The 243,793-nt window shown below is 43.7% G+C and overlaps 2 protein-coding genes, 1 long non-coding RNA gene and 1 pseudogene across 67 annotated transcripts; 2 read left to right on the top strand and 2 right to left on the bottom strand.

The window, feature by feature from the left end:
- Nucleotides 1-2,062: 2,062 nt before the first annotated feature.
- ZBTB38 (zinc finger and BTB domain containing 38) lies at nucleotides 2,063-127,027 on the bottom strand. 43 transcript variants are annotated; one of them, XM_054682281.2, is made up of 9 exons: nucleotides 82,531-83,018; nucleotides 81,386-81,460; nucleotides 69,832-69,894; nucleotides 64,382-64,447; nucleotides 63,432-63,878; nucleotides 54,804-55,048; nucleotides 47,277-47,381; nucleotides 12,607-12,729; nucleotides 2,063-8,582 (listed from the first exon to the last, which is right to left on the bottom strand). In XM_054682281.2, exon 9 carries the CDS (start codon nucleotides 8,580-8,582, stop codon nucleotides 4,995-4,997), a length of 3,588 nt encoding a protein of 1,195 aa, XP_054538256.1. In that variant the 5' UTR covers nucleotides 12,607-12,729; nucleotides 47,277-47,381; nucleotides 54,804-55,048; nucleotides 63,432-63,878; nucleotides 64,382-64,447; nucleotides 69,832-69,894; nucleotides 81,386-81,460; nucleotides 82,531-83,018; the 3' UTR covers nucleotides 2,063-4,994. The 43 variants fall into 43 exon arrangements, with proteins under 43 accessions (XP_054538256.1, XP_001160326.3, XP_054538257.1 ...); XM_001160326.6 differs by lacking the exons at nucleotides 12,607-12,729; nucleotides 63,432-63,878 and adding an exon at nucleotides 126,757-127,027 and having other exon boundaries at nucleotides 82,531-82,714; XM_054682282.2 differs by lacking the exon at nucleotides 63,432-63,878 and having other exon boundaries at nucleotides 82,531-83,048.
- Nucleotides 127,028-140,018: 12,991 nt separating this feature from the next.
- LOC100609843 (PHD finger-like domain-containing protein 5A) lies at nucleotides 140,019-143,585 on the top strand (annotated as a pseudogene).
- Nucleotides 143,586-156,516: 12,931 nt separating this feature from the next.
- PXYLP1 (2-phosphoxylose phosphatase 1) lies at nucleotides 156,517-219,413 on the bottom strand. Of its 23 annotated transcripts, none has more exons than XM_063806276.1 (9): nucleotides 219,273-219,344; nucleotides 216,861-216,963; nucleotides 216,227-216,297; nucleotides 190,790-190,921; nucleotides 188,707-188,804; nucleotides 172,643-172,801; nucleotides 171,639-171,765; nucleotides 163,701-163,840; nucleotides 156,517-158,882 (listed from the first exon to the last, which is right to left on the bottom strand). In XM_063806276.1, the coding sequence occupies exons 6-9, from the start codon at nucleotides 172,764-172,766 to the stop codon at nucleotides 157,945-157,947; spliced, it is 1,329 nt and encodes a 442-aa protein (XP_063662346.1). In that variant the 5' UTR covers nucleotides 172,767-172,801; nucleotides 188,707-188,804; nucleotides 190,790-190,921; nucleotides 216,227-216,297; nucleotides 216,861-216,963; nucleotides 219,273-219,344; the 3' UTR covers nucleotides 156,517-157,944. The 23 variants fall into 23 exon arrangements, with proteins under 23 accessions (XP_063662346.1, XP_063662337.1, XP_063662336.1 ...); XM_063806267.1 differs by lacking the exon at nucleotides 188,707-188,804 and adding an exon at nucleotides 176,524-176,687; XM_063806266.1 differs by lacking the exons at nucleotides 188,707-188,804; nucleotides 219,273-219,344 and adding exons at nucleotides 176,524-176,687; nucleotides 218,749-219,243.
- Nucleotides 175,028-183,661, top strand: LOC107970792 (uncharacterized). Its single transcript, XR_001713685.3, has 2 exons — nucleotides 175,028-175,121; nucleotides 183,416-183,661. It is a non-coding gene; the product is annotated as an uncharacterized LOC107970792 (long non-coding RNA).
- Nucleotides 219,414-243,793: the final 24,380 nt, after the last annotated feature.

The raw sequence follows: 243,793 nt of genomic DNA, 5'->3' as shown, positions 1-243,793 counted from the left end.
AGGCCCTGATGATGTGTCCCATGTGCCTCTCCAGGTTCATCATCCCAAACCCCAGACTTTTGGAACAACCTACATTCCCCGGTGGCTCCTTTGTTTTAGTTGCTCCTCTCTGGACCTGACGCCTCTGGTGAAGCCCAGCTCCACCAGCCCCTGCTCAGTATCACTTCTCTCTGCTTTGGTTCTAGGCCTCTTAAGAGCTCAGAGTTTTGTTTTATAATCATCTATTGTCTCATCAATCTCCTTCACCAGACTTAAGTTCCTCAAAGGCACAAGCTAACTTACATCTCTGTAGTCCTAGTTCAGCAGTAAAAATTAAGTATATTTTGAATGAATTAATTACAATTTTACATAAGTTAGCATTATTATTTTTTTTTGAGACGGAGTCTTGCTCTGTTGTGCAGGCCAGAGTGCAGAGGCATGATCTCGGCTCACTACACCTCCGCCTCCCAGGTTCAAGTGATTCTCCTGCTTCAGCCTCCCCAGTAGCTGGGATTATAGGCACCCGCCACTATGCCCAGCTAAAGTTTTGTATTTTTAGTAGAGACGGGGTTTCACCATGTTGGCCAGCCCATTCTTGAACTCCCACCTCGGCCTCCAACGTGCTGGGATTACAGTTGTGAGCCACCACGCCCGGCCACATTATTACATCTTTAAAATGTCTGTTTACCAGTTTCTCTAACTGGAATAAAATACTTTCACCTATAATTACATACAAGTCATATATTTTAAAATTATTGCAAAAAAGTGTTTGATTTTCCAGAAAAACATTCTAAATAGAATGTTTTAGATGTTACTAATGAAATAATAAAATATAACATTTCTAACTAGTTCTTCATTCGTTGTCTAAATTTAGAGTGAATAGTTCTAAATTGCACACCCAGCCAACTTTCTTGCTCACTGACCATCTTGCTTGAAGAACTGGGTTAGGATGTACAAACTAGGGAGGGAGTAAAGGAGGCTTCTCTCTCCAGAAGAGAAATCAATAGCTGGTCAGGATTTGGGGAGGGTGAGGGGGATGAATTCTCAGATATGGAGGAAACTGAAGTGGAAGAGATGTTGCTTCTGTAAAAATAAACTGATAAGAGACAGATGGGAGTGCAACTAAATCAATCAGTGGATGATGAGAAAAGATGAGTAGCAAGAATGAAAATATCCGAAGTAATGGAAAAAAATATACTGACACTTTTGTTTTATGCTTTTACTTTCGCAAATGTTACAGATTCTTTCAATATTAAATCTGTTGTTCTTGTACATAATGAAGTTAGTTTTAGCAGATAACAGTTATCAAATTTTTGGTGAATCTGGTTTGGATTGCCCTTCCAATACAAAATTGATGCTACTGGCCAGCCACCGGTAGGCCTGGCAGTAATTTTCTCTGTGTTGGTGATGGACTGTGCTGCCTGAGCCACCGACATCCCCTCTCACATTGCCCACTGGGACAAACTGCAGGCATTTGCAAGATAGTTAGCTAAGTTTAGGAGTTGAGTCTGTGACTACGGAACGTATTTTTTTCTTTGTGTGAAAATTACCAGCTTATAATGCTATTACAATTTTACTCCATATCCTTTAAAAAGTGCACAAATTTTACTGATTTTATAGGGCAATCTCCTGAGATATAAGGGAAGCCCAATTCAGGGGAAGCTGAACCTGACACAGCCTCCTTTAATCCTGTTCCAGAGCAGTCACTAACTGCCGTCCTAAAGCTGCATTACTTTATCATATCTCCTTTCCTCATACTCTGTTCAGTTTCTATAAATCATTTTTCTCTACAGTGTTGAGAAGGAACAAAAACATGGGCTTTGGAGTCAGGCAGACCTAGGTTAGCATCCTGGCTTTGTCTGGTTGTGAGACCTTCTCAAAGTCACTATAAAACGAGGATAATGAGGTCGAATGCTGGTGCGTGTGTGTTAATGAAATAGCCTATGTAAAGACATTGCCCAGTGCCTGGTACTCAATAATGTAATTTGTTTCCCGCGGATGAGTGGAGCAGAATGCTTCCTGGAGAGCATTTCATTCTCTGATTTATCATTATAAGATCAGGCCTATCCAAAACACTCAATCATCAGAAGACTTCAATCTCTTTTATTCTGCTTTTTTCCTAATGTCATAATCCATTTGACTCCTAAGCATGTAAGTAGGTACCACGGAATGTAAACAAGTAAGGAAACAGAAATAAACTGAATAATACGTGGAAACAAAGCTGTGACTCACACAGATGAAATAGCTGCACAAAAGAAATAACATGAAAACATTTAAAAAGAGACTTAATGTAGGAATAAGCTATTTTAATCAAGCAAAAACAAATTTATATCCATTATTTCTAAAAATAAAATTAGACTTTTCCAATCCTTAACATCTGCATTTAATAATATCTTCTAACCAAAATACAGATGCTAAAACAGCAAGTTACATTATATCTTGTACAGCATACAGTATGTTCACTGTTTACACTTACTTTAATTCTAGTTGGTCATGTACTCAATGCATACTTAAACATCACTCAATAAAATTTTCACAATTAACAAAAAAAAGTGACAAGGCTGTCTTAAAACGGCTCTGCTATAAATTGTATAGAATATACAGAATTACAAAGTCAAGTATTTTTTTATCAAAATATACACCCCTCCCTGAAACTAACACAAGCTATCAACATTTTAAATGAATACAATTATAGAAAATATTTGCAAAATTATTTTTTCATGTATAAATATTCTGCCATATTTACTTTGGTCTAGAATTATCAGCATACAAGTCCACTTAAAAAATATCCACATATAAGGGCTGGGAGAGAGACATCACTACAGGTAATTTTATATTTGGGGTTAACTCAAATCAAAATGACTAGAATATACAGTAAATGTCTTTGATTAATATTATTAACTGATAAAACAAATTAGTGGACCATAGGATTGCTTATTCAATATTCTAATTATCAATTCAAAAATGATTTTCATAAGCCCTTTGTGACTATCTCTTTAATAAAACCCAAATGAATAGTGTAGGGTGTACATATATACATGTATAAAATAAAGTTGAATTTGCTTGCATTTTCCCATTTTTCTCTACTTATATAATACTGTATGTAAGTGAAAGTAGATGAACAAAAGATAAATGCAGATACAATAGTGGGGTTACTTAACAGCAAGGTACTACAGTATTAAAAGGTCAACTTTAATCATGTCCTTTCCTGGGCGTTTAAATGCTTTCTTACCCACCCAAATCCATACTAAGTCTTCTTCATGGAGACATCACACTTGTAGACAGAAACCGGAGTCCTTTGAGCTACTTCTTCACAATGATAACCTTCCAATCTTCGATAACCTTGGGTTTCCATCTGTCAAATCCAATGAACATGAATGACTGCAGGTCACGCTGAAACTGCATTCCGGATTCTGTTCACACTGGTGATCAAAGGGTAGAAATGTTTTCTCTCTCCCTTCTATTCTGGCAGTTTGAAAAAGAATCATGAGTTCCGGCTTTCCAGGAACCTAGTCCACATGATAGAATATGCTGTAGGGCAATCAGATTTGAGGGTAATGTTGATGGTGTGGGTCAAAGAACATAAAAAAAAAACTTCAGTGGGTTTTTAGCAAGGGGTCTAGATGTCTGCAAATATGAAGACAGAGCATCTGGCTTTGTAGATATATTTCTGAGTCTCATAAGTAAAGGATAGAACCATGTCACTCCACATCCTACCTTCCCATCCCCTAAAAACAAAGCTACTGTTTTAGGCAAGGAAGGCCATCACTTCTTCTTGCCCACTCAAGTCATTAATGGGTGGGGTGGAGGGTGGGGGTTCCTTTGTCCTTTTGCTTTATACTAGTCTGTACTTGTGGGCTGCATAATCTCCAACAAGGCTAGTAATTGTAGGGATTAGGCAGTCACTTTCAAGTGCCTGGGAATTCACTACTGCAGTGTACCTTGCACTAAATCTCTTGGACAGTCCTTCAGTGGAATGGGAGATGGCAGGTTCCACTTGAACCCTTAAGTCTGTCTGGAATAGACCCCCACATCCATGGCCTTGTGGTGGTTGGAAGACTGCAGAGAGTTTCAGAAGAATGTGACCCTCTTTCATTCTCTGAGATGAGGCCATTGCAAAGTAATATGCAGCACAGGTAATCACAGGTAAATTCTGGGAGGGTGTTCCCCCATAGATAAGGCATGACCTATGTTTTCTGTGAATTGAGTAGACCAGTTCTAAGAACAGCTCAGCCATAACTTCAAGGGAACAGCATTCCATCTAAAAGCATTCACATGCTCTTAAATCATATTCAAAATGCTTTCTATTGATTTTTACATCAGTCCTCATTATTTGCAGATCTATTGCTCCTCATAATTCTCTACAGGGGATATGGACAGTTAAAAGTTATAGTGATTTATATATGTATTTTACAAGGTTTGTGTTGCAGAAAAGTAGTTCTACATAATGTATGAATGTCCTACTTTAGGTTACTCATTATGCACATAATTTCAGTTATATTGTTTAAGTATTTCATGTGTATCCATTAATTTAAACAGATTTTAATAGTGCAGAAGCCAGATGGGAATAAAGACCATCACACAGCTCATTACCATGTAACATATTTACGAAGATGCCATCTTCAGGATATCTGACCCTTATTTTCTCCAGTGACTAAAGACAGTTCAGCAGCCAGTTCTTATTAGCAATTATTAGAAAGTTTTAAACTAGGCTAAAATTAAACTCCTTTTTTCACTGGTAGAAATACCACAGCTAAGAATTTTATTAACTTTCACAAGAAACTTGGGATATTGGAGGAGTCAGCTATTTTGTTTTTGTGCACTTTGCATAAAGTTAATGCTAAAACCCAAAGTAGATATTAGGATCCTTTTTCTGGAATTTTCACAAATGAGTTTTTTTTTTTTTTAATTTCACTCCTTCATGACTGTCACATGGACAAAATTAAACTAAACTTAAATCATAACTAAAAAAAACCACCAACTATATTTTTGAAGATTTTTCTAATTCTTGCCACTCAAAGGACAACATTTTCCACACCGGTTTGTATGTTATCCTTTTGGTCATTGTCTTCTGAACCAATGAAATGTTGATTCTCCAAGGGATTTGAGTTTTCGTGGCACATGTCACCTATTTTCTCCTGCTGACTTGGGCTTTTGAATAAGTGTTTCTTTTGGTGCATTCCAAGGGCAGCAGCTGTTTTGCAAATTTTGGGGCACTGGAAGCAGGCATAGCCCTTCCCATTATGCTCCCGAATATGCCTCTGCTCGTGATTCCTTTTGGTGGAGAGATACAAAAATCTCTGAAAGCAGAACTGACAGTGGTAACGCTTTTCTCCAGTATGGATTCTTTCATGGATTTTGAGGGTCTCATTCAAGGTGAATGCCTTGTTGCAATACTGACAGACGAACTCCTTCAAGCCCAGGTGGATGCGTTCGTGTTTCTGTAAGTTTCCTTGCACCGAAAAGCACCGTCCGCAGGTCTTGCACTGGTATGGCTTCTCCCCGGTGTGACATCTCATGTGCATTTTGAGTGTGGAAGGGCTCTGGAACTGCTTGGCGCAGAGCTCGCAGGCATATGGCCGAGAAGTAAGATGTCGGTGGGGCCTTCCTTGGTTTCCAGCCCCCACTGCTTTGTCTCCATCACAGAGTTCACACTGCAGCTTGGGCATCTCTTTAGTTTCTTCTTCCTCAAAGGGTTTATCCTGAGGAGCCTTCCCCACGGCGCAATCCAGTTCTGCTGGGTATTTACATTTATGGCTCGGGCTCCTGTTTCCGTGCTCCTTCCTCCAGTTGACTTTCCTCATTTTTTTCAACTGTCTGGATTTCTTTTTGGGTTTGTAGTTGTAGTAAGGGCGCCACGGTTTGTCAGTGGAATCCTGGTCACTTGCGTCATCGAACACTTCACTCATCTCCATGCACTCGGATTGGCAAAGCCCGAGTGGGCTGTCTCCACTGGGTTCTGGGTCATTCCCCTGTGGCAAAGGCTCCTCCTGCATCTGATACTTGGGTCTTCTCCCTCTTTTATAAAACAATTTAGATCCTAGAATGTGCCTTTTCACAATGGCTTCGTTTCCAATTTTCACTGTTATTTGGCAAAGGGGTGCAACATTACTATTTGTGGAGGTTCCCGGCAGAGCAGGTTTTGCAATGTAGGTTTCAATTTTGCTGGTTTCTTCAGCAATATTTGTGGTTTTGCTCAGTGATCCTCCAGGATCAGCAACATAGTTTGACTCCTCCGGTATTTCTCCCCTGGTATGTGATGTAGTTTTCTTTTTCTCCTTAATGCTTTTGGGTCTGCTTGCAAACCTACCCACTTTATCTGGCTCGGGCTTACTGTCATCTTTCAGGGACTGACTGACAGCTGGGTCTGAAAAGGCTCTGTGGTTGCTGCTGGTCATGGCAGCAATGGCATTGCTGTGCATGATCACCGATGAAAACTGGCTGCTGTGTACAATGACCGAGGGTGCAGAGCCACTGTAGCTGATCACAGAGGCAGCATTTTCACTGCTATTACTCAAAGATAAAACAGGTACATCCCCTGCCCGGAGGTCAGAACTGACAGCATTTTCAGTGGAAGAAACTGACACCTCAGTTGAATAAAAGTTATTGTCAAGATCAATTTTCAATGCCTCCTCTCCCCATTTGGTACCCTCTGCATTTTGTACATTGGCAGAAGTGGGTATGTCCTGACATGCAGATGTTTCCAATGGGATGGCTGGACTGTTGGTCAGGGTGTTTACAGTATCTTGGAAATTCAGCGTTGGTAATTCAGAGCTGTGTGGATTCTGAACAACATAGGTACCAGGTGCGGACTCATTCATTTGACTGTTTTCTCGTGCATTTTCATAGGAAGAATTTCGGTAGCTCTTATAAGGGGCTCTCTTGCATTTCATAGGCAGTAGCCTATAAAGTTTATATGGATAGACACTAGGCTTCAAGCCTCCATTTGCTGTTTTTTTACTGATGGAAAGTCTATGATCGATGGCATGGAAAGACTTCTGATGATTTTTGAGTATATAGTAGGTCATGAAAGTTTCAAGACAGAAAATGCACTGATATCGTCTTTCTCCCGTATGCCAAATTTCATGCCTTGTCCTGTACTCAGCCAATGCAAATACTTTGTTGCAGTAATGGCAAGGATATGTTCTTCTCCAGGAGTGAACATTTGCATGTCTTCGGAGGCTAGATAAGGTCACATAACTACGTTTGCACACAACGCAACTGTAGAGCATTTGCCCATTAACAAATTTAACCATGTGGTCCGTGTCTGGCAAAGTACTTCCGGTACTGGAAAATTCACCAATCCTATTTTCAGATAATAAAGGTTCTGGACCTGTGAATGAACCTCCATTTTGTCCAATGGTAGGATAGTTTTCTAAAAAGCGTTGGTTTCCTCCAGGAATGGGCATGTGGCTTGACCTCATGCAGATCTGTTCATGCCGATCCAACCTGTTCAGGGTGGTGAATTGTTTGTTGCAATACTTGCACACTAAAGGCTCCTGGGTTGGCTTGTGAAGCTGCATGTGGGCACTGAGCAGAGTGCTGCTGTCAAAGGCTTTGGAACAGCAGCTACAATTGTACACCAGAGGTGGAACCTCTGCTGCTGGCGGCCCGGGAACATCAGAAGATTGATTTTCATCTTCCCTGGAAAAATGGACATCTGCTTCATTGTTTGGAGATTTTGAACGAGTGAGAACAGCAGCTGGCTGTGGACTTCTTTCTTGATTAACCTCTAAGTTGGATACTGGAGGGGGTGGTATATTTTCTGTGGCTGAATCCGAATCCTGTGGTATGGAGAATGTCTTTGGCTTCCGGCATGTTTTCGGTTTCGCTGCAAGGGCTTCACAATTTTCTTTCCCTGTGTTACCAGGTGAACTGCCATCATGTTCACGTACAGGCTGACTTCTGTAAGCCTCAGCTACGGAAGAAACAGCGTATGAGTGCTCGGCAAGTGTGCGGACAGGCTCTGCCTCGTGGCAGACATCCGTCCTCTCCAGGCAAAGGCTAGCTGTTCTCATGGAGTCGGAGACCTTTTTGAAACTTGCCCTCAAGTCCAGCGGGGAAAACATGTTATTACTATTTTCTGTTTCGATGATGGAGAATGCATTTGTGATCCTTGGCCCATTAGTGATGGCTGGTTCTTCATGCCTTTTTTCATTTTTTTCTTCTTTAACCACTCCCTTTTCAGTAATACAGAATACATAGGGACCCGGGGAATTTGAGAAGTTGCGATCAGTAAGGTCTTCCAAGAACGATATTCCCAGCTTTTTTCCTGCAGCTGCGAGATCAGTGACTGTTTCCTGTCTCTTGACAACGACTGTGGAACTGTAGATATAATTAAGTATTTCAGTAAACACTTCAGCTTTGAGATCGTCCAGCTCCAGGACGTGGCTGGAAATACAGATTGTATGGCTCCAAAAGATATTTTTAAAATACAGGCTTGAAGCTGCCAGAACATTGCTGTGGGCTTTAAATTTGGTATCTTCCACAATGATAGTGACATCGCATAAAATGCCCCGAATGCGCTGCTCATTTAAGATGGAGAGTACCGTGTCACTGTGAAAGTCGTCCTTGAGGTCCCTGGAAAGGGACATGACTGTCATCTGAAACAAGAGGAGAGAAATGGTCAGATAATCTTCCACAGGTGGCTTCTTTATCTCTAGACTATTTTCCACTTCTGTGAAAAACTGTTCTTTTGTATGAAACTTCAGGTTTTTATCTCATTCTGTTGATGCTCCCGAGACTCAAGAGTCAGCATTAGAAGCTAAATCTTTTTCTTGCCCCAGCCTGTTTCTCATACCATTGCTAATAGTTGTTATCATTGGAAATCCTCCCAGAACTCCTTCCCCTTTTCTCCAAAGTTGGAGCTATATATACATGTCCAAATTTGGGAGGGGAGGAGGTTTTTTTTTTTTCTGAAATGTTAAGGGTCTCATCATCATTCAAGGCTGCTGCTTTGAACTACTAGAGCTGGGCAATGCCATGGTCCTGCCACAAGCTTCCTGCCTATTTTCAAAGAGAAATCTGATGATCCAGTCATAACCATGAAGCAGGAAAATGATTTTTTTTTTTTTTGAGACAAAGTCTCGCTCTGTTGCCCAGGCTGGAGTGCAGTGGTGTGGTCTCCGCTCACTGCAACCTCCACTTCCCAGGCTCAAGTGATTCTCTCACCTCAGCTTCCTGAATAGCTGGGACCACAGGTGAGAGCCACCACGCCCGGCTAATTTTTGTATTGTTGGTAGAGACAGGGTTTCGCCATGTTGCCCAGGCTATTTTTTTAAATGAATTTTCCTTAAGTGGTACCTATATGCAAAGCTATTGCCCACTCAGAGAAGAAGCAAGAACTGAAGGAGCCCTTCCTAATTTGTGGCTCAGAAGGGTCAATCTCTAGAGTTGCAGGGTGTGTAACCAAGTCTGACCACCAGGGGCACCCCGCCTCTCTGCGCTATTGGCCCTATGGCGACTCATCAGGTTCCTTTTCTAGTTTCCCCTTTAGTAGAGACAAAGTAGACTAGGGTTTTCAAAAAGAACTGTCAGGTACTGAAGGCAACTAAAAAGGAGACAAAATGTAAAACCAGGAAAGGACATTTCTAAGTCCTTTGACAAGAACGGACAAGAATGAATCTAGTCATAGATTCCTGAATTAGCACAACTTCAAGGCACAGTGGCTCTTTTTCTGGTCTGAGGATCCCATCTCCATTCTTCTCTGTATTTGCTTTATTCTCTATATAAGTCCTATTCCATGAGTCTGGTGTGCTAAAGCTTACTAACTGATATTATAGTGAGGGGCAGTGAAAAGCAGCAGCTTTCATACTTCCCACAGTAAGAGATACACAGTACATAGTGACCTAAGACACAAATGAAATTAACACTCACCCTTACTAGGTGTGATGCATTCTGTTCTGCTCTAGTATTTTTCTTTTCTTTCTTTTTCTTTTCTTTTTTTTTTTTTTTTTGAGATTGAGTCTCGCTCTGTCACCAGGCTGGAGTGCAATGGCACGATCTCAGCTCACTGCAACCTCCGGCTCCAGGGTTCAAGCGACCCTCCTGCCTCAGCCTCCCGAGTAGCTGGGACTACAGGTGCATGCCACCACGCCCAGCTAATTTTTGTATTTTTAGTAGAGACGGGGTTTCACCATGTTGGCCAGGATGGTCTCGATCTCTTGACCTCGTGATCTGCCCGCCTCAGCCTCCCAAAGTGCTGGGATTACAGGTGTGAGCCACTGCACCCAGCCTTTTCTTTTAAAGAATGCTTACAGCAACTCACTAATTTCACTCCCCACTAATAGATCACCACATGCGGTTAAAAGTAAAGCAAAACAAACAAACAAAACACACACACAAAAAAATCCTCTGGTCTACAGAACATACTAACCAGAGATTCATCCAGTCTCTCTGTGCTATTCTGTATTAAGAGACGTCTGCAGAAAGCCTTACAGTTTGATGATACTTCTTTAACTCTCAGTGGCAATGTTTTCCTAGCAGTAAAGTATAACATTTAGCTCATGGCATTTATTTAGTTGGATGGACCAGATGGCCACACAAAGAACCTCTCTTTACCTTTTTGTAAAGCTGCTATTATAAGCTGTGACTATTATGTTATTTAGTGTCCTTTATACAAGGATCCATTTGATAAATTCTTTTATTGTATCCAGTCATAGGAAAAAAGTACCTTTCTACTAACAAATTCTTCAATTCAGATAATGAGAACACTATATTCACCATGTTTCTGTTTTAATTCTCAAGACAAAGAAGCTCAGAACTAACTTTTATCATCAATTGTTGTAGCTATTCTTGGCCTGGGTTTCTGGTGTGCCTATTGTTTCATTTTCTTTATTTAACATTAGTTCTTCTGCTCTTGTTTACCCTGCCTTTAACTGTAATCTTCCATGAATCTTTTCTATAAGTATGGGGGATTATTTCTACAAATAAAACTAGAATGAAATGAAATGGAATCTTATGACTTCCTCTTTGCCCCTGAAGGGAGAAAGGATGACCCCGGAGTGAAGGAGTCTGTCCTTCACTGGGTCACAGATCAATAGCATACTTTGCTGATGTTTCTTTTGCCTTCTTTCAAGTCTCTCGGCTCTGGGCCCCTGTAGGATCTCCTTTCTCCCCTGACTCATATATTTTTATCATGTTTGGCTTCTTGGAAGCCCACATGTTATTTTAATTCTTTATCAGCCTGACTAGATAGCTTCAGATCTGACAAAACACATGCTATATGATTCAAAAAGGTGGCTTAGGTCTATGCTGACATCATCTATTTTGTCTTTCCAGTTCAAAACTACTGCTTCTTCCAAAACATTCTGCTTCACAGCATCCTGAACCTCCCTTTAGGCTCTGCTTCCATTTGGGGAATACGGCATTTCAAATCAGGCTAATGAACACTCTAGGGTGTCCTGACTCAGATTTATAATATACAAAGCCCCAGCCACTTCTGTGGGGTTCTGATTCTTCTCTCAGATTATTCAACTAGGATGGTTAGCAAAAGGCCAACTCTTAACATGGAATAATATCGTAGTCATACTTAACAGAACAACATATACAATAAATATCATTATATATGTCATTAAAATATTGTCATAACTTTGCAAAATCCAAGCATGACATTTTTCAGAGGGGATATCTACCTTTGTGTGTCAGAAAGCCTTTAAAAATCATAGTTACTAAGTAGCACCTTGATTTGCCTTCTTGACACACCTTTTAACAACTTTATCCAGCAAATATGTTAATATGGTCAGACACAGTACTTGGGTGCTAGAGTTATACTGGAGATATGAACAGGAGGAAGGCAAGTCTGTGCTCTCAAGGAGCCCACAGTCTAGGGGAAGAAAGAGAACTGTCAACTAATCATTGGAATCCATGATGGCAGGCCATATACTGGAGATAAGTATAAAATGTTAGAAGAGTAAGTACAATTATTTACAGAGGCCCTGGATTACTTCCATAAATAAGTAAAACAGGGGTATAGGAAGGATGCTGTAAGCAGAAGGAACACTATAGGCAAAAAAAAAAAAAAAAATTAAAAATGATCAAAGTGGGTACTGTTCTCAGGGACTAATGAGGGAGTCTGAGTGGTAGCAGGAGTAGTGTGTGCAGCCCAGTCGACAGCGTCTATGTGGGGCCAGGCACATGGCAGGCCTCAGCATGTATCTGTTGAATGAGAGAGCTTGGGAAAGAAGGGTCAGACCAGATCATAAAGGGCCCTAAAGGACTCCCTACAGTTAAATTTTATATTGCAGGGAATAGGGAACCATTGAGAGTTATAATGAAATTTGAGCTTTTTAAAAAAAAAAATCACGCAGCCTGCAGTATGCTGAAAGGCTCAGAGGGAGGCAGGCTGCAGGCAGGAGACCAATAGGCCATCACAGTGGTCCAGGTAAAAAGTAGCTATCCACCCCAGACAGAGTGAGAGCCTGGGGAAGAACAGATGACTCCACTTCCCAGCTAATAAAGTGGGATGGGGTGGGCCAGGCGTGGTGGCTCATGCCTGTAATCCCAGCACTTTGGGAGGCCGAGGCAGGTGGATCACCTGAGGTTGGGAGTTCATGACCAGCCTCACCAACATGGTGAAACCCCGTCTCTTCTCAAAATACAAAATTAGCCGGGCATGGTGGCACATACCTGTAATCCCAGCTACTCGGGAGGCTGAGAGAGGAGAACTGCTTGAACCCGGGAGGCGGAGGTTGTGGTGAGCCAAGATTGCGCCATTGTACTCCAGCCTGGGCAACAAGAGCGAAACTCCGTCTCAAAAGAAGAAAAAAGAAAAAAAAAAAAGAAAGAAAGTGGGATGGGGTGTTGGAGGTGGTGATGGCATCTGAATTCAAAATTTAATTCTCTTAACAAATATTTATTGAACAATTGCTAGGCAGAAGGCATCAGCTAAGTGCTATAGAAAGACATGCGTTCAATCAGCTGGGCATAGTGGCGTGTGCCTGTAGTCCCAGCTACTCGGGAGGCTGAGGCAGAAGAATTGCTTGAACCCAGGAGGCAGACATTGCAGTGAGCCAAGATTGCGCCACTGCACTCCAGCCTGGGCAACAGAGCGAGACTCCATCTCAAAAAAATAAATAAATAAAAGAAAAAGAAAAAGAAAAAAGAAAGACAAGCGTTCATCCCTCCTTTGAACGAATGCTTACTGAATACCTATTATGTGCTTTGAGACATTGGTTCCTAAACCTGATCAGGCATCAAAATCACCTGGGAGGTATTCAGATAGTACAGCTTTACAGATTCCACCTCCTCTGCTCCTATAGAGATTCTGGTTTAGAACAGCTGGAGTGAGACCCTGGAATCCATATGTATTTTTATACCTTAATTTCTCTTGTGAATAATACATACATACATATAATTATCAAATTGAAAAAGCACACAAAGTAAACATTGGAAAGTCTCCTTCCCACCTTGTTCCAGAGGAGCACCTTATTTCAGGTAGTTTTTAATCAACCAGCCAGAACCGTTCTAAGGGCTGACACTAAAACTCAGTGCCATAAGAGAAACAAAAATTCTACACTCAAAGGTTTGCAGGGTGGCAGGGGAACTAAGATGTGCTCATGAAACACTGCAAAACAAAGATACCCAGGGAACATCCAGGATCAGGCATGCAGGGAAAAGGTATGGGAGTTCAACAGAGAGTAAGGGAGGCAGAAGGACGTGGTATGTACTGGATCCTGCTGCTGGAATTGAGTGCTGCAGATATGGACAAGAGGAGAAAAGGGAACTTCAGGCAGAAAGAGACAGAGTCAGAGTTTCATGCCCTCAAGAAGTTTATAATCCAGGAGTCAATGCAACTGCTTAAAACAAAGAGTCCAAATCTGCAAATGGAACTTGAAAAAAAGCAGTGAAACTTGTTGGAGAAGCAATTTAAAGTTAAGACTCTAGTATCCACCTCTCCAATCTTAACAGTGCCCGCTCCCAAAACCACCAAGTATCGTCAAAACTGTCTTTAGAGCACAGTTATCCAGCTCATTGGATGATCTCAGAAAGTGCTACGGCTAAAAGCTATTTCACAGGTCCAAAGTGCAACAAGGAAATGAGTTCTAAATCTGCAGACCAAAGGAGGCCCACTGTAAGCCATGCAGCAAATCCGGTCCCCACAGGTTTTGTTTGACCCATGTGATTTTTAAAACTATGTTTTTGAAAATCTTAGTTAACCATGTTGAAAAACTCTAACATAAAAATCAAGATAGCTGGCTGGGCGCGGTGGCTCATGCCTGTAATCCCAGCACTTTGGGAGGCCAAGGTGGGTGGATCACTTGAGGTCAGGAGTTCAAGACTAGCCTGGCCAACATGGTGAAACTCCATCTCTATTAAAAATACAAAAATTAGACAGGCATGGTGGTGAGTGCCTGTAGTCCCAGCTACTCGGGAGGCTGAGGAAGGAGAATCGCTTGAACCTGGGAGGCGGAGGTTGCAGTGAGCCGAGATCACGCCACTGCATTCCAGCCTAGGCAACAGAGCAAGACTCAGTCACACACAAAAAAATCAATATAGCTTTTTTTGAAAAATAGGAAGACCAGGCAACACTGGGGTTGTAGCCTGCCTGGCAAAAAGGACTGGTGCCAAGTGGCTGTGTCCCCAACACACACACACTGCCTGCCCAAGGATTTATCACCAGGCAGCTTCTCTCAGTAATGTGGCCTGCCTGGCCTCTTCAGCAGGTTCAGTTTGTGTAACTGATAAGAACAGTAAGTAAAATAACATTGGACACACAGATCTTAGACATACTTACTTGAAGGATATCCCCAGGATGAAAATTTAGACTTTAAAAGAGCTCATGTGGGAGGGGGACAGTCATTTTCACCAAAAACAGTATTCGTTGACTTTAAAGTTACTTTAAAGCAACCTCCTCCACTACATTTCTTCATAAAGAGTAACTTAAAACAGAAGTCTTAGGAGCTCCTGCCAATGGAAAGCCCCCAATAGATTTCAGAAAAAGAAATATAAGTTAGAAAGAAGATGAGGTTTAATTTACATGTAACTTTCTAAAATATTTTCTAAAAAGCAAGTTTTGTGCAATAAATTCACTGAGATGGAATAGATAAGCATAAAAAAGCTAACAAAAATATTCTAGACATAAAATTGTAGATGAGTCAATATTTTTAAAAACATAAAGTAATTTGTAATTGGATAACTGGCCATCTGACTTTAATGTCATTATTTTCCTGAGTTTGCATTTTAGCTGGAATAGCTTTTAAAATATATTTTTATTTTAGTTTTTTTTTTTTTTGAGGCAGTCTTACTCTGTTGCCCAGGCTGGAGTGCAGTGGTGCGATCTTGGCTCACTGCAACCTCCGCCTCCAGGGTTCAAGCAATTCTTCTGCCTCAGCCTCCCAAGTAGCTGGGATTACAGGTGTGTGCCACCGTGCCTGGCTAATTTTTGTATTTTTAGTAGAGACGGGGTTTCACCATGTTGGCCAGGCTGGTCTTGAACTCCTGACCTTATAATCTGCCCACCTCGGCCTCCCAAAGTGCTGGGATTACAGGCGTGAGCCACTGTGCCCGGCCTAAAATATATTTTTAAAATGCATATTACACATGTGTATATAGCCACATGTATGTGCAAATACAAGCATGAATATATAAATATGCTGACATATATTATACTTAAATACATTTTATATGCACAGATGTAGAAATAGGATGAACATATAATTCAGCATCCAAAACAGGACACTTGAGAGAGAAAGGAGGTACGACTAATGCCAGGGAAATAGGTATACATTGGGATTATACCTTAAAAAATCAGGATGAATGGTCATCCAGCATTTTATATATAAACAAATCTCTATATAAATTATTTTACTTTTATTATCTTTTTTCTTCTTTGAGACAGGGTCTTGCTCTGCCACCCAGGCTGGAGTGCTGTCGGACAGCAGTGGTGCTGTCATGGCTCATCACAGCCTTGAACTCCTGGGTTTGAGTGATCCTTCCACCTCAGCTTTCCCCCATCCCCCAACAGTAGCTGGGACAACAGACGTGTGCCACCATCCTTGGATAATTTCTAAATTTTTTGTTAGAGACGGGGTCCCACTATGTTGCCCAGGCTGGTCTCAAATCCTGGGCTCAAGTGATCCTCCCACCTTGGCCTCCCAAAGTGCTTGGATTACAGGCCTGAGCCACCACAGCCAGCCTATATAAATTAAATATAAAATTATATATTATACTTATAAGGACATTTGTGTTTATTTACATAAAGTATATTGTACGAATATGTAAAGTACTTTTAAGAATTATATAAATATCTGATAAACATATTTTATAATTAGACTTTATATAAATGCCACTGGGAAATTCTAGTAAATTAGCATATTTGGAATTTTCTGTTTTTGTCTCCTGCTATGCTTCAGCCTTATATAATAAAAACACATACATATAATGTAAACAGAGGCACTTTAGATACTTTTGATGACTGAAATGAACTTTCTTCACTTGCTTTTTAGAATTTCCTAGGTTTAGAAAAAGAAAATGAATCTATGCTCATGGTCAAAGACTGAAACAGCACAGATATGCATTAAGGTAAAAAGCAGAAGTCCCCTTCTCCATCCTAGCCTCCCCACTCCCTACAACCATACGCCCCCCGCCCCCCCAGTGCACACACAGCACACACTCTCCCTCGTCATAGGTCCCTTTTCTTATAACTTTGGAAGACTTCTACATTCTGCCTGAATAAAGCCTTAGGAGAGAAACTGTTTTTCCTCTTAAGATTATCCTTCTCTCCCAGTCCCTAGTTCCCCTACCTGGCAATCCTCATTTGTTCTTGTCTCAGTTGATGTCTTATCTGCATAGCCTTGCTCCTCTGGAATTTCTAGTTTTTGGTTTCCCATCATTACAATGTACGGTATCATGCATTTGTTCACATTTATATCTTCCCTATGAGCTCCTTGAGTACAGGGACAATCTGATTCATCTTTGTACTCCCTGCACCTGTAGGCATGACAATCTGTTGTTGGTGATGTTGAGAGTGAGCAGAGGGGAACTGGCCCTAGAGAGCGGCCTTGAGAAAGTGCCTTCGAGTTCTAAGAATGTAGGATTGCTTCACAGTTCTCTCTGCAATCTCTTAAAGATTTACTAATAAAAACACACTTTTAGGAGATTATCACTTGTCAAGTTTTGGTATAGTATCAAAGAATATCCATAATTAGCTGAAAAGGCTATTAAAAAATTCCTTCCCTTTCCAACTACCTATTTGTGAGAAGCTGGATTTGCTTTATATACTTCAACTAAAACAGCATACCATGGCTGAAGGCAGGAGCAGAGATGAAAATCTAGCTGTCTTTCTATCAAGCCAGACTTTAAAATATTTGCAAACATGTAAAACAGTACTAGTCCTCTCACTATTTTTTTTGTTTTAAAAAATAGTTACTTTTAATAAAATGTTATTTTATTATTCAGTTGGATTTATCACAGTCATTTTCCATCAGTTAATAAATATTAGGTAGGTGCAATTAAAAGTAGTGGCAAAAACTGCAATTACTTTTGCATCAATCTAATAGTTCTTTACATTCTCATTTAAAACGTTGACTATGGTAAATATTGACAGAAAGAACTCAGATAAACAAAAGCTCTTTGCATACCCAATGATTGTAAGAGTGTAAGGGAGTCTAGGGACCAAAAAGTTTGAGAACTGCTGTGCTAACCAAAAAAAAAAAAACAAAAAAACAAAAAACAAAGTCAAAACAATTTTAATTAAAAATCTTAATTAAATAATTTTTCTAAGAAATTATTTAAAAATTATTTTACTCAATAAAATAAATATATATAAGCCTAAAAGGACTAAAGAGACAGTGAATAAAAATGTGATGAAACACAAAGCAGAAATCCTCAGGAAACAGATGGAGACCAAGGAATACAGAAACATAGACACACCCACAGTCATGCAGATATGCACACTCTCCATACCTGTCCTTAATTTTCCAAGTTTGAGGCAATGACTATTTCTTGAGTTTGAACATGGCTGAAAAACCAGGTGGACCAACAGTCCGGTCCACACTATACACAGGTGAAAATTGTTCTTTGAGGTTGCTACCTACAATTTGTTTATACAATCAATCTATCATTGCTTGCATCCTTGCCTTCCAAGTCTCAAAGTTTAGCTTGATCACAGTAATCTATCCTGGATATTGCTTTTAAGTATTGGTTCACTCATTCTGGGAATGAATTTGAAAATAAGGGAAACAATTCTTGGCAATAATCTGACTTTAACTACTTCCCAGTATTTCCAGCTTAATTAAATCTTCTCTCCCTTCAATTAGTTAAGGCGATCTTACTGAAATGCACAGAAGAAAACTTAAAATGATAGTTTCCATATAAACTCTAATTCTTACAATGCAAAACGAATCTTGAAAAATCTCTTTACATTGTTAACTAATGCATCTATTATGCAGATCTTTATAGGGCTTGTTAGTAAAATCTGGTATATCTTTATTAGTAAAGCTCTAAGACATTACAGAGAGGAGAGTTAAGTAAACCTTTTCAGTCCACATTCTTAGTGAGAACTACAAGTCACTTACTCAAAGCCACTCTCCAGGGCCAGACTGAACCCCATTTTTTAAAATCTTCTAATCAGAGGAAAAGGCCAAGAGCCCTCTTGCCAGCCCTTGGCCACGCAGCTCCTAACGTACATAATAACAACAGAATCGACAGAGCAACTTTCTCCTCCCTCTACGGCAAGTTGTCTTCTATAAAAAGAAACGTAGAAATAAAACCTAACTAAAAAAAGAACGCACTGTATTAGGATACTGACCTGGAATCCTGCAAAAGTCAAACCTGCAGTCCATACTGGGCCAGCACAGGGGCCATATCAAAGTGAAATCTACTGCGCAGGTCTGTTATTCCCTGCGGAAAGTTTTCCGACAAAGGATATTTTGCTTCAGTGAGCTGGCTGTACCATCCCACACACATCTTTGCAGTATATTTTCTCAAAGTCATGTTGGGTGACTACGTCAGACCTCCTCACGTGACGGGGTGTTAGAAACACACGCATCAGATCTCGAAAACAGATTACAAAACAGAAGTCCTTTATGGAGTTGAGCTGTGTCTAGGAAAAGGAAAATCCTGTTGATGTTGCCTTCTAAATGTGGCCTGAAACGGGCACAGAAAAGCTACATTTATCAGATTTTACTGCACTTAAGCTATCAGATTCAAGAAGGCATCGTGTGACAGGGGAAGCTTATTTTTTAACTGAAATTCAGGCTGTTCTAAAGGCCAACATCGGGAAGCTGCTGGAGTGCACTCAGCAGAGAGGGAGGCCAGCTTGGACAACCTCACCTATTATCTGGAAAAGGTAAACATTAGGGCCCTGGACTTGCAGTTGCGTGCACATAGGATTGTGAGAACGAGTACTATCAGATTCATGAATGATGCAATGGGCCCAGTTAAATATTTTAGGTTGCTTGTTTGGAAAGATGAAAGGGGGAAAAGGTCCTGGGTTTCTTTTTTCTTTTTGAAATGCAGCAGTGTTTCAGGGTAGCTCGTGCGCCTTGGGTTCATCTCAGGATCAAGCTTGCCTGGGCACCTGCTTGCTTAAGAAATCTGGCAAACAGGCTTAGAGAATCTCTCTGAAGCCTTTTGAGTGCCGTGTCTCTATTTCTTGTTTTACCCAAATTCCACTGACACTCAGAGTCCCCCCCAAATATATATATATATATATATATATATATATATATATATATTTTTTTTTTTTTTTTTTTTTTTTTTGAAACGAAGTCTCGCTCTTGTCCCCCAGGCTGGAGTGCAATGGCACAATCTCGGCTTACTGCAATCTCCACATCCTGGGTTCAAGCGATTCTCCTGCCTCAGCCTCCCGAGTAGCTGGGATTACAGGCACCTGCCACCACGCCCGGCTAATTTTTGTATTTTTAGTAGAGACGGGGTTTCACCATGTTGGTCAGGCTGGTCTCAAGCTCCTGACCTCAGATGATCCTCCTGCCTCGGCCTCCCAAAGTGTTGGGATTACAGGTGTGAGCCACCGTGCCTGGCCCCAAAATGTATTAATAGAAGGTATTTTTAATCTGAATGCTGTGGGGAATGATGTGTCCCAGAGTTCCCCAGGACAGAGTTCCTGTCCCCTGAAAATTTTCATTTTAGGGGTGAGCTTATCAAGAATTGGTTTCAAAAGCCAACCATCATTTCCTTGTGAACCCAAAGGGCTGGCTGATTGAATGGAATGTGGCTCTGTACCTCTCAGTTGATTGCTACCTCTGGGGGACGGCACAGGGAAGAGCCGTTTACATTCTGGCTTCTGAACAAGAGTGAACCTCCAGCTAATCACAAGAATGAGTTGTCCTAAAATGGATGAGGCACCAGCTGCTGCTCTGGTGTTAAATCTAAATCCACCTCCCCCACTGCACTGCCGCTCCCCACTCCCTGCCCCTCTGCACCCTGGGTTTCTGGGTTCTCCTGCAAGACAGTGAATCACAGCTTACATTGGTACTTCCTGGATAAATCAGAAACTGGGCAGTGAAGAGTGAATGAGATGATGCGCCTGAAAAGCACCAAGTGTGGTCCATGGCACCTGGCAGGGGGTTCAAGAAATGTCAGCTGAAATTAGCTTGAGAACTGACTGCATCTGCCTAGTTGGTGGCTATGGAGAGAACTGCTCATGCGGCTTATCCTTCATCCAGTATGTAGGGTGATCTTTAAAAACTACAAATGAGGCCGGGCGTGGTGGCTCATGCCTGTAATCCCAGCACTCTGGGAGGCTGAGGCAGGTGGATCACCTGAGGTCAGGAGTTCAAGGCCACCCTGACCAACATGGCAAAACCCCGTCTCTACTAAGTACAAAAAAAATTAGCCGGGTGTGGTAGCCCATGCCTGTAATCCCACCTACTCGGGAGGCTGAGGCAGGAGAATCACTTGAACCCAGGAGGCAGAGGTTGCAGTGAGCCAAGATCACGCCATTGCACTCCAGCCTGGGTGACAAGAGCGAAACTCTGTCTCAACAAAACAAAACAAAACAAAACAAAAAACGAAAAAACAAACCCACAAATGAGATCAAGTCAAGCCCTGCTCAAAGCCCTTCAGCGGACTTCCCCTGATCTTAGGATAAAATCAGACCCTTCCCAGTGCCCAGCAAGGCCCTGTGCTGTCCACTCTCCAGACTCACTCGTTCCCTCCCACTGCACTCCTTGCGCTGCCTTTGCTCAGGCACACAGGCTCCCTGGGCTGACTCTACCTGCCCAGTCTCTTCTGGCCCTGTGGCCTTTGATGCACACAGTTCCGGCACTGCCCATGGCTGGCTCAGACTCGTGCTTCAGGCCCAGCTCAAATGTCTCCTCGGAGAGGCCACCCCATCTCTCTATCTGCTGCCCCTTTGGTTTGCCCTCACATCACCTTGTTTATTTCTTCATACTGCTTACCTCAACCTGCAATTATCACCTGTCGTTGCCTGCTTGTTTACTGTCCACTCTGCCAGCCAGAAAGTAAGCTCCAGGAGGAGCTGCTTCTCTAGGCTGCTCACTGTTCACTGCTGTATCTCCAGGCCGCAGCACATGGCGGGAGCACGCAGTAAATGTCTGGCGAGTAAGTGACATGACCATGCATTTGAAACACAAACCAGGCGCACCCCAACTAAAAAAAGCAACCTGCTGCTGTCTCCTGCACTCACGATCCCCAAAAAAGCAAGCTGCCACCGTTCCCTGCACTCACGATCCCCCAAAAGGCAACCTGCCGCCATCCCCTGCTGCACTCACGATCCCCCAAAAGGCAACCTGCCGCCTTCCCCTGCACTCACAATCCCCGCAAAAAGCAATATGCCTCTGTCCCCTGCACTCACGATCCCCCAAAAGGCAACCTGCCGCCATCCCCTGCACTCACGATCCCCCAAAAGGCAACCTGTCGCCGTCCCCTGCACTCACAATCCCCGCAAAAAGCAATATGCCTCTGTCCCCTGCACTCACGATCCCCCAAAAGGCAACCTGCCGCCTTCCCCTGCACTCACGATCCCCCTTGCCCTGCTCTGCTTTTTGACTTTTCCACGGCACTCAACATTCCAATATACTACATACAAAATGGACTTACTTATTGTCTGTCTGCTTGCAAAAATGTAAGCCCCATAAGAGTACCAATCTTTGATTTTCTTCACTGACATATCTTAAGCACCTGGAACAGTGCCTGACACAGAACAGGCCCTCAGTATTCATTTACAAAATGAACAATCTATACTATAAAAAGATATATGTTTATAAATCAACATTACATGAGGATGGTCACCATAAATATTGCCAATTACAATTTTCATCTGTCTGAATTCCCCAATATTGAATAAAATTGCTTTTATCAGATACATTTCAAATTGCAAAGCACTTTGCATATTAATTAATTTAATCACCTCCACAATCCTGTGGAGGCCGGCACATAAAAAATGGAAATACTGGCCGGGCGCCTTGGCTCACGCCTGTAATCCCAGCACTTTGGGAGGCCGAGGCAGGAGGATCATCTGAGGTCAGGAGTTTGAGACAAGCCTGACCAACATGGTGAAACCCCGTCTCTACTAAAAATACAAAATATTAGCAGGCGCCTGTAATCCCAGCTACTCGGGAGGCTGAGACAGGAGAATCGCTTGAACCCCGGAGGTGGAGGTTGCAGTGAGCTGAGATTGTGCCACTGTACTCCAGCCTGGGCGACAACAGAGCAAAACTCCGTCTAAAAAAAAAAATGCAAATACTAGTATGTACTCACAGGATTCAATGAATTAACAGTTAGTGCTCAATATGGAAGCTAGTATTATTAACATGCTCATAGTACAGATGTGGTAACTGAGCCTGGAGAAGTGACTTGCCTCACATGAATGTGCGCACATACAGCAGTAATTAAGTCAGAGCAGGTGACCTGTTCTATATGGCACAAAAGGGCCCAGCAGTGAGTCCAAACTGCAGGCTTGTTATACAAGATCCCCATGGAAGAAGCTGGCAGCTGGAAAAGACCCAGAATGGGATTCAAGAGGTTGGGCAGTTGGGGGCAACCAGCCTGAGTCATATGCCAAGAAATCACAGAGAGAACAAGGAATGTGCCAGAGAGGTCTCCAAGCAGGGCAGCCGAGGATGGCAGTTAAGGCATGCAGCCCCTTGATCCCGGGTGGCAGTTGCCAGGATGATCTGAGCATTGCTGGGTGGTGGGCCTTGGGCCTGGGATCCTTCATGGCTGGCCAGGTGTACAACAGCTGTCCAGTAGGCATTTTCCAGGTGCCGCCTGACATGTAATTAATCTGTGTCTGCCCCACAGCCCAGAAAACACTGGCACAGCCAGGATTCGCTAATCTAAAGTAAATGCCTCAGGAAGATGGGTTTTCATTTGCCTCCCCTCCCCGACCACAAGTATGTAGGTTTACCTTCTTATTACAGGTCTGTGATAATGCAGTCCCCAGGGATTATGGGGCTCATGCTAGGGACCTGCCGGTCAGGGTGCAGCATGAGACTGGTGAGTGTGAAGCTTCAGGGGAGCACTGGGGGAAGAGAGTCTCCAAGGGCAGAGCTGGCTTCTGGTGTGAGCCTCCTCCATGATGGAGGCAAGAGTCTCCTGGCCAATACAGAGTGGAGACTGGTCAGCAGGGCTTGTCAACACCCTGAATCCAAATCTCAGCTGCTTTACCAAGGCTTCTAAGGTCCCCTGTGATCTGACCTCCTTTCCTGCCATTCTAACCCACACTAGCCACCCTTCTGTTCCTTGAGTGTGCCTGGGGCCTTCCCAGCCCAGGGTGTTTGCGCATGCTGCTTCTGCAGCCTGGAATGTCCTTCTAGCCTGGGCAGCAGCCCACCCTCACCTCCATCCACCACCCACTTCTCTCCTCCCATCTGGTGCCTCTGTTATATATTTTTTAGCATACTTTTCCTTCATAGTACTTATTATGATTGTAATTAAAAGTTACTTGACAAGTCTGTGCCTTTACTACAGAGTAAAAATTATATGAGGGCTGAGACTGTTGACCAGTTTTCCTAGCATTCAGCCCTGCAACTGCCACATAATAATTGTTAATAAACCTTTACTGAATGAATGAAAAACAGAAAGCACCCAAAACTAAGCTTTATAGAGCCTATCATACCTGGCACTGTTACCGAGCTTTCCAGACTCAGTGTCAGGTCAACCTGAACTGCCCTGCTATTTCCCACCTATGCTAATGGGTGGTCATAAAAAAAAAAAAAAAGCCAAGAAGGTTGTTCTGACATGAAAAAGGAAAAAGAACCCACCCCACACACAAATCGACATTGCTGGCCTAAAGCTGAGCTGCATAAGATAAAACAGAGCTATCCGCTGCCCACAAAGCTATTACAGCCCAAACAAGTTAAAACACTGAACCACAGCTCTGGAACACTGAAAAACTGCTTACTATCACCATTTTGGCCAAAAGGAAGAAAAAGAGCAATCTTTCAAGCACTACCGACACGCTTTGTTCAAAGTCCAGGAATTTGGCCTTTGTCTTGAGTACCTGGGCTGAATTGGCAACAAATTCTTTAAAATTTAATACTAAAAAAGTTGTAAAGGTGGCGACATGGCAGTGTCGTGTGAGGCCTTGGTGCTGGGTGTTTGTAAAGGACTTAGCTTCCACGTGACATCTTCCCTTCCCACACTCTGGCAGCTTTCCACCCTGCATTCACCGGTCGCTTCCTTCTGGCGTCTGCTCCCTCCCCCGGCCTCCTCTCCTCCTCTCATAAGGAGCTAATCTGGAGACGGTGCTGGGTCTGTGGCCTGCTGCTGGGTCATGAAACTGTAGATGCTCTGCATCCCAGCACTTGCCCCCCATCAGGCAACGAACAGTAGATGGAAAAGGCACGGTCATGTGTACTTATAACAGTTGTTCTCAGCAGAACTATGCATATCAGACTCACCTGTGGAACCACAAAAAGAATTTGAGATCAGTGATATCACTGACACTGAGCCAGGGTTTGGGAGACAGGGTCTGGGCAGGTGTGCTTTTGCATCCTGCTGAAAATTACCAAGATATATAGTCCGCACGACCTGGCCTGTGACTTCTGACTACACTATGAAGGAACAGCTTACCATGTCTCCTGCTTATGCTGGAGCCCCTCTGGGCAGCCTGTCTGAGAACTGCTTTAAAGTGACATGCCCATACTCCTAACAAATGCAACAATGTCCCCATTGTGACATCATTTGACAGGAGGAAGTCACCTACATATGTCATCCAAGCTGTGTCCCAACACCTAACAAGCATATATGTGCTGTGTGCTCTGCACCGTTCTACACACTGCATTTATATCATTCCATTTAGGCCTCACAGCAATCTTTCTCATTTTATAAATGAGAAAAGTGAGGTTTAGAGAGGCTGTGGAACTCAGCCAAGATTGTTTAGCTATTGGTGGCAGAGCTGGGATTCAAACCCAGGCAGCATGACTCAAAACCACACCTTCCATTTCAGGTGCAGGAGCACCAAAACATAAAGAACTTAGCTTGTCCATGTTTTTCTTGGTTTCATTTAGCGACCAAACTATTGAAGGTTCATAGGGCATCACACTAGCCTACTGACCAGTTTACATCTGGCAAAATGTAACCGGGCCTGGAGCAGGGCTGCCATGTGTGGGGTACAGGCTATGCCCTGTGGTAGGCTGAGAGGCAGCCCAGGCTCTGCTTGGCTGGGCATGTCCCTCGGTGCAGGGCTGCAGTGCCTGCCAGAAGGAGGCCATTTCTCACTATGTACAAAGATGCTATATGGGACCACCAGGTGGCCCTGGGGTGAACATTTAAGGGAAATTCAGTATTTTCCATAAATTCTACTTTTAATTCATTTTCTTAAAAAATGTGAACTTCAAAGTAATATATGGCACTTATGAATATGACTTCTTTTGATTTCGATTTTTATCCACTCCCATTTCAAGATAATATTGAATGTATACGTAGGGTTACCATATGATGGGGGCATAGAAAAGGAATGGTGGGGAGACTAAAGTTGCTGAACTGAAAGAACTGAGAGACTCCCAAAGCATTGTTACTCTTTCCATGTTATTCCATTCTCAAAACAGGGCTCTACGATAGATACTTTAGGATAAGGCACACCATGTCCAGTCTGGTACAGTGGCTAAAAGTCTGAACTTTGGTATCTGGGGGACCTGGCTCTGTCATGCTCTGGCTGTGACCTTGTGCAAATTTTAAAAACTCCTTGCACTTCGGTTTCTTCCTCTGCAAAATGGGAGCTAATAATAGAAGATACTCGGGTTAACATGAGGACTAAGTGGTACCTTTAAAGTGCTTGGTATATATCTGGCATAAAAATCAAGCTTCATAAACATTAGCTATTATTATTATTACTATTACCAATTAATTATTAGTCAAAAATGTCAGCAGGAGCAAGTATTAGCTAAGCCTTGGCCCCAGGCCCCAAATTAGGGAATGTGAAATTCCTCAATGGCAGGGACAAATATCTGATTTCACTGTGTGTCCAGAGTTCCCCAGACCCCCTCACAGTGCTTGATACCCCATAGGGGCTCATTAACTAATTATTCTTTCTTAATTCAGAGAGCAGTTACACCTGAGCTTTGGCCACCACACACACACACACACACACACACACGCACGCACACATGCACACACACACACACACACACAGGCATTTAATTATAACTATCATTTAAATAATTTTCTTTCTTTAGTTGCATTGTTAGCATCTCTTCTAAGCAAATGGAAAAAGGAATTATTATTTTTTATTTTTATTTTTTTTACTGACAGGGTCTCACTCTGCCACCCAGGCTGGAGTGCAGTAGCTTGATCATTGCTCACTGCGGCCTGGAACTCCTGGGCACAAGTGATCCTCCCATCTCAGATCCTGAGTAGTTAGGATCACAGGTGCCCGCTAACATGCCCAGCTAATTTTTAAATTTCTTTGTAGAGACAGGGGCTTGCCATGTTGCCTAGACTGGTCTTGAACTCCTGGGCGTAAGTGATCCCCTGGCTTTGGCCTCCCAAAGTGCTGGGATTACAGGTGTGAGCCACCACACCAAGCTGGCAGTAACTATTTAAATAAAAAGTCTTTCAAGTTCACTGTTTATTACCCGTTCCAGTAAAAAGCTTGGTAGAAAGGAAGGTGTTTAAGATAAATACTTAGATCATCAATAAATTTCCATTATGTGGACTTATCCTCTTAAATCAGAAGGTCACTCAAATTTGGGTATAAATTGATGAATAAAAACAAAGCTAGGGTTTTATCTGTGTATTGTCTGTTTTGGATAGTGACATTCTTTCACCTTCCTAAAGAAGCCTCTCCTGCACTGGGCCTCATTACCTCTCCGATCTGTTTACAGACTTGACAAATCACATCTGCTCCTTTCTCTTGATGCAAAGGGGATTTTTAAATAACATATCAGTTTGGTTACAATTTATTTTAGAGAATATTTTGGTGTTTTGGGTTTTTGATTTTAGAATCTTTTTCATTTAAGTCTCAGTTTAATGGATTCATTAGTTTGTATTTTGTTCAGTAAAAAATAATTAAAAATTTGGGTTCACTTTGGGATTTGGCATGTTTATTGTGCTTTATTTTAGATTTTGGTTCAAGCTTCCCTTGAAGTCCTTGATTAAATTACTGGGAACTGTCAGATGTAGTTGATAGTTCCAAGCTTTCCTTTCCTCTTCTGTGGGGCATCCTTTTTCTTCCCGTATAGTGAGTTATCTTTGTTTTCAGAGGTAGAGCACTGCTTACCCACTCCTGGGTTTAAATTACAGTTCCGCTAACTTGCTGGCTGTATGCACATGTACAAGTTAATTAGCATCTCTAGACCTGGTTTTTAAAAAAACTATAAAGTGGACACAGCAGTGTGACCTCATTCTTATAAGGATTAAATGAGATAATACAGATAAAATGTAGTATCTCATTCTATTGCTTTTCACTCTCGTAATCTTCCATGAAAATTCCAGAAAACAAACAAACAAAAACCTATAACTACAGCTTTTTTTCTCCAGTCCATCTCATTATGATACTAGCAACCAATTAAATGCTCGACAGTTGAAAGGTATTGGAAGCGGGGTCAGTTTGTAAGTGGAGATTTCCCTAGTGCTGAAGTGGAGAGTTGAGTGGCCTGGAGAGATTCAGGCTTTAAGAGCTTCCTCTAAGTCCTGGCAAGATCAGCTCTGCAGGCCGTATCGTCAGGAGCTGAGGGGCTCAGGCCAGGCTGACCCCAAAAGAAGGGAAGCCAGGGAAAAAGGGCTTGTGGAAGGCACATGCAAAACCAAATTTTTAACAAAATAGGGGATTATAGGTAATACAGTAAGAGTTCATATATTAAGGCTTTGGGAGAATATGTTAATATTTTTGGTACAGTGAAAAAAACCTATTTTTTGATACTTTCAAAGAATTATATAAAAAAGTATTTTTATAGTACTTTGAAAGAACAGATACATGCATCACGATGCAATATTGTGATAAATACAGTCAATAACTGTGCGTTAACAGACACAAAATTAAGTGACTATATTGTTTTGGGGAGCCCTGCATGCCCATTAAGGATAAGGCACCCGCACAGCCCCACTGTGAAGAATAAACAGAGAAGAGGTTAGGGGTTCAAACAACCAGAGGGGAGCTTCTACCCCTTGAGTGGCTTCTATAGGCCTAAACGTTGCCCCTTCCTGTCCAAGTAAAGAGATTGAGCAAATCTGCCCTCCGAGCACCACTTTACCCTGAATTAGATGATTATTCAGTTTCTTCACACATAGAAACATCAGGGCACCCAGCTTCACCAGAGCATTAGGAGACTGGGCTAAGAAGGCCAAAGAATTTCAGCATAGGAGCACTCTGTTCCCTTCACAGCTTCATCCTGGTCCATCCTCGCCTTGGTGGCGAGGGGCCTTTTAAACACAGTAAGGTGACTTATGCTCTGAGAGGCAATGAGTGCCAGGCAAGGAGAGGAGGCAGGGTACAGGGGTGTCCTGGCCCGAGAGGTGGGGCAGGATGCAGGAGGAGAAAGGCCAGACAGAAAGGGGCATGGGGCTCCCCCTACCCAGGAGGCCTCTGCTGTCCCCCTGAGTGAACGCTAGCCCAGTACTGCAGCATACTCCTGGAAAGGCCTGGCTCTTTCTGCATTGCTGAGCCTGCCCATTCTGCTCTTTCAGGTGCCATGGGCTTAATAACGAGGCTAGAGTCATAAAAGTGAATGCCCCAAGGCAGTTCCTAGCTCTGAGGGCAGGCAGTCCCTCTTAAAAACAGGATTCCTTGGGCAGAGCCCTTCCCCAGCGGCAGCTTTTTCAGGGTTGTGTTTTGGGGTTCCTTTAGATTTGATGACCACAGCCCATCCCCAGTTCACAGTGCTGTGTCCACAAGATGGTGCTGAGACCACCCAAGGAAATGCTCCTGGGTCCCAGGTAGCCAGTCATCCAGCCCCAAGACCTTTCTCAAAATGGGCAGATGAGTAAGCATCACTTCACTATGACCAGAGCTTGGGATGTTTTAGATAACAAAAAGCACAGAGGGCATGATGCTTAGTGGAACACGCACTCTGACTCATTCTTATTTGCCACGAATGGATTTTAGAGATTCTTCAGATGGGGAGTGGGGTGAGGGGCTGAGGACGGCTCCAGCCAGTGTGTGAATCTCCTTGTTAGAGAAGTCCCCACCAGGGAGGGAGCAACTGAGGGGCCCTCAACTGTAGCCTTTGCCATACAACAGACCTTTGAATGTTTACCCTTTCCTGGGCTATACATCTCCAATTTCTTCAGCTACTCCCTTATAACAACAAAAACAAAACAAAACAAAACAAGAAAACCCAAAAAACTCTACAGAAAAGCCTAAGATCTCATAGTGTGACCAAAAGAAGTTTCTAGACTCCTCGGTGGGTGTGGTAACTCACACCTGTAATCCTAGCACTTTGGGAGGCTGAGGCGGGAAGACTGTTTAAGGCCAAGAGTTCAAGACCAACCTGGCCAACATAGCAAGACCCAGTCTTAGTTAAAAACAGAAAAAAAAAAAAAAAAAAGAGAGAAGTTTCTAGACTCCTGGTTCCACATGGCTTATTATGCCATACTCCTCAAATGGCAGATGCTAGGACCCCACTTATTAAAGTGGTTGACCTCACTGTAAGCCTCAGTTTCCTCATCTATAAAATGGAGTGACTACTATACATATCATGGAGTTCTGGGAGGATTGAGAGTATATGAGCACTCAGCAAGTACATAGCAAGTAGTAAGTGCTCAATAATTGATTTTATTTATAATATACAGACTTTTTTTTTTTTTTGCCTGAACTTCTCCTTTCTTCCCTTGTTTTATTCCTCTCCTATGGCTTCCAAACCTCCAGGACTGGATTTTTTTTTTTTAACTGAAACTCAAAATTTCCCTTATTTATTCTGGTTAAACTTAATTGTGTTTGTTTTATCCATCCTTTCTCTGCCTGTTGAGGTATTTTAGAACATCAATTCTATCTTAAAATACATCTACTGATCACTTAAACATGCTCTACTGATTCCTGCTCTAGAAACTTTCAGTAAGTTCAGGACGGTGATGACTGGGATAAAAAGACATGACTGTATTCTAGCTCACCTCCACAGAGCAGCAGAAAGGGATCATTCTTCTTCCCCAAAAATCATATTTTGAGATCAGTACTGTTATACTTAGAAAATATTTTAAAATCTATTAGAATAAAAAAAGAGAAAGCCTTGGCTTCATCTTTAAAGAAGGAAACTGAGCACACATCATTAGGATGTGACCCTGTAGGAAGCAGTTCTGAACAGCTTAATCCATCAATATGTTTGGAATCAAGGTACTGAGGCCACAAGGCAAGTAAGCTCTTGAACTCAGATCCAGAAAGTTTCAGAGCTCCTGGGAGCAGAACTGTTGGGAATAACCTAAGAATAAAAGATCAAGATATCAAGCTCCCTGGAACTGATCTGTGGTCTCTGGGCTGGTCTTTGGTTACAGGTGACCCAGTGCAAAACTCCAACCAATTACATTCTCTCAGCTTCACTGTTTCAAAACCACAGCAAGACTCTAATTTTCAACTGTTCTTCTCTATTCCCTCATTCTCCCTAAGTAGCTCATTCCAATTGTTTTTCTCAGGCTCACATCCCAGCATCCTTGTGCCCCACCCTGCCTGGAATTCAGGCAGCCTGCGATTGTTTCAGTGCCCATATCCGCTTACCCAGCAGAACACCACCTTCCTCATCCTGACTCCTCCCAAAGACCAACCTTCTCAACCCAAACACAGAACAAAGACAAAAACACCCAGCCTCATTCCTGTGTAGCCTTGTACCATTTGCAAATCACTTTTTTTTTGAGACGGAGTTGTGCTCTTGTCGCCCATGCTGGAGTGCAATGGCATAATCTTGGCTCACTGCAACCTCCGCCTCCTGGGTTCAAGCGATTCTCCTGCCTCAGCCTTCCCGAGTAGCTGGGATTATAGGCATGCGCCACCACGCCTTGCTAATTTTGTATTTTTAGTAGATATGGGGTTTCTCCACGTTGGTCAGGCTGGTCTCAAACTCCCGACCTCAGATGATCTGCCTGCCTCGGCCTCCCAAAGTGCTGGGATTACAGGTGTGAGCCACTGCGCCTGGCCTACAAATCTCTTTCATACACCCCTCCTTATTTTCCTTCTTACGATGCTACTGCAGGCTGGGAAATTGTATTTCTATTTCAAAGATGGGGCACCAAGGCTCAGAAAAATGAAGACAAAGTCCCAGCACCACATCACATGTCACTGGAAAGGTCGGGTTTTCAGTCCTGATCTTGTGACTCTGAGCTTCAAACTAACTTCTAACGTACTTAAATGGAAGACTAGATTTGTGTGATTCTAAACATTAGCAAATATAAACCACCATCTCATCTTTTGGTTGGTATGCTTAACAGTTGTGCTTATTTTATGCCAAATTCAGTGTCATACATGTATCTGCCACTCAAAAAAACTACATATGTGATATGGTTTGAGTTTGTGTCCCTGCCCAAATCTCATGTTGAACTGGAGGAGGGGCCTGGTGGGAGGTGACTGGATCATGGGGGCAGATTTCCTCCTTGCTGTTCTCCTGAACAGTGAGTTTTTACAAGATGTGATGGTTTAAAAGTATGTGGCACGTCCCCCTTTGCTCTCTCTCTCCTGCCGCCATATGAAGAAGATGCCTGCTTCCCCTTTACCTTCTGCCATGATTAAGTTTCCTGAGGCCTCCCTGTCATGCTTCCCATTAAGCCTGCAAAACTGTGAGTCAATTAAACCTCTTTTCTTCATAAATTACCGTCTCAGGTAGCTCTTTACAGCAGTGTGAAAACAGACTAATACAATATGGTTAGCTATCTTTACCAACAAAACCAGTCTTTCCTGATCAGTCTATAGCATGCCATTAACACACTGCTGACCAGGTGATCACGTAAATATTCTACTTTGTATTTTCTACCATCTTGCGTTTACTTGATCACACAGTATTTTGTTTAACTTGTTCTTTAAAATGAGAATAACACCTGAGAAGATTATTGTGATAGCTGAAGAAGGCAGTGAATATAGAGACCTTAGCTAGCAAATATTCAATTAATGGTACACAATATTACTACTACTAACACATTTTCAATGCTTTCACTAAAATCAAGCAGAGTTTTGTTTTCTTAACAAGTATCTGATGAGGTATAATGCAGTATCAGTACAATAATTCTAAGAAACAGAATGATTTCCTCTCCTTGGCCTTTTTGAATCTTTTATTTCTTCCCTCATTCAGCAACCTCCTGGAGCCCACTCTCCAATGGAGGAGAGAGACGTGCAGACAGCTCCTATGATGATGAGAGTGCTTCACTGATGGGGCATCCAGGGCTCTGGAGGAAGCAGCCTTAAACTGGGGAACAGGAGTCAGTGCAAGGGAGAGGGGGCTCGCTCTTGAAGGATAGGGAGAATTTCCCTGGAATCCAAGAGGGAAAAAGGCATTCTTTTGTAGGCAGAGGTCTAAGCAAAGGCAAGAAGGTATGAAATAGAATGACACACTTGGGGAGGCGCAAACAGGTGGGATGGCTGCCCCACAGGCATGTGCAGGGCTGCGCTAGGAGATGGGGAGGAACCCTGGTGGGGCCTGGTCATGAAAAGTTTCCAATATTGGATGAGTTTGGGCCTTATCCTCTAGTCCCATAGTTCTCACCCCCTAACTACATACTGAAATCGCCTTTGGAAACTTGAGAAAACACCAATACTTAGGCCCCAATTCAAGATTCTGATTTGTTTAGTCCTGGGTGGGGTCTGAGTATTGGGCTTTTTATTTTTTATTTATTTATTTTTTTGAGATGAGTCTCGCTCTGTCACCAGGCTGGAGTGCAATGGCGCGATCTCGGCTCACTGCAACCTCTGCCTCCTGGGTTCAAACGATTCTCCTGCCTCAGCCTCCCGAGTAGCTGAGACTACAGGCACGCACCACTATGCCAGCTAATTTTTGTATTTTTAGTAGAGATGGGGTTTCACCAGGTTGGTCAGGGTGGTCTCCATCTCTTGACCTCGTGATCAAGCCTGCTTAGACTCCCAAAGTGCTGGGATTACAGGTGTGAGCCACTGCACACAGCCTGGGCTTTTAAAATAAGCTCTCTATGTACAACTTGAGCAATGGCAAGTCATTTAAAAGATTTAATATGCGAATGATTTGACAAATTTGCAGACAGGTCACTCTGAAAGCAGTTTGGCTAGAAGGATGTCTGGAGAAAGTCTGAAAGAAGGCAAAGAGACAGGTGGGGATGAAAGAGAGGGGAAAAATTTGAAAGCTATTTGGATGAAGAATCGACTAACTGGAAATCAGGGGAAAGGCAGCGGAGCAAGAATGATTGACGTGCCCGTTCTACTGCGTTTAGATGTGCTACTAACAGGTCAGGAGCCCAGATCAAAGAGCTGGTTTGGAGGTGGATAATGAAGGTTGTGAAGTCTGTGCTCCCTCTGAGAAGCCTGAGGAAAATGCAGGTGGCTCCCTCAATCAACAGACATCCAAAATGGACTTCAGTGCTGAAAGGGAGCTGGGGTGAAGATTCAGATGTGCAGTGCAATGACATATAGGAGGTGGTTGCAAACGTGAGCATGCATTTTGCCCAGGTTGAAGTAAATTGGATGAAAAGAAAATAGGGCTAAAAGGGGAGCATGAGCAATGGATGCTGGTGCATCAGAACCACCTGCAGACCCTTACTGCAATTTCATTTCTTCGTGCTACTCCAGACTGACTGAATCTGGTAAGGCCCCAGAATCTCATTTCTAACAAGCTCCCTTGTGCTGCTGGATCAAGGCTAGGTTTGGACACTGTACTTGTTTCCTGGGGCCGCTGTAACAAATTACCTCAAACTTGGTGACTTAAAACAACAGAAATTCATTATCTCACAATTCTGGAAGCCAGATGTCCAAAATCAAGGAGTCAGCAGGGCCGTGCTCTCTGTGAGGGCTGCAGGGGGAGAATCCTTCCTTGCCCCTTCTAGTTTCTGGTGGCTCCAGTCTCTCCTTGGCCTGTGGCTGCATAACGCTTATCCTCTGCCTTCATCTGCACATGGCCTTCTCCTTTCTACAAGTGTCTCTACTGTGTGTCTCTTATAAGGACACTTGTCATTGGCTTTAGAGTCCACCTCTCATCTCAGAATCCTTAATTACATCTGCGAAGACCCTTTTCCCAAATTAGGTCACACTCACGGGTTCTGGGACATGGACACATCTTTTGGGGTGCAGCCATTCAACCCATTACTGACACCATGGCAGTAGCTCACATGAATGAATGTGAGAGGGAGCTGGGATCCAGAACTCCACGCTAAGCTTCCTGACAGTGGTAGGAAGAGGAAGAAGAGAGGAAGGGAGAGCAAGCCAGCTCAGAGACTCCTAAGATATCCAGCTGCACTCCCAAGTTGTGTTCTGCTCAAGGGACCCCAGGCCACTGTGAGTCCAGGGCAAAGGACCACCTGAGAGTACTCCACGGAATGGAAAAAAATCACAACAACCATAAATTCACAAAAAGCCAGGCCATGCTGCCCTCAAAATGTAGGCAAGAACTTGGAAGGGCTGAAAAGGCTTTTAATTCATTTTTAAACTAGATTAATGTAATATGAAGCTGGAATTTCCTCTCTAAGATTCTGCAGCCCTTTTCTCACCACCCTAGTAGTTTCCAGTCCAGACAGGTCACCATGGCAGCATGGGATTAATTATTTCTGTCTTTCCCATTGTTTTAGGAGCAGGCAATGCCCTCAGCCATGAACATTAAAGAAGTTCAGCTACACCTCCCTTTTCACCACCTACAAGGGTCCCATAAAAATTCACTGAGAGCAGACCACCCCTCATTTTTATACTGATACACGTTCCACCATTAAAATCCTACATTATAATGATTTATGTCAGTTCCCTGATACACAAAGGTTTTCTGTCCCCTAAAATAGGACCTTCCCTGCTTGGCAACAGGGTTTCCAAGGCCAGAAGGTCAGTGGGGGCTGGAGATGGTGGAAAGGAATGAGGCACTATAAGATTAAAGTCACAACCAGGGGACAACAAGAGTCTTCAGAATCAGATTCTTAATGTGGTCAATCACCCCATCATACATTTCTACAGCAGGGCTTAAAAGGCACAACCCTCAACCCCACCGCCTAAGACCAAAGCATCCAATGCACCTCCTAGTTAGCAAGTCCACAATCTTACATAGGCCAATCTCTATGTCAGTCTGTCTCTGTGCTTCGCCAGAGTGTCTAGAGCAGCACTCCTCAAATGTCAATGTGTGTAAGTCAGCTGAGGATCTTGTTAAGTGCATTTTCTGACACAGTGGGTCTGGGGTAGGGCTCGAGGCTCTGTATTTCTAACGGACTCCCAGAGGATGTCCATGCTGCCAGTCTGAGGACCACACTGGGGGTAGCAAATGTCAGGACTCCACTGCAACAGCATCTGATGGCTTTTCTTTGGTCAAGTCATCCTGGAACAAGTTTCTAGAATGATTCCACCCTGGCCCCCCTAGAGTCCAGCCCACACAGCATAAGCCCTACAACTTGACTTATAATGGCAGAAACTTGTATTTCTAATAAAAGCCCAACTCCTACAATGAAAATGGGTGACGTAAACAGGACAGATTCCAGAAAAGGTTCTTGTATGTCTGGTCCGTCTTCATCTATGTCAGGGTGGAGATGGCTGAGGTACCCCTGAAGATGTGGTTTAAATGGAGTGTAGGGAAACCAAGTTCCCTGACCTCTGGTGAAATAATAGCTAGAATGGAGAAGATGATGATGATGATGCCAGAAACAAGAAAAGCTAACACTGACTGAGCACCTTTTACATCCCAGGCCCTGTGCTATGTGCATCAAAGACATTATGACTCAGCACCAAGAAAGAAAGGGCAGGGTTAAAAGATATGCAGAAAAGAGGGAAAGCACTGTAAATTCCAGGGTGTGTGGAAGGTCAATAAAGTGTCAACAGAGGCAGAGAGGACAATCCTCAGAGTGTCCCAGTCTAGGCCTAGTTAAGGAGTCACTGTTTGATATTTCAGAAAACATCCTTGGACCAAACATACCAAAGACCAAGTACACCAGGACGTATCTGCTGTCCCTTGCTGTCATCCATCACCTGATGCCATCCAGGTTAGCCTCTGCAGGCTTGGTTCCATTTGGCTGCCTTAAGACGGACATGCCTGGACACAGAGGGGCTTCCTCTGATGTTCTTCCTGTCTCACCCTGGGATCAGTACACTGAGCACTGGGCAACTTAGTCAGGGCTGCTCTGTCTGATGCCTTCCAGATGTCCCTGGACACAAATACTATGCTCTGCTACTGACCCCACTGACATAATTACTTTGCCTGTATGAAATGGACATAGTTATATCTGAAGTGGCTGACTTATTTGTGGTGACATGGAGAAGGTTCAATGGCCTTTACTTTTCCCTGGGCTGGGCCTTAGACAGCTTCAAGCCCAAAGCTCTGCAGTAGAAGACTGGGCAGGTTGCCACTGAGGGAATTCGGATCAGCGGACTGAGTCAAATGGCGTGCAACTGGCATGCAAGAAGCAGTCCATAGGCTCCATTCGGCCTGCAGACGCTCTCATCAGGCCCCTATCTGTGTGAAAAAGTTTCAAACCTCCAGTTTGCCACAATCTAACCACTTGCTTACCTTCTTATACCAAGCCCACATTTGACGTTCATATTACCTTCCTGTTCCTGTATGTATGTGAGTTTTAGATCTTAGTCTATAAAAATGTAAGTATAAATCACGTGTAGGTTTTGTTCTGCCTGTGAAATTTTAATCTCTGTACCGTGAGTCATTGTCCTTCTAAAATTTAAATGATGAGATGTCAGTATTCAAGTTTTCAAAACTCTCAGAGTGCTCCGTCCTAATGAAGAACAGGTGTTGAGAAGCCTTACCACAGAATATATTTGGGTGACATACTATTTCTTAAGGATCCCTTTAGTTTGTCCATTCCTATGGGGAAAATTTCTCTACGTAAATCTTCAGAGACAGAGTGGCAGGTATCAAACTCTTCACTTTGCTCCAGTCAGTCACATTAATGATAAAGTCTGTTCAAGCTTCAAGAAAAAGGGGTACTTAACTCCTAATAAGCATTTCATGAAATCAGATTTTCTATCAGAGGCACTCAGCTCTCCTTTAAAACAAGCATCCCACAAGTCATCATGAGCAGGTGTGTAACGGGGGAAGCAACACTCACTGAGTTTTTATCGGTTCCGGTATCCTGAGCTGACATCATGCTCCTTCCTGGGTTACAGTATGTGGGAGTTGACATCATGCTCCATCACTGTGTCACACAAATACAACAGTTCCAAAAAACAGATCATAGAAATAGGGCCTGGGCCATCCAGCTGTCAGGTATTCAAAACAATAGGGTCAACACCATGAAGCATCTCCACCAAGATCACAAGTACCCTCAAGGAATCCTCAGAACTGCTCAATGAAAATGGTGGCTAAACCCAGGAAGCAGATTTCAGCTTTAGAGACATCAGGGGGATGTGCAGCTGATTCCTCAGTCTGGGGAGCATTCTGACCGTCTGGGGTGTGAGGACCTCCTGCAGGAAGGTGGCTGAGGCTCTCGGCCGGCCGGGTCTTCCCCACCTCCTCCCCACTGTCAACAGACACCTGGCTCCAGGCGCAAAATACCAGCGTACAGAGATCATCTGTATGGGCCTGGGCCCTCAGATATTTATTTAAGTCCAGGTACACACTTTCCCTGCACAAACATTTTCTTCTTCCCCATTTCCCACAATTCCTCCTCCCATGTTTCCAGTTTGAAGCCACTGCTGGCAACACTACGACCTCTGGAGGGAGGCCAGGCCTGGCAGCACAGAGCTCGAAGGCAGCACAGGATTGTGAAAGTCGCCTCTTCATAGGCTCAGGAGACGCAGGCGCTTGGCAGAGCTGTCAGGCAAGCCCACCAGTAGGTCTGAGGTACAAAGAGAGGCACAAAGGCTTTCCTACTATGGAAAAGCGACAAAAACTCTGGCCAGTGTTTCAAATGGATGAACAATGGTTCAGTTAAAAAAAAAAACCGAGTGGAAAAAATTGTGGGAGGGAGAAAGAATATTAAGGGAGCTAAGTTCCAGTCAGCTGTTGCCAATTTCACCCCAAAAGAAAGGTAACAGAAACAGAAGGAAAGTTTCTGGCAGTAGTCAGGTGCCTACATAGTTCCCCTATTCACCTGGTTTAGGGTAGAATTATCTGAGCAGAAGGAGCAATGATGTTGGTAAATAAGTTGTCTACATTAAAAAATAATTAAAACTCCCCAAACAAACTCCAAACCACTGCAGGTAAACACTCGCAATATGTTGTTTAGAAAAATTATGCTTTAAATATACCGATCTAAAAAAAAAAATCGAAAGAACAGACTGTTCTGTAGAATAGCTTGAGTTTCTGCCTGTGCTTTCATTTTAGAAAACAAATGCTCGTAGACCTCACAGTGGGAGGAGTTTCACACAGGGATTCAGCTCGCAGAAAATGGCCACCGGCTTTGAGAGACCTTAACACAACAAACAGGGCACCCAAGAGACCTTTTGGGAATACGAGGCACTTGCCTTTCACAAGGGTAATCGTCTAGAGATACACAAAACCATTTTTTTTTCTTCCCGACCAGTAACATAAATCATAGCTTCCAAAGTACTTGTTTACAGAATACCACAATGACTAATTACCAGAACTTTTCTTATTCTCTCTGAGCAAAGGAACCTCATGGGAGAAAAAAAATATAGGTCATTTTTAATGTAAGGGAGTTGCTAGGATTGGAGGTTAAGACAACTATTTAAACTTCATAAAAGGAAAAACAAAAGACCTCAAAAAGTATTTTCTAAAATAGAGAAAGGCGCAAATCTTCTTATCAGAAACGCATTATAAATAGAAAAGAAACTCTTAAAAGAGATTGTTCAAATGTGACAAAAAGCTCTTGGTTTCCTGAAAATGTCAAAAACAAAAACAAATATTGACAATACTAAATATCCAACAGACAGGGTAAGAACTTCACTTAGAAGCAAATTTCCATTTAGGTAATTTATGGTGCTTCTGTGCAAAAAGTTGCTTTACACTGTGTAGTCGCTGAAGACACTCCAGAATTGCTAGACCTTCACAGGAAAAATTTTAAAGGTCAGGGTTTTTTTTCTTTCCCTAGTTAGCACAGCACTCAGGGGCAGCCAGTTCTCTAATGTCTGAGTAAAACCCTACATAGGGCTTCATTTCAGTGCCACGTCATGGCTTTTGCAGACTATCTTCTTGCCTCCGCTTCCTCAAAGTGGTCCTTCTGTCCCCTCCCATTAAAGCAAAGGTGGAACTTGTATTAATTCAAGGGAAGGGCTGAACACACTACAGAAGGCATGGTTCAGCCACAGGCACCGGTTATGGCTGTAACCACTGTAAATCTCTTCCACGAAAGAGCATCAAAGACCTGCACAGAGACCTTGAGAAACCTTGCTCTTTGGGTTCAAGTCAGGGACTATAAGACCAGACTAAATAGGTTTAAGCAGGGACAGATCAGAATGCTGAGTAGGTTTTTCAAAAAGGAAATCCTCATTTAGGTGTCTAGGAGCCAATCACTGTGCTATTAAAACGAATCGGAAATCTCCATGCTTACATGAAAACGCACAAAAGTATGGGGAGACTGATCTGAATATGCGGGTCTCCCTTGCCTGGCAAGATAATGAATTCATCTTTGTTTGGACTGAATTGGTGGTCTTATTATCTAATTGTAATCAACTCTACAAACAGTCAGTTGTTCTAACACATGAACAGGAAAAATAACATAAATAAAACAGGGCCTAGAAACAATATCCAACTCACAAAGCAGGAAGTGACAGCTCAAATCTGTCTCACCTTGCACAAAGCCTGCCTTCATGGGTTGCTGAAATAATCCCAAGATACCCTTCCAGGACTTAAACAGCCACTGGATTTTTCATGAAAATGCATCCTGGTATGAACACTCACAGTAGTGGCCAGAAAAACAGGGGTGCGCAAGCTGGGTCTTCCTCTCTCCCTGCGTAAATGTTTTAATTTCTTTCAATATTAAGTTATAATACAGCTTAGGAATTTTCATTTACATAAGAGAGGAGAAATGCTTTTGTAAGATGGAAAACAGCCTTCTGTCTCTCCCAGGTCAAAAATAAATTTGCTTGACTATCTTAATTGGCAAAAACCCAAGGGCTCCAACTGGACCGGAAGCTTTGCATCACGGTGTCCTACTGCGTGTGTCTGCTGGAAGCCCAGCAGATGTCATGGTCAGCTTGCTCTCATGGGACAATGCCAGTCCTTCTTTAAGCTTTGCTGCTGACTGCCATCTCCTGCTCTTCTGATAACCTGCCTTTTTCTGGCAGACTGGGCCTAGGACAGTGGGTTCTGTTCCCACTTTGCCACTAATGATGTGGCCTTGAGCAAGTCCTAAGACTTCTCTGGACTCTTCTTATCTGGAATGCAAAGAGGTCGGGCTAGTTTATTTCCCAGGTTCCTTGTAAGCATTAAATTTGAAAACCATGATTACCAGCCTGTCCCAATCCTTCTGTAAGAGTCTTCATTCCCTCAAAAGTGGACAATCTCCCACCCTTAAATTCATGCACTTCCCTCAAGTGTAGAGGGTTAAAGGCAGAACCCAAAGTCTGGCTAATATCGGCATATCTATGAGGACAGGAGGGAGCTACTACATTGAGACCCCTGGGAGACCTCAGACTGAGTCCCTGCCCCTGCTTGTCCCAGCACCTCTGCTTTTCTGCTCAAAAGAAAATAAAGTACTACACCTTAGAGCCGGAAGGAAACAGCCACCATTGAGCAAAACCTTCTTTGGTTATAGGTGAGGAAACCAAACAAGCAAAGTCATGCTGGGAACAATTCCTAGACCTCCCCTCTGGATTCTCACGAATGTTCTTCTTCTCACCCCAACCCAGCCCTGCAGGGGCTCTGGGCAATTTTCCTAGCCCCCTGTAGAGTTCCTCAGGGCCTCAGAGGGTAATCAACAAACATTTACTTAGCCCTCTGGGCAATCCCCCAAGGAGCAGTTTTAAACTTTCAACTGGTATAGGCTCTGGGAACATTTAGCCCAGCACAGTGACAGTGACAGCTACAGCAAGACACAAATTGATTGATCTGATCAGTGTGGAACTCCATTGGTGTTTTACTCTAAAAGAAAGGCTTGCAGCAGCAGCACAGACAGTAGATAAGGATAGATTAGGGATATAGGGAGGCTCCATGAGGGTGGGGTCCTGATCTCCTACCTGGCACATAGTTGATACTAAGTAAATATTTGCTGAACAAATTCAAGTTTGCACATTATCTCTGCTCCATTTGCTTCTTGCCAAAAATTCTGAGGTTACAATAATATTAAGGATGAGGATCTCTGAGCCTCTCAGTTAAAATCAGGAACAAATACCTGTTTCATACTCTCACTATGTGGCTGGGGTGGCAGCCCAGAGTGTGGAGAGAAGAGGCTGGCCTTGTGAGTCAGACAGACCCCAGGGTGTAAAAATCTCACCTCAGGATGGGCACGGTGGCTCACGTCTGTAATCTCAGCACTTTGGGAGGCTGAGGCCGGTGGATCACCTGAGGTCAGGAGTTTGAGACCAGCCTGGCCAACGTGGTGAAACCCCATCTCTACTAAAAATACAAAAAATTAGCCAGGCGTGGTAGCGGGCGCCTGTAGTCCCAGCTACTCGGGAGGCTGAGGCAGGAGAATGGCGTGAACCCGGGAGGCGGAGCTTGCAGTGAGCCGAGATCGCGCCACTGCACTCCAGCCTGGGCGACAGAGCGAGACTCCGTCTCAAAAAAAAAAAAAAAAAAAAATTAGCTGGGCGTGGTGGCAGTTGCCTGTAATGCCAGCTACTTGGGAGGCTGAGACAGGAAAATCACTTGAACCCGGGAGGCAAAGGTTTCAGTGAGCTGAGATAGCGCCACTGCACTCCAGCCTGGGCAACAAGAGCAAAACTCCGTCTTAAAAAATAATAATTAAAAAAAAATAAACTCCCATCTCTACGATCTTGGCTGTAGTTGAGTTTCTTTTTGCTTCACTTGCCACACCATGTTGTCTGAGGTTCTAAAAGATGGCTGAGATCATGCATATAAGGTACAGACCTAACTCCATGAATGTCAGTTCCATCCTCTTTCCTTGGGAGCTGTGGGTATAGAGAGAGAAACTCTGTTTCTAGGAAAGGCTCCAGGCCATCAGCATCCTCCTCCAAAGAGGCAAACCAGCAAGAGGATGCTGACATCGTTTTAAAATGACTCAATATAGTTTTCATAAATATATTCCCAATAAGTCATCTGATTTCTAAACTATGTATAGAGAACATAAAGAGCAATTCCATATACATGTCAAATGTTTTATACTTTCCATATCTAAGTTAAACACCAAACATGTCTATATATCTCAATCCTTTGTTGTGAATAAACAAAGAGGGAAGCTAGAATTAGGAAGAAAAAAATGATACATTCTTTTTTGAGATGGAGTGTTGCTCTATCACCCAGGCTGGAGTGCAGTGGTGCGATCTCAGCTCACTGCAACCTCTACCTCCCAGGTTCAAGTGATTCTCCTGCCTCAGCCTCACAAGTAGCTGGGGCTACAGGTGTGCGCCACCATGCCTGGCTAATTTTTGTATTTTCAGTAGAGATGGGGTTTTGCCACGTTGGCCAGGCTGGTCTCGAACTCCTGACCTCAGGTCATCCATCAGCCTTGGCCTCCCACAGTGCTGGGATTACAGGCATGAGCCACTGTGCCCGGCCAAATGATTTTTTCATCTATAAAATGGAGTTGGGATAGATGAAGAATATGAACTTTAGCCTAAAAATTAAGTGACTTTAAGATGCAGAGATTGAGGGAAATAATACAATGACAGAGATGTTTATCCACCAGAAGACAGAGTCATGTAGAATACTTTAATGGCATGACTGTAGTGTTGTCACATATTGCTAACAAACAAGTTACAATGGTTTTGCAAACTCTGGCCATGGGGACAGGGTGTCATCACTTATTCCCCAGAAAAAGAAACTGGTTTGCAGGCAGCATGTTACCCAGTACTGTGATCACACAGCAGAGAGCAATGAGATGATGCGGGGTGGGAGAGTGCAATACTCTCTGGAACGTATTTGTTTTTGTCTGATTGTGCATATAATCCATTAACATTAATGATATAAAAATTTTGAGTATAGACATATCTCTAGTAGAAACAGGATTTGAAACTAGCATCTCAAATCTCAGGTTTATCTCTTCCTCTGCTTCGCAGAAATTGGCAATTGTTAATCTTCGTCACCAGCCATGACAGTGCTGTTTAAAATGCAGATTCCCTTGCCCCACCTGGGAATCTACATTTTGACAAGTTCGCCAGGTGGATTCTTGTCCATACTAAATTGATGATCACTGGGACTAACCCAGAATAAATCAGTGGTAATAGGAGATGTGTGCTTTCTGTGATAAAATTAAAAATTAAAATGAGTCTTAAAGATAAGGCTTTATGTGTAGATGCACAATATATAAATTTACATATCTATACAAGGTTGTGAGGGGAAGGGAACCAATATTAATTAATTACCTACTATGGTATATAGAAATCCTGACCAAATTATGTATTAATTAGTCTTCCAAATAATCCTATATGAGTTATGCATGGAAAAAGTCAGGCTTAGAGAGAAACTCTTCTAAAGTCACAAGTCTGGAAAGTGGCCCAGCTAGGTTGTGAAACTAGATTTATCTGACCCCAGTCTCCTCATTCCATTGTACTAAGCTCATATGCACGTGAAAATGCGCAGACACGCACATGTCATACAATAGCCATATGGTAAAAGGCAATGGAATTACATTACTGTTAGAAACTTTTTGCGTCAACAGAAATGTAGTTTTTAAAGGACTCATTCTATTAAGGGATATTCTTTAATTTGTATGCTGACAACAGAATACAGTGTATGACTACTATCAAAACCACATTTAACAGCCTGAATTTTCATAATCAGAAATGTGTTTTGGGACTTGCCAGGGACAAATTTAAGAGTGATTCTTGATTTGTGTAAATTTGAGTGGTTTAATTTGTGTAAATTAAACCACTTAATATTCATCATACACGTCATATTACCTTAAAAAGGAAAACACCAACAATGTAACTTTGCACTTGTCAATCCACCAGTCTTCCTAAGCTCATCCCTCACCTTCCACGGTCTGACGTGCCTGGCTCCCTCCATTAGGAACCCCCTTCCGCTGGCTTCTGGAGTTGCATTCCTCCATGGTTCTTCCTTACTATCTTGCCAGACTTCTATCTGCTTCCCTAGATCTTCCTTTCTTTTCTCAAAAGGCTCCATCCTCAACCATTTTTCCCCTATATTCTCTCTCAAAAATCTCTTTTCCCATCTCTTGACTTTTTCTTATAAACCAAAGACTCCCAAATGAGCCCTGGCCTTCTTGTGGAGCGCAAAGCCCCCTTCTGCCTGGGAGACAGCATGCTTCAATACTGCAAACACAGCACCTCTAAAATGCAGCTCCTTACCTCCTTCTGAGTTTCCTCCATGGGTACCACTGCTCTGGAAATCGCAGTGTCAGCTTTAGCTGTTCCTTCACTGAGACATCAGATTCTGTCAGTTCTTCCCTTTGCATCTGTTCCTTTCCCATTTCATTGTTATCATCCATTTCAGGCCTTTCCTGCCCCTCTTTTTCCTTGGTGGGTTGTAGTAGCTTAACTGGCTTTCTGGCCTCTAGTTTCTGCCCTGCCTCTCCTCCCGATCTCCCCCCAAGCTACTCACAAGAGCCTGGTCCTGAAGCACAGCCACAACACTCCCCTGTTCAAGTACCTTTAATGACACCTATTGGTTAATGCATTCACAATTCCTAGTTGGCATTCAAGACTATCATTTGGCACTGAATGTTCTCCAGTTTTGATGCCTGTATATAGACCAGTTCTAACTCAGTTGGACTTGATGCTTTTCCCTGCATATGCTCCAAGTTTCTCCATCTCCTACTAGTCCTCCTATCTCAAATGCCTCCTCTCCATCTCTTTTATTGAAATGCCACATCATTCAAGGACTTGCTTAGATGCTTTTTCTCAAGAGTCTCTTGACTGCCAGGGATAAAAGGGACCCCTTCCTCCTCAAATTACCAAAATATCTTCTTTTTGCATTTATCACATGGTTATTTCTGCATATCTTCTTTCCTCAACAGAGTCTGAGAGCGAAGAGACCAGATTTTTGTGGCAGCTGAATTCTCCATTCTCTCTAGCACAGTCATACTTGTAGTATGCTGTACAGCATTCACAGAACACCTTCAAGTTTACAAAGCATGTTCACATTCAACATCTCATTCGTTTTATTTGGGGATTAAGTTATTACAGGTAGTATTCAAGTCTTGCGATTTGATTTCTGTGGCTTACTGCAATTCTTAGAGCTATCTCTAATTTTCTACCTTATAAATTAAACAAACATATTTCTTAAATTACTTTACTTTTGAATACCCACAGTCTTCTGTGGCCTACAAAGCTAAAAAAAGGAGAACATTTCAAACCAAACAAAGCCCCCTTGCCAAATTGCTTTTTCTTGGATTATGAGTTAAATGTACAAATGAAAAGGCCTCTATAAGCAGGTAACGAGAACGACAAAATCAAAATTTTAAAGAGAAGTGTGAAATTCCTTTCTGAAGATATTAAGACTTTTTAAATGGCTTTCCTATATATCCATTTGGAATTCTACGTATGGGTCAATCTCCAACATCCGTGGAGCTGACATTCTAGCATATTAACAATAGAAAATTGCTAACAGTTGAACAACAAATTCTTTGCTAAGAGACTGGAAATGACTAATATGATTGTAAAAACAAATCTGTCTGGTCTTGAGTACCCAAGTGCCTTGTAGAAGCTCAATAAACATTTGTTGATGAAAAATAAATGAATGAATTCAGAGAAGGCCTTACTATCATTTATAAATTGAGGGCATAAGTTTTAATAGATAGGTGGAAGTATAGATTTAAGTGGAGAAAAAAGAAAAATTGAATTTAGAGGTAGGAATTTTGGTGTGTCTATGACTCTGGTCTGTCCCTGCGATGGACCCCACTCTGCAACTGCTGGAGAAGCAGGGGAAGAAGGTGGGGGTGAATGGCAAGCACCGTCCATCCTACTGTGCCTCTCTGGAATCAGGCTGCAAGCTCCTCCAGGACGGGCACTTTGCAGTCCTGGCACAGAGCTGTGCCCACAGAAGGGACTTCATACATGCAGTATGAGATGCAAAGCTCTCCATGACCTGTCTCTATTTTCACATTTCAATCCTTTACGCCTATTCTTCCTCACCTCATAGGGCTATCGTGAGGGGTAAATAAAAAATACTGTGCTTAAAGCCCTTCACACACTGCCTAGCGTACACATGCACACAAATGCTCGACAAATGGTAGTTGTTATTGTCACCATCTGGGACCTTGTATATGGCTCCAAGGTAGAGCTTAGTGTGCTGGGCCGTCAATATTTGTCTGCGACAGCTGCAAGTGTCCCGGGGATGGTCTCTTCACATTTGTATACTCGGTGCCTAGCAGAGCGCTCACCTCACAGAGGGCCCTGAAGCTGGCTATGTGACTGAGCAACGAAGATCCAAGGTCCAGTCCTGCCTTGACCCCAACCCACTGGGTAACCCTGAAGAGTCATTTAAACTCTCCGGGCCTCAGCAATGTCAGTGCATCCTTCCAGCCTAGGGAAACTAGAGATCTGTGAAGAGACGTGTAAAAGACCCCACGACAATTGCTGACAGAACTGGAACAAGAAACCAGCTGTCCTAAAGCCTTGATCTCCTAGTTCCCCTTCATTATGGGGGCTTCACACATCCGGTCTCCCAGTAACATATCACTTGAGTGTCATGGTCACTTTGTAACCCCAAAACTTGGTGGATTGCTGTCTTGAATCATATACCCTTTGGGAGTCCCTCAGAAAGACCATTTCCTATCTCATGTAGACTAAGGAGAGACGTGACTTTAGTTACCTCAGTTAGAACAGACCAGCTTTAACACAGTGAGATTCCTGTGCTTTGGAAGAAATCACTTGGAAATCCTTGGTTCTGAGTCCTCCATTTCTTCCACATCAAGATCTAAAAAGAAAAAAAAAGTGCAGTGTCCCATGACTAGCTGCTAGGATTTCATCTTTTAGCAACAATAATAACTGCAATTAGCACATATTGAACACATAAGTCAAACACCCACAAAGTGGTTGACATATGTGGTTTCGTGTTGTCTTCATAACAACCTTCAGATGTAGGGAACATTCCCCCATTTTACAGCTATAGAAACGGAGACTCTAATGGACCACGGAACCTGTTCAAGGTCACACAGCTGGTGTATGTGACAATTAGGACTCAAATCCAGATTCAATTGATTCCAAAGCCTGGGCTATTAACCAGTAAGTCAGGGTTTTAAAAACTTTTCAGACAGTGACCCACTGTTTTAAAAATTTACATTATATAAACTGAAAACCAAAAGTCTCATAAAACAATGCTTACCCTTACTATGTGCAATGCACGTTATTTTTTCTATTCTTCTCTGTATTGTACTATATATTCTATATCTTTAAGAAGATTTCCAGTAGCAACCCGCTAAACTGATCCCACAATCTTAGAATGGGTCCCCCACTCTTGAAAAACGCTACACTTAGATATAGCGACTCACTAGCTGCTTCTCTGAAACCAGGACAAAACTCTTCCACATTTTGTAACCATGAGAATCTGACCAAGTAGTTGAGCTTCACAGAAGAAAAGTCTTTAACCTTTAAAATATGTATAAGGCACCATAACACATATCACCTATAATCGATCCTTAGAAGGGATACTCAATTAGGGCCAACGTCCAGAATGGAATTAGGCACTTACCTACCGCAGTGCAGGAGTTATAAAGTGGAACCGCGGACAGACTAAAATCTCAGGTGATTTATGGTGTACCCTATAAAAAAAGTGGCTAACGGCGGGCGGTTGTGTTGTATGTTGTACCAACAGAGCAGACCTTACTACTGCAGAAGTAGGCGGCTGAGACTGCAAACCCCTGGGGGCAGGGCCCTGCCTTTGCACGTCCCGTTCAATTCCAGGGGCTTGGTGTTGCATCAAGGAAATCATCAAGTTCCCGTAGGGTCAGGACTAGGGTCCAATTCCCAATCCAGGAGACGGGAGGTGTGACTGTCAAAGCAGTGCCCGAGCCCGCTGGACTCGAGCCCACCACGTCCCCAGCCCCGGGAGCGCATTCCTCCTCGGCCCCCGCCCTCTAGCACAGCCGCGCAGTTGGGCCACGAGATGCGGCGCAACCTGCCCGCACTCTCCAGCCGAACCCACCCCGCCCCGCCCCGCTCCGGGCGCGGGCCCCGGAGTCCGGGCACCTGCGGGCGCTTCCTCCCCGCGGGCAGCTCGGTTCTGCTGCGTTTGCAGAGCTCAACCCTTGCGAGGGTTTCCCCAGCCCGGCTTCCCGGCTCCCTCCAGAAGCGAGGAGCGATCGGGCTGGCGGCGCCGCGGGCGCCGCGCCCGCAGGCCGCGCCTCGCCCCGCCCCGCCCCCGGCCCCGCGAAGACCCTGCGAGGGGCACTTACGGGGCTCGGCTCCTTCGCCGCCGGCGCGTTTCCCCGGGGGTCCATGGTGCTTCCGGACCCGTGAGTCCGGCCGCAACGCTGCACAGCACCGCCCAGAAAATGGACGCCGGCGGCTCGGCTCTGCCGGCCCGGCCCGCCCCCGGCGCGGGGCAGAGGACGCAGCCCGTCCGGGAGGAGGTCGGCCCGACCCGCAGCCCCGCGGGCCCGGGGCTGGGGTAACTGCGGCGCCAAGGACCAGGCCTCAGGAGGGCGGCGGCGGGACCCGTGAGGGCCCCGTAAGGCCCCATGCCCGACCCAGTGGCCAGCCGGGGCCCCCCACCAAGGAGGCAGCGGCCTCAGCCTCCTCAGGGAGGACACAATTCAGAACCTGCCGAAGGACAACGCAGTTAGGACTCTGGGCCACAGAGCCTGGTGACTGTCAGAACAAGGCCTCGGGCCGCAGAAGGGTCCGTGGGCTCCTGTTCGAGACTATGCACACTGGATTCGCAGAAAGTCGCTGTTTCAATTGCATCAAATTCTCAGGAATAAGGAGTCACCTGTGTTTTTTCCGTGGCCGTCAAGAGAGGCCTAGATAGATTTTTCCCAACGTGGCACCGAAACTATTTCACGCAAAAGACCCAGTCTTCTTCTTTAAATGAAGGGCCCTGGCCGCTGGCATCTTTCTTCCAAGATCCAGGGGCTGCTCATTGAAAAAGTATTCAGAGAGGGCCTGCCACAAGCTGGCCATGTGGAGCTAATGCACGAATAATGGACAGGTGTTTCTTTTTTAAATCGTCCATGTTCCCTGTGTTTTGACAGTAGAGTCTTATTCTTAAGTTTTCTTAAAAAAAAAAAAAATTCAAGGCCACAGCTTAAAAGGATTAAAAAGTCAATTCTTTACGTTTTCAGCCAGGAATCTACAGTACTTGCAATTCTGCATCCCAGTTCCTGACCATGTTTTAAGAATGTGATCACTTGATGAAAAGACTCCAATATTAAATATAAAGCCAACAAAACATTTTAAATAATGAGGGAAAAATATATTGACTCCAGGTCAAATTAAATAATCATGTTATTTAAAAATAAAAGGAAGAGTTTTGAAGGCCGACAGTTTGGGCAACATGCATACACATGTATATTAGCATTTCCCAACCTCCTCAAAGCCAAGCACCCTTTATTCTTCCTCCATACGCCATGTGTTCAGAAAGATCTACTCAACTAAACTGCATTTATTAAGTAATGATTCATCTTCCCACTTAAAAAAAACAAAAACAAAAAACCTGCAATGTTTTTGTATATGCAATTACCAATCAGAGCTTTCTCAAAACCTGAGCTAACCTGTTGTTAATAGTGGATTCCAACCTAAAAAATTTGTGGTCTATTAATAATTGCATGTTTGTATGTTTCCACTGAAACTTTTGGAAACTCTGAAAATTACTGAAAGACCTCCAAGAAAACTGAGGCACATGGATTAGGAACCAGGGTTGGGAAGTGCTAGTATGCAGTATTGCTCTCTGTGTTTCCCTGTGACTGGAAGGTGGGAGGTGGTAGGGCAAGGCAATTCCGCTTTGGATTCAGCCTGCCTGGGTTTAAAGCCCAGCTTTGTTGCTTACAAGGCCACTTTAGGCAAGTTAGCTCAACTCCCGTGGCTTCTTCATCTATAAAATGGGACTAATTTTAATATTAGTGCCTACCTTGTAGGGCTTTTTAAGAACTAAATGAGATAATACATATGAAGCATTTGCAAGAGTACCTGGTATTATGTAAGCGCGCTATGATTGCAGGCTGTTGTGGCTGCTGTTAGTACTGGAAGTTAAGTATTCAGAGTTCTAAGTTCCTACCATCCAAACAGTGAGAATCATAGCTACTGTGTGTAAAACAACCTTTACACCCTAGAAATTTTCCATGGGTAATCTGCCAGGATCACATGGTGAGTGACATAAAGGGATTGAAACACAGGTCTGACTCCATATCCACTTTTTTGTATTGTTAACATGTTCCAGGTGGTACCTTGACCAGACTCTGTCAACAGCTTGTTAAGGGTAAAACCGGCTCTGGGTTTCCTAAGAGGCTTAGCAAGTGAATGGGTCTTTACATCCACTTGGGAATTCACAAACAGTGGCATTTCTTTCTTATTAGAGCCAAATGTTTCTCCAGAAGTGGCTAGATTTCCCCAAATTGTTATTAATAACTAAAATATCACAGCAACAGTTTTAAACAACACAGTCTAAAAATTACATAATCAACCCGTTCTTCAAAATTTTCCATCCTTCCTCATAACCAGTCACAGATTCTCTCTCTTAATCATTCTTCTGAGTATGGGGAACTATCTGGAAATTTCCAGGAAGGGCCCAAGTTGTCATAATTATTTTCTTTTCTGTAAAAGTTTATCATTTTCAAGACCACTAAACATGATGTGTTTCCTCTATCTTTATAATACTTCTCATTTCAATACATTTGCAAAAAAAAAAAAAAAAAAAAAGCAAGACTTTCAAGATTATCTCCTCTCTTAAATTCTTAAATTTCCACCAGTTCTTCACTATTCCCACAATATGCTTCCTTATCCTTTTCCAGGGGCCTTTTCTAGAAGGCTTTCCTACCTCATTCATTTAATCTCCACACAGGTTTCTGTTATCCTACAACTGCCTGCTTGCACCTTCTGACTAGGACTCTTGGCCAGTTTAACACTTACTAACGTCTTCTCTTTAAGGTTTCAATATTATAATATATTAAAAGACTAAAGTATCTTTTTTAAACCCGCTTGCTGTCTTTGTTTCCTACTATTGGTTAGGAATCTGTTAACTCATTCCAACTCTCATACTAGCAGCACTCTGTTAATTTAATTCGTGGTTTTACTTTTTTTCCTCTTTCCCTCAAGCTGGGTTCTCACCAAATTCTATAACTTGGCCTCCCCTAATTTGGCTGCTTATCTCTTTCCCTTCAAGCACTTTAAGGAAGTCTCTTTCCAAGTCATTTTTTCTCATCTCTACTACATTTTTGAAAGGCTACTTGTTGTGTGTGATGTGTGTGTTTGGTAGTAAATCTACCAAAGCCCTTGAAGAGGCAATGTTTAGAATAGGGGTGTCAACTTCCCATGCCCGTGGGAGCCAGGCAGATAAATGTGTGAAACTGCTTATGGGAAGTGGCATGAATTTTGGCCTGCAGGAGAATTCAAGTCCCACCTAAATGGGGTTGGGAGGTGGGGAATGGGGATGGTGGCTACCCAACCCCGACCAATTGTTGCCAGGTGGAAATGCTAGATCTGCAGCACTTCCTAAGGGAGCCTAAATCAAGATTTTTATATAAAATCTATGAAATGTTGACTACTTAAAAAAAAAAAAGGAATATAAATCTGATCAAGGCTCTAGATGTAACTCCCAAGTTACAGGAAATCTCTGAGATAGAGAAACACACAGAACAGCACCAAGGGAGGTAATCACCAAATTTCAGATAGGAGGAAACTACAGTTTCTTCAACAAAATTTTACAGCAATAGCAAGGAAAAAAGAGAGGAGAGAAACCTATAAATTAAATGAAATTTAATAGTGTCAATTGCACTGTATGGACTTTATTTGGATTTGAGCCTTGAACAAATAAATTGGTTTTTTAAAAGATGACCTCTCATTTTTTGAATGCTATGATGTTTTGATGTTATTAAGGAATTATTGTTTTTGTTGGTGTGGTCTAGTACTGTGGTTATTTTTCTTTTTTAGTAATCCACATTTAAAAAATATATTTTAAAAGTAATCTACATTTCTAAAACTTTTATTTCAAAATATTTCAAACTTATAGAAGTGTTACAAGAACAGTGCAAAAAAAATACAGAAGGAGATTTACATGAAACAAGATTGCCTAGCAGCTGATAATTGTCAAAGAACTAACTGAGGGTTCATTAAACTAGCCTCTACTACATATGTTTAAGATTTTCATAAAGTTTTAAAAGGTTATGTTAATAAAAGTATTTAAAATGACATAAAATGCTTCTGCTAGGATGTTAAGTAGACAAGAAGATACATAGTTTGTCTACAAAATACTATCTCAACAATTAAAAAATGCACCATGCGTAGATAAAAGGCCAAAATGTTCAACACTCCAAATTACCTCATAATAGGGATATACTACTTTTATAATTTGAAAAAAAAAAGGTAATATCATTTTAAAACCAAGAAACAAAAATATTGGCGACTCATTCAACTAAAAACATTGTTAGAAGTGAAACAAACACACAGGTGGACTGAATCTGGCCAATAGGGCCCCAGTTTACAGGTTTCCAATTAGAAAATGGGCCTGCAAAACCCATTTGGTCCCTCGGGCCACATCTGGCCTGATACCTGTTTTTGTGTGGCCTACAAGCTAAGAATAGTTTATACATTTTTTAATTATTGGGAAAAAATCAAAAGGAGAATATAAACATAGCTCATTTTATTGCACTCCACTTTATTGGGTTTGTAGATACTGCGTCTTTTTTTACAGGTTGAAAGTTTCTGGCAACCCTGAGTCAAGCAAGTCTGACTGGCACCATTTTCCTAATAGCATGTGCTCACTTTGTGTCTCAGTGTCACATTTTAGTAATTCTCACAATATTTCAAACTTTTCCATTATCATTATATGTGTTATAGTGATCTGTGATCAGTGATCTTTGATGGTACTATTGTAATTGCTTTGGGGTGCCATGAACCACGCCCATATAAGATGGCGAACTTTATTGATAAATGTTTATGTTCTGACTGTTCCACTGACTGGCCATTCCCTACCTCTCTTCCTCTCCTTGGGCCTCCATATTTCCTCATCTACAACAATACTGAAATTAGGCCAATTAACCTTACAATGGCCTCTAAGTGTTCAAGTGAAAGGAAGAATTGAGCATTTCTCACTTTAAATCAAAAGCTAGAAATGATTAAGCTTCATGAGGAAGGTATGTCGAAAGTCAAGACAGGCCAAAAGCTAGCCCTCTTGTGCTAAGCATTTAGCCAAGTTGTAAGGAAAAGCTCCTGAAGGAAATTAAAAGGGATACTCCAATGAACACGGAAATGATAAGAAAGCCTTATTGCTTATCTCGAGAAAGAATGAGTGGTCAGGATACAGGATCAAATGAGCCACAACATTCCCTTTAGCCTAAGCCTAATCCAGAGTGAGGCCCTAACTCTCTTCAATTCTAGGAAGACTAGGAGAGGTAAGGAAGCTGCAGAAGAAAAATGTGGAGCAAGCAGAGGTTGGTTCATGAAGTGTGAAAAAGAAGCTGTCTCCATAACATAAAAGTGCAAAGTGAAGTAAGTGCTGATGTGGATGCTACAGCAAGTTATCCAGAAGATCTAGCTAAGACAATTGATGAAGGTGGCTACATTAAACAACAGATTTCCTATGTAGACAAAACAGCCTTCTATTGGAAGGAGATGTCACCTAGGACTTTCATAAATAGAGAGGAGAAATCAATGCCTGGCTTCAAAACTTCAATTAGGGGCTTATGAAGCTGGTGACTTTAAGTTGAAGCCAGTGCTCATTGACCATTATGAAAATCCTAGGACCTTTAAGAATTATGCTGAATCTACTCTGCCTGTACTCTATTAATGGAACAACAATGACTAGACGACGGCAGATCGAGTTTAGTGAATATTTTAAGCCCACTGTTGAGACCTACTGCTCAGAGAAAAGATTTCTTTCAAAATATTACTGCTCATTGACAATATACCTGGTCACCCAAGAACTGTGATGGACATGTACAAGGAGATAAATGTTGTTTTCATGCCTGCTAACACAACATCCATTCTTTAGTCCTGATCAAAGAATAATTTTGACTTTCAAGTCTTATTAAAAATATATTTCATAAGGCTATAACTGCCATAGACAGTGATTGCTCTGATGGATCTGGGCAAAGCAAATTGAAAACCTTTGGGAAAGGATTCACCATTCTAGATGCCATTAAGAACATTCATGATTAATGGAAGGAGGTCAAAATATCAGCATTACCAGGAGTTTGGAAGATGTTGGTTCCAACCCTCATGGATGACTTTGAGAGATTCAAGACTTCAGTGGAGGAAGTAACTGCAGATGTGGTGGAAATAGCATAAGAACTAGAAGTGGAGCCTAAAGATGGGACTGAATTTCTGCAATCTTATTATAAAACTTGATCAGATGAGGAGTTGCTTCTTATGGATGAGCAAAGAAACTGGTTTCTTGAGGTGGAATCTATTCCAGGTGAAGACACTGTGAACCTTGTTGAAATGACAACAAAGGATATATGATATTACATAAATTTAGTTGATGAAGCAAGGACAAAGTTTGAGAAGACTGACTCTACTTTTGAAAGAAATTTCTACTGTGGGTAAAATGCTATCAAACAGTGCCACAAACTAAAGAGAAATCTTTTGTGAAAGTCAATAAATGCAGTAAACTTCACTGTTGTTTTATTTTAAGAAATCGCCACCCCAACCTTCAGCAACACAACACTGATTAGTCAGCAGCCTTCAACATCCAGGCAAGACCCTCCATCTGCAGACAGATTATGACTTGCTGAAGGCTCAGACATCAGTAGCATATTTTAGCAACAAATTATTTTTAAACTAAGGTATATACATTTTTAAGGCATAATGGTACTACACACTTAATAGACTACAGTATAATGCAAACACAACTTTTATATGCACTGGGAAACTAAAAAGTTTGTGCACCTTGCTTTATTGCAACATTCGCTTTATTGAAGTAGCCTGGAACCGAACCTGTGACATCTGAGGTATGCCAGTATTTCATGATGTGAAAATTATATGAAATGCAGATTTTAGAGTTTATAAGTGAAGTTTTGAGACACAGTCACATTCATTCATTTCTGTATCTGTGAATGATAGTATATCATTATTACTATACTTAATATTATATATTATTGTATTTTGAATTTCATCAATACAAAATTTATGAAAATTTGCTTTGTCACTTGTTATATAAATACCTATGAAGTATCTTCAGTTTTGTCTTGACCCACTGTTAAACTAAATGTATAGAAGGCCATTGATTTAGACTGGCTCCTGCACTAAGCCCCAAGAGACCAAACCAAAATGGAGTCACTCACGCTAAAGTTCCACATCACCAAACTGAAATGAAGTTGTTTATCCAACTTGAGAAATTAGGAGAGAGATAATAGGCCAATTTTAGCCAGAATGATAAAGCAGTCCCCTCTGCTTTAACCTTTATAAGGAAAATTACCTGCAGTAACCTGATGTTAACCAATCTGCTTTTTGTATTATGTTATTTCCTTGTTCCTGCCTAAGCTACCTTATAAAAACCAATTGTTCTGCCATGCCCAACAGAATACCTTCCTATTTGTTATAGATAGCGTGCTGCCTGATTCACGAATTGCTAATAAAAACCAAGTAGATCTTTAAACTCAACTTGTTGAAAATTTGTTTTTCCATGCCATAAAGCCTAAAGTATTTGCTGTCTGGCTCTTTACAGAAAAAGTTTGTCAGCCTCTGGTTTAGAATTTGGGCTTTCCCTGTGACCTCAAGGCAGCTTTAGTCGAAAGAGCACTGGTCTAGGAGTCATGCATGGTTTCATTCCACCACTTAACTCTCCGAGAGACCTTAAGAAGTCCCATCTTCTCTGGGCCACAATTCCCTCAAAGATAGAGTATAGAGTCTAAAATCAATAAGGCAACAGAAACGTGTAGTTCAGATTCCCATAAGAGCTTAGCAGGAAGTACAGGGATGATGCAGTGCTAAATGCTGGTATGCCAGCCAGGTGTGGTTCTCCTGGAGACCAAGCGATTCAAACAATCAGAATATCCTTTGAGGATGGCTCCACAGGCACCCAGACTAGGGGCTGGATAGGCTGGTGAAGGAAGGAAGAGGAAGGCTCTGGGGGCTCCCAGAGCAAACTAGCATGCCTGCAGTGGGCAACCTGACTTTGGGGAAAATAATTTCTAAAATCTGCAGTGTACAGCAGGTATTTTGGGTAGGTCTTCAGTCTGTGCTTTGTAGATGACCAAAAGCACTTGATCACATAGCATGAATAAAAAGTCTGCTTATTTCATTTAATGTTTAATTCAGATCTAGTACAGTGATGGGGAGGAGGGTGGTAGGGGGTGGTGAGGAGTGGTGGTAAGGGGACCCTCTGGCATCCTCAGCATGTAGAATAGGAGACTTGGGAGAGAAATGGAAAGTTCAGGCTGGGCACGGTGGCTCACGCCTGTAATCCCAGCACTTTGGGAGGCTGAGGCGGGCGGATCACGAGGTCAACAGATTGAGACCATCGTGGCCAACATGGTGAAACCCCGTCTGTACTAAAAAAAATAAATACAAAAATTAGATGGGCATGGTGGTGCATGCCTGTAGTCCCAGCTACTCAGGAGGCTGAGGCAGGAGAATCACTTGAACCCAAGAGGCGGAGGTTGCAGTGACCTGAGATTGTGTCACTGCACTCCAGCCTGGCGACAGAACAAGACTCCGTTTCAAAAAAAAAAGAAAAGAAAGAAAAGAAAGAAAGAAAAAAAAAAGAAATGGAAAGTTCTTATGACTCTGTAGTAAATAAATCACCTTTAAGGACATCAATCTGTAGGCGCTTCACAATCGCCAACGTGGGGCCATTAAGTAGCAAGGCCAACATTATGAGCGAAGCCAGAGAGTACATCATAGCACCCAGTCTGTATGCCGTAGGCCTGCAACCTGCATTTAAGGTCTCTCCTGAGCCTTCTTTTTCTAGTTGCAACCCCTTCCCACTTTCTCCCTGGTACCTTGTTCCCCCAGCTCCATGGCGCAGCAGAGCGGCATCTCCTTTTATCCCCCTGGCTGCCTCCTGACTGCTTCCTTTGTTCCCTCTTTCTTATCTTCTGCATCCTCACCCTACCCCCATGCTGCCCTCTCTATCTACAGCCAGCTCCCCATTTTGTTTCCCAGATGACCACCCCATTCTCTTCCGCACTGTTCCCCAGTACCCTGAGTACTTCAGAGAATCTTTCCATGGTGTGGTTCCTTCCTTTCCCTGCTCCAGGTTCCTCTCTTCCCTTCCTCAGTTCAAGAAACAAGAGAAAAGGGAAAAAAAAATGACAAGGGCACTGCCCTTCTGGGATTTAACCACACTCTCAGCTGGTGGCTTTTGTTTTCTGGCTTCACTGGCTTGTAAGGCCCTCAGGGCAGGGACTCTACGTCATGCTCAGCGCTGGGGAAGGTCGGCAGGACTGTTAGGCCTTAATTAGAGCAAGGCCTCAGACAGGGTGGGAGATTTTAGCAAGCAAGAGGAAAAGAAATTTCAAAATATCCATTTGGCAGCAATGACCACAGAGTAAGGAAGAGGTTTGTTTTATTGTAGAAAGCATATAATGAAAGCCTCCACTGCTTTTCATGAGCACAGAAAGAATATTTACACTGGCAATTTTCAAACCAAACAGCACCAGAAAACAAACTCCCTCCACAGGCCAAACATAGGGAGTGTTCAGTCTTGAACCCTGAGCAGGAATTGCTGCAGAAGCAAGAAGAACATTAAGGGGGAAAAAATGCAAAATGAGTTATGAGACCAAAAGAGCAATTTTCTGGTCAATGAGACATTTAGGCTAAGGCAGTGGCATGCTGGGATCACCTAACAAAGACAATTGATTTTGCAACTGGTCTCTGATTTACCTGCTGCCCAGAAAGCCTTCTGCAGAACAGCCAGCATGGAGACCCCCCACTGTCAACCAGGGAAGGTAAAAAAGCAAAAACATCTTGCCTACATCACAAATTCAAATTTTTGCATTTGAGGGCTTCTCAACTTAACATCTGCTCATGAATGCAAAAGTGGCAGCCGTTATTGAGGTCACCTGGCAATGCAGGCGGACCAGCTTGAAGAAGGGCAGCCAGACATACGGTGGCTTATTAGGAGCCAAGACATCTCGGGAAGGTGGTGAGGTCAAGACACAAAGTCCAAGTGAATAACTGTCCTTGTCATCAGCTGAAATGCCCCAAACTGAGGGATGGCCTCTAGCGAACAGTATAAAAGGCCATTAAGAGAACAGCACGCCATTTATTTCTTCCTGGAACAGGGAGGATACACAATTGTACTTGTCCATACAATGCTCTACCCTTGTGTGGGAACCTGGACTGCAGTTTCATAGGGGGACTATGTCATATTTCATTCTGCTTGGCTTATAGCAGTGTTTGGCACATAGCAGATGCTCAACAAATGCTCAAAGAAGTAAACTGAATTGTTGCAGTCCCCTTCCCCACTAATGGGCAGAGAGCCCCTTTACCACCAGCCCCCTTCCCCACTCTACTACAAAGGAACCGAACAAGCTTGTCTTCATGTTGTGGGATGTTTCAGGGCCTCTCAAAACCCAACGAAGTATAACATGCCAGCCAGGCCGCCTCTACTGTGATAAGCAAAGTCAGCTAAGTAATGAATCAATTTTAGAAGGTGCTTCTGAAATGTTTAGAAGGCTCAAAAGAGCCTTATAGTTTCTAACTCGCATAGCAAACTTCTCCCTTTGTTCCCTGACCTTTGTCAACAGAATAACCTGAAAAGCATGAAACAGTTCTGGTTCTTAAGAAGAATTTTTTAAAGAATGACTTGCTCTAATAGAGGAAAAAAAACCTCACTAGTTCTTTAGAAAGCCACCAACAGGCAAAGATGTGTGCAGAGCTGAAGCGTTTTAGCAAAACCTGAAAAAAACTTCACTCTGATGGGAGACATTTTAGGACTAAGACAATCTACTGGCCAGATGAGATGAGATGAGACAAACCCTGCCACCATTTTGCCTTTGAAAAAAATTCAATGACTATCTCAATGTTTTGCCATTGGTTTAAATTCCAGAATTCTTATGAAAAATAAAGCAAGAGGCTTCTCAGAAATTTCTCTACTCTGAGAGGTCTTTCTTCTGTGCATTTCTTGGGTTGACACTGAATCTGTGCCAGAATTTCATCACCACCTAGCACTGCAATGTACTCTACCTTCTGAAGCAGTTTCAGGGTCGTGACGGGGTCAAAGGCAATGACCCCATGAGTATCAGACTCTGGGAGTTTGACTGGCTAAAACCAGTCACAGGGACCTGGGCCATCCTCTTACTGTAGGGGAAGCTTACCTAAGTTAAGCCTCAGCCCTTGAAACTGTCAGACCTGGCTCTGAGATAGCAACATTTACACAAAGAAAGGAAAGTTTGAAGGCTGAGCATGAGCACTCCTCTCCTGGTAATGCCCCACGTCAGATCTTCACCTGACTAGATCCTTCTCAGCACACGATCTTCACTTAAATGCTACATCCTCAGAACATTCTGATCAACCATTCTAAAGTGGCTCTCCTCCCTAGAACCACATAACCCTCACTTATTTTATTTTTTTTAATTTTAATTTTTTTTTAGAGAAAGAGTCTTGCTTTTTTGCCCAGGCTGGAGTGCAGTAGTATGATTCTAGCTCACTGCAACCTCGAACTCCTGGGCTCAAGCAATACTCCTACCTCAGCCTCCGGCATAGCTAGGACTACAGGTGCACACCAGCCACCGTGTCCAGTTAATTTTTAAAATTTTTTGTGGAGATGGGGTCTTGCTATGTTGCCCAGGCTGGTCTCAAACTCCTGGTCTCAAGCAATCCTCCCGTCTTGGCTTCCCAAAGTGTTGGGGTTACAGGCATGAGCCACTGTGCCTGGCCCACTTTCATTTAAAAATTTTTAATTTTCCTCTGTGCACTTGCCTTGTTTATTTACATCTATATTTTTGCTTATTCCCCTCCCTGCAAGCACCCTCCCGTCCTCTGGAATATGCCTGGCATGTAGTAGATGCTCAATAAATGTGTTGACTGTTTATTTACCAAGAGAGCTGTTAAGAACAGCATTTCCCTTGGAAAGGAGCTGTTAGAATGAACCACATGGTACCAGGAACTTAAAGACTTAGCATGACCTAGTACTAAAGAGAAAGTGCTAAATCTCTTTCTAGATTCTTCTCACATAACAGTGAAGAGGCTCTAAGTCATAGTCTGATTCCCAGTCCATCTCCGGGGGATCCATGGAAATGGATGAGGTAGATCAATACCACTCTAGTATTATGGCAAGAGATGCAATCTTGGTATTATAGTATTATAAATATTATAGTATTTTATATTATAAATCATTCCAACAGAAAACCACATATTTGCCCATTTTGTTTTGGTGAGAACAGTGCAATTGTTTGCACAGTCTTGCTGTCACACCTGCTCTGGCCTGCCCAGTAAAAATACCGGAGCCAAAAAGTGTAAATGGGTTCAGGATAGCTTTTCAAACAATGAGATGGGGTAAGTGCCATCCTCTACAATCATCAAGAAGCATTTTCAGCTAATCTTGGAAATTCAATAATAATTGTAAATGGGTAAGTTTAGGAAAGCTTTGTGCCTTGTCAAGATTGCTGTGAAATATGAAGGCAAAGTATTAAGGTGAAACACAACGAAGTAATATACAGTAATTATTATTCTATTCACTGGTTTATTTATTAGAATGACGATGGTACGATACACTTCCCAACAATCTTATTTGGCTTTCTAGATCCTCGAATTGGGTTTAAAATTCTTTTAGGCAAGAGTAAGAGCAACATAAGTGAATAATGCCACAAAAAAACGCCATTAAGTATGAAAATCTACAAGATGACGCAACCATGCTTGAGTCACAAACAAAAGAATCGACATTCTATAAAGAAGAAATACACTGTTGAATCTATCAGGCATTCATTTTAATGGTAAAACAATTGCATTGCATCCATCTAATCTTGTAATTAAGATTCAAATAGGTGCAAAATGATTACTTTGTACTGGCCTATCAAAATAGAAGACATTGTAGTTATAAGCTTTCTGACTAGCAGTAGTGTTTTAATTATAAATGCCTGGCTCATTATTTGCTCAAGAGCGAATGACAATTAGCTTGATCCTATTGCAACTGTTAATGCTGTTGGTACTAAAAAAAATAGGCAATATTGAATCAGGTTTCTGATATTTCCCTTCAGTTTACAATCTTCTGATTGATACTATATTCAAAATGTACTTAGTCATTTAAAGTCACAGGCAAGAAGGAAAATGGCTCCCAACAGCCAAAAAAAAAAAAAAAAAAAAAAAAGGTGTTGCAGGAAGGGTATTTCATGGCAAGCCTGGAGAACAAAATCAGTATGAGATGAATCACGTTCCAAAATAATTGAACCAGAGAAAGACTCCAAGCAAAATATTTTAGTTGGCCACAAAACAACATGACAACAACCACCACCACCCTTCAGCCCATTAGAGAGGTTCAATTCTACGATAGTGCTATGGAATAGAATATTAGTTCAACTGCTAGAATAAAGCAGCCATTTACACAGATGGTTTTGAATCTCAATGTTCTTCACATTGAAGCAAACCTCGGGGAGTTTTCAGGTTTAGCACCATCTTCCTAACACACCTATAGAGATATTTCCACAAAGGTTCAGGGTGCACTTGTCATTGGAGGGGTAGGCTTGGATGTGGGTCGTTTTCTACCGACAGCACTGAGGTTACCAACGGAGGGATCAGGGAAGGCAAGAGTACAAGCATTTTCTGATTCTCAGAATTTCTGAAATACCTTTTGTTTCAGTGGCGCTGGTGAACTTGTGATAATGAAACTACACCTCTGTACACAAACCTTGACCTGCATTCTGGAGCATACTGCAAAGAAAACCTTAATTTTGAAAGTACTGAGCACAAAGGAGGGAGAGAAAAGCTGTCACTGTGCAAGCTTTCTCTATATGTTTAGAAACATGGCTTAATTTTTAAGGCTTGAAGACCGCATTAAAAACCATCTAAAACCAGTTCAGATTCTATATGAGAGGAAAAAGAACTGTAAATTTTTCATTAAACATTTGTTTCCTTTTTAAAGACATTCTTTTGCATATCTGTTATTGCATGTTTAAATACGATTTGGTTACCAAGGAAACAGGTTCTGGCCCAGTGTTAAATTTGAAACTAAAATATATTTGAGAAGTTAAGCTCAAAAGAAAGAGCTCATGAAATTATTTTGAAAAGTGCCAGAACCACAGCTATATGGTCTGCAATGAACCATTCTAGGGGCTCGGTTTCATTTAGTGAAGCTCTATTTCTTTTAAGAGGGCCATCTATATTTAATATTTCCCTCTTTAAAAATTGTAACTCCTCATCCCCCCAAATTATATACATAATATAATGTATTCTTGTATATTACCTAAAATTAATTTTGGAAGCATATCAGTTTTTATTTTCATCTTTCATATAACACGTTTAAAGACCGCTTCTTAAAATTTAAATATTTTTAATGTTTCTTATTAAGCTTGTTTACGCTCTTTGAAATCATCTCCAGAAACCCATTTATTTTTAGTTTCAAGCTGAAATGGAGCTGAATCATCACTCTTTTCAAAAAATTCTTTTGTTGTCTAATGGCACCACACCTATCATATATATGATTTTTTAAAAAAAAAATCTCCCTTTTATGGCAGAATCATTTACTAAGTTTGTAAAAGCTATACATTTATATACTATCTGAATAGCAGAGGCTGTCCAATTAAAAACCCTCCCCCAAAAGATTACAACTGTCTTTATTTAATTTTTGTTTTTTTAAAAGTCATATTCTAATGCATCTAATGCTCTTGCTGCATGGCTCAAAAAAAACTATAAAAACATGCAAATTTCAACCTACCTGTATGCATCACTTAATGCAGTGCTAGCATGACAAGACACTCAGCCATTTTTATGTAAAGCGATGGAGACCAACTGATTTCTCTGTCTTCTTGCTCACAAGTTTTAGATGCAATTGTCACATACACACAAAAATCATACGCAGAACAGCTTGAATGAACTGTGATCACAGAACTGAATTTATCAACAGGAAAACAGGATTGAAAAAAGAAGTTTCTCATCCAAGGTTTTTCTGAGACTGCAACCAAGGAGGTGGTGTGTTGAATTTTTTTCCCCTTCCTCCTCTGAGAGTTCAAAGCTCGGAGCTGACCACTGCAAAGGCCACTGTCACATTTGCTGAAAATCAAACCACTGATACCAGCATTGAATATACAAATTTGAGAACCCAAGTTGCTTGCACATGATGGAGTGCATAAGAGTTAAAAATAGAATCCACCTTGCCTCCTACCTGCATAATAAACATGTAAGTTTCAAGTGTTTAATTTGATATTCACATTAATTAACAATACAACATACATTATTTAAAAGACAGCAAATGCACGAAGAAAGGAGAGACACCATCTGGTAGCAGAGTTTTGTTGTTGTTGTTTTTGTTTTTAGGGTTTGTGGGGGGTTTTGGTTTTGTTAAAAAAAAAAAGGTAAAATCATATTTTGAATGTGATGAAAAGCAAACATCCAGAAGCAAATGAATTGGAAATGAAAGGTGATGTTGAAATATCTAAGGCTGTAATGAGGCAAAAACAAGTCTTCGCTACCAGATGATATGCCATACAGAGCATTTACATACTCACATCTGAAATACTAGGCAACGTGTAATGAATTCTAGACACAGCATGCACACACAGCACAAGCACGGCTAATCCTGCCTGCCATCTTAGGCTCGCAGAAGCAAGATACGCACTGCATGCAGCACACGAGCACTGGGGAAGGAGAAGGCAAGGGACAGCTCACCTTAAATGCAGTATCTGATTAATGTTGTAAGTGACATTGCATATCAGCCTCAGAGTCTTGGTTCAACTGGGTAGGAGGGAACAAAGAAAAATGTCATCAACTGGTGATGCAAGATGAGCCCAATCACTAAACACTGTTTAGTAAACTCCAAATTCTGCAACCAGACAGAAGGCATTTCATACACTTAAGCAGAGCTGCTCCACAATGAATGTGTCCTTCTGCTTCTGAGAATCAAACAATCCTTTTGCTAAGGAAGAAAATAAGCTGGAAAGAACACTCTCATATTCTCTTCTTGAAGAAAGCTTTCAATACAGTATGTATCTGGTCCGGGATGCATTTTATAGATGTTAATTTTATAGAATTGCTAAGAAAAAACCAAAACTGTTAAGCTCTTGCAAAGTAAAGAATAATTTTGATAAAGGGTATAGCATTTCTAGATTATTTTTCAAAATCCTAAATGGTGCCGGCAGGCTTGTAGAAAAATGCATGATCAGCTGTCTGTATCCGTGCTATAACCTTTAACCACAAGCAGTGTAAATGTATCCTGCTAAATGTATCTGCAGTACAGAGCGGCAGATACCGCCTCAGAATTTTATTAAAATGTGAATGGATTTTTTAAAACTTGGAAGCAGAATAAAATCAGGACAGAAAAATAAATTGATGCTGAATTCCTCTGGCTGTATAGCTGACCATCATGAACGATTAAAGCTATCCTTAGGATACTGACCTAAATAATACTAAGACTTACAGCAGCATACTGTAGGCGTTCAGAACACAGAAAATGCAAAATGATTTATCTTCTCCCTCCCCCTCCAAAAGCTAAATTTTAAAGTAACAAGCCATTAATAGGAATACCAAAAGGCTATAGATAGTACATACTGTAAGAGAAGAAATCGTATTGTGCTGAGATGCAATGTTTCTTTGTTTTACTTTGAGGCTTATTTTAGCTATGCTTGCATGATGACATTGACATCAGGAGGTCAGTGCTGACACTGGGTTGATATCCGTTTTATGAGTGAAATGTTTTCCGAAAATTAAATCTCATCTACTCAAACACCAAATTTCATGTCATCTTCAATACCACCTCCCTACCCCCACTGCTCAAGATTGATGGGATCTAGTTTGGTGGTATGTAATAAATTGGAATCACCTTCTGCAGATAGTCCAATATGTAATGGTGAGGAATTAATTTTTTAAATAAAAAACATTCAAGAATTCTTATGCACCCCCTTTCATTCCTTCCTATCAACACACGCACACACACACACACACACACACACACACACTCAAAGCTCGAATTGCAATGAAATGTTTAACATGTGGAACAAAAACTGTTGAAAGAGCTGCTTATTCAGGATTTTTAAGAAATGCCTAATAAGCAAATACGGTTTTGCTGCAAAACCAGTGTCACCAGGTCCCCAAAGAGGAAAACAGCATAGCTTGCTAGCAAAATTTCCTCCAGATCCTGCCGGCAGGTAAAAAAACAAAAAGCATTTTATTTGCCATGCTGTATAAAACAAGAAGTCTTTCATTTTTAAGGAAATAGAACAGATTCTTTTCCACTCTATTTCTTTAGCTACAAAGAAACCATACCCACCCCCACCCTTAGATCCTGGACATAAGCCAACATTTTTATAAAATGCTGAGACTGATTTTGAATATATAATATTTATAGTTTTCTTCTTCTTATCTCTCCAAAAGTCTTTAATTGCCTATTGCATCACTGAATATGCTGTTGTTAATTTTAACACTTGCAAAAATGAATTAATATTTTCTGGGGTTGCTAGTTTTCCAGCACCTCAATCTTCTGTAAGGACTGGCTGAAAATAATCAGGTTAGCAACACATTGAAGCTCCCCAGAATTTTTTTAAAAGAGAAAATATGTTCAAACACCTTAGCTGAGGTACTAGGTTTCACAACTGGATCTTTTGTTTCTAGCTCTCATTCTATCTCCTGCCCCAGAGCATAAGTGATTTTTAGCTTAGTGTGTGGAATGTACCCTGCCCTCCTATATCCTATACACTTTAAAGTCTCTGAGTTGAGTTGTCCAGATGGTGGGTCATACCTGAACCATAGCGAGAGTCCTCTTCTCTTTGGAGTACATCTCTCTCCCACAACTACTCCAGAAATAAATGTGGCTCTAACGAAAACAGTAGCTCCTGGTCTCACACCAATGGTGGAACCATCTTCCCCACCCCCACATCATTGCTCTATGAGCTCTGGTTAGCATTGACAGCGTCAGAAAATTAGGATGGAGTGTCCTTAGGCCAATTCCTCCTTTACCATGGGGGTCGAGAATTAGAGAGATGATCACGCTGAGTTATAAGGCACCAATTCAATATACGGTCATCTGTGAAGCAGAGTCCTTAGAGTGGGGTGGGAGGAGGTTGACGCAAACACCTAGGCATTGAATGCTCTTCATGTCTGTTGAGATATTCCCCATCAATGACGTTTGAAAGCTAGACATTCATTTAAAAATACTCGCAAATTATTATCATGTAGGCTAAATATACATGTTATGGAATCAACTCTGACCACATAGAACTAAGTCATCTGCCTCCTCTGTCGGGAATAATAAATGACAGTGACAACAACAGTAATCCATATTAGGCTCCCAGGAGATGAGTAAATAGTGTTCTATTTCCTTTACAGGGAAGGGTGGTGAATGTGGTCAGGTCCCCTACTGGTACTTGTAAGCCAGATGCCAGGGCAGTTTCCAAACCCCCTGTGGGGTTCTCTGTCCACCCTCTGTCAAAACTAGCCTAAAAGCCATGTATTGGCTTATTTTGTGATGTTCCAAGACACTCAATCAGTAAACGTGGTACGTTTACCAGACCTGCTCAGGTTAAACAAATGTGAACTATAGCTGAAAATATTCAAAGCAATGAGCTTGTTTAGGCAGACATTCTCAACTAGTAAATCCTGTTTTATACTTTCAGAAAACCATGCTCATGCCTGAATTACTTAAGCTTTGTCATGATTACTAGTGGCAAGGGTATGCATTCACTTATGATTTAAAAAAATTGCGTGCTTCTCATCAGCCTCCTCGGGGCATGTGCACAAACATTAATTTAAAAGGCAAATCCCTTTTCCACAGTGAACATTTTAGCCTGTTTCTGCCACTTTGACGAGTCAAACACGAGGAACCCGAAATAATCTGGCAGGCACAGGCTGGAGAAGGACGGAGCTAGACGTGAGGGGCGAGCCTTTCACTTTGATTAACGTGCTTACTTGCTCGCGGTCTCGTTGTTCTGCAGGCTGAGCTAATTTTCTTTGCAGTCCTGTGGGTTAAAGTTAAATTGCACGGCTAATGCAATGTACATAATTCAAGTATGAACAAAGCTTGACTCTCTATGTTTTAAAAAAACATAAAGTCAGGGCACTGAGTCCCAGAGGAATACTTGGTTTATAAACATTTGGATCAGTTTGCATGTTCCTTTATGCCATTCACCACATTAAACATTACAGCTGGGTTCTTTTTACACCTAATAGAGGTAGTCAACATTTGTGTGTACATTGTTGTCAGGTTAGGCTATTCCAATTGAAATGAAAAGAAAAATAAAAGTGTTTACCAAATACACTTTTGTTTAAATTCTTAGTATTTAAAAAGTTTAAGATTTTTTAATGAGGTTGGTTATTACATCTGTCTATAGCGTATTTAGTCCTGGAAACAACATGGTGATTTAATTTACAAATGACCAAAAATGCCTTTGGATTTTTGAGAAAGTTCAATGCTACTTTGAACATCTACATCTTGCCTAGAGACCTGGGCAGGAACTTCTGCCTTCCACATTGATCAGAGCTAAAAAGTCTACACTAGCTACCCTTATGGAGAACCTACTACATACTCAATATTTTAGCTACACGTCCAATGTTTGTTTCATTCTAACCCAATAATCCTGCAAACTGAGTACCTTCAATTTTAGGTGAGGAACTAATAGAGATTACACACAGTAAATAGCAGACTTAGGATTCAAACCTAAGTTTGATTGATTGCAAAGTCTACGTCTTTCCACCAGTCCTAAGAGGATAAAACTTCCTCCTACGTCCACACTCCATCCCTGATGTCAGTAATCTTCTTATTGTGCAGACACCTGGTAGAGGACTCTATCTCCCTGGAGCCCTGACTACCTCTGTTCATATGAATCAGCCTCTACCCTCCAGGCCCTGGGAACTGTGGGAACCTAGGATGCCACCAGCTGGAGACAGGCTGGGCCCAGCAGGTGGAAAAGACACAATGAAAGAGGAGGAATCAGATGGACCATGTTGGAAAGTTAAGTGTAGAAAGCAGAGCAAATATTTTAGTGGGAGATTTCCCATAATTCAAAAAATATTTTATGAGGCAAAATAAATGAAAATAAATGACATAAATATATTTCAGATGGAATGTTTATTTTAATAAATACATTTCCACTTGAAATGTATTTATTAAAACCTAGTGGAGTCTAGTTTTTTCCCTCTCACAGGTGACCAAACAGGCTGAGAGAGATCCAACGATTTGCCCAAGATCACACACTTCATAAGTGAGTTTATTATTAATGCAGCCTTTCACTATATTAAAAATTATAGCTAGTTTCCTTTTACACCCAATGTATTCAGCATTTGTGAATAAATTTGTTATCAGGTTGTTAGAGTGTTCTACTCTAAATGATCAGTTAAAGAAAAATCAGTGTAACAATCAGAGTAGCCTGTTCTCTTTTGTTTGTTTGGTTTTGGGTTCTCTTGAGACAGAGTCTCGCTATGTTGCCCAGGTGGGACTTGAACTCTCAGTCGATTCTCCCACCTCAGCCTCCTGAGTAGCTAGGATTATAGGCTCATAACACTGTGCCCGGCTGAAACTGACCTACTTTCAACGCACAAATAGTATTTTTCTCCTGAACAGATAACCTAAGTAGCTATTATGATTTTTTTCCAACATATTTTTAAATGGAATTTTAAAAAGCCTAATTTTGAAGTAAGAGATTTTCCTCAACCAAATTTACTGCTTTATTTTATCATTAAAATGATTTAAACACTAAAATCATTTTAATGACTCTGTTTGTTAACATCTGTTCATTTTGCCTCTGTCTCAGGTCCCTTCCAGTTCTAAAAGTTTGTGATTCTAAAAAATCAAGCCCAGCTTGTTTTCTAGGTCAAGTAGGCCAAGAGCTGGACTCCAAGTCTCCTGTCTTCTGGTGTAGGTGGCCAGCTGACTATCCTGCTTCATTTGCAGTAATTGTATATGCCAACAAGATGGCTCTCAAAGGGGGCTTTCTAATCCACCAGCTCCACCCTACCTGGGAATAGGAGAGGAAGACTATCTTGCTCAATGCTCATAGGTAGTAGAATGAAGGGTTGGGTGAATGATATGCTTGAGGATTCTGAACTCCAGGAAACCTTCTCCAGTTCTTAGACACGAGCATCCTCACGTCCATCCATTAGCATCTGTGACATGAGAAAGGAGTACATACCTGTTGGCAAGGATTGGGCAGCAAGCCTTGTGGACCAAACTGGGGTTACCCTCCAGGAAAGAGCTGGAAGGAAAAGGGAACTGTAAACCATGTGTTTTTTAACAAAGGAAAAGTGGCAAATGACATAGGCTGCAAGGCAGACTGTGGTAGACAACATCTCAACCCATCCTAACCCAACTCAAATCCTCTGGTGGGAGCATCCTCAACAGGTGTCACCACCATTATGGAAATCACTACCTCGGCTTTAGCAACTGAATAGTTGCTGCTTTCATTTCTCAGTGCATCAGTGCATTTGAAACATGGCATGAGTAATGACCTTGAGTGCCCATTCCTACTACCCAATCACATGCTCATTTTCTGCCATGACTGCTTGTCACGCACCAGATGGAGAGCAAGTGAAACAACAGGGCCTTCTAGATTCTGAATTGGCAAAACACATTCAGCAAGGAAGTAGAGTTTCATCTTTTTGGAGAGACTGGCAACTAGGCTGAAAAGGGAAGGTGGGGATATAAATGAAGGTAAAAAAGTAAGAATTCTTACAGATCCATAAAAATCCACCTCATGTGAGAGCATAATCTTCTCTTTGTATCTTTCTTCACACCCTGGGCAACAAATATTTCAAGACTTAAACCTGGGAATAAATTTACTTGCTTTCTCTTCTCTCAGATACATGACATTGCAGCTCAGAAAGGGCCACGACAATGCACCTCTTCTCAGTCAGAGAAGCTTAACAAACCTCAGTGAGTCTTTAACTCCTTTCGACTAAAGAAAAAAACACAATGCATTTTGGTTGTATTGAATTATCTACCTAGGCCCATGTCTCTGGCTTGCTTCCTGCAAGATCTTTGTATCTTCCAGGGCACTAGAGCATTTCCTAACACCATGGAGAGGCTCACTGAGGATGTTTTGGACTCACCAACATCAAACTCCGGAGTCCTTTCTCTACCACTACCAGTGGGATCCTCAGCTTTGTATCATGAAGCCACTTCCTAAAGTTAAAGTACTTGCTTCAGGAGTTAAGGAATGGGCTTGGGGGCTGAAAATCTCTATGAAAATCTTTCAAGCACTTAATCACTTGTTTACCAAGGGGAGCCACAAGTTGTCTGGCAAGCAGACCACAGTGCTTTGTGTAAACCTGTCTCTCCTAGAACAGGGAAAGAGGAGACAGAAATAAGAGTGGCCTGACAACACTGCCACAGCCCCCAAAGAATACCTCAACATTTCCTCAGGCCCTCAGTGGCAGAGCGTGTTTCACAGAATTAAAGGACAAGGAAGACGCTTTAGAAAATGCCATCTAAACCATTTCTTTGAGGGAGAAGAAAATTAGGTTCAAAGAGAGTAAGTGTCATATTTACATAAAGGCCTCATCAATGAGCATAGAAGCCATATTCCTTAATTTCTAGCATTCTGCTCTTTGTAATTCAACACACTGACTCAATTAAAAAAAATTCTAAGCTGTCAGATACTTAAAAATAGTTATAGGTTAATTGAATTAATGACTAAATGACAGAATGGAGGGTTTATAATATGTTTTCCAATTCCTCTCAGATGAAAATATCATACTACATTTGTTTAACTAAAAACAAAACTCAACTAAATATAATTTTAAGCAAAATAGTCAATGTTGGCCAAAATATCACCTGAAACTTCTCAATGTCACTTGAGACTTGTCAGAGAACCAGACTTGATTGCTATATTAAGTCAATTGACTAAGTTTAGCCTGCTGAAGTAGCCTTTATCCTCTTTGGTTTGCAAAGAAAAATCTCATGATTTAGCATGAACGGCTAAAAATAAGCTGCAGGTTTCATTTTCCGTTGTTCAGTATGGTTTTGAAACTAAAAGGTGCAAAACTACGAGATTCACCAACGACTACGGAAAGTCAGCGATTAAAATTGTCACCTTTCTAGCACACGATCCTGGTTGCCAACTCACAGCCAGGCCCGAGAAATGAGCACCGCTGTCCCTCTCATCATGGTCTCTTGAGATGAGTCCCCCTAATAACTAAGGCACAGTTGGAAGCTGGGGGCTGAGGCCAGTCCTGGGGTAGCAGTGGATTGTGAGTGTATTGTCACATCCGGACAGGATGCCGCATAGACTTCAGCCCATATGCTCAGCCTCCATCTTAGGTGATGCTGGGGACTCCTCTGCAGAACCTGGGAGTAAATACAGCTCGAGTTTCATTAAGATAGGGCTCCCAAGGTGGTGAGTGCAGCGAGTCCCTCTTGACCTAAATGCCCATGGCCTTGTGCAATTCCATACTGCCAACCCAGGCAGCTCACAATAAATTTAATTTCAAAACTGTCTTTCCAGGGCCAAGTCTGGCAAAAAGGTATTTGACAGGGACGTAAATGCTTCAAAGAGAAGGCAGCCATCTCACTCTGTAGCATTCAGCTGTGGCACAAGGCCCAGAGACAGCAGCGCTGTTAAAAGAAAGCCCTCAGCTGAATGAGATTGAAAGGGGGCAAAGAAGGGTTAATCTCCTTCCATTAAAGGAGGGCCCATTTGGTGAAGGTGAAGAGTGTAATCTGTATGAAAAGCAGAGCAAAGAGCCATTCCAGAAAAGAAATTACTGCACAGGGGCGAGAAGGATGATTTGTCCTCGATTTTCACCATGAGACCATTTCTTAGATCTGAATCTACCTAGCTTTGAAGTTATGGTCTCAGGGAGGGGTAAACGGGGCATATTCACATTCAGTGCTGGCATACTTGAGCTTTGATTCCATCCGAGATGGGCTGTCAGTCTCTGAGAAGTAGAGGGTGCGGCCAAAGCCAGCAGGACATTGTAGACTTCAAACCACAAGTTAGAAGGCGGCAAAATAAATAGCAGGAGTTGCTCATAAAGGAGAAGCCAGGGGATAAATCCCCCTCCTCAAGGTGGGAGAACTCTGTTTTAAACATAGTTTTAACAACTTTAAAAAAGTTTTAATACCTTTTTTGTGAAATAGCATAAGACGTACAAGAAGTTATACAGTGTCTACTTTCTCCACCTTCCCCCAGTGATGTCTTACATCGCTGTAGTACTTGGGCTAAACCAAGAAACAGATGCTGGTATAGTTCAAATAAACACAGATACAGTCTTATGTGATTTTACCAGTTTTTACATGCACTCTGTGTGTGTGTGTGTGTGTGTGTGTACCTGTATGTCTACAGTTCTATGCAACGTATCACATGTGCAGGCTGGAGTGATGACCATCACCATCAGAATAGAGAATAGTCACCACCACAGTTCCCTGGGCTCCTCCTCTGATAATCACACCCATCCTGACAACCACTGATCTGTTCTCTATCACTGTAATTTTTTTTTTTTTTTGCTTGTTGAGACAGGGTCTCGCTCTGTCACCCAGGCTGGGGTGCAATGACACAATCATGGCTTACTGCAGCCTCAAACTCCTGGGCTCAAGCAGTCTTCCCATCTCAGCCTCAAGTAGCTGAGACCACAGGTGCACGCCCGCATATCCAGCTAGTTTTGTAAATTTTTGTAGAGATGCGGGTCTCCCTGTGTTGCCCTGGCTGGTCTCGAACTCCTGGGCACTCCTGCCTCAGCCTCCCAAAGTGCTGGGATTACAAGCATGAGCCACCGTGCCTGGCCTATCACTGCAATTTTGTCAGTCCAAGAACATTCTCTAAATGGAATCATGTAGCATATAACTCTTTGAGATTGGCTTTCAGCATAATGCCCTTGTGATCCATTTGAATTGTATGTAAAGAGCACATGCCTTTTTATTGCTGAATAGTATTTCAAGGTGTGGATGTACCAGTGTGTTACCCACTAACTTGCTGAAAAACATTTGGCTATTTTCCAGTTTTTAGGTATTACAAATAAAGCTGCTATAAATGTTCATGTAAAGTTTATTGCGTGAACATAAGTTTTCATTTCTCTTGTGTAAATACCCATGAGTAGGATTGCTGGATCATGTGGTAAGTATATGTTTAACTTTTATAAGAAACTGCCAAACTGTTTCCTAGAGTGGCTGTACCATTTTACATTCCTACAGGCAATGTAGGAGAGATCCAGTGTCCCCACATGTTTGCCAGCATTTGGTAACCTCAGTATTTTTTATTTAAGCCATCTAATAGATGTGTCGGGCTCCTTTTGATGGGCCACAGTCAAAAAGGCAGTTAAGCTCTGTGACCTTCCGAGCTTAGCTGGGGTGACCTCAGATGTCTCTCATTGCTCCAGTTTTCCTGGTAGCTGTCTACACAGCAGTTTGGGCTGTCTGGCACTTAGGCAATGGAAAATGGGATGGTCTTTCTGGATGGGGGCGCTGAGTCTTTGGGTTTGCCCAGTTGCTCCTGACTGCAGTGGTGGGACATTGCTATCTGGGGATGCTGAGCCTCTTTGAGGCAGTGCCTCTTGGCCCAGCAGGAAGACTTGATACCAGTGGTACATGCTCCCATGGGGTAGGGCAGGTGAAATGACAGCTGTGGGGCAGGAACAGAGTTTGCCTGGGCCAGGGTCTTCCTGTAGCTTTGGCCAGAGGTTGTGTGAATACTTTTAATTTCTCAGGTTAGATCGTTATCAGCATAGTGTGAGAGGAAGTGGGACATGGAATCAATGTAGAGAGGCAAGGGTGGGACCACCAGTGGCACTTGTCAAATCTTGGGACCCACTGAACAATCTTTGCCCTTGAACTTTGTACTCTGTGACCACCCAAGACTCTCCAGCAGCATGTGGACACCTTGTCTGGATGCCATGGAACTCCTATTTTTGTCTCCTGTGGGTGAGATTTGGAAGCACTGCTGTCACCACCACATGGGCTTTCCTGGCCCAGGGGTCCAGGTCTCGTGAGCAATTAGAATGTCATCTGAGTATCAGAGGTGCTTCACTCAAGAAAGTTGTGCAGGACAACAAGGTGATGGGTTTTACATAAGGCAAACATTATAGTGAAGACTTGAACTGGCCCAGCCATTCTTGGAAAGTCACCCTCCATCTGATTCAAGGTACCTCTGGTTCAAGGGAGGTTGTAGACTTTTCCAGAACTCTTACTCATCATGACCCTGGAGCCATGAGTTTGGACTAGGAGGCCAAGAATCAGGAGAGTAGTGATCCTGAACAGGAATACCCTTGAGATAATGGAGACTTGCATGGGGCAGTGAAGCTTGGGGATCATCAGCAAAATTCCCTGGTGGCTAAGCCCTGGGAGGATCCTGTGGAGGAGCTCCTTTGGGTTCTGGCTCTTGTGTGTCACCAGGTGCCTTTGCAGGGGATCAGCATAGATGTAGGCATGGAGGAAACTAAAGTTGATTTCAAGAACCTGAACATGAACTGGGGCGGGTAGGGAGCTGAGCAGTCTGTCCAGGCAGAACTTGAAAGTCAAGCGACGCCTTGGTGGGCTCTGGAAATTGAGGTGGTGGGATGAGAGGAAGCCGGGCAGTCAGACACTGTCAGGTGATCAGTGGGTGTGGGTTGATGGGTTTCAGCAGGGTTATGCAGGCAGGATGAATAGTCAGACTTCCTCTTAGAGGATGATGAGAGTTTAAAGAAAATGGTTTTTTGTTGCTGTAATTGTTTTTTCCATTGTTTCCTAAATTTCCATTTTCAGGTTCCTCCTGCTCTGGCCTGCCTCCTCTCAGGCTGTGCTCCTACTCTCCTGCTGTCAGAAGGCAGCCCAGCACACAGCACCTTTCAGATTTAAAAAGGCAGGCACGGCTTGGGGCAGGTACCTCCCCTGACTGTGAGGTCACACAGTGGGACTCCATCCTTGAGGCCAAATCCTCAGCAGTTCCCCTCTAGCTCTTGCTTGTCTTCCTTTCAACTCATCCCTGCCTTGACCTCAAATTTGCCCACACATTTTAGTCTGGCACTTGCCCTGACCCTGCTCTGCTGTCTTGGTTTCTGACCCCAGATCCCACCTCTTACTCTGCTCTTGTGATGCTGATCACATGGATGCTGCCTGCACGGCTGCCCTCTGTCCTCCTGGGTCCAGCTTCTTCAGTGCTACCACTTCAGGGATCAGGGCACACCACGGTCTGGCCCCATTAGGTGATCAAGATGGGCACGTGGGCCCCTTGCTAGGTCTAGGCTGCCCAAGAGTGTCTTGAAGTATGGGCATGCCTATCTGAGGGCAGGTAAGAGCTCCTTGGCTGAGGCAGGGCGTTGCCTCAGGAGTCAATCTTCTCATTGGTGCCTTTTGTTTCTTACCTAAAGGTTGGGTGACTCTGGGCCCTTTGTCTAGTTCAACCTTTGCCACTAAATCTCTGAGTGACCACCAGGAAGTAAATGAACCATTATGGGCCTCAGTGATTTCATGTGTACAATACGGTTTCTTGATTCCCTAGCTAATAATCTTTTTACTACATCATATTACAGTTAAAGGAAAATCTAAAAATCAGAAGCCAAAAAAAGACTTTAAGTTAAATTCTGGCATAGACATACTAGCTCAAAGTTCCCTAATTTTTTTTGTCTAATAAATGTTTGCCAACTGAATATTTGTTGAACTGAATGCAGCATGTCAATAGTTCTCAGGCATTAATGCAGAAGAATTGGGAGGGCAGGTTAAAATGCATATCCCCAGGCTCCTCCTCAGAGCTTCCAATACCACTGGGGCCTAGCAGCATGCATTTTAATGTGAGAAACTATTTCAAGGTTTTGAAATAGACATTCGTACCTTTCTAGGGGCCAATTCACCAATATGCATTAGAAACTTTAGAAATAGTAGAACACTAAAGTGAATCAAAATGTCCAACAACAAAAAACTGATACATTAAAATGTATCAGTGCAATGGAAACAGAGCTATTAAAAATCATGTTTTCAAAGACCATCTAGTGATTTGGTAAAATGTTTACAACATAATGTTAAACGGGGGCAAAACACCACATAAAATACCATTTCAACAATTTTTAACATTTTGATGTATTTTTTCCAATTTTTTCTTGTATATATTCTTCTCACCTTTTAAAAAGGAGAGAATGGGGTGGGGTTGGGGTGAGGGGTTATACTAATGCTCTTTTGGACAAAGATGAGGGGTCCACTCTCTCCACTCTGGCTTGGAAGGCACTACCCAAGGTCAATGCCTCCGTGGAGGAGTTTCCAAGCCTCCTTGTCCCAATGCACTGGGAGCCCCATAGAACGCCAGGAATCATCTTCTTTTGGCAGAGAGATGACTCATCCATCATTCCTCAAAGGTTTCAGTGAACCCCAGGTTAAATGTCCCTGTGAATAAGATCAGAAGCCTCTCCATGGGGAGTCTGGCCTACAATCAAACATGCTTTGGCTAGTTAGAAGTGATGCTAAGGCTCCCAGATGAAAGTCAATTTAGAAAGACAAAAAAATCTTTAAAATAATGATAATAACAATATCAAAAGTCAAAGCACCAATACTGACCATAATTATGATGATTATTTTTTATCAACACTTTTTTTTTTTTTCCTCTGTTGCCTAGGCTGGAGTACAGTGGCCCAGTCGTGGCTCACCACAACCTCCGCCTCCTGGGTTCAACCAATTCTCATACCTCAGCCTCCCAAGAAGCTGGGATTACAGGCATGTGCCACCAAGCCCAGCTAATTTTTGTATTTTTAGTAGAGACAGGGCTTCACGATTTTGGCTGGGCTGGTCTTGAACTCCTGGCCTCAAGCAATCTGCGCACCTCAGCCTCCCAAAGTGCTGGGATTGCCGGTGTGAGCCACCACTCCCAGCCTTTATCAGCAGTTTACCTTGACATGCACTTTTCTAAGTTGCCCAAATCATTTTGCATATATCACCTACTTATTCTGACAGAGTCTCAGCATTACATTTTCTAACAATACTATTTTGGAGGTAGGAGGGAGCTTTAAAGTTCTGATGAAAACCAGAAGCTTCTTGAGTTAAAAACAAAACCCTGAAGTGTGGTATTTTCCAACTTGGTTCTTGACAAGAAATTAGGGGATTTCAGTGTTAGAAATTATAAAGCCCTAGTACTATGAATTCTTAGTTTTGGTGAATATGATGTGGTATTTCTGCAAAACTCTCTAAGGAGAGTGACAGAATATTCATGATGCTGACCCATGGGGAGAAAGGAGCTTGCACATCTGTGCTATGACAATTCTAAAACCTCAGGGATTAAAATACTCAACTAGTGTAAGAGCTGCCTGTGTGAGACTGTGTGCTCAGTCCACATCTGCTCATCATGGCTCAACAAGGCCAGGCTCAGATCTTTAGATGACCTAAGCTCTGAAAAGACTATAGTGCCTCAAATTTGAATTATTACTCCCATGTGAAATTAAAATAGAAAAAAATAACAAAATACAAAATCAAGGTTGAGAAAGCTCAACAAAGTCTAACTTTTCCCAGGCTGTCTACTTTGATGCTGTTTTTGAAATGTCAAATATCAAAATATTTACAAAATGTGTGTTTGTACACAATCCTGCTTTGCTGATGTTGTCTGTGAGGTCACTCAGCATCCAGTGGTCACAGGGATCTATGGCTTTCTTTCAAACACAAAGTGTTGACAGTAGTGAAATTCTGGTACCTGATGTGGTGGTCTCACTCCCCTTCCTGTAGTAATATGCAGCTAGAAATTAGAAATCAGGAGGCTGGCCCCCTCCCCCAACCCTAACACCATTCATATGTCAACTCCTGCATACTTAGTGCTTTGAGGAGTCATAACAGATGGTAGTTGAAATTAGCAAGCTGTGATTAGCCATTCTCCCACATGAATGGACCCTGATGTTGACTGAGACCTTTGGCTCTGCCCTTCCTGAAAGACTCTGTTAGGCTAGGACTTCCAGCAACACATCATCCCCATTTGGCTCCAGCTTTTGAAATCTGGCACATATTCTTAACTTACTCCTTCAACTGCACCCTTCTAGCAGGCACTGTATTCCCCATTCACCTGGTCTTTTTTTTTTTTTTTTGGAGATGGAGTTTCTCTCTTGTTGCCCAGGCCGGAGTCCTGTGGTGTGATCTCGGTTCACTGCAACCTCTGCCTCCCAGGTTCAAGCAATTCCCCTGCCTCAGCCTCCCAAGTAGCTGGGATTATAGGTGTGCGCCACCATGCTCGGCTAATTTTGTATTTTTTTTTAGTAGAGATGGGGTTTCACCATGTTGGTCAGGCTGGTCTTGAACTCCTGACCTCAAGTGATCCACCTGCCTCGGCCTCCCAAAGTGCTGGGATTATAGGCTTGAGCCACCATGCCCAGCCCAACCTGGTCTTATCATTAGCTTATACCACTAGCCCAGCCAGCTCCCTGATCAATAGACACTTTCAGTTCCTAACAACTTGGAAAGACAGACTTTCAGAGGCTGAAGTATTTTTGCAGCAACTCATCTTGTTATTCTATTCCATTCCTCCTCAGCTCCATCCTAATGTAAGGGGACTGGGCAGAGGCTAGGCAGCCGTAACAGGAGAGTAGGCCAGGCATCAGCCTCTGTCAGATATCTGAGAAGCTGTGGCAAATTGGCCAGTAACAGGTATCCCCACACAACAGACAATACATGCTCTTCAGGGTGTGGATGTGGGTGTCAGAAAGGTCAAGTCCAGGGGCAAAAGTCAATCAGAAACCAGAGTGTTTAGTCAGATATTGACAAAACTAGAGAACTAGGTACCAGGCACCTCAGGCAAAGACTTGAGTTCATTTTTATTTCACACCTTTAAATCTGGGGCATCACAAGGCACCCATCATATGGTTTATATTTACCAATGAGGGGAATACTTCACCAACATCAACAATGGTTAGAAGGTTACATAAAATGTTAAACTTATTAAAAGTTCTCCAAACAGAGCTTACAACTTTACCACTTGTTATTTCAGTAAATGTTTTGAAACTTTTCCTGAAAATAAAAAGCTAGACATATATATCACATCTTTTGGGGTAGCATTAATAGCCCCAGCCTGAGACTTTTTAGTCTACTTTTAAATGTTTCTCGGCTGGGCCCGGTGGCTCACGCCTGTTATCCTAGCACTTTGGGAGGCCAAGGTGGGTGGTGGATTGCTTGAGCCCAGGAGTTCAAGACCAGCCTGGGCAACATGGTGAAACCTTGTTTCTATGAAAAATACAAAAATTAGCCAGGCATGGTGACACATGCCTGTAGTCTCAGCTACTTGGGAGGATCACTTGAGCCTGAGAAGTTGAGGCTGCAGTGAGCCATGATCGTGCCACTGCACTCCAGCCTGGGTGACAGAGTGAAACCCTGTCTCAAAGAAAAAAAAAGTTTCTTGGCCGGGCGCTATGGCTCATGTCTGTAATCTCGGCACTTTGGCAGGGCAAGGCCGGCAGATCACGAGGTCAAGAGATGGAGACCATCCTGGCCAACATGGTGAAACCCCATCTCTACTAAAAATACAAAAATTAGCTGGGTGTGGTGGTGCGTGCCTGTAGTCCCAGCTACTCAGGAGGCTGAGGCAGTAGAACCACTTGAACCTGGGAGGCAGAGGTTGCAGTGAACTGAGATCATGCCGATGCACTCCAGCCTGGCAATAGAGTGAGACTCTGTCTCAAAAAAAAAAAAAAAAAAAAAAAAAAAAAGAAAGAAAAGAAAAGAAAAAACAGTTTAATAACTTGGTTTAAAAGTCTAACCTTCGGGAATTTTCACCCTGATAAAGTGTCCCAAGACCTGGAGCAGATCCAGTAGGATACATTTCCAAAGCCTCCAGTAGCAGAGAAAACTATGAGCTAAGGAAGTCAAGAGCTTTCCTATAGACCACTGGGGCTCATAGTTGGGGGAGCAGAATTCTGTCACAATTCCAACTAATATGACTAGATCCAGGAAGAAGAGAAAGCCAGTATAGTCCTAGATCAAGAGGATCCTGAGAGGAAAAATAAGTAAAAGGAAATAAGGAAAATGTCCTTCATGGTTCACTGGCCATGGGCAACATGATGGTGCTCACATAAAGGCTTAGGGTCATAATGGACAGAGGTGTTGAGAAATCTCATCCATTGCATCTTGCCCTCATGGCCAGATGTTACCTAAGAGTGTCAGTCAGGAAAACCTAAATGTGGATAATTTTTTACTTCTCCCACTGTTTCTATGCAACTTTATCCTTGAGTGTCTCCAAGTTTCTTTTATGTGCTGTGCCAGAAAGAACTACCTCTTCTTCAGAAACCCCTCCAGAGCTGTCACTGCTAAGTGGCTGCTCCACCAAGGACTACATTTCCCAGACTCCTCTGTGGTTAGCTGTGGTCATGTGATGGAGTTTTAGCCAATGGAATGTGAGTAGAAGTAACACGCACCACTTCTAGGCAGAGCTCATAAAAAACTCCCATGTGCACTTTTTCATGCTCTTTTCTTACTTCACTGAGGAGTGGAGACACCCCTAGGCGACTTTGAAAACCACATGCTGCAGAAGGCAAAGCCCCTCTCTACCTGTGTCTCTGAATGAATGCATGAAAGACAGTTGCCCCACTGACCTGTACTGTTACATGAGCAAGAAATAAACTATTGTGTTTGAGCCATTATAGATTTGGGGTTCTATTATAACAATTAGCCTATCCTAATATCCTTTTTGATATAGCTGTAATCATTGTGTACAGAAATCTCTGTGCCCTTTCCCCTTTTCTTTGAATCTTACCACAAACTAAAAAAGGAGAATTGGGAGACTTAAATTTAAGTAGCTGTTGGGGACAAATGACACTTACCAAATTAGTGGTCACAACATTCAGATCTTAGAGCCAGAAGAACAGGACTACAGCAGAGCCTCACTTCAAGACAACCTAATATATTAAAGTAAAACAAAAAGTAAAACATAAGGCCTATAAAACAGATATTTTAGTGTGTGATAGTTAATTTCCAAAGGGAGTTGTCCATTTACAAAGGAATATGCCACTGTTTTCCAGTAAATGACAAGCTTCCTTACTGCCTTTAAAATGAGACTTACGCCTCCCCGCTCTCAGTCATTTTAACATAGAATTTCTGAAGAACAGATCTCCCCTGGTACATTAGCTATACGAAGACTAGATGCTGACTCAGGGGATGACTTAGAAGCCGGGAAAATCAGGGTATGATTTCTATGCCTACGTGCTGTTCTCATGTATATGTCAAAACTTTTCTCTTGGGAACTTAACTTTCTTGGGTAGGAACTTCCAGAGGTCGTGAAATTATAGGCTTTGTAAAGAACTATGAGTTTTTAGACAAAGTTAAAACAGACACATTGTGTCTTTGTGCTTAATATCATCCCAGATACGATGGCACAAGTAGGAATGAAAATAAGTCCTCTGTAAACAGGGCGATAAGATAATGGAGGTTCATACACAGAACAATCAGAAACGTGCTCAGTAAAGGCAGCACAATTATGTACATCTTTTTACCAGGGCTGTCATATTTTACCAGGTTAAGTGTGAAAATACCATTTGATGGCACAGGACACGTATTTGCCTAGAACAGGGTTTATTTTTATGTCTGATCGCTCAGTATAAGATCTAGGAAGCAAACAATCCAGAACTCTGAACAAACATTCTGACAGTCTGAAACGGAATACTCAGGTGAGGGGAGGAAGAGGAGGCAAAACAAGAGGGTTGACAGGGAAAGGCATCAGTTGGGCTGTTCTCCCCAGGGTTTCCGTCTTAGTATTGTTTTTTTTTTTTTTTTTTTTTGCATTCTTTTCTGATCCTGTGGAGAGAGATATCAGATCCCTTTGGGGCCGTATTTAGAGGGTCTCCCAAATGCAGTCCCTACTCCCAACTCTGGGCTGGGGCTTGGCAAGCTGTAGGCGTCAGGGAACAAGATGGCGCCCTACGGTGAAGGGTGCTGAGTGAGGGGGGGCCAAAAGTGGGCCTTCACTTACTCGGAGGCGCTGGCTCCTCTGAAGCCCAGACGCTGTCAACTCCCTGGGCCCAGGAGTCACAACCGCTTTCGTGCTCTGGGTTCTTCACTTCTTGTGATCAGCTCCACATATTTTTCTGATGATGTCACCCATTCTGACTTCCTACATTTTGAAAGTTGATCTACAAGTAAAATCTTTCGTGAGGCTTAAAAAGAAGAAAAGAAATAAAAGGTGTGCTATAGGGAGATGGAGAGGAAGAGAAAGGCCGTCGCCTCTTTATTTTGAGATTTGCTGCAGCTGCGAGTGCCACTCCCCAACTAGTTTCCTGGCTTCAGAGGGAGGCCAGTGGCCGGGCGTGGGTGACGTCAGGGCCAGGCCTGAGTCATCGCCAGCAGCCCGGGCCGGGCTGCCCTGCCACTCGGAAGGGGACAAAAGGAACCTTTGATGTCCAGAGGCCCTCCTCTCAGCACACTCGCCGGCACAGACCAGCAGGCCAGGAGAACATTCCTGCCGTCTCCCCACCCCCAGCCGCCCTTCCTACTTCCGGAACAGCCCCAGACAGATTCAACAAGGCCTCCCCAGAGGACATCACCCTCCTGCATGGCAGAGGCATGGTCGTGCTCTGTCAGAGAAGCAGGGAAGAAGAAGAGGGTGTTTCCCTGGGGACCTCTCACTGCCCCTCTGCCATCCCCCTTCTTCTGTGTGGTGCCCACCTTACTCAAGGAGTTGCAGTGGTATTGAAAGAGATACGGAAAGGTGGAAGGCACTTTTGTCACCATCCCCGGGCAGCTCCTGGTGGTCAGTGTCTATTCTCCTCTGCCTCTGTGCTGTGGCCCTGGGCTTTGCTCCCTACCCTGGGTGTCAACCTGAACTAGCTCTTCCTGGATTTAAGACATGACCACTCTTTAAAGGGGATATTTATATCTCAGTGCCTGGCATGAGGCTTGGTAATTATATGATGAATTAAGGAATGATAATTGTAAAATAAAATAGTAGAGGACACATATTAAATACTTAGAGTGAACATTCAAGCCTCCATGCTTTATGAAGATTATTTCATTTATTGGTATTATCACAACAAAAAAGCTGTGAGGTAGGTACTATTAATATTCCTAATGCTATAGAGAAGGAAATGGATGCTCAGAGAGGTTAAGACACTTCTCTAAAGCCTCACAGCTAGTTAGTTCATGGCAGAGCCTGGATCATCTAATCTCACATCCTGTTTTCTTAATCACGGTGCTGAGTGGCTGGAGTGAATGAAGGAATATTGACCAGGGGCAACCTGGCCAGGAGAAAAGAGACAAAGATGGGACTTGAAACCACATCCTACAAGGAAACAATGAAACAATTAGGAATGTTCTGGCAACATGGGCCTCATGCCTTCTTACTGCGTCAACACCAGGTCTGAGGTTTGGCAAGTGGGTGGCTTACTCAGCGTAGCCAGGAGGGCGAGTCAGTCATCAGGTTCAAGTGGGGATGAGAAACTAGGGAGGTCGGATGGACGCAAGCCTGTGGCATGTGGTAGATGCAAAATCCGAGAGCCACGGGGGACAGAGTACCTCGGCGGGAGCCAGAGTCCACGCTTGTCTTTGTTGCCTTCTGGCCTCATGGATGTAGGTGGGAGGGTCAGTCCATCTGGGGTGGACAAGAAGGCTACAGGAAGAAGGACATGACGGCACTCTCAAAGATTCCGGACTCAGAAAAAGAGTTGGAACTGTGGTGTGGTTTTAGAGTGCAGGAGGAGTGAGAAGGGATTGGGAACAGATCTGGACCTGACAATGATAGTTACTTTCTACTCTTAGCGCCCTCCTACCAGGAATCAGCTGCCTTTCTGGGCCTGAGGAAGAGTCCTGGCAATGGCTGTGGGCAAGCAAAGGCGAGGAGGGGTGGTGAGAAGAGAACATCTGCTTATTGGGGTATCTGGGCCCAGCATAAGAATGACCTACGAGGTAGCTTCTCCCTCTGTGGTTTATGATTCTGTGGTTTGTACTTTTCCATGATTCTCTTAGAGTAAATGTCTCATTCCAAGAGGAAGACAAAATCAGGAATTTCCAGCCCCTTGTGGAGGCCTCCTTGATAACACACCCACAGCTTTCCTTCCCACTGTGGGTGGGGTGTCAGGTCACAGAGACCACTCTCCCTGGCTCAGGCAATCTATGCCTCTGATGCCTGGGACATTGTGTAGTTCTACCTTGTTCCTGGGAGCTCTGCCAGTTGCCACTCTGAGGAATTGCACTTGTTCCATGTAGTTTGAATCCCTAGGCAGGTGGAATTTATAGAGGTGAATTTCACAAGAGAGAAAGCCACATGCTTTTAATCAAGGGAGCAGCAGCAACTGATCAGGTTCACTGTCAGTGTCTGCACACAGCCTGATCTTGGGCTGAGGAAATCGCTTTAAGTTCCAGGCATTTTTGGCAGAAGACTTGTTTATTCTTTTCTTCCTTCTCTGCAGAAAATGCCTCTGGGCACCTCCCTGCTCTGTTTCCCCAAAGACTCAGTGGCCTTGCTTGCTTCATATACACAGGTATTTATTTCTCTAATAAGATGAACAGAGGCTGATTATTTCTTCACCCTGCATCCTATCAGGATAATGTGAACAGAAAAATAAAGAAAAGAAGCAGAAATGATCAGTAAGCTTAAGTGAGACACAGATTCTTGGGTTATATGCTCTGGGGTTGATAACTAACAGTGAAAATAAAATCAGAGAACTGGGAAAAATATCCACTTGGAGATACAGAGAAGTAAGTACAATGGCACTTCCCTAGTCTCTACGTGAAGTGGAGCATCCTCCTCCTTTGCTACAACAAATGCAGTTAAATGCTGGTAATTAAAACCAAACCTTTATGAATGCAAGGAATTCCTTGGAAGACTTGTCTGTACTTGTTGACTTAGATTTCTCTCATTTTATTCCCTCTCTTTAAAAAAAATTATTAAGGTATAATTTACATATCAGAAAGTTCACTCACTTAAAGTGTACAATTCAATGGGTTTTAGTGTATTTACAGAATTATGTAATTTGTAATCTATTTTTTTTAACACTTTTTGTCACCACCCCAAAAAACACCGTGCTTATTAGGTATCATTCTTCATTTGTCCCCACCTACCAGCCCTAGATGACCACTCATCTAGTTTCTGTCTCTATAGATTTTCCTCTTCTGGACATTTTCTACAAATGGAATCATACAACATATGGTTCAAATATTTGTCCTCTCCAAAACTCATGTTGAAATTTAATCTCCAATATGGCAGTACTGAGAGATGGGGTCTTTCAGAGGTGGTTAATCCACTCATGGATTAATGGATTAATTGGTTAATGGATTAATGGGTTATCACAAGAGAGAGACTTGTGGCTTTATAAGAAGAGGAAGAGGGACCTGAGCTAGCACTCTCAGCCACCTTGCCATGTAATGTCCTGTGTCACCTTGGGACTTGGCAGAGAGTCTGCACCAGCAAGAAGGTCCTCACCAGATGTGATCCCTAGACTTTGGACTTCTCAGCCTTCATAACTGTAAGAAGTGAATTTCTTTTCTTTATAAATTACCCAGGTTCAAGTGTTCTGTTTAAGCAACAGCAAATGAACTAAGGCATAGAATATTTTAGTACTTCATTCCTTTTTATGCCCAAATAATATTCCACTGTGTGGGTATACAACATTTTGTTTATCCAAATCTCAGTTGATGAACACTTGAGTTGTTTTCACTTTTTGGCTGTTATGAATAATGTTGCTATGAACATTCATGTGCAAGTTTTTTTTTTGTGGACATGCATTCATGTCTCTTGGGTAGACACAAAAGAGTGGGATTGCTGAGTGATATCGTACTATGTTTAACATTTTGAGAAACTATCAAACTGTTTTCCAAAGTGCTGCATCATTTTATATTCTCACTAGCAATTTATGAGGGCTCTGATTTCCCCACATCCTCACCAATGCTGTTATTGCCTGTCTTTTTTATTATAGCCATCCTAGTGGGTACAATGTGATATCTCATTGTGATTTTGAACTGCATTTAACAAATGACTAATGATGTTGAGTGTGTTTTCAGGAGCTTATTGGTCACTTGTATATCTTCTTTGGAGAACTGTCTATTCAAATCCTTTATCTTTCAAATTGGGCTTTTTTTTTTTTTTTTTTTTTTTTTAGATGTATTTCCCCTCTTATTGCCTCGGCTGGAGTGCAATGGCACAATCTCAGCTCACCACAACTTCCACCTCCCGGGTTCAAGTGATTCTCCTGCCTCAGCCTCCCGAGTAGCTGGGATTACAGGCATGTGCCACCACGCCTGGCTAATTTTGTATTTTTAGTAGAGATGGAGTTTCTCTATGTTGGTCAGGCTGGTCTTGAACTCCCGACCTCAGGTGATCTCCCTGCCTCGGCCTCCCAAAGTGCTGGGATTACAGGTGTGAGCCACCTGGACTAAAATTTTTTTTTTTAATTTTTCAGTTTTAGGGATTCTTTATATATCCCAGACACAAGTCTCTTATCAGATATATTTTACAATATTATCTCCCTGTCTACGGTTGTCATTTCATTTCTGGTTGGTGTTATTTGAAGCATAAAAATTTTTAATTTTGATGAAGTCCAACTGGTCTTGAACTCCCGACCTCAGGTGATCTGCCTGCCTCAGCCTCCCAAAGTGCTGGGATTACAGGCGTGAGCCACCACACTTGGCCTAATTTTTTTTTTTTTAATTTTTGAGTTTTAGGGATTCTTTATATACCCCAGACAAAAGTCCCTTATCAGATATATATTTTACAATATTATCTCCCTGTGTATGGTTGTCATTTCTTTTCTGGTTGGTGTTATTTGAAGCATAAAAGTTTTTAATTTTGATAAAGTCCAACTTATCAATCTTCTCTTTCATCACTTGTACTTTTGGCGTCATATTTGAGAAAACATTATCTAACCCAAGGTCATGAAGATTTACACCTGAGTTTTCTTCTGAGAGTTTTATAGTTTTAGTTCTTACATTTAGATCTATGATACACTTTAAGTTAATTTTGCTTATGGTGTGAGGTAGGGATCCACATTCATTCTTTTCATGTGGCTATCCGGTTGTCCCATAACTATTTGTTGAAAAGATTATTCTTACAATAATTCTGTACATATAAAACTATTCTAAAATAAAGAGTTTATTTATTTTTCCCTCTATTGAATTGTCTTGGCCCCTTTGTCAAAAATCAACTGACCATAAATATTAATATTTATTCTTGGACTCTTAATTCTATTCCATTGATTTAGATATCTATTGTCATGTCAGTACCACACTGTTTTGATTACTATAGCTTCATATTATGTTTGGAAATTAGGAAGTGTGAGTCCACCAACTTTGTTCTTTTTCAAAATCGTTTGGCTATTCTGGATCCCTTGCATTGCCATATGATTTTTAGGATCAGCTTCTCAATTTCTGCAAAAAATACAGCTGGGGTTTTGATAGATGTTAAATGGTACCTGCAGATCAATTTTGGGAGTAATCCCATATTAGCAATATTCAGTCATCTGATTCATAAACCTAGGAAACCTTCTCATTTATTTAGATCTTTGATTTATTTCAGCAATGTTTTGTTGTTTTCAGTGTACAAGTCTTGCAATTCTTTTGTTAAATTTATTCTCGAGTATTTTATTAACTGGTATTGTTTATACTGGGAATCATCTATGCTCACGGACTTAAGAGCTTGTGCTTTCATGATCAAAAGTCTTAAGTCCCAGTCCTGGTTTCACTATTTATTAGCTGCATGTAATGTAAGGTTACTTAGACTGTATCAAGTTCTTTTTCTTCATCTGAGAAAAACGAAATACTAATACCACCTCATGGGTTTGTTATGCAGATTAAATAAGATAATGCATATGTAACCCTATTCAGACCATGACCTACAGGGTGCAGTCTTGGGGTGGGGGGCAGGGTTGCAGCCCAAGAAACCCAGTCTAGTCACCAAAAGTAATTTCTAATTAACTCATATTAATACTTGCATTTCTCAAACATCACAAAGAGCCCCTTCAATTCCCCTCAGCATCCTTTTCCCCTCCTATCCAAGCCTCTTACACCCCATAGCTTCTGCCTCCCTTTCTTTCTCCCAAACTCCTTGAAATCTTTTCTCCAGTCCTAATCAGCCTTCCTCTGGTCCTTCCGCTTCTGTCCAGTTCTTCTTCTGTTGGGGCAGAAAAAGAAATTGGACAAACAAAGCCAGAACTCTTGTTAGTGGGCAGGAAGAGAAGAAAATCAGGGAACACTTAAACTTAATTTATGTCCTATCACTCATGTAAAGTGCTTAGTGCAATGTCTGATATATAATAATGGCTCAATAAATGTTGGATTAAAAATGTTTTTTGTGCTGGTGGTTATTTTATGCTATCTATATTTTATGTTATCTGTTTTATGTTAATGATGTGGGGGGTTTAGATCATAACCTCTGAGAATCCAGTCTAGAGGTTGCTACCCAATGGCCCATCCTCACTCATTTGGGTGAATTTTGGGAATTCAAATTTGGAATTATTGTTCTCTTTTCTTCCTCCTGAATCACGCCTCAGAGAATCAGCCCTTGGAAAACTATAAAACTTGTAAAAAGTTCATCTTTAGGGCTCCTTGAATACTGTTCGGAGGACACATCTGTTTCCTCCCTAGACCAGCTCCAGGACCCTATACTCTTTCCCCTCCACAAAACCTTCTAGTATAATACCTTCAAGTGCAGGTCAGGACTCATTATTTAGTGGGTCAGCATGGGTTTCAAGTGATAGAATAAAATAAAACAATAGAAAAGATCCAAGTACATTATAACTAACACTTTCGTTTCGATTTTATAATATGTATGTGAGCTGGGTCTCTCTGTGAAACATATTTTCTATTGTGGTTCAGGGTTTTAAAAAAATGTTTAAAAACCAGTGTTGTAGATCCCTCACTTTCGCTGAGGTGTATAAACAACTCATCAGAGCATAAGGTAAACTCCTCTTAGTGATCTGTCCACTTTTATAGGGATGGAGACCTTAAGCCCTAGGGATGAAGCTCCATCAGTAGTGAAGTATTTGGGGGCACTGAGGCTCTTTCCTGTAATTTACAACACTTGGAGAAGGAGTAACTTCTGTTTGCTCTGTGGACCTACCCTGCTCCCTCATGCTACCCCATAGCCATCCCCTTCTCTCATTCCCACAATATCTACACATTCACACCTTGAACTTGTGTGGGGTTTTCTATTTTTCAAGACTCTTTCACGTTCTCCATCTCTTCTGGTTTTCACAACTATTCTATGAAGTTGATGGGTCAGACGCAAGTCCTTGCTTGACCACTTAACATACTGTGTGACCTTAACTTCTCAGCCTCAGCTTCCTCAGTTTTGTTATCTATATAAAACCAGAGAAGTCAAGAAATTTGGCCAACATCACACAGCCCAGAAGTGGCAGGACCAGGAACAGAACTAGATTTTCCACCTCCCAGCCTGGTTGTCCTGCAGGCTCCGCTTATGGAAATGCACATCTTTTTTTAGAGGCATGATTCATCTGACTACCTTACAAAGAATGTTTAAAAAGCAGAGAATATTTTGCTCTCCCCTCCCCGCCATATCTAAAAACACTGACTTTTATGGCACCAGGCACAAGACAAACAACTCTTCATGCTTCGTGGTAAGGGGTTATCACACTCAACATCAAAGACTATTTATTTAAGGCTGGGGCGGTCAGAAACAGAAACAAAGTCAAGAGGAGAGGAAAACAAAGTTCCCTGAGTGCTCTGTTTTTGTCCTTTGTGTAGCAGAGTGTCCCCTCTAGTGGCTCTGGAGGAAAATAGCTTCTGGAAAACAAATTTACAGATTTGACATTGACGGAGTCAGAGAATTTGGTGCTCTAGGTGAGCTTAAAGCACTTGGTTCTGTGCTTCCTTTTATTGATGAGAAACTGAGGACAAGAGCAGTGATTCTCAACCAGGGGTGCGTTTGCCCCCTGGAAAACGTTTGGCAACATCTGGAGACTTTTTTATTGTCATTTTGGGGGTAATACCGTCAACAGTGGGTAGAAGCCAGGGATGCTGCCAAACATCCTACAATACACAGGACAGCCCCCCGACCCCAACACAACTATCTGGTCCAGTAAGTCGATAGTGCCGAGGTGAAGAAATCCTAGACTAGAAAAATGATGGGACCTGCCCAGGGACTTACAGCTTATTCACAGCTTTTGACAGCTCAGACTAAGCACTCTCTTTTTGTTCCTTACTTTTTAAAAATTAGAATTGTTAATGATTCAAAAATAATACGTGTTCATAAATAAGAGTAATATAATAAAATATAATTAAAAGATTTTCCATCCCCTCATGCCTCCCCAGAATCAATGTTAACATCCTTGGTGGTTGATTAGGCCGAACTGTATTAGAAATGACAATTGTAGACCCTTTTTGATGTACAAAAATGGCAATTTCTGATGGCAAAGCTTAAGACGTTCATCCCTCACTCCAGGCACACGCCGAAACAAGCATCAAGGCACACAGGGGATTCTTTTGACTTTGCTTGTCATACAGGAGTTAGAGTCAACAGCACAAATTATAAGCAGCACTGTGGGGTCCCAGAGCTAAGATGGTCTATGACAGACATTAGAGGACACTGAATTGTGTGGTGCATGTGTTTAATGCCTCTTTGACACTTGGGATCTCACCCTTTTGTAGAGAGCTTGGTTCAGGATTAGAGTCTTCTGTAGGCTATGCTGTCTAACTAGAAATTAGTAAGATTCTTTTGTTGTTTTTGTATTTATTATTATGGGCACTTTATAGGAAGCACTGTTGGTTTTCTATTGAATATGAGGTTTTAAAACTTCATCTTATGACAAATTTATAAGAAAAACTAAGACAACTCAAAAAAATTTTGTTGTTTTTGTTTATGAGACAGGGTCTTGCTCTGTTGCCCAGGCTGGAGTGCAGTGGTGTGATCATGGCTCACTCCAACCTCAACTTTCTGGGCTCAAGCAATCCTCCCACCTCAGCCTCCTGAGTAGCTGGAACCACAGGCATGGACCACCATGCCTGGCTAATTTTTTAACTTTTTGTAGAGATGAGGTCTTGCTGTGTTGTCCAGGCCAGTCTCGAACTCCTGGGCTCAAGTGATCCTCCTGCGTTGGCCTCCCAAAGTGCTGGGATTACAGGCATGAGCCACTGCACCTGGCCCATTATCTTTTTATTGATTACTGTTTTTCTTATCTTCACTGTGCCATTTGACCACATTCTTATCTTCAAAAAATACTGTCCTTTGCTGGACTAAGAATGCTCTACTATCCTGGATCTTCTTTGTCTCTTGTGGCAAACACTGTTGTTAGCCTACACAATTGCCACCACCTCTTCCTTCCTTCTTGCTGGGCACAGCTCACCACCCACCATAGGGGCTGACAATGGCAGATAGGCACATGCTCAGCCTACCTCGCAACTAAGGCATGGATGTGTGGCATGATCCTGGCCAATGGCACATGAAGGGAAGTTTCTTGGGTAGAGCACTGGGAAAAAGTTTCTTTCCTTAAAACCCAGAGATTCAGGTTTCTGTAGGCAATTGTATGAAGAGGTGATTCCTTGAAGAGCAGCAGCATCTTCCAACAATGAGGGGGAAGGTCAGAGTGTAAAAACCAGTACATTAAGATGGTGAAGAGAAAGGTGGAAGAGCTGGGTCCTTGGCAACACTGGTAAGTCCTGGGCCAACTCGAGAACCACCTACTTCCAGATTTCCTGTTAGTAAGATAATATGTCTTTGTCATTTATGCCATTTGTAGTTCAGTGTTCCTTACTTGCAGCCAAAATCTTCCTTACTGAGCACTCATATGACCACATAACAGCTACTCACTGGCCTCCTAATGGCTCTCCTTGGTCTCCCAGCCCCAATCCACCATCCTGAATCCAGTCCCTTCTCTCTAAAGAGCCAGTTTGGTTAGAGAATTCTGTAGTTCAAGCCTTTAGTGGTAGTATTGTGCCAAATCAAAGAAGCCACTGACAAAAGACCACAAATTCTATGTTTTCATGCATATAAAATGTCCAGAACAGGGAAATCTATAGGGGCAGAAAATAGATTAGTGGTTGCTTAGTGGTTGCTTAGGGCTGGGATGGAGATAGGGGCTTAGGGAGGTGACAGCCAAAGGGTACAAGGTTTCTTTTTGAAGTGATGAAAATTTTCTAAAAGTGACTGTGTTGATGGTTGCATTTGTCTGTGACTATACTAAAAAAATTTGAATTATACACTTTAAAAGGGTGAATTTTACACTTTAAATAGGTGAATTGAATGATGTGTGAATCATATCATAATAAAGCCATTTTTAAAAGAACATTTCAGTGGTGATCTATTATCTAGAAAATGAAGCACAAATTCATTTCCTTGACTTTCAAAGTTTTCCACCCTCGGGCCTCAAACTATCATCTAATTTAAATCCTCCTGACTTCCCTATATGGCAGACAATTGGACAGATCGCAAGGCTTCCAGACACACAACCTGTGCTTCACTGCTTCTCTGCCTTTGCTCCTTTGTTCCCTGGGCCTGGCAGGATCCCTCCCACCATCTTGGTCTATCAAAATTTAACTTGCCTCTGAGGTTCAATTCCAATGTTCTCCCTAATATTTCTGCCTGGAAAGCCAGGCAGAAATGCCCCTTGCACCTCTGAATTAGTAGAATTCAACAGACTTCCTGTGGCGCTTACCTTGTCCTCTTTCATAGGCTGATTGGCTATATGACCACAGTTTCTGAATCAGAAGTTGGTGCTAATACTGTGTCAGTAAGAAAGAATATTACAAACCAGGACTACTTTAGAAAATTTGGATTATGTGGCTACCATAATAGCCTTCCCACTAGAGTGTATGATCTTTATTGGGAAACATCTTTTCTTCTCTCACAGAGTTCTCACCGCGGTCTCTCAAATGAATAAAAGAGCTTAGGTTCCTTTTTTCTCTACAATGCATATAAAATGTGGTTAGGTGGTGTTAATTAAGGGTCTTACCTCTGCATTATACAACAAATAAATAAAAGCTAAGTTGATGATACAAACTTTTTTAAAGACCACAAAAATAGCCAGGCGCAGTGGTTCATGCTGTAATCCCAGCACTTTGGGAGGCTGAGGTGGGCAGATCACCTGAGCTCAGGAGTTCAAGACAAAAATTAGCAGGGCGTGGTGGCGGGTGCCTGTAGTCCCAGCTACTCAGGAGGCCGAGGCAGGAGAATCGCTTGAACCCGGGAGCCGGAACTTGCAGTGAGCCGAGATTGCGCCACTGCACTCAAGCCTGGGCAACAGAGCGAGGCTTCATCTCGAAACAAACAAACAAATGAACAAACAAACAAAACAAAACAAAAAACAAAAGATGACAAAAATACCAAATGGAAAAATAAAAGAGAATATTTTTATAATGGAGGGTGCCTTCCTGAATAAGTCACAAAACTCCAAATACCATAAAGTAAGTCATTGATAGATTTCTTTGCATAAAAACCCTGTTTGGCTAAAGACACCATTAACACTGTTGAAAGACAAATGACATACTTTGAGAAAATATTTTCAGGAGAATAATAAAGGATTAATATCAGTGCTAATCGAACAAACAACACACAAGAAAGAGGGCAAAGAAAAAAAAGTAAGTCATAGAAAAAGTACCAATGACAAATAGTATATAAAACATGTTCAATATCACTAGCGTCAGGGAAATGGAGACCAACACAAGGAGGGTCATTTGCCTGTCGCATTGGCAAACATGGAAAAGATTAAGAATATGCCTAATGGTCAAGTGTATGGAGAAAAGATCAAACACAAATAGTAGTAATGAGAAAACAAATTGGTTCTATATAATTTATAACATATATTATACATAATTTTGAAGACAGCAATTTGGTAGTGATCTAATTATTTTCTGCAATGAACAGATATTACATTTATAGTTCCCAAGTGAACTTTTAAAAAAAGTCATTCTTGATGATTAATGAAGGAAATCTTAAATCTTTTTTCCCCAATTTCTCCATTCTAAGACACTTCTATAGAATACGCTTATTAAGATAATTTCCCAGTTGTTTGCAATAACAAATAAGGAAGCCTAGCAGGAACAATCATCTTTAAAAGCTATCCTCTAACACTTTAAGTGAGAATTTAAGAATTGCCCATATTTGCCTGGACTGATACAGCCAGAGCACTTGACCAATTGACCAACTCGATGAGGAGAGCAGGGAGGGGGACGAGATGCTGCTCTGCCTTGGTTTCCCCATCTCTGGCTTCCCTTGATTGGTATTTGGTTGTGTCAATGCGTTTTGTTTCCCTGATGCTTGGTGAGGCTTTCATGTAAGGTTAGATGTAGTACAGAATTGTGTCAGTCTTTATGGTCGACCAAATACCGAGGCTTCCCCTGAACCTGGCATATTTTCTTACCCTACTGTCTTTCCTAAACAGAGCTGCAGCAGCCCTGTAACACTTTTGTATGAGTGAGAAAAGGTGTCCCTTGAAGTGTAGCCCCGTGCCAGGATGCAAGGCTGGGCGAGGGAAGAGCCGTCTGTCTTCTCACCCCTGGGCCACTGTATGAGCAGTCCTATTCCTTACTCCAGCCCTAGTCCAACTGCTGTGCAGGAAATCCTAACAAATTGCCATTTCCTCATTTCCCATGGTCCCAGGGCACAGCAGCATCTGCTACAGTTAATGCTTTCTTTCCATGGCTCCTCTTTCAGAACTGCCCTTTGAGATTTCATCAGGGCTCCACATCGCCTTTGTTAATGCACTTGGCCACACAACCCCCACTCCACCACACACACACAAACACACACCTATAGGCTGAGTGTTCACCCATGAAACAGAGAGTGGCAGAGAAGTTAATTGGTGTCCTTTTTACTGCTGCGGCCTTACCAGCAAAAAAGCATGATAAGGGAATTTCTTCTTAGCTTTGAATTTTGTGTCTTGGGCTGGCTCTCCTTCCTCAGGGGGAAAGAAATAGCCCTTTGTGCTTTGGAGCCTAAAACAGAGAAGTTTTTGGGCTCCCAGGATAAAGCCCCTCCACTCAGATCTTTGTTTGAAATCCAGACTGATTAAGAAGAATTATTCAGGATGGTGGAGACAGTTGCTGTGGCTAAAGGAGGAGAGGGTGGTCCAGCCCTACTGGTGACCCCCCTAAGATGGGAAGTCTGTGTGGGAGGTGGGTGTTTGGGCTAGAGATTTACAGGGTGGCAGGGATCTACATCCCACCCCTGCTGTGTGAACTCAGGTGGGAGCTACTGGAAAGCCTGTGGAGGCTGCACACTGTACGCTCTGACTTTGAGAGCCGGAGTAGGGCTCTCCATGGATAACCTGTGGCCAGGGGAGACAAGCACAGCACCAAGACGCCTTTCCATGGCCCCCTAGAGGGTCCAACTAGCAGAAAAGACTAGAACATGGAGTAGCAGGAGTAGCGGTTACCACGACAACCACCACGGTCTATGAATCAGGATATCCCCATTTCTCTGGGCATGTGAAAGCCTAGGGCTCCTGTACATGCCCATGGAGGGGTCAGGAAGACCGAGTAACCAGGATATTAGACTATTTCCCAACCTTGGAGAGTAAGGACCTTGTAGCCAAGTTTAATCTGATTTTAGAGAAGTACAGGAATGTGACATTCTTTGCCTCTGGGTATTGCTATTATACAGCATTCTTACCTGTTACCCACATTTATCTCTATAATGTAATCTATGAGATTCCTTGGAAAGAGAGGAGTGCTTGTACTTTGAGCAGAGCTTCCTCAACTCTCCTTCCTCTCATTGTAATCTTTACCTCTTAGAAATTCTAAGAGAATATAAACTAAGCATGTGTAGCTTAGTTTATAACAATGTGTGCATATATTAATTTAGTGGAAACATGACTTCTTAGGATCTTGCCATGTGCTCCACTACCCATCCTAAAAATAAGATGAAAACAGGATCTTCAAGAAGAATCATGAGAAAGAGGCCTGGAATTAGGCCTAGACCCTCCATCTTGGTTACGCCTATCATTCTCCCAGTGCCCATCATTCTCCCAGTGCCCATCATCTGAGGAACAACAGGGTGAACTGCAAGTCCTTAAACAAATGGATTTAGTTCCTCTGACTCAATCAGAGTTTTGCAGTAATAGCCATTATGCAAAAAGCAATGTGTTAAGTATTCTGAGAGACAGAGAGAAGTAAAAGATATGGGTACTTCCAGGAGGAAGGTACTGCCTGCCTGGAGAGATATGCCGATGAATCCCGAGGTGGAGCTGTGCTGACCATGAGCAAGGGAGGATGTAGGGAGCCCAGAAAGCTACAAGGACTGGACCAGTCAGGAAGGCTCCCTGGAGGAGAGCTTCTAGGAGGAAACTTTTGCCCATCCAATTTCTCCATTTCAGTCAGCTGGGAGAGAGAGGAGGGGAAAGAGAGAGAAACTCCAGGGAAGAAGAAGCTGGCTGGACAAAGGGACAGAGATGAGAATGGCCACCACCTGATTGCGAGGCAGCATGTTGGAAGCAATGGGGAATGCATGGAGTGTGGCCTGGAAAGTGGGACCAGCTTTCAATGCTGTATAGAGTTTTTCAGACACTGGGCAGCTGGGTTTTCAGCACAGGAATTCCATGCTGAGAGCAGGGTTTAAAGAGGATTAGCAGGCAGCTCACGTGGGATATACTGAGTGTTAAGGGTTTTGTAGGTTAGTAATGATTTCCTTGTAATAACGTTTATGGTATTTTTTAAAAGTTAACTTTGAGATACAAGCATTGTGTGTATTGTGCACAGAACTTTGAAAGAGATTATACCTTGATACCACTTAATCCACACTATTTATAAGAGTGTGAAGGGATTATTTACTTACGAAATCAACAAGTCCAACCAAGAGGGCCTGAGTTGAAGAAATTTGGGATAAGACCAGATACCCAAGCGTTGACTTCATAAGGTGGCTTATGAATTCCTGCAGCAGTTAGCTGATGATCATGTTGTTCTGCAAGACCACACTTGCCGGAGGAACAACTAGAGTGTTCCTGGAGATAACTGCTGGAGTCCAGGATAGCTTCCAAGAAGCTGTCTCCATCTACGGTGAGTAACAGTGAACCAGGACTGTCATCAGACAGCTAGGAGCAATCTCACTGCACTCAATGCCTCATTTGCTATGCTCATGTGTCCATTTATTCATTCACTCATTCATTCAAGTATTTCTACCTGCTAAGGCGCTGTGGAAGATACAGGCTTCAGCAATGTGTGGCATGGTCCATAATCCATGGGAGAAACATACATACATACAAATGATAGTGGAGCCATTGTTCTCTCTTTCCTTCTTCCCCCTTCTCCCCTTCCCCCCTTCCCAATGCCCTTTCCCTCTGGAAAACTGAAATATCTATTGTATTGGTAGGTAATTGATTCTCAATTTTCTTCCATGAGTTCTAATGTCTTTTGCTTTTTGGTTAGTAACAAGAGTGAAGACATTCAATGAGAAATTTTAGAATTCTTTACTTTTCTCTACTTTATAAGAGGTGTGGGTTGGAGGAAGCTTGGGGGTAAGTGATGCAAAAGGGGAAAGATGAAAAAGGGGCATCACCCTCAGGGGGAAGGGCCAGAACTCATGGAAAGAAGAGAGGGTTGGGTTGAGGTCTGAGGGCTTGGTTTGGAGAGAAAGAAAGAGGAGGCGGTAGAAGAGAAATGGTGAAGGTGACAGAGACAGAGAGATTGATGGGGAGGAGAAAAGAGAGAGCCTCTGGGCTTAAACACCCCTGGTGAACTGAGGGATTTGGGACGAAGGGACTCTTGTCTGTCTGGAGGAAGTTTTGCTGTGCATTATGCCCTGAAACTCCTTCATCATGGTCTGCACATACTCTGCTACTTTTCAAGGTTTGGGGATGGGGGGAGGGGAGGTCAGGGTTTGTTGGTTTGTTTGTTCGTTTGTTTGGCATGCAAACTAGTACTACTAAGACTGAAGGCAGCTTAGTCTTATTTGGGGGTTCTTATGTTACCTTCAATTTTGCAGTCGAGTGTCTTCAGGTTTCCTTTGTCTGTGCATGCTTGATATCTGGGCTCACTGGCCTGTGAGTTCGCCGTGATCAGAGATATGGCTTTTATGGCTGCAGCATGTAGTGGCCCAGCTCAGCAGGGCCACTCCTTCATCTGGGGAAAATACAGGCTTCACTCTCTACTCTGCCTAGAGAGCTGCTTTGTGGCAAAGATCATCCATCCCTCTCGTCCACTCTCTGGCTTACCCCATTTGTCATGTATTATGCCTATAATTCATTTTGCTTTAAGTTCTCCCCCAGTTCCCTTCACCCATGTATACCATCATCACCCCATTTTCCTAGCTATTCCTTGAGCCAACCCTAGCTGGCTTTCCCTTTATGAAATGCTTCTTCTGTTCTTGCCTGCTTACTCATCTCTCTCTTAAACTTGAAGCCCTCCCATTGACCTTCCCTCCATCTGTATATCTTCACTCTAAACATACTCTGAATCTTACCCCTTCTACAACATTCTGATTCTGAGAGTTCGGATTATCATGGGTTCTTTCATAGTCTATACATACCTTGAGGACACAGACATATTTATTTGTGTAACCCCAGAAGGAGGCAGGTGCTGGGATTATACATCCCAGATAGCCACACGTCTCCCTCTCTCACTTCATTCAGGTTTCTGCATGAAATAGCAGCCCCCTCTCTCCACTCTAGCTTCTTTTTCTGCTCTATTTTTCTTTATCACTTGATATATAAAAAAATTATTCATTGAATTGTTGACTATCTGCCTCCCCTGCTCCCCTAGAGTGTAAGCTTGGTGAGAGCAAGGACTTTGTCTGCAGCTTTAGGCCAAAACCATGCCTGGCATATTTATTGGGTAAATGAATTCTTGGTAGATCTCAAGTACTCAGTCAATATGGAACTGAATTAAATAATGAGAAGTAAACCTCTAGAAACATAACCTTACAAAAACAAGACTTTATCTTTGTATTGAAATCTCCAACAACCTGAGGTTCAAATGGTATCTTCCTCTCCCATGGGATTAAAAAACCCCTCAAAAATATAAGCTTAACTCATCTATAAATGAACTGTTAGATCACGATTGCACTTAATACTTAACATTTTCAACCTATAATATTGAATCTGAGAAAAGCGAAAAGGGAAAATTAATGACAATACTTTTTTTTTTTTTTTAAGAGACAGAGTCTTGCTCTGTTACCCAGGCTGGAGTGCAGTGGAATGATTACAGCTAACTCCCAGGCTCAAGTAATCCTCCTGCCTCAGTCTCCCAAGTAACTAGGACTACAGGCATGTGCCACTGTGCCTGGCTTTAAAAAATTTTTTTTGTAGTGACAGGGTCACTATGTTGCCCAGATAGGATCTGTCTAGTCATGCACCCCTGGCCTCAAGCAATCTTCTTGCCTCAGCCTCCCAAAGTCCTAGGGAGGGAACTTTCTCTCCTCCATGCCTGGTATGATATATGTTTTTGTACTATTAAAGAAAAGTATTGATAATTTTATCTTTGCAAGACAATTTTTATTTTGCTAAGCTGACTTGGACCAGACATTTACATTGGCATTTGGAATGAATGTATGTCATATGCCTCTTTTTAAAAATTGTGAATTGTATATTAGGAGAATTCATAAAACATGGTTGTACCATTTAAAGGATAAGTATGAAGCAAGCAACTGGTCAATTACTTCTCAAGTCAAATAACAGTAATGTCAGTTCTCTAGGAGCCCCTAGCATTCCTTTCTGAGTTCTGAGCACAACCACCTCCCTGCCCTAGAGATAACACAACCCTACCCTGTGTGATAATCTTTCACTGGCTTTTCTTTATAGTTTAGCAACCCACGTTTTATAATATAAATTTTTTTCAAAATAATAATGCACATTGTTAAGAAAAAATAAATAAAGCAATGGTGAACTGTCTTCTCCAGTACTACTGTACAAAGGCAATCGTTTCTTACCTTTTTAGACATTTCTTCTGGTAGACATCTCCATATCTTTAAGCAATATGCTTATATTGCTAGCGCATGCTGTATTCATTTTAAGAGAGTGAGAGTAGAGGAAAGGAATGTTCTTACCAACAGAATGAAAATTTGAATTTTATCAGAACTTTTCTTAGCAACACTTGATGCTAGAAGGCATTGGAACAATTTTTCCATGTTTCAAGAAAAAACAATTTTCAAACTAAAAATACACTTTTGACTCATATATCAATTAAAGGTGATAATTAAATATGATGTCAAAGAAAATTGATCACCTACACATCCTTTCTAAAGAAGTTACCTGAGGATCTGTTTCAGCAAACCAAGGAATTAAGACCAGAAAGAACAAAATGTAGACTCCAAGCAATTTAATCCAGTGAAGACCCAGAGAGCAAGACGTCCAAATTGAAGTAGGTGAGGTCTCAGGAGCAAAGAAGAGGATTTGATAGAATTACTGATTACATAAGGAGATTGAATAAACTTGAGGGATAAAATGATGACAAAGATGCTCAGAAAGGCAAATACAAACTCCAGTGAAAAAAACCAAAAGACTATACAAGAAAAGAAATATAATCAGAGTGGTTACTAACCCTACAATATTTTTCATGGTCACCATAATGTAAGCCCTGTTACTCATTTTCAACTCCTAGACTAAACCTATAAAGAAAGCACAAAAGACTTCATTTTAGTCACAACACAGATTACAAATGTCATAGAGGATCTTTTCTTATCCCCGATGTGTAAACGTAATGATTCTATGTCTAATGGACTCATGTCCTTCAGCTCTAGGAAATGTCTTCTATTTCTCAATATGCATTTTCTCTTACTGTCACTACTATTAGTCAGCTGTGGAGCATCCTGGATTAGCCCTCTAAGACTCTTTTGTTTTATGATTTCTATCTTTTTGTCCTCTTTGGGAAATTTCTTTGAATTTATATTCTAATGCTTTTGTTTAAAAATATATAGAGATATTTTTGTAAATGTTTTAAATATCCAAGGGCTTCTAACAATGCTCTGATTTTTCTTTTTTCATTGCATCCTGTTCTTTTATGATGCAATATCTCATCAAATTTCTCAGGGGTGCCAACTGGGGGTTTCTTTCTTCCCTTCTGTTTCTCATCTTTACTCTTTCCTTGGGCCATTCTTGTTTTTATTTTTATCTGTCTTTCATGATGTATTTTTATTTATTTTTTCGAGACAGAGTCTCACTCTGTTGCCCAGGCTGGAGTACAGTGGCATGATCTCAGCTCACTTCAACCTCTGCCTCCCAGGTTCAAGTGATTCTTGTGCCTCAGCCTCTCAAGTTGCTGGGATTACAGATCTGCACCACTACACCCAGCTAATTTTTGTATCATGTTGTATTCTTTCTTCAAGTATCTGATCATCCTCAGTTGTCTTTAATTCAGAATGAGACAATAAGGTGCTAATTGGCTTTGGGGTTTTTTGTTTGTTTGTTTGTTTGATTGTTTTTTGCACCTGGAATGAGCTTACTAGTGGTGATTTAACCTTGTGGTGATTTAGCGGTTAACTGCTGCATGATCTCAAACAGCACTCTGTGCTTTAGTTTCTTCCTAGAGTTGTGAATATTAAATGAATTAATATATAATGTACTAATTGCAGTGTTTTATAACTATTTGCTGCTTCTATTACTTGCATTATAATTACTCGGTAGGGACTCAGCTATTTAGCTAGGGAATTCCTAAATGTCAGGATATCAGGAGTTTCATTTTTGGGGCCACCTCATTTTTAGAGAGAAGAGCAAGTCTGTCAGATTTTTAGTGGAGTGAGGGAGAAAAGGTAGAGGAGGGCCTGTCTGGCTGCCAAGTGGGGTGAAAGGCTAAGTGCTCCTTTGGGGTATTTCATGAATCATGGTGATTTCAGCCCCATCACTCTCTCAGCTGATGTTTATGAGTTGCCTAGTCTCTTAGATTTTGCATTGCAAAGATTTCCTCCTCAGTTCTAGCCTCCCCCACCCTTACTCTTGTAATATAGGTTTGGCTTCCTTTATCTTTCTTCTACCTCCACTTCTCCATCCACTGTTTACCCTCCAGAAATTCTGTAAAATTGCTTCTCTGCCGGGAGTCCCTTTACCATTACTATGGTGATTATCACTTTTTAAATGCCATTACTATCATTTTAGTGGGGTCTTGGTGAGGATAAATCAAGTGTGCTTATCTGCCATCTTTAATCAGATACTCATCGGCTCTTGACAGATACAGTGCCAGGTTCCATGTTTGAAATCCTAGCTCGTTTATGTGCTTTACTTACACTTGTATGGTCCTTTAAGCTTGAGTAAGACGAGAAAAGGAGGGAAGAAAGGAAATGGTAGCCACATTGTCTTGCTTTAGTTGAGGGCCCTTTGACGATATTCTACTAATGCATTCCCCTCCTGGAAGGATCTAAATTTGCAGTCAGCAGGAGAGAGGATTTTAGGCTAAGGTTCAGGAAAGACACTGCAAGTAATGATAAAAATAAATCACTTAAAGAGGAAGATATAATTACTTCCAAGTTCCAAAGCTATTATGAGCATTTCTTTTACTGTAACTACTACTGGATAATTCCTCCATGGCACTATTGCTGGAAGTCAGCATGTATATTAGCTCAAGAATAGATGTGGGCTATTTGTACAAAATACAGTAGTAGTTCCATTATGAATAACAATTATTCACGGGCTTATGATTTATCATTTCCATTACATTTACCATATGAACATATATAGTAAAATTAGGCCACTCCTTTGAAGCTCAAGATGGTGGAATTCACAAGCATTTATGATATTTAAGCATTTTAAAATGTTATGGGCAAATACAAATAACTTCAATAGATTAAGAACTACCCTTCAAACAAATAATTACAAATAATAATAGATTGGCAACCACAACTGTAATTAAAGAATCTACTAATGGGTAATTATGTTAAAGGAAAATGTGTTTTAACCATGACATATGTATCAGTCAGGGTCTAATCAGAACAAGAGAAACCATTACATGTATTTATAACAGAGGGAATATAATATAGAGACTTGGTTACACAGGTGACAGAGAATCTGAGAAGCTAAGAATAGTGACAGCAGGAAGTCACTCCCAATCCTGGACTGAAGGAACCATTGGAGGAGATGGTGTTACCAATGTCCAGGGACTAGGGTCACTGAGAACAGCCACAACCATGGCAGCCTTTCTGGCAGGAACTGGAGCCAGGCCTCTGCTACTGTCAGACGCACCATCCACATCTGAGAGGCTTAGGGAGAGAAACCCTGGGCTTTTCCTTCCTCCTGCCTTCCAGTGTTTCTCATTGGCTGAGCCCAGCCAGAGCCTAGGTGACCTGGCAGCCAGAGAAATCTGTTTGCAAAAGTGGGCACTGGTAAGACAAAGAGCAGAGTAGATGAAGGGTGAGGAAGGAGTCTGAAACCAAACAGGCCCGTGTATAATGTATTATACACAGCGTGGTCATTCCTTAGGTTAAACATATGCTAAGAGACTATATATTATAGAAATATATGTGTACATGCCTCTATAGCTCTATATATACTCAGATCAAATTATGTCTTGTCCAGTCAAGTCAAGACTGTCTTAATGAATTCAGATCAGGTTCAAATGAGCCATAAACTATTGCTCCTCTGGCCACAAATTATACTTTTAATTTTTTAAACCAAGAAGCACATCACCCCACCACCTTTGAAAGTAGAAACAATTTCTCTACTCACATTTTGTCTCTAACCCTAACACTAGGAGCATAGAGTCTAAGATGCACAACTACAATTCCCATGACTGCAGAAATGCCATGCAGCTCACGCATATGTAACTCATCAACTGTGTGGCGTTTGAAACAGTGACAACTAACTTGAATATTCTTTGGTAATTTTCATGAGAATATAAAAGCAGTGCATTCTGAAACCTAGGCTTCACAACTAATGAGGAACAGTTCTTTGGTTCTTCCTTTATAAAATCTAGGGGTGGAAGTGCTGAACCAGCTGTTTCCCTCAGTAATTTCCACCAGGCAGATGGCAGAATAAAACATTCGTAGTAGACAGTGCTTTCTTTCAGAGACTGAAATGTACAGGTACGTGAAGAAAGCTTGAGGTTTGGCCTTCTTCATGTGTGAGCATTGCACCACACACACACACACAAAACAAAAAAAAAAACCTCGGAGAGTTTGAGAGGCAGCAGGGGTGCCTTCAGCCTGTGTTTTCTAGAAAGTCTGATGGCTGGCAATGTGGAGTGGACCAGGCTGAGCCCAGCTGGGCACTGGCTCATTTCCTATTTACCCCTCGTCTGAGCGTCTCGCTGTAGCACTCCCTTTATTCAGTAAAACTTTACACCAAGAGGAAGTAAAAATATGGAGCTGCCAACTGCGCTGCCCTTTTCATCCTGACCTTTGTTGCAACAGAGTAATAGCTTGGATGAACGAAAGGGAACTGTATGATTAATTCTAAATAATTATAACAAAAATGGGTAGAAGGGAGGAAAGGAGAAAGAGTGGGATAAATTAAAGGTGGAGTGGCTCACGAGGAAATTTCTCCAGCCAATGGGAAGTGTTTATTTCAATGCTGCTAAGCCCTTCCTCACTCCAGCGTCAAGGTTATTCACAGAGAAAATCCCCTAATAACAGGTTATCAGCTCTGGCTAATCACCAGGAGTGTTAAAATAGCTAGAGGACCAGGCCTGTTTAATCAGACTGTCTGGGGTGACACCTGGGTATCAGTATTTTTTAAAGATACCCTGTGATTTCAACATGCAGCCAGGGTGGAGACTCTCTGAAGTGAGCCCCACCTTGGATATATCATGGCCAAAGGTTGAACAACAGGAGCTTCAGAGAGAGGTGATTGCTGTAACTGGTAAGAAATCACAGCCACTATTTAGAGCAGTGGAGCCCAGTAGGTATTATTCCAGGAAATTTCTTCAGCCTCTGTAAGCCAGAAACTGCCCCTGAAGCCCTGCCGGGAACAGACATTGCCTTCCACTCACACCCTTCTGAGCAGACGTTCTCAGTGGGGGTGGCCTTGTCCCCCGGGAGGTCTTTGGGAAATCCATGGGGGTGTCTTCAGTTGTCACAGTGATTTGGTGGGTGAGGGCCTGGGGGAAAACTAAGCTGTTAGAATGGGCAAGGGAGGGATGGGAAGGAAACTAGCATTGGAACCTATCGTAGGTTAAGCACTGCCAGCCTCCCACCTCCCACCCCAAGACACACCCATGCACCACAACCATAGGTAGCCTTTCTGAGCTCAGGGAGAAGTAATATGCCAACACAGGGAAGCTAAGAGATGGAACCCAGGAAAGAGATGGGAGAATACTGTCCTTGCATAGTAAGGCCAGGATAATTAGTTTACATAAAATAGGGTCAAAGTTGAATTAGCAGAAGCACTATGAATCTCACATGCAAACAGATGGGTTGAGAAAAGAAAAGTCTAGGAGAGAATGAGCTGCAGGCCGAGCAGAAGCCCTCATTTCTTCATGCCCCCATGTATACACCACCATGGGCCAGAGCTCACCTGTTCCCAGCATGTAGTCCAACATCAGCTGTCCAGGCCCTTGCAGCCATAGCCAAGGGTAGCCCTGTGGTTGCTCCTACGTATCTGTGTCACAGGACTGACCTTTACCAACCCTCCCAAAGCCATTAAAAAAAAAAAAGTTCTGCCATCTAGGAACACTGTGCCTCCCCTTCCCACAGAAACCACTAGAGCTTCTTCCTAAGCCATACGTCTATCTAGAGTGGGTGCCCCATTTTTCCAACTTACCCCAACACAAAGTCTTCTCCGGCTTCTTTTGCAAAAGTTCTTGGTAGTTCATGTGAGAGAGGTTGATGACTCTTAGCAATATACAGTTAAGCTTAGATCTCTAGATGACAAGAAGTGTCTGGAAATACCATAGGCCTGCCTCCCCTCTCAGGAAGATGAGAATTTCCTTAATTTCTTCCCTAGGATTAACAGCAGGGCTTCTTGCAATAGCAGCTGTGATAGACAGAATAATGGACCCCCAAAGATGTCCAGGTCCTAATTCCAAGATCATGTGAATATGTTACCTTACATGGCAAGAGAGGCTTTGCAGATGTGATTAAGATTATGGACCTTGAGATGGGGAAATTATCCTGCATGATCTGAATAAGCATAATATAATCTTGAGTCCTTAAAAGCAGAGGACCTTTCCCAATTGTAGTTAGTGAGAGAGAGACATGACTATGAAGAAAGGTCAGATAAATGCACAATGCTGGCTTTGAAGATGGAAGAGCTGGGTGCAGTGGCTCAAGCCTGTAATCTCAGCACTTTTGGAGGCCAAGGCAGGAGGATCACTTGAGCCCAGGAGTTTGAGATCAGCCTGTGAAACACAGTGAGACCCCACATCTACAAAAAATAAAAACAAAAAATTAGCCAGGTGTGGTGGCATGTGCCTGTGGTCCCAGTTATTCAGGAGGCTGAGGCAAGAGGATCACTTGAGCTTTGGAGGTTGAGGCTGTAGTGAGTTGTGATTGTTCCACTGCACTCCAATCTGGGTGACAGAGCAAGACCATGTCTCAAAATAAATAAATAAATAAATAGAAGAAGAAGATGGAGGAAGGAAGCCATGAGCCAAGGAATCGGGACAGTTTCTAGAAGCTGGGAAGGGTAGGGAAAGCGATTCTCCCCTAAGCCTCCAGAAGGAAACACAGACCTGTAGACACCTTGATTTTAGCCCAGTGGGACCCATGATGGACTTCTGACCTATGGAACTGTAAGATAACTGTGTGTGTTAAGCCACCAAGTTTTCGGTGACTTACTACAGCAGCAACAGAAAACAGCAGCCAACTAAAACATAGCCAAAGTGGACCACAGTTGGAGGTCTCCTGTCCTGCTGTTACTAGAATACAAAGTACACCTGGGTTCCTAAGGTAACCAGGAGACATGGAATCGATTTTGTGCTTTGGACATATTGATTAGATGCAAGTCCCTCAAAATTCCCAGCATCAACATTTTCTCTCTTCTACTGTTAGAGGCCCTTGGGTGAAAAAGTTTGAGAATCACTGACAAGAGAATGGTGTCCTCATTCGTGTCATTTACACAATGGAACATGTCTCTGGGGCACAAAGACAAAGGAGAAAACAACACGAATCTGAGCCATGGAACTGTCTCAAGATGATATGATGTTCGAAGCAGATTTTTGTGGATATTTCTTTATCCAGAAGGAGAGTTGTACTTTGATCCATGCCTGGTCCTGGCTCTGTTAAGATTGCTCAAGATATTGGTCCATTTTCTGTGTCGGTCCCAGCTTGCCTGGTATCTTCAACCAACAGGGGCTGAGGATAATTATCCTGGATTGATCTGTACCTCTGCTGGTATAGATCAGGAAACAAAGCTCCTGTGTGGATGGGAAGACTATGTATGCTGTGATAGCCTTAGTCACCCTCTTCGAGAATTCGTGGGAGAAACATTCCACTTATTTGATCCCATTTGCTCAGAGTCCTTCTCCTCCCGCAACCTCCAAGGGTCCTTGTATCTGCTTGTTGACAATCCCCACCTCCCTGGCTCTCATGACCTAACACCATGCTTGGAAGTCCCCAAATGATACTACTGTCCTGCTCCCTTGAATGGAAACCCCAAGGGATTCTGAGGTAGTTCATAAGAGTAAACTCGAGTGTTGGTTTAACCAATACTCCTGTGGTCTTGGTTGCTGTGAATCACCCATCTTTTCCCTGAGTGGGGAAGGATTACCACTTTTACCCCAGATGGCTTTCCTGTTGCCATTCATTCACTTCCTTGTCCTAAACTTCCTCCGATCCAGCAAGCCACATGGCTGCTGTTCTCTTGGATCAATCCTGACAATACAGTATGCAATGCCCAAAATGTATGAAACTGATGGGAAATACTTTGCAGCTTTGTTTCTGATGATATATTCAGTGTCATAAACATATAGACTTGCAGACATTTGATCTCAATGGAGATGGAACACAGCTCCATATATTGACATTGCAGGTTTGTTCGTGCTCATTCAATTTTCTTCACATCAAATAATTCCCTTCCACCCCTAGATTAAAAGACCTGTCCTCTCCCCTTCCTCAGCTCTTGTTCATGATTTTTCTTCTCTCCCTCCCTGAATCATTATTTCTCTCAGCAACACCTTCCATCTTTAGCTTCTTAGTGGCTTCTTCCCACTGCCTGTACACAAACCCAGATCTGTGCATTAAAAAAAAAAAAAAAAAAAAGATCATGGGACCTTATTGCCCTCTCTAGTTTTTTTATTTCGGGCTAAACTTCTTGCACGAGGGTTTGTGCCCACTCTCCAGCCTCACCTCAAATCCCCTACAATCTGGGTGTGGCACCCGCTTCTCAACTGCAGCTATGTTCTCAAGTGTCACCAGGGTTCTCCTAACTGCCTAATCCAGTGGCTTCTTTACAGGTTTTGTTTGTGTGGTTGATTGCTTTAGATTTTCCAAAGTTTTCAAATGGACAAAAAACTAGAGAGAATAGTATAATTAATAAACGTATATACTTGTTGCTTAGATTTAACCATTGTTACTATTTTTTTTTTTTTTTGAGACAGAGTCTCACTGGCTCTGTTGAGATTGCTCAAGATATTGGTCCATTTTCTGTGTTGGTCCCAGCTTGCCTGGTATCTTCCATCTTGCCAGGCTGGAGTGCAGTGGCGTGATCTTGGCTCACTGCAACCTCCGCCTCCCGGGTTCAAGCGATTCTCCTGCCTCAGCCTCCTGAGTAGCCGGGACTATAGGCACGCGCCACCACGCCTGGCCAATTTTTGTATTTTTAGTAGACACAGGGTTTCACCATGTTGGCCAGGATAGTCTCGATCTCCTGAACTCGTGATCCACCTGCCTTGGCCTCTCAAAGTGCTGGGATTACAGGCGTAAGCCACCGTACCCGGCCCCATTGTTAGTATTTTGCCTTGTTTCATCCATTTTATCTGCTAAATTATTGTTCATTATAGACATTCTAACGTTTCACCCTGAAATAATTCAGTATGCTTTTTTTTTTAAAAAATGAACATCTTCCTACACACCCATAGTATCGTATCAAACCAAGAAAATTAACAACAAATCTGTAATATCATCTTATACACACATTCCACATTCCTATTTCCTCAATTATTCTGGCAATGTCTTCACAGATGGTGTGTTCAGATTGCAGTCATGGATGTCCACTGTGTTTGGTGGCTGTGTCTTGGTTTTCACTGATGACCTCACTCTAGCATTTGCCTCTGCTATGCAGTTCCTTCTTGGAAGACTTTCCCGTGGTTTCCATAATATTAACTCTTCTTTCTCTTAATCTTCTACTCCTGATCATCTGCTTTCTTCACAGACCTTCCTTTGCTACTTGTCTTTTCAGTATTGGTGCTTTGCAGGATTCTGTCCTTGGCTCTCCATTCTCACCCTGAACTTGCTTCCCAGGCAATTCTCCTGAATAATATTCCATTGTATATATGGATACCATCTATGGTGTGGCTACACCACATTTTGTTTACCCATTTATCAGTTGATGGACGTTCGGGTTGTTTCTACTTTTTTGGCTATTATGAATAATGCTGGTATGAACAGCATTTGTATACAGTCATGTGTATTGTATACAAGTTTTTGTGTAGACATATGTTTTAATTTATCTTGGGTATATACCTAGGAGTGGAATTGCTGAGTCATATGATAACTTTATGTTTAACATTCTAGGAAACTGCCAAACTGTTTCCCAAGCAGCTGTACTGTTTTACAGTCCCACCAGCAATGTAGAAGGGCTCTGATTTCTCCACATCTTCACCAGCACTTGCTACTGTCTGTCTTTTTTTTATTATAGCCATCATAGAGGATGTGAAGTGGTATCTTACTGTGGTTTTAATTTGTATTTCCCTGATGGTTAATTATTTGAACATCTTTTCGTGCGCTTATTAACCACTTGTCTGTCTTTCTCTCTCTTTCTTACTTTCTTTCTTTCTTTCTTTCTTTCTTTCTCTCTTCTTTCTTTTTCTTTCTTTCTTTTTTTGAGACAGAGTCTTGCTCTGTCACCCAGGCTGGAGTGCAGTTGCGCGATCTTAGCTCACTGCAACCTCCACCTCCTGGGTTCATGCCATTGTCCTGCCTCAGCCTCCCAAGTAGCTGGGACCACAGGTGCCCGCCACCATACCCGGCTAATTTTTTGTATTTTTAGTAGAGATGGGGTTTCACCATGTCAGCCAGGATGGTCTTGATCTGCTGACCTCGTGATCCGCCCGCCTTGGCCTCCCAAAGTTCTGGGATTACAGGCATGAGCCACCATGCCCGGCCAACCACTTGTATATTTTCTTTGGAGAAATGTCTATTTAGATCTTTTGCCAATTTTTCACTTGAGTTATCTGTCTTTTTTATTATTGAGTTGAAGAGTTTTTATATATTCTAAATACAAGTCTCTTTTCAGAAATGTGATTTGCAAAATTTTCTCCCCTTGTAGGAATTGTCTTCTTAGTCATCTTTATACCCATAGTTTCTAGCACAATAGGCATTCAATAATTATTTTTTGAATTCAATTGAATCTCTCATAGGTCTTTTAGGCAAAGTCTCTAATTATCTTTTTTACTATCCACTCAACTTAACTTCCTTTCTTAGACTATAAGAAAAATACAAATAAAAAGGAAGAATATGAACGCTTTGGATTGAATATTATTGAAAACTCTAAAGTATACATGGTTTTTAAACACTAGGTTTTAACAAATTACTTAACTTCTCCATGCCTCAGTTTCCTCAGTTGTAAATTTGAGAGAGGTTTTGGAATTTGTACTTGGTCATCTCTAAGTTTGCGTCCACTCCAACATTTAATAAGTTTAACAATAACAAAAGTCAAGACCATTCCTGGTGGCATGCAGGGCTCGGAGCAAACCACTTAGAATAATCACTGTGTCTGCCTTGCTTGCTGGTATACTCCAAGCACAAAGTGCTGTGACCTACCCATAATAAGTAATAAGCAAAATAGTTTTACTTAATTCGCATTAAGCTCATTAAATCCCACACCTGTAAAGATCATCAAGACGTCAACGACTCCTAAATTAGTATCTCTAGCCTGGACTCTCTTCCTGATGAATTCATTTGCTGATTCAACACTTCTTTCTGCAGGTCTAACAGGCCTCACAATTGTAACATGTCAAAAATAGAATTCTTGATTCCCCACTCCTCCTCGAACTTGGTCCCCACTCGCCACTCCACGCCAGGCTTTCTAATTTCAGTAAATGGCACCACCTCCAGTGAGATGCCCAGGTAAAAAGGTTGGAATCATCCTTAACTGCTTTTCTTCTTTAAAAGTCATTCAATTCATCAAAAAGCTTTATCAGCTCTACCTTCGAAACACACACAAATTCAACCACTTCTTACCATCTTACCTTCTCCACAGCTTACCACTCTGGGCCAATCTATGACCTCTTCCCTGGATTTTTATAGTAGTCTCCTACTTTGTGTCCTTAAATCTACTCTTCCCCACCTACCAACATTTCTCCACATAGGAGCCAGGATGATTCTCTAAAAACTTAAACAAGATCATACTACTCTTCTGTTCAAAATGCTCCAAAGGCTTCCTATCACATTCAGAATCAACCCATGGAGTTGCTGGTGGAGTGGCATGTTAGGCCTAGAACAGTTCAAGTGAACTGGGTCTGGCTTCCTCTCTGATCTTACCTCCTATCTCTCTCTGCCTTGGTGACTCCAATATGACCTTGTCAGCATTTTTATGTTTCCTGAACATATCCAGAATATCCTACCTTAGAGCCTTTGCACCTACTGATCTCTGCCTGCAACACTGGTTCACTTGAGATTTGGCATGGCCCACTCTCTTGCTTCATTTAGGTCTCTGCTTGAATGTCACAACTCCAGGGAGGTCTTATCCAACACCCTTTCTAAAAAAGCCCTTCTGCAACTCATTGTCCCTTTATTATGCTTTATGTTCATTCATAGTACTTAATGTTCCCTAAAAGATGTTCATTTATAGTACTTAATGTTCCCTAAAAGATTGTTTGTTTGTTTACCTATTCTGTCCCCCACTGGAATGTCAGCTCTAGAATCTAGAAGGGCAAAGATCTCATCTTTGTTTTATTTTCTTTTTCTTCCAACTTTCCAACTTTCTTTTTCGGTTCAGGGGGTACAATGTGTGGATTTGTTACATAGGCAAATTGCATGTCACAGGGGTTTGGTGTGTAGATTATTTCGTCACCCAAGTAACAAGCATAGTACCTGATAGGAAGTTTTTTGACCCTCACCCTTCTCCTACCCTCCACTGTCAAGTAGGCCCTGGTGTCTATTGTTCTCCTCTTTGTGTCCATGTGTACTCAATGTTTAGCTCCCACTTCTAAGTGAGAAAATGCAGCATTTGTTTTTCTGTTCCTGCATGAATTCGCTTAGGATAATGGCCTCCAGCTCCATCCCTGTTACTGCAGAGGGCATGATCTCATTCTTTTTATGGCTGCATAGTATTCCATGGTGTCTATGTATCACATTTTCTTTATCCGGTCCACCACTGGTGGGCATTTAGGTTCATTCATGTCTTTGCTATTGTGAATGGTGCTGCGATAAACATGCATCCATGTGTCTTTACAGCAGAACGATTTATATTCCTTTGGGCATTTTTTTTTGAGTATAGTAATAGGATTGCTGGGTGGAGTGGCAGTTCTGTTTTAAGTTCTCTGGGAAATCACCAAACTGCTTTCCACAGCAGATGAACTAGTTTACACTCCCACCAGCAGTGTATAAGTGTTCCCTTTTCTCTGCAACCTCACCAGCATCTGTTATTTTTAGACTTTTTAATAATAGCCAGTCTGATGGTGCAAGGTGATATCTCACTGTGGTTATTTGCATTTATCTAATGATTGGTGATGTTGAACATTTTTTCATATGCTTGTTGGCTTTGTTTACTACCTTGTTTACTGATGTATTCTTAGTGCTGGGTATCATTTCCAGCACATGATAGACATTCAATGAATATTGTTGAATAAATAAATAAATTAATGATAATTATTATCTGAGAGTAAGCCCTGGGTTTGTGTCACTTACTAACTGATTTGCCTTAGACAAATTATGTAATCTCCGCAAGTCTCAGTTTTCTTCCCTGCAAAAATGAGCTACTAATACCTCCTGCAAAGGACTGTTGTGAGGACTTGAGATAAGGGATGAAGGTGCCTCATATTAAGTGCTCAATTCATAGACCTGTAATTACCCATAAAAATAAACATCCTCCTTTACACACTTGGTTGAAGGACAAAGGGGATCATCAAACCTGCTTCCTTAGAACCACAATTTATCAACTAAAAATGCCATGCCAGAAGCTAAAAAAGGAAATGAATCCATTTCAGTGCAGTAGGCTCAGAGATCTGTGTTTACACAATGCCAGAATACCCAGGCTTAGAGATACTATGTTCAAATTCAAGTCAGGCCACTGCTTTGTTCTGCGGACTGCGGCAGAGTTGGAGGGGATGATTCAAAATGACCTCAGCTTTTGTCTAATTTGGTCCTGTGACCAGACCACAGGCAACGCCTCATCCAGGGAACTGATTTCCTTTGCAGCTCTCTGCTAAGAGGCCCATCAACATGATAAAATGCTGTGCGGTCATTACGTATTACTCGGCTGCAGGATGAGGCATTTCTACGTGTTTGGACATGGAAAGACCTTCAACAGGTATTGTGGAGTAAAAAATTCAAGTTGTAGATGAAATACACAGCACAAACACACACCAACAACACTCTGTTATACTTGTATGCAGGTTCCTACATCTGTATATAAACATAAAGCAAAGGGTCTTGAAGGTAGAAACCATGTCAGTTACTCTCACTTCCTCAGAGAAGCGGGGAGTGACTAGAACTGGAAGTGGGCGTCAAAGGAGACTTCAGCTTTATCCATAGGATTTGTTTGCAAAGAGAATGTGTTATGTATGTAATTAGAAACTATTTTTTTAAAGCTGCTCAAGCAAGATGATGCTAACACACCCCATTTGAAGTAAAATGAAGGAATTTACTTTTCCCTGCCTAGTGATTCTCAAATGGGCAGTCTCACCCATCAGAAGGTGTTTGGAAATGCCTGGGGGCATTTTCTGGATGTCACAAATTCTCCTGGGGGCTACTGGCATTTAGTTCCCAGGGACGGGGGATGCTAAATGTCCTGTCATGTGGGAAAATCCCACACCACATAGTAGTATCTCTGCCCAGAGGCCAACAGTGGCCCTAGTGAGAAACCGCACAACACAAAAATTTGTGTTTGTTGTACAAGTAAATTCATCTATTACTGCCAGGTGTGGTAGCTCACACCTGTAATCCCAGCACTTTGGGAGGCTGAGGTGGAAGGATTGCTTGAGGCCAGGAGTTCAAGACCACCCTGGCCAACACAGTGAGACTCCATCTCTATAATAAATAAATGAATCAATTAAAAAAAGGAAAACTGTATATTTAAAAAAAATCTATTACATACAAGTAAGAGGTGTTTTTCTGTCTTTGGTTTGAACTACTGAGATGCCCAACACATGTTCTGTCTCTCTATATAAAATAGTAAATTTTATCACTGATGGTCAAGAGAAGCAAATAGAAAACCATGCCAGTTGCTCTTGGTGGGAAGCCTGGGTTTTAATGGAGCTATTGGCATGGGTTTCACATCTCCCATTTAGAGTATGTGAATATTTCTGAGAATAAAGCTCATCCAGGCACCAGCCAGTGCCTTTGTACTTTGCTGATACTTTAAGACAAACGTCCCATCGACCAGCAGTCAGGCAAGACTGAGAGCCTTCCAAGTAAAGTTGGGAGGGTCCCTTCTCCCATGGTTAGCAGTTCCAGCACAGGACTGTCTGCTTTCAGTCTGCTAGTAGTCTGCTTCGACTACTGGCTCTTAGAAAGCAGCTTTCAACTCACAGTAGTAAGAGAGAGAAAGGTGAAGACAGGCAAAATGAAAAGAATATATGATATTTTCCCCTTCAATTTCATACCCTTTGACACTATTGTGGTTCATACATTCAACACGTATTTACTGAGCATTCTACTATGTGTCACATTGTGCTAGGTGCTGGGGTGTAGTAGAGAACGAGACATAAATGCTTACATTCTAGTGGAGAAGGCATAATAAATAAATAGATACACATAAATCAGGTCATTTTAAACAGTGGTTACTATTGTGATGAAACAGCATGCGGATGTGATTGATAGAAACTAGTGGGACCAACATGTCATGGAGAGTTCAGCAGAGATGCCTCTGGGAGGTGATCTGAGGCTAGCTGGGCCCTGTTGTGGGGAATGATAATTGTGCCATCAGTGGCCAAGGCGGCAGCCACGGAAGGCCTGTGCCTGTTCCTGTCTCTTCCAGCCCAGCCCAGGGCATCATACTGCCTGAAACAGCAGATTCAGTCCAGATCTTGTAGGTTATCTGTGCTCCAGGGCTGGGAAAAGTTATGAGGAACATTCACACTTCTTATTTTGTTTTCCAGCCATCTAAGCCCAGGCTTTCAGCTGAACTCAGGCCAGGATTTCAGCTGAATCTAAGGAAGTTGATTTCATTTGTTCTAGAGGTATAAGACTAGAGTTTACTTGTGGATAATTGGCATGAGACTCTAAAAATTACTGTTATTTAAAAACACTTGTATGGCCATTACTTTGTATCAGACACAGTTCTAAACACTACAAATATTAAGTCATTTAGTGCTCGCAACAAATCTACATAATACGAGCAGACAACTATTATCCTCAGTTTATGCACGAGGGACACTAAGGCTGTTTCTCTAACAAAGGTCTTCCAACCAAGCATGCTTTCCAGGGATATGCAGTGTGGTTCTGGCTGACCGGTAGCACCAGCATTGAGTGGGGCAGACCTGGCAGTGGTGACGGCAGCAGAGGCAGTAGTGATGGCAGCAGAGGCGGTAGTGTCGGCAGCAGAGGCGGTAGTGTCAGACATGCAGATTCTTGACCTGCCCCAGAGCTACTGAACCAGAATCTGTGCTCTGCAGGTGATTCTGATGGATGGCCAAGTTTAAGGACCAGAGATCTAGTCCATTTTTTCATTTTTAGAAAGATGATCTGAAAGATTAGCCTTCCATATCTAGCTAACTGTTCAAAATCAGGTGTTCTAATTTTATGCAGCCTGTCTCCTTCTTTGTTAAAGCTCACTTCTCAGGTAGAGGAACTGGGCACAGCAGGGTTAGAATCAACTCGTTAATCAGGGGTCATTACAGCAGGATGTAGCGCATGCAGGGGGCTGGGATATGTGGTGCTGGGGGCTGGGGAAGGTATAGGGAGAGGCACCGCAGACCACAGGACAGTCCCTGCCTGGGAGAGTATCTCATCCCCATGTGCGAGTAGGGGAGAGGGACAGACAGGGGCGCTGTCCTCTTATGGTGACATCCCACGTACAGCTAACCTAAGGCATTTAACAATATATCCTTCCCAGAGAGAAAGGAAGGGAGAAGGAAGGAAAGGAAGGAAGGAAGGAAGAAAGGAAAGAAGGAAGGAAGGAAGGAAAGAAGGAAGGAAGGAAGGAAAGAAGGAAGGAAGGAAGGAAAAATGGAGGGAGGGAGGAAAGAAGGAAGGCAGGGAGGCGATTTAATGTTGAAAGCATCCCCCCTCACATTCCCATGAGAAGATGCCTCAGAGAGAACCTGCATTTCCCTGAGGTTCTAGGTTACCATGGGCCTCTTTGGCACATAGCTTTTTTTTTTTTTCTTTTAAATACCTGAGAAGGGATCTAAAGATTTTTCATTAAACATGATCCTGAATGCAAACCAACCACATTGCTTGGTTGTCAGCCAAAAACACATGGTCTGTCTAGTGCTAGAAGAAAATGGCTATATTAGGCTTCCTGAGAGATGTAAGCGTCCCATTCTTTATGGGTGATTCAAAGGATTCTCAGGAGACATTTTGATTCCATGTATTTCCCTGTGTGTGCTGACTTTAGACACTACCTTTTATGTAAGAGGCAACCACACTGTTTATGAAAGCCTATTTTCTGGCTTTCCATGTTGTCAAAGCTGAAAAATTGGCCAACCAGATTCCACCCTAAGCTGTAAGATCCACACTGTGAGGCAGAAACTAGACTGCAGCCCTAGGAGGAAGCAAGAACTTACAATCATTGGTGGAAGCTGGCTGTGAAAATATCCACTGCAATATTACTGTGCTTACACAGTGAGTGTGTGCTCCAAAACCCAACAAATTGCAGGGCCAGATGTCTCTGGGTCCATGAGGGTGCTAGGCAAGGGGTCAATGCAAGGCTGGGCACTCTTTCCCCACCCACACTGCCCTTGTCTTGGCAGCCTGGGCTCTACTTGTCCACCCTCTGCAGCCAGCCCTGTTGGTGCTTCTTGATCCTGTGGTAACCCCTTCCTCTTACTGATTAGGCATGGAGTGGACCCAGCAGGGGCTGTGCCTGGTCAACCTGAGCCTCCGTCTCACAAATGTGATCTGAGTGGCAGGCCATCTGTGGCTGGCCATCCAGATAGCAGCAGGCTTTGGAGCCATGAGGTCTTGTGGACTCTGGGCTGGTAGATGTCAAGCAGAGACAGGCAGACAGAAGCAGGGATGAAGTGGGCCTGGAGTGAGCAACCAACCATGTGAGTGACTCTCCCGCACTGGTTTCCTGGGCCTGGCTGAGTCTGACTTGCTGTCCTGGGTCTCCTTTACCTATAACCTCACACCAACCCCAGTCCCCTATTAATTGAGCCAGTTGGCATTGGCTTCTGTCTCCTGCATCCGAACAAGGCTTTACTGGAGCAAACAATGAGTCTGGGCTTTACACTGTCCCCTGGGGCCCTCAAAGGCCTGCTAAGGATTTTACAAAGGAGCCAGATCTCCAACCCCTTGTAGAACTCACTGTGGAGCTTCAATCACTTGTGACCTCTTGAGACCCAAAATGCAAACTTCTAGAATTTAGATGGTCTTGGCAAGTTCATTGTTTAAGAAACCCCTTTCTACAGGACAGGTATTTTTTTCCTGGTGCCATGTAAAATGCCCACATTTGTTCTGTATCCTTCCTTTTCTGATGAGTTCTCTGTGCCACTGAATGTCGGGTATGAATTTCCCCTAGTTTATCAATTAGGTATAGAAACAATAACAGTAGTTTCCAGTAGTTTTCAAATTTTCAGCACAGAATCTTTTTTCTTAAGCTAATGTTACTTGAAACCTCAGTGCAGAAGATATATAAGCAGAGCTGCCCTCTGGGTTTCTTCTTTCGGCATCCCTCCCCCACTCCATCTGCAGGCTCTTCTAGAAGCCAAGGGCGCCAGGAACAAGCATTCAGGGCATTGCTCAGGGCGGCAGATCGTTTCATCCTTATCTACAGCAAATATCATGGAGCACCCATTACATATTATAGCCCCTGCCAAGCTCTGGAAATACAGCAAAGTACAAGACACATCCCCAACATAAAGGAGAGGTGGCCGGGTGAGAGCCTGTGCCAAGTTTGGAGGTGCAGCTCGGGCTGCAGGGCTCAGAGCTGAGAGGAGTTGCCAGGGGCTAGAGTAGTTGGGGAAGGGGCCACTGCCACCCAGTATGTGGGACTAGAGCAGAATTTCAATAGGTTTACATAAAAAGAGAAGGGGTGCGTACAGAAAAGACACAGACAAGAGGATAAATGTGAGCAAGGGTGGAACTGTCTGGGTGCACTCAGGGAATGGCCAGCTGATGAATTTGGTTGGAGTAGCAGGGCATTCTCAATGGGAAAATAGGAAGGGGCCAGAATTTGAATGACAGGCTAGGAAAATTCAACTCATTTCAGAGGCCATCAAGAGCCCTGAATGATTCAACTTAGGAAAAAAGTATTAGGATGAAAAACAAGATAAGCACAAAAATGAGACATCAAGCTGCTCAGTTATGGTGTTTGACGTGGATCTGCAGGAAAGGCCAAGGGTCAGAAAAGGAAACGTTGGTGACACAATTCCCCGCTGCTGACCCTCTTCCCCAAAGGGTCACACGTCTTCCAGACTGAAGGCAAGCGCATTATCTTCCACTTATTTGTCAGGCATCAGAAAGCACAGTGACTCATTTGAAGTCCCCAGCCGAGGACTCCCAGGGGCCCTGACTCACAGGCCTTCCCAGAAGAATCCTGTCCAAGCACAGATGCATGATCACCAGACACTTGTTCATCGGCTGGTGAAAGCAGCCTCCTGGCTAGGTCAGCGCTTCTCAGATCTTTCCTCTTCTGCTCAAACCCATGAACGGGAAACACCTAAACTCTCTCCCAGCCTCAGGCTCAGCCTCAGCTTACTATGACACACTTGCAGCCTAAGGAATCCAGAGAAGAATGGCCCCATGTTGAAGCCTCTCCTAAAACCAGCAAAGTGAACACAAACACCTACACAAAAATACAGTAATTCCTTCTCATTTGTGTGTGAGCAATAAAAAAAAAACAAAAAACAAAAAACAACCCAAACACAGTCATTCTTGAAGCAGGCATAAACATCAGTGCTGTATAGGTGAAAGCTGTACTCAGGCTACAAACTTCCATGGGGATGACAGTGTAAGACATTCCCTCATTGGACACAATTTGATGGTGACATATTAGGGCTAGCCAGCTCTGTCTCTGTCTCTCTCTCCTACATAATCAGTAGCCTGAATTTGTCCAGTAGTTGCCTAGAGTGAAATAGATTCTCCAGGTGGGAACATAACCAAGGACTTTGCCCAATCACCCCAGAGCTCTTAGGCATGCTATTCCATAAGGCACACGTTCACCTGTGTCATTGCATAGTGCATGCTTCAACAGAAGAGTAAATGAGATATTTAGAGTTGAAGTCATGACTCATGAGATGGAGTTGGAATTGAAGATCTTATAAGCAAAAGTTCAAAGAGATGCTGCTAGTAATAATATTTGAGCTGACAGAGGAACTCTACATATATCTTCTCTTTGATCATTATAAGGATCTGGAGACATGGGGAAAGTACATGTCTGTTTTCTGTTGCTTATAACAGAATACTTAAAACTGGGTATTTTATAAGGAAAGAAATGTATTTCCTTTAGTTATGGAGGCCAGGAAGTTCCAGGTTGAGGGGTCACATCTGGTGAGAGCCTTCTTGCTGGTGGGGACTCTCTGCAGAGTCCTGGGGTAGCACAAGGCATTGCATGGCAAGGTTCTCTTCCTCTTCTTGTAAAGCCACCAGTTCCCCTCCTGTGATAACCCTTTAACCATTAATCCATGAATGGATTAATCCACTTATGAGGGCAGAGCCCTCATGATTCAATCAACTCTTAAAGGCCTCACCTCTCAATACTGCCCCATTGGGGATTAAGTTCCACGTGAATTTTGAGGGGAGCATTCAAACCACAGCAGTGCATTTGGGCAGGGTGGCAAGAACAGAAGCATAAAGAGTCTGAGTGTCTGACACAAGGTTCCTGAACAAGGGAGGGCCTGAACACCCTCTCATCCTGGTCTTCTGGTTTCAGAGGTTGTGTTCTTTCCAACAACTCCACAGGGTGGATGAGAATGACATCATCAGAAAAGGGACACAGAGGGACAAGGACAGCCACCGTACATCCCCCATCAGTGGAGGAAGGCTTTCTGGTGAGTGGGTTGCAAGGGACTTGCTAGCACCTTGCTCAGAATTTCCAGGAATCTGTTCCCAAGGCTCTCGGGGGCAAAGGCAGAGGACGTTCCATGGTACCCTTAGTCAGGAGAGCGCATTAATTGCAGCTGCAGCCAGTGACTCAGCACTGATGAGAAAGCTGTCAGCTGGAAGCTGGACCAGACACACTCCCTGAGGCCACTGGCTATAGTCAACACTGGACACGTACGCCTCCCAGTGCCCATCATGACTCCAGAGGAAGGAACTCTTCAAAGAACCTCCTGGTGACTGTGCCACCTTTCTTCCACAATAAATATGTCATCTCTCCTTCATTATTTTATATATATATATAATACATGCATACATAAATATATATAAATTATATGTGATATATATATACAATATATATAGATATATAAATTTTTTTTATAGAGGCAAGGTCTCATTATGTTGCCCAGGCTAGTCTTGAACTCTTGGGCTCAAGCAATCCACCCACCTTGGCCTCCCAAAGTGCTGGGATTACAGGCGTGAGCCACTGTGCCTTGCCACCCTTCATTATTTTTCTATTCCAATGAGTTTTCTAAAATTTTCTAATTAAAAAAAAATCCAAACAGTACCAAAGGCTGTACAATGAAAAGCAATAGAGGTTGAAATATAGGATTCTAGTTATTGACACATAAATGTAATGCAGTATCTGGAAACTTCCATTTTTACAAGATGAGAAAATTAACCTTCCATTTCTGCTCTCCTCCCCTGTCCCTAACCTCTGGGTCCCTTAATATCACTGCTACATGGCACCACGTTTTATAACTTGTATGTATAACTTGTATGTCTTGCCCTAGAAATATAATTCTTTGTGCATATATGTTGATTGTTAAAATTAAAAACAAACAAGTAGCCTCTGGAGGGTCTCCAGAGGCAAGTGGAGACCCTCAAAGAAGGATGTACAGTCACGAGTCATTAAACGTGTGCTGCTCCGAGGGAAATAAAATTAAGTTGGGAGAAGGATGTGGGAAGGGATGGAGTGATGTATCGAAGTTATTTTTCCTGAGCATGTTGAAGGCATTTCTCTAATTCCTTTCGTTGAATGGCATGAAGGATGGGAGGAACACAGTCAGGGACCTTCCTTCACATACTCATCTATATTTTTGAGCACTGGCCATGTGCTGGGCACTATGCTAAGTGCTTAAGAAGCATATAAAGAATGGTCCTCACCTTCAAGGGGAAAAGACAGGAAAACCAGTGTGCAGAGAGTAAAAGCTCCAAGGAGGCGGGGTTTTTTTCTTTTGTGGCTTGTTCGCTGTTGTATTTGTAGTATTCAGACTAGCCAATTATTGGATGAAAGAATGAGAGCAATGGCGGAGCTATGCACGACTGGGGGACGGGGAGACAGGTAGGGGAGGAGCACCTATGGGAGCACTCAGGAGGAGGCCTGGAGGGCTCAGAGAATGCTCCCAAAGAGAGCTTGGGTTGAATTTTGAAGACCAAGTAGGAGTAGGACATGGGAAAAATTGGGAAAGGGAATCCCCAGTAGTTTGGTGGAAGCAGAAGGTGCGTTTGGGAACATGAAAGGAGATGAGGAGGGAATGACAAGAGGGGAAAGAAGGGCCTTGTGTGCCAGGCAGAGAAGCCTGGCTGCATTCCAGGGGTGACAGAGCGCCTTGGAGGGTTGTCAGCACAGGAGTGGTGTGGTTGGGCTGTGTTTTAGAGACGCTCTGTGTGGGGAGTGCGGGGGTTACCCAGGGGCTGGAGGAGTCCAGGTAGGGGCTCTGTGATGAGACATGATAAGAAGCTGGCTAAGGTGCTGAGGTTGGAGGGAAGGGCCTAGACCCAGGAAACATTTAGGAGGTAGAGTGTGCACAGTTTGGTAGCTGAGGGGCTTTCTGGGATGGACAAGAAGTTCAGGTTGAGTTTCTGATTTGAGTAAATGAGGGGGTGGTGACATCATTCACAGAAAGAGAGATTAAGAAAAGAGTAGTGGCTTCAACAAGTTTTGAGGAGGTGCTAAGTGCCATTGCAGATGTGCTGTGCATGTGGGATATTCAAATGGGGATGGCTGTAGACAAGTGGATCTATCTCTAGATCTGAGAGTCCTTGGCAAGTAAGTGGTAGATGAGGCTGAGGACAGAAAAATGTAGGGTATTATGCACATGAAATTGTATGAAAAACACCACCTTTAAGCATGGATAGACAGAGAAGTCCATGAAGGAGACTGGGAGAAGGTGAACTGGAAGAGAGGGTGTCACTGTTTCTGTGCAGCGGCGTGCGAACGAATGAATGATGAATATATTATGTAAAATGATGAATTACCTTACCTTTTCTCCTGGCTTTCCCATCTTGAACTTCAAGCATTAGACTATACAACTAGAATCTTTCCCCGTTAATCTTGGTGCAGCAGCCACCAGAGGCATAACCTAGTTCTGCATGTGGTTATAAAATTTCTCAAGGGTTTTCAGGAAAGATTGGAAGACACAGAGTCTCAGTAGCTTTCCAACCAGTCGTTTCCCTGGCAATTAGCTTTATATATTTTTAAAATAAACTTTCTATTTTACAGTAGTTTTTAGATTTTGAGAAAAGTTGACAAGATAGTACAAAGAATTCCCATATACCCATTACCCAGTTTCCTCCATTATTCATGTATTACATTAGCGTGGTGCATTTCTTACAACTAACAGGCCAATACAGATATAGTATCATTAACTAAAGTCCAAGCTTTATTCAGTTTCCTTAGTTTTTAACTAGTGTCCTTTTTCTGTTCTAAGGAAGCATCCAGGTGACCACATTCCATCTGGTTGTCATGTCTCCTTAGGCTCCTCTGGGCTTTGACAGTTTCTCACATTTTCCTTGTTTTCTTGATGACCCAGACAGTTTTGAGAAGTGCTGGTCAAGTATTTATAGAATTTTCTTCAATTTTAGTCTGACATTTTTCTCATGGTTGGACTGGGGTCATGGGTTTGGGGGAGGAAGACCGCAGAGGTAAGGTGCTGTTCCTGTCACATCATATCAAGGTACAGACCATCAACATCATCACTGTTGATATTGACCTTGATCGCCTGGCTAAGATAGTGTTTGTCAGATTTCTCTTTTTCCCCCTTTCCACGCTGTACTCTTTGGAAGGAAGTCTATGTGTGGCCCACACTTAAGGAGTATGGAGTTATGCCCCACCTTCTTGAGGAAAGAGGCAGTCAGCTTTTTAAATCTCACCCTGCCTTTTCATTTGAAGAGAACATCTCTTCAGCTTCTTTTCCTTTCTTTCAGACACCCTTTTAAGAACACACAGGCCTGTCAACTATAGAGCCTGACTTTATAGGGACCTTTTATGGGACTTAATATTTCTAAATGTATCTAAATACAAACACCTCAAAAAAACTACATCACAAGATTTTAAAATGCAGGTAAAATGACTTCCCTTCGGGCATGGAGGTCCCCTTCGAAGCAGGCCTAGAAGGATGCCTCCTTGTCCAGGGGTCCATCTGGCAAAGCCTCACCCTTTGTTCTACTGGTGCCACAAATGAGCCTGGCCTAACTGCAAAGTCAGGAATAATGACACCACCCCTGTCAAGAGGGAGGAATTGGAAAGGAAGTACTTGAAAAGAATAATGATGCAAAGGATCTTTTCACTGTATTATAGATAAATAAAGTCCTACTTTGTTCCAAAAACAACACTTTGTTCCTGTAAACCAAGAGTATCATTGTAAAAAACACAACATGATCAGAGATTGGATCACTTCAAAGAGAATTAAGGCACAGAGTTTCACACCAAGATTGTAGAAAAGAGGATTATTATTTAAAGATACTGAAACTCTAACAAGAATAATTGTCATGTGAGTTAGGAAACATAGTACTTGTATCTTAGCACAATAAATTTTTACAATTTAATAAAACATTATTGCACTCTGATAAGATAAAACCTTAACCCCCCTGCTTTTGTTCCCTCCAGTGGCTGTTTCCTGTCCCCCACCCTGCTCCCCTGCAAACCCCATGCCTCTCCATGGGTTGGGAGGAGCAAGGAGGCAAAGCACATTAACTGTTTTTCTCTCATTCTCTTTTCCTCCTTATTGCCTGGACTTTGAAGTTCAATGTCATGTAAACATTAACTTGCTTCTTAAATAAAGCTGCAAAGAGCAAACTGTAATCTGAGCATATGATTTACCTCAACATTTTCCCATGAGCTCTAAGGATTCTGATTTCTTCTCTACCAGTATGTCTATATCTCATAGAATTACTTTGAAATAGTCTTAACTTATCATTATTATTGTTATTACTTTGGTATTGACATGTTTTCCAAAGAATGCCTCTTCGAGATGATTTTAGATAGCAATATCCACTAAGTTTAAAAAATGTTGTTACTTTTTTTTTAATTAAAGAAAAAACATGTTAAATGGCAGCACAGGTGGTTAAAAGATGGAGCAAAAATTATACTGGCTGAAGTTTGGGACTCTCTGAACACTTTCATTAGTCAGTTTCACAAGTAAAATTGATCGCACAGGTAAAACCTTAATCATCTTATTATAACTTTAGGAACAACCCACAGCAGCTAAGATGTATATTTATTTGTTTTGCTAGTCACCAGCCATCGTCTGCTTAAATTATCAAGAGTGTTTGTTTGTTGGTTTGTCTTTTTTACAGTTGTGTTAATCATGGTAGTCTCAATTAGTCTAGCAAACACTTCAACTCACCAAACTCTATGCTTCACTAATGCAATCTTTGCAAAGCTGGTGTTAAAAGGAAGATTTTTCTGAATTTGCCTTGGAGATGTTTTTATATTTTCTCCTAGGTTACATTTTATTTTCCCCAAATTAAGGAAGTATACAAATATAGTGACTTTTCCTAACCTTGAGAACTTTAATATGTGTTGCTACCCGGGTTGCTGAAGAAAGAATCCCTTAGTCTTAACAGACTGACTCTGTACAAACTATGTTTAATTACTCCCCTTCTATCTCCACTTTAGGTGGGTTCTTTTGCAATGAACAGTGTATGTCATTTAAAGTTGGCTTGCTGGACCTGAAGTGTGTCAATGTATGATCTCAAATAAATGAAAGACTGATACTAAAAAAATGCTAATTTTCTTAATTTATTCCCCCTGCACTGAAATGTTTTTCCTTGACACACAATTAAATATTTTTGAGCCTTTGGTAAATTACTGTGTGGTTAATTTTACTAAATGGCAGGAAGGTTAGATATTTGTAAATTTCCTCAGTGCATCATTCCTGATTAGTTGACCTTTTCTAAATATCAAATGGACCAGTTGCAGTCAATTCTATCACCACCATGATCAGCTTGCATTTATCCATAAGACATCTGTTTGTACACCAAAATAAAGTTCTTCACTGTTTTAGTTTGCTTTTGAAAACTGGCATAGACACAGAACAAACGGCTGTTAATGTTACAGAGTTTTGAATTTATCTTAATATATGATCACTACTGTTTAAACCTAAGTTTCAAAGAATACCTTTTTTGTTGTTATTCTGCTTGTCTGCTATTATTTTATCTTTATAAATACACTCTTCATTTTACAAAGTAGCTTCAATTGCTTTATTGACTCCAGATAGCAGGGATAATATACCCAATTACTTTGAAAACAAGACTGTTATCGTCACATGATTTCTGAATAATACATTAAAACTTTTTGCATTCATACCTATTCTCCAAACCCTTTTTCTTTCTCTTCTGCCCTCCTTTCCACCTGTCTTTCTTTTCTTTCTTCATCAATGATTTATTGAGCATCAACATGTTAGGCACTACGCTAGATGCTGGGGAATCAATAATAGATAAACTCTTGGTCTCCATGAAGCTTATTCTATTGATTTAAAATCTTTCCTATCTGTTTGTTCCAAGGGTCATTTAGAGAAAATACACCAATGGAATTCATGAGAAGGAAAGCAAACATAGAGAGCTTTCACTAAGTTGGAGAAAAAGTATGTCACCAACCTTTAGCTGTTGCAGAGTAATCTTCTTTTCGGGCTCTGGCTATATCAACAGTTCTTCTTTTCCCCAAGAACTGGCTCTGGAAAGGGCATTCTTCTTCCTCTAGCATGAATAACCCTGGGTGGGAATGTTTAGATGGATACCAGTTGGATGAGACCCAGGGCAGCAGGAAAGGCCTCCTAGAAAACCCAAGTGCCCATATTCATTTGGTAGGGCTGCCCGAGGCCTTGGCTAGAGGGCTTCTGTGGACAACCACAAATGCACAGGAAGAATTGGGGAAAATCAGATAAAGGAAAACCACTAAATGACACATGTACAGAAGGGAAACAGTTAAGAATTAACTCAAATTAATTTAAGGCTACAAGAACAAGTGGTGCAATGGCTTAGTTAATAAGAAGCTAGTCTCCAAAGCTAGGGATTTTGAGCCAAATGACTAAGGGCCTTCAGAGCTACCAAGAGGCAGATGGCTGGACAAAGGGACCTATCACAGAGAGAATCACAAATCATCATGGGGACCAGGAGTATGCACTGTACAATGGATGGAAACAGATTTGTTCATACATCCATCTACCCATATATACATCTGTCGATGATCGATTCAGCAAATGTTTGTTGATTACCACTGTTCTAGGTGATGGTGCTGGGACACAGCAGTGAACATGCCCTCATGAAGCTTAAAATTCAGCAACATGCAGGGGGCATGTTGAAAAATCAACTGGAATGTAGATAGGGATTATACAAAGAAAAAGACAATGTTTAAACTTGAATCTGCCAAGTTTGGCTAGTTTCTTTGGAATACCAGAGCCCAAAGAACCTACCCCTTCAACTTTTAACTAGTCTGAGGTTGTGTCCCTTTTTTATCTTTCTCTCAGCTCAGCAAGACCATATAAGCATCCACATCTTTAGGCTCAGGCTCATCTATACTGAGGCCTCCAGTCCTGCCCTAACAGGAAACATGAAACCCTTGGATGTCTGCACTTGCCTAGGAATCACCTTCTTGAATTTCAGATTTCTTTACGATTTTTGACCTCTAAAAATTGAGCTCAAGTCCCTGGCTTTCCCAGGCTCAATATTTACGCAATGTCCTTTGCTTAACTGATATCCATCAATCTTCATGACCCCACTCAAATCTCTAACCTGAAGAATTGGAGTTGGGGGTGTAACAGCCCATTCAGAATGTGTAGGAAGCGCAGTCAGTGGACAGAGGTGAGCAAACCCAAAATTGAGATGGGTTAAACACCTGGAGGCCAGATCAGGGAGTATAGATCACAGGCATCATAGTTTATGGAGAACACGTTTCTTCTAGAAGGCTCTCCCAGGAATTTTTCATGCTGTGTTGCGATTTGAAGATAGTTTTGTGGTGAGAGTAAGGGGCCTCTTTGTGAATACAATCAGGGAAAAGACTATTTGTTAATTCAGACAAAACAGAAGGGTACAGGACAAATAACTACCTGTAGAAGAGTGATTGTCCTTGAAGAGTCTGGAAAAGCTAGGGAATAAGGATTTATCACCGTGTCATCAGCACTGGTGGGATGGATGGATGGATGATTGACTGATCTTCTGTCCATTTGGAAGCCATGTCCTATAGACATGGACTATCATAATTTCATTCATTCATTCATTCTCCTGTTTATTTATTTTATTTTATTATGTTATTTTTTTGAGATGGAGTCTCACTCTGCTGCCCAGGCTGGAGTGCAGTGGTGCCATGTTGGCTCACTGTAACCTCGCCTCCCAGGTTTAAGTGATTCTCCTGCCTCAGCCTCTCGAGTAGCTGGGACTACAGGCACACACCACCATGCCTAGCTAATTTTTATATTTTAGCAGTGATGGGGTTTCACCATGTTGGCCAGGCTGGTCTTGAACTCCTGACCTCAAGTGATCTGCCCATCTCGGCCTCCCAAAGTGGTGGGATTACAGGCGTGGGCCACTGTTCTCAGCCTCCTTTTAAAATCTAGATACTATTAATATAACTTGATAGGTAAGACACAATCCCTTTCCTCTTGAAGCTCACAGTCTAATGGGAAATGCAGGCTTATACTCAACTAATTAAAAAACTGGGTTGAGGTTTCTGACAGAAGGTTCCTTGGGATCTCAGAGCAGAGGCAATCTAATGCTCCCCAGGAAGCTGAGAGAAGGCATTCCTGAGGAAGTGATCTTTCAGTGGGACAAGGGTCACAAGGATCCTTCCAAGGTAAATTTTTTTTTTTTTGTCTTCACTTAGCTCTTCCTAATGGGAAAGATTTTTTAGGACTAGTCTACCATGAATAGTTAAGTATTCTTGAAAAATATGGTTCTCATTGTTAACCAGTGAATTCCAATTAATTACTTAGAACTAGTGTGTAAATTACTTACTTAGGCCTGAACTGAAATTTTTTTTGAATCTACAAAGCCCAAGACTAATCCTTCAGCAGGGGTAGAAGATATGATAACTGAAAGACCCAGCCTAATTGGCCAGACATCCCTATTTTTCTTTACCAACTTACTATTGGCAACCGGCTCAACCCAGGAACTTTTAGGGCAGTGTAACAGCAAGCTCCACACTTCCTAAACAATAAGTAAAAATGTGTATGGGAGTGTAGCAAGGGCCTCTTCTATATTTAAAGAAGGTATTTTCAAATAGTTCCTAATAACAGTTAACTGGAGGACTTGAATTAACTTTTATTTTCCCAGGACCCTAAGCCTTTAGGCTTTCAAGCCTGTGGTAGGGCTGTCATAACAAAACACCATAGACTGGGTGGCTTAAACAATAAAAATTTATTTTCTCACAGTCTGGAACCCGAAAGTTCAAGATCAAAGTGTTGGCAGGGCTGGCTTCCTCTGAGGCCTCTCTTCTTGGATTGCACATGGCCACTCTTTTGCTGCCTCTTCACATGGGCTTTTCTCTGTGCCTCCATGTCCCTAGTGTATCTCTTCTGTGTACAAGTTTCTTCTTATAAGGAGACCAGTCATATTGGATTAAGGACCACTCTAATGGCTTCATTTTAACTTAACCACCTCTTTAAAAGCCCCACCTCCAAATACTGTCACATCCTGAGATACTGGAGGCTAGGGCTTCAATCTATAAATGTTGAGGAGATACAATTCAGCACATGACAGCACCCCTTTGCAGATTCCTGCTCTCTGATTGCCCTATGATTCACCACTAAGGAAGCCAGTGACCACAGGGTCCTCCACTTCTTAAAAGAATGCCCACTCCAAACTAAGAGAGAAATGGGAGAGTCTTGGGACCTGCACACCTTAGGCATACCTGCACTTGACTACAGAGTGAGCCTCTTTTCATGTCCTCCCAGGATTTGGGACAGCTTCCTGAGTTTTATGAGTGACACAGTGAGTTTCTATTAAAAGCAGCTGAAATGTCCATTTTGTACCTCAGGAGCACATGGGAAAGATGCAGACCATTGGCCATCAGAGGCTTCAGACTAAGGAGACTTCAAAGAGCTCAGGCTGCTTTGTAGAAGCAAAATACAAGGTAATAATAGAGTCAAGATAACAGGAAGTAAAAGAACTCTGCAAAGCACAGTTAGTACCGCTCTGAAAATCAATGTTTCCTGTTTGCTAACAAATCTCATTCTCCTGAGGGACCCTGGTCAATGTGAACAGGTCCCATTTGCCAGTGGCTGTAGGTCAATTTGCTGAACGCCAGTTGTTTCCATTTTACATGTGTAGTCCCTGCCAGTCCCACCCCTTCTCTTCCTGTCCCTCTAAGTTTCTTCAGTTGTTTCCAATCTCTCTTATTTGTTTTTTTTCCACCAGTCCCTCTAAGTGCCTTTTATCTCCTCTCCCCCTCCTCCAATCAATCCTAGTTCTTCCAAATCCCTCCTGGCCCCACACATCCCCCCCCTTTACATTCCAGTCCTTTAGTACCTCCCATTGTGTCCACTCCCCTAGCCCCTCCCACTCTTCCCCAGCTCCCTACTACCTCAAAGTGTACACAAGCATTTTAATGTTGATAAGGGGGCCAAATTGCCTACCACAAATGCTGTACCAATTTACATGCACATCAACATTAAACTCAACAAAAAGACTTGATCTCAGAAATACCTTCAATAACCCTATTACTCTTTAACTATCTGATAATATGCTTTGTGAAAATAAACAACTTACTGCTACTTTATTTAGTATTTTTTTGAATACTAGTAATGTTGAAAATGCTGTCATATGTTGGTTGTCCAATTGTGTTTCTGACTATGTAATTACCTGTGATATGGTTTGGCTGTGTCCCTACCCAAATCTCATCTTGAATTCCCATGTGCTGTGGAAAAGACCTGGTGGGAGGTAATAGAATTATGGGGGCAGGTCTTTCTATGCTGTTCTCATGATAGTGAAAAAAGTCTCATGAGATCTGATGATATTATAAGGGGAGTTTCCCTGCACAAGCTCTCTCTTTGCCTGCTGCCATTCATGTAAGATGTTACTTGTTCCTCCTTGCCTTTAGCCATGATTGTGAGGCCTCCCCAGCCATGTGGGACTGTAAGTCCACTAAACCTCTTTCTTTTGTAAATTGCCCAGTCTCGGCTATGTCTTTATCAGCAGTGTGAAAACGAACTAATACATTAAATTGGTACCAGTAGAGTGGGGGCATTGCTGAAAAGATACCTGAAAATGTGGAAGTGACTTTGGAACTGGGTAATATACAGAGATTGGAACAGTTTGGAGGGCTTGGAAGAAGATAGGAAAATGTAGGAAAGTTTGGAACCTCCTAGAGACTTCTTGAATGGCTTTGACCAAAATGCTGATAATGATATGGACAATGAAATCCAGGCTGAGGTGGTCTCAGATGGAGATGAGGAACTTGTTGGGAACTGAAGCAAAGGTGACTCTTATGTTTTAGCAAAGAGACTGGCAGCATTTTGCCCCTGTCCTAGAGATTTGTGGAACTCTGAAATGGAGAGAGATGATTTAGAGTGTCTTGTGGAAGAAATTTCTAAGCAGCAAAGCATTCAAGAGGTGACTTGGGCATCGTTAAAGGCATTCAATTTTATAAGGGAAGCAGTGCACAAAAGTTTGGAAAATTTGCAGCCTGACAATGCGTTAGAAAAGAAAATCCCATTTTCTGAGGAGAAGTTGAAGCCAGCTTCAGAAATTTAGATAACGAGGAGCCAAATGTTAATCTGCAAGAAAATGGGGAAAATGTCTCCAGGGCATGTCAGAGGTCTTCATGGCAGCCCTCCCATCACAGGTCTGGAGGCCTAGGAGGAAAAAGTAGTTTCATGGGCTGGACCCAGGGTCCCTGTGCTGTGTGCAGCCTAGGGACTTGGTGCCCCGTGTCCCAGCCACTCCAGCTGTGGCTGAAAGGGGCCAATGTAGAGCTTGGGCTGTGGCTTCAGAGGGTGCAAGCCCCAAGCCTTGGCAGTTTCCACAAGGTGTTGAGCCTGCAAGTGCACAGAAGTCAAGAATTGGGAGTTTGGGAACCTCTGCCTAGATTTCAGAGGATGTATGGAAACACCTAGATGTCCAGGAAGAAGTTTGCTGCAGGGGCAGGGCCCTCATGGAGTACCTGTGCTAGGGCAGTGCAGAAGGGAAGTGTGGGGTAGGAGCCCCCACACAGAGTCCCTAATGCAGCACTGCCTAGTGGAGCTGTAAGAAGAAGACCACCATCTTCCAAACCCCGGAATAATGGATCCACCAACAGCTTGCACTGTGCACCTGGAAAAGCTGCAGATACTCAACGCCAGCCTGTGAAAGCAGCCAGGAAGGAGGCTATACCCTGCAAAGCCACTGGGGTGGAGCTGTTCAAGACCATGGGATCCCACCTCTTGCATCAGCGTGACCCAGATGTGAGACATGGAGTCAAAGGAGATCATTTTAGAACTTTAAGATTTTACCGCTCTGCTAGATTTCGGACTTGCATGGGGCCTGTAGCCCCTTTGTTTTGGCCAATTTCTCCCATTTGGAACAGCTGTATTTACCCAATGCCTATACTCCCACTGTATCTAGGAAGTAACTAACTTGCTTTTGATTTTACAGGCTCATAGGTAGAAGGGACTTGCCTTGTCTCAGATGAGATTTTGGACTGTGGACTTTTGAGTTAATGCTGAAATGGGTTAAGACTTTGGGGGACTGTTCAGAAGTGATGATTGGTTTTGAAATATAAAGACATGAGATTTGAGAGGAGCCAGGGGTGGAATGATATGGTTTGGCTCTTTGTCCCCACCCAAATCTCATCTTGAATTCCCATGTGTTGTGGGAGGTAATAGAATCATGGGGGCAGGTCTTTCTCGTGCTGTTCTTTTGATAGTGAATAAGTCTCATGAGATCTCATGGTATTACAAGAGGAGTTTCCCCGCACAAGCTCTCTTTGCCTGCTGCCATCCATGAAAGACATGACTTGCTCCTCCTTGTCTTCAGCCATGATTGTGAGGCCTCCCCAGCCATGTGGAACTATAAGTCCATTAAGCCTTTTTCTTTTGTAAATTGTCCAGTCTTGGGTATGTCTTTATCAGCAGTGTGAAAATAGACTAATACAGCCTGTTAACATTCTTTTTCCATTTTTCAATTGGGTTGCCTTTTTCTTACTGATTTATTTTTTATTTATCTTGTGAATATTTTTCTTCTACATATACCTTGTCTTCTAACTAACTGGGCTGAGACAGATTGAATATTCCTTAAAATGCTGTTATATGGATATAAAGGAATACTGGCCAACAAATATTTTGCAGAAATGTTCAAAAACTGTTAAAAGAATACCATCCAGTATGAATTGCCAAAAACCTTGTAAATAAGTAAAAGGAGCAAGTAAATGTGGTGAATTGGTCAATCATTGAATTGGCTTTTAGCAAATTAGTCTGTTTATTTTACCAGCATGTCTTCTCAAATACCTCAAAATATGACATCACTTCTTAGTTTTATATTTCCATTTTCCCCTCATATTCATTACCTTTATTTCTTTCCTTCTTTAATCATGTAGGCAATACATTTTATTGCGGAAATAATTTAAATATATACAGGGAATTGTAGCAGGCATTTTTTTGTGCCTACCTAATAGTCATGCCCTGTCTTCCATGTTGGCAAAGCCCAAATTTTGCTCAAGTATCTACTAATCTTGTTAACTGAATTATTTAATTCTCTAATATTATCACAGGAGCTTGGTGTGGTGGCACTCTCCTGTATGCCCAGACACTCAGAAGGCTGAGGCGGGAGGATCACTTGAGCCTAGAAGGTTGAGGCTACAGTGAGCTCTGATTACACCACTGCATTCCAGCCTAGGTGACAGAGTGAGACCCTGTTTATAAAGAAATAAAAATAAAAATAATTTTATTATAGCTTGTGTATCACTTATCCAAAATGCTTGGGACCAGGAGTATTTTGGACTTTTTCAGATTTCTGAATATTTGCATTATACTTACCAGTTCAGCATCCTTAATCTGAAAATCCAAAATCCAAAATGTCCAGTAAGCATTTTCTTTGAGCATCATATGGGCACTCAAAAAGTTTCAAATTTTGGAGCATTTTGGGTTTCAGATTTTGGGATTAGGATGTTCAACTGGTAACAGGTTTATGGATTTCTAAGAGTTACATTAAGAGAAGGAAACTTGTCTTTGATTTATGAATTTCTAAGAGTTACATTAAGAGAAATTTGCTTTCCTAGCCCAAAGGCCCTTTGGTGAGAGGGAGGGACCCTGGAACCACATACGGTGATCACACTGGGAGCAGGTCCACTCACTCAACCATGGTGTAGTGAGGCCACCTTTATGCCTCTTGTGGACTTCCATTTAGAAGGTGCTCAGATGAATTCCTAAAGTGGTCTAAAGTGGATTCAGGGTACGGCACCCACCCCAGTATATATCTATTCATGAGGGCTTTTTGTGAGAGAATCTGATAGACGCTGTATATGTATGTATGACAAATGATGATATCTTGCCTGACCCTAGGGGAGAGAGAGACTACGCCAGAATCCATTGAGATCGCACATGTGGCTAGAGGTCTGGAGGCTCTCAGGTTACAAAACAGGTGTGGTGGTTTAAGCCTGTAATTCCAGCAACTTGGGACCAGAGTTTGAGAACAATGTGGGCAACGTAGTGAGATCTCATCTCTCAAAAATAGAAAGAATTAACCAGGCATGGTGGCATGCACCTGTAATCCTACCTACTCAGCAGGCTGGGGCAAGAGGATTGCTTGAGCCCAGGAGTTCAAGGCTGTAGTGAGCTATGATTGTGCCACTGCCCCACCACCTGGGTGACAGAGCAAGACCCCATCTGTTGAAAAAGAAAAAGTCACAACTATGCTGCAGAGACAGACTCAGGAAGCTGTGAAATGTGCATAAATTTTTTTAGAGCCAAACAATGCACATTCAGGCCCAATATATCAAATTTTTCTTTGGCAAATCTCTTTAATTGTCTGGCTTAATAAATGACAGCTGGGTTCTCAGCTTCCACGTTCCTATTCTGATGCTTTAGTTAAAGTATATGCAGAAAATCTGGCCTACCAGAGATAGGTAGTTGGAAATGGGGAGATTATTTTAACAGCTTTTCAGGCAATTGTGAATATTATTCTTGGATACTATACCAAAACTCAACAAATATATAGCTTGTTAATGTTTAAAAGCAAAGTGGAATCTAGAACTACATCCATTAACTTCTTGAGTTATTATTGCATTAAAAATCCATTGGACTGTCTTGCAATTGGAATAGATTTTTTTTCTTACCCATCCATCATGGTTTTGTACCATCATGAATAAAATACTGGTTCATTAAGTGTAGTGTTATTAAAATATGTCCACATATTCTTTGATACTCCTCACTTTAAGAGGTGGAGCTTAGGCCGGGCGCAGTGGCTCACGCCTGTAATCCCAGCACTTTGGGAGGCTGAGGTGGTGGATCACGAGGTCAGGAGTTCGAGACCAGCCTGGCCAACACGGTGAAACCCTGTCTCTACTAATAATACAAAAAATTAGCCAGGTGTGGTGGTGGGCGCCTGTAATCCCAGCTACTCAAGAGCGTGAGGCCTGGGAATTCCTTGAACCCGGGAAGCAGAGGTTGCAGTGAGCTGAGATCATGCAACTGCACTCCAGCCTGGGTGACAGAGCAAGACTCCATCTCAAAAAAAAAAAAAAAAAAATGAAGTTTTTTTTTTTTTTCCTGCATGGAGTTATGCAGATCTTCGAAATGTTGGCACATTTCATTATTCAATATTTTTTAAAATTACGTTTATTAATATCATCACCAAGCTCATCAGAAAAACTTTTTAAGTATTGGGATGTTGTTAAGCTTGTGGTGGCAGATATGTTTCCTTTCTCTTTCTTTTTTGAGATAGGGTCTCACTCTGTCACCCAGGCTGAAGTTCAGTGGCACAAACGTGGCTCACTGCAGCCTTGACCTGCCAGGCTCAAGTGATCCTTCTGCCTCAGCCTCAGCTGTGACCATAGGCACACACCACCACGCTCCGCTAATTTTTTTGTAGAGACACGGTTTTGCCACGTTGCCCAGGCTGGTCTCGAACTCCTGGCCTCAAGGGATCTGTCCTCCTTGGCTCCCAAAGTGCTGGGATTACAGGCGTGAGCCACCGTGTCCAGCCTGGATAAGTTTTTCAAAATTCTAACCTTTTTCTTGAAAACTCAAATTTTCTCATTGGCATCAAATAATGTCAGTTGTTTCCTTTGAAGTGATTAGCTTACTTTGTTTTTTTTAGAAAATGTCTATTAAATACCCAGGTCCCAATCATACTATCAGTTATCAAAAGAGGTGTTTTCCACGTATGTTTATTGCAGCACTATTCACAATAGCAAATACTTGGAACCAACCCAAATGGCCATCAATGATAGACTGAATAAAGAAAATGTGGCATATATACACCATGGAATACTATCTAGCCATCAAAAAGAATGAGATCATGTCCTTTGCAGGGACATGGATGAAGCTGGAAGCCATCATTCTCAGCAAACTAACACAGGAACAGAAAACCAAACACTGCATGTTCTCATTCATAAGTGGGAGTTGAACGATGAAAACACATGGACACAGGGAAGGGAACAACACACACTGGAGCCTGTCGGCGGTGGGGACAAGGGGAGGGAGAGCATTAGGACAAATACCTAATGTATGCGGGGCTTAAAACCTAGATGACGGGTTGATAGGTGCAGCAAACCACTATGGCACATGTATACCCATGTAACAAACCTGCACATTCTGTACATGTATCCTGGAACTTAAAGTAAAATAAATAAATAAATAAATAAAAGTTTGCAAAGATACAATGAAAATAAAAGAGGTGTTTTCCAGAAAAAAAGGTCTAGTTCAGCTACGAACTCAAGCACAGAACTGCTTTTCCTCAGGACATAATACCTTGGTGTGCAGCAGACTTGCTTTATGCGCACTTCCTATTTGTCACACAAAATATTTAAATGTCATGTAATCAAGGCTCAAAATGGAATAAAATGAATACTCTTTACAGCTTCATTAAGGACATTAAGTGGAACTGGCTTTCCCATCCCCTTCCCCTACAAGTATACTGGTGAAAAATACAGTAACTGCCAATATAGTTTGGTGCCACTGCCTTGAATCACACCAAGGTTCCAGCAGTTTTACCTACGATTTTAAACGTAAATGTCACTACAGTGAAAAATGCAAATAAAACTTAGTATTATTGTGAAAACAGTTTTGACCTTGCAGATTCCCTAAAAGGATCTCAGGGATCTCCACAGGTCTACCCAGGTAGGAAATGTGGTAACATGGAGCAACATGGGAGAAGGGACAGGTACCTCTGGGAAGCCTGTACTTCATGAAACTGTCTGTCAGAAGACACTCAGTTACCAGTGGTTGTAGCTCCCTAGGAGCCGTTGTGATGCAGGACAGGAGAGCCACAAAATGTGGCTTTTTCCTTGGCTTTGCCCAGGAAAGAATTCAAGGGCTAGCTGGTGGCAGGGTAGCCAAAAACAGCTTGATTGAAGTGGCAGTGTTACAGCTCCATGACTGATCCTGCAGAGCAGGACTACCCCATAGGCAGAGAGTAGCTGCTCAGGGCAGTTCTATGGTCATATTTATACCTATTTTTAATTGCATGCAGATTAAGGGTTGGTTTATGCAGAATTTTCTAGGAAAAGGGGAGTAACTTCTGCGTCATTGGGTCATTGCCATGGAAAGAGGCGGGAACTCCCGGGTGTAGCCATGGTTACGGTAAACTGACATGGCACACTGGTGGACATGTCTTACGGAAAGTTGCTTCTGCCTCATCCTTGTTTTAGTTCATCCAGTTACGTCTATTTCTCGACAGGTCCTCTAAGTGGCTCTAAAGGGGAAAGGTGAAAATATGCCATGGGGCCCATTGCTAGGGTCTGAGGGATAAGGCTGGGAGTGGAGGAAGTGAGGAAGAAGGCCGGCCACCTACAGAACTCAGGCATTTGAGAAGATGAGCTGGATGAGCCCAGGCCACAGGAAAATTATCTTCTTGGGAACAGAGGTGGCAGATCAGGAGCCACAGATCTCCCCGCCACCCCCCAGCTACTGTCCACGCCTGTCTCCACCGCCTGTAGCCCCTCCTCCGACAGCCACAGCCAGAAGTAGAAGAGCTGTGGAACTCACATGTAGGGCTCTGTGGGTTTGGCTCTTAGAGTCAAGATGGTCACCGCCTCCAAGTGGCAGATAAGCAATGCAGGATTGGAGATAAGGGCGAGGGACAGACCATCTAGCCACCAGCCTCTACCCCCTAGAGACACCAAGAGGTGGGCAGAGAGCAAGTACTGGCCACAGGCAAAGCCAGAGCAGGCAGAGGGAGTGTATAGAACACCCTTGATATAAGTAACTCCATCTTAGCAAAAGACTCCACTTTACGTTTCAAAAGGCATCATGCCAACAGAGTCCCGATGTTCGCCTAACCAAAAAAGAGTGTACCCAACCAAATACGGCATAAACAGGCACACTCCTTCACTATCAGTCGTCACCAGAAGACCCCCGTGGCCATAAAAAGAGCAGGACTTCTCTAGCTCTAAATGGCCGTCTTAACAGACCCTATCTTGCTGTCGCCCATGATAAACACCCGGCATCTGCTGCCTAAGGCTTTGCCCACATCCAAGACTCTTCCTTGCAAGACATTGAGGCCAGGACACCTTGTCTCTCCTGGGACTAGTTTGTTAACCCCTTTTCCTATCTATCTCCTTTGCTCTTGATGTTAAATGTTACCCTGCTTGATGTGGAGTATTTAATCTACAACATTTAACATGTTGACGAAGTATACTATTTTGTATGCTTTGCAATACTGACTTGGTGTAGTGGCTGAAGCCTGTGTGCCTATGGCTCTGACTACGGAGTGAGCGAGTGAGCGGGTAGTGTTAGGGGAATTGCCTCCTTGGGAACTCCATGTAGCTCCTGGGTTTTATGACTGGAATAGCATCAGTAAAAGTCTCACCTGGCGGAAAGACACAAACGTGGTGGACCTGGTTCTGTCTGACCTTCCTTGCTCGACTCAACGACAGAGAATGAGCTGGGAATAAGGGCAATGCACAGCCAACAGCGGAAGGGCTGTGGCCAGGCCCCTTCCTTCCTAAGTCCGGGTTTCTCTGGCTCACGAACGACCCCTGGAGGTAGACACCCGGCGACACCGCCCACCGGTCTATCCCTTCAGAAACCCTGTTCCCTGCCCGGTTGGCCCGCCTTCCGCTTTCGAAAGCAGAGGCAGTTCCGGGGTGGGAACCGCGCGGAGCTTTCTGGGAAATGTAGTCCTTGTCAAGAGGCTTCTGGGAGTCGTAGTCCCTACCTGTTCTTCCGGCGCACTGCCTTTCCGTTTTCCTGTTGCGGGTTCTATCGCTCTGCGGCGTGGGAAAGAGGCGTGCGCGTCCTTGCGTGGTCCTGCTTCGACCTGTGGTCTCTCTGGCTTCTGGTCGGGTGGGGAAGGTTTATGGGGTGGAACGTGAGAGACACGCTTGGGCACTTTTGCGTCTGGCAGTTAGGCAGCAGGTGGTAGTTTCCATGATGGGGACGCAGGGGCAGCGCCAAAGGGCCCCAGAGAATGAGGCATCCAAGGGGGAAGGGGTGTGGGATACGAGCCGACTGAGGGGAGACGCGCCCAAAGCCGGGGACCTCACTACCCCAGAGTCGACCTTGAAAGAGCCCTCGAGTCAGACTGAGGAGATGGGCAGTATCCTCCGACAATGGAAAGCCGTTGTCCGCTTCAGGGGAGACGCGCTGTGACCCGAAAGTCATTTTACCATCATCACTATTGCTGCAGTTCATTCAGAAGGGTTTTGGGGGAGGCCATTGAAGGCTGAGCAGTAGCCCAGGGAGAGTTGACGGGGGCTGATGGTGGGAGTGGCAGCATGGATTCAGTGGATGATGAGGGATCAGGGAGTGGGGCGAGTTGAGGATTCCCAGTTTTCTGGTATGGGCTGTAGGCCTGTCTGCAGATACTCTCACCTAGTGGAATTCTTTTCCGTAACCTGTCTTAACTTAATGAGAGGCTTGATGGGTAAATGGTTAAAGATGCACGTGCACATCCATTCACCAAACCATTCAGATGCTCACACTAAACCCAAAGGCCACTCGTTCACTTATGCACACAGCTCACTTATACCTACCCTTGTGAACACACCGGTATGTAGTACACACAGCCACATAACAATTCATGATCACATACTCCTGGCATCAAACAAAGGGTAAATGTATCCATCTCAGTTTAAACGGCCTCTGCTATCTTGGGCGAAGTGTGACCTCCACACAAGAAGGACCCAGGTTGACTTCCTCAGTCCTCTCTGGAAACTTCAAACAGCTCAGCCTTTATCCTTTCTCTCGGCTACATCCACCTCCTCTAAGGTCCTCTGACTCTTCCTAGTCATCTTCTGCCACTCTGGCTTGATGGGAGGGAGATAGAAATGGGCTTGAATTCAGACAAGGGCTTTGCTTATCTGAAATGTGTTTGCTGAGGTTCTTATTCCCAGAGCAGTAGCTCTGAACATAATATTTCGTGTGTGCTGAATTCTGTTGAGAATCCAAAGAAAGTTGTGAACCCTCTTCCTGGATAAACACACATCTTTACATCCACACTGTTTTGAAAGCAAAATTGAAACCCATATGTGGGGCCCTGGTTAAGAACCTCACCAGAAGATCAGAACATCAGTTTCCTGATTGCCCTCTGTCTTAGCTCATTCAGGCTGCTCTAACAAAATACCTTAGACTAGGTAATTTATAAGTAACAGAAATATATTGTTTATAGTTTTGGAGGCAAGGAAGTCCAAGATCAAGGACTGGACTGGTGAAGGCTTACTCTCTGCTTCAAAGATGATGCTTGGGGCTGGGCGCGGTGGCTCACGCCTGTAATCCCAGCACTTTGGGAGGCCAAGGCAGGTGGATCACGAGGTCAGGAGATCGAGACCATCCTGGCTAGCACGGTGAAACCCTGTCTCTACTAAAAATAAAAAAAAATTGGCTGGGCATGGTGGCAGGTGCCTGTGGTCCCAGCTACTTGGGAGGCTGAGGCAGGAGAATGGCATGAACCCGGGAGGCAGAGCTTATAGTGAGCCGAGATCAAGCCACTGCACTCCAGCCTGGGCGACAGAGCGAGACTGTCTCAAAAAAAAAAAAAAAAAAGATGGTGCCTTGTAGCTGTGTCCTCACATGGTGGAAGGGCCAAAGGGCCAAGTTAGCTCCCTTCAATTCCAACTCCTTTTATAAGGCCACTAAGCCCATTCCTGAGGCAGAGCCTTCATGAATTAATCACTTCCCCAAAGGTCCCATCTCTTAATACTATCACATTGGGTATTAGGTTCCAATATATGAATTTGGGGAGATCACCAATATTCTGACCATAACACCCTTTCTGCAGTCTTCAAGTGGCTCAAGAGGGGAGAAGAATAGGGTCTCAATCCCCATAGGAGTTGGAGTGTGAGGAAGGGGCAGCCTCTTCTCCCATCCATCTGTAACCCTTAGTTATGGAGCCAGACATCAGTTATTGTTGGTCCTCCACTGGGCAGTCAGTCATTCAGCTGGTTAAAGAGTCAGTTATGTAGTCAGTTTAAGCTTGTCAGATGTTTAGTTACCTACAGTTAGTACATCAGTAAGAAATCCAGTAGGTGGCCTGGTGTGGTGGCTCATGCCTGTAATCCCAGCACTTTGGGAGGCCGAGGCGGGCAGATCACGAGGTCAGGAGATTGAGACAAGCCTGGCTAACACAGTGAAACCCCGTCTCTACTAAAAATACTACATGTATATATATATATATATGGTGGCGGGCGCCTGTAGTCCCAGCTACTTAGGAGGCTGAGGCAGGAGAATGGCATGAACCTGGGGGGCAGAGCTTGCGGTGAGCGGAGATCGCGCCACTGCACTCCAGCCTGGGCAACAGTGCGAGTCTCCGCCTCAAAAACAAAAAACCAAAAAGCAACAAAAAAAGAAATCCATTAGGTCAATCAAGTGATTTGTGTGTTTAGATATTTAATCAGCCAACCAGCCAGTCAATTACTCAGGATTAACTTTTCAGATAGACAGTGGTCCATCAGGATCCGTCAGTCAGAAAGTCAATTTAATGGTCAGTCTGTCAATCAGGGTGCTAGTTGTTTAAAATGCTAAACACCTGGCTCATCAGTGGGACAAAAGGGCAGCTGGGGTGAGGCCATCTGGACACAGAGCGTGTCTCTACTTGCTACAGCTGGAAAATAATGTACACAGGTGGGGAGAAGATTTGACGACTCCTGGGCCGCCAGAGGGAGCTTTGGTTTGCTGGGAAAGAGGCCTCACGTGGTGTGGTTGATAGGGAAAGAGGAAAAGCGGCAAAACGTGGGCCAGGCGGAGTTGCCACCAGAAGGTGGTGTGGCATTCCTTCACGTCTCCACCCTGCATACTCCATCGGCTCAACTTTAGGCTTGAAGGAGCCCACTTCTGGCCGGCTTTTGAGGAAAGGCCCCTGGAAGGACTTCCCATCCTAGGGAGTACCTAACTGAGGCATGCTTGGCTCTGAGCTGGGAGGAAGCCAGCCGGCTACCCACCAGGAGAAGGACTTGCCCTCCCTGGTTGTCAGGGGCACGCCAGCCAAAGCACCGGGCAATGGGGGAAGAGAGGGAAACTGGGGTGGGGATGCTGGGGTATGGGGAAATCAATACCATACCTGTCTGCCCAGGAGCAAGGCAGGGAGCAGCTTCCTAAAGCTGAGGCACTGAGGGCAGGATCTCTGGTTTGTGGGAGTCTACACCATATCCAGGGCTACTTCTCATTCAGCTTCTCCAGGGGCCACACTTTGAGCCTCCATACTCCCATTCTTTTGCTGAACTCTGTGGTCAGCAGCTTCCTCTCAAATGAACAGCAAGTCCAACTAAAGCAGGAAGGATGGAAGTTAGACATAGATAATGAAGAAACAAGGGGAAAGGATGAACCCTCTTGGGGAATAGTGGAGATGTTTATATAAGGTTCCAAATGCAGTGTTGGGCACAAAGGCAGGATTCAGTAAATTTGAGTCCCCCTAAGGGAGGTGCATGTGGCCAATGCGTTGTAGCTCCTACTTATGCATAAAGCATGATTTGATGCCTCCAGGTGGGCTTCTTGGCTTTAAAAAGAGGGCAATGCAGCGTGAGCAGGAGCTACGGCTGAACATTATCTGGGTTTGATCTTTTGCTGCAAGCAGGCTGATGTTGCCATCGGAAGATTGTGTGAAAACTGACGGCAAGTGTGTGATTTGTGACCGCTGTGTCTGTCCCTTCACCCTGGTATGCTTATATGATGAGTGTAACTATGGCTTTTACCAGGGACACTGTGAGATCTGTGGAGGCCGTGGGAGTCTCTCATGCCTATTATTGTAAGGAGTGCACCAGCCAGGAGAAGAATAGAGATGGCTGCCCAAAGATTGTCAGCTTAGGGAGCTCTGAGACAGGCCTCTTCCATGAACGTCAAAAATATGGCATCAGAAAGAGGTGATTGGTGGGTGGCCCCTTCCTTCCCTGCATCGAGCTGCATCAGCTGCCAGAAATGACGCCTACAACTATCAACAGAAAGGGAGCGGAGCCCCGGGCATCGCCGAAGTGCCTGCCGGTGTACTGGGACCCTGCCACCTCTCCCTCCCCTTCCGTACAAACGTGTGATAGGGATGGAAAAGGGTTCTTTACAGAACACCCTGGCAGACTGAATCACAGAAGAATTGATAGATTAGTTACTGTTTTTTCTTGAATTCGAAAAGCAAGGTTCTGTCCTGCATATGGATATGTCCTCCCTACCCGGAGAGCTTCTAAAAACAAGTCATGGTTCAGTCTTCTGCTTGAGGAGCTGACTGTGAAGCTGCATGCAGTAAAAGACGTGTCCTTGAGGAGACTTCAGTGTGTGGCAGGAAGGTATCAGAACAAGAAATGAGGGCCTTTCATCTTTCACATTAAAAAAAAATGTGGGCAGGGCTGTCATTCTGGTTTCAACTGGTTTTGGTGTCTCAGAGCAATGGAGAGAGTCATTTGTGAGAAATAATGACTCCTGCCAGGTGGAGATGGTCCATGTGTCTGGAGCTTCACATACACTCTGCGGGAGTCATCATCCCTGGTTTAAGGATTGTAGGAACCTGGGTACGTTGCTTGAGGCTCCACACCTGCGAAGTGGTAGAGAACTGGATTTGAGCTTGGTCTATATGGTTCCAAAGCTCTTTTTCTAGGTGATCACACTGGAGACCACAGATAGGGAAGGGGAGAAGAGTGGAGGACTGAGAAATCACTGGCTTCTGAAGTGCTCTGGAAGCGACTGTCCTCCCGGAGATCCTGTCAATCTCACACCCCACACCATGATGCCAAGACGCTTTTTCTGTCTTCCAGACATGCAGAAAATCCATCAACAACTGCAGTCCATGTACTCAGGGAGGCCCTTAGGGAGCCTGGATTTTATCTGGAAGGCTGTGGAGGGCCAAGGAAGCGTTTTTAATTTGATTTACGCTGTCATGAATGTAAAATCTATACATGCCGGAGAGAACTATTTAGTATGTATTGGTAAGCCATCACACATGCTTTCTGTAGACCCCTGTGAGGAATGTTTAATATAATGATATAATGACTATGAGTAAGGGCTTGAGTCAGACTAGTTTGCCTCCCAGTTCTGCCACTTCGTGGCTGAGAGGCCTTGGCAAGTGACCTCTCCTCTCAGTTTCTTTCCCTGTCTTAAAAATGGGGATGATAGGCTGGGTGGGGTGGCTCATGTCTATAATCCCAGCACTGTGGGAGGCCAAGGTAGGCAGATTGCTTGAGCCCAGGAGTTTGAGACCATCCTGAGCAACACAGCAAGACCCCATCTCCAAAAAAAAAAAATGAAAATTAGCTGAGTGTGGTAGCTCGTGCCTGCAATCCCAGCTGCTCGGGAGGCTGAGGTGGGAGGATTGCTTGAGCCCAGGAGCTTGAGGCTGCAGGGAGCTATTACTGCCATTGTACTCCTGCCTGGATGACAAGGGTGAGAGCTTGTCTCCAAAAAAAAAAGGGGATGATAATCTCTAAGTCACAGGTTACTGTGAGATGAAACAAGGTTCTGCGTAAAAAGCACACTGCATGTCTTGGGCGTTGAAATGCTCAACAAGTGCTGGCCCATCCTGCACATAAAATGTATCTCGTGCTCCATTTCCAACCCTCTTAGTCTTTTTCCAGTTACTGATTTCTCTTTTTTGCCTTAAATAACAGACATTTATTTCTCACAGGTCTGGAGGCTGAGAAGTCCAAGGTCAGGGAGACAGCATTTTCAGTTGCTAGTGAGGCCTCTCTTCCTGGCTTGCAGATAGCCACCTTCTTACTGTGTCCACACATGGGGGTGGGGAGGGAGGGAGAGAGAGAGAGAGATTGATTCTCTTGCCTCCTGCCCTAGTGTTTCTCTGATGCCATGGTGTACAGGGCACCCTCCTGCTGGGCAGTCATGCACATGCAAGTCAGCAGAGCAGGGAAGGCAGCTGTGGCTGGTAGCCAATGGATAAATGTTTCCCACAAGTGAACAGTTCTGAGATGTATTTCCCAAGCCTTCTTAGGAGGTCCTGTGGGATAGAGCACCCAGTTGCCCCTGTGCATCCTTACACTGGCTTTCCCTCCTTCCCCTTCTGTCCCCTCTTTCACTCCTGCTCCTTTGGTACCACATCCCCTAACAAACTTAACAAACTACTACATTTAAGCTTTTTTTTTTTTTTTCTCAGACTCTGCTTCAAGGGAGACCAGGCTAAGACAATCTATTATAAGAAGAGTCTGTTTTCTTGGAAAAGCTACATTAGGAAAAAATGGGAAAAGAAACAAAAGGAGCTAGAAATATAAATATCCATAACAGAGATGCAAGAAGGGGATCATCCCCTTGAGCAGAGTAGACTCTTGACTGTAGCCCAAGTGTCAAGTTTACTTATTCACTTGTGTGGACGTAACAGAGTAGGGGGCGCAGGGAGAGGTACCAAGCTAGAGGGACCTGGAAGAGTTTATAGTCTAGCATAATTCACTTTCCAGTCCTGAGTTGGCCACTTTCTATTGACTGTGTGATCTTATGTACACGTCTACCTCTGAGCCTCAGAGCTCAGAGCCTTTCCTTACGTGTGAAATGGGGATAATAAATGCCTACTTCAAGTGCTCACTCATACTGTGAGATACACAGACTACATTAGTTGAATGTTCAGCCTAGTGTCCAGCCCGTGGTATCTGTTCAACAAATGGTAAGTCACAGCCCTCCGTAATTAGCTTTGGATTGTCTGAAATCAAATTTTTCCTACTGCTTCCTATGTGCATACTTAGCTTCTGCAATAAAATGGTAAGCCTCTCAAAGGCAGTGGTAGAAGATCTATTGGTCATCAATAGATACTTATCCCTTTTCTAGAAATGAGTCCAGCTTTCCTGCCCATGCTAGCAGAGACCTTAGCCTCTAGGATTTGCTTGCTTTCCATTCAGGTCAGTTCCCAGGAGGCAGAGTCTGAGACAGATGTGTGTGCAGGGGGTTGCTGGGGAGTGCTCTCAACACTGTGAAGGATGCTGGATGAGGCAGAAGTTGGGCTATGTTGCAGTCACAAGGCCTTGGCTTGACCCCAAAGGAGCTCTGAAGCTGAGATGGCCCCTCAGGGTTGTCCCTGGGCCTTCCAATCCCTATTCTGACCAATCATTGGATGTGGCTGCCCTGGGAAGGAGCATGTCCTTCAGCAGATGGCTCTCTGCTCCAGAGCAGTGCCCTGAAAGCACTGACAGCCAAGCACCACCAGCAACTGGGGGAAGAAGTCCTGAAGTGGGGGATCAGGGTGGCGCAGCATCCACACCTTCAGTGTAATGGTGGCTTTGGAGAGTGTGGTAGTCACTGCGAGTTCTCTACCCAGTACCCACTTTCCCTTTTTTCTTGAGTGAAAGGAGGCTGAGCTTGTTTGGGACAGCAGTGTGCCCAATAAAGATCCTCACTTCCCTCGACTCGTTTACAGCGGAGGTAGCCAAGGGGCCCCACTCTGGCCAGTGAGAGGCGAACAGGAGTCTGGGTTCCTGATGACATAATGGCGCCACTGGTGAAAGTGAAAGGCTTTATTGCTTAGGCCACTGTCATCAGGTTTCGGCAGCACGGAACCAAAGGCAGTCCTAAATGGTTCAAGAGGCATTATCACATACCCTGCTTAAGAGCATGGTCCTGCGTGTGATATGGGCACAGTGGGAATCCCAGCTCTGCTGCACACTAGCAGCCATGTGGAGCCTCAGACGAACTACTCTTCGTGGTTCCCTTTTCTGTACAAGTGGGAATGACAGTAGTATTCTCACTACCATTTCAACATATAACACCAGGGTAACCAACTTGTTCCAGTTTGCCTGGGACTTTCCTGTTTTTTAAGCACTGAAAGCCCCACATCCTGGGAAACTACTCAGTGCCAGGCAAACCTGCACAGCTGCTCAACCTATTAAAACACCCTCAAACTACCCTGCTTCCTTTACAGATGGAAGACTGGAAAAATTGTGTTGATGCTGCCCCCTAGTGGTTGAATGTAATGTAACTGCTGCAAAGATACATTTTACATTATAAGTTTTCTTGAGAATAGCAAGCCACAGATGGTTAGAGGCAGAGTTGGAATATTCCCCTAACCATTTAGATTTAAATGTAGAACTGCTTTAACCCTATTATATTATTCATCGATATTTGCCAGAAAATATACTATCTGGTAGGACTATTGTGAAGATTAATGAAATGGTGTAAATTTTCCCATGGTATCTCATATAGTGGTTTTTTTTTTTTTAATGACAGGGTCTTACTCTGTCATCCAGGTGGAGTGCAGTGGCATAATCACGGCTCAATGCAGCCTCAACCCCCGTGGGCTTAAGCAATCCTCCCACCTCAGGCTCCCAAGGAGCTGGGACCACAGGCATGTGCCACCACTCCCAGCTAATTTTTTTATTTTTAATTTTTTGTAGAGATAGGGTCTCCCTATGTTGCCCAGGCTCATCTCAAATTCTTGGGCTTAATGTGCTGGGATAACAGGCATGAGCCACCATGCCCAGCTATAAGTGCTCTTCAGTTCACTGGTATCATGTGAACTTGAGTTAGACTCAGCTCTGACTCTTCCTTTGAAAAAGTGACTTCAACCCCTGCCGGGCTCCCCCCGCCTGTTTTCCTCATTCACATTAGGGAACTAGGACTTTCCTCAGAATGTTGTGAAGATTCATGAAGAAACACTTGTGGAAACCACGTAGTTGGCACTACATGGCCAACTTTACTGCTGACAATGTTGTCTGGAAGGCAGGCCTCAGGCCATCCCTCTGCTGAGGGGCTCTGTAGCTCTCAGAAGCTGAGCTGGCCCTCAGGGATGCCTTCTCCTCATCAAGGCCAGTCTCCGCTGGCAGTTGGGCTTCAAGAAGTCCTGCCCAGACGCTCTGATGTATTCAGCCGCTTCCTCTTCAGCAGAAGCTATTACTCATCTGAGCTGGCTCCTGGGCAGGCACAAATACAGGGGGACAATCCAAACATTCAGTTCAGTGGCCTTGGGCAATGGGAGTTAACTGGTGTTTAGGCCAGAGCTTTGTGCTGGCTGCTCTTAAAGCCACAACTGGAACACAAACCCCAGCTATTTTCTGCTACTCGTGGTTGTGTTTAAACACAAGGTGGCACACCCACCCTTGTCTGGACTGCTAAATCTGTTCAGAAGGCTTCCCAGAGATTCAGAGAAACAGAAGCATGTATCTCTGCCTCTCTCTAGACAGTCTTTAAGACTTCTGGAAAAAGGAATCACCTAAATCTTCCAGAAAGTCTAATTCTGCTATGGCTATGAAAACCCTCAAATAGGCTTAATAGCAATATTAGATTAAGATCCTCAATTTCATTTAAAGTGAATTTAGAGAAAGAATACTTACATCAGGCTGGGCATGGTGGCTCACACCTGTAATCCCAGCACTATGGAAGGCTGAGGCGGGTGGATCACCTGAGGTTGGGAGTTCAAGACCAGGCTGACCAACATGGAGAAACCCCGTCTCTACTAAAAATACAAAATTAGCCGGGCGTGGTGGTGGCACATGCCTGTAATCCCAGCTACTCAAGAGGCTGAGGCAGGAGAAACGCTTGAAACTGGGAGGCAGAGGGTGCAGTGAGCTGAGATCGTGCCATTCTACTCCAGCCTGGGCAAGAGCAAAACTCCGTCTCAAAAAAAAACCCCCAAAAACCTCACATCAATAAATACCTGCACCACAATGAAGGAGCCTCCGCTTTGTTCTGTGTAAAGCCTTGTAGTCCTGTTTTAGTACCTTGGCTTTAAGTTGCCATTTCATGGATTTTTAATGAGATTTTTAAAATATGTCTAATCTATACCATGAAATATTACTCAATGGCTATAAAGAGCCATCTACATTTATACACATCTCAATCAGTCAATCAATCACCTATCATCTTAACATGGAAATATCTTTACGACATACTGATAAGGGAGGCAAGTTAATGAGAAATACTTCTCAAGATGGCCAAATAGGAACAGCTCCAGTCTATAGCTTCCAGCGTGAGCACGCAGAAGACGGGTGATTTCTCCATTTCCAACTGAGGTACCGGGTTCAGCTCACTGGGGCTTGTTGGACAGTGGGTGTAGGATAGTGAGTGGATGCAGTGCACCGAGAGTGAGCCGAAGCAGGGCGAGGCATCACCTCACCCGGGAAGCGCGAGGGGTCAGGGAATTCCCTTTCCTAGCCAAGCGAAGCTGTGACAGATGGCACCTGGAAAATTGGGTCACTCCCACCCTAATACTGCACTTTTCCAATGGTCTTAGCAAACGACACACCAGGAGATTATATCCTGCACCTGGCTTGGAGGGTCCCATGCCCACAGAGCCCCGCTCATTGCTAGTACAGCAGTCTGAGAAGCTTAAGCTGCGTGGAGCCCACCGCAGCTCAAGGAGGCCTGCCTGCCTCTGTAGACTCCATCTCTGGGGGCAGGGCATAGCTGAACAAAAGGCAGCAGAAACCTCTGCAGACTTAAATGTCCCTGTCTGACAGCTTTGAAGAGAGCAGTGGTTCTCCCAGCATGGAGTCTGAGATCTGAGAACGGACAGACTGCCTCCTCAAGTGGGTCCCTGACCCATGAGTAGCCTAACTGGGAGGCACCCCCCAGTAGGGGCAGATTGACACCTCACACGGCTGGGTACCCTTCTGAGACGAAACTTCCAAAGGAACGATTAGGCAGTGACATTTGCTGTTCAGCAATATTCACTGTTCTGCAGCCTCCGCTGCTGATACCCAAGCAAACAGGGTCTGGAGTGGACCTCCAGCAAATTCCAACAGACCTGCAGCTGAGGGTCCTGACTGTTAGAAGGAAAACTAACAAACAGAAAAGACATCCACACCAAAACCCCATCTGTACATCACCATCATCAAAGACCAAAGGTAGATAAAACCACAAAGATGGGGGAAAAAACAGAGCAGAAAAACTGAAAGTTCTAAAAATCAGAGCGCCTCTCCCCCTCCAAAGGAACGCAGCTCCTCGCCAGCAAGAGAACAAAGCTGGATGGAAAATGACTTTGATGAGTTGAGAGAAGAAGGCTGCAGACGATCAAACTCCTCCGAGCTCAAGGAGGAAGATTGAACCCATTGCAAAGAAGCAAAAAACCTTGAAAAAAGATTAGACGAATGGCTAACTAGAATAACCAGTGTAGAGAAGTCCTTAAATGACCTGATGGAGCTGAAAACCATGGCACGAGAACTACGTGATGAACGCGCAAGCTTCAGTAGCAGATTCGATCAATGGGAAGAAAGGGTATCAGTGATTGAAGATCAAATGAATGAAATGAAGCCAGAAGAGTTTAGAGAAAAAAGAGTAAAAAGAAACAAACAAACTCTCCAAGAAATATGGGACTGTGTGAAAAGACCAAATCTACATCTGATTGGTGTACCTGAAAGTGACGGGGAGAATGGAACCAAGTTGGAAAACACTCTGCAGGATATTATCCAGGAGAACTTCCCCAACCTAGCAAGGCAGGCCAACATTTGAATTCAGGAAATACAGAGAACACCACAAAGATACTCCTCGAGAGGAGCAACTCCAAGACACATAACTGTCAGATTCACCAAAGTTGAAATGAAGGAAAAAATGTTAAGGGCAGCCAGAGAGAAAGGTCGGGTTACCCACAAAGGGAAGCCCATCAGACTAAAAGCGGATCTCTCAGCAGAAACCCTACAAGCCAGAAGAGAGGGGGGGCCAATATTCAACATTCTTAAAGAAAAGAATTTTCAATCCAGAATTTCTTATCCAGCCAAACTAAGCTTCATAAGTGAAGGAGAAATAAAATCCTTTACAGACAAGCAAATGCTGAGAGATTTTGTCACCACCAGGCCTGCCCTAAAAGAGCTGCTGAAGGAAGCACTAAACATGGAAAGGAACAACTGGTACCAGCCACTGCAAAAACATGCCAAATTGTAAAGACCATTGATGCTAGGAAGAAACTGCATCAACTAACGAGCAAAATAACCAGCTAACATCACAATGACAGGATCAAATTCATACATAACAATATTAACCTTAAATGTAAATGGGCTAAATGCTCCAATTAAAAGACAGAGACTGGCAAATTTGATAAAGAGTCAAGACCCATCAGTGTGCTGTATTCAGGAGACCCATCTCATGTAGAGACACACATAGGCTCAAAATAAAGGGATGGAGGAAGATCTACCAAGTAAATGGAAAACAAAAAAAGGCAGGGGTTGCAATCCTAGTTTCTGATAAAACAGACTTTAAACCAACAAAGATCAAAAGAGACAAAGAAGGCCATTACATAATGGTAAAAGGATCAATTCAACAAGAAGAGCTAACTATCCTAAATATATATGCACCAATACAGGAGCACCCAGATTCATAAAGCAAGTCCTTAGAGACCTACAGAGAGACTTAGACTCCCACACAATAATAATGGGAGACTTTAACACCCCACTGTCAACATTAGACAGATCAACGAGACAGAAAGTTAACAAGGACATCCAGGAATTGAACTCAGCTCTGCACCAAGCGGACCTAATAGACATCTACAGAACTCTCCATCCCAAATCAACAGAATATACCTTCTTCTCAGCACCACATCACACTTATTCCAAAATTGACCACATAGTTGGAAGTAAAGCACTCCTCAGCAAATGTAAAAGAACAGAAATTATAACAAACTGTCTCTCAGACCACAGTGCAATCAAACTAGGACTCAGGATTAAGAAACTCACTCAAAACTGCTCAACTACATGGAAACCGAACAACTTGCTCCTGAATGACTACTCAGTACATAACGAAATGAAGGCAGAAATAAAGATGTTCTTTGAAACCAATGAGAACAAAGACACAACATACCAGAATCTCTGGGACACATTTAAAGCAGTGTGTAGAGGGAAATTTATAGCACTAAATGCCCACAAGAGAAAGCAGGAAAGATCTGAAATTGACACCCTAACATCACAATTAAAAGAACTAGAGAAGCAAGAGCAAACACATTCAAAAGCTAGCAGAAGGCAAGAAATAACTAAGATCAGAGCAGAACTGAAGGAGATAGACACACAAAAAACCCTTAAAAAAATCAATGAATCCAGGAGGTGGTTTTTTGAAAAGATCAACAAAATTGATAGTCCACTAGCAAGACTAATAAAGAAGAAAAGAGAGAAGAATCAAATAGATGCAATAAAAAATGATAAAGGGGATATCACCACCAATCCCACAGAAATACAAATTACCATCAGAGCAATACTACAAACACCTCTATGCAAATAAACTAGAAAATCTAGAAGAAATGGACAAATTCCTGGACACATACACCCTCCCAAGACTAAACCAGGTAGAAGTTGAATCTCTGAATAGACCAATAACAGTCTCTGAAATTGAGGTAATAATTAATAGCATACCAACCAAAAAAAGTCCAGGACCAGATGGATTCACAGCTGAATTCTACCAGAGGTACAAGGAGGAGCTGGTACCATTCCTTCTGAAACTATTCCAATCAATAGAAAAAGAGGGAATCCTCCCTAACTCATTTTATGAGGCCAGCATCATCCTGATACCAAAGCCTGACAGAGACACAACAAAAAAAAGAGAATTTTAGACCAACATCCCTGATGAACACTGATGCAAAAATCCTCAATAAAATACTGGCAAACCGAATCCAGCAGCACATCAAAAAGCTTATCCACCATGATCAAGTGGACTTCATTCCTGGGATGCAAGGTTGGTTCAACATACGCAAATCAATAAACGTAATCCAGCATATAAACAGAACCAAAGACAAAAACCACATGATTATCTCAATAGATGCAGAAAAGGCCTCTGACAAAATTCAACAGCCCTTCATGCTAAAAACTCTCAATAAATTAGGTATTGATGGGATTTATCTCAAAATAATAAGAGCTATTTATGACAAACCCACAGCCAATATCATACTGAATGGGCAAAAACTGGAAGCATTCCCTTTGAAAACCGGCACAAGACAGGATGCCCTCTCTCACCACTCCTATTCAACATAGTGTTGGAAGTTCTGGCCAGGGCAATCAGGCAGGAGAAAGAAATAAAGGGTATTCAATTAGGAAAAGAGGAAGTCAAATTGTCCCTGTTTGCAGGTGACATGACTGTATATCTAGAAAACCCCACTGTCTCAGCCCAAAATCTCCTTTAAGCTGATAAGCAACTTCAGCAAAGTCTCAGGATACAAAATCAATGTGAAAAAATCACAAGCATTCTTATACACCAATAACAAACAAACAGAGAGCCAAATCATGAGTGAACTCCCATTCACAATTGCTTCAAAGGGAATAAAATACCTAGGAATCCAACTTACAAGGGATGTGAAGGACCTCTTCAAGGAGAACTACAAACCACTGCTCAACGAAATAAAAGAGGACACAAACAAATGGAAGAACATTCCATGCTCATGGATAGGAAGAATCAATATCGTGAAAATGGCCATACTGTCCGAGGTAATTTACGGATTCAATACCATCCCCATCAAGCTACCAATGACTTTCTTCACAGAATTGGAAAAAACTACTTTAAAGTTCATACAGAACCAAAAAAGAGCCCTCATTGCCAAGTCAATCCTAAGCCAAAAGAACAAAGCTGGAGGCATCACGCTACCTCACTTCAAACTATACTACAAGGCTACAGTAACCAAAACAGCATGGTACTGGTACCAAAACAGAGATATAGACCAATGGAACAGAACAGAGCCCTCAGAAATAATACCACACATCTACAACCATCTGATCTTTGACAAACCTGACAAAAACAAGAACTAGGGAAAGGATTCCCTATTTAATAAATGGTGCTGGGAAAACTGGCTAGCCATATGTAGAAAGCTGAAACTGGATCCCTTCCTTACACCTTATACAAAAATTAATTCAAGATGGATTAAAGACCTAAATGTTAGACCTAAAACCATAAAAACCCTAGAAGAAAATCTAGGCAATACCATTCAGGACATAGGCATGGGCAAGGACTTCATGTCTAAAACACCAAAAGCAATGGCAACAAAAGCCAAAATTGACAAATGAGATCTCATTAAACTAAAGAGCTTCTGCACAGCAAAAGAAACTACCATCAGAGTGAACAGGCAACCTACAGAATGGGAAAAAATTTTTGCAATCTACTCATCTGACAAAGGGCTAATATCCAGAATCTACAAAGAACTCAAACAAATGTACAAGAAACAACCCCATCAACAAGTGGGCGAAGGATATGAACAGATGCTTCTCAAAAGAAGACATTATGCAGCCAACAGACACATGAAAAAATGCTCATCATCACTGGCCATCAGAGAAATGCAAATCAAAACCACAACGAGATACCATCTCACACCAGTTAGAATGGCGATCATTAAAAAGCCAGGAAACAACAGGTGCTGGAGAGGATGTGGAGAAACAGGAACACTTTTACACTGTTGGTGGGACTGTAAACTAGTTCAACCATTGTGGAAGACAGTGTGGCGATTCCTCAAGGATCTAGAACTAGAAGTAGCATTTGACCCAGCCATCCCATTACTGGGTATATACCCAAAAGATTATAAATCATGCTGCTATAAAGACACATGCACACGTATGTTTATTGCGGCACTATTCACAATAGCAAAGACTTGGAACCAACCCAGATGTCCATCAATGATAGACTGGATTAAGAAAATGTGGCACATATACACCATGGAATACCATGCAGCCATAAAAAATGATGAGTCCATGTCCTTTGTAGGGACATGGATGAAACTGGAAACCATCATTCTCAGCAAACTACCGCAAGGACAAAAAACCAAACACCACGTGTTCTCACTCATAGGTGGGAACTGAACAATGAGAACACTTGGACACAGGAAGGGGAACATCACACACTGAGGCCTGTGGTGGAGTGGGGGGCTGGGGGAGGGATAGCATTGGGAGATATACCTAATGTAAATGACGAGTTAATGGGTGCAGCACACCAACATGGCACATGTATACATATGTAACAAAGCTGCACGTTGTGAACATGTACCCTAGAACTTAAAATATAATAAAAAAAGAAAAATAAATAAATAATTACATTGTAAAAAAAGAAGAGAAATACTTCTAAGACATACTATTAAAAGACACAAGCTATTAAAAGTATTTTTAAAGGAAAAATATTTTTAAGGGAAGCAAGTCACAGAACTATATATATATACACACACATATTATATATATTTACATATATATAAAATGATCTAGTTCCTATTAAAAACTACATATATTTCTGAATCTACATGGAACTTTTCCAGAAGAATGTCAGACAGCTCACAACATTACCTCTGGAGGTGGGATTAGATGAGAACATCACTTCTGAAGCTGTTTTTCAGTATTGGTTATTTTCTAGTGGGCATGTATTAATCATAAAAACAAGGAAGCTAAATTATGCATGTATACACCCAGGCCTGTCATGAGTTAAGTCATTAGACCACTGCCCAGAAACCAAGGACTATGACTGTGTCCACTGATCTCATCTCTGTGCTTAGTGTTTGTTATGGAATGAAGTGTCTCGGAACTTGATAGTGAGGAAGATATTTTGATGCTGTGCATACCAGTGTCTTAGAAGACAAAACTGTTATCTACACTTTTGGTGTTGACTCTTAGCCACAATATTTACTTTTACCAACAGATACTATCAATTGATTTTTAAAAAAATCTTCCGAGTCACTTTTATTTTTAAGTCTTCAAGCTGTGTTTAGCAGTTCTAATTCAGATATATTGTGAGTGGGAAGGAAAGAAAACACATTTAGTCTTTGAATACTTGAGAGATAACACAACTTTCAGCAGTAAGTAAGGCAGTTAAAATAAAATTTTAAAATACTGGTTCTCTGCATGACATTTGAATGAAGGGGGAAAAATAAAATACTGGCTCTCACTTGAAAATAACTCGAGTGACTTATAGGTACAAACCATTAGTTGTATAGTATAGGTATTCTTCAAAAATTTATTTATAGAAACAGACATATTCAAATGCAACACTGGACAAAAACAAAGAGAAAAAGTTGGAATGCCGATGACAACAGAGAATCTCACTTTCACTTTCCATTTCTCTGAATTAGCACCATTAGTTCAGAAATCACAGATGTAATTATAATTGCTTCTAATATATAAAACACCTTATAAAGATCTGTAAACTATCTAATAGCAAAGTTCTTCCAAAAACGCATTTAAAAATCCATCAGAATTTACCATTTGAAACTGATGAAAATGGTTTAAAAATGAATCCAGTTCTACGGCTTGTCAAAGGGAATGAGCCATAATTAGTTTTATTGGAAGAAAGTGCCTGAATTCATCTTCTAGCCTCCTTCTAACCACCAAGCAGGTACAGTAAATTGAATATTACTACAGGAATAAGAGTCATCTAAAACTGGTCTTAGAAAATATTTTCCTAAACTATAAAAATACTAAATGGCATACAAAAATTTCAGCATATACAGCAAATAGACTACAGCAGACAAATATTTAGAACATACTTAAAACTATCTTGTACCACAATCATCATAAACATCAAGTATTCTTCTAATCAGTTTTCTATGATTCATTCTAATTCAATGTTTATTTACCCTCAAGTTTTGTTCTAGTGTCAGATACAGACCAAATTCTGTGTTTCTAGCAGAAGTTACTGGAGGAACCATTGAATAATTCTTGGTATTCAACTTGTTCTCAAAGTGCTGGAAGTGCAATTGTAGTATAGCCTATTTTTTAGATGAGGGGTCAGCAAACTACAGCCCAGGGGCCAAATCTGGTCACCATCTGTTTTGTCCGGCCTGCGAACCCAGCTACACATATTCCTTTACGTACTGTCTGTGGTTGCTTTCCTGCTTCAGAAACAGAGTTGAGTAGTTATGACAGAGACTGTATGTGGCCTTTTGGTCCACACAGTCTGAAATATTTACAATCTGGCCCTTTACAGAAAAAGTTTGCCAACCTTTATTTTAGATAAATCACTTCAAGAAATTCTTAACAAGGACAAGGTAAAAATGTCTAAGATTAAAAAAATTTTGGTTGAGGTGTGCTGGTTCCATCACATAGTAACATGGGGCAGGCCAGAAGAGTGCAAACTTGGATTGGCAACTTCAGGTCTTGAACTATATTATTCTGGCATTCTAAGCGAAGTCTGGCTATGATAAAGTACCTTCTATTCCTCTGTGAACTGGCCATTTTGTACCAAGCAATTCACGTACCACATTGCAGCAATGTGCTTACTGTTCAACCCCAACCATCTGTGGTTCCCACAAACAATATTTAGCCTTTAAAAAGCAATAATCTTCTACCCTTAGTAACAGACAAAACTAGAAGTGGACCTTTCCCTATGCTCTGTATTGGCATGGATTCTATACTGCTGTACTGCATACCTTTTAGAATTCTTCCCTGTGACATGCATCATAATAATTTGTACCACTGCCACCCAGGGCTACAAACATGTCCCTTTTGACAAAGCGGACCAAGTTTTCAAGCGGGCACATGGGCTTGGGAGAACGCTTGTGGTGGTCTTGGCAGAAAGAGGTGTGGAATGTGACATCGACGCCATTGTAAAGAATCCGGACGGAATGTTCACTGGGCTTTTCTCTGTCTTGCCAAAGCTCAAAGATCAACCTGGCTGCAAACCTTGGGAACCTGGCTTCTGAAAGGCCCAAGGCACTGAGAACTGGTGACAGAGTGACATCATGAGCAGAGTAGAGGGCAAAGAGCTCTTCTTTCCTGCCCTCGGTGGCACGCTGCATCCGGCCGATGGTTTGGTTCAGGATGGGGTGGGCACCCAGGACAGAATACCCGAGGTACAATTTCTTCTCCCGTCTTTCCCTTTCATCCTCGATCTGATGGGTCTTAATTACCTTGAAGTGCTCCATGTCAACACAGCCATTTCTGGTACAGGGAAAGCTGACATTGTGGCAGAAGTGGCAGAGCATGGAGTCTATGGGGTTGGCAGCTCTAAGCTGCTTGGTGGGGACATCCACGATCTTGGCCATCTCCCCGTAGGTCTTCTCCAGCTGGCTGTTTTTCAAACGTAGGAGGTACTGACGACGCTGCTCCTTTTCCAGATACTGGTTTCTTACCGGGCAATAGCAGCTTCCAGAGCAGAACAGCGCACTTGGCTGGTGCCTGAAATAAATCTTCTTCCAGTCAAAATCTGGGAGAAAGCCATAAAGCAAGGCCAGCCCACTTTGTAGGGTCCGGCTTTTCCCAGTGGTCTCTAAATAGAGCTGGTCTGCAGACCAATCATTGGGCAGGAGTTTGTGTTTCTTTAGATAGATATCCCTCAGCAGCTGACCGTTCTGCAAATGCTGCACAACTCCTGAAACACAAGCACACAAAGCTTACCTTACTTCCAGCTGAGCAAAAGAAACAGCAAGGGGAGGTGGAGTCAGCATGTGGCTCTGGAGTGTTTTAGGGCAAGAGAATGGCATCCAGCCTGCTTCCCCATGGTGTGGAAGTTACAAGCTCGAGTTCACAACAGCTTGTGAAGGGAGCCTCTTGGGGGTATTCATGAAGGATGAGCAGAGCGGGGCCCTGGCCTTGAGAACCACGGCCTTTGGACCATCTGCCTTGCACTTGGCCTCCAGACTGGCCTCTTCCCTGGGGAAAGTGTTGTGACTGGTTGGTCTCAGGGTTCGAAGTCACCCAGCCAGGGGATATCTGTAATTGCATGGGCCTAAGGAGAGGTTTTTCCCTCCTGTCCAGCATTCCTCAGTGTGCAGCGAGTGCTCAGTGAAACCGCTCAGGCGAAGGCTGACTGCAGATTCCCTGCTTGCTGCTGTCTCCTCACTGCTGGAGAGTCCCCTCCTTGACCCCATCCTCCCCAGCCTGCCAACCGAATGTTCTCTGATAACCTGCTGGGTATGTTCTGCCTGATCCTGGGGGCTTTACAGACTCGTCAACACACATGCATTCTCTGTATGATATGGAACAATCTCCTGATACCCAGATAGAGTACTGGAAAAAAGCCAAGTGTAGAACAGTATGTTGATTATGCTCCTTTAAAAAGAAAGAGAGGGAAAAATAAGAATATGTATTTGCAGCTGCCTGAGTTTTGCATAAAGAAACTTTGGAAAGTTGTATAAGAAACTAATCTCAATGGTTCCCTGGGGGTGACGGAGGTACAAAAATGAGGTGGATGGAACATGGGTAGAAGCAAGAATTTAAAGTTTACTTCTTAGTACTGTTTTAGTTTTGAACTATCACGCTATGATAATAAATTAACTTTTAACATTGGAAAAAGCCTTATCTTTAAGCAGAAGAAGGCAACCCAAGACAAAAACAAGCTCACTCTCATCCTGTAGTAGGAGGTAACGGGACACAATCTGTCATGGGCATGAGTTCTACACACAGGCCCTGTGACCAGTGACACCATTTATTCAGATGTCCAAACAGTATGAAAAGTCCCACTGCAAAGATGAGACAACTTCAGCTGAAAATTGTGAGACAGAGGGAAATACGTTCCCCTGGGAAAGGGAACAGCTCAGCAAAACCCACAAAGGATGTCTGGGTCCTACTGTGAATGAAGAGTATTGAGAACAGAACTCCCCCAGGAACCCAGGAACTAAAGGCTGGAACAGGATTTAGCACTTCCAAGACGCTTTGCAAAAAAACATGCAAACCGTGAGAGACAAACATTAGATTCTGTGTCTCGCCCTAGTTCACTGCGGGGCCTATTTTATTTGGTTAGGCCACATAAAGTTAGAGTGCTTACTGTGTGCCAGGCCTTTCTCATTTAATCCTCACAAAAACCCAATGAAGAAGGTATATTATTATATTTTATATTTTCCTTATTTTATAGATGAAGAAACAAAGGCCCTGAACCATTTACAGTTAAAAAGTGGCAGAGCTAAAACCCAAGACCCCATCTGGTCCTAATTTTATGCTCTTAGACCCTTACATTTTCATGCCGAAATACAAAGTTCTAGCTATTTAGGGCTTCTTATACTTGCCAAACATAGCCTGCATCTTCATGGCTTTGTTCATACCGTTCCCCTTTCTCTTCCTAGGGAAATCCTCCCAGGGCCTGGCTCCAAGCTCCAACACTACCTGCTCTGTAGTGCTTTCCTTCTTCTTCTCCCTGGTCAAGTTAATAATTCCTTCCTCTTCCCATATGCTGCTGGACCATGACAACATCAGCTGCATTTATTGGGAGCCTCTCATATGCCGGCACTGCACTAGGCACTCTACACATGCTACCTCATCAAATTCACCACCAGCCACCGGGAAGACAGGCTCCTCCCCATGCTACAGGTCTGTCTGACTCCAAGGCCTGTGTTTACTCTCTAAGGCCCTGCAGTATCTGGCATTACAGGCAGTTGTCTCCACGCACATTGTGTGCTGCAGTTGCAGCCTTCTTTAGGACAGGCAGGAGGGTCCTATTCATCCTGCTACCCTCTCACACTCAGCAGCTGCCAAAGCATCTTCAACAGGGTAGGCACTCATGAGCAATCTTACCTTACATAGTTACTGTAGGGTGCCGTAAGTGCACCAGGGACAAAAGATGATTATAACAGCCATGCATTTTTCATGATATTTAAAATAGAAATAAAAATGACCATTAAAAGAGAATGAGGAAACAGGAGCAGACAGTATTACAAAAATGATTTCTAGAGTAACACTAATTTAGAAACGATGATGATGATAGATGAATTGAGAAGAAAGATCTGAATGAATGATTAGGTGTGTGAGGGCCAACCCCCCAGCCTCTTCTCAGGTAGCAGCTCCTGGATCCAGAGACTGGCGCCCTCACTTCCTGTTCTCTGCACAGTCACCCTGACCTGTTAGCCAGGGCTGATGGATGCTAACCCCTAGGACCTCAAGGATTCTCCCTCTCTCAAGAATTTGGATTTGCAAGTTCATCTGTGTGTGTGGCTGGGACTGTAATTTTGTTGACAGACACAGCAAAAAATTAGAGAGAGAGGCAGGGACAAGACAGCTTTTTTATTCCTGGTTCCAGTCTCTAGAGGTCTGGTCACACTCTTGATCTTAGAGTCTGTGAGTCATTCCTGAATTCTTATAATAAATTTCCTTTTTTTGCTTGAGGTGTTTTCTGTTATTTTTAACCAGAGAATCTAAGCAGCAGTTCTCAGCAAGAGTGCTACTGCCTTCAGAGAGGGCTTGGGGGTGGAGTTATCACAATAGTATGGGGAAAGGCATTCCTGGCACCTAGTGGGTAGGGGCTGGGGGGCTGGTCTCCAGAAGGGACACGTGTCTCTGTCCCATACAACTTTTGAATGCAGCATGAGACATTCCAGCACGTGCAAAACATATTTGAATACTTTAGACTGTAGAATCTAATTCTGTTTTTTTTTTGTGTCTAGAACACAAAACCATTTTTGTATAATATTAATGTTCACTGAATTTTCCAGAAATACAATATAAACTAAGGAACATCTATACTTTGTTTTGATCAGAACTTCAGAAAAACCATGTCCTGACATGTGGTATTAGAGTCAACAATACAGCATCCATCAATCATCTGCATTTGTAGTTGTCAGAGTCACATTTAGGTACAAGCATTTGAAGATTTCATTCTGTTTTCTAGTGTAGCTGTTCTTAAGCATTTATACAGAGTCACATATAATTAGGTAGTAAATTAGTTTCTTTTCATTTGTTATCGCTGGGGACCCTGGTATAACTTTTAAATAATTAACTGCATAGAAAGATTACATTCATTCATTCATTCATTCATTGAGACAGGGCCTCACTCTGTCACTCAGGCTGGAGTGCAGTGGCATGATCATGGTTCACTGCAGCCTTGACCTCCCGGGCTCAAGTGGTCCTCCCGCCTCAGCCACCTGAGTAGCTGGGACTACAGGCACATGCCACCACACTTGGCTAATTTTTAAAAATTGTTTGTAGAGATGGGGTTCCACTATGTTGCTCAGACTGCTCTCGAACCCTCAGGCTCAAACGATTATCCTGCCTCAGCCTCCCAAAGTGCTGGGATTACAGGCATGAGGCACCATGCCTGGCTGGTTATATTATATTTAAATTTCTCTTCATGATAGTTGAGGGAGATTGCAAAATAGTTAATTGTGTAATCAAAGGGGGTGTTGGATCTGCTAGGATGAAAACCCTTGTTCTAAAGTAATGCATGTGGAACTAATTGCCAAAGGCTTTTGACACAACTCCTTATCCACGGCTAGTCCTCCAGAGGCTTCAGCTTGTTCCACTCTGTCTATCCAATATCATTTCCCCAATAATAATGGCAAAACCTAAGAGGGCCTACTATAGGATGGAGACCTTCCCTCCATCCCTGCTGAAGTCCTAAGATGCTGATGCAAGATGAAGACAGAACATGGCCAATGGGTCTTCCCAATTCACCCATAAAGGCTGGTGACCAGGCAAAGGTCCTCTGAGGTTCCAGATTGAAGAATCAGAAAACTGAAACCTCTTGAAGGACCACCTGTTCCTCTATTCCCAGCAAAGGTGACTCCACAGTTAACTCACCAACCTACCCTGATGGTGAACTGACTGCACATGGTCTGACTAGGGCTGCGGAGGGAAAGCTGTGCTTCTGTGAGAACTCAGCTCAGCCAAACAAACTCCACATGCAGTAGAAATGTGCCATGCATTTTCCTCCCTGAGATCTTGTACATGAAAACCTATTAGAAGTTTTGTTAGAAATATCTGAGAACATGAGATTAGTTAAATAAATGATCAATTGCCCATCCAGAGTGAAAGAATATGGCGCTATCATAAATGATGTAGTGGATAAACAGTTATTCACAGGGAAATATTACCAAAATGTGTTGTTGAGTGGAAAAGTGGGTTATGAAATAGTGTGTTTAGTAAGATGTGTGTGTGTGCATAAGCACAGGAAGAAGGGTTACTCTTAAGGGTCTATTTCTGTGGTGGAATTACGGTTGCTTAAACTTTTTCTTCTTTTTACTTGTCTTTCCTAAATTATTTTCATGAACACGTATTGTTTTTGTAAGAAGGAGAAAGGTTCTATTTAGTTTTGAGAACTCTGATGTTTATTTAGAGGCCCTGGTGACCGAGCTCCTTGCAGAGCCAGTCCTTGCTTACCCCCTCTGAGCTGCACAGCACCCCGCCCAGGAGAACTGCTCGGAAGGTATGCAAGCAGAAGAGCGGGTGGGGGAACCCCTGAGCGCATGGGGGTCACACATACCTGTCTGTGTGAGCTCTCCCATCTCACACAATGGGTGATTTGGGTAAAGAGGCAAGGAGTTCAAGGGGCTTTCGAAAGAGGCTCCGGATCCTTTTGACATGTGACTAACGAAAGCTTCCAGTTTTGGGTGATACGGTTTCCTAGAGAGATGATAGAGAGAGTTAGAGGTCAGAGTGCTCCACAAGAATCCAAACAGTTTCCAGCTTCAGCGAGCCAAATCCCACGTGTATCGCAGCCTTTTGCACCCACAGTAACAGGTACCGGCTCAATCACTTTTCAGTTCCAATTTCATTATTTCTCGACCACTGACACTGACACATGAAATCCCCTGTGAGGTCGGCCAGAGTTCCTAACCTCTGCTGAACTCAGTACTGTGGGATTCAGCTTCGCCGTCTATCTTCCGGCTCCCCAACCTGCGCTGCCTTCCGGGCTCGCTCTCCGGGAGGCCGCCAACACCCACCCAGCAGTCACGCCTAGGCTGGGCATCGTCCCACTCTCTCCATTCCCTGCCCCTGCACGTGCTGTCTGCTCCCCATGTCTTGCAGATTCTTTCTCCTGGTGCTTCTCCATCCCCTTCTCCTTCATCCTCACAGCTACTACCTAGGTTCTGGCCTCAGGCAGCTTTTGTCTGGCTGGCAATGGGCTCTTTATTGGTCTTCTTGCTGATTAAGCATGCCCCTCTAATAATCTTGCCTTCTCCACTGCCAGAAGGATTGATTTAAAAGGTAACTCTGACCAGTCACTGCCCTTCCCTATCACCACCTTCTGGAAGGGGCCACACACAGCCTGTCCCTCTATTCTGGCCTCGCCCTGGTACTCACTGGCCCTCTCTACCCTAATACTGTGCTCTGGCCACGCCAAGCCAAAGGCCTTCTTTCCTCCAACACACAACGCACCTCATTCTTCAACACTTCCACCACTTCCCACGAGCTATCCCTTCCTCCTAGAAAATCTACCCTATCCTTTATCAAGGTCACCCATAATCCTTAATTTTTCTGACCTCTGAAAAATCCCCCTTTAGGAAAACTGTTAACGAATAAGATAACCAGGATCTCTATACCTCTTTACAATCCACTCCAGGTTTTGGACATACAACCTCTCATTTAATATAGGGTAATAATAAATGTCAAAAAAAGTTTATATATGAGATCTGAGAGTATCTATATTTCTGCCACAAAGTATATGTGGTAAATCTTTCTAGTCACTAATATACAATTACCCTGAATAATGAAATGACCTATGAATATAAACATCTTTTCTTTGAATAACGAAGTAGCCTATGAATGTATATACATTTTCCAGCTGAAGAGAAGTGGACAGATAGAGTAGTTCATGCCTAAACTCTATAAGAATCAGCATGAAAAGAAGCAAAGATAAACTGTTCTAATGGCAAACCCCTGCTGTCTGAAGGCCCAGTTAACTTTGAAAGTGCTTTAAAAATGGCTGCCAAAATGGGTTTATTATCTATCAACAACATAAAGCTAAAAAAAATCCATCTTTTAAAAATACGTTTTTAAATTAGAGAATACTAATCCAGACATGTAATATAGTCTAATAAATCACCCTGGATAGCTAAAGGGAGTTATGCCTTTCCACAAAAACAGGGTACGTTATTTTGCCTGAGGCTAAAGCACATAAATGTTTGCAAACTGGGAAATAAAATGTCCAGACTGACAATGAGGCTGCCAAGAGTAATCCACATAAACAAAGGCTATCCATCAACAGGAGTCAAATGTTCTGCACCAGGCCATTATTTCAGGTTGGAGCTTTTCTTGAGGATCTGAGAAAGCTTTGCTGCCAATTTTAGAAATGGAATTTCATGACTGGAAGTGTTTGCTGAGGTGACCCAGGTTTTCAGGGCATCTGACTGCTTAATGATATCTAACTGCATTCATTCCAATGTTTTTTATTTTTGTTTTTTGTTGTTGTTGTTGTTGTGTTGTTTGTTTTTGGCATGCAAAGATGAAGATTTGTGGAAGAAAAACTTCATTTAAAGAATAGCTAACAGGCCGGGCATGGTGGCTCATGCCTGTAATCCCAGCATTTTGGGAGGCCGAGGTGGGAGGATTGCTTGGGGCCAGGAGTTTGAGACTGGCCAACATAGTGAGACCGTGTCTCTACAAAAAATACAAAAACTAGCCAGGCATGGTGGCGCAGGCCTATAGTCTCAGCCACTCAGGAGGCTAAAGCAGGAGGATCACATGAGTCCAGGAGGTCGATGCTGTAGTGAGCTGTGATTGTACTACTGTACTCTAGCCTGGGTGACAAAGAGATACCCTGTCTCAAAAAAAAAAAAAAAAAAAAAAAAGAAAAAGAAAAAGAAAAAAAACATTTGACAACAAATGGCTGTATCTTTTTAGTGGAAAGCAGACCAGGTAACTCGAGTCCTGGACCTGGATCTGACTACCCAGGCCTTGTCTGCCTGGTCCACTGCTCCATCCCTGGAGCCCAGAGGGTGCTTAGCACATAGCAGATGTTCTAAAAATATATGTGAGTGAATTCAACTGTGAAGTGTCCCATCCTTGGATGTTTCATGAAAATAGCAAGCCTTCCATAATCTGTAGAAATGAATACGATAAGTTCCCATACGGTTTGTTAAAATATTCAGATTTTGATGAAAATATAGTCGGCCCTCCATCTCTTCAGATTCTGCATTGGAAGATTCAACTGTGGATCCAAAAATACTTGGAAAAAACCCAATAAGAAATAACAATACAACAATAAAAATAATACAAATAACAACTATTTACACAGCATTTACATTGTGTTTGGCGTTATAAGTAATCCAGAGATGATGTAAAGTACATGGGAGAATGTGCGCAGGTTCTGTGTAAATACAACACCATTTTACATAAGGGACTTGAGCATCTCAGATTCTGGTATCCAAGGAGGATCCTGGAACCAATCCTCTATGGATGACTGTATTAAAACTAAAGGCTACTGTGGATGAGACTAGTGTACTAGTCGTACACTAAAATCTATTCTCTTCTTAAGAACTTGGTTAGACCCTATTTCTGAGGTCCTGAAATGAGGTAAAGCCACATTCGCCAACAGAACAGAAAGATGTATGCCACTTCTGGGTTCAGGCTTTCTGATCATGTGTATGCCCGGTTCACATTATCTTCCTTCCTTCCAGCCATTATTTAGGCATGGCAGCAACCAGGGTTCAACCATGTAGCCATCCCCAGGGGATAGTAGAAGCAACAACCTGGAAGAAACCTGGGGCCCTGAATGACCAGGTGGAGCTGACTAGCACAATCTGGAACACACATTTCAGACCTTCACATGAGGAAGAGCTAAACTTCCTTGTTATTTAAGGTAATGCATTCATGAGTCCCTGTGCTACAAAATAAACTTACAAAATAGGTGTACCCTGACTAATGCAGACATAATTATATCCATGAAAATAAATTTTTCTTTAGGAAAAACTCATATTATTGTGGGCTCATTGAAAATCTGCTTTCATAATGAAAACTGAAATAATCAAAAGTGTTACTATCTTAAGCCTTCAAGTCATTCACTTTGGAGTCCTTATCTTCACTTTTATATGCATTATTCACATCTATTTATGCCACAAAGTTTGAGCCGAACCCCAAGGCTAATCCACACACCCATGAGAACATTTATTGTTTATTTAAAATCTCAGCAATGACTGAGTTCTGCACAGAATGTTAAGGCAAGCAGAAGAGGCAGACGACCAGTGACACTGTTACCAGAAAACACAATCCAAAAGAGCATACATAGCTGGAAACTGGAATCACATTAGATTTTTAAAGTTCATGCCAATTAAAGAATTTATCATCTTACATATTAATAACATGAGATTATGAAAAGATAAGCCCAGTGTACTTTTCTTTGTTTTTAGCTTTCTGGACCTTTTGGTCTTACTTGATGTAATGCATTGCCCTGCTTTCCTTAGCTCTCATAACATTGCTCTCCTGACTTTTCCCCATTTGCAACATCCCTGGCCCCTCTTGAAATCCTTTTTCTCTCTGAGTACCACATGCTGGTGCTTCCCAGGACTCTGGTTTTGGCCCATCCCTCACTCCTCAGGTTCTGTCTGTAATACAAGCCCACAGCTTCAAATGCCATCAACATGCTGAAGATTCTCAACTAAACCTCTTTCTCCCAGCAAGCCAATGCCCCTGAGCTGCAAAATTATACAGACTAGGCCAGGCAGGGTGGCTCACACCTGTAATCCCAGCACTTTGGGAGGCTGAGGTGGGCTGATCATGAGGTCAAGAGATCAAGACCATCCTGGCCAACATGGTGAAACCCCATCTCTACTAAAAAATAAAAAATACAAAAGTACAAAAATTAGCTGGGTGTGGTGGCGCGTGCCTGTAGTCCCAGCTACTCGGGAGGCTGAGGCAGGAGAATCGCTTGAACCTGGGAGGCAGAGGTTGCAACGAGCCAAGTTCATGCCATTGCACTCCAGCCTAGTGACAGAGCGAGACTCTGTCTCAAAAAAAAAAAAAAATTATACAGCCTATTACTGACTAGAAACTGTCTCTTGAATGTTTCATGATAGCTCAAATGTAGCAACAATGCCTGTACTAACTTCCCCCCATACCTCCCTTCTGTGTTCTCTAATTCCAGGGAGGGGTACCACCACCAGCCAGACACCCAGTCAGAAACCTGGGCCCAATCGGGCCTGCCTTTCATACCCCTGTCCAACCTGCCACCAAGTCCTATTGATCCCACCTTGTAACCTTCTCTAAGACCCACTCACTCTCTCCATCTCTGCTGCCACTTTCTGAGTTTCAGCTGCCATCATTTATTCATTCAACAAACACTTAGTCACACCCCACCACTCATATGTCAGTCGCTGTCCTAAGCACTTGGAATGCAGCAGCAGTGAACAAAAACAAATAAAAATCTCTGCCCTTAGGGAGGTTATATTCTAGCCTGGGGAAGCAGACAATACACAATGAACACTGTGTGTGTGTGTGTGTTTGTCTGGGTTAGAAAGTAACAGATGCTGTGGCAAAGAGAAGAGCAGGCTAAGGGGGCTGTGGGAGACCAGGGTGGAAGGAGGAGCACCTCGTCATTTTAACTGGAGTGTTCTGAGTAGGTTTTATTGAGAAGGTGACATTTGAGCAAAGACTTAAAGGAGGTAAGAGGACTGGCCATAAAGCTTTCTGTGGGAAGAGCCTTCTAGAGACAGAAACCAGTTTGTGCAAAGGCCCTGAGGCAGCATACAGTGCCTGAATGTGGAAGGAAGAGCTAGGAGCATTGTGGCTGAAGCGCAGTGAGTGAGCACGAGGAGAGCGGAGGGCAAGGTCAGGCGGGTTAGGGGTGGAGGAAGGGCACTCAGGCCTTGTGGGGCACTTTAAGGATGTGGATTCTGATTCTGAGTGAAGTCTCTCCTCTGGATCACTACCCTAATAATAACACCACTAGCTGCCACCAGCTTCCAATCCATCTTCCACACTATGGCTGTCAGAGACCTTCATCTTTTCATCCCTTTCACTGCCCGGCTCTCTCGCTGCCTTCATGCCTGGACATACTCCCTCGCTGGGTATCGAAGCCTCAGATAACCTAGTTCCTACCCAGTTTTCCACTCCACGCTTGAGCCTGTGAAACTAACTTTCTGCTCAAGCCCGTGAAACTAACTTTGAGGGCCCCAATGTGCCAAGCTGTCCACCACCTAACACTGCATGGGTTGGTCTCACCGCCCAAGGGGCCATTCAGCACCAGCTTCTGCCTGACTTGCTCCTGCACACCTTTCTGGTCCCTTTCTCTGTGTGGCCTTCCCTGATCTGCCACCCCGTGTCCCCTCCCTGCCCCAGGTGGGGTCAGGCTGCCCCTCTTCTGGCTCATGCCCCCAAATATGGCACCCAAACTACTTCCATTTCTACTTCTTGCTCTTCTTCCATTTCTTCCTCTTCTTTCTCTAATGCTGCCACCACTGCTGCCACCTGTGCCAGCTACTATTCACTGAGGGCTGCCGTGTCCTGGGCACCAGGCCTGTCTCTGTAAATGTGCTGAGCTCCCTGAGGGCAGAGGCAGCCCCAACAAGCGGCCTTTCTTCTTCGACTCCTCAGAAGCCCACTCCCTCCATCACTGCTCCAGCCCAGCCATACCCTGGTCTTATTGTGGCTCACACCTGCCCAGTTCTTTCAGCCTCGGGCCCCCTGCACTTGCTGCTTACTCCATAGGGAACACTCTGTCCCCGGACCATCACAGGGCTGGCCCCTTCACTTCATGTAGGTGCCTGCTTGTGTACTGCCTTCTGGTACCTGGCACATGATAGAAGCATAAAACTAAAATTTGTGCAATAAATGCTGATCAAAGTGGATGTTTTCTCTTCCTTGGATGTAGAAAAGCATATTTAATTCATATTTATGAATGCAAAAAAGCATTTACTAAATATGGCATATAAATAACTAATAACCTTAATGCTGGCTAAATGTAATACTATGAGGGTTAAAATAGCACCTTCCTTATAAAGCACATGGCATTCACAAAGAGGCAGCTTCTACTACAAAGGCTTTGAGAGTCACAGGGTGTGGCATCGTGGATGGAAACCCTGGGGCAACAAACTTGTGGACCGCCAGCTAGTGCTTGGTTCAGCTCACTGCACCCTGCCTGCTGGCCACAGTATTCCGTTTCACTAGACTAGAATAATGGGCATGCTCCAGGGCACACCACCTTTTAGGAGGTCACAACATTAGTAATTTTTAAAGCTGAAGTAGCACCTGGGAAGACAGCAGGTATTGCTCGTGACCCAGATCCCACAGTCCTGGGGGAGTCAGCAGCCTAGAGAGGGTCCCCTTCACCGGGGTTCCTGCTCACTCTTACTCTTAAGTACCTGTTTATAATGATGAGTCAACTATTACTGTTTTTAAAGATTAAATTAATTAAATGAGATTAAGTAACTATGCATACTCCACCCTGTTCACACAAAGGATTTAAGTGGCTTCTAAAAATACAGAATGTTCAATAAAATAAAACTAGGCAAAGGAAAATGAGGGCAGAGGCAGCCAGGCCAACTGGTCCCTAGGAACTGAACCTCTCAAATGGGAGCGCCAAAAATGGCCCCATTAGAGGGTCCTGGCATCACCGTGACAGGGGCCCTGCAAGACGAGCTACAAAGTGTCACTTTTAAAGAACAGCCCTGGCTGTAGTGAGGTAATCCATGGCTCCAACAGGCTCGCCCTCCCCGGGCAGGCTGGCATCCCAGAAGCATTCCATCAAAATAACATCTTCCCCACTGAGCACTTCATCTCCTGACCTCATTCACTAAACTCTGCTAGAATGTTATGTGCCTCCAGACACATTTGCTGAGGTCTAGCCCAATATTTTATTGCTAACTATGCCTCTAATTTTAGAGCCATGCCATTTCCATACAATTTCCACACTCTGTTCAATTATTTGTCATCCTAAGGGCTTTCAACCAAGAACAGGCTGCCTCTACTCCAGTGAAAAATTAGAAGGGTGAAATAATTCTTACATTTATATGGCTCTGCAATTGCTAACGTGCATATTTGTCTGTGTCATCTCACTTACTCCTTGCCCCAACTTTGCATGGGGAGCCTTGTGATCCCCGTTTCAGAGGTAGGAGGCTGAGGCTCAGAGGACACTAAGGGGCTTGCCCGCTGCTCTGAATGGAGCAGGTGAGCTGGGGCGGGGGACTCTTAACTCAGTGCTCACTGTACTGTGTCCCAACTGTTTATTAAAGTGAAAAACATCAGGGTGGGAGGGTGAGCCTCAGACTGGCCTGGGCTCAGTATATCTGCTATGTTGCTTCAGACAGGTGTCCTCGCCTCTGTGGGCCTCCGTCTTTTCAACTGTATAATGGCACTCACATGTAGGACTGCTCTGAGCTCAGGCTCCTGCAAACAGTATGGTTCACCAAGTGTAGGTCCTGTCATTCTCTATCCTACAGGATATAACAGATACTTGAAAATGACTTTTAGAAAAAGTGCAATTTACCTGTTAGCCACCAGAGTGCAGTCAATTTCTGGTCGCTTTGTTTTGGGAATGACATACAGTGGGTACCTGTCTCCGTGGCGAATGAACACATGCACTGAGACCAGCTTAAAATGATGCGGGGCATGACCTGCGCGAGAGAAGCACATTGTCTGGTTATCACTCAATAGGTGTCAATCCTTTTAGAAGGGGGCCAAGGGGATGACCTGGCCACATTCGTGCTGGGAATCTGAGCCGGAGGCAGCAGGGGCCACCGTGGGTTTGCAGAGCCACCACAGTGAAGGGGCCCTGGCTGCCATTCTGGATGGGGGCCACTGAATAGTCTTACAAGGCGGGACAGAGGAACATGAGTAGGCTGATTATGTCCCAGACCTCCTGGAAACAACGGGAGGCTGGTGAAATGCAGGCATGACTACTAATGTGGACTCACTCACATGCACAGACCAGGGAGAGAGCCACGGAAACACTAGAAACAATGATTTCTGCTTTAAATCTTTCATGAGACCAGAGAAGGCATAAAGAGATCAATAAGGATTCAACACTATGCTCTGATACACTTTTACAAAAGCAAAACTTGTAGAAATTGCCTCACTTCTATGGCAAGACGCCAGCAGGACATCCTGTGGACATCCTGAGTCCCAAGAGGCTACCCTGAAAAGCAGAGTGTCTCAACGTGCTGCACTAGTGCCTGCCAAGGCCACCTTTCTACCTTGCTGCTGTCTCACTAAAGATCATGATGATGGCAAACATTCGTGGTGGGTTGATCGTGAGCCACGTGGTATGTTCAGAGCAGTTACTGAAACCTCCCCAGTCCCAGGCATAAGTCCTGTGAGTTACTCCCATTTTATAGAGGAGAATGCAAGGACCCAGGAACTCATTCAAGGGCACAGCCTGGTGGCAACTGCAGGACTTGGGTCCTGGCCATCTTGCTCCTTACTGCTGTGCAATGCTGCTGGAATAACTAGTCCCCAAAGGGGTATCTGTCCTGGTGGCACAGTCAGGCCTACCTTCCATGCTGCGCTCGGCCACGCTGGGGATGTTGCAGTACAAAAGAGCTTCATAAACGGGGTCTGTCACAGGGGGCTCCGTCACAGGGTCGGGCATGATTCTCTTTCGACTCTTGCTACTCATTCCATTCTTAGGTGTCGACACCGGGATCAGGTGGACTGAAACGAAGCAAGGCAGGTTGTGACGCACAGTTCCTGGGGCGCCAGGCCAGCTGCAAGGCCCAGCGCAGGGCTGGATTTCACTTTGAGGAGCTATTCTTACACTGAGAATCAGGGTGCACTTCAGTGGAGCAGAAGTCAGCTTCCCATTCGAGAAGGGCTTCTGAGCCCCACTGTGTCCTGCCCCTTCCTCACTACCTGCCACTACCCTCTCCTTACCATCTATTCAACACCAGGGGGGCCTCCCAAGCAAAGGGGCCTCTCTCAGGGCAGTTGGAGGAAGAACTCACACACTAACTTCTTAGGACCTGATTACCTCTTCCTAATGCCCTTTAATTCCAGTAACAAGAAGAAGGAGGAAAACCATCATTCCTCATTGAAGACCTGCTAGGTGCCAGATGTGGGTGTCTGACATATCCCATTTATCATCATCTGCTTTATGCTTTGTGGGCCTTCAGAGTCGCTCATCTAACCCATGAGAGCACTTTACAGAAGAAAGCCAAGGACCAAGGCATGTGTGGTGGGTGAAAGCCTGTCTCACGCTTACTCCTTGACTTCAGGCCAGCTTCCCTGCTACTGTCTTCAGGGTGGCATGTGTGGGTCTTGCAATCTGTGTGCTTGTCCATCTACTACCCTCATTCCATTAGTGAGCTGACCCTTCACCACCACGTGTGGTCAGGCTGGACTGTCAATCACAGTGTCCCCACCCCCTGGCAGGGGTGGACATGTGACCAGAGTCAATAAGGGTAGTAATGGGGCAACTGGACTCCCTTTCCTCGAGACGGGTGATATACAGACTCTAGAAGAGGTGCTCTTTTTCTTTCGGATGCTAATCTGTAAGAATGGAAATGTGGGGCTGCCCAGCCATCTATCCCTCATGAACAGCTTCTGTCTCAGTGGTCCCTAATCTCTCCGTGCCTAGGGAATGTCTTTGTAGCATCATAGATCCTCTAGAACTCCCAACACAGTAATACTCATACTTTCAGCATCCGCCCTTTGAGGGAAACACAGGAAAATAAGTGTGCTCATAGATCTTTTTAACTTCTAAAAGATTTATTAATCACCATAATATCTACACATGCGCACGAACAATAGCTAAAACAGGGACCAACCACCAGCCTAAATCAATGTAAATTCCCTAATTACTTCTACAAATTCTTCTACATAAATATTTAAAACTTCCCTTTGGCAAACAGATGCCATAAACAAAGATAAAAGGCAACACACTGAGAGAAAAATATTTGCAACTAACCTAACAGACAAATGATTAATATCCAAAGTCCGTAAGAGCCCCTATACCTGAAAAATCATTAAAGGATATGAACAGGCTAATCGCAGAAAAATAAATACCAATGGCCAATAAACACATGAAGAGATGCTTAAGTTTATTCATAATTAGATACAGATAAAACAACAGTGTGATACTGTTTTTCATAATTAAGTTTATTCATAATTAAAGAAATATAAATCAAACAGTGGACTATATTAATAATTTTTCCTCATCAAACTGGAAAATCATGTTTTAATGATAACACTCAATATTGGGAAGGGTGTGAGAAACCTGACGCTTCCAAACATCATGGGGAGGGTGGAAACCGGCACCTCTCAGGAGTGTTTGGCAGTAGCCATCAAAATGGTATATGTGCACTACCCCCGATCTCGTTATTCTACGTCTTGGAATCCATTCTGTATCTATAAAGATAGCGATGCCCACGCACAAAAATGTATGGCCAAAGAGATTCCCTGCAGTGCTGTTTGTAATAACAAAAAATGGAAATAACCTAAATATCCATCTCTAGCAGAACAGAACGTTATGTCCCTACTGTGGAATGTTCTATCCCAGTTAAAAAGAAGGGAAAAGAATCAAAGATAAATTAAGTGAAGTGAATACACCAAGTCACTGTATACTGATATAATACTCTTTGTGTAAAGAAAAAAAAAACCATAAATGCATAAATATACAGGGATTTGTTTATTACGTAAATGCATAGAAAAAATGTCTAGAAGGTTACCCATCATAACACAGCAGTGGTTTTCCTCTGGGAAAGGATGGAATGGGGTGTGAAAAAGTATTTTTACTTGTTTGTATATTTGCACACACATATATGTACAGTCATGAGTTGCGTAACAATGGGGATGCACTGAGAAATGGCCCTTAGGCAATTTTGTCATAGTGTAAACATCATAGAGTGCACTTACACAAACCTAGATGGTAGAGCTTTCTACACACCTAGGCTATTTGGTCAGCCTGCCGCCCCTAGGCTACAAACCTGAACTGCATGTTACCGCACTGAATGTTGTAAGCAGTTGTAACACAATGGTAAGTACTTGTGTATCTAAACATATCTCGACTTAGAAAGAATACAGTAAAAATATGGTATTATAATATGGCACCACTGTCATATATGTGTTCTGTCGTTGATGGAAGTCATTATGTGGTACATGACTGCATATGTATTTATAGTAAGCACATATTAATGTATTCTATATGTATAGAAATATATATTTCTGTATTTCTATGCTGTCTAGGTAAGCATTTTTTTTTTTTTACAGTGAACATATTTCCCTTCATTACTTGTGTTACCAAAACAACAATCACAGAGATACAGAACTGGTGATTCACCCACCCAACATTAGCCCTTTGGTTGCTCCTAGGGCCACTTTCTTTCCAGTAGTTGGAAGGTGCTAGGATGGCTAACACAGCCCAGGTGTTCAGAGGGAATTCACTACAGGGGGATTAGCACAAGAGCACGGAAATATAGAAAAGTGCTAAGGCAGTCTCTTAGTGACCTGGCCCTTCTGGCTGGCTCAGTCCTTGATTCTGCTCTTTTGTGAAATCTACCAAGTCCTGGCCCCTTGGCCATGCCTGTGGGCACACTCCCTTGGAGTCTGGGCCAGGGAGAGAAGCAGCTAAGGAGACAGGATAATATGAGTGACACAGAAATGGAGGGGCACAGGTGAGGACAGTGGGTGTCCTAGAATGCCCACAGTTTGCTAGTTCATCTATAAGCACCCGGGGTGAGGCCTGTTGTGGCTGCCATTTGGGAACCATGGTGGTTGGGTGCAAATGACCCACCCATGACCCAAGGAAGCAGTGGTTTGAAAACCACAGATAAAGATCAGAATGAGACCTTCTGTCCAGAAAGATTTTATCTGCTGCTTCCTCTGGTATCTGGGCCTGTCAACTGTGTCTACTAGTTCAGAGTGTGAGATCACCCTGTACTATTTGTGCCTCCCTGAGTCACCAGGACATAGCATCAGTTCACAAGGGGCCTTCCCAATACCAGGCATTCAAAACAGGTCCTGACGCATAGAAGCTGTGAGGAGAAGTCTCCCCAGCTCCATCTTGACCCCAATCCCAACTTGGTTCTCACTGTTCTGAGCTGCTCTGAGCCACCCCACCCCACAGGATGTTTCTCGCCTATGCTCCACCGTTTGTTGGCAACTCTACTCTCACCCTCTGCTCCCGAAATCTGGCCAACACTGTAACTGATCCTAGGGTCACCTCCTCCAGGAAGCCCGCCCTGAATCCCCAGTTCCCACATCCTCTTCTATGAGCCTACCCAGTTCCTGCTGCCGTCATGGCTCACAGCATAGTATATGCAAGCAGGGGTGTCCCAGTTTGTCACCCTGCCATCCCAAACATCCAGAGGGCTGGGAGTGTGCCTCTTTCACATTTATATCCCCCGCTGACTGACAGAGGATAGGTCTTCCAAAAATACCTGCTGAACTGGGGCAGACGCTGTGCTCCATGCTTTTGATGAAATATCTCATTGACTCCTCATGTGGAGCACTGAGGGTTGCCGAACCAGTCTGGGGTGAGGGGCATCCAAACAGGCTTCCCAGAGGAGACACCTAGCTGGGCCTGAAAAACTGATGAAGCTGGCTGTGTGGAGGGGAAGAGGAGAGGAGCAGAGGGGAGGCCGTGAAACACAGCCAAACATGGCAGATGAGGGTCAGCAAGCTGGCTCAGGATACGCCTTGGGTCCTGTAAGGCCTGGTCAGGTTGGCCTCACCAGGGTCGATGTGCAGGCCGGGCTCCAGGAGGAAGGCTGGGAAGGGGCCTGGAGGAGCAGACCCCGGGCTGCAGGCCGCCTCTGCCCTGGTGCTGTGCTACTCACCACATCAGCTCTTGAGGCTTGCCCCGATCACCTAGATAAAGGGAGCTGAGGGACAGACCCAGGGGCTGGGGGCAGACACTGCTCCAGGACACTGCTCCTCCCAGCAGGCTTTGCCCAGGCCCCCCATGCCTCTAGCTGTCCTGTGGGACAATTAGAAACTCTGCTGACCTCAGGCAGATGACAGCAGCTCAGATGTCACAGGGCAAGAGAAAGAGGCTGTGGGGGCATCAGAAAGAATAGTGGGCAGATAAACAGATGGAAGGGTAACGAGTTTCATTATGTAGGTGGGAAAACCCATGAATCTAAATGAGTGCCCTGGGGCCACTGTGCCACCAGGACCAACACGAATAACAGGATACGAGATATCTTTTACTGATGATTAACTCTGTACCAACGGGCATGCAATTTCTCTGTGGTGTGATTACCAAGTAGGAGGGCAAATTTCCATAAGCTACCTTTGGAAATAAGCCTCTCTTTTATGGCGGTGTTCTCTGCTCATCTCATCTACGATCACTTTCATCCTGTCCACACATCTATAACCCTCATGTGTAAAGATGCCGACAAGGTCTCAATTTCAAAGAAATGGCAGAGAACATGACCTCTAAAGCATCTCCTTGGGACCCTCCCTCTCAAAAGCAACCAACAAATTTCTTAGAATCATAAGTAAAACAACCAGATGCTATCCCACGCAGGCTCCCTCCCCACCACCCTTCCCCACCCCATCTCCCGAATGCACAGTGGATGACTCTGTATGTATTACTAGTAAACATTCCCATAGCTATAGCTAGGATGCAAGCCAAACTGATCCTCTCTCTGCTTTTCCCAGCTTTGGATCTCAACCTAGGAAGAGTAACCATCAGCCAGACAGTAGACCTTAGGCAGAGGCAGGTCAAGGGAATTACCTAAGGTCCTGAAGCCTGTAAGCCCGGACCTGCTCACCCACTAAGCTCAGTATTTATGCATTTGTCCATCTGGCCATCCAACATGTATGGAGCACATGCTGGGGATTCTTCAGAGAATAAAATGGACAAGGTCTCTGCCCTCACGGGGTTTACAATCCAGTTGCGGGGGACAGTCAGACATTAAATAAGAAAAGGTGGGGAGAAAGCACATGGACCATAAGGAGAAAATAGCCTTCTCAGGCACGGGGCCCCCTGCACTCACTGGTTGCTGGTTAGGGGGTGCAAGTATGGAAACGATGCAGTGAAGACATGGATATAAAGGAAATATTGGGAAGTTACCAGATGTGATGGTTAATACTGGGTGTCAACTTGATTGGGTTGAAGAACACAAAGTATTGCTCCTTGGTGTGTCTATGAGTGTGCTGCCAAAGGAGATTTACATTTGAGTCAGTGGGCTGGGAAAGGCAGACCCACCCTTCATCTGGGTGGGCACCATCTAATAAGCTGCCAATGCAGCTGGAATATAAGCAGGCAGAAAAAATATGAATAGACAGGCTGGCCCAGCCTCCCAACCTACATCTTTCTCCCATGCTGGATGCGCCCTGCCCTTGAACATCGGATCCAAGTTCCTCAGTTTTGGAACTTGGACTGGCTTTCCTTGCTCCCCAGCCTGCCGACAGCCTATTGTGGGACCTTGTGATCGTGTGAGTTAATACTTAATAAACTCCTCTTTATAAATATATATATATGTATATATTCCATTAGTTCTGTCCCTCTAGAGAGCCCAGGAGTGGTCAATAACAGCTTTAAGCAAAACACGACTTAACTAGACTTGGGTTAGTAGCGAACACTAGAAACTTGTTTAGAGAGACATGTTTCATCTAATGATGATTTGCTCATTTTGATTTTTGTTTATGCCATTGATGGTCCCCATGGAATAGAAAATAAGGAGGGAAAAGGCCAGGGTCAGAGTCAGATCATAACAGCACAGGCTGCTAGGCCACAAACCCCTGTCTAGCCTTTGAACCTTAGGGCACCTTAGTTATCCCTGAGTTACTCTGACTTGCACAAGGACACACCAGTTTCTTTCCCCTAGGGTGTCAAGCCAACCTCCCTGATATCCAGGTCACCTCCCTATACCAAGGCCCTGGGATAGGGCCAAGGACAGAAATCTACCTGCATATGTGGCCTTCTTCTTGCCTTAGGAAACTGCTGTATGCAAGCTCCTTGCAGGTGCCTTGAAACTGACTTTAATGGAGCACAATGAAGGGCCCCAACCCTGGGTCAGCTCATCTCTCCCCACTTCCTTCTGTGGCGACAGACCCATCCTCCTTTGGGAGCAGCTCCTCTTCTCATGCCAACCCCATGGCCCGGTGGGGGCTGTCATGCTGCTTCTCCAGGACCATGTCTCCACCTTGCTAACTAGCCCAGGGATGAGGACCTGACTCTAGGCAGCTGTGCCAATAAAGGGACCTTTCCAGGAAAGACAGGCTGTCCCATGTGGAAGACACTTCTGCAGTGGGAGTCAGATGGCTTCCAAACCCCTCCTTCCTGCCATCCCCATGCTTGTGTGATTTGGCTGTCAGCCTTCTTCTGATTACACAGATACCTGGCAGATTACAGTTGGGTATCAGGGACCCAGAGTTTCCCGGGAAATGTGAGCATGATGAGGCTAAAGTGTTGGCTCAGCTCTGTCTCCATTGCTCTGGGATCAGCTGCCACACAAGTCACCCCACTGACTACACCAGCAAAGAACCTCTTGGGGCCAAGGTCCAGCTCCACTATCTGTTTACCTTCCTAGCTCCAGGGTCTGCCTTGCCCTTTTTGGGACTTCAACACTGGGCTAGTCACTTCCTTAGGGGACTACAGTCACTTTTTCCTTGGAACTCCACTGACATCTGTCCTCAGTTGCCCCTGCTACCATGGTTCTGAATGCAGGGAGGTAGCCTGGGGCTGGGGGCTGCGGGCTGCAAATGAGCTATAGTATTAAAAAGATGTGAATTCATGTCCTGGCTCTGTTACCTCCTAGCTGTGTGACCTGGGGCAAGTATCCCTGCCTCTCTGTGCCTCATTTCCTTCATCTGTCAAATGAAGGTGATGATACCTACAGATCAGGGTGGTAATGATGATGTTGAGATACCACCTGTGAATGGATTCTGGTAAGGAATCAAGAAATACTATTTTCAATGTTTAAAAAGTGAGCAGGATATGGTGGTACATGCCTAGAGTTCCAGCTACTCGGGGGACTGAGGCAGGAGGATCGCTTGAGCTCAGGAGTTCGGGGCTGCAGTGAGCCCTGATCACACTACTGCATTCCAGCTTGGGTGACAGAGTGAGACTCCATCTTATAAATGAATGAATGAATGAATGCTATTTTCTACATCCATCCCCTGGATGTGATTATTCCTATTTCCTGCAGGCTCTTAAAAGGTGCTCCCTTCAACTTGGGATCTGGAAGGGATATCAAACCCATGCGTCCACCCCTTCACAAAAGCACAACCAGCCAATCTCCCTTCTCCTCTCGGCCACTCCAATTTTAGCAGCTTTTCTGGCTCCCTTAAATACATTCAGCTTATCTGAGATAGCGCCTCCTCATAAGCTAAAACACCCCCAGTCCTGCCACCTAATTTCTCCAATTTCCCCCGGCAAATAAACCAAAAGGCTCTTGAATTCTCTCTCCTTCACTGGTCTGCCAAGGAATAATGACGCGCTCTGTCAGTTCCCACAATTCCCTTAGTGCTCCTCAACCCACTAAATTATCTTAAATGCCCGCCCTGTCTCTAACCTGTACTGAATTTTAAAAGTGCATTGTAACTGTCAAATGAAAACCAGAACCACAACGAAGAGTCCACAGTTGTTATCTGCCTCTCATCGTCTGCTTTTAAAGGCTGGAGTGGGAATCATGTTATACAGGTGAAATGGGAAAAGTCAAGCCCACATTTGTAGACTTTGAGACACTTGGTTTTACATAAATGAGATTGATCAAACAGTTGAATCTGCTCTTCCCATTTTGATCTATCCACTTTGAGCTGCAATACACCAACCTTTCTTGTTTTCCTCATTCTTAATGTTGCCTCATGGTGAACCACATTAGGTAAGAATTTATTAAGTGCTTCTGATACGCCTGGTAGCCGGAGAACTCCAGCAGAGTTCAGGGCTGGGCACATCCTATCAGCCTGGAGCTCTGCTCCCTGGGCTATTTGCACACTCTATCTCCTCCCTCCTTGACCCTTTCCTCTGACATTTGCCTCTGGGACCTAAGTCCACCCATTGCTTGGGCATGGGGGCTCCCCCTGTGGCCTGGGCTTGAGCCCCAGTTGCAGCCTCTCAGAGGAGTCAGGAAACCCCACACTCTTCTGGGAGCTGCTGGTAACTGGCCTTACCCTAACAGGGCCATTGGATTAGATGATGCCAACACCAGACTCCAAATCACCACACACTCAAGACAGAAACTAGAAATAAGAGATTTCCAGGACAGGCCTCCGAAAAGAACCATGAAAAGAACCTGTCTCCTTAACCTTTTCGGGTCATGAAGGTTATGACCCTCATCTTTGAGAATCTGATGAAAACGATTGATCCTCATCTCTGAAAGATGATGTGAACACAGTCTTGTGAATTTGACTTCTGGGGGTTTACAAGACCCCTGAAACCCCATGGGACAATGCAGAAGTCCACAGGTTCAGGCTAAGAACCCAAAGTACCTGGAAACAGGTTTTCAATTTCAACACTCAAGAAGAGATGAACAGATTTTCTTTTTTCAAAATAAAAAGGGGTCATAAAAAACATGAGTTCATCCTAAAATAGTCATTCAACACTAAAGTATAAAAAGAAAAGGAAAATCACCCATAAATCCTACCACCCAGAGAACCCCATAAGGAATATTTTAGTATTTGAGTATGTATGTGCCCTGCCAGAGGCTAAACATGTGCTTCTGTCCCTGCTCCGGTGGGAATGGTGATGGATGGTCACTCAGGCCCAAGGACATTGTTCTCTCTCCCCAAGAGGAGCAAATAAGTTTCCTGTGTCTCAAAGGTCTGCAACCCACTGAGGCCACCAAACCAGCAACCTGTCCTTGAGGGTGGGTGGGTTGTCTGCCTTCTGTGTAAAGGCTCAAAAGACATAGCCAGACAGGCGAGGGGCTTTGGGGAGGCCACCTCAAGGAAAGAGAGAATGTGGCCCAGGGTGGGGCCTGCACTCTCAGGCATGTGGACATCCCACAAGAGCTGCCCCACCCTCTGGTAGATACCTAGGGGTGGTGTGGACGGGCAGACCCCTGGCCAGTGGAGTCCAGCCCCTCGGATGACACAGGGAAAAGAGAAAAGCAAAGAGAGGCAAGATGTGATGCTGAAGCTCCAGCCAGATAAATCCTAGAGAGGGGCCATGCATCCCAGCCACCTCCCCATTCTTTCCCACCTGAGCCCACCCCTGAGCTACGGCTCTGAGGCACAGGGTAACATCTGTAGTGTGTGTGACAGCCACACTGGCAGGAGGGCAGGATGGTAGTGAGGGCAGGATGGTGAGGCAGTCCCAGAGCTCCCTCTCAGGTGCCCGCCCTACTTCACCCTCGTGTACAGGATTCAGATTCTGCCCTTGTTGCCTCTTTTAGATCAGCCTCTTCCTTCTCTCTTGTGAGGTGGGGCTGCTGGTACATAACAGGGCTCTGCCTCTGATCAGCACTCACTTCATTTCAAGGTGGGCTTCCTCCTTTTAATGTCATCAGCATGGGGCCAAAGCCCTGTTGCCAAGACAACAGGGAGTGAGTGGGGTCTGCACTGCGTGGCTTGGCTCAGCAGGCGCACACTCTGCCTACCAGACTCCAGCTGGCCTCGCGCTCTCCCTGCAGTGGGTACAGCCACATAAATCCTGTGGCTTTCTATTCTGTTCATCTCTTCAGTGGATCTTAGAGATCTCCAGGCACTTTCCTGAATTCACTGAATACTTCTACTAATGCTTTCTATTTTTACTAACTAGCCATGATAGTATTTGCTCTTGCTGACTCAAGACACACACACACACACACACACACTCTCTCTCTCTCTCTCCCCCACCCACCCCCATATAAAGGTACCATTTTAAAATTTAATATATTATGCACAACCTTCCAAGTCAATGGAGACAGGTCTATGTGATCATGAGGTAATGGGGTATTTACTGTTGTACACGTTGGTTGCCTTCTCCTTTGTTTCCTATTACAAATGATGCTGCAGTAAACATCTTTAAACAGATCTCTATCCCCTCATCTAATTATTGATGAGAACTTCTTTAAGATAAGGACCTAAGAAGAAAAAAGGGAAGAAGAGAGAAAGGGAAGGAGGGAGAGAGGGAGGGAGACAGAGAGGGACAGAGGGAGGGAGGGAGACAGAGAGGGAGGGAGGCAGGTCATTATCTAGCTCCACCCTGAAAGAAAACTAGAAATGACCCACAGACATAAATGTGTCCATTCTCAGCTTGCAGAAGAACCTGCTACATGACACTCTCACCTTCCCACTCCAATGCATCTACAACATGAGCTTAAGAAATTGTGACAATAGCTTATTTGTCAGATTTAATTTTGTCACTCATCTATGGTGTTTTTTTTTTTTCACCTGCAGATATTTATGTGGCAACCGGACATAAAGCATTCTGAGGAAAAGCAAAATTAAAACTCCCAGAAATCAAACAGAAAGTAAAATCTTTAAGAAAAGGACTAAAATTAACAAGAAATACAGAATTTAAAACTTTGGTCGCAATGAAGAGATGGCGATATGACAGAACTCTCAGGCTAACAATGTAAACCTTCACTTTCAATTTCTCATACTTTTTGTCTCCAGCTGAACAAAATAAAAGCCCAGGAGGAAGCGCATTGGGGCTTTTAGAATAGAGGACACAGTACGTTAGATCCTGGGCATTCTAAGGGCTTGCATCCCCAAATCTTTTCCATGAAGCATACTGAGATCTTCACGCATCCCCACATTCAAACATACCACTCTGTACTTTTCTCCAGTGAACGTACACAGGACAAAGAACAGAGGACGACCACCTCCCCTGGCTGTGTGGCAGGACGTGGCTTCCTCAGCAGCTGAGCAGCTCACTTCCTGCTACTTTCATCAAGATGTGTGCCTCAGCAGAATCACTATCACCATATACTACAGATCTCAGGGGTCCCTGCAAAGAGTCGAAACCACAAATGCTAATGGCCATCTACAAGAGTGAGCAGGACTGAGGACACAAGGGTCTGAACCACCGAGGAAGGTGTCACAGCACCCTGGCACCTGTCAGGGCTCCTTGCTTGCCTACTCAGAGGCAGTTCTATGTTAATGTACACACTGTTCTATCAAGCATTGTTATTTTCTTTCTTAGCGGATATCAGACTGAAAGCAGCACAGAAAAAGGGAGGGGATATAGGGGATCAGGGCCACAGGAAACACGATAGCTCTGCAGGTAGAAGAGTTCCCAGGGAAACTATCGAAAACACATGCACACTCTTTCCCTCTCTCCCCCCGCCGTCTCTCCCTCTCTCCCCCTGCCGTCTCTCCCTCTCTCCCACCGCCATCTCTCCCTCTCTCCCCCTCATCTCTCCCCTCTCCCCCCATCTCTCTCGCTTCCTCTCTCCCTCTGTCTCTCCCTCTCTCACACACACAGAGCTGGCTAAGTGGGGCCTCCTCAGCTCCCCACCTGAGAACTTCTAAGCAGGTTGCCCCCTTGGCTTCTAGACCACTCCTGTCCACAGTCCACCCCCTGGCTGCTGCTGTTCTGTCTCCTTCGTGGCACCTTGTCCTCTATCTGCCCAGATTTTCTTTTGGCTCTCTCTTCCATCTGCATCACAGGGCACAAATTCAGAAGCTGACAGGGACTAGGCAGGTGGGCGCTGTGGCGACCAAGACAGCACTCTCCCCACCCAGGGAGGCAGCCCCGACTCAGCTGCCCGGCTCCTGCCAGTGGTCCCCGTAATGCTCTGTGGGCCTCAGGTTGCTGCAGAGTCTGGTTTTTCAAAGAGGAGCTGGAAGTTTACATGAAATTGCCTAGTTTTAAAACTTTGGTAAATAAATTAAAAAATCTAAAAACAGGGGTTGGGCCAAACAAAACAAGTTCACAGGCTGTTGGTCTGGAGCAGCTTCCACTGCTCCAAGGAGCCCTGGTCCTCCGGAAACCAGGGCTTCACCAGCAGGGAATACAAAGTCCCCAGATGGTGGCTTCTGACAGGGTCTCTCATAGGCCTCAGACCCTCAGGTCCACTCTTAGGCAGGACACTGCATCCACTGGGCCCGTTGGCTACCTCCAATGATGTCCATGCCCTTCAATGACTCCTCCCAGCCTGGTCTCCTTCCTGCTCTGCCCCAGATTGTCCTGCTGCTTAGGCCCTGTCCCACTTCCCTTCTTGCTCTGAGCACTTTCCCTTGGCCTCTTTCTTCAGACCCAGGGAGCCACCAGCCCTGCATGGTTGACTTCCCAGTCTGTGTTCTGAGAATTTACTTCCACCTATGGCAGACTTATCCCAGATGGAACTGAGACATTTACGTGAATGAATGCATGCATGAATGAAGTGTCTACTGAACTCCCCGAGCCAGACTCCTGGGTGCCATGGTAGAGTCCCCCTGATACCATCATCCTAGCCCCACGACACCACCCAATTAGCTAGAGTTCCACAGAACCACCATGACGTCTCTTGGCTTTGCTTCTTCCTTTCAGGGTCAATACCTTCATTGGGGCCACCCTCAGCTTGCTACTAGATGAGCAAAACAGCCTCTGAGGTGCCTCCCAGCATCACCCTTTCACCAGCCTCTGGATTGGCAGTTCTTAGATTTTGTGTGCATTAGACTCACCCAGGGAGTTTGTTAAAGATGCAGATTTCTGGGTTCCACTACCACCAAGATTCTGATTCTGTAAGGAAGGGCACAAAATGTGCTTTTTTTTTTTTTTGGTTTTGGAACATGCATTTTGACAAGCTTCCCAGGTTATTCTGATGAAGGTGCTTTGGAAAACACTGTGCTGGACTGTAGTCTTTCCAAGACACAAATCTGATGGTGTCTTCCTCGCCTCAGTGGCTCCTCACAGCCTCAGGAATAGTGTAGTGATAGGAGGTAGGTCCCAGACTTTGTTCCAACTTCACAACTACCTACAGGTGACTCACCCGGGCCTGCTCTCTCTCTCTGCCTTTGCACATTTGGCCAGGAGCACCTGTACTCAGCTGCCTCCTTGACCACTCCTGCTTTCTTTAAAGGATGAACTCAGATGCCACCTCTTTTAGGGGGTCTTCCCCAACTCCAAGCTGGATTGGGTTCCTGTACTCTAGTCTCTCATACTACCCTTCCATAAATGATCTCTAATTCATTTGTTTAACAAACACATACGTAGTGATTACTATGTGCCAGGTACTGTTCTGGGTGTTTTATAAATATTAGTTTGCTGAATCCTTTGCCAACCCTATGAAATACGAACTATCATTGTCCCCATTTTACAGATGGGGAAACCAAGGCACAGAGAGGGTAAAGAAGTTGCCTGAGGTCACATAGCTGGTAAGTGGCAGGACAAGGATTTGATCCAGGCAGTCTGACTCCAGAGCCCACGTTCTTTCTGACCCCACTGTGCTGCTGCCTCTTACCTGTCCCAGCACACAGCACCTGGTATTCCAGGGTGTCGGCTTGTGATTCTTCTCCACTGGACAAAGAGCTCCCTGGGGCCCATGAGGGATTAAACTCTCAGCCCGGGGCCTAACACACAGTGGAAACTAAAGAACATTTGCTAAAGAACAAAGTGTCACATACTCATGGCACTGGATCAATGAGAAAAGATACAATTCATAAAACCTTAGAGTTTAAAGAGACTTTAAATGGGATCAGACTCAATGACCTGTCCAATACTTTACTCTTCAAAGAGCAGCCCTCCAGAGTTTGCAGACTCCAGTGACGGAGAACACACCATCCATTCCACCTCTGCATGGCACTGACTTTTAGGAAGTTCTACCATATGCTTAACTGAAATGTGTCTCCATGTTCACCTCCTCTTGCAGAAAGGGCCCTTCAGATATTGACAGCAACCCTCACTCTCATTTTTGCAGGTTAGTCCTCCTCTTTTCCCACTGGGAATCTGAATCTCCAGTTCACCTTCAGCATTTCCTTTGACTCTGCTCTGGCCAATCGGGGCCCTGACCAAGAGGGAAACCCCAGATATGGGTGCCATGTGCTCAGTATAAATTAACCCCATCATGGCCAACGCACTCTGATTAAAAACAAATGCATGCGTGATCTATTTCAAAAGCTTTCCCCACCAAGTGGCTGAAGTAACATAAACTCTGGCAACTTCTGGAACACCAGGAGCCCTGGTTTCTGATGATGGTGCACTATGATGGAACTCTGCGCTGGTTTGCTTAAAAGGTTTATGTTGGCTATGCTTCCATGAGCCAAGGGTTTTCCCGTATCTCCGTTCTCACAGCAACCTTGCAAAACAGCAATAATTAACTCTATTTTACAGAAGAAGGAATAGGACACACAGCCACTTAGGGAAGCTGACATTCAAATTATGATTCTAGAGCCTGCGTGCTCCTGTCACACCACCATTTTGGGAATGGTGGTCAGAACATGGAGAAATGAGCATAAAATCAGCATTAAGAAAATGCAAGGGCCAAGGAGGAAAGTGAATGATTACAAATGAGCACAAGAAGTGGAAACATAACTCATGATTCCTAAGTCTTCACATCCTGACAGTCTTTCCTTGCTGCACTAAAGGAGTCCTTTAATTTGAAGTTATTTTTCCACTTGTATGTATTTTAACTACAATAACCAAAAATATCTATGCCTTGCCTGTTCCCTTCTACAATTCAAACATCAGGAATTTCAGAATGTTTCACCTTCCAAACACAAAACATTAAAGACTTGAAAACATAGACTTATTTTTATTAAAGACAATTAGCATATAGCAAGTCATTAGCACCATTTAAGATGAACATATTTTGAGAAACTGTGAACAGTATCTTAATCTTTTCTGTATTTCCTTACTACCTCCACTTCCACAGTGTAGAAAAACGTCAAACACACATAAGCACTTAATAAATATATGTGGGTTCACTACATACTTTCTGTATCCAGAGGAAGACGTACTTATTTAAGCAATCTGATTTTTGAATCGTAACCTGGGCTATTTCTTCTTCACATTCAAAACATCAGGAAAAGAAAACTACCAATAAGACCAAATAAGATATATGATCATTTCAGATAACAAAGCTATATTCTTTACTTAAAGCATGAGAAAACCGAGTTATACTTAGTTGCCTCAAATATGTTACTTAAAGTAATTATATACGCTAATTTGGTATTCAAAAATAAGTAAAAAGAAATGGTAAAGAAAAAAGTCCATATATTTTAGGATAAGAATGAGAACATAAGTGGTATATAAGCGAAACCTGTGCGTTATGAATTAGTGCTGTTTCTTACAGTATAATAATAAGCAACCAATAAAGCAATTAAATAAATGGAGCAATTAAACTCACTTCTACAGAAATGGGGAAATTCCAAAGTTACAGTTTACCTAAAAGAAGAGCAGTAAGAACGTCCATATCTTAATATCTTTCCGATCTCCAACGTATCCAAGAATAAAGAGCTCAGACCCAGACAGGCTAATTTACCCTGCAAAATTTTCCTTAAAAAACTATGGCTGAAAATTGGCTTTCCTAAAACAGAAGGTACTTTCAGAAGAGTTATATAAGCAAAACACACAGGCCAATTCAGTGACGTGGAAACCAGCTCATGCAAGAGAAATGCCACAAACACAAGTAACACACATTCATGTCTCAGAACCTGTCAGCCTCTCAAAATAAAATCAGGGTTGATTGTAACATCCTACCTCTCCAACCAAAGGATGGAAAATTTTTAATGAAAATTTATAAACAAACTACTGAAAATCTTACCACACTTTTTGGAAAGGATTCATATTTTACAATTCATTTGCCATCTGGAATATTTTTAAACTTCTGATGCCCACCTTCTTTTGACCTCTTTTCCAATTCTGGAAGGATAAAACGAGTATTTTAAATTCTTTTTACTATTAGAAATAGCCTGTCATATGCATGTACATGGAAATATGTCACAATTGGAAGTGAATCAGGGAAACTTCCTCAAAGCCTCCTCTCTTGAAACCACCTCCTCCTAGAGCCAAGCCTTCCCCATGTTCCTCTGTGCACTCATAACATCCCACTTACCGAGCCACCTGCCCTTCTTTCCATCATTCAAACTGCAACAGAAATGCCCCTCCTCACACAGCTGTCCTGGGTGGTGTGGGTGCCAACTGCTTGTCTCCCACCCATCAGGGTGAGGTGGTTAAATGGAGAGAAGGCAGGTGACAGCAACAACATAATTCCTGGCATCACACAGATGTTTTCTCAGCTTCAAATACACAGCAACAGAAGGAAAGAAAATAAGGTTCCATCTGCTTTTTAGAGCAGGCATGGATTCATGCATTCAGCAGACATTTACAAAATATTACTACGTGCTAGGCAGTGCTGGTTCCTGGGATACAGAGAGAAACAGGATGTGGTCCTGCTCTCAACGAGCAGACAATCTGGTAGAAGGAAAAGACACAAGAACTGAAAATTATACTAGTGCATGGTTAGTGAAAGGAGGGGGCCGGGCATGGTGGTTCACGCCTGTAATACCAGAACTTAGGGAGGCTGATGTTCTTACTGCTCTTCTTCTACGTAAACTGTGACTTTGGAATTTCCCCATTTCTGTAGAAATGGAGTTTAATTGTTCCATTTATTTAATTGCTTTATTGGTTGCTTATTATTGTGCTGTAAAAAATGGCACTAATCCATAATGCACAGGTTTATGCTTATGTAACACTTATGTTCTCACTTGAGGTCAGGAGTTTGAGACCAGTCTGGGCAACATGGTGAAACCCTGCCCTGTCGCTATAAAAATACAAAAAATTAGCTAGGTGTGGTGGTGCACGCCTCCAGTCCTAGCTATCCAGGAAGCTGAGGCGGGAAGATTACCTAAACTCCTAAACTCGGATGTTGAGTCTGCAATGAGCTGTGATCGTGCTACTGCACTCCAGCCTGGGCAACGGAGTAAGACCCTATTTCAAGAAAAAAACGGGGGAAGGAAGGAAGGAAAGGAGGGAGGGAGACAGGTTCAAGGATTCAGGGCATCCTGATATATATAAAAGAAGCACCAAACCCTTAAGTATTCCTGGAAGGGTCCTAGAGGAGAAGAGGCAAGGGCTGAAAGGAAAACAATGAGAGGGGGTGAGGAGGAGAACGCTCTTGGCAAAGGAGCACCAGGATCTGAGCACAGAAGAAGCAGAGAGGGGCCACAGGAGGGCAAGGGGCCTCTCAGAAGACCATGGGCCACCACTGAGGTGTTGCCACTAAGGAGGTCCTGGGGCCAGATCTGTGTCTGAGAACAGCCACTCTTAGGTGAGCTGTAGTGTGCACAGATTTGGGGCCTGGCCTGAGCCTAGGAATCTCAGTGGAGGATGCTACATGGTGAGGCCCATGGCCTGGTTTTATCAGAGTCCTCCTGTCTCGTCACAGGGGATTTCCCATGCAGCCCCTGCTGCCTGGGGGGTGGGTTTGATACTGGTGACCTAATCTCCCCACCCTCCCCGAAACAACTCCAGCCCCGCGGCTGACTGAAGGCTAAACAGACACCCAACTTGCAAGGACCCAATCAAAGGGCCAAACACCTCTGCTCTGTGTGGCTCAGCATAAGAAGTCAAGCAGGGCCACTCAGTGTCTCCATCTGGTGAATCTGAACAAAAAATCTGGGAATAACCAGGCAGTTCAGGAATTCATGCAAAAGTCAAAAGAACACACAGAACACTGCTCGGTGGTTTAGGATCCCTCCTTGCAACCGGCCACTGTGAGTGCCAACAATAAAAAGACTTCGTTGTCTTCAGCCTCATTGTTCATTTATAAAACAAGCCTTTGGGGCCTCCTTGTTTCCTATGAAGCCCCTACCCTCCCACGACCTGCGGGGCCCGGCTCTACTCACAGAACTGCAGGCTGAGGCTCACAAAGGCCAGCAGCGCAGCCAGGGCCAGCAGCAGCAAGAAGCGGTTGCGGAAAAGCATTATTAAGTATTCTATTTTCTCTTCATGGTTTCACCTCAAATCGGGAACATGTCCTGTGAATAAAGCAGAGGTGATAAATGAGTGTTTAGAGGTGGAAAACTAAATTTGTCAACTGAAAATAACCAAACTTGTCAACTGAAAATAATCTGATTAGCCCAGTCCCCTGGCAGGGAAGCATGCATCTCTAGCTGGAGAACAACAGCATGCTCTATGATTAGTCTTTGCCCCCAAATAAGCCCAAGCGAGAATGCTCCCTTCAAGTTAGTAAGCAAAAACTAGTTCCTGAATGCTTTATCTGACATCAACAAGGAATGAGATATTTTACAGACATGACCTTCCCAAGGAAAAACGCAAAGGATGTTTATTGGGTATTTACAATGTGCTGGACAATAAGGGAAATCTTCACACGGACTCATCTTGCTGTGACCTTTAACCTTTAAATCTTCAAGGTTTTTTGGTGGACATTCTGCTGAAATGATCTTGGTATTCTTTAATTGTAATTGTTAATCTGAACAACAATCATCACAACATGTCCCCCAATGCCTTGGGGGATGGTCTGGGTGTGCAAAAGGATTTGCTCCTACACTGACTAGCTCCATCCGCTAATTGAGACCTCCCTTCATCCTGGACCACTAAGCCTGTTTCAGCTGTATCCATGGGTCTTCTGGAAGCCTCGTCCTGCCTATTCAAAATTCCCCTAACCACATTGGAAGTGTGCAAGAGGACTTTTTAAAAAAGCTGAATAAGGTCCTAAATGTCCCTTCTGTGGAAAAAAAAAAATGAATGACTACTATAACTTTTACCCTATCAGTTTTAGAAGTCAAGTTTATTTCCTGGTTCTCTTTGGGATTTTAAAGAGAACTTGCAAACCATAGTCTCTTTAGAAAAGGTTCTTAAACTACAGTTAGATTGTAACGGTAATTTCAAACTTGAATCTTTTCCCCATTCAAATATAATCTTCTTCAGAGACCAGACAGACAAAATCAGATAAAAGCTCATCTGCTAATGTGTGAGGGCTGCGTAACTGTGAATATAACTGAATATAGCCATTGAGCTGTACACCTGGGGTGAATCCTATCTCAATAAGCTGTACTATGAAAAGCACATCCTTTGGGAATGAAGCAGGAGCCAGACTCCCAGAGCCCCTCGCCTACCACCTCCTCCCCAAGGGCCCAGTAGGTGACTTTGAAAACCCACTTGTTTAAGGGACCTGTCAGACTTTCTACCAAAAGAGAACATTTGCTAACAGATTGATGAAAACACACTTGCACCTTACGATTGCGCCTGTGTGTCCAGCAACCAGCATCTCTGCTAACAAACAGATCCCAATTTCATTTTATTTATTGATTTTGTGGTTTTGTAACTCTATTTGGCATATGTGACAATCAGCAGTTAGTTCTCATCCACATTGACTAGATTTTTGAATGTGGTAACAGGTACATAGGTAACCAAATATAGAGCTTGTTTGTTGAAACTTCATCCTCATTACGTTTCCTGGATAGCCGCGCATGACGGTATGGGACGTGCCTTAGTCCTCTGGCCCAGACAGCTTTGTTGAACCTGGTATGAATGTGCACATCTGAAGTCCCCCTCTCCTTCAATCTCTCTGAGTGCTGGAGAGGCACGCTTCTTGAAGCCCCTTCTTGAATATGCTTCTTGAATGTGCTTGTGAATATTGATGGTGTATTTTCAGGTCACCGTCTTGTTAATGGCGGAATGGCCCTTCTTCTTGCCACCCTTCTTGTGGGAGCCATTCTCCCAGGCCCAAGATGGAAAGGAAGAGCTTGAGGGAAATGCTTCTGTCCCATGAGTCACTATCCCTAACCAAGAGTCAGTGCCTCCGTGCCTGAAGCTCAGTACTACACGTACACATGTTCTCCTGCACATCCCTCCCTCTGCAGCTCTGGTGCAAATCTTGTCTTCAGGCCTCTCACTCTGGGCCTGGGAAGCCACTGTGCTGGCCCTGGGGAATCATCCACCCCCGGTTTCTGATGCCACGTGGTGTCTTTTGTGCCATCACCTCAGAGGCCGACCTGCCTGCTGGTTGCCCTGCGTTTGCATGTGGGAGGCGAGGGCCTTGTTTCTGCTGCTGAGTCATGTCTTGTCCCTCAACTACTTCCTGCTTCCATGCTCTTAAGGGATTTCCCCCTCTCTGACTTGTGGGAGAGGCCAGTAGAACAGCTAAGTATGTTTCCTATGGTCTTACTTGACACTGCATTTTCTTCTTTCTCTCTCTTTTTTTTTTTTTTTTTTTTTTTGAGACAGAGTTTCGCTCTTGTAGCCCAGGCTGGAGTGCAGTGGTGCGATCTTGGATCACTGCAACCTCAGCCTCCTGGGTTAAAGTGATTCTCCTGCTTCAGCCTCCCCAGTAGGTGGGATTACAGGTGGCTGCCACCACACACCCGACTAATTTTTGTACTTTTAGTAGAGACAGGGTTTCACCACATTGGCCAGGCTGGTCTCGAACTCCTGATCTCAGGTGATCTGCCTGCCAAAGTGCTGGGATTACAGTTGTGAGCCACTGTGCCCGGCTGACACTGCCTTTTCATAAGGGATTAGCCACAGTATGGTTTACAGTTGTCTTCAGGCGGGCATTTGGTGGAAACAGTGGCTACTTGCTATAAGTCTCAGTTTTATAGCATGGTAAATTGTTGCAGTAACAGCCCCCAATTTTTTCATGCCCTTTGTATCCATGGGCTTACCCGGTCTTTTCCTATACTGACTTTTGGCTTGGCCAAGGAACTTGTTTTGGCCATGGGACAATAGCAAATGTGTTACAAGCAGGGACTTGAAAAGTACTTATGCATTGGGGCTTGTCTTCCTTTACTACTTTTCCAACACTGAGACCACCATGTGAAGACCCTAGGCCAGACTGCTGGGGCATGAGAGACCACATGGAGCCAAGGTAAGCAGTCCCTGCTGAGGCTCCCTTGAAACAAACTGTGGTGACAGTTTGCTGTCACCACAACTGTGAATGAGGCCATCCCAGACCACCCTGCTCCAGCCACACCACCAGCAGATGGTTATCAGTGGTCTGCTCAGACTAAAAGAACTGCATGGTCAGTCCCCAGAATTATAAGCAAATATAATGGTTGCTATTTTAAGCCAGTAAGTTTTGGGAGCTTGATACAAAGCAAAAGCTAACTGATACAATAAATGGGAAATGCCTTGCATCTTCCCCAGGAAATTCTAAGCCAGGATCTAGATCTCAATATCCTCATCTGTAGGCACGACATGAAAATCTCCATCTTGTCTACGTTCTTTAATATGCGGAGTGCTTTTTGGGAAAACAGCTATATTTAGTTTTAGATTTAAATACGTTAGGTTAACCAGATGGCTGGGATCGTGTAACTGCCTGACTGCTTCTAGTCTGCACTGCTGACATCTCCACCAATCTGTGACTTTTCATTTGCTGAACAGTGGGAACATCCACCGTTTCCCCTTGATACTCTCTGGGGTCTGCACCCTCCCACTTCTGACTCTCCTCTGATAGCCTCTAGCATGGTCAGCATTTCCATTATTTCTACTTGTGCTAGGGAGTAGTCTGGTGTGATCACAGCCCTAGGGGTGTATGTACACAGCCTGGCCAGAGGAACACCGAATCCCAGGATGCCTTCTTTTGGAGCCCATTTCACTAGAAAACTTGAAGATAATGATCATACTTTAGTCTTGGTTTATTAAAATGGCTAAATAATGATGATAGAATCCAAAATTCACACGGATTTGAAGAAGTTTGCACCTGAAGCTAGGACCCCAAGGAGTAGGGGTGTGTGTGTGTGTGTGTGCGCACGTGCATATGTGTGTGTGTGTGTGTGTGTGTGTATATGTGCACGTGCCTGTGTCCAACATGAGAAGTGGAGTGCGTGGTTCTGCTGCTGTGGGTGTTTCTTTGCTGGAGACACTTCAGTGGAAGAGACTGAAAGGAGCCCTAATGTGGTGTAAAGGACGAGGCTCCAAAGATGGGCAGATCTGTGTTCAATTCCTAGCTCTGCTGCTTATTTTCTGTGTGTCTTGACAACTGGCTCCACCTCTCTGAGCTGCAGGATCCTGCTTTTTAAATAAGACTGAGGATAAGAGACAAAAGAGCAGGTGGCGGTGGGGAGCAAATCTCACAACAGGCAGAGCCCTGCTGTCGAGCAGATATGTACTATGTCTGACTTCCACACTCCGGAAGAATCACACAGACACCTATACCACAATCTAAACACAAGGAGTCACCCTTTTCCTTGAACTATTGCTTCTGCTCCATGCTGTGGCTCTGCTTTCAAATCCTGGCCACCGGCCCCTCCCCTACTCACTGGCCCCATCCCATCCATCAGGGTAGGCAGCCACGTCTGCAACCATGTTCATGGCTCCTCTGCCACCATGAGCCTTCCTGGGGGCTGACTCAGCTGCTGTGTCCCTGCCTTGCCCTAGGTTTTCCAGCCTGGAACATCTGCCTCAGCTTCTGTTGGGCCCCACCCCAAGAGGATGAGGTACCAGCCAACTGGCTCTTTCTGGCACTGTGGTTCAATCTCCAGCCTGAGTTTTCCAGAGCTCCCTTTCCCCCTTTCCATCTCCAGGTAGGTAGGAGGCTCCTACAGCCACTCAAGAAGTCACGCAGTCCTTGGTTCCCTTCCTGCCATCTTCCTGCACTTCTTTCCATAGGAGCTCTGCGCCTACCCCTGGGGTCTATAGCAGCTCCTCAAGACATCTGGTGAGACTCATACAAGTCATGCCAGGCGACAGCCAGGATTCTGAGCCCAGAGCAGGACCCCCACAGCCTGCTTGCTCACAGCCCTAAAAATAAGATCCACAGGAAGAGTCCCTGCTTCACCGGCAGGGTGAGGTGCTATGGGATTACAGCTCCCACATCTTCTAATCCCCAAACATCTCTCAAGTCCCATCACCTTCTGTGGAAAAGATGCTCTTGGCTCAACATGGCATCATGACCAAATCCAATTCCCACAAATACTTCTGTGTAAACAACTGTTATATGTCCAGGCTGAACATAAAATAGTTGTCAGTCATCACATGTCTGTTGGGCACAGCTGCAGTCCCCTGTGCTAAACCCACGTGGTACAAATATCTGAAACCTAGAAATTGAATTATTACTCTGAATTCCTGATGAAACAGCAAAAACAAAACAAAAAACAGAAAATCCAGCTAACTCAATTCAACCTTATTACAAGTCTGAGCTGTGAAAGAAAAGATTTTAGAATACAATTTTGAAACATAGTACTAGTTAATAAGCAGTTCCCATTACATTATGATGAATACCATTTCTGAATTAAAAGGAAAAAAAGAACATGTCAAAGGCATTTTTACAAGCTACCATTCTACCACCAGAGAGTTCCAGAGCCCAAGCCTTGGCCTATTTTTTACCTTGTAAGAGCTGAAAACACCACATCTAGTGACAAACTCTGGTCCAGGCTGTCCTTCAAAGTGTACAGAATTTAGGGTTTTAAACATGACCACAATTGCTAGAAAGAAAATGTACAATTACCTTTCATTTGTGCAGTTAAAATACCATTACCAAGAATAGAAAGGTAGTATTAAAGAAAATGCTTCAGATGTATTCTACACGTTGATTTTTTTGGTCAGAATTATTTTGGCCTAAGTAAATACAGCATTATAATTAAAAAAAAAAAACCCTTCAAGTCTGCAATTGTGAACAAAATATGAGTCAAGCAAAGGTAAAAGCTATATCTTAATAGTTTCCCTTCTCCAAAGTCACATCAAAGTGGAGTTTAATTGCCAAATCAAAGATGCTTGCCCAAGAAAAACCAACCTTGAAGTCTGATGAAGATGCGCAGATTCCAGAGCCTCCTGGAAACCCCAGGAAGGCACCTGGGATGAAGGGGCTGTGAGTTCACAGCAGTTATTCACATTCCAGAGTTCTCCACTTAATTTGCAGGCTCATTTCTAAAAGCTGAAGCCAGTTCACGCACTCATTCATTCAGTCAGTCAATTCAAAATAACATTTCCTGAGAGCCAGTAAGTGCCAGGCACTATTCTAAGTGGTAAGAACACAGGACACAGGATACAGGACACAGTTTTTGTCATATGGAAGGTCCCAGCTGAAAGGCACTAGAGTATTTATGGGAGAAATGATACAAGACCTAGGACTTGCTTTAAAATATTCCAGAGGGGCCGGGCGTGGTAGCTCATGCCTGTAATCCCAGTACTTTGGGAGGCCGTGGCGGGCAGATCACTTGAGGACAGGAATTCAAGACCAGCCTGGCCAACACAGCGAAACCACATCTTTACTAAAAATACAAAAAATTAGTCGGGCATAGTGGTATACACTTGTAATCCCAGATATTCAAGAGGCTGAGGCATGAGAATCGCTTGAGCCCCGGAGGTGGAGGTTGCAGTGAGCTGAGATTGCGCCACTGCGTTCCAGCCTGGGTGACAAAGAGAAACTTCATCTCAAAAAATAAAAATTATAAATATATTCATAATTTATATATTATATATAATATACATATCTAATATATATATTAGATATATATATTCCAGAGGAGATAAAAAGGTTGAGGGGAATAGATGAAATAAGATTGGCAAAATGGTGACAACAGTTGAAGCAGTGTGACAGATCCTTGAGGGTTCATTATCTGCTCCTCTCTGCTTCTGCTTCTGTGTATGTCAGAAGTTAAAGGTGTTTTTTTTTTTTTTTTTTTAGAAAAGTTTCAAGAAGTTTTTTTAAAAACAGAAGTGTAGAGTCTGGCGAGGGAAGTAGGGAGTAAACAGATCACTAGGCTCTATCAAACCAGTGCTATCAGGAGGAAAGAAGACTGCATCCAGGCTAGGATACGGCAGATTGGATTTCTGAAGTGGCAATGCCAGAACTCCATCTTGAAGAGCAGATTGGTGTTGGTGCATCTGTGATTGAATTTTAGGAAAACAGAATGAACTCAAGGGATGGTGTTAAAGGTGGTGGGGAGGTATTGGGTTGTGAAAGGAGCCAGAGAAGGGAGATGATACATCCAACACTGATACATGCAGGGAAGTGTTGTGCCTAGGGAAAGCCAGCTGCCCAGAGGCCACACAGGCGGAGCTGGGGTGCCCCTGCCATGTCTGGGTCTGCTTCTCCAAGGGATGGGCTTGCCTGGCCCAGCACCCACAGCCCTCTACCCAGGCCAGCTTCCCCACTGACCTCAAGGTGTCCTACCATCAGTGGGACCAGAAAACACACTCACTGATTCTCCCTCCCTCCCTGGAGTGCCCTCTGGGCACTAAGCTGACTGAGCTGCAGGATGGAGCGGGAAGAGGGGTCTGATTGCAGGATCCACACCACCAGGCAGGCCAGCTTGAAAGACAGGCCCACTTCATGAACCTACCCTTATTTTCTAGGGCCAGGGTCCTATCTCCTCCCAACACCTGGCCTCCTTGGGGAATACTGGACAGGAACAGGCTCAGAGGCCTCCCTGCCCCTCTCAGCAGGGGCAACATATTGAAGGATATCTAATAGTCATGAGGCGTGGCTCCCCTGGAACATTTTGCACTTTGCCGCACCACAGACCCTCCCAGGCACCTCTCACCTGGGGGTCTCCTCCTGAAAAACAGCCTGTCTTCTACCCTAGGGTGGTGAGGGGTGATTAGACCTGCGTCACTGTCATGCCCAGATGTGATGTAGAATGGTAACAGCCGCCTCTTGGCTGTGGGGAAGCCAGTGGGGAGCTGAGGTGGTGCTATGGTTTGGATATGTGTCCCCTCCAAATCTCATGTTGACATGTGATCCCCAGTGTAGGTGGGGCCTAGTGGGAGGTGTTTGGGTCATGGCAGTGGTTCCCGCATGAATGGTTTGGTGCCGTCCTCTTGCTGGTGAGTGAGCTCTAGCTCTGTTAGTTCACGTGAGAGCTGGTTATAAGGCGCCTGGGACCTCCTCTTCTCTCTCTTGCTCCCGCTCTCACCATGTGATACGCTGGCTCCCCCTTTGCCTTCCACCATGATTGTAAGCTTCCTGAGGCCTCAGCAGAAGCAGATGCTGGCACTACGCTTCTTACAGCTTGCATAACCATGAACTAAATAAATTTCTTTTCTTTATAAATTACCCAGTCTTGGGTATTCCTTTACAACACAAAATGGACTAACACAGGGGGTGTGCTGATCAGTGCTGCAGATTGATCCTGAAGCAGGCCCTGAATAAAGGGCAGCACCAAACTCAATGTTCTTTGCCCTGCTTTAAGGACCTGTTATGATCTGGCCACACCCCATAAATCCCACCTCATTTCCCAGTCATACCCACAATAGGCTGTTAAATGCATGGGCCTGGGGTCAGCTGGCTAGGTCTAGAGCCCTGCTCTACCTGATAATGAGCCACAGTTTCCTCATCTATGAAGTGAGAACAATCTCTGAGCCCATTTCATAGGTTGTATAGGGAGGGAGTCGTGGGGTTAAGATATGTAAGGAACATGGTACAGTGCCTAGCCTCTGATAAGCTCTCAGTAAGTATTAGCCGTGATTTTGCTGATGGTTTTAATACCCACCAGCCACAAGTGAGCTACTTACCCTACTTCTCCCTTGTCTTTGTTCCCTCTCCCCAACTCTAGAAATAGAATCTCCACTGGACCATGCCAGAGAAAGTCAGAGTTTGAAAAGGTTTTAAATATCATTTGGTTCAAACCCCTTCATTTACCTGAAGAGAGGCCAGGGCAGGTCCGAGGGGCAAAAGGCTCCAAGCTGCTCAGGGAGGCTGGCCTGCATGGCTGAAACCCTTGCTTCACATTCAGAGTGGTACCCAGCAATCTGCCCTTGTCACGTTCTTCTTCACTGTAGCAGACACACTATGTGGCAGATGCTTCTAACTGCCCCAAGTGTCTATTCCTTCCTTCCTCTTATGAACAGAACCCTCTGGAGTTTAGCTGGATACATGGATACATGACCATCCAGCTAGAGAGAATATTTCCTAAACTCCCTTGCAACTGTTGTAGTGATGTGATCAAGTTCTTCCAATGAGTCGTGATTGGACGTAATATGGCCATTCCAGATCAAAAGGAAGCTGCCTGCCCCAGACCATCCTGACTTTTTTCTTCTCCTATTCCAGGCTCTGAAACACTGGCATGATGAGGAGCAACTTTCACCATGCAGATGGAAGCAACATCCTAGTGGATGACAGAGAAGGACCCTAGATAACCCCAAGGGGCAAGGCCACCCATTCCTTGATTGCCTTCCAGCTCAAATCATTTTGGGAGAGAGAAATTAATCTCACAGCATTTTAATCCATTGTTATTTCACTTCTGTTTAAGCAGACAAACCAATTTCCGATCTAGAACTTGCTGTTAGCAGAACGCTGGTACTCTTCATGGGGCTCCCTTCTGGAGGTGTAATGAGTAAGTGCACAGGCGTTCATGAGCTGCATTAGGCAGAAAACCTCGTCACTGACCAGGCTGAATACCACTCTTAGATATGATATGAGACACTGTTGTGGTCACCTTTGTTCTTTTTGCACTTTAGTTTTTGTTTTATCTTAAATAATTCATGTATCTATAAAGATGGCTTGGCTGCAGGTAACAGAAAACCCTAGCAAGCAAAGAGACTCATCCACATTCTCACATGACAAACCATAGTATTAGGTAGGACAGCAGCTCCAAGGCTAGTTGATTCAGCAACTCCAAGCATCAATGGGAAGCCAAGAGCTTTCCATGTCTGTCCTCTTACTAGGCTGGCTTCTCTCAGGGTCTCAAGCTGGCAGCCACACTGCCAGGCATCACAGCCATACTCAGCCATGGGCAAAGGCAGAAGGGATAACTCTGTTCATCTCTACTGGAAGCAAAGAAACCTTCTCCAGAAATCCCTCCCCCAGGCTGCCCATCGCATCTCACTGGCTGAAGTGTGTCATGTGCCCACACTCAAACCAATCACTGACACTGGGAATGGATACAACGACTGGGTGGAACCAATCAGGATGCACCTCCTGGCAGAGGCCCACACAGGGATAGAATGGGCAGAGACCTGAATAGAGTCAGGGCTCTGTTAGGAATCAGTGAGCAAGGGGATGTTTGCGACAACTCACAACTGGAGAAGGTGTGACAACATGCACAATTATTCTAAAAAATTATTTTTAAACACAGTCATCTGATGACAGTACCACAACTTTTCAGATCCAATAATCAAAACACATACAGTCATAATTATATGTTTAAAAAACATCAGTGCTGGTTTGCTCAGGTGTAATTCAGCAGAGACAAACAGCAGAGCAGCCTCCTGCAGCCTACTGACTGTACGTCTTCCACTAACAGACCTTTTGTTTCATATTTTACATGTTTTTAAAATATGCAGCATTAATTATTTAGCTACCATTTCTTTCCTAAAAGGATTTGAGGCTGATAATCTGCAGATTTAGTATTTTTAAATCCCTGAAATAGTAAACTTTTTTTTTTCCTTTGTGAACTACATGTTCTAACCACTCTCTCCTTTGAGGTTTTTTTTCCAACTCTACAAAGGATAAACTTGTCAAGGCATCTGATCATTTCTCAGGGCCAGAACAGACTAAAATAACTAACTCATCAAGCCAGGATTTTCACTTTTATGTACGCTTCAGTTATTATTATTATTATTTTTTGACATGACAAGTCTGTGTTCCACCCAACGTTACTGCTTTGCTCTTTCTTAAGTTTCAAAGTAGTTACATCTGAGACTGGCATTATTATTTTAGAATGTCGAGAAGCTATAAGTACCTCAACAAAGACAGGAGAACATGCAGTTGGCATGATTTACTCACCGCAAAGCCACTTTAAAAATATAGCTGTTTTTAAAAAAATTTTGCAAGCAAAGTGTGTCAATTGAAAGTTTCTTAAAATGTCAAAGAAAGCACGAGAGGATTAAACAGGCAGGCTGCAAGAATGGAAGTACAAGTGGCATAATATCAAGGCTTGAATGATAAAAGTCAAACTTTTAAAGGCAAAAAAAAAAAAAAAAGCTTCCAAAGTCCTGAGACTCATAGCTGTGCAATGTAAATCAGGCACACCTGAAAGGACAGGTTATCAAGGCCTGCATTTCTGTGTTAACAATATTATATAGGAACGGGATTTTGCTCTGGATGGACTCATGGACAGGAGCACTCACGCATGCCACTGAGAGGCGTTTTGCCCAATGAGGCCTTTTTAGGCTGGGATCACACTTACCTACAGAGCTTTGGCAAGACCCTGTGCTCACTGGCAGGTGATTCTATGACTCATTCATGAAGAAGAGTGGGGCACCAGGAGCCCTGTAGCTTGTTATCACTGCCAGTGCCAGTGGGCATGAACTTTACATCCTTAGAAGTAAATCTGAGAACACGGCTGTCTCACTTAGTAGGAGGTTGACAGTGTCAGTATAGAATGAGCCCTCCTGCCCATGGAGGTGGCCAAGTGTGTGTAGCCACTGCTGGTGATGCTACAGAGGGGCTGATGTGGGTGACCTTTCGGAGCCCTCCACGTGCTGAGATCCAAGGATTCTCTGACTCAGATCCCAAAACAAGCTCTCAAAACACACACACACACACACACACAGACTCACTCTGTCTCTCTCTCCATATATATATATACGTGTGTGTGTATATATATACGTGTGTATATATACACGTGTGTGTATGTATATATACGTATGTATATATACACGTGTGTGTATGTATATATACGTATGTATATATACACGTGTGTGTATATATACGTGTGTGTATATATACGTGTGTGTGTATACATATACATGTGTGTGTATATATACATGTGTATATATATACACGTGTGTATATATACGTGTGTGTGTATATATACGTGTGTGTGTGTATATATATACACACACACACATTGCTCCTTTGCACTTATAAAGTGACAGGTAGAGCAAAAATAGAGCTAAGAGCACTGTTACCTACAATTACAACATTTAGCTTTGGAGGAAATCTGAACTGCCTCGAGTCCCAGCTCCCTGCCAATAAAGTAGGTAATAAGACTCTTAAGAGGCCAGGCTCAGTGGCTCACTCCTGTAATCCCAGCACTTTGAGGCCGGGGCAGGTGGATCATTTGAGTTCAGGAGTTCGAGACCAGCCTAACCAACATGGTGAAACCCTGTCTCTAATAAAAATGCCACAAAAAAAAAAAAAATTACCTGGGCGTGGTGGCGGGCACCTGTAGTTCCAGCTCCTTGGGAGGCTAAGGCAGGAGAACTGCTTGAACCCGGGAGGCAGAGGTTGCAGTGAGCCAAAATTGCGCCACTGCACTCCAGCCTGGGTGACAGAGTGGGACTCCATCTCAAAAAAAAAAAAAAAAAAACCAAAACTCTTAAAAGCTCTGAAGCTTTGATTCAGCTCAGCTAACAGTTGTAATGAAACACACAACTCCAGGTTGATGTAACTTAATGAGAAATTTGGGAGCCAAAGTGGTTGACACAAGTAATTTTGAGAATGAAAAGCAATGGGGGTGGCCATGATCCTTGTTTACACACCAGTTTCCACAAACTGCAGCTAACTGAGCAAGTACTTATTCTGTATTATCATAATAAAATCAAGTTTCTAATGGAGTTTCTTAATACGTCTATCAAATAGGGCAAAAAGCCATACTGTATTATTTAGAGGTTTGTTTTTGTAGTTCTCTTACAAGGCCCATGGAGTTACTGCTTGGGTACTGTTGTGTGTTATAGGAAATTGCAGTGGTGGGAATGTTTGTTGTAGAATGTGAACTCTTGGTTATAGAAAGTTGACTCTACCCACCAACTCTGTGATAATGAACCACAGATTGCCATATCACTGATTGTGATATAATAACTGATAGAATCAGGATGGACATCTATGCTTCCTCTCTTTAAGCCAGAGGACAAGTAATCCTAGAGGACACTTGCATTTCAGGGACATACCTGAAAGCCTTGTTTTATAAGACAAATCATTCTAACAGATTAATTTTAAAATCTTGTTTTCCAAGAAGGACTGTCTTCTGTAATCTTCCCATTAGGGAGTCATCAGATCTCTGGTCTTTTAGTGGTTTCCCATAATGCTCCACGGATGTCAACCAAATACTGCCCATGGCCTCCATGGCCCCACCTACCAGTGCAGCCTCACCTCAAGCCCTCACACTATGCCTCTCCCAGACCCAGACATCTCTCAGCCCCACAGAAGAGCCTTGCTCACTGGGGACTCCAGGCCTGGGTCAGCTGGGCAGGTGCCTGGAATGTCAAAAGGGCATCACTCCTGCTCCCCAAGAATGAACCTGAGGTGGAGAAACCTGTTACTCTTGGAGCTGCCTGAGGCAGGGGAGGGAGGTAAGACCCCAAGGAGCATGCTGGAGCCAGCACATAAGGCCACTGGACTGCCTTTTTGGGAGGACTCTGGTGAGCTGAGACAGGTAGTGGGTTGGAAGCCAAGGGTGAAGTGCTCAAAAACACAGAGAATGAGACCAGTTATTGCCTGAATAACTGTGTGAGACACATGTATGAGAAACAGCCGGCTGGGCCTGGTCTACCTCCAGACTATGAGGATAAGTGTAAAATGACGGCTGTTTTAAGGCACCAAGTTTGGGAATGATTTACTATGTGGCAACGCTGAGCTCCACGAGGCTGGGAACTTTGTCAGTCTTGCTCCCTATACATGTATCCCCAGGGCCAAGAACACTGCCTGGTCCAGAGCAGGTGCTTAACCAATATTTGTTGAGAGAGTGAATGAATGTATGAATGAAGAGATTAATGAATGGAGGACTCACTACAGCCACTAGCAATCCCCCAACCTGCCTCCAGGCAGCATGCTGCCTCTCCTCTGTGCCTCCACTTTCTCACCTTGTTGACTGCTGACCATGCCCTGGATCCCAGCTCAAAGATCACTTTCTCATAGAGGCTGCCCTTCAACTCACCCGCCTTGTTTAGCACCCTGTCTCACACTCTCAAGTTACCCTGTATTTCTCCTCCATGACACTTCTCAGCACTATTCATTATGTAATCAAATGACCATGGTGAAATTCCTGGCTGGCTGGCTGTCTCCTGTGACTGACCCTAAGCCACATGACAGTAGGGGTAGTGTCTGCGTGTTTGCAGAGAGCTGACTGACCGCCTGTCAGAACATTTCTGAAAACTGGCAACATACAGCCAGTCTCATCTTAGAAAGTGCCAATTCTTAGAGAGCTCTCTTTTAATATTAAGCTGGAATTGATCTCTAACTGCTAGCCTATCCCCCACCAAGCTTTCCAAACCCATTACACCCAGGTCATCCTTGCCACACAGACCCCAGGTGACCCAAAAGGCTAGGTGTCTTCTCCAGGTTTAGTCGGTCAGTCGGGGGAAGAACTAGAGTCTGAAGCCAGCTCTCCTGACTTTCCAGTTCAATGCTATTTCCATCACACCACACTGACTCCTGGATGTTTCCACTGACATTAAATGCTCTGAAAACATCATAATCTCTCTATCCAAACAACAACAGCAAAGCTGTGTACTTTTCATAGCAGAATGCACGGAACAGGTCAAGCTTAACATATAACACAGAGTATACAATATCCATATATAACAAGAGCTCATGGTGATATTTTAGGGACCTCCCCACCAAATACCTAAGAGATGAGCCCCTGAGCAAATATCTAATTCTGATTTTCATTTGGTTCTTGTCTACTGGACACTCCTTGTGCCAGTTCTCTGCAGGAGGTGTTTCTTCTGCTTTCTTTTCTATGACTTGTCATTCCCAGGATCTTTGAAGATCAAAGACACAAATAAACTAAAATAAAAAACACTCCAGGTGATCTGCAATAGCTCAACAGGCCAGCAACCCTGAACAACTGAGCTTTTGGAGAGAATGCAATGAACAGAGAAAACGTCCCTGACCTAATGTGAAAGGAAAAAAGGACAGAGAACAAGGCATGGCACGATTCTAATCAATATGTATAGTTATGCATATGTTTGGAAAACCAGGATGGAAAGAAATATACATTTAAAAATGAGCTGGCGGCCAGGTGTGGGTGGTTCATGCCTATAATCATAGCACTTTGGGAGGTCAAGGCGTGTGGATTACCTGAGGTCAGGAGTTCGAGACCAGCCTGGCCAACATGACAAAGCTATATTTAGTAGAGACCCCTGTCTCTACTAAAAATACAAAAATTAGCTGGGCATGGTGGCGGGCACCTATAATCTCAGCTACCTGGGAGGCTGAGGCAGAAGAATCGCTTGAACCCGGGGGACGGAGGATGCAGTGAACCAAGATTGCGCCACTTCACTCCAGCCTGCATGAAAGTGCAAAACTCTGTCTCAAAAAAAAAAAAAAAAAAAAAAAAAAAAAAAAAAAAAAAAAAAAAAAAAAAGGGAGTTAGTGGCATTTCTTACCTTTCAGATTGGCCAAAAAAATTCACCTCTCACCTATCATGAATGTTAGTTAGTCTCAGGGGGATGAGTTCTTTCATACACTGCTGGTGAGAGGATTAATTAGAATAGTATCTGTGAAGGGGAAATGGTGGTCTCCACCAAAACAATAAACATGCACATCTTTTGCCCCAAGAATTTGTATTTCAGGTTTCTATCCTACAAAAGTGTTACCGCCTATGTACAAAGCAGCATTAGGAGTCATTATAAAAATGTGAAAATAACTGAAATGTTCATCCATAGGGAAACAGTTGGAAAATCACAGTTTGTCCAAACAATGGAACACGATTCAGCCTTAAAAAAAGAAAGAAGTGGGCTTAGGTGTGGACACACAAACCTCCAAGAAATATCACCAAGTTAAAAACAAAAGACAGAAAACAAAAGTAGCAGCATACTAGATACAGTGTAATCTCACTTAGGTAAAACCAACGCTAGCATATTCCAACATATATATGTAAATTTTCGGAAAACATAAATTTACCAAAAAAGGTCTAGCAGGAGATGGCTGCTGAAATTAACAGTGTGATCTCTATTGTGAAGTAGGAAGAACTTTCCAATATTTACTCACATATTTTAATGCTTTGATTTTATAGTATGTTGGGTGCAAATAACCAAAAAAAAGGTGAGTAATGACAGAGGGAAACGTTATATTGTTAAGTCAAAAAGACAAGCTACAATATAGCATGTACAGGCTGGGCTGAATGGCTTGAAGCAGGTGCAGGAGCAAGACTTTTCATTGTACACTTTAGAATTTGAACCTGTGCTATTTTAAAAAATGAATTTAAATAATTGCTATTTGTAAAAGTAACAATTTTTTTTAAAAAAAGGAAAAACATTAAAAGGAGAGAATATGTCCTAAATATTATGAGTGGTTATAGCTGTACTGACAAGTAATCTCAATTTTCTTTAAAACAAACAAATTACAAGACAGAAGACTGGCTCACTATTCCTTAAGTAAGTAGGAATCCTGGCAGGCTTATTTTCTCACATATATTTCTGCATTTTCTAAATTTTCTTAAACAAACTTGTATTACTTCTAAAAATCAGAAAAAAGGAGTACTGTAAAACATATTTAAATTATTTTTAAACGATGCAGTTAAGCAGTATCTCACAAGGCAGGCACATGATAAATTATAGAGACCAGTGGTTTTCAAACAGTATCCTCTTTCAAAACTCATCACAACATGGAATCTGATGTGGAATTCAGGTAGCAGTGGAGGTGCTTAGGTGGACTGGGAGGGGCCTCGTGCCCCACTTAGCAGCAGCCCCATCCACCTGCCGAACCCAGAGTTCCAAGAACATCCTTAGGAAATGCACTGTACAGACAGACAAAGGCTACAGGCACCTGAGGGGTGGGGGACTGTGCTGGGATGATCAGCGAGAGGGCTGCGTGAAAGAGGCGGAAACTGTGCTAAACTAAAAGGAAGGGAGGATGTCAGTGGGCGTGCCTGATGTGAGGATAAATGGTACAGAGGCAGGCTGCAAAGCCCACCCCTATGTCACCGTACCGTGGATGACAGGCCTTATGCAGTGAGTCATCAGTGAACAGGGTGGAGGAGGGCTGGAGCCAGACTAGGTTCCCGTAGGAGTAGGGAGCCACTGAAAGTTTCTCAGCATACGCCTGACTGGATGAAGGTGGTATTCTTGAAATGTCACTCTCAAGCTGCTGATAGATACAGACTGCATATCACCCCACCTCTGAGTTACATCATGGCACTGGCAGCAGGAAGACACCCTCCAACCTCCTGGGTCCTTGCGGCTGTATCATCATACAACTGGTGGGTTTTTCCAAGATTGTGCTGTGTTCAGTAGACCAGGCCAGGCAGGCTCTGGCCCTCCTACACTGCTATCCTAGAAGTAGCTCTCATTCCAGGGGCAGTAGAGTTGGGGTCCCCAAGTCACAGCTCATGGTCCCTCCCTGGCACTGAGACCAGGCCTTTTACTCCACCACCTAACAGCTCGGGCAAGGTATTTAATCTCTCTGAGCTGCAGTGTCCTCACCTGCAAATAGTAATTCATTCATTCATTCATTCATTCATTCATTCAGATATTTACTGAGCATCTGCTCTATGCCAAGGATAGTTATAGAAGCTGGGGATTCGAAGTGACCAAACCAGCCCCAAATTCCTGCCCTCATGGAGCTTCTATTCTAGTGGAGTGTAATATTGCTGCCTGCCTCAGGGGGCATGGAGGGGATTAGATGAGATCCATCCTGGAAAACATAAGACAGTCATGATTTCGTTCTCATTATTATTTGCATTCCCTGCAGCACTTGGACCAAGAAGGCACCCAAAAAACAGCATCAAACTATTCAGTCTCTGTCTACAAATACAGATTAACCCACCTTGAAGCAAAGTGCAGTTCATTCAGCCCTTGGCTTAGACTAGCATGATGGTTCATCTCTCTGTACCCCACCCCCCAGCACTGTCTCCAGTCCACCTTAATAAACAGGGCTGGGAGGGAGAACGAAGGAAATCACCCTTGGAACCATTCATCACAATCAAGGCAGCTGACAGCTTTGCTAAACCCTGGCTCAGCCCTCTTTTCCTTAGGGAAAGAAAGCACAGTTATCAGAACCCTTACCTTCTCAGGCAGTGCTGAAAGTTCGTTTTTCGGGCCAGGGTGTCCTGCCTTACATGGGACATGAACACCTGATGGACTGCACACCAGCCTCCAGCGGGCCCCATGGAGAGGACTCAGCCCCTCTAATCAGGCCAGTCTGTGACAAGGTGAGCCCTCATTTGGTGGATTTCAGGATTGAGCGTTCATTTCAATGTGTCCTCAAGGGCATGTATGAGCCTGGGGCGGGGGTGAGTAACAAGCACAACCAGTACATATTCCAAGTGAGTAGCCAGAAGCATTGGTATAAGTCCAAGGGAGAAAAAAACTATAAGCCAACTTTAGAACCTCATCCTCTGGGCTCCAAGAAAGTGCTCCATCAAAAATCTCCCTGGCAAGTATCTTGATATGTAATGACAGCTTCAGCTTTCTTCACCAACTACATGCTGGAGTTCTGGTGCCAGCCTCTATTTTTATAGCCTGAGTAATGCCCAGGCAAAGGACCAGTCAAGAATCAGACACAGAGGGACGGGGCACAAGACGTGATGGCACAAGTGATGGGGCCCCTCTCCTACTCAGCCTCCAGCAGCAGATCCTTTAGAGCAGAGTCTGGGACAGCAGCCAAGCCCTCCTCAGATTCTGGCCCAAACTCCTCTGCAGACTCATCCCCTCTCACAGCCAGCCCATGAGTTCCATGGGGGCTGGTCCTTTTCTGCAAGACCCTGTAAGGCCAGGCCCCATGGCACAGCAGTGTTGGACGGGTGAATGGCCACACCATCTCGCACGACTCTGGCACAGTCGACTTGCTGTTCCCCCTTTTCATAACTCAATGTCTGTGCCCATTCCACTCTCTTGGCCCAGATGTCTTCTTGACCCAGATGTCTTCTTGACCTGGTTAACTCCTTCTTATCCTTAAACTCAGCTTAAGCACCACCTTCCCCTGGAAGCCTTCCCTGACCCCAAGGCTGGGTGACATCTTCCAATACTGGGCAACCACAGCCCTCAGAGCCTACCCCTCCCACTCTACTCATCAACACGACAGACTCATGTCAGCTTCCTTGCCCACCTTCCCCAGGGCTGGGTGGAGAGACAGCAGAGCAAGCAGCAGGTGCTCAACAGGTGTGTAGGGGAAGGGAGGGAGGGTGGGAAAAAGGAAGGGTGAGCACCAGGAAGAATGCTGTGGATGGAATAGCCCCATCACAGAAACCTACAACAAACTAAACAAGAATAAAGCACTACAGCCCAGTATATCAATATACCACTCATCAATTATTACTGAGGAAAACTAGCAGGAAGTAGTGGGAAAACACTTTTTAATGAATTAGCGGGGAATCAGGTTACTCTTTGCTGTGTCCTCTCCTCCCCTCCAGATGTGGGCGGGGGTGGGGGCTGGAGAGGAAGAGAAGCTTTGGAAGGTTGAGTGGGCAGGGGCACTTGAAAAAAAGGGGCTCTCATAGGTTCCTCTGGCCTTGGGGGACTAAAGACCATTTCCTCTAGGGTAACCTCCAACTGCTGATGTGAATCAACTAGGACACATTCCCACAAAGCTGTTAAGAACATGCCCTGTGTCAAGACAGGGGGATAATGAGGGCCTCCCACTGTCCTACTGAGTCATCTGGCCCAGTTCCCAAAGGTAGGAACAGAAGCAGGGATTCAGAACAGATGATCTCCTGGGGATGAAGAGACGACTTTTGGCTGGAGCCTTCTTAGCACAGCATTTCCTTCTAAAGAAAACACCCCCACTAGCCCCTCAATATCCACTCATTCTTTCTTGTTAAGAGAATCCTGATTTTTGGGGGGAGGAGGGGGCAGACAGTGTAGCAGAGACTGCCAGCTAATTGTGATACCCATCTCCTTTCCCTCCTGGGCATGTGGCTGGACCACATTTCCTCCCCTTGGAAGGTATGCTCACGCGACTGAGCCCTGGCCAGTGGAATGTCAGGGCCAGTAGTTCAGCACCTCTGAGCCTGGCCCACAAAATCCTCCCACACACCATCCTCCATGTTCCTTCCTCTTCAGCTGAGTGAGGCAAAGGAGCATGGCAGCCTTGAGAGCCTGAGTCCCTGAATCTCCTCTTGGAGGAAAGCCCCAAGCAGAAACAGCCATTTTGGACTGTGTGTGAGCAAAAAGTGAATGCCTACCATATTTGAACCATTAAACATACTTAGTTTGTTTAAGCAGTGAGCCTTCCTCAGTGTGCCCCACTACACACTCACATGGCCCGTTTAACTGGGGGCAACCCATGTGATACAGTTCTGGCCATGGAATGTCAGGGGACATCTGGTTTGCTGGTGTTTTTTGCCATCATGAAGGAAAGGCCAAGAGAGTAACACAAGTGTCAGTACAGACAGATGTCAGCTGCTGAAACCAACACCAGCAATCACCTATCTTCACGCATTTTGTTACATAAGATAAACAAACCCCTATTTACTTAAGCCACTAAGCCAGGGCTTTCTGCTACTTTCAGCCAGACACATTCATAACTGATATGCTTTACAACCACTCATCATTCATTCACCCAAATTTTATTGAGGCCTGTTTCATGCCAGTCCTTGTGCTAAAGGCCAAAGCTTTACAGATGAGCTGGGTATGGTCCCTGCTTTCTAGGGGCTCCCTATCAAGCTGGAAGACAGGCCCATGAGCAGACAATCAGAATACCCAGGGAACGGATGCTGCGGTGGCACGTGATGATGTCCCAGGAGAGTGTGAGCATTGGGCAGTGGGCTGGCACTGAGGTGAGGCATTCCCAACTCCCCTTCGGGCATTTGGCACACAGAGTAAACACTTCTCAAGCTAAAAAGCAAGTAAAAAGAACTCGGGATCCTCAGCCAAGCCAACTGCAATTACTTAGTGTAAGTAGAGTCGTTAAACACCATCAATTAATGCAGCTGTTTCAAGATAATCAGCAGTCATTAGAGCAAGATGCACAAGAGGAGAAAAAAAATCATATGCTGCTAACTTAGCAATGCTAGAAATTATGTGAACCGAGGATGAGACAGGCTTGCTTAGATCTTCCTGCCTGCTGACGTTAGCCACCTCCCAAAATATACTTTCTTTCTCAAAGAAGACAGTGATTTTTCACTTTGAAGACAGAGCCAAAAAAAATCAACCATCCATGCCATGACCTTCGACCATAAATGCCCAAGCTTTGATTTTTCAGGTCTGTGTTTCCATTAGGGACTGCAACGGAGACAGACACACTGGCGACAAAAGAGGTTCCAGTCTGGGAAATCAAGAGATGATCATGACCAGAGAAGTCAGAGCACCTGGGGAGCCATTTGTAAAACAGAGAAAGGGTTTTCCCCCTTTTACCTTAATTCTCCCTGCATACAAAAGGTTGGCATTATTTGCTGTTTCTTTGTTTTACAAGTGTGGGGCAAAGTTTTTTTTTTTTTTTTTTTTTTTAAGACAAAACTTCATTTAAAATTTCCAGGACTTAGGTCTACCCTTGAACAACACGGATTTGAACTGAGCAGGTCGACTTACATGTAGGTTCTCTTCCGCCTCTGCCACCCCTGAGACAGCAAGACCAACCCCTCCTCTTCCTCCTTCTCAGCCTACTCAATGTGAAGACAATGAGGATAAACCCTTTATGATGATCCACTTCCACTTAACGAATAGGAAATGTTTTCTCTTCCTTATGATTTTCTTAATAACATTTTCTTTTCTCTAGCTTATTGTGAGAATACAGCATATAATACATACAACATACAAAATGTGTGTTAACTGACTACATTATCAGTAAGGCTTCTGGCTAACAGTAGGCTATGTATAGTTACGATATTGGGGATTTAAAAGTTATGCTTGGATTTTCAACTGTGGGGGGCCATGGTGGGGGGAATCAGTGCTCCTAACCCCTGAGTTGTTCAAGGGTCAACCATAGTTTAAAGTAAATAAAAATAAGCTGGTTGCCACTAAGATAACTGATGACTGGTTTTCCAGTCTGACTGCTGACTTATCGGTATGAAGTATTCCAGTGTATGTTGAGTACAAGCTGGGCTAATCACGCTCAAACGAGGCAGAGAAGCACTCGAGTTCCTGAAGCAGCAATCACAGAAGGATTTTCTGGTCGACAGCCCATTGCTGGAGGCCGTGCCAGCTCCGTGATGGCAGGTGCTAGTCGGGCAGGCTGCCATGCTGGAGCCTCTCTGTAGGACGCACAGAGCAAGCAAAGCGAGGTCTGAGGAGGAAGGTCCTCTCTTTCCAGCACCAGTTAGGAAACCCATGCCCGTCAACATAGTTTCTTTGGGTCAAGAAGTTTCTAGCTACGGCAGACACAGGAAATGCGGTGTTCTGGCTTCCTGCCTCTGGCTAGTCCCCTACCTGCTCTCAGGAGCAGCTGTGCCATTTCTTGCTCAGAGAACTGGGTCTCTGATAGTACCAAAGGTTTCTGGGGCTGCTGAAGAGCCAGTCCAGTCCAAAATAGTAGCCAGGGCAGCATTCTGTCAACCAGGACCAAAAACAGTGTTGGCAAAACCAGGTGACTAAATAGATCTAGGATCTCTTATCATGCTTCCCACTAATAACCTGAGGCCAAGAGTGACAGTTAAAACAACCAGCATGTGTCAGACACAGATGAGTCAAAATGAGCGCCTGTTTCAAAGAGCTGGCAAGGTCACCACCCCATGGTCAGCCCCTTCACAGCCTCTCATGGCTGTAAGTGAGCAAGTGCCTGGAAATCGATCTGCATCGCCATTCATGTCCTTCACCACAAACTGAAATATAATGTCCTCTGTTCCATGAGGACAGAGACTATTATCCTGTATCCATCATCTCAGTGCAGTCGGTTGGCGCCTAAAAGGTAATTTTAAGAAACAAATGAATAGGAATAGCAGCTAACATTTTTAAAGCATGTACCATGTGGTAGGTGCTTTTCTAAGCCCTCATCATGTATTATTATATTTCAGTTTCACAACAGTACCATGAAGTAGGTATTATTATCACCACCCAAATTTTACAAATAAGGAAACTGGCACAGAGAAGTAACTTGTTCAAGGGTACATTGCTAGTAATGGTAGAGCCAGGGTTTAAAGTCAGTTTGGCCTCTGAATGTACACACTCAATCACTGCACTGTGCTGAATACACAACCAACTCAGGTACTCTAGTATTAGGAAGTCATCAACAGAGAACCTCTGACACCCACAAACCTTGAGAAGTCCTTTCAGGTTTCTGGGTGCTACATACAGAGTTTTTGTTTGTTTGTTTGACTTGCAGAAAGTTTTAGAGAAAACCAATGCCTACTTTTATCCCTAAGAATAGGACCACCTACAATTTTCAAAAAACTATGTAACCACATTCGGTTATCAAGCAACGTGGGCAGGGATATCCAGGTTTACATAGTATTTCTCTACTTATGAGATCTGAATTCTAGAGGAAGCCTTTTAACCATCCCAAGGTCCCATCTCCCCATCTCTAAGCAGATCGCAGGCTTATTGAATCAAATGAGATATGGACAAAGTTGCTTTTTTATATAGTAAGGTACTGTATAAACATAATGCATGATCCTAATAATTAATATAATTTGCATAAAATATATACTTATTAATCTATACTTGCCAAATTTTCTATACTTTCAAGATAGTTCATATTTATATCTATGTTTTAAGATTTAAGCTTAATAGTTTACTTCCGTAAGTCCCTCCATTATTATTTCTGAGCTTCCAAAAATTTGTTCTACAACTTTACTAACTTTACGGTAATCCAACTGCCACTTTCATTTTAGAAGCATAAAGCCTTAACAAGACAGTAAATGTTTAATTCTAACTGGATTCTCCTATGTCTGCAGAGAACAAACAGCAAGTAAGAGCTTCATTTTATTTTACGGTTAAAAGCTCAAAATGATACTGCTGGATCTCTGAAGGCCTGAAGGTTGGTGTTAGATCCAAGAATGAGGTAAGCCTAGGAAAGCAAGCTGTGGTTTTGTTGGTTGAAAAGACACATGTCTCTGAATAACTGAGGGGTGGGACAAATAATATTCAAAATGATTTGTAACTTCAATGTAAACGATGGCTGTAACCACAAACAGAAGTGGAGGAGGAAAGGGGAGAGAGTGGGGGCATCAAAACCAGGTGCAATAATTTTAATCTTAATATGCTTTTTAATCAATATGCTATTGATTACAGCTCTTTCTGAGGAAGCTGGTCACACCCAGGGGCATAAGGGTGGTGAGCAGGTGACAAAAGGATGCCCTGTAAACTGAAACATGAGTGTGTAAATTGGGGAAATGATTCTGCAAATACAAAGAGAATTTTAAAGTTACTACAGTCTCTACTACCACATGTTTGAGTTCCCCTAAACTCTCCTCCACCCTCGAGTACGCAGCTCAGAGGGAGCTCCACTGATGGAGGGAGGGGCAGACGCATGCACAGATGACTGTGGGCCAAGGGAACGAGGTGAAGGGTGCCTCCTGACTGCAGGAACTACTCCCCAAGCCGCCATCCAGTTCTTCTTCCATGCCTTTTTAATCATTAACTTCTTCCACACTCCTGAGATTGTTCCCGCCATCACTGCAGACTGAACTTTTTCCAAAAGCCAGTGGCTTCCCCAGCCAAAGTCCAAAAAGGGTCAGAGAAGCCTGCTGGTTTTGAGGGTGGAGGATAAACAGGCCAGAGTCTGTGGCTCAGTTAGGTGTTAGTTGGCCAGGGCCCTCCTGCCTTTTGGACTCAGAGCGGACCCTGAAATTCATTCTGGGTTCACGGGTGCCTCCTCGTGGCTGCCGTGCAGCATCTCCAGGTTGAGAGGCTCCAATGGGCCCTCGTTTACCTGCAAGGCTGCGCAGCAGGTTCAAAAAGAGTCCCTGGGAGATGCTTCTATCAAAAGGCCCACCATCCTACTAGAAAGCTGCTCCCTCTTCTTCACCTCCTAAATACAGGTGCACAGACCTTACAAGCCACTGCTCCTTTTGTCACTTACCTAGACTCTCCCCTCAGCACCTCAGGTGAGATGAAGTGGCAATGGCTGCAATCTGAAGTGGCCAGGGGGGCTCTCCAAGTGGTACCCTGTCTCCCTGGAAGCTTCCTCCATTGGAAAATGGGTGCTGTCAAAGGGGACTGGGGCTACAGCTCAGGGCCTATAAATTAAGCCATGGTAAAGTGGCTTCCCAGGCCAAACCCCAGACCAATCTTGCTCAAGCCATTATTTCCAAAAGGGCACACACCTCATTCAAAAACTTCAAACAGCTCAGTTCTCTCCTGCCGTGCTAAGCCCAAGTCTCAGCTGGCTTTCAAGGCCTTCTCAAAACCAGAATGATGGGCCCAGCAAATGGATTTCAGATTCCCATGGGGCCATTTTTCCTATCTCAGTGACTTTGCTCCTAACTGGTAACCCCTACACTGGAATGTGGGCACACTTCCTTATCCACCAACCAGGAACCTTGTCCAGGGACAGGTTCTAGGGCCAAAATCTCCCCCTATGAATTTTCAGGACCTTGAACATTCTCCCATCCTTTCTCCCACCCACCTCTAGATAGTAGTATGTCTCTTTCTCCCTCTCCTCCCTTTCTCTTACTCACAGACTGCAGGCATTAATTAAACCTCTTCTAGAAAACAGATTTTCACCAGCTGCAGGAATTCTGAGCCAGACCTGAAGACAGAGACAATCTGGGTAAGAAAGATAAGTTCGTGACAGCCAGGGGCAGTGCAGGCTCCCACAGCCAAGTGGCAGTCTCAATTTTAGCCCTTTCCAGATTCCCCCACAAAAAAGGGGGACATGAGGTGTTCCCACCCCCCCAGCATTTGGCTGTACTGCCTGGGGGTGGCCTTTGACAGAGGCACAAGAGCTGGACCTTGCCCCATCTGCCAGTGGGTTATAGCCACCTCCAAGAGACCAAAGCACTGGCCCAAAACACCAACCTCCCTCCCACCAATAGAGCTGCAAGCCACAGTGCCAGAAATGTGCAAGAGGCACTCCCAGCCCGCCACAGGAAGCAACACCCACTGGAGTGGGGATGGTGCAATCTGAAGCGGCCAGTGGGGCTCTGCAAGTGGTACCCTGTCTCCCTGGGAGCTTCCTCCGTCAGTGGGCAGGGATAGGAAATGTTAAAGGGGACTGGGGCTACAGCTCTGGGCACTATAGGTTAAGCTATGGTGGACTCAACCCTCAGCAGACAAACTTAGTAGCTTCCAAGGGCGCCCACCACCACCTACCCCAATTCTTGAATGAAGACAACTGATTTTCTTCATGGAAATCTTGGAGTCCCCACTGAGGTTAACGACCCACCATCAGAGACTGATCTGTAGATTGCACGCACTGCTCCAAACACACACAAAAATGAGTTTGTCTCTGGTGATATGACACATTAAAAAAAAAAACTGTTGAATTTAAGGGTAACATTTTGAACAGTGTAGCAAAGTGTAGAAAACATTGGTTGTGAACTCAGACTAATTCACCGGGGCATCCATTTTTTTTCCTCACAAACACTGAGTACCACTATGTGGTAGATGGGGGACCAGGCAGGGACCTGGGGCCACAGAGGTGGTTCCTTCCACTCATCCCTGAAGATGCTCCTGCACAGTGGGGCATCTGACAGCGACTCATCACAGAGCGGTGTAGGGAGGGCCAAGGAGAAGCCCACGGGAATTTCTGGACAGAGAGACCCTACTGAGCCCCAGTATGTCCTTGGGATACTTATCTAATCAATAGTGAAGTAATATTGAGCTAATTACTATTCAAGCTGATCAATAGAAAAAAGAGTTACAGATACTGCAGTTCCACAAACACTTGGAGTGCTGTGCTCCAAAGGCCAGGTGGCCCACGCTGTTCCTGGTGCCCAAACGCAGCCTCCCAAGGCATCAGTGAGGATGGGCTGGCCAGGAGCCAATCCCTAACAGAGAAGTTCCCCCTACACATCCTTTCTCTGAGATAAGCAATTAATTTAATCCAAGACTTAATGAAAGCCAGGAGAAGGGATGGGGCAGATTCATACACTGGCTTTCAGGCTGTCCCGTGCATCTTCACCTCTCTCCAGGGACCACGAGGGTTTTTTTTTTTTTTTTTTTTTTTTTTTTTTTGACAGAGTTTTGCTCTTATTGCCCAAGCTGGAGTGCAATGGCGCAATCTCAGCTCACTGCAACCTCTGCCTCCCAGGTGCAAGCGATTCTCCTGTCTCAGCCTCCCGAGTAGCTGGGATTACAGGTATGCACCACCACGCCTGGATAATTTTGTATTTTTAGTAGAGACGGGGTTTTTATGTTGGTCAGGCTAGTCTCGAACTCCCGACCTCTGGTGATCCGCCCGCCTCGGCCTCCCAAAGTGCTGGGATTACAGGCGTGAGCCACCGCGCCCGAGGCCTTTTGATCCATCTGCTATAAATCCCCTTCCCACAGATGTCCCGATTGGGCACCAACACCTCTGAGGAGGGTAAGTTACTGCCAAGCCCGACCGCAGTCGCATCCCGTTTGAAAGGGTGGGCTCCGCACTGCCAGCTTCACACCCACGGGCCTTCTGCAAATATCAACAAACGGCTCCATTTGTGGAGCACTCTCCGATCCCCCATCCACCCCCCTACACTTCCCCATTCACAGCTCTATCTGATTCCCCATCTCTCCTGATTTTACTTGTTGAATGCTTACAAAAGATCCTTGCCTTTCCGCAAAGACACTGGCTAGCCAGGCGGTGATAACCTCACTCACTACAGAGCCCCCTCGCAATCGCTGAACTCACAGCCGAAGCGGGAAAATATGGCTCCACGTCCTGCACCGTGAATCCTTTACCATCCACAGGTACAATTTAAAAGGCAGCTGCGGCTGCAAAGCAGGCAACCTACCCTAAGCAAATCCATTCTCTGTGTGTGTGTGTGTCTGTGACAAACCCAGCTTATTTAAAAGATCAGGACATATGCAAGTTCACCAGCAAAAGCAACGTCGTGGGTCTACACCACACGGTCCTAACCTGCGCCTCCAGGAATGTTAACCTGCGCTCGGGCGGCCCCGTGGCCAGGCCCGGGACTCCCGGAGGCGTCAGGCTGCAGGTGGCTGCCAAGAGGAGCCAGCCCCGTCTCCGGGAAAGGCCGCGAAGTTGCAGCCGCCTGCTTACCTGGAGACTAGCCGGCTCAGGACCGCCCGGGAAGGGGGATCCCGGGAGCTTGAATCTCGGCTGGAATCCAGCGGCGGGAGTGCGGGGGCCGTGCGGGAGAGGGCTGGAGGGGCGGGGGCGAGGTGGAGGCGGGCTCCGCGGGAGAGTGCGGGGCTGCGGGGGGCGAGGGCTTGGAGACAGAGCCGGGGGTTCGCAGCGGGCGTGAGACGGCGCCAGCTCTGGGAGAAGGGGGCTATGGGGCGGGCGCCGGGGCTGGGACACCGGGCGCACGGGGGGAGTGGCAGGAAAGAGGGCGCAAGTCCTAGGCTCAGGGTCGAGCGCGGGGATAAAGGAGGAGGCTTAGTCGCGGGATTCGGACCCGACGCTTCGAAGCGCCCCCAGCCTTCCCGCCCCTCTCCCACTGGCGAGTTAGGGGGACCCCCTCAGTCTCCCAACCTCGGACCCTGGACGCCCACCCGCCTAGAACCTCTGCGCGGCTCGGCCCCAACGGCAACCGCCCCGGCCCAGGCCCGCGCCGCACTCACCGCCCATGGTCCCAGGCCGGCCCCAGCTCCGCCGCTGCGCGCCCGACTCGGCGCTCGCCGCCAGCTCCTCCCGGCGCGAGGGGAGGCGAGGGCGGCGCGCACCCGCCACCGGGGAGCTCGCGGGGCCCGGTAGCGCCCCCTGCCGACCCCGCCGCGCCCCGTCTCAGTTCGGCCGGCCCTGCACCAGGAGCCCTGGAGCTCCGCCCCGGAGGCGGTGTTGCGGTGCGGCTGGGCTGGGGCGACCGCGCGGGGTTGCTGAGAGAACGCTGCCTCTGGGAGGCCCAGCACAGCCCGGAGAGACTGGTCAGTCTGCAGAGCCCTCGGCGTGCAAAGCCACGGGCACGGACAAGCCGAGCGCGCAGGGACCACGACCACAGACGCGCAGGGCTCCCGCGTGCCTCACAACTCCTGACCTGCGATCAGGGACTGCGCGGAGGCGCGCCAAGGCCCAGGAACACAGCCCTGGCCGGCCCGGGCCCTAGTGTGGGTGCTTTGGGGCCATGTGCCTGCCCTGGCGCCGCTGATGCTATCGCCGGGTGGGCGCGCGCGTCTGGGGTGCGCCTGCTGCCACGTAGACCCAAACTGTCACCCCCCACCCCTTTCGGCCTATCCCACATTCCTCTTCCGGCTCAGAACACATCCGGCCTTGTGTTGCTCTAGTCCTCGCTGCTGCTCCGTCTCCAACGGCCTGCAGGGACCCGGGGAGGTCGTGGCCCCGCGCAGTCGCCCTTCCCACCTGCTCCCGGCCCGCGGCTTCCTTGGAGCCGCTGCTGAAGATCCTCAGAGCACTTGAGGGCTGCCTGTAACGCCCCGTTAGACATCTGATAGGCGAACGGTTGTATTTGGTTTGATCAGTATTTGTGGGTCATTTATTGCAAATGTTAGGTTCCTCAGCTGGTGCAGATTTCCACCAGATTTCTCTGTGGGAGATGAAACGACCAACAGCGATTATCAGAGAGGTCTTTGCTGTCAGCTCGAGGTCTACAGCAACCCTGTGTGTCCTAGCACAACTAGCCTCAGGCAAAATAGATACGGATTCGAATTTGCTACTATATACCTTTGAGGTGCACCTTTGGGAGGATCTCATCCCTTGACTTCTGCTTTCTCTCCTTGATTGATGGCTCTCAAATCCACACACTTGGCTCAGATATGTTAGCCATATTTCCCCCTACCCTCCGGTTTTTTTCTTAGAACTTTCCGCCTCAAGTTACCACGTCTGGCACTAAATTTTACCTCTTCCAAGTTCCCAACTCCATTTATCCCCGTGGTCTCGCCATTCTCTCAGCCACCTGGCATGCCTTCTTCATCAGGTGCCTTAATGGCTCGTCAGTACCGGACTTTGCTGCCTGTCCGCCTCTGGTATTCCCCCGATGCAGCGCTATCCCGGGCCTTTTTTCTGCCCTGAATACTGACAGCCTCTCCCAATCCATGAGCACGAATTCTTTTCACTGTCCCCTTTGGCATCACCCCCAACTCTCCCACCTGGCCCCCACAGAAGCCCACCGCAGCCCGCCCAACAATGTCTCCTCTGCCCCTTCTGATTGTCCTCTCACGGATTGCAGGCTCTACTGCTTAGCTCACACTGTCACCCTCTTCTCTACATGGGTTAGTCAAGGTGCTTTCTGCTGCAAAAGACAACCCAATTCACACTATCTTAAATCACAAAGGGTTGATCCGCTGTGTACATGAAGAGCCTGTCTGCTTCAGGCCTGGCTTTAGTCCCAGGGTCTCAGGGACTCCCCGTCTCAGTTTTGCTATCTTCCACATGAACTACGCTTTCATGCGCACATGAGACCCTGGCAGATCCAGGCTCACAGCCTCACAGCTCTAGTTCTAGCAGAAAATCAGCTTCTCTGCCAGCCATTGCAACTAGCCTTGGACCTGGCTTTGTTTGCAGGATTGGGCCACATGTCCATGCTGTGCTCTCAGCCTCTGTGACTCCATGGCAGGTGGGTTTACTCGTGGACACACTGTCACCCTCAGCAGGGAGCATGTAGGCACTCTTGGATCCCTTCTCTGTTACAAGGGGACTAAAGGTAACTCAGGGCACCATCTCTAGCCATTTCTCTGCAAAATTTGCCACACCAGCGCTTTGCTTGACAGCGCAGGGCATACTGTGGGGGCAGAGTCTCAGCCTGGAGATAGGACACAGGCCCTTTCTGCTTTCAGCTTCCTCCTTAACCTATCTGAGATCTGTGTCTTTGTACCACCCCCTTCCCTAGGTCCACACTTGGTATAGGGATGGCCTCAGGACCTCATGGAATCAGACATCATACACTCCCTAGACTCACATCCTGTTTCTTTACCTCACCTTCCCGATTCCCTGAGGATGTCTATGCTACCTTCCATTCTAGAGGAGGCATCTCCTCCCCCTCCCTGTGGACTCTGGGTTCTGAGTGGTACCCACCGAGCCTTAATGGAGAAAGGGGCTATAGGGAAGAAAAAAGAAAAGCTTCCTACAGGGAAAATAGATATGAGGAAGCATCTCAAGACCATTACTCCCACTAAATCTCTTTCCTCCGTGGTTGCTGAAGAGGTAGGATGGCAGCCTAACACAGCTGGGGACCATCTGGCCAGCACCTGGGGAGACTGTGCCAGAGACTGCAGCTGACAGAGGAAAGCAGAGTGGTGAGATAGGCAGGTTTCTTTCTTCTTTCTTTTTTGTTTACCTTCACAACAGAATGGATGTCATAGGCAGGTTTCTGCTGTGCCTGAATCCCACATACCACTGGATTTTTCAAGTACGTGTTCCAGTAAATACCCCATTTTCCCCCAAGCAAATTAGAATTGGCTTTCTCTGTCACTTGCAACCAAGAGAGTCTTGACTAGTATAAGCCTCTAGCATAGGACCTCACACATTAGTTCCTGTAAAATAGCAACTATCATCACCGTTATTCATATGATAAATGAGCAAGCCATCCTCTTTGGTAACTGTAAACTGTAGAAATGAAAAGTGCATGCAGTATGCTCAATAACTTTTGTCTCCCCTCTTATTCCCAGCCTGCTCCTTTGTCCTTTCCAAATTCACATCTTGACCTCCAAGCAAACCCTCAACATTCATTAAAAGCAGAGCCCACCCATCTTATAAAAATAGTCCCAGACTCACCCAAGTCATGAATATTCTGCTAGGCAGCATTTGCTCCCATGTTACACAAGTGATCCCTTCCTAGACTATAAGCAACTGGGAGCAGGTGTCCAGCTTCAATTCACTTTCAAGCCTTTGAGCAAAAATTGTACAAATATTTGCACAGCCTCCTTTGTCCCGTACTGTAGACTTAAAGAAACAATGAGCTACTGCCTCTACACTTAAAGGGACTTTACCATGGGGAAAGACAAATAGTCTAGGACAGAGACTGAGATGACAGATGACAATACCAGGGAGTCCTCTAGGGGATGGAGGTGGAGTGGTTATTTGCACCATGTTCTAAGTTCCAAAGGCCTGTGCTGCCTGCAATCTTGACTTATGACAGATTTTATACATCCACACTAAACCTTTCTTCTGTGCCCATCACAGTATCCAGATAATAAATTTCATTTCAAAATTCCATTTACCATGGGTTTTGTTTCTCCGATGACAAAAGAAGTACCTATTCATTGTTGAAACTTGGAAAAATACAAAGAACACAAAAATAAAGATTAAAATGAAAATTATACATAATAGATTTATGTTGATTAATATAGTAGAGAATATCAAACTGTGATGTAAAGAGAGAATATGGCCTCATTCACACTTCTACCCCACACCTGGCAACTGCAGGGCCTCAGGGAGATAAATATCTTGCAAAAAGCTAAAGATCATCCTTAGCTTCTTGCAGAAATGCTGCACTGTCTCTAACACATGTATAGTTTTTAAAAATGCAATCCAGGCCAGCTCCAGGGTGGTCTGTTCTCTATTATTTATGTATGCATGATTCATTTTACTTACCACCAGCTGTAATCCCTTCTCCCCACCCCTAGCAGGCCTATTATGCAAGTCCCTTCCCCCTCCTGAGAGTAGCTAGGGAGGCAAACTCATTTTCCCATCTATCTGGGTGAAATTTAATTAGAAAGCCAAATCTGGAAGAACAGAACACAAAATAACCGCATTAAATAAAAATAAGAGATGGCTCTGAACTTGACTTTAAGCCAAAAAATCAAAGAACTGCAGTAATTTGCTGAATCATAGATCTAAATACTCATTTTTGTCTTCTAACCTCTAAGCCCAACTGAAAGAGGCTTCTAAAGAAAAAAACAAACAAGTACTAGATGAACACAAATCACATTTAGAAGTCATAAAAGGACAACAAGGACTCTGGCTTTCTATTCCATCTAAAACAATGCCAGGCACATAGTAGGTACTGTATGAAAATTGGATGAATGGATAGATGGGCTAAAAGACCATACTTCTTGTTTTATAATGGAATGTTAATCAGAAAGGAGATGAGAGGAGGTTGAGCAGCTGACAGAGCTTTCTGCAGTCTCATGGCCACTTGAGAAACAGCAATTGTAGTTCAGGGTCCATGAGAGATGGGGCCCAGGCGATACCCTAGACTTCCAGTTAGGACCCAAAGGAGAGAGATTGGAAGCTAGAAAACAGCCGTAAAGTGCTGTAAGTCATTGCCAGTGTAGAATTCTATGCCCAGAATAAACAAGAGACAGAGAAGAATCAACTTACCCAAAATCAGTCACAAAATTAGGTAGTGGGAGACCCAGGACTAAAATCCAGGCCTCCTGAACGTTTCAGGGCCCTTTTCACTAAACTGCACTGGGTTCTTTGCCCCATATATATGTTTTTTAAGCCACTAAATAAAAAGAAAATAAAACATCTCAGTATTCTCCAAAGAGGAGCAGAACAAATTTATCTTACAAGTTTGGATTGTTCACAAATTGCATCCCCAAACTACCTGGGCTCACCACTTCCCTCAGTGGATCCAGGCGACTTATATTCATGAACACTGGCTGAGTTGCCTTGGGTTCTGAGATCCTTTGCCTTCAGCCCACGCCTCCCTGTTGAGCGACAGACCAGAATATCCAATTGCTTACTCAGTGATTCCGTTGAACTTCTCAAAGCACCAAAAACTCCATAATGTCCAAAACTTAACTGGTGTTTTCTATTGTAGGGAATAGCGCCTGTGCCAACTGTCCTAATCTGAAAATTAGAAACATGGGAAACACCTCTCTCTCCCTCATCCTCCACATCTGGTCTTTTTCCAAGTCCTGTTCATCATTCCCTCTGTGAATATTCCTCTAATTTGCCCACTTTAGTCATCTCCATCACCACTCTAGTCCAAACCATGAATCTGCTTTCTATCACTATGGAGTAGTTTGCATCTTCTCAAATTTTGTATTAATGAAATCATATAGTATGTATGCTTTTTTTTTGCTGGATATTTTTCACTTACTTAGCACAATTATTTTGAAATTCAGCCACAGTGATGCTTGTATCAATAACTTATTCATTTTCATTGCTGACTATTTTTCCATGGTAAGGATGTCCCACAGTTTGTTTTTGATTCACCACTGATGGACATTTGGGTTGTTTCCAGACTGGGTTATGACAAAGCTTCTGTGAACATTTGCGTACAAGTATTAGTACTTGTACCAATGAACACATGCTTTCATTGCTTTTGTGTAACTATCTAGGAATGGCATGGCTGGGTCACATGATAGGGATATGTTTAGCCTTTAAAGAAATTGTCGAACTGTTTTCCAGACTGCTTATATCATTTTACACTCTCATCAGTAATGCTGAGAATTCCTTTTGCTCCATATCCTCACCAACACTTGGTATGGTCAATATTTTTAATTTTAGCCATTCTGGTGGGTGGGTAGCAATATTGTTTTTGCTTTAATTTGTAATTCACCATTGTTTCATGATGCTGAGTATCTTTTCATGTGCTTATTTGCCATCTGTGTATCTTCCTTGGTGAAGCATCTGTTCAAATCTTTTGACTATTTAATTGGGTTGTTTGCCATATTATTGAGTTGTGAGTGTTCTGTATATATTCTAGACACAAATCTGTCAGATTTACATTTGCAAATATTTTCTTCCAGCCTATGGTTTGCCTTTTTCATTTTCATTACAATGTGTTTTGAAGAACAAAGTTTTAAATGTCGATAAAGTGCCACTTATTGATTTTTTTTTTTTAACAATTCTTGATTTTTGTGTTCTCTTTCAGAAATCTTTGCCAAACCCAATACAACTATGATTTTCTTCTAACTTCCTCAAGAAGTTTTACAGTTTTGGCTCTGACATTTAAGTCTATGTTCTATTTCAAGTTAATTTTTATATAGGGTATGAGGTAAGGGTCAAGTTTTTACATATGATTCCAACTAGTCTAGCAGCAGGTGTAAACATTATCCTTTCCCCAGTTACTTGCCTGGACACCTTTGTAGGAAATTAATTGATTTGTATCTGTGGGTCTATTTCTGAACTCTCTATTCTGTTCTACTGATCTAAATGTCTATCTTATGATAATACCAAACTGTCTTGATTACAGTAGCTTTATAATAAATCCCGATGGCAAGAGCCTAAGTCTTCTAATTTTATTTTTTTCAGAATTGTTTTGATCACTCTATGTCTTTTTCATTTCCATATAAGTTTTAGAATCAGCTTGTAAATTTCTACAAAAAAAAAATCCTTGTTAGAAACTTGGCTGGGATTGTATAGAATCTGTAGATCACTTTGGAAAGGTTAGATACCTTAATGGTATTGAATCTTCTGACACATGTACACTATATTTTTATATTTGTTCGCATCTTCTTTAATTTTTCTTAGCAATGTTTTAGTTTTCATTGCACAGGTCTTATACATTTCTTGTTTATTTACACCTAAGGATTCAAAATTTTTGATGCTGTTATAAATCATATTGTTAAGTTTCTATTTCTAATTGTTCATTGGTAGTAGACATAAATAAAATTGAGTTTTGTATACTGACCTTGTATTCTGCTAAACTAATCTATTAGTTCTAGCAGCTTTTTTAGGTCCCTTAAAATTGCCTGCAGAGATGATTATGTCGTGTGTGAATAAAGACAGTTTTACGTCCTCCTTTTCAATCTGGATGCCTTTTATTTCTTTTTCATGTTACTTTGCACTGACCGAAACCTAGTATAATGGCATAAACAGGGGTGGTAAGATTGGACATCTTTGCCTTGTTCCTGATCTTAGAGGGTCTTTGACATCCACCATTATGTATGATGTTAACTGTGGGCTTTTCATAAATTGCTTTTATGATGTTGAAGTTTCCTTCTATTCCTAATTTACTGAGAGGTTTTTTTTTTTTAAATCAGTAATAGATGTTGGATCTTCTCAGTTGCTCTTCATCCATATAAAGAGATGGATCATACAGTTTTTAGTTGAGACGATCATATGGTTTTCTTTTTTTATCTGCTAATATGGTAAATTGTACTGATTATTTTTTAATGTTAAGCCAGCCTTGGATTTCTGGGGCTAAACTCCACTTGGTCATGATACATTACCCTTTTAATACATTGCTGTATTTGATTTGCTAAAAATGTTTAAAGAATATTTATGTCTATGTTCATGAGTGATATTGATCTATAATTTTCCTTTTTTCATAATGTTTGGTCCAGGTATCAGAGTAATGCTGGCCTCACAGAATGACTTTGGAAATGCTCATTCCTATTTCAGTTTCTGAAAAACTTTATGTGTATGAGTATTATTTCTTCCTTAAATGTTTGATAGGCATCACCACTAAGCCATCTTGACCTGGAGTTTCTTTATGGGAAGGTTTTATAGAATTTTTATTTAAAAAATTAAGCAATTGTGCTATGATGTTACAATGACTACAACATCACTAGCTAACAGGGCTCTTTCAGCTCTATTATAATCTTATGGGACCACTGTCATATATGTGATCCATCATTGCAGCATCTGTTATGGAGCACATGACTGTACTTTAAAGATGTTCTTCCACTGTCTTCCTATTTGCATTGTTTCTGACAAGAAGTCCATTGTCATTCTTATATTTCTTTCTCTTTATGTAATGCCTGTGCCCCCCTCCCCCCGCTTGCTTTTTATACTTTTCTCTTTATCATTGGTTTTAAGCAATTAGATTATGATTCACATTGGTCTAATTTTCTTTATATATGAAGTTTTCGCCAAATTTATAACAATTTCTGCCATTATTTTTTGAAATATTTTTTCTGTCCACTACTGTCTTTTGAGGACTCCAATTACACACATATTAGACTGCTTGAAATTGTAGCACAGCTCACTGATACTCTTCATTTTTTTCCATCTTTTTTTCTCTGTGTTTTGTTTTAGTTTCTATTTCTACATCTTCAAGTTCACCTATCTTTTATTTTCTGCCATGTCTAATCTGTTGTTAGTCTCATCCAGTGCATTTTTTGTCTCTGATATTTTATTTTTTATATCTAGACACTTGATTGAAGCTTTACTTAAAAAGTATTTTTCGCTGGGTGTGGTGGCACACACCTGTAATCCCAATGCTTTGAAAGGCCAAGGTAGGAGTATCACTTGAGTCCAGGAGTTCAAGACCAGCCTGTGCAACATAGGGAGACTCTGTCTCTACAAAAAAATTTAAAAGTTAGCCAGATGTGGTGATGCATACACGCAGTCTTAGCCACTTGGGAAGCTGAAATGGGAGGATCATTTGAGCTTGGGAGGTCAAGGCTGCAGAGAGCCATGTATGCTGGCCTGACAACAGGGCAAGACCTTCTGTAAAGAATAAAAAGAAAAGAACTTAAAAAGTATTTTTCATGTCTCTATTTAACATGCTCATATTTTCCTCTACTTTATTAACCATATATAGTAGAGTTGTGAGTTTTTTAATGTGCCTATTTATTTAATGTATAATTTCTGGGTTGATTTTGATTTTTTTCCCCTTATCATAGGATGTAGTTCCTTGCTTCTTTACATTCCTGGTAATTTTTGATTCAATGCCAAACAATGTAAATTATATTTTTGTGGGTACTGAATATTCTTGTTTTCTAACAAATATTTTTGAACTTTGTTCTAGGACACATAAGTTACTTAGAAACAGTTTGCTCTGTTTGAATATTTACATTTATGCTTTGTTATGTGGGATCAGACCAGCCTTTAGTCTATACATGGTTTTTCCCCATTACTAGGATAATACCCTTTTGAGTACTTTATTTAAGTTCCCACACATTACAAGGTTTCCCCACTATGGCTGGTGGGAGCACCAACAATTCCCAGCTCTACGTAATCCTGGATGTCAGAGACCTGTTCATCTGCCTTTAATGGGGGCCTAAAAGATCCCTTCCACCCAAGAAACTAAAGCAATGTTAGGTCTAGCTGGCTAATACTAGAGCTAGCTGCTCCTTCAATTCCCAGAGTACCAACAATTTTCACACACCTCACAGGGAGCAAAGAGCTAAGGAGTCCTAACTCCCTCGTCCTCTGACCCTTCCTCCCTCCCATCATACCTGGCTCCAACACCCCATCCCCACTACCTTGGATCCTACGTGGGTTTCAAAATAGCCTAAAACAGAGAGGTTGAATTGAGCCACAGGCTGGGGCAGGGTAGGAGGTAGGCTTGGGACAACTGGGGTGATCTCCCATTATCCTGGGTAAACAAAGTCAGGATCAACCTAGGTCCTTTTGGAAGAGTGAGAGGCCAGCATAATGGTAGTGTGGCAGGATGGACAAAGAATGAAGTGTGTTTTCAAGAGGTCTCCAATCTCCATTCATTCATTTATTGAGTGTTTAAGGCATGCTCAGCACTGTGCTGAGTATCTTGACGGGTATCTGCCTGACAGCCCCCAAAGCCTGTTTAAGAAGACATATGATCAAACGAGCAACAGACTACAATATTGAGTCAGCGATAGGGGTTGAGCAGGGGGGCCTAACCTGGCCTGGAGAAGAGGGAAAGGTTTCCCAGAGGTGAAGGCCCGTTGGGTGAGCAGAAGTCAGCCTGGCCTTTCTTCCCTCCATGGTTCTGGCAGGGGCAGATGTGGCAGAGCCATGTCCTGGGCGCTTCAGGGTTTTTGCACAGCCTGGCCTCTCAGGCAGAAGACAGTTTGCAGATGGGACTCTCTTTCCATATTCTGAAGGCCATGACTCTCAACTGAAGCTCAAAAGCAAAGCACGTCTGTATGTGCTTCTCTCTCAGGAGAAGGGCTTCCTCAAGAATTCTAAATGACCCATAAAAACAACTGCCCTTTATTGAGCACCTCCTGTGCACCAGACCCTTTGCTAAACATCTTCACATACACCATCTCATTCAAGCTCCAGTAGTTGTTGGGAATATTAACTCCATTTTACAGATGAGGAGAATGATGCTCAGAGGTTTCAACAGCCTGCCTAGCATCACATGGCTCTCTGGGCAGAGCCAGGTTGGACCTCTGTTTGCCTGACTCTTGCCTCCCTTTTCAGTCTCATTCCCCTTCCATCCGACAACTTGGGTTCCTCCATTAATTCTCACTCCTCCTGGTGGAAACCCCTGTTGGACCCAAGAGTGTTTGGGAGGATGGAGGATCTCAACATCCTCCCTACCTATGCTGGCTCCTGGCCCAGGTAAGGTGCGGTGTCATGTCTGGACCTTGGTGAATGTCTCAGCCCCTTTTAGTCTCCCAATTCCTCACAAATAGTCACCCTGTGTACAGTCAAAACTCACTTTTGACTTTAAAGGATCCAAGTTACCAGTCCTTTTGGGTGAAAGTGAGAAGCACCATGTTCTTCTCCTGGGCTATGGTGTTGTTAAAGAAAAAATTATTCAGTGATACCTGTTAAAGCATGGTACAGGAGACTTTATTTGGGAACATCACAATAGGTTTAGGGACCACTGCAATGGGGTTTTGCAGTGGGGGAAAGAGTGGGACCTGCTGCTTGGCCTTGGGCAAAGTCAGCCTGTGGGGGTTCCTGGAGGCCCCTCCTTGGTCACCTCATACAGAATTATGGACAAGAGGAGAGACTCTACCCTACAGAGATACCGTGTTTGACTCTTACCCCAGGTTTCGACATATGCAGACTGGAGAAGGACCACAGTATCTGGGATGCTCTATTCCCTGGGCCAGGTGGCCTGGGGTGGGCAAGAGGATGGCAGAGGGGAAAGGCGGGCTTCTCCAGGGAGACGGAATGCTGAGCCTTGCAGGTGTCGGCTGCTCTGGCATCCATCAAACCATCACCACCTCCAGGGCTTCATGTCGAGGTTGGAGGAGGCAAAGAATGTGTCCCCTCCACCACGTCCCAAAAGTGGGGGAACTACTTCTTGGAAACCCAGTTCTCTCTCCTTATTCCGAATATCCAGGAGAGCTTAGACAGGCCCCACTAGTGCTCCTATAGGGCAGTGGGTACAAAACCCTGGCCTGGGCACTGGACTTGGGCACTGGTTGAAATACAGATTCAAAGCACACACACACAGATTTTTCTCAGGAACTGGGCTGAGACAAAGGTGGAATAAGAGAGGAGTCTAGGGTAAAAGGTTCAAGGAGCCCCCGTTCTCAGGAGCAGACCCTGCACTTGCAAGACCCTGAAGCAATAGCCTCCTAAGATTTGTGGCCTGGGCCCCTGGTTGCTTTACCCTGCTGAATTTGTTGGCCTGTTCAGGAGGTCTGAGGATGGCCCTGAGGGCCAGCCAAGTTTGGGAACCATTGCCTTCCACAAAACAAGCACTCAGCATCATGCACAGAATAACAGGCAATGCCAACAGGGCTGCCTTTCTTCTTAGCAATGGCAAGGAAGCGCTAGGGCAGCTGGATGGCTAGCAAGCTGGGATGGATGTGATGGTAGAATAGGAGTCTGGGGAAGGGAGGAGCAATGGGGAGGACAGGAAGGATGACAGACAGACATGAATGAGGTTGAGGAAGGACTTGGAGGCAATGGTCTTGCCCACTTCAGTAACTCACAATTCCTATCCCACCTCATCCCTTGAACCCAGCAGCCCACTTGTGCTTCAGGTGGCAGCTGGAAGGTACAGGGCAATGGACCCCCATGTGGTGGAGATGCCTGGGCTTGTTGTCTCATGATCCAGCTTGCAGGGAGCACTCTCTTCTCACTGGATTGAGGTTCACTGTGTGTGCTTCTCCTGATGGGTGAACAGCCACAAAAAGCAGGGCTGGGAACCACTGTGGAGGCTCCTCTTAGCATGGCCCCTGCTCAGCTGGGGCTTCCTGCTCAAACTTCTTTGCCCCTCCAGGCTGGGAAGGCCCTTCTCCCTCCTCCCCTCTGCCCATCCCAGTGGCCACCTTGAGGTCCACCTGTCCTTATTCCTTTACACAGATAATGAAGCACTGTCCTTACCAAGCCCACTCTTCTGTTTTCTTCTGTGATGTTCCCTGTGATCCCAGGAGTTCATCAGGGAGAACCTTAATCCCATTTCATGTAAGGGATAAAAGTAAAGGCCGAAGAGGTTAAGTGAAATGACCAACTTGACCCAGAAATTTGTTCATTGGGTTTGCATAAAATTAAGGCCCAGGGTCATTTTCCTCTATGTGGTCTTGGTCCTCCCATCAGTCCAGCCCTCCCCCACCAATCAGAACTGTGAAGGCTGCATGTCATGTCATGGTTCTTCACCAGGGACCTTTGTGCAGGTCTCAGGTACCTTGTGCAGGTCAGGCCTATGTGGCTTCTACTGCCTTGAGTAGCTGTGACTTGTCACCATAGTGGGCCTGTCAGCTTCTCAGATGGCCATGTCCCTGAATGCCCCAGACTGCCTTCACATGCCTGGTGATCAATAAATGTCTGCTGACCGAGTTCCTGTTAATGAACAGTGATGCTTCATCAGTGAATATTGATGGATTGGGACTCCTGTGTACTCTGGACAAGAAGCCAGGGCTTTTGCCAAATGCAGCAAAGAATAATTCCCAGTAAGTTGAAGGCATTCTAATCCCCTACACAGACAAATCTGTAATTGATTCAGGCTGGGGGATGGGGTGTCTCTCTGTTGTCATGGTGACTTATTAAAAAAAAAAAAGGATTCTTTAACAGCATCCCAGACATTATGACTCTGAAGTAATAGCCCTTTTTAAATTGAATCATATTAATAAGATCCACCCGACTGCACAGTGTTTTTTTTTTCCTTTGGATGCATTATTAACCTGGCTAGCAACAAGACCTCATCAATGCAAGATGCCCATTCAATAAGAACAACATTTCCAGCATTGAATAAGGAAAGCTGCAACTCTCCAATTCTGGAGATCCTGGTGGGTAAGGAATAAGCTCTGAATGGTGATCTTTGGGTTGTAGAGTCTTGAAGGGCCAGGATTGCATGTGGGTCATCTCTCTTGATTGAATCCCTAAAACTTGGGGCAGCCTGTGCAGGCACACAAGCCAGCTAGCCACAAAGCATCAGAGGGAAGTTGAGAAAAGAACAAAGTAAATTTCACAGAAGTTCTACATTGTGTAAGAGATGAATTGCAAAAATCTTGATTCTCACAGTTCTTCTACCCGAGCATCAGTTTTCAACATTGGATTTAACATTTTGCAAGTATTTACTGAGCACCATGGTGGACAGACTCTAAATTGACTCCCAACAGTCCCTACCTCTTGGCACTCACACCCTATGTAATCCCCTCCACTTGAGTGTGGGCAGGCCCTGAGACCTGCTTCTAACAATAGAATATGGCAAGGCAATGAAACAACACTTCTATGATTATGTTACATAAGAAGCAACTTCTGTCTTGTTGGCAGACTTTGTTCTTTACTGGCTTTGATGAAGCAAGATGCCATATTGTGAGCTACTCTATGGAGAAAACCCCCTGGAAATCAACTGAGATTGGGCTCTGGCCACAGCCAGCAAGAACTGAGACTCTCAGTCCAGTAACTCACAAGGAACTGAATCCTGCCAAGAACCACATGAGTTTGGAAGTAGGATCTTCCTCAATCAGACCTGCAGATGAGACTCCATTTCTGGCCAACACCTTGATTGCAGCCTGATGAGAAAGTCTACTACAGAAGACTCAGCTAATCCATGCTCAGATTATTGACCCACAGAAACTTTAAGATAGTAAACATGGGTTGTTTTAAGTTACTACCTTAGTGATCATTGGTTACATAGCAATAGATAAATAATACAAGTACCTACTGATGTTGTAAGTGCCATGAATACACCAATGAGTAAGACAGACAATGTCCCTGCCTTAATGGATGTTTCATTCTGTTTGAGGAGTCAGACAATAAGTAAATTAATACATTATTGCCATGAAGAAAAAGGGGACAGAGTAGGAAGTGGGTGGTATTTCAGATAGGGTTGGTGAGGAAGATTCAGTGTGATGAGGAAGTGTTTGTGCAGAGAGCTCAAAAAGTGGGCACATTTGAGGGAAGAGTGTTTCAGGCAGAGGGAAGAGCAAGTCCAAAGGTCCTGGGGTGAGGAAGGGGTGAGGATCGAGCTTAGTAGGTCAAATTCCAGTTGGTAGAGGGAGTGTTGTAAGAGACGAGCTTGGAAAGTTAGTGGGGCCAGACCATAAATGGCCCTGCAGGTTGTGGGCAGGGCTTTGCTTATATTTGCCATGTGAGAGGGGCTCCAGAGCCTTCTGAACAGATGAGTGATGTGACCCAACCCGAGTCAGAGTCTCTCTGAAAGGACAATCCTCCTCTAATTGCCATGACATGAATTCCTACTCAGGGCCTGGAAAGTGACGAAGAGCCTTCTGATCCATTTCGCTCCAGGGGTTCTCTCAGAAACCCTGTAAGGTGGATGGGGCAGGTACAGGAATTCCTCCCTAACTGTGCACTCCCGTAGTTTAAAATGCTTGTCTGTGTGGCTGGACCCCTGGGTCCTATTTCCACACTAGGAGCCATTAGAATAGAGCAGGACAATTGATGAGTCACTCCAGTCATGCTGTGGGGACCCTGGGTCATAATGTCAGAAAGGCTTTCGGGTCTGTGTGGGGGACGAAGTAGGTGAAAAATGGTGCTTCCCGGGTGCATGTTATTTGCAGCAAAGGCAAATGAATGTACAGGGATTTTTTTATAGGCATCTTTTTGTAAGATTTTAAAAATCTTCTCTTTTCTTTCCTTTTTTCTTTTTTAAGCTCCAGGTCCTCTGAAGGCATCTTTTTGAAATGTCAAAGAAGGAAGACCTTGAAAATATTTCTCATGAATTAATTATATAGGGCCCATTATTACGAATCTAAAATATTGCAAATGCCATTAAGATGATGTGTTTTTTCTTTGAGTAGTACTCTCTTTATTGTGTTCTTTTAGAGGCCATATAAATACATATTAGAAGTTTTATGTATTTACATACATTATTAATCCTTCAATTTAACTTTTTCCTGTAACATTATATAGATATATATACAGTTTCATATCTATAATTTTATTACGTAAACATAAACCTCAGTGCTGAAAGAGAAATTTGTCTTTCAGCCCCGTCCCTGAATTTTAAGAGATTAAGTAAAAGGCTGCTATAATTTCTTAGTGGGTCCTGCTGACTTGGGCCATAGCAGAGGGGAGGGCAGCAACCATATTGGAAGACAGGTGAATAAAATCTCATTCTGCCCTCCATCCATTCCCTCATCCATCCATTCATCTACTTATCCATCCACTCACCATCTGTCCACTGCCCATGCATCCATTTTTTCATTCATTCATTCATTTATCCATCCCTCACCCATCATCCATCCCTCACCTATCCTCTATACATCTATACAGCCATCTATTTATCCATCATCCATTCATTCATTCATCCATTCTTCACTCATACTCCACCCATCTATGCATTCATCTACTCATCATCCATCCATTCATTTATTCATTTTTCATCCCTGCATTCCACACATATTTATTGAGCACCAAACATGGCCAGACGTTGCAATAGGAAACGGGAGACAGGCAGAGATGGTATTTTGTCTCATATACAGTCTAATCTTTGTTCTGCGAATAAAGTTTCATTCCTTCCCCATAGCACTACTCCACCACTACCCTTGAACTCTCATTTATACAGTCACTTATTTAAGTCTTGCCAAGGGATATGCAGGTAAACTTTGCTTTCCATTCTTGAGTAGAATCCAAAAGACTCCCTCAAAGCACTCCTATCCCACAGAATGTGCCTTTGCGTCTGAGACGGACATGATGAGGGATGACAATCAGAGATCTCAGAATCTGGTCCAAAGTCCTTCTGGCACTTAATTCATGGGAAGCTCTTTAAGGTGTCAGTACTAATAGTCCAAAGCCTTCTGAAACAATTCAAATGTGTTGAATAATTACTATATATGGCAGGATTGATGGATGTGCTCTTAGTTTCAAAAACATGGTTCTTTCTAGGTCCTCTACCCCTTCTGCTCTAAAATTTTGGAGTGTTCCTCAAGGTTAAATTTTCAGCCATCTGCTCTATGTAACCTGAGTTAATCCTTCAACTTAATTTTTTAGATTTTACCAAATCTAAATCCTGGTCCAACCAGATCTCCTAAGCTCTTGACTTGTGCTTCTATTTTCCTGCTAGACTCAGGTGTCCTAAAAGGAATTACTATGAGCTGAATATTTGTGGCCCCCCAAAATTCAAATGTGGAAACCTAATCCTTAATGAGATGGTATTAGGAGGTGGGGCCTTTGGAAGATGATTAGGTCATGAGGGTGGAATACTCATGAATGGGATTAGTGTCCTTATGAGGAACTACAGAGATCAGAGAGCTCTCCTTCCACCATGTGAGGATGCAGTGAAAAGACACTGCCTATGAACCGGAAAGCAAGCCCTCACCAGACACTGAATATGCTGGCACCTTGATCTTCAGCTTCCCAGTCTCCAGAACTGTGAAAAATGAATGCCCGTTGTTTATAAGCCACCCAGTGTATAGTAAACTGTTATAGTAGCCTGAGCAGACTAGGGATAGAAATTCAACCTGTCCCAAATCAAATTCTTACAGCAACTACAACATTAAGGCTCCCAGAGCTCTAAGATATGATGAATGAAATCCACAAAGGATGACTCCTGGGCTAGCTGGGGTAGCACAGAGAGACAGTAGCTAATTCAGGGACATGAACCCATCTCAAGAAGTGTGCAATGGAGGCAGGGTGCAGTGGCTTATGCCTGTAATCCCAGCACTTTGGGAGGCCGAGGTGGGCAGATCATTTGAGCTCAGGAGTTAGAGACTAGAGTGGCCAACATAGGGAAACCCGTCTCTACTAAAAATACAAAAATCTTCTGGGTGAGGTGGCACACGCCTGTGATCTCAGCTACTCGGGAGGCTGAGGCAGGAGAATCTCTTGAACCCAGGAGGCAGAGGATACAGTGAGCCGAGATCGGGCCACTGCACTCCAGCCTGGGTGACAGATCTAGACTCCGTCTCAAAAATAAAACAAAATAAAATAAAATAAGGAGTGTGCAGTGGAAGGTGAGCAGCAGAGAAAACCTGGGGTTCAGAGAGACAATGTTACTATCCAAGGAGGAGCGACTCTGGATAGAGGGTCCTCAATCCTGCCACTAGGGAGGGACTTCAGCCATGGGGTGGGAGATTCTTTTCAGGGTCCATGCTTCTTAAGCAGCTGAATGGTTAAAATCTTACCTTCTCAGCACATCACTACCAGGAAGTCGTTATTTGAGAATGATCAGGAGCCTTCCTGGCATCAGATCAGGATCCCACTGCTGTGAACACACTCCTTCTGGGGCAAGGGGTACATCAGTCTCCCATGAGTATGGTTAGTTGGAGCCAAACCCTGACAGACAACATTCTGAGTGGCCCAAGAAACACAGCCCAGCTGAGGCCTGGATTCTCCAGGCTCTGGGAGCCAAGGGAGGCACTATTCATTTTATATGGTACTAATGACATCCAGTTGATTCACATTCATACCAGGTTGGTAGGACCACTTCTTGCTGTGATTTCCAGGTCTGTTGATTCTGGCATTTCCTTTATCTGCACAATAATGTAGAAGAGCTCACTTTTAGGAGACATCACTCAAATAGCTAAAGTTTTCCTGCCATTTAAATGTATTTGCAAATGAAATGTAAATTGGTACAATTTTAGAAAACTATTTGGTAGTATTTACTAAAATAAACACCTACTCCATGATCTAGAAATTCAATTTCTAAGTATATGCTTGAGAGACATAAGTGCATGCATCTGGCAAAACACATATATAAGAATGTTCATCACAACCTTTTCCACTATAGCCCCAAACTGAAAGCATCCAAATGTCCATCAGGAGGAAAATGGATTAGAAAACCCCTGAACTGTGGACATCTGTACAATGGAATACTATACAGCAATAAAAAGGAATAAAATACAGGTGTGTGCAACAACGTGGATGAATCTCATGGACATAAGATGAAAGAAAGACATCAGAAACAAAAGGCTACATATGCTATCATTCCCTTCACATGAAGTTAAAGAGGTGGAAAAACTAATGATGTTAAAGGTCAGAGGTAAGAGGTCAGGTGGCCAAAGAGTGGGGCTACTGCCTGTGATCAGGTGGAAAGCAACCTTGAGGGGACTGGAAATGTACTTTATCATGATTTAGGTGTTGGCTACATGAATATATTTATATATAAAAATCTGTTGGCTGTACATTGAAGATCAGTTCACTTTTTGCCATTTACTGCATTATACTTTTTCAGCATTAAAAAACATTTTAAAAATTTTAAGTGCATTTATCCCTGAGCAGAGTATTACTCTAATCCAGGAGAGCAATGTGTTTAATCTCTCATATAGACTTTAATACAGCAAAATTTTTCTTAAGAGGCTGAGTTATGGGGACATCTGTAGTGTGGCTGTGGGAGTGAGTGGTAATAGATATTTCAGGGTTTCAGGCTACAACATCTCTGTCACAGCTGCTCAGCTGTGCCCTTGTAGCATGAAAGCAGTCATAGACAATAAATAAACAAATGTTCCAATGAAATTTTTGTTTTCTTTTTTTACAAAAACAAGCAGTAGCGGGGATTTGGCCTGTGGACTGTAATTTGCCAACCTCTGATCTAGTTCATTGGTGGTGACATCCCAGGAAACTGTTGAGGCTTGAGGGGCCCCTGCAGGGCTCTCACCAGGGAAGAGTGCAACAATCCATTCGTTAGGTCTAGTTTGGGGGAGGGATAGAGCGCTGGCATCAAGGGTGACAGTGCCCATCCTGCTAAGTAGTCAGTTCCTCACACTTCACTGAGAAGGAGCCAGGTCCTCCCACAGAGGCCTCTGTAACTGCTGTTTCACAGAAAACAAACTCCCTTCATTCTTACCCCTCACAATGAAAGCCTCATCCAGCACCTGCCTTCACTGTCTGGCCCCCAGGACACTGCTACCTGCACATTCCTTCAATGCAGGTGACTCCTCCTTCATGCCTTATACCTCAGCTGTCCCTACTCCCATGCCACTTCCCCACCACCTGGTATAAAATTCCCCTCTCTTTGGGGGCTTCTGCTAATTTGTAACTGCCAGATGGTTTCACTTTGCCCATTGCCTAGACAGAGCCAATTGATCAACACAGGGGAATTGCAATAGAGAAAGAGTAATTCATGCAAAGTCAGCTGTGTGGATACTGGAGTTTTATTATTACTCAAATCAGTCTCCCCAATAATTTGGGGATCAGAGTTTTTAAGGATAATTTGGTGGGTACGGGGCCAGTGAATCAGGAGTTCTGACTGGTCAGGTCAGAGATGAAATCATATGGAGTTGAAGCTGTCCTCTTGCGCTGAGCCAGTTTCTGAGTGGGGGCCACAAGACCGGAGGAGCCAGTTTATCTGTCTGGGTGGTGCCAGCTGATCCATCCAGTGCAGGGTTTGCAAAATATCTTAAGCACTGATCTTAGGTTTTACAACAGTAGCAATTTGGGGAGGTTTAGAATCTTGCAGCCTCTGGCTGCATGACTCCTAAACCATAATTTCTAATCTTGTGGCTAATTTGTTAGTCCTGCAAAGGCAGTCTAGTCTCCAGGCAGGAGGAAATTTGTTTTGGGAAAGGGCTGTTACTGTCTTTCTTTCAGATCTAAACCATAAACTAAGTAAGTTCTTCCCAGGACTTTGTCTGGCCTATACCCAGGAATGAACAAGGACAGCTTGGTGGGTAGAAGCAAGATGGAGTAAGTTAGCCCAGATCTCTTTCACTGTAATAATTGTCTCAGTTATAATTTTTGCAAAGGTGATGATACAAGAAAAACTTCAGCCAAATTAAATTTAAAGGAGTTTAACTGAGCAACAAATGATTCATGAATCAGGCAGTCCCCAGAATCACAACAGATTCACAGAGACTCCAGCGCAGCCACATGGTGGAAGAAGATTTATAGACAAAAAAAGGTAAATGACATTTTCATGCATGTCCGTGTGAAGAGACCACCAAACAGGCTTTGTGTGAGCAATAAAGCTTTTAATCACCTGGGTGCAGGCGGGCTGAGTCCAAAAAGAGAGTCAGCAAAGGGAGATAGGGGTGGGGCTGTTTTATAAGATTTGGGTGGGTAAAGGAAAATTACAGTCAAAGGGAGTTGTTCTCTGGCGGGCAGGAGTGGGGGTCACAAGGTGCTCGGTAGGGGAGCTTTTGAGCCAGGATAAGCCAGAAGGAATTTCACAAGATAATGTCATCAGTTAAGGCAGGAACAGGCCATTTTCACTTCTTTTATGGTGGAATATCATCAGTTAAGGCAGGAACTGGCCATCTGGATGTGTACATGCAGGTCACAGGGGATATGATGGCTTAGCTTGGGCTCAGAGGCCTGACATTCCTGTCTTCTTATATTAATAAGAAAAATAAAATGAAATAGTGGTAAAGTGTTGGGACAGTGAAAATTTTTTTGGGGGGTGATACGGAGAGAGAGAATGGGCGATATTTCTCAGGGCTGCTTCAAGCGGGATTAGGGGCGGCGTGGGAACCTAGAGTGGGAGAGATTAAGCTGAAGGGAGATTTTGTGGTAAGGGGTGATATTGTGGGGATGTTAGAAGAAACATTTGTCATATAGAATGATTGGTGATGGCCTGGATACGGTTTTGGATGAATTGAGAAACTAAACGGAAGATACAAGGTCCGAATAAAAGAAGGAGAAAAATGGGTATTAAAGGAGTAAGAATTGGGAGGACCCAGGACATCCAATTAGAGAGTGCCCAAGGGGGTTCAGCATAATTACTTGCTTGGTTGGCAAGTTTTTGGGCTCTATCCTTGAGTTTTTTTATGTTGTCATACACCAGGCCAGATTGATTTAGGTAAAAACAACACTTTTCATTTAAGAATATACAGAGTCCTCCTTTTTCAGCAGTGAGTAAGTCAAGGCCTCGGTGGTTTTGGAGGACAACTGCAGCTAAAGAGTCAACTTGGGCGTGGAGGACTGATAAAGTTTGTGATATGTCTGTGATGCTAGCAGAGAAGTCATTAGACAGGCTACGGAAGGTCGTGACAGAGGTTGAAATGCCTGCTATTCCAGTACCGAGAGCAATAGTGGAGGTGGAAAGTCCTAAACCGACCAGCAAGGAAATTAGTGGAATAACTCATTTTTGTCATGTTAGTGTCATGAGGGGAACAGGGAGCTCTTCAGTCCCATTTGCAAATTGAATTTTCTGGGTAAGGACAACTAGTGTGCATGTGCCTGTCCAATTAGCAGGTAGACACATGTAGGTAGAGGATCCACAGGGGAAGAAGAGACCTTGTGCGAGGCAAAACTGGAGATGTAAAGTAAAAAGATGAGGAGTGCTGAAAGGGGTGTCTTGTACCCAGACTCCTAGGGATCCAGCTAGGGCGGCAGCTGTCAGAGGTTGTAATGGGGACTGATGGGGTAACTGCGTAGAGGGGGAGGTTTGATTTTCATGGTGTATGAGAAAACGTTGAGTATCTACGAGCAAACTTTCACTGTTATTTACGGGGCTGGGTATAAGTAAACAAGAAGAGGGCCTGGGAGGACAGTCTGATGAGCAGGGGGAAGGTAGCCAAGGATGGAGTGAAATACAGGGTAAGTGTCTTCCTAAGCAATAATTACTGCTAACATTTTTAAGTTTGCCAGTATTGATAGAGGGCTTATCTGTAATATGGAGCTGGAAGGCTCCAATTGTTTCAGTGATGTGTGTAGTTGGGCTTTGGAGATGAAGAATAAAGGAATATCGAGAAGGTGAAAGGTTACCTAGGGGAATTCTGGTGGGTTTTTGCTGAGAGATACATAAAGGAACAGCCACAGGAGTAGTAGTTTGTGTTGTGAGGGGTCCAAATAAGGGGGGAGTAGAGTTAATATAAGGAGAAAGGTTTTTTAAGTAAGTGTGGAGGAGGGCGGCAGCTTGCTGATGTGAAATGTCTGGGGAAGTATTACTGGTCCTGTATAGAAAGTAAATGAGTTCTTCAGGAGGGTAAAGGTGAGGGCTGTTAAAGGAAGTTCGGAGGTGTAAGGAGACAGGAGATGTTGCCCTGTCTGTCTGTAAGGCGGGGACAGCTGTGTAGGCACTGGAAGAAAGGGAAATGCAAAGCCAGCAGTTGTTCACTAAGGAGGGATTAGAAGTGGCTAGGAGAGAATGGGTAAGGTTGATAGTGTGGTGGAGATAGCTGGGGAGAGGTAGAGAGTGGCATAAGAATGGGAATAAGAATAAGAGTGAGTATAAAAGTAAGGAATAGTATAAAAGTAAGGGTGAAAGTATTGGAGGGTCCCCTGCCAGCAAAGATCATCTATCCACTCTAAGAGGGAGTTAAGAGTTGCCAGTCCTGGGCAGGGGCAAATCCTTGAGCTTGATGTGTAGGGAAGGGAGGGGGCCTAAATAATCCCTGAGGAGCAGTAGAATAGCAGATGGAAGAAGTTACTTCCTTGAGGATAGATTTCCACGATGGAAAGGAAATGAGAGGTTCTAAGAGGCAGGCTGGTGGCTTGTACTGTAGCATAGCCTGCCTTTGCTGGTGTGTGGCGATTAGGCCTGGTGGAACTACCATCAATAAACCAAGTGTGTTCAGGGTGAGAAACAGGGAAGAAGGAAATATGGGGAAATGGAGTGAATGTCAGGTGGATCAGAGAGATGCAGTCATGAGGGTCAGGTGTGGTATCGGAATAATGTGGGAGGCTGGATTGAAGTCTGGGCCAGGAACAATGGTAACTGTGGGAGACTCAACAAAGAGTGAGTATAGCTGAAGAAGCCAGGGAGCAGAAAGTATATGCGTCAGGTGTGAGGAAGAAAATAGATTTTGGAAATTATGAGAGCTGTAGAGAGTGAGTTGAGCATAGTTTGTGATTTTGAGGGCCTCTAAAAGTATTAGGGCAGCAGTGGTCACTGCACACAGACTTGAGGGATAGGCAAAACAGTAAGGCCAAGTTGTTTGGATAAGAAGGCTACAGGACGCAGTCCCAGTTCTTGTGTAAGAATTCTGACTGCACAGCATTGCACTTTGGTTGTGGGTAATGAAAAGGGTTGGGATGAATCAGGGATAGCTAGAGTGGGGGCAGTCTCTAAAGCTGTCTTCAAGGAATGGAAAAAGGAGTGGGGAAAGGATTTAGAATCTATGGGGTCAGCTAGGTTTCCTTTTGTGTGTTTATATAATGGTTTTGTTAGGATGGCAAAACTAGGTGTCTAAAGGTGAAAGTATCCAACCATGCCCAGGATGTAGAAGGTGTTGGGGTTTGAGAGATCAGTCAGACATGATCGGCAGGGAGAGCATGTGTGTTTTTATGAGAATTATGCTGAAACAGGTAACAGATGAGGAAGAAATTTGGGCTTGACTGAAGTAATGGGGGCTATCTGTGAAGCCTTGCGGCAGTTCAGCCCAGGTAATTTGCTGAGCCTGATGGGTGTCAGGGTCAGTCTAAGTGAAAGCGAAGAGAGGCTGGGATGAAGGGTGCAAAGGAATAGTAAAGAAAGCATGTTTGAGATCCAGAACAGAATAATGGGTTGTGGAGGAAGGTATTGAGGAAAAAAGAGTATACAGGTTGGGCACCACAAGGTGGATAGGCAAAACAATTTGGTTGATAAGGCGCAGATCCTGAACTAATCTGTAAGACTTGTCCGGTTTTTGGAGAGGTAAAATGGGGGAATTGTAAGGAGAGTTTATAGGTTTTAGAAGCCCATGCTGTAGCAGGCAAGTAATAACAGGCTTTAATCCTTTTAAAGCATGCTGTGGGATGGGATATTGGCATTGAGCGGGGAAAGGGTGATTAGGTTTTAATGGGATGGTAACGGGCATGTGATTGGTTGCCAGGGAAGGAGTAGAGATGTCCTACACTTGTGGGTTAAGGTGGGGGGATACGAGAGGAAGATGAGAGGAGGCTTTGGGTTGGGGAGAAGGGCGGCAATGAGATGCAGCTGTAGTCCAGGAATAGTCAGGGAAGCAGATAATTTGGTTAAAATATCTCAGCCTAATAAGGAAACTGGGCAGGTGGGGATAACTAAAAAAGAGTGCATAAAAGAGTGTTACCCAAGTTGGCACGAGAGTGGGGGAGTTTTCAGGGGTTTTGAAGCTTGGCCGTCAATACCCACAACAGTTATGGAGTCAAGGGAAACAGACCCTTGAAAAGAAGGTAATGTGGAGTGGGTAGCCTCCGTATTGATTAAGAAGGGGACGGACTTACTCTCCACTGTGAGAGTTACCCGAAGCTCGGTGTCTGTGATGGTCTAGGGGGCTTCCGAGGTGATCGGGCAGCGTCAGTCTTCAGTTGCTAAGCCAAGAAGATTTGGGAAGGAGTCAGTCAGAGAGCCCTGGGCCAGAGTTCCAGGGGCTCTGGG

The sequence above is a fragment of the Pan troglodytes genome, chromosome 2 (assembly GCF_028858775.2).
Source record: "Pan troglodytes isolate AG18354 chromosome 2, NHGRI_mPanTro3-v2.0_pri, whole genome shotgun sequence".
Classification (NCBI taxonomy): Eukaryota; Metazoa; Chordata; class Mammalia; order Primates; family Hominidae; genus Pan; species Pan troglodytes.
This window is presented reverse-complemented; position numbering and strand designations above follow the sequence as displayed.

What these genes read in the sequence shown, in the direction of transcription:
- PXYLP1 (XM_001160134.7), bottom strand. Translation starts at nt 190,868, where the DNA reads ATGCTTTTCCGCAACCGCTTCTTGCTGCTGCTGGCCCTGGCTGCGCTG. An exon ending in GGCCGAGCGCAGCATGGAAG is followed by an intron (nt 171,766 to 172,642) that starts GTAGGCCTGACT and finishes TCTCTCGCGCAG; the next exon opens with GTCATGCCCCGCATCATTTT. An exon ending in TGCACTCTGGTGGCTAACAG is followed by an intron (nt 163,841 to 171,638) that starts GTAAATTGCACT and finishes TCATCTCTCTAG; the next exon opens with GAAACCGTATCACCCAAAAC.
- ZBTB38 (XM_063806278.1), bottom strand. Translation starts at nt 16,829, where the DNA reads ATGATACCGTACATTGTAATGATGGGAAACCAAAAACTAGAAATTCCA. An exon ending in GAACAAATGAGGATTGCCAG is followed by an intron (nt 8,583 to 16,721) that starts GTAGGGGAACTA and finishes CTCTTGTTTCAG; the next exon opens with ATGACAGTCATGTCCCTTTC.